The following is a 237,254-nucleotide window of genomic DNA, read 5'->3' as shown; positions in this document are numbered from 1 at the left end:
CCTCAGATCCCCTTTAAACCTCCCTTCTCTTATTCCTATGTTCTCTAGTTTTTGGGCAGCCTGTTAGACACTATTTATCCTTCCTCACTCTCAGTCTGAAGAGGGGTCTCAACCCGAAACATCACCTATTAATTTTCTTCTGTTCCGCTGAGTTACTCCAGCCTCTTGTGTCTATCTTCGGTGTAAGCCAGCATCAACAAGTCCTTACCACACTATCCCGTCGGTGTGGTCCCTTTAATAATTGTACATACCTCTATCATGTTACCTCTCAACCTCCTTTGCTCCAGAGAAAACAAACCCAGCCTTTACAATTCCTCGTGATAACTGAATATTTCCAGTTGAAGCAAAATCCTGCAAATATTTTCTCCGCCCTCTCCCAATCATTGCTTTCCTGGAACTTATCGACCTAACCAACGTTTTGTACAACTGTAACATAACGTCCAAACTCTTGAGCTCAATTGAGACACAAGACTGCAGATACTGAAATCTTGAGCAAAATACAAACTGCTGGAGGAACTCAGCAGGTCAGGCAGCATCGATGAAGGTATTGGACAGACATTTCAGGTCGGGTTCCTTTTTCAAACTGTTGTATGGGAGAGAAAGCCGGAAAAGAGAGGTGGGCATGGGACAAAACCTGGCGAGTAATAGGTGGATACAGGTGAGGGGACAAAGACAAGAGGTGCAAAATGTAAAGCCAGGGGGAGGGATGTAAGTGTAATCAGACGGGGAATAAAAGGGAATAATGGGATGTACATACTGTTGGGTTGTAAGCTACTCAAGCAAAGATGAGGTACAGTTTTCCCAGTTTGCTTGGGACCTCACTCTGGCAATGAAGGAGGTATGTATGGGATTGGGAAGTTACCAGGTGGTTAGTAACTGTGAGCTCCAACAGACCTTGGTGGACAGAGCACAAACGTTCTGTGAAATAGTCACTTAGTCCATGCTTAGTCTTGGCACGGTGGCATAGTGGTAGAACTATTGCCTTGCAGCACCAGAAACCGGGGTCCAATCCTCACTATGGGTGCATGTCAGTACGGAGTTTGTACCTTCTCTCCGAGGCTTTCTCCGAGATCTTCAGTTTCCTCCCACACGCCAAAGACATACAGGTTTGTAGGTTAATTGGCTTGGTATAAATGTAAAATTGTCCCTAGTGTATGTCCCTAAAGCAGGACAGGGAGCCACTCTGGAGAGAAGGAATGGGTGACGTTTCAGGTCGAGACCCTTCTTCAGGCTTGATAGGGATAAGGGAAACGAGAGATATAGATGGTGATGTGGAGAGATAAAGAACAATGAATGAAAGGTATGCAAAAAAGTAACAATCATAAAGGAAACAGGTCATTGTTAGCTGTTTGTAAGGTGAAAATGAAAAGCTAGTGCGACTTGGGTGGGAGGGATAGAGAGAGAGGGAATGCCGGGGCTACCTGAAGTAAGAGAAATCAATATTTATACCACTGGGCTGTAAGCTGCGCAAGCGAAATATGAGATGAGATGGTGGTTCTCCAATTTGCGTTTAGCCTCACTCTGACAATGAAGGAGACCTAGGACAGAAAGGCCTGTGTAGGATTGGATAGGAGAATTAAAGTGTCCAGCAACCGGGAGATCAGGTTGGTTCACGCGGGCTGAACAAAGGTGTTCCGCGTTTCTATTACAAACCCACTGACTCCCACAACTATCTCGACTACACTTCTTCAAGTCAAGTCAAGTTTATTTGTCACATACACATACGAGATGTGCAGTGAAATGAAAGTGGCAATGCTCGCGGACTTTTGTGCAAAAGACAAACAACAAAACAACCAAACAAATTATAAACACAATCATAACACACATATTCTTTTACATAATAAATAATAGAAGGAAAAACGTTCTGTAGAGTTAGTCCCTGGTGAGAAAGGCGTTTACAGTCCGAATTGCCTCTGGGAAGAAACTCCTTCTCAACCTCTCCGTTCTCACTGCATGGCAACGGAGGCGTTTGCCTGACCGTAGCGGCTGGAACAGTCCGTTGCAGGGGTGGAAGAGGTCTCTCATGATTTTGTTTGCTCTGGAGTTGCACCTCCTGTTGTATAGTTCCTGCAGGGGGGTGAGTGAAGTTCCCATAGTGCGTTCGGCCGAACCAGATGGGCAGAGCAATTCCCGAACCAGATGGTAATGTTCCCGGACAAGATGCTTTCCACCGCCGCTGCGTAGAAGCACTGTAGGATCCTCGGAGACACTCTGAATTTCCTCAATTGCCTGAGGTGGTAAAGGCGCTGCCTTGCCTTACTCACCAGTGCTGAGGCGTGTGATGACCATGTCATATCCTCAGAGATGCGGACTCCCAGATATTTAAAACAGTTCACCCTATCCACAGGATCCCCATTTATACTCAATGGAGTGTACGTCCTCGGATGATGTGCCCTCCTAAAGTCCATGATCAGCTCCTTCGTTTTTTTGATGTTCAAGAGGAGGCTGTTCTCCTGGCACCAGAGTGCTAGATCAGCCACCTCCTCCCGGTAGGCCTTCTCATCATTGTCTGAGATCAGGCCCACCACCACAGTGTCATCAGCAAACTTAATTATTGAATTGGAGCTGAACCTAGCCACACAGTCATGTGTGTACAGGGAGTACAATAGGGGGCTGAGGACGCAACCCTGGGGCGATCCTGTGCTCAGGGTGAGGGACTTCGATGTATTCCCTCCCATCTTGACTACCTGGGGCCTGGCGGTGAGAAAGTCCAGGACCCAGGCACACAGGGAGGTGTTGAGCCCCAATTCCAGTAGCTTCCCGGCCAGTCTGGTGGGGACTATCGTGTTGAAGGCTGAACTGTAGTCTATGAACAGCATCCTCACGTAGCCCCCCTTCTGGCTGTCCAGATGGGAGAGAGCGGTGTGCAAGACCTGGGAGACCGCATCGTCCGTGGACCTGTTCGGACGGTATGCAAACTGCAACGGGTCCATGTTCCGAGGGAGGAAGGCGCAGATGTGATTCTTCACCAGCCTCTCAAAGCATTTCTTCCCACCCTGCTTCCTGTCACCCTGCGTCGAGGTGATCGAGGCTCTTGATGTTAAAGCCCCCGGCTGGTGTTGGTAAGTCCCGCAGCCGATTAAGCCACACCGGGCGATGTAAGGCCCTACGATGGGCCGATTCAAACCCCGCAATTCGGGGCGGATGAAGTTGCCGTTGCGGGAGCACCCGAAAATCGGTCTCCCACCAGGGACCTGCAAGCTCCCGATTTTACCTTCCACAGGGCCTGCGGCCGAGGCCTCCGAAGCTCCGCAGTCAGGTCGCCACCGCCACCGCGCCACCACAGCCTCCGAGTCAGCCAACTCCATGATGGTATGTGAGTCCGCAGGCTCTTCGACTGGAGCCCTCAGGTCGATTCCGGTTGGCGGCCACCAGCTCCACGATGTTAGGCCCCAGCGAAACGGAGACACGACAAGGAAAAGGTTGCATCTTCGTTCAGGGAAGAGATTAAAAAGTTTAAAAGTTTCCCTCCACCCCCCCTCCCCCCACATATACACAACTAAAAATAAACCGAAAACATACTCTAACTCTAACAAGACAAAAAAAAGAAAAAAAAGACAGACGGACTGGAGGTGAGCTGCAGCTACAAGGCACCGCCACACCGATCGATGTACTGAGGGATGTAACAGCATTGATGTACTGAGGGACCTTCGAGACCAAGTCCATAGCTCCCTGTGTGTAGCAACACACATAGAGGGAGTGGTAAAGGCATATGGCATGGTTGCCTTCATCAATCGGGCACAGAATGTAATGCCCCTGTCCCACTTAGGAAACCTGAACGGAAACCTCTGGAGACTTTGCGCCCCACCCAAGGTTTCCGTGCGGTTCCCGGAGGTTACAGGTAGGGAGACTGACAAAAACCTCCGGGAACGGCACGGAAACCTTGGGTGGGGTGCAAAGTCTCCAGAGGTTTCTGTTCAGTTTTCCTAAGTGGGACAGGGGCATTAGTCAGGAAGTAATGTTGCAGCTTTATAGGACTTGGGTTAGGCTGCATTTGGAGTATCGTGTGCAGTTTTGGTTGTCCATTTAGGATGTGGAGGCTTTGGAAAGGGTGCAGAAGAGGTTTACCTGAATGCTGCCTGGATTAAAGGGTATTCGGTATAAGGAGAGGTTGCATAAACTAAGATAGTCTATTGTTCCAGAAAAAAACAAAACTAAGGGGAGACCAATTAGAAGCATATATAACTATGAGAGGCATAGATCTGGTAGGCATAACTTTTATCTCCAGCGTGAAAATATGAAAGACTAGAGGCGAGAGGCACAAAATTCAAAGGATACTAGTGGACGTATTTATCCCCTCAGAATGGGTGCCTAGAATGTGCCACCATGGGTGGTGGTGCAGGCAGATACAATAGTGGCATTTAAGAGGCTTTCGGAGAGGCAATGGTTGGAGGGTATGGGTCATGCACAGGCAGAGGAGATCAGTTTAACTTGACATTATGTTCAGCATAGACATTATGAGCTGAAGGGTCTGTTCCTGTGCTGTATTGTTCTCTGTTCTGTGTTAAACAGATACTGTGTGAACATTTGTCCTGGACCAACCACATTGAAGCTACAGCCAAGAAAATACACCAACACCTCTACTTCGTCAGAAGACGGACAGCACAGAGGCGCAGCAATAGAGTTGCTGCCTTACAGCACCAGAGACCCAGGTTCAATCCTGACTATGTATGCTTGTCGGTACAGAATTTGCACGTTCTCCCCGTGACCTGCATGGGTTTTCACCTGGATTTCCGGTTTCCTCCCACACTCCAAAGACATACAGGTTTGTAGGCTAATTGGCTTGGAATAATTGTAAAACAATTGTTGCTAGTGTGTGTAGGATAGTGTAGGTGTGCTGGTAGGCATGGACTCAGTGGGCCAAAGGGCCTGTTTCCACACTATCTCTAAAATAAACTAAATTAAAAAGACTAAGGATGTTCGATACGTCACCAATGACTCTAACCAACATCTACAGATGCACTGTAGAAAGCATCCTATCAAATGCATCACAGCTTAGTTTGGCAACAGCAAGGCCACAAGAAATTGCAGAGAGATGTGTATATAGCTCAGTCTATCACACAAACGAGCCTCCCCCATCGATCCATCTACATTTCACGCTTCCTTGGAAAAGCTGCCAACACCATTTTCACCTTGGTCACTCCCTCTTACCCCTCTCCCATCATGCAGAAGATACAAGTTCTTTAAAGCTTATACCACCAAATTCAGGAACATCATCTTCCTCAGTATCAAATTACTGAACAGTCCTCCCATTAATTAGGATATTATCTTTATCTTCCAACCTACCTCATTCCGTACCTTGCAATTTTAAAATCTGCACTTTCTCTGTAACTAACCGAAGAATACTGTACCACTGTATTCTGGTATTTTTCACTTTGTGCTACATGTACTTGTGCATGGCTTGATTGTACTGGTGTATAGTGTTATTTGATTGATGGCAAGCAAACAAAGCTTTTCACTTTACCTCAGCACATGAAAAATTACCGACTAATACCAATAGTAAATTATTAACAGGGTCTAGCAATCTCCTCGTCAGACCCCAGGGATTTAACTCCAAGCCTCCATTGTAATATTGATAGGCTCCAAAATATTGCCGCACTGACCTTTCTGTCCTGGGCCTCTTCCATTGCCAGAGTGAGGCCAAACGCAAATTGGAGGAACAGCATCTCATATTTTGCTTGGGCAGCTTACAACCCAGTGGTATGAATATTTGATTTTTCTAACTCCAAGTGATCCCTGCATTCCCTCTCTCTCCAAGCCTCCCCCACCCAAGTCATGCCAGCTTCAAAGTAGTCTCGTTGAGTCTCATTGGCTATACTCATTCTCATCTAACAAACAGCTACCAATGGCATGGTTCCTTTATTATTTTTGCTCATTTCTTCTATATCTCTCTACATCACCATCTATATCACTCGTTTCCCTTTCCCCTGACTCTCAGTCTGAAGAAGGATCTCGACCCGAATCATCACCCTTTTCTCCAGAGATGCTGTTTGACCCGCTGAGCTACTCCAGCTTTTTGTGTCTATCCAAAATATCACTTTTCCTTCCCCGAATGCATAAGCTTCCATGTCCTTCTTAATGTTAAATATAGGCAGAAAGTATGTAGTTAAGATCTCTCTCATTTCCCATGGCACACATAGATCACGAGGACCTGCTCTCCCTGGCTACTCTTCTCATGCCTACAGAATATTTTATGATTTTCCTTTACCTTACCTGCTGTGATATTTTATGGCCCCTTTTCACCTTTTTAATTTCCTTCTTAAGTGTACATAATTTCGTGAGCTTGGCCATACCTGAGATATTGTCCCTCTCTTGAGCTGATTTTTTGACTATATAATTATACAATGTTCTTCTCTGTGGTGAGGAAATTTGCAGATGACACAAAGCTGGGTGGCAGTGTGAACTGTGAGGAGGATGCTATGAGAATGCAAGGTGACTTGGACAGGTTGGGGGAGTGGGCAGATGCATGGCAGATGAAGTTTAATGCGGATAAATGTGAGGTTATCCACTTTAGTAGCAAAAACAGAAAGGCAGATTATTATCTAAATGGCGTCAAGTTGGGAAAAGGGGAAGTACAACGGGATCTGGGGGGTGCTTGTTCATCAGTCTATGAAAGTAAGCATGCAGGCACAGCAGGCAGTGAAGAAAGCAAATTGCATATTGGCCTTCATAACAAGAGGAATCGAGTGTAGGAGCAAAGAGGTCCTCTGCAGTTGTACAGAGCCCCAGTGAGACCACACCTGGAGTATTGTGTGCTGTTTTGGTCCCCTAATTTGAGGAAGGACATTCTTGCTATTGAGGGAATGCAGCGTAGGTTTACAAGGTTAATTCCCGAGATGGTGGGACTGTCATATGCTGAGAGAATGGAGCGCTGGGCTTGTACACTCTGAGCTTAGAAGGATGAGAGGGGTTCTTATTGAAACATATAAGATTGTTAAAGGTTTGGACATGCTAGAGGCAGGAAACATGTTCCCGATGTTGGGGGAGTTCAGAACCAGAGGCCACAGTTTAAGAATAAGGGATAAGCCATTTAGAACGGAGACGAGGAAACACTTTTTCTCACAGAGAGTGGTGAGTCTATGGAATTCGCTGCCTCAGAGGGTGGTGGAGGCCGGTTCCCTGGATACTTTCAAGAGGGAGCTAGATAGGGCTCTTAAGGATAGCGAAGTCAGGGGATATGGGGAGAAGGCAGGAACGGGGTACTGATTGGGGATAATCAGCCATGATCACATTGATTGGCAGTGCTGGCTCGAATGGCTGAAGATCAGATTCAATTTAATTGTCATTGTCAGTGTACAGTACAGAGACAACGAAATGCATTGTCTGAATGGCCTACTCCTGCACCTATTGTCTATTGAGTAGCTGGCTGCCTGCACCACACTCCAGAACATATTAACACGTGCATGGAGAGGAGAGATAGGTTCTCTGATACGTTTCTGCGAGAAATGTCACAGGATCTGAAGATTATCTTGGAGATAGAGATCACAATCCGAGTATTAACTCACCAAACACGTTCACTAACCACAGGGTAGCAATTGAGCTCCGCCACTGATACTAAGAATGAAACATGAACAGGTGGACTCATCAATAAGTCAGTGATACATTGTTCAGCCAGAGTAAATAGGATGTTGTTTCGGAAAATAAATGGAGATGAGGTTGGAAAATGAAACTAACCCTCTGTTTTAAATGATCACATCCTGATGTTCATACATCGGGCTCTCTTTTATGTGAGGATCAAGATAGCATCTAATGGGATTTTGTGTTGTGGGGAGAAATGTATTCTTTAATTTGTTCTTAAAGACTCCCAATAAGTATAGCATTTCTTACGTAATCCCATTTGCCCCTGAGGAGGCACTGGCGGGTTGCTATGTGGAATGATTCCAGGCATATTGTGAAGGACCCGCACAAAGCTGCTCGGAAGAGATTTCCAGGATTTTGAACAGGAAAGGCAATGGATTGGCAATGCAGTTGTAACTTGAATAGTGATCTATGCATGTGCTGGCTTTGCTCCAGATATCATAGGTGAGGAGAGCACTGACAAAGAAGAATTACTGCAGTTCATTACATAGATAAAACACAGCTCAGATATTCTCTGTCAGTGGTAGCTATGATGCCTTTCTGAATGTCTTACTCTTCAGCTCCAATCGTCTTGGTTTCCTTACCTTTGGAATGAGGATTGATTTGTGAAGGATCGCGTGCTTCTTGGAGTGCAACATCAAGTACACGTTAAACAAACACACGCACAGGCGTCTTCGTTCTGTGAGCTGCAAAGCCAGGATTGGACTCATAAGCCATCTGAGAGTCCATAAAAAACACAGAACGTAGACCATCATCTTCGACCTCGAGGGATAGCCACGACGACTCTTCACAAACACATGCCCTAAGGTTTTAGACACAGATTCTCACTGTCTACCCTTAATATAATATAATATAACAATTACAGCACGGAAACAGGCCATCTCGGCCCTTCTAGTCCGTGCCGAACACGTATTCTCCCCTAGTCCCATCTACCTGCACTCAGACCATAACCCTCCATTCCTTCCCCGTCCATATAACTATCCAATTTATTTTTAAATGATAAAATCGAACCTGCCTCCACCACCTTCACTGGAAGCTCATTCCACACCGCTACTACTCTCTGAGTAAAGATGTTCCCCCTCATGTTACCCCTAAACTTCTGTCCCTTAATTCTCAAGTCATGTCTTCTTGTTTGAATCTTCCCTACTCTCAGTGGGAAAAGCTTATCCACGTCAACTCTGTCTATCCCTCTCATCATTTTAAAGACCTCTATCAAGTCCCCCCTTAACCTTCTGCGCTCCAAAGAATAAAGACCTAACTTGTTCAACCTTTCTCTGTAACTTAGTTGCTGAAACCCAGGCAACATTCTAGTAAATCTCCTCTGTACTCTCTCTATTTTTTGACATCCTTCCTATAATTAGGCGACCAAAATTGTACACCATACTCCAGAATTAGCCTCACCAATGCCTTGTACAATTTTAACATTACATCCCAACTTCTATACTCAATGCTCTGATTCATAAAGGCCAGCACACCAAAAGCTTTCTTTACCACCCTATCTACATGAGATTCCACTTTCAGGGAACTGTGCACAGTTATTCCCAGATCCCTCTGTTCAACTGCATTCTTCAATTCCCTACCATTTACCATGTACGTCCTATTTTGATTTGTCCTGCCAAGATGTAGCACCTCACACTTATCAGCATTAAACTCCATCTGCCATCTTTCAGCGCACTCTTCCAACTGGCATAAATCTCTCTGTAGACTTTGAAAATCTACTTCATTATCCACAACACCACCTATCTTAGTATCATCTGCATACTTACTAATCCAATTTATCACACCATCATCCAGATCATTGATGTACATGACAAACAACAGTGGACCCAACACAGATCCCTGTGGCACCCCACTAGTCACTGGCCTCCAACCTGACAAACAGCCATCCACCATTACTCTCTGGCATCTCCGATTCAGCCACTGTTGAATCCATCTTGCTACTCCACCATTAATACCCAACAATTGAACCTTCTTAACCAACCTTCCATGAGGAACATTGTCAAAGGCCTTACTGAAGTCCATATATACAACATCCACTGCTTTACCCTCATCAATTTCCTGAGTAACCTCTTCAAAAAATTCAAGAAGATTAGTCAAACATGACCTTGCAGGCACAAATCCATGTTGACTGTTCTTAATCAGACCCTGTTTATCCAGATGCTTATATATATTATCTTTAAGTATCCTTTCCATTAATTTGCCCACCACTGACGTCAAACTAACAGGTCTATAATTGCTAGGTTTACTCTTAGAACCTTTTTTAAACAATGGAACAACATGCGCAGTACGCCAATCCTCCGGCACTATTCCCGTTCCTAATGACATTTGAAATATTTCTGTCATAGCCCCTGCTATTTCTACACTAACGTCCCTCAATGTCCTAGGGAATATCCTGTCAGGACCTGGAGACTTATCCACTTTTATATTTTTCAAAAGTATCAGTACTTCTTTTTCTTTGAATCTCATAGTTTCCATAGCTAATCTACTTGTTTCCCTTACCTCACATAATTCAATATCCTTCTCCTTGGTGAATACCGAAGCAAATAAATTGTTCAATATCTCCCCCATCTCTTTTGGCTCTGCAGATAGCTGTCCACTCTGACTCTCTAATGGGCCAATTTTATCCCTCGTTATCCTTTTGCTATTAATATAGCTGTAGAAACCCTTTGGATTTACTTTCACCTTACTTGCCAAAGCAACCTCATATCTTCTTTTACCTTTTCTAATTTCTTTCTTAAGATTCTTTTTACATTCTTTATACTCCTCAAGCACCTCATTTACTCCATGCTGCCTATAATTATTGTAGATCTCTCTCTTTTTCCGAACCAAGTGTTCAATTTCCCTTGAAAACCATGGCTCTTTCCAATTTTTACTATTTCCTTTCAACCGAACAGGGACATAAAGATTCTGTACTCTTAAAATTTCACCTTTAAATGTCCTCCATTTCTCTTCCACATCATTCCCATAAAACAAAATGTCCCAATTCACTCCTTTTAAACCCTTTCGCATCTCCTCAAAGTTAGCCTTTCTCCAATCAAAATCTCAACCCCAGGTCCAGTTCTGACCCTCTCCATAATTATATTGAAACTAATGGTATTGTGATCACTGGACCCGAACTGTTCCCCAACGCATACCTCTGCCACCTGACCCGTCTCATTTCTTAACAGGAGGTCCAGCACTGCCCCTTCTCTAGTAGGTACTTCTATGTATTGCTGCAAAAAACTATCCTGCACACATTTTACAAACTCCAAACCATCCAGCCCATTTACAGAATGTGTTTCCCAGTCTATGTGTGGAAAATTGAAATCTCCCACAATCACTACCTTGTGCTTACTATTAATACCTGCGATCTCCTTACATATTTGCTCTTCCAATTCTCGCTCCCCATTTGGCGATCTATAATACACCCCTATAAGTGTTGCTACCCGTTTCCCATTTCTCAGTTCCACCCAAATAGCCTCCGTAGACGAGCCCTCTAATCTATCCTGCCAAAGCACTGCTGTAATATCTTCCCTGATAAGCAATGCAACACCTCCACCTCTTGCCCCTCCAATTCTATCACACCTGAAGCAACGAAATCCTGGAATATTTAGTTTCCAATCACAGCCCTCCTGCAACCATGTTTATCTGATCGCCACAACATCATACTTCCAGGTGTCAATCCAGGCTCTAAGTTCATCCACCTTTCTTACAATGCTCCTAGCATTAAAATATACACATTTAAGAAACCCACCCTCTCTTATTCTCTGTTTATTGTCTTTTCCTTCTTTCTGCCCTACATTTTGTACTTCTTTCTCCCCCACTACTTAATCCCTCAGTTTTGTCTACTTCTACCAGCCTCCTCCACTCCAAGGGAACCAAACCCAGCCCATCTAATCTCCCCCAGTCTAAATCAAGCAACATCGTGGCAAATCTTGACTGCACACTTCCCAATTACATCATTTCTACAAGGACCAGAACTGCACACAATAGTCTATAAGGCAATGGATGTCCAAGTAATTTATTTCTTTGTTGATTTTAGCTCTGCATTCAACACCATTGAGCCAAAGCTACTACACTCCAAACTCTCCAAGTTGACTGTGCCTGAACCCCTTTGTCAGTGGATCACCAACTTCCTGACAGACAGGAAGCAGCATGTGAGGCTGGGAAAGCACATCTCGGACCCGCAGACCCTCAGCATAGGAGCACCGCAAGGCTGCGTATTCTCCCCTCTCCTCTCTCTACACCAACGACTGCACTTCCACAGACTCCTCTGTCAAGCTTCTCAAGTTTGCGGATGACACAACCCTGATTGGACTGATCCAGAATGTGGAGGAATCTGCCTACAGACAGGAAGTGACACAGCTGGCGTCCTGGTGCCATCCCAACAACCTGGAGCTCAATGCTCTTAAGACGGTGGAATTGACTGTGGACTTTAGGAGAGCTCCCCCTCCCTTCACCCCACTCACCATAAACAACACCACAGTCACATCTGTGGAGTCTTTTAAGTTCCTGGGAACCATCATCTCCAAGGACCTTAAGTGGGGGGCCACCATCGACTCCACAGTCAAAAAGGCACAACAGAGGATGTACTTCCTTCGGCAGCTGAGGAAGCACAATCTGCCACAGGCAATGATGGTCCAATTCTACACGGCCATCGTGGAGTCTGTCCTCACCTTCTCCATCATGGTCTGGTTTGGCTCAGCCACCAAGCACGACACACTGAGGCTGCAAGCGAATCTGCCGATCAGCTGAGAAGGTTATTGGCTGCAACCTTCCCTCCATTGATGAACTGTACACTGCAAGGGCCAGGAAGCGAGCGGGCAAGATCATCTCTGACCTCTCTCACCCTGGCCACAAACTATTTGAATCACTTCCCTCTGGAAGGCGACTCCGGACTGTCAAAGCTGCCACAGCCAGACATCAAAACAGTTTTTATCCACGAGCAGTTGCTCTATTCAACAGCCAAAAATCTGTAGCCTCTCTTTGATCTGGTATTTTGTTGGTTCTGGTGTTTTATTATTAATGTTTAATGTTTTATGTGTCATTTTTAATTGTCACTTGTGAGTAGAGCACCAAGGCAAATTCCTTGTATGTGAACATACTTGGCCAATAAACTTATTCATTCATTCAAACAGCAGCAGTCCCAACACATATCCTTGCACAACTCCACTGGTCACAAAACTCCAGCCCGATCATTGTCCTTTCATCACAACCCTCTGTCATCTATCAGTAAACCAGCTCCAAATCCATATGACCTAGTCACTATTAATCCTGTGCATCTTAATCTTCTGGCTCAGCCTACCATGGGCGATCTTATCAAATGCCTGACTAAAATCCATGTAGACAACATCCACTACAGTACCCTCATCGATTAACTTTGTCACCACCTCAAAAAACATGATCAAGTTTGTATGACACAACCTTTCTCTGACATGCCCAACCGGCTTTCCCTGAGTTCTGACAAAGATTCTTCCACCTCTGTTTCTGGAAGTCTGATATTTCCAACCTTTTCAGTTGTTACATTTACGACACCTGTATTATTTTTATTTTCTGCTTTCCCTTCAGTGCACTTTTTGCATCAACGACTCCCTGTGTTAACAAATCCCATGGAGGTAGAGGTCAGCCAGAGGTGTTTTCTATGGATGCCGATGTTTTATTTCTTGGTATCGATCTTTATTAATGGATTTTAAATTTGCTCTTTCCCAGACGTGGAAAGGTTGTCCATTCCTTTATATTAATATAAAAAATCTTTATTAGGTCATTCCTCAGCCTTTTCTTCGCAAGAGACGCAGACATTTGTCCTTTCCAATTAAGCATAACCTTGCCGTTCTGATATCACCCTTACAAATCATTTTGGCATTATCTCCTGTCACTGTATCCTTTTTTTTTAATGAAACAACAATCAGAAAAGTACTCCAACTGTGGTCCAGCCATTTGATACACATTTAACATAATTTTATGCAAATAGGAAGCAGAGTGCAGAGCTCAGTTGCAATCATTAATTCTTGGGAAATGTTTTTGAGCTCAAATGCAGACTCATGCTGCTTTCCAGTAATGGCACCGGGCAATCCATTTGCTCTTATTCTTATTTCAATGTCAATTGCCAAACTATTGCACACACTGGGAAACTAACCTAGATTTATAGTCACTGATTGTCCATAAATCCAATTACATCTGAGTTAGATGACTTGGTCACATTCAACTTTACATCCAGCCTGATGTCAATTAGCTAATTGCTCATTTTCTATCTGTTCAATTCTCAGGGAGGTGATAGGCACAAGATTGGCCAGGCAGATTACTGTTACCTCAGGTGATGCTCAGTTCAAGTTCCATTGCATGCATTTAAGCAGGCAGACATGCAGGTAAGAATTTAAATCAGATCATTAAAATTAAATTATGCATCCTGAATTTAGGTCTAAAAAATTGAGTTAGAGGTAATTAGTATTAAGCAACATTAAGAGAATTGCCACCGGGGCAATGCATCAGCAGTGTGTTGAACATTTGTCAATCATTGTACTATGGTGTATTTAACTACAGTGCTTTGTAACAGTAACCACGTTTCAGAAGCACTCCATTAGCTGTTCGTAGATCATAGAACAGTACAATACAGGAACGGGCTCTTTGGCCCACAATGTCCATGCCAAACATGATGCCAAGACCAACTCACACCATATGCCTTCTTTACCCCTTTATCTACTTATGTTGCCACTTTCGGGGAGTTATGGATATGGACTGCAAGATCCCTCTGTACATCAATGCCATTAAGGGTCTTTCCATTAACTGCATATTTCCCCTCACATTCAACCTCCCCAAGTGGCCTTCAACCACACATTTCTCGGATTTAACTCCATCTGTCATTTGTGCAGTTGATTATATCCCATCGTCTTCCTCACTGTCTGCAACTCCAGCGATCCCACTGTCGTTTGTTTTATCCTATAGGGGAGGTGAAAGACACATAGTACAGGCCTATCCTTCTTTGATACCAGTTTAAAGTCATGATGTAATGAAACAATAAACGTTCGGACACTTGAAGATTTCTGTAATTGCATACGGTTTCAATCCTGTTACTAGAAGAGCAAAGATGTCTGAAATGGGAGTGTGAGGGGGAGGGAAGAAAGTGGGTAACGATTTACTCTATGGAGACTGGGAGTGGAAACACAAAGACAGGTGTGAGGGATATAGCAGGGAGAAGCAGCATGAATGGAGTGCAGTGTGAGGGGGAAGGAGATAGAATGACAGACACCAACGCCTCTATTTCCTAAGAAGGCTTAGGAAGTTCGGCATGACCCCAACAATTCTCACCAAAGTCTACAGATGTGCCAAAAGTAGAAAGCATTTTATCAGGATGCATCACAACTTGGCCGCAAGAAATTGCAGCGAATTGTGGACGCAGCCCAGACCGTCACACAAACCATCTCCCTTCCATATTAACATATTATGCCAGCAGCGTAATCAAGGACGAGTCACACCCTGGCCACTTCCTCTTGTCTCATCGGGCAAAAGGTATAGAAGTGTGAAAACGCACACTTCCAGATTCAGGGACAGTTTCTTCCCAGGTGATAACAGGCGACTAAATCATCCTACTGCAACCAGAGAGCAGTCCTGAACTACTAGCTATCTGATTGGGGGCCCTCGGACTATCTTTGATCGGACTTTATTTTACACTAAATGTTATTCCCTTATCATGTGCACTGTGAATGGCATGATTTTAATCATGTATTTTCTTTCTGCTGGCTGGTTAGCCCCCTGTACCTTGGTATACAATCAGTTGTAACCTGATGATGGGTAATCAGTCTAAATGTATTTTAAGGCATGTAAAGACTTAATTGCTCTTTTAAAAGAAGATATTCTGCCATGAAAAGCTAACTGCCTAACTTTCTATTAGAAAACTGCCATTGACCACTTTAAAGCTATTTTATACACCCTTGCAGCATGTATAACCACCCCAAGCACTGTTCAGATTTGCCGGAAATAGCAAGGGGTCATTTTGAAATTTAGCAGATTGCACAAGAATGGATGTAAGGGTAGATAAATAGTACTAACCAAATAGTGATGCATTAGATATTTTCAAAGACTTTTAAATTCTGGAGTAGTTCCCAGACAGCAAACGTCATGGGCTGTTGAAAGTGGGGAAACTGGCGTTTCACAGCAGATGATGTTCACATGCAGCAAAATGTGAGCTGATATATTCTGGTACAATGAGAGAAAATAACAAACTAAATGATAGTTTTAAATGAGGTTCAAGAACAGAGACCAGGTTGTTATCACTTCAAGAAGGCTTTCGACAAGGGTCCCACATAAGGATTAGTATACCAACTTCTTAAAGCACAGTGGATAGGCCTGGCTGGCAAACAGGAGCAAAGAGTGGAGTAAACGGGTCCTTTCCACAATGGCAGGCAGTGACTAGTGGGGTACCGCAAGGCTCAGTACTCCAAAGTTTAATGTGGATAAATGTGAGGTTATTATCCAGGTGTGGCAAAAACGGGAAAGCAGATTATTATCTAGGTGGCCGATTGGGAAAGGGGGAGATGCTTTGTGAAAGCAGGAAGATAAATTAAACAACGTTCCTGCGTACCAACAGTAAGCTTTGTTAAATCTATATTAAGTAACAGTTAGTTAAGCTTAAGTGGTGTCTCCTTCTTGGCACTAGACAGGAAGATCATAGAAGCTTTGAACAGATTGTGAAATAGCCTATGAGAACATTCATTACATTATGTTTAAAATCCTGATGGGTTTAGTTAAGGAGAAACTGGTCCAATGGCTAAAGGTCAATAACCAGATGGGTAAAAGCAGTCCTGAACTACTATCTACCTTATTGGAGACCCTTGAACTATATCTGTGATTGGACCTTACTGGTTTTATTTCACACTAAATGTTATACCTTTTATCATGCATCTGTACACCAAACAGCTCGATTGTAATGTGCAAGAAAGAACTGCAGATGCTGGTTCAAATCGAAGGTAGACACAAAATGCTGGAATAACTCAGCGGGTGAGTCTGCACCTCTGGAGAGAAGGAATGGGTGACGTTTCGGGTCGAGACCCTTCTTCAGACTGAAGAAGGCTCAACTGTAATCATGTATTGTCTTTCCGCTGGTAAGCTCGTAACAAAAAGCTTTTCACCGTACCTCGGTTCACGTGACAATAAACTAAAGTAAGTGATGATACCAATGAAAACTTTAAAATGGCAATGTAATTACATTTTGGGAAGTCCAGCATGATGGGGTTGATGGACAGAGAATCAATGGGAGCCTTAAAAAGAGAATTGGATAAATATTTAGAGGGAGAAAAAAAATCACCTTTCAGGCATACGTGGTACAAGTAGTATGTAGGACTAACTGGATAAGACAACACAGGCTAGATGGGTGGAGCAGCCTTTTGAGTTAATATTCTACGATCCTGGAATACTGAATCGCTGGTGGAAGAGATGAAAGGCAAGGAGTCATGTTAAAAATACTTACTGGTAAATCCAAACTTACTGCTGAGAACGTGGAACCCATTGCCACAGAAGAGACTGGCAAAGATTCAGTTATACAGGATGGAAACGGGTCTTTCAGACCAATTCATACATGTCAACCAAAATACCTATCTATGCTAGTCCCCTTTGCCTGCATTTGGCACATATCCCTCCAAACCTTTCCTATCCATGTACCTGTCCAAATTATTTTAAACGTGGTGTTTGTGCCTGCCTCAACCATCTCCTCTGGCAAGCTTGGAGGGTCTCAACCTGAAACATCACCTATTCCTTTCCCCTCGAGATGCTGTCTGACCCGCTGAGATACTCCAGCTTTTTGTGTCTATCATCCCCTATGGCATCCCGTTCAACTCGGCACGAGATGCAAGCTAAATAATTACAAGGGAGATGGGAATGCAAGGACATTCTGATAAAATTAAACAGAACAATAGTCTCATACTCTGAAGAACACTAATCAGAAGATTAGTAGGGTTAAATGGCCCATTGTGTGTGTGCTAATTTCTAAGTAACACAAATAACACCAATGAATGACAACTTCAGAACTTTTTCCAGTTTATTTAAAAAAATACTTCAAAGAAATTTTCTATGTATTCCATCTGCACGCTGAAATTTAAAATCTTACAAAGCAACATTTTAAAAGGTTAAAACATGCTTCATATAGTGGAACTAAAGAAATTCACTGCGCAAAAGATTAATATCACGTAGAGATTTATTTATCTTAAAATGTACCATCTGCTCACACTCCGCATCATTAAAAAGTTATTACACCCTCCGGAAAGACTTGAATTTATAGGATTTGTGGTGGAACTAAGGCCAAAGCAAAACTTACTTCCCAAGCAAATGCCAATCTGAAATTTTATTTGCAAGTGAGGTACGTATGAACAGTTTCCGCAGTGGACCGCTGATTATACAGATTCATACGTGTTTGTGTGTGGACGTGGCTGTCTGTGCACAATAATCAGAGTCCAATGTCAACCAGTTAACACGGACTGCGTATATCCCTTTAATTTTGATTTGTACAGGGTGAGTAGAGAATGGAAGTCAGCTGATGCATCAAAAGAAACTTAGTGGCTTATCTGTTCTGTTTATTCCAAGAAATGACAAATGTTCTTTATACCATTTTCCACTTTCCAGTGGATCGACCAAGGAATCATTCCATCTTCATAGATATTGATTGTGTTCTTCACGTCACTTATTTCCAGCAAATAGCGCTGGACATCAAAGGCCTAGGAGGCTATGATGATTCTTTCTATTGCCATCCCACAACCCAGACCATCATCACAGACCTAACTGAAATGAAGAGACTAGCAACACAATCAGAAGACTTTCTGTGAAACATTGTGATTATGAAAATTGTGATTAGGATATTTCCTTGTAGGCTATTTAAATTTAGGCCACATACAGTGGTAAGTTTAAATATACAGGATGAAAACAGGACCATTGACCCTCAGACTATTAATCATCTGTTTATCCTAGTTCTATACCAGCTCCCATTCTAATCCATTCCTCACACACTAGGGGACACTCACAGTAACCAGTTAACCTACAGACCTGCATTTCTTTGGGATGTGGAAGAAAACAATGAGGCCACTGGAAGAATGTGGGTCCACAGACAGGATCAAACTCTGGCATTGTGTTGTACCAACTGTTATTCAGCAATGAAATTCAGGACAAACTCCTTTACCCCCAAAATGGTGAGAATGTAGATCCATTGCCACATAAATACTCAACGAATAGGTTTGATGCGCTTCACCATTGGTGGACTTGCCTTCTTGTGTTTCATGTTATGTGGTGACAGATATTCTGACAGTCTTGATCTATTATTGCAAGTATTTAAAATTCATCACGTTTTTAACGACACCTGCTCAACTGCAGACCTCTCCCCACCCTCCTGACATGGACGTCTCTGTAACTGGTCTGCAGTTAATATTGTTGCAGTGCAGAGGAATGGACATAAATCAAAATATTTATCTTAGGTAGGGAGAGCTCAGATTAACAGATTGAAGTCAATGACTGACTTGAGTGACCATCAATCAATATGCTACAGTCTATGTTACACCACCCTCTTTCTGAAGCAAAAGTCTAAAATGAGAGATGTACCTGATTTGACAGTCCAATGACCTCCCAGAATGGACAAACACACAAAGCACAGCAATGGATCAACTACAAGAATGGATGAGTGCACTGACCCCAAGAATGATTGACCACACTTGCAGCTTGATTGTGCAGATATCTGATGACAGGATATGCACACTTGGAGTGTGGCACCATGTCACAGTACTGTGAAGATTTATAAGCCAATGATATCAATAATGCATGCAGATTGGCTGAAAAGTTTACATTAATGTAAATATACTTAACAGAAATAGAAAAATACAATCCCCTTCTGGGCATTAACTCTGCTACACTGATAGAAATGTTCAAAAATAAAGTAAACGTCTTCATAAATTACTGCTTGATACACTGAAGCATTTCAATAATGCTGACTATTGGTAAAGTAAGATAAACCTGAAAGAATTCTCCTGCTAGGTACAATATTACAATATCTTAAAGGAGCCATTTTTCCTTTGAAAACAGCTTACGATTATAAATGGATAAAAAATTACAAATACACTACAGTGAATAAAAAATACAAGTGCCTGGGAAGCAAGTTTTACTCTGAACAACGGAAATGTAAGCTCTAAAAATCTCAGGACAAGACAACAGAATGAGTTTGTGGAATTTCTACCCCAGCCCCCACACCTCCCCCATCCCGTGTCTGGAGGATAAAATTATTTTTCAATATAAAGGTTGTCCATTGTGTTAACAAGTGCTTGTAGCTCAGGAACCCTGTTTACACAGATATCACTTGATTGCACATTGCATTATATAGATTCTTTAAAAAAACAATGTTCCCATCTATTCAGCTTTTGTTGATGTCTCAGTATTAAGGGGAACATATGACTGGAACTGGAACAGATATAGAATTGGCTGAAGAAAGCTGTGTGTTGGCTCATTAGAAAATTGATGTCGAAGTAGAAATTAATTGATGAAAGCAGTGAGATAGCCATGCGGGGATAGCCAACTGAACTAAAGGAACTGGACAAATCTATAGGAAAAAACAATCCAAGCAGGAAGAAGGCCAGCATTGGCATTCAACATCTCCATCGTATAAAGATGGGACAACAAGCCCAAGGTACCACACTTGGGTAGTCATTTGGGCTGGAAAAAGATACAAAGGGGCAAATGCCCTGATTTTGTACCTATGATCTAACTGGGGATATTATGCAAAAGATTGCCAGGGAGGGAATACCAAGGCAGAACATACCACAGTGCATACATGTCACAGTGGTGCCACTCAGTGTCCAAAGTGCAGAGTACATGGAGCCAGTTTCATACCATGCACAAAACCTGTCCCACAAACACTGACATTTTCTTAAGTCTGGGCATTTTTGTTGAATTGGTTTAAAGAATGATACATCAGTGATTTTCCTACATACCCCCAGAACATTACAACTCTTGTCAATGTTAAAATGCTTCCATACCAAACTGAGTCTGAACAGTGGTGGCCACTCAATCCCTCATATATCTTATATCTAGGCTCCAGTTCAACTCCTATCATTCTTACTTAAAATTCAATGCATCTCAGTCCAAGAAGTTAACCTGGCCCTCCATATCCACAACCATGCTGGTTCTGGGTGAACATACTGAGTTTGCACAGAGATGCAGAATTTCACTTCCTGAGACAAAATAGTTTAAAATCACACCCCTTTGCTCTGAATTCCCAAACAAGATGTAAATTTCTCTGATCTATTGAACCTATTCATCAATTTAAGCACCTTGATTAGATCCCTTAATCATCTCAACTCAAGGTTATATAAGGGTCATGATGTAACATAGGCAGCTCGCAAGTGGGAAATGTGGCTGCCAACCAAGGTCCCAGCCCCACAGCCGATGAGAACTCGCAAATGGCCGTTCAAATGGCTGTCCCTGTTGAGTGTTTTTGAGCTGCAGTGGACCTGTACGAGCCTATCCTCACTTCAGCTGCCCACTGAGTATCAGTGTAAGTTGGGTATTGTCATGTCATTTTAAAATGCAGCACTAGTCTACTCCAAATTTCTTCATCACACCGAGGCAACACTTGGGATTCAACCAAATTCAAATGATGCAATACATTTCTGAATTCAAAGCACTTTGAGCCATTGTGCCATGTAATTTCCTCTGCATCAGACTGGCTTCCTGATCCCACTTTCATTGTCTCTGACACAGAAGGAGCACACAGATCAACGAAACAAACTAAGGCACGGTGAAAAGACAAACTTGTATTGTAATCATATAGCATAGGTGTCCACCTTTTGACCGCTCATGCTTGTCTTGGCTTAGTGGAAAAGGAAGGACGAGGAAATGTTCCACTTCAAGTAATCCTCCTATTTACCTTTTGAAAACAAGTTTGGTTAAACTGGATCAGCAATCTGTGGCAGTGCATTCCAGATCACTTACGTTAACCCTATGTGTCTCCCTGGGATTGGCCCTTTCAATCAGCAAGATGGGGAAACAAATCCATGCATTTTCTTTCAATTCTGAGTGGATATTACTCTCAGGAGAGATTAAAAATAAATTCTATATTACGCTTTCTGTCAATTAGCTCCAATCAGTGATTGCTGCTGGACAGTGACCACAGTGTATGACTTGCACTTAGGGGCAGGCAGTTCAGAAAATTAAATGCAACAATTAACACAATGAGTTTCCTTGTACTTTCAGGCATTGGGCTCATATGCCCAACATTACTCAGTTGATTCTTCTGGATCAAATGCATACTGTTCTTAGGACATTTACTACACATTGCAAAAGCCAAGTCAGTTTAGCATCAGATTACTGCAAAACTAAACTAAATTGCAGCTGGACAAAATGTAACAAGAATGATTTATTTTCCTGAAATGGCCATCATTCTCAATATGCTACTGAGGTTGAATTAGAGGAAGGTTTATTCTGATGTAAAAATAGCCAGCTGGCTAGCAATTTAATACAGGACTGTATTGAGATAGAGTAAGCAATGATTAGCCAATATTAAAATTACACGCTAAGTAAGTTAGTTGTCGAAGATGAGATATGACTCTCTATGTTTTGCACCAAAGCTTTTTTCCTCACATTTTATTGGAGTCTATTGCAGACTAATAAGAACTTATTGTTGTAATTAGTTTTGTTTTAATTTAGTTAAGAGATACAGCGTGGAAACAGGCCCTTCAGCGCACAGAGTCTGCGCTGATCAGCGATCCCCGTACACTAACACAATCCTAAACACTAGGGACAAGTTACATTTATACCAAGCCAATTAGCAAACGTACTACTTTGGAGTGTGGAAACCGTAGATCCCAGAGAAAACCCATGCAGGTCACGGGGAGAAAGTACAAACTCTGTAGTCAGGATGGAACTCGGGTGGTGCTGTAAGGCAGCAATTCTACCGCTATTCAGCAACTACTTCAACTTTGCATCATGCAACGGATCAAAAGGTGAACTGGTAATTCCTGTTATCAGAGGCCTGGCAAAGAGCAAGTTAGAGAAGGAAATAAGATGAGCATTGGACTATTCAACCTCTGGAGCCTGTTCTACCGTTCAATCTGATCACATCCAATTTGGATCTTAATTCCACTTATCTTCCCTAATCCTTACAATCTTTGCCAAACACAAATATCTACCAACCATTTCTTTCAAATACTACCTCTGAGACCTAACAGCTTTCTCATGGCCTTAGATTTGCACCATCCAATTAGAAGAAGCACATTCTGCTACGGCTAATGACAAGACCCTTAACACCATTGATGTGCAAATGGATCTTGGAGTCCAAGTTCATAGCTCACTAAAGGTGGCAGCAGAAGTAGGCAGGACAGTAAAGGAGGTGCAGGGTATGCTTGCCTTCATTGCCAGGTGCATTGAGTATAAGAGTCGGGAAGTCATGACGCAGGACTGGTTAGGCTGCTTTTACAGTATTGCTTGTGGTTCTGGTCGTCCCATTACAGGAAGGATGTGGAGGCTTTGGGGAGATTGCAGAGGAGGTTCACCAGAATGTTGCCTGGATTAGAAGATTTCAGATACAAAGAGAAGTTGGGTATATTTCGATTGGTTGTCAACAGTTGAAGGGAGACTGATAGAATTATATAAAAATATGAGTGGCATGGAGAGGGTAGACAGTCAGAACCTTTATACAAGGTAGAAATGTCCAGCACTATGTTTGATCATCCTGGTTAAGATTTAAGAATATTTAAGGTAGACACAAAATGCTGGGGTAACTCAGCGGGACAGGCAGCAACTCTGGAGAGAAGGAATGGGTGACATTTCGGGTCGAGACCCTTCTTCAGACTGATGTCAGGGGAGGGTGCGGGACAAAGATATAATGTAGGCGGGGACAGAAAGACTGGTGGGAGAACTAGGAAGGGGGAGGGGATGGAGAGAGAAAGCAAGGACTATCTGAAGTTAGAGAAGTCAATGTTACTTGGGTAGTTTTTAAGTTGACTGCTGCAAATTTGCCTCTTCCCAAAAGTGTTACAGAAACTTATTGCATTACTTCAACTGAAAAGTTCCTGGTTGAGAAATTAATTAAAAAAACAAAACCGTGATGGGGAGACCTTGAGTATTTTTTTAGTGACTTAACTTAGATTGGGGTGGAAGTCCTTTCTCATTTTAACAGCTGTGACCCTGTACTTCATGAGAACGATTAAAAATATTAATTCAGGACTTTGTGGCTGAAGGACATAAGCAACATGATCAAACAGCAACTGGCAGAAAATATCCATCCTTCCTTCCTTTCCCAGGCAGTCTTATTAGATAAATTCAATGTTATTCTGCCAAATTCACAGGGAAGCATTTCAAAGATGTATGCCTTAAGTTGGAGTACAGTGATTGACTAAATCGCATACTTCAACTCAAAAGGCAAAAGGCGAATGGAACTCAACGCCAGCAACGTAACAGTGGGAAATTTTGGGAAAGCGGACCTCACAGCCGAGGCCATCACTGACCTGGACATAAGGTGTCAAGTGAAAGCAGTATCTCAGTAGTCATACTAAATAACTCATGAATATCAGCAATGAATTCCAACAGGAGTTTGGGACAATGTTGAAATTGTAACGACTTTCAGAACCAGCCTCTTAGTAGCAACCAATCCCTCAGTATTCAAAGCTGGGGAAAATGTGTGTGTGCATACTGACCTCAAACAGTATTTAAAAATACTATGGTCAAGGGGATGCCTTTAGACTTGCAGGCATCAACACCATTGGAGAGGTGAGTGCAAAGAGCACATGCATTTCATGGAGGCATCATGCATAAAAAGACTGGTATATGTTGGCAAAATCAGATGCAGTAATTAAGGATGGCTTAGTTTTGCATAAGGTTTAAACATTGACATCGACCAGCTACCCGCTTTTGTGGTACTTTACAATTTCTACCCAATTGGAAGTCTGTTTTGTTGGACAATTACTAATCAAATATTTCACACAGCCCATGGCTAGTGTTTTGTTTTTGTTACAAGATTTTTAGATGTTCGTTTTCAGTTTGTGGCAGAACCTGAAATCTATTACTCCTGCTCAAACACCATCTCCTACTTTTGCAAATTCACTGGTTACCTAGGTCAATTCAAGGGGCAGTTAAGGGTTAATTACATTGGCGTGGGACTGAAACCATGAAGGGACGCAGAGGAGGCAAAGATTTTTTCCTGCTTCAAAGAAATTAGTGAAGACTAGGAAATCCTCACGTGGTTTTTCATCCACAGATGAATTCTCTGGGTTGCCAGAAAGATGCAAAACAGCAGAGTGGCAAGTCTTCATTATGCACGCTCTATTCTGAAGATAAAGAATGGAATCCTTCAATTATGTTGGTTTTATCGTGCCAGATACACATCTCTCTGAAATGAAGTGCACGTTCAAAAGACCATTGCCTTTTCAGGACTGTACCGGAAACAGATTAAAAGAGCTAAAATCCTAGCCGTGAGTGACCTGACAATCTGTGTAAACAGGGGCTGAGTGCATTTTAATGTCACTGCAATTCAAGGGATACACTTTAAGCACGGCACGATTTCTTCACTAAAATTTGAATCCCAGCTAACTTATAAAACTAAAACTTCACATCCCTGTTTAAAAAGAAAGAAAAAATATTTATTTAAAAAGTCGAGTATATACACACGTTATTGTGGAAAATTTTGCTGATCTTGGGGGTGATGACTGTGATGTTCCTGTATTACAGGCAACTTGGCTTGGACTTCAGGCGCCACTGCCATATCAACTGAACAACTCGCATCAGTTTCTGTCTTCATTTCTTTAGTGGCAATGTCAGAGTCTGTGTTTGGTTCTGTTTTTGTCTCCTCCTGGTGGTAACTCTTCAGGCGTATATGCCACGCTAGGCTGCAAACAGCAGACACAGTTTTGAACTGGTGAATGACATTTCGAGGAATAAAATAAATGTCGTTGTCTGAGAGCTGGATTTTGGAGTAGCGGATGCCCTCTCTCCGTAATTGGTTGAGCTTTGCTTCATCCACCCATTGCACACACTGAAAAGAAAGAAATCAGTTTAGTATATTGGCCTTGCTGTAAATGACACTGGCTCAGAGGTATTTGGGGCAAAGCAGCTTACACCTACTCCATTCATTAGACATTGTCATTCAACCCCATTATTGGCTGGTGAGCCTTATCTCAGTAGTAGGGAAATGACTGAAGAATCTTTTGCACAGAATTTACTCTCATTTAGAAAACCACAGATAAAGTGTGAGGTTTTGTGCGGGAGAGATTTGTCTCACAAATTTGGTGGGAGTTTTTAAATTGGATAACGAAGATGAATGATGAGGGTGGAAACAGGCCCTGCGGCCCAACTTGCCCACACCGGCCAATAAGTCCCAGCTACACTAGTCCACTTGCCAGCATTTGGTCCATATCCTTCCAAACCTGCCCTATCCAAGGTACACAAAAAAGCTGGAGAAACTCAGCGGGTGCAGCAGCATCTATGGAGCGAAGGAAATAGGCAACGGTTCGGGCCGAAACCCTTCTTCAGACTGATCGGGGGTGGGGGGGGGGGCAGGGACAAGAGAGGAAAAAGGAGGAGCCCGAAGGCTGGCGGATGGGAGGAGACAGCAGGGGGACTGAGGAAGGGGAGGAGATAGCAAGGACTAACAAAATTGGGAGAATTCGATGTTCATGCCCCCAGGATGCAGACTCCCCAAGCGGAATATGAGGTGCAGTTCCTCCAATTTCCGGTGCTGCTCGCTGTGGCCATGGAGGAGACCCAGGACAGAGAGGTCGGAGACGGAGTGGGAGGGGGAGTTGAAGTGCTGAGCCACCGGGAGGTCAGCTTGATTATTGCGGACCGAGCGGAGGTGTTCGGAGAAACGATCGCCCAGCCTCCGCTTGGTCTCACCGATATAGATCTGCTGACATCTAGAGCAGCGGATGCAATAGATGAGGTTGGAGGAGAGTTCAAGAAGGAACTGCAGATGCTGGATGATCGAAGTTACACAAAAATGCTGGAGAAACTCAGCGGGTGCAGCAGCATCTATGGAGTGAAGGAAATAGGCGACGTTTCGGGCTGAAACCCTTCTTCAGGCTGAGGAGGAGATGCAGGTAAACCTCTGTTGCACCTGGAACGACTGCTTGGGTCCTTGAACGGAGTCGAGGGGGGAGGTAAAGGTACAAGTGTTGCATCTCTTGCGGTTGCAAGGGAAAGTGCCCGGGGAGGGGGTGGTACGAGAGGGAAGGGAAGAATTGACAAGGGAGTTATGGAGTGAGCGATATCAATCTCCACCTGTCCTATCCATGTACCGCAGATCCACAGATCAGTTTAAAAGTTGGATGTCAGATTTCAGGAACAAAACTCTGCAACATGGCACAATGAGTCAAACATCCAATGAACAACACGATACATGAGTAACTCTACATGTGAACTCCTGCTGAGCTCTGGAGCAGCAAGAGTTGAACATAATACCTGTGACACAGGTGGCTCGTGTAGATCCAGCTGTAATCGTTGTACAACATCTGTAAAGTCCTCTGCATGAAAACATATCACGTCTTTGGTTATCCGAATCTGGTCACTCCTGCCAAGAAGGGAACACAAGTTTTATTAAGTGGGATTTCAAAAGAATTTATATCCTTCTTCCCATCTTGCCTAGATATCCCCTTGAATTTTGTACATCTTCGCCTTCTCTGCTTCCCGGATAAGAAGCCATGGTTGCCTCTTAACTCAAACAACATCCTCTGGAAATTTGCCCACATTCCTCCCCTTGTGTAGCAATCATCAGCAGATTTTACCCTGAATACTGGGGTTATCAGGGACCAATGCTAGGACTCACGGCCAGTATCTTCCCCTGAATAGCAAGACGAGGAATGAGCTGATTAATAAAGAAGCTACTTGATATAGCACTGTTGAGAGCATGGTAGGTAAAATTAAAGTACTTTGATGGCCGACATGCTGACTAAACCTGCAATGGAAAGAAATAGACGGAAACCATGATCTTCTTACCACTCTCCATACTGCACAGCCTTCAGCACGCCTACAGCTGCTGTGCTCTTCCAATCAAAGCCTTGCCCCACATGGTCTGCATGAGCTCGCGTCCTATCTTCAAAGAGTATTTCGCGAGGTTCACTGGCCCGAGGTAGATACTGGAGATTCTTGATTTCATTCATTGATCTGTGAAAGAATGGAAAGGAGTCAAAGCCAAGCTTGCCATGAGTCATGGAAAAGATGATCAAAAGTTGTTACGCCACAGGCATATTCCTACCGTCGCCTCTTGAAGGGGGACTTTGGCATATCTGCAGTTGGAATCATCTGTTCACCGGGTCTCACCCACATGATAGGGCCATCGTCACTCTGCGACCGGCAGTGCAGCTGAAGGTTGGACAGTGTCCCCCAAGGCAGAGTCATCTGGTTATGAAGATACACCCATAAAAAATGACTGAGAACAATTCAGGATCCCACGTGCATAATAAATGGCCACATTTCTTAGAATAAGAGTACAGAAGCAATCCACTCAGCCCGTGTTGCCTTAGGGCCAATTTTATTGTTATTGCCGTCAATTTGAACTTTCAGTCCTGCAAAGTTTTTTAAATCACATTTTGTAAAAATTGCATAAACAGCTACATGAATCTGCTGAGTTCAATTTGTTACTTGCGACGTAAATACTTTGTACTTTGTAATATTTATCCAGCTCCATTTTAAAGTTACTACCAAATTCGATCCACCAACCTTTTTGGTTGTGCATTCCAGTTCATAATGATTCACACTATTCTAAACGAAACCTCTCATCTCTCTGGTGGTTTTCAGCCGTGTGTGTTGTTCTATTGGCAAGTTTCAAAAGTTCTCATTTGTCCTTGGCACTCGGTCTACCAAGGCCTAGTGATCTCCCAGTTGCTAGCCATTCCCCTTCTAAACTCCCCTTCCAATTCCCACACTGACCTTTCTGTCCTGGGCCTCCATCATTGACAGAGTGCAGCCACTCGCAAACTGGAGGAACAGCCCCTCATATTTTGCCTGGGTAGCTTACAACCAAATGTATGAACATTGGATTCACCAAGTTTAGCTAATTTACCCCCCCCCCCCCCCCCCCCCCGTCAAAGTCAACTCTAACAACGGGAATACCAGCTTAGAATATGGGCTCAGGTTTCTGGTCTAGGACATGAACCACAATTTTCGGAGTCCGAAAGCACTACGCAATAAATAAATAAATAACCATCCTGCAGCAAAATGAAAGTTACCCCAGTAAACTTACTTTCAAAAATGGAGATTCTTCCAACATATCAAGAAACTCTGGGAAGTAATCTCCAACTTCTTCATCCACTGCTCCCACCAAGCTGATCTGTCTCATTGGGCCCGCTCTGTATGTGCCAGAACAGTAAGTCCGTGAAACCTGCTTGGTGGAGAAAGAAATTCAGTTAATAATTCCTAGGAATTAGGTGTATTTGCCCACAGATGACAGCTACACAATAGAGGCATTTGTTTAGCATTCAATTGGGATTGGCAATTCTGCTTCACCCGTTCAATTGAGTCACACTGCACAGATAATTACTCTGTGCCTGGGCTTGCTTTCTAAGGATCTATCTCCATTAAGGGCCTGTCCCACATACGCAACTTTTTCGGCGACTGCCGGCACCCGTAGCGGCGACCAGACGCTACGACTCTTTGGGTGACTAGGAGACTACTCACAATCATACAGACGACATGTCGCGGGGTGAAGCCTGTATGGTCGTGAGTAGTCGCCCAACGAGTCGAACCTTGTTCTGGATTGGGTTGTTGAACATTTTCGGCAACCTGTAACGACCTATGACGGATGCCGGAAAAGTCGCGTGTGGGACAGGCCCTTAAGTTGCACTCTTCTCCTCTTTTCCATAGCTTTGAGCTTTGCTGATTTTAATTTTTTTAAGTATATATCATTTGAAAGTAATTTTTAAAAGTGTTTTCATCACTCGTTTTGGCAATTCATCTTGGCTAAATTAGAATACAGATTGTCGCAGTACAGGGTCTGTACTGTAATCTCTACAGTACAGAGTCTGTACGACAGGCAGCAGATCCGATCATTTTCTCAAGAGCAGTTGAGGACGTGCAATAAATACTACTCTGGTCAATGATGCACATCTCATTCCTGAATTTAAAAAAAAAATCATATCCATGTGCAAAAAAAATATGTTTCCTTTATCGATTACCTTGAACATGTGAACATATCTGCACAATATTAAACACATCTATGGTAAGCAATGCTCGTTTTATAAACAGGTGATGCATAAAAATGAAAATATTTAGGACAAAGGTGATGCCTGATAGATATTAAACTCTTCTCCTTAAGGTGTTCCTGTTATGATAAGGACTTGTGTTCCCATAACCAGAAAGCTCTCTCCAGATCACGCCTGTGTTATAATCTCTACAGTACTATTCACACACATTTTTACGCTTTAGTAATGCTAATTCCTATGACAGCATCAGCTTTATAAAATATGCAGAGCTTAGTTTTTCACCAATTTACAACTACATTTTGCATCAGACTATCCAGACAATAAATCAAGAAAACATACTGCATTTAGAAAAACTCCAATTACCTTAAACTTTAAATTAAATTGAAACAGGATCAATCCCTCTTAAATGACTGGCTGCTCACCAAAAACACAATTTAGATGCACTTTTCTCAAATCACTTAGAGTGTGTAGGCATCAATGGCAAGGTCAGTATTTATGGCCCATCTTTAATTGCTAAGAGACTTGATAGGTCATTTCAAAGGACGGTTAAGAGTCAACCACATTGCTGATATTCGAATGGCAGATCTCAAAAGTGCTATTCTCTTCTCAAAAGACTGCTGATGAACCTCAATGGATTTTTAATGTAAGTTTGCTCATTATACAATTGCCATTAATTATTATTATTTTTCCCATTTTAATTCATTAATTAAATTTAAATTCATGATAGCTCTGAAATACGAATTCTGTTCTGGATCGGAAAGGTCATGCTTTTGAATTGCTACCTTCCATCATCCCAGCCTGTCAAACGTGACAGCTGATGGCCACAGGCAATATGATGAGCACTTACACCTATTGGGCTGGGATAATTCCAAGTTACAGAATCAAATCCTTGTCCTCTGAGGGCACAGTATGCCTGCCCTCCAAAGCCACGAAAGACATTGCCTTTCAGTAGTTCCTGGGTGAGCAGCTAATACTCAAAATTAGTTGGACCATGCCTCCTATTATTTTTTTAAATGCCATGTATTGTTTAGCTTAACAATACTGCAAGGAAACAGGCCCTTCAGCCCACCAAGTCCGCTGTGACCATTGATCAACTGCACACTAGATTCTAGTCATGCACACTTGGGACAATTAACAGAGGCCAATTAACCTACAAACCTGCACATCTTTGGAATGTGGGAGGAAACCGGAGCACCTGTAGAAAACCCGCGTGGTCACAGGGAGAACGTGCAAACTACGTACAGACGGCACCCGTAATCAAGATAGAATAAGGCAGCAACTCTACTGCTGTGCTTCTGAAAAAGGTTACCCTAATGGCCTGTAACTATTTTGAACTAGTTACCAGCAATACTTTATAGTACCCAACTCTAGGTAGAAGAATTTAAAGAAATGTCTAATGCCTGCAGCTCCACCACTTAAACAATGATCCAAGGCTTTAAGGCCCAACGTAAATATTAAGTAAAGTCAATACACCATACACAGTCTCTGATCAGGTATAGAGTGATATAGTGTGAAAACAGGCCCTTTGGCCCAACTTGCCCACACCAGCCAACATGTCTCAACTACACTAGTCCCACCTGCCCGCGTTTGGTCCATATCCCTCCAAACCTGTCCCATCCATGCACCTCTCTAACTGTTTCTTAAATGTTCGGGTGGTCCCTGTCTCATTTACCTCCTCTGATCTAATGACATTTCTTACAGTAGGGATAACTACTAGAATTAAATATAGACATGATTCTAACAGATTGTTGGAATTTAATAGAGAAATGTGAGGTGTTGCATTTTGGAAAGTCCAATGTGGGCAGGTCCTACACAGTGAATGGAAGGGCTTTGAGATGTGTTGTAGAACACAGGGGTCTAGGAGTGCAGGTATATAGTTCTTTGAAGTATGCGAGGTGGTCAAAAAGGCTTTTGGCACATTAGCCTTCTGTTGTCAGAGTATTAAGTTTGAAAGTTGGTAGGTTATGTCGCAGTTATACAAGACCTTGGTGAGGCCGCATTTAGAATATTGTGTTCAGTTCTGGACACCAAGTTATAGGAAAGATATTGTTAAGTTAGAAAGGGTGCAGAGATTAACAAGGATGTTGCCAGGACTTGAGGGCCTAAGCTATAGGGAGAGGTTGAGCAGGCTGGGACTCAATTCCCTGGAGCGCAGGACAAAGAGGGATCTTATAGAGGTGTATAAAATCTCGAGAGGAATAAATCAGGTAGATGCAGAGTCTCTTGCGCACAGTAGGGGAATCGAGAGGTTTAAGGTGAAGAGGGAAAGATTTTATAAGAATCTGACAGGTGACTTTTTCACAAAGAGGGTGGTGGGTGTATGGAACGAGCTGCCGGAGGAGGTAGTTGAGGCAGGGACTATCACAATGTTTAAGAAACAGACAAGTACATGGATATAAACAGGTTTTGAGGGATATGGGCCAAACGCAGACAAGTGGGACATGTAGCTGGGACATGTTGGTTGGTATGGGCAAGTTGGGCCGAAGGCCTGTTTCCACAGTGTATGACTCTGACTATCTAGGACTTCCAGCGAGATCATTCATTTCTGTCAGGGGTAAAGAACATGAGATTCAGAAGGGAAAATGGAGCCGAATCTGTAAAGAGCAAATGCAATGGGGCCTCATGTTATTAATTCAATTGCTGGATGTGGAAGCTGTCAACAATGCCAGCATTTCTTGTCCCTATTAGTCCTTAAATTGAGATGGCAAATCACACATGGCGGTTCTATATTCATATATAATCCCTAGGATGATGTCAGGGAACTAAATAGATTTTTACTGACAATCCAGTGATTTCCTACTGCTGCTCTTATTTCTGAAAATGTGATTTCTAAAATAGCTGCACTATACCCACAAATGTCCCAACTCTCTCCTAGTCTTGAGCTGAAAATTTCCCTTCGAACCCAAAGATTCCCAACCAGCGACATTCATCAACATGATATTACGAGCTTGGACTATCAATTACAGCTTTTACACAGTGCTGTACAGAACTAAAAAAGGTGCCTTCAACGCAACAGGCATGTCTGAGGATCAAGGAAAATTCCTGACCCACAATATCTTCATGGATCCTCCAATTGTCACAAAATCTTTCCTACTTCCATGCATTTCCAAAATATCCAACTTCCCTCTATCAAGTTGCATATTAGTTATCTACCTCAGCATCCAAGGTGGCTAGGCAGGTTAGAGGTTGAGATGCTCTCATTGTTAGGAGAGTCATAAACATGGGGACCAGAATAAGAGCCAGTCATTTAATATTGAGGTGCGTGAAAATGTCTTCTCTTGGAGGGAGGTGAATCTGCAATTTTCTGCTGCCAATACTAGTGGAAACCAGGGCAGCACAGTGGCGCAGTGGTAGAGATGCCGCCTAATAGCATCAGAGACCGGGTTTGTTGCTGTCAGGGAATTTTCTTCCATAGATCCTGACTTTGAATGCTGTTTGTACGGAGTTTGTATATTCTCCCTCTGACACGTGAGTTTTCTCCGGGAGCTCCGGTTTCCTCCCACACTCCAAAGATGTACAGGTTTGTAGGTTAATTGGCTTCTGAAAATTGTAAACTGTTCCTAGTGTGTTGGATGGTGCTAGAGTAGGGGGTGATCACTCGTCGGCGCGGACTCAGTGGGTCGATGGGCTTGTTTCCACGCTGTATCTCGACAGTCTAAAGTAAAGTTTAAATCATTGGATGTATTTAAGATGGAGACAAATAAAGATTTGAAAGTTTGAGGAATTGAGGAGTTGAAGCAAGCATAGATCAGCCATAATCTTATTGAATGGGTAATGAGTAGAGTGTTTTTCTGTTCAATTTCCAAGTGTAAAAACAAACATTCAAGAGCAGTTCTGATAAAGTACTAGATCCAGGCAAGGAGGAATTTGAGTTACTTTTGCACTTTGTATCTATCTTTGGTATAAACCAGCATCTGCAGTTCTTTACATCTACAAGGAGGAATCAATGCTGTGTTCTATTCTTTCCACTCGATGGCGCTGTAATCAAGTGTCAAGAAAGTCATACCGGGCATATTTATTTGTCAAATACACCAGATATGCAGAAATAATGAAAGTCTTACTTGGTGCACATTAGACCCAACAACAAAATAAAAATAACAATTCACTTATTGTGTAAGTAAACCAAATCACAATTGTGCAAAAGGCAAATCATGTGGAGCAACCAAAATCCCGAGTGGCTTGCTACTGAGGCAGGGTTGTGGTTAGTGTTGCTGTTCTTGAATCTGGAGGTGATGGTTCTCTGACTCCTATACCCTCTTCCCGATGGTAGCAATAAAGAGAGAGTGTGGCCAGGATATTGTGGGTCTTTAATATTTGCTCCCCTCTTCTAATTACTGAACAAGGCTTTGATGCAACCAGTCACCATACTCCCCACAGTACACCTGCAGAAGTTCGATAGAGTATTCAGTAGCATGCTGAATCTCCTCAAATGTTGGAGATAGTAGAGATGCTGGTGAGCTTTCTTTGCGATTGCATCAATGTGCTGGGCTCAGGACATAGCTGTGTACACCCAGGATCTTGAAGGTGTTGACTCTCGCCATTGTTGTCCTGCCAATGAAGGCAGATGCATGGTCCCATAGTATTCTCTTCCTGAAGTCAATAAACACCACGCTAATGTTTTGGCCTCGCTAAGGTTGATAGCAAGATTGTTCATAGGGCACTACTGAAACAGATTAATCAACCTCCCTCCTGTACTGTGACTCATCTTTACCAACTGTGGTATCATCGGTGAATTTTAAATGTGACTTTGGAGTCGTTTCTGGCTACACAATCATGGGCATATAGAGAGAGTAGAGCAAGAGACTAAGCCCACAGCCAAACTGCCTGTGATTATCTTTAACGAGGTGTTGTTATCAATCCATACTGATTGAGCTCTGCTGATGAAGTTAAAGGTCTAGTTGCACAGGGGAGAGTTGGAAACTCAGTTTCCTGTGTTTGACAGTAGACAAAAGTGTTGGAGAAACTCAGCGGGTGCAGCAGCATCTATGGAGCGAAGGAAATAGGCAACGTTTCGGGACGAAACCCTTCCGGGTTTCGTCCCGTAACGTTGCCTATTTCCTTCAGGGTTTCGGCCTGAAACGTTGCCTATTTCCTTCGCTCCATAGATGCTGCTGCACCCGCTGAGTTTCTCCAGCACTTTTGTCTACCTTCGATTTCCAGCATCTGCAGTTCCTTCTTAAAATTCCTGTGTTTGACAATGGGTCTGGAGTGGTGGTGTTGAATGCAGTGATGTAGAGGTTGAACAATGTACTTGTTCTTGTTGTCCAAGTGGACCCTTCGCAGAGTAGTAAGTAGCCAGTGAGATCTCATCCACTGCCGATATGTTGTGGCAGAAGGTGAATTGAAATGGGTCCGGGACATCACTGAGGCGGGAGTTGATTTGTGTTATAGCAAGCCTCTCAAACATCTTTGTCACAAACGACCAGAGTGCCACTGGTCAGTAGTCATTGAGGCATGTCACCTTGCTCTACTTGGCAATCAATATTAATGGACATCCCTTTAAAGTAGATGGGGAACTTAGATCATCAAGTGAGAGGTTGGAGATATCTGTGAAAACATCACCCTGTTGGTCTGCACAGGTTTTGGGAATGTAGCCAGGTACAGCATGAGGGCTGGATGCTTTCTGGGATAAGAGTTCACCCTCATGAAGGATATTCTGATGTCGGCAGCAGAGACCAAGATCACACAAAGTCGTTGGGCACTGTGATGGTTTGTGAAGGTGCACCATTGTTCACATGCATATCGTTTGTGAGCCAAGGCCATTTTTCACAAAAAGATTGGACAATTTCCAAATTAATTCAGAAATATCAGTTGGTATTTTTTTTTAAACAAGATTTTGCTGCGGTCTTAAACGATAGTGACAGTTTTAAAAAAGGACAGTGCTGCTAGCTTGGACAATGCATCTTTAGATAGGATATGCAAATTTGACATGAATATGTAAACGTATGTATTCTTTTTAGGTTCAAAATTCCAGCAAGTGTCAAGAACATTAAGAAACAAGGAACTGCAGATGCTGGTTTACAAAAAGAGATGCAAAGTGGTGGAGTAACTCAGCAGGTTAGGCAGCATCTCTGGAGACCATGGATATATAAGCTCATAAGGCATAGGGCTAGAATTAGGCCATTCGGCCCATCATGTCTACGCCATTCAATCATGGCTGATCTATCTCTCCCTCCTAACCCCATTCTCCTGCCTTCTCCCCATAACCTGACACCTGTACTAATCAAGAATCTATTTCTGCCTTAAAAATATCCACTGACTTAGCCTCCACAGTCTTCTGTGGCAAAGAATTCCACAGATTCCCCACCTTCTGACTAAAGAATTCATGGTGGTTCAGGTTGGGACCTTTCTCCAAAGTAGTTCAAGGAGCAGCCTTGTAAATTGAAGCACAGTTTAGTATGTGAATACCAGAGTTTTCTGCCTTGCGTGGCTGAAAGAACATCTATTAATAATGAAACTATTAAAATTCTGGTTGTGTAAGAGGCCAGAATGGGTAAGCTGTGAGATCTTTAGTTAGGTCTTTATTTTTTGGAGCGCGGAAGTTTAAGGCGGGACTTGATAGAGGTCTTTAAAATGATGAGAGGGATAGCCAGAGTTGATGTGGACAAGCTTTTCCCTTTGAGAATAGGGAAGATTCAAACAAGAGGACATGACTTCAGAATTAAGGGACAGAAGGGGTAACATGAGGGGGAACTTCTTTACTCAGAGAGTGGTAGCGGTGTGGAATGAGCTTCCAGTGGAAGTGGTGGAGCAGGTTTGTTGGTATCATTTTAAAATAAATTGGATAGGCATATGGATGAGAAGGGAATGGAGGGTTATGGTATGAGTGCAGGCAGGTGGGACTAAGGGAAAATAATTGTTCAGCACGGACTTGTAGGACCGAGATGGCCTGTTTCCGTGCTGTAATTGTTATATGGTTATAAGAAGGAACTGCAGATGCTGGAAAAACGAAGGTACACAAAAATGCTTGAGAAACTCAGTGGGTGCAGCAGCATCTATGGAGCGAAGGAAATAGGCAACGTTTCAGTCCGAAACCCTGAAGGAAATTGGCAACGTTTCGGGACTAAACCCGGAAGGGTTTCGGCCTTAAACGTTACCTATTTCCTTCGCTCCATAGATGCTGCTGCACCCACTGAGTTTCTCCAGCATTTTTGTGTTCCTTCGATTTTCCAGCATCTGCAGCATTCCAGCATCTGCATACCTGTTGAGATTTATAGTTCAGGGGAGCAGGTTAGTATTGAAGGAGGCGCAGGTGTGCGCATATTTATAAGAGATCTAGGAATGTTTAATTTATAGATTATCCCAGGAAGTTATAATTAAAGGAGAGTTTCTGGAAAGTGCTAGTCTTTATAAATGGTTTTTAGTAATGTGTGGCCATGATATGACAATAAGTTGTGCAGCTGTTTGAGTTTAAAACAACATCTGGAGGGTCTCTCTCGGATGTTTCTCATGTCAGTAAACATTATTGTTTGCAATAAGGCTGAACCTTACTGCTAAAGCTTTTGAATATTACCCACATGCTGCTCAGAGTTGGACTTCGGTGGGTACTAACATTCTCCAGCCAGTACTAGGTAAACATTAAACACAGCCAATCATAAACTGGCATCAATCCAGTCTGCTCAACCAAACCGCAAGCCGATGGGACTGTGAGCACGTATGCACGCACACCACACACACAATTATAATTAATAAACCTTCAACCTGCAGGAAGCTGCAGCCAGACAACAATCCAGTTGTATTTTCCACCAGTCCTCCAGCAGTAGGCTGTGTTTGATATTTCAATCTGTGAACTTGAAGTCACGGGACAGAAGTTTTCTATCAGTAGATCATGGAGGAATATTGGCCAGGTTAGTGTTCTGCCTTAGGCATTGTGTTCAATGACATGCAATCAGCAAAATGATTTGCCTCCCTCACCCAGAAGTGAACGGTTGAGATGCAATTCATTTCAAATCATTTGTGAACTGCTGTTAAAATACTGCAAAGGATAAGCTAAATTATAGTCAAAGGGCAGTCCCTACAAGTCAGAACAAATCCCCCAGCTTTGTTGGGAGGATTAAAAGAATATTTGGGAAGCTGCCAACTGTAAAACACATCATGGTACACTTGAATTTGAGCAGCCAGCTGGCGCAGGTGTAGTTGCTTACTGTGGACTCCTTAGTAATAGGTCACTTATTCAGTTAAAACAAGAGGAAGCGGCAGCTTCAAGGATTATACAATGTTATAGCAAGATTATTATTCATAAGAACATAGATTACAGGGTGATTCAAATGAGAATTTTTCAAGAAACTAATGTTTTGATGAAAGGAAACCACCGGGACTGATGGATGAGCCTACAGCAGGGGGTGTAAACTTACAGCTAATCATTCTGGGGAGATATATTGGGAACACAGAGCAGAACTATAAAACCATACAAAACGTGCAATACATTTTAATTCAGAAATTAATGAATTTTACGTAAAAGATAATGGAGCCAAGTATACTTTCAATGTATACTTCACAGGATTTGCATTATAGTCATACAGCATAGAGACAGGTCCTTTGGCCCAACATGCCCACCAATGTGCCCCATCTACACTAGTCCCACCTGCCTGCGTTTGGCCCGTATCCCTCCAAACTTCATTTAAGGGAGAACTAGGTAAGAACTTAAGGGAGGTTTTGTTAATTGTAGTATTTACTGGTGCTTTTTTTTTTTGCAGTACATTTAATGAATGGTACAAGAGGTTTAACTTTCAGTTGAGACTTTAAATTGGTTCACCGTGCAATTAAAAATAAAAATTCCCTCGAATGGAGAAAGGGAATGTGTCCGATCTACAGTTTATCCTACAACCAACTTCACAAAAGATTATCAGGTTTTGGACATCACTGCATTTTGTAGAGGCTTGCTGTGCACAAATTGGCTGTCTTACTTGTATTTAACATAGTACATTCATGGATGCAATGTAATTTTCGATATACAGAGAATGTGAAAAATGACATGCAAAAACAATGTATTTTCTTATTTTGAGCACAAAGATGTCATGCCATTGATCAATGGACAGTACTGCATTTCAGAGTCACAATGCCACGGTTTCCAGTCTCACTCCACAGAATCAAGCACAAAATCTAGTCCAACAGATTAGCATTGAAGTGAGGAAATGCTGAACTGGCAGGCATCGCATCTGATGAATGAGACATTAAACCATGGCCCTTACTCGCCTCAACATGGCAGCAAAAGGCTTCCACGGCACCACTTGACAAGGGTTTGTCATTTTCAGGCCAATATCATTCCTCAGTTAACATTGCCTAAATGCCTGATTTTTGAAATGGGTGACGTTTGGGTCAAAACCCTTTTTCAGACAGTCTCGACCCGAAACGTCTCCATTCCTTCTATCCAGAGATGCTGCCTGTCCCGCTGAGTTTCTCCAGCATTTTGTACCTATCTTTAGTGGACACCTTAGATATATATACCTCTAGTAAACACCAGTGAAAACTGCATGTACGACATATTCAGGAAGCAGAACTAATTGGACACTATATACGATACGATAGAATTGGTTTGCCAACAGTCATAGAACACAACAAAATACATGAAACATGAAATAAAGGTTAAAGTGATGAGTGGAAAGTGCAGGATTTGGAATGTGACTACCCCACGACAGAAGGGAGAGAGAGTTGTACAGTTTGATAGCCACAGGGAAAAGGTATCTCCTGTGGCATCTGTGCTGCTTACAGAGCAAAATGCAAAGTGCTGAAGGAACTCAGTGAGTCAGGCAGTATCTGTGCAGTCACCCATTCCTTCTCTCCAGAGATGCTGCCTGTCCCACTGTGTTACTCCAACATTCTGTATCTCTCTTCGGTGAAGTTCCTTCCTACACAGTATCTATTTAATGGATAGACGCGTGTCAGGTCAGAACCCTTCTTCAAACGTTCTTCAAAAGTTCTGTTATTTGTCTTCAACACAACCATATTGATTAATCTGAATATATAGATCTAAAGAAAATTAAACACATTTTACAAAAGCACATCTGGCACAAGGTTATGGGATGTTTCCAATTATAATATTAACTTACCCAAGTGTTGAATTTGTAGCATTACTAATTTGTACCTTTCTCAGAAAACAGAACCGAATTGTAGCAAGCAATTCTCACCATAAATTCATACAATCATAAAAAACAAAAACAAATAGAGCTCATTCAAAATTCTGAAACCACTGAGCTTGTTTTCATAAAGCCATTAGTAATTGGACAAATTGACTGTTAGTTCTTTGACTGGAGACTTTGGAACGGAGCCTTCAGACTAAGGGGTCTGAAACCGGGCAGTCTGAAGAAGGGTCTCGACCCGAAACGTCACCCATTCCTTCTCTCCAGAGATGTTGCCTGTCCCACTGAGTTACTGCAGCTTTTTGTGTCTACCTTCAAACTAAGGAATGTTTTTAGCCTTGCTGAAAAACAGGAAATAGGTTTGGAAGGGCAGGGGAATTACATTCTTCAAGTTGCTGTTGTGCAAAGTTTACAACGCAAAATCAAGGAGAGAAGTCTGCAGATGTGAAGATAGCTCTGAGCATATATAATGGGTAAAAGATGAAAGTCAAAAGACACCACTGAATTATTTGATATTCAGCAGCTTATTTCACAAGAAAAAATGAAAATAATGAAACAATCTACACCAGGTGGCATTAGTGTAAAGAGACAGAGACAGTGGGTTAATGATTCAGGTCAAAGACTGTAAGAACTGAAAAAGTGTGAACACAAGTTAACGTTGCAGAAAGGGTGAGGGAAGGCTGAATATAACAAAGGAAATATCTCCAATAGGGAGAAACCACGTTTGCCATGATAAACATGTGTAGTATTTCCGCTGACTGGATGGCATGTACCTAAAAGCTTTTCATTGTACCTTGGTACACATGACATTAAACTAAACTAAACCAAACCAGTTCAGGTGGAAATGCCCAGCAAGTCGAGCTGTGCTAGTGGAGATAAATACTGAGTTATTACTACACATGGTGGACCTAGAGCAGAAATGGTCAATTCAGTCACGGAGTTACCTCAAACCACTGAATTTGACATAGTCTGGTAGGTTGCAACATTTCCTCATGCTAACATTCGGCCTAGTTATACCAGTGCAGGAGGACAGAGGTTGAAGTGGAATAGTGACAGGAAGACAGACAGAATGCAAGTGGTTAGGCAAAATAATTATCACACTGTGTTTTGTTTCCCAAATGTAGAATTCATGGTACGCAATACTGAATACAGTGTATACATTTGCAAGGGTAGGTGAATTGCTCTATCATAGAGGTAATTTAGTGAAACTAGTTTTATGTATAAATGTATAGTCACTGTTGATTAAGAATCCAGGTAGCCAATTTGCAGATATCCAGCCCTCAAAGACAGCAATTATGAATAAATGGACAAAGAGGGATTGGTTGGAACATCCTTGGTCTTCAAATAATGTGGTATATTTTATAACCACCAAGACGCTGCCTTGTTTTAATGAATTATGGCACTTGTTTTCATGAACATTTAGTGTTGTACTTACTTAAGTGATCTGTGTTTTGTTATCCCACAGTCATTCTAGGCATCTGAAATATTATTCCCTGAATAGTTTTAAGTCGTCACTTTATTAAATCTTGATTATTTAAACAAACAATGTAGACTTTGTCATTTGAGTTTAAAGAAAATCTAACCAATGTTCATGGGTTGTGCAGATTTGTACAGGCTTATTAAACTTATTACACATGTCTCTTTTAAGGAATGTCCGTTACAGTGAAAGCTAGATTTTGAATGGAAGTGACAGTGCCTCTTAGACATGCACACAAAGGCAAACTATCTTTCAAGATTATTTTCAAAGTCCATTAGCAGCAAGGGTGAAAGGACACTATGCTGCAGCATATTTTTAATGTAGGAAATTGACAGGATAGCATAATGCAAGTACATTCTGGCAGCAAGAACTGGATATTATATAAAAATAGTACATTATTTTGATTTTGCATTGAAGAATCCATTCAACCAATTGGGGAGTATTGGCTATGTAGAGAAATTCAAGTGGCCAGCTCCCTTATCCTTACACCATGGCCCCAATTTTTCTTCCCGAGGAACTAATTCCAGGTCCTTCTGAAGTTATGACAGGGTTTTGTTCCCGAGAACTGCTCAAAATCCGAACAAGTTGATAATGCAGCCACAAACCGAGTTCCCACAGAAGTTACTCTGGAACAGTCGGCAAATCCATCTTGCTGGCTACACAAATGCTTATTGGTATGTATGAGCTGTACACAAGTCAGGTGTTTGTAACCAAAGATAGACACGAAATGCTGGAGTAACTTAATGGGACAGGCAGCATCTCTGGACAGATCTTCTCCCCAGAGATGTTGCCTATCTCATTGAGTTACTCCAGCATTTTGTATCTATCTTTGGGTTAAACCAGCATCTGCAGTTCCCTCCCACACATTAGGTGTTTGTAAGCTGTTTCCACCATTCCCTCATCTACTGAATTTCAAAACAGAAAAGAACAATTGCTACGTTTCAGGTTATCATGGGTAAATATAAAGATTTTCCATGTTATCTCTGGCTCTTTCCCCAATTACTTTAAATGTGTAAACATTGTTAGTCACTCGCACTGAAATCAACCTTACTTTACTTTCTATGTCAAAGCCAATCATGATTTTGAAGACCTCAATCAAATATTTGCTTTCGGGGAATCACCAGCAGTTCCAGTTTTTCTACATTACTGAATTCCTCATCCCTTGCACCATTTTCGAAAATATTTGCTTTAGCTTCTCCAACAGATTCTCCTTGAATTAATTTGTCTGGAAGTGAACAAAATGTTCCAGTTGAGGTTTAACTAGTGTTTCACATAATTTTCCTGCATTAATGCTCAATGGCTCGCTCCATTCACAAACAATAGATCCCACATATTTTATTTTCCAATTGTTACATCAGGTCATAAGGTCATAAGTGATAGGAGCAGAATTTGGCCCATCAGGTCTACTCCGCCATTACTTCACAATGACCAATGACCCTCATGAAGTACATGACTATTCTTGTGGTTATTCATTACTTTTGAGTGTTTTGGCAAAACATCAAAATTGTGTTCTACCCAAAATCCAAGAGCTGTTTTAATCTCAAAGAACAAACTTGGCTATATATTTTTCTCCAGTATTGAAAAGCAACCATCTCTGCTTACTGCGTAGGAAGGAACTGCATGTGCTGGTTTATACTGACGATAGCCACAAAATGCTGGAGTAACTCAGCGGGTCAGGCAGCATCTGAGGAAAAAAGGAATAAGTGATGTTTCGGGTTAGAACCCTTCTTCAAACAGAGGAACTTCAGTCTGAAGAAGGATCACGACCTGAAACGTCACCCATTCCTTCTCTCCAGAGATGCTGCCTGTCCTGCTGAGTTACCCCAGCATTTTGTGTCTATTTTATGCTGCCTGGCTCGCTATTCCAGCATTTTTTGTCTATCATCTCTGCTCACTGGTTTGTAGTCATCAGTATTTTGTATTCATGCTGCCACACTTGCCTTATTCCCAGGGGGCTTGAGTTTCCTTAATACGTCTACTATGTCTACATTATCAAACATATTTGAAGAGTATATACATATCTGCACTTAATTCAATGTTCCACAGTTTTGCAAATAATTCAATCATCGATCAAAAAATGTAATAATGTAAATAAACTGAGCATAACAAGGTTGGGGGTGGGGAGGGTTACAAGTAATTATTTACATTTGGTACTCAAAAATGCTGGAGAAACTCAGCGGGTGCAGCAGCATCTATGGAGTGAAGGAAATAGGCGACGTTTCGGGCCAAAAACCCTTCTTCAGACTGATCTGAAGAAGGGTGACTTATTTTCCTTTGGTTGGCCGGTTGGCTGCGAGAGTAATGTGATTGCCATCAAGTTGATAACAATGTGTTGACTAAGCCTTAAGGCACCAAGTGAACTTGCCTGCTTTTCACCAAAGATAGACAAAAATAAGCTGAATTCAGCGGGTCAGGCAGCATCTCTGGAGAGAAGGAATTAGTGACGTTTCGGGTTGAGATTCCTCCTCAGATTGAGAATCAGGTTGAAGGGAAACAAGAGTGTATAACATCATGAGAGGAATAGATTTGGTAGATGCACAGAGTCTCTTGCACAGAGTAGGTGAATCGAGGACCAGAAGACATAGATTTAAGGCGATGGGGTAAAGATTTAATAGAAATCTGAGGGGTAACTTTTTCACACAAAGGGTGGTAGGTGTATGGAACAAGCTGCCACAGGAGATGGGGACTATCCCAACATTTAAGAAACAGTTAGACAAGTACATGGATAGACACAAATAGCTGAAGTAACTCAGCGGGACAGGCAGCCTCTCTGGAGAGACGGAATGGTTGACATTTCTTCAGACATGGATAGGACAGGTTTGGAGGGATATGGACCAAACACGGATAGGTTGGACTAGTGTTGCTGGGATATGTTGGCCGGTGTAGACAAGATGGGTCGAAGGGTCTGTTTCCCCACTGTATCACTCTATGACTCTATAAGAGATGAAGACAGTAATATAGAGAGATAGAGAAGAAATGAATGAAAGATATGCCTGCTTTTCTTCTAACTGAATCATGGATTATTTTGTTGGGTGCTTTCCAGAGGGCAGGCATAAGCTTCTCTTAATATTGGATTGCATCATGGTACTTCTAACAATGTAGCATCCCAACTATAGCATTAAAATATCAGTTTTGTTTTTAGTTAAAATGACCAATGGAATTTGAAGCCTTTAAAACAAGAGGTAAAAACACAAGTAATCAACTTGCTAAATTAAAAAGTATGTACAATTGCACAATATTTACCCAATTCATATGAGAGAATGCGGTTGATCCTAAGCCAAATCTAATTCCCACAAGTATAAACAAATTGCAGAAGAATAGTATCCAAGTGAGAGCTTTGTGATGTTTACTCCACTAAAGCTGGCTTCCTCATCATGACAACAGGCATATGCAAATAGGGTAAGCTAATGAATGTCACCCGCAATGTGAATCATTGTCAACAAGTGTAAAAAAACCTAAAGAGCCACCTTCAGAGACAGTTGTGGCATACCCTCAATTTAGACAGTTTGTTTGGCTTAAATATCTTATTTTTAACTTCATACAGTTGAATCTCTTCTCAAATCTACATTTAAAATATTCCCAAGAGGGAGAGGGAGATGCGTTAAATAACATGTGAACCAAGTGTGCTTGCTTGTATTTTTGCTTTCATGCTTCTCTCATGAGAATCAGGAAGCTGTAACAGGAAACTACGATGGTCTGGCAGATGTGTTACACAGTGCGATCTGAAAGGTCAGCTGAAGTAGAATTTAAAGAAGTCTGCTTAGTCCTAAGGTTTCGACATTCTCACAAACTTACATTTTTGATGCATGCTTAAATGCAGCAGAATTACTAACAGGCACCACTAGATACACTGGTGTGCACATGTGCCAAGTGTCTCTCTCTGCTCTTTATTCTAACTCCTAATCTCTACATTTTCAGAGGTCCTCAAGCAATACAGCATCATGTCTCCCTGGCACAGACATTAAAAAAAATTGTTAATGCTTGTAAAATACAAATACCCACGCTCCACAATGTGCTTTGGATATCACAGAGTAGCTATATATGAATGACTTTGTTTCAAAGGGCTATACTATTGTTAAACACGGTAACATTTAAAAAATGTATACACAGCAAGATGGCACAAACAGTAAATTGATATTTTAAAACAGCGGATTAAGACTTAAATGCAAACACTTTAATTTGGTTTACTTTTCCCTTTCACAATACGTACTGGTCATAATAGGAAATATTTCAATACATCATCTAAATGGACAAGGCACAAAGTACTCCCTTTGAGTTTTTCACACTGCAACCTTAATCAACATAACATGAACAGAGGCTTCAGTCTGGAAACCTTTCTGACAGATGGAAGAAGAGGAACAATGCAACACAGGGAAGAAGATTTCGCATTAATACGAGATCAATCATCATAAACCAGAACAAATGCAGCCAGGGGAGGAGAGTTCAGAGGGAAAAAAAAAATCAAGATTTTAAAAAGACAATTTCAAAATAACTTTTAGGATATAATCCTTCATGCTTTCTTTCACTGAAGGTCACCTTCACAGTCAAGTAAATAGATCACCACCAGAAAATTAAGTAGAATGAGCACAAATGCCTGACACCCTGCACGAACTATACCTGCACAGTACCTCCTCCTCCATTTCAGAGGTTAATTGCATCCTTCAAGGCAAGTGGAACAAATGATGCAAAAGGATTGATGAAAAAGAAAACGGCAGTAATCTGAGAAGTAGGAAAGTAGTAGAGAGGAACAAAAGGAGCCAGTAAGAGAAGACTTTACAATGGCTTATGGTGAATCTACTGATGTGGTAACATCACACTTCACATTTGTTTATTTTAGGTTAGAGATACAGCATGCAAACAGGCCCTTCCATCCATCTACACAACGACCATCAATCACCCATTCGCACTTGTTCCATGTTATCCCACTTCCACATCCACTCCTTACACCCTAGGGGCAATTTATAGAGGCCAATTAACCTGCAAACCTACACATCTTTGGGATGTGAGAGGAAACTCATGTGGTCACAGGGAGAGCGCACAAACTATTCAGACAGCACTCAAGGGCAGGAAGGAACCCAGGTCTCTGGCACTGAGGCAGCAGCTCCATCAGCTGTGCCACTGTGCTGCCCTTCTGCAAAATAATGATACAGTAATAAAGGTTTACTTAACAGATAAGGAAAGGGGCAAACAGTGTAGTAGGAAGCTACAAGACACTGATGCAACCATGCTCTGAGGTACAAGGTACAGCAAAGAGAGTACTTTGTGACAATGTGTCAAAGCAAGACAGGTTGGGAGTAAGGAAGCTTAGATGATGAGAGAAAATTATAGTCTGGACAGGAAAAAGTAGGAGGTATGGGACAGGTAGATGCCGTGCCATCAGGCAGTTCCTGGAGTTTAGGGAACCGAAGAGCATGCTTAAGGTGGAAATCAGGGAGGCAAAAAGGGGACAGGTGATAGCACAGGCAGATAATATGGAAAATCCAAGGATATTTTATGTTCATTAAGGAAAAGAGGGCAACTAGTGAGAGAATAGGGCCCCTCAGAAGCCAAAGCTGTCATCTGTATGGAGCCACAAAGGATGGAAAGGTCAAAGAGCATTTCTCCACTGTTTTTAATGTGGGGAACGGCATGAAGACTGGGGAACTTAGAATGGAATATGATTGGAAATATGCCTTCAGGACAGTTAATGGAAATGCCTTGTGGACAGTCCAATCACGGTTGAGGAATTATGAAGGTAGATAAATCTCCCAACCTAATCAGATACATCCGAGACTGTAAGAAGCTAATGAGATTGCAGGTGCTGACTGAATTGCATGAATCATCATTAAACTCTGGTGAGATGCCATGTGACAGATGCTACATTTATGCCTCTATTTAAGAAGGGCTGCAAGGAAATGCCTCAAAACTATAGACCAGTGTGTCTAATGTACGTGGGAGATCATGTCCTAAGAAACTGAATGTTTTTTTAAAGGAGTATCCTAAAAGGTTGATGGGGGCAAAGTTGTTAACATTGACTATATGGACTTAGGCAAGGCATTTGATAAGGTTCTGCACGGAACACACTGGCAGTGTACAAAAAACATTGACTTTTTTTATTACAACTGCAATGGCCCATTTTTTTTTGGTTTCCAAATTCTGGTTGGCAATACAAATTCTGGAATGACATTCTCTTGAGAGTTGTCAAATCTATAGCTCAATATAGTGCACAATGACTCTGGTATAATGCAAAATTATAAGGTTATAAAATGCTTTCTGAAAAATGAAATATATCTTCTCAGTTTATACCTATACTTTCATCAGCTCGACCCAGAGGTACAACTTTAGCCCGAGTCAGGAGGTTCAACTAGGTTAAAGTCCCATCAACAATGTTAAGGGGATTATTATCAGTCTACACTTTATTGCAGAACTAAGAGAGAAGGAAAAAATATGTTTTTTCAGAAGTGATATTAAATAGAGGCCATATCAACTGTTCATATTAGCCATAATTAAGTCCATTAGTTTTCTTGGGATATTTGCTAACATTCATCCCTCAATTATTAATGTATTGACAATTATTTTGTGGGATCTGGGTGAATACAAACTAGCTGCCATGTTTGCCTGCAGAAAACGGACTCAAGATTAAAGGTAATTCATAGAAATCTGGATATCATGATGGAATGCATCTTGTGAACGAGTGGCATGTAATTCAATTATTGCTAAAGGTGAATGTATGGGAGAAACAACAATTGCAAGTCTCTAAGCAAGGAAGTGGAGGGGAAATAGTCAATTTTTCACTTCAATTGCCCTTCAGAGCTGGAAAAGTGTGGAGATAAGCATGCTTTGTCAAGGAAGGGTGAAGAGTAGAGAGGACAAATAATGTTTGCAGTGACACTATGGTAGGGGGGGAAAATAGGTCACCTTTAGTCAGATTTAAGGGGCAGCGAAGAGGCACATCTAGTAAAAATGTTGCCTCAGTTCCAGGGTTCAATCATGATCTCTGGGGCTCTGGGTGAACTTTGCAAATTCTCTGTGATCGCATGGGTTTCTGCTCTGATATCCTCCTGCATCCAAAAAACACAAGTTGTTAGGTTAAATGGCCAGTAAATTGCTCCTAGTGGTTGAATCTGAGGGTTGCAGTTAGGGGAGAGTACAGGGATGATGTGGTATAGTTGATGGGAATGCTGAGAGCTAGGGCATGGTTAGTATAAAAATGTAGCTTGATATTTGAGGAGGTGACAAAGATGATCAATGTGAGTAGGGCAGTAAATGCTATCGACATAGATTTTAGTAAAGGGCCTGTCCCACCAGCATGCGATTGTAGGCGTCTAGCGCGACCAAACGTGGTGGCTTGAGGCGTACAGCCTCGCGGGGCCGGTCCAACTTCCAACCGCGGAGGCATATGGTGTTGTGCGGGGCTGGTCCCGACATCATACTCAACAATCAGCTGGGCAGGAGGCGGGCCGACTGAATTTGGACGTCGCACGGCGTCGGGCGGTGACGTCATCACGCAACGGCAAGCCGGGCGGTGACGTCATCGCGCAATGCCACGCGCTAGGCATATGGCGTCAAGGCGCTGCGTATGATGTCAAGACGCTGTGTACACCCGTCGAGGCGCTGCGTACGGCTTCAATGCGGCTGCGGGACGAAAGGCCATTGTCGCGCGGGAGTTTCGGACAGTTTCAGGGATTTTTGGAGCCCCGTGCGATGTCGGGACCAGCCCCGCAAGCTCCATACGCCTCCGCCGATCGAAGTGGGACCGGCCCCGCGAGGCCACACGCCTCAAGCGACCACGTCTGGTCGCGCTAGACGCATGCTATCGCATGCTGGTGGGACAGACCCTTTAGACATTAGATAAAGTTCCTCACAGTAGGTCAATCCAAAAGATCAAGATACATGGGATCCACGGTGATTTGGTCATGTGAAGGCACTTGCAGAAGGTTGTAAAGGAAGAGTGTCATTGTGATTGGAGACATGTGACCTTTGCAGTTCCTCAGGGATCAGTGCTGGGACCGACCTTGTGATACAGCTTGTACGTAATCGTCGATAAGTTGGTTAGTAAGTTTGCAGATGATATTAAAATTGGCAGAGTTGTGGACAGAAAGAAAGGTTGTCAAAGTATATAGCGGGATATATATCAGCTGCACATATGAGCGGAGGAAATGGCATACGCAGTATACTAGTATGCAATACCTCATACTATTTAAGAGTATGAGGTATTGCACTTTTGAAGGATGAATGTGTATAGTTAATGGCAAGTCTCTTAAGAGCACTGATATACAGAGGTCCAAGTCCACAGTGACTAAAAGTGGTAACGCAAGTAGATAGTGTGAGAAAGAAGGCATATTGTGTGTTTGCCTTCCTCCGGCAGTAGAAATGTCAAAGATTAGACTACATAGCTTTTAAGTGATGGGCAAAGTGTAAAGGAGATGTGCATGGCAAGTTTTTTTTTACACAGAAGATACAATACCATACAATACAATACAATTTATTTGTTGTCATTTGAACCTCATTGAGGTTCAAACGAAATTTGGTTTCTGCAGTCATACACACAAGGAAAAGAACCAAGACACAACACAATTTACACAAACATCCATCACAGCACATCTCCTCCTTGTTGTGATGGAAGGCAAAGACTTATCTCTCCCCTGCACTCCCCATTCTCCTCCCGATGTCAGAGTCAAAGCCCCCGGCGGGCGATGGTAAGTGTCCCGCGGTCATTAGAGCCGCGCCGGGCGATGCAAGGCCACGCTCCGGGTCTTGGTGTTGGAGCCCCCGGCGGGCGCTAGCAAGTCCCGCAGGCATTCAAATCCGCGCCAGGCGATGATGTAAGGCCCCGCTCCAGGTACTCTTCAACCCCGCAACTCGGGCGGGAGAAGTTGCCATTGCGGAAGTCCCGAAAAGCGGTCTCCCAGCAGGGACCCGCGGGCTCCCTGTGTTGGGTGCCTGGTGGGTGGGTGGGTGCCTGGAACAAGGATGTTGGTGGAGGCAGATATGATATGCATTCACGAGGTTTTTGGATAAGCACATGGATATGCAGGAAATAGGGGGATATGGGTCACCTGTGGGCAGAGGAGATTAGTTTAACCTTGTATCATGTTCAGCATGGGCATTGTGGGCTGAAGGGCCTGTTCCTGTGCTGTACTGTTCTAGTTTTGAAAGGGCCCATTTCTGTCCTATGATGATGCCAGAAATGAATTGAATGCACTCTTTTTGAGATAAATTTTCTTTCCCCTTTCGCTCACCTTTTTTTATAGATGTTGATTGCCTCAATTGCTGTACTGTAACCAACACAATACAGCTCAGTATGTTCTAACGTCAATTAACATGTCACCAGGCCAAAAGCCACGGGGTTAGATTTCCTTAGAAGCAAGCTCCCACTCACAATTATTCAGGAGCTTCTGATCACAATGTAGCCCAGTCACAAAAGGTATGTGGTTCTGGTAAGGAAAAAGCAATTATATAGTCTTTTTAAAATAAAGATGTAATCAACCTGTCTTGAACCTCAAAAAAGAATGTTAATGTGTTCACGATGGAGGAGAATCTATGAGAAAAACCAGCTCAAGGACAAAAGAGCAATGACAAAGGAAAATATTTACAGAATCTGCGCAGTGGTGGGTAGAGCTGTGGCAGCACAGTACCAGAGACCATGTTTCCAGTCTGACTATGGGTGCTGTCTGCACGGAGTATGTACGGTTTCCCTCTGAATGTGTGGGTTTTCTCCAGATGCTGCAGTCTCCTACCACGTTCCAAGGACATGCAAGTTTGGAGGTTAATTGGCTTGTGTAAATTGCCTATATCTAGTGTGTAGGATGCAAAAGTGGGATAACATGGAACTAAAGTACAGGTGATAAATGGTGGGTTTGGACTCGGTGGGCTGAAGAGCCTGTTTCCATGTTGTATTTCTAAACTAAACCCAGGTTCAATTGCTGCAGTATATTTGCTACTCACTTCCATTTGATCAAAGAATATTTTCAACCTGAACAAGTTAATGCATACGTTCTCACTGTTCACAATTTCCTTTGATTCCTCCCATTACCTACAAATTAAAAGGTGTAGACACCAAAGATCCTATAGCGGAGCAAGATAGACCACTCCTTCTAAATGCAATGGGCTGACGTGTAGTACGCAACTGCGGAACGTGGGCCTTATTTTCATCCATGTCAGTAACCCGACCCGGCTCGCAGTGTAATCAACGTTGCAGGGGAACAGTTGTGTTAATAATTATAACTCTCAAAATGAAGAGAAGATTTTTACCAAAGAACTTTTATTTTTACGAGGATGTTTCCGTAACCGGCTTCCGTCTCCGCACTAGTATCTTTGCTCCGCTACGGGATCTTTGGTGCGGAGACGGAAGCCGGTTACGGAAATGGGGCCGAAAATTACCCATGAATCTGCCCATGACCGTCTTTTTCGTCGAGTGATCTATCTTGCTTGCTATAGGATCTTTGGTAGACACGGCCCCTAGCCTCTTTGTGAAGCAACGTTGTTTCAAACCTACTCCAGCACCATTCCCCAACACTTCCTCCACTACACTGACAACTGCATTGGTGCTGCTGCCTGCATCCATAGGGAACTCATCAATTTTATTAACTTCACCACTATCCACCATCCTGCCCTTAAATTCGCTTGGTTCATTTCCAACACCTCTCTCTCTCCCTTTCTTGATATCTCTGTCTCCATCTCAGGAGACCTACTATACGATACCATAGAACTTTATTTAACCCAGGAGGGAAATTGGTCTGCCAACAGTCATAAAACACAACAAGATACATGAAACATGAAATTAATGTCTCAAGTGAAAGTCTAGGATTGAGGATGTGCGAAGATTCGGGGGGGGGAATCTTCCCCCGTAAGGGGGAAGGGAAGTCAGTCTATCCCACGATAGAAGGGGGAGGAGTTGCACAGTTATATCTGTACATTGATGTGATGTCTACTATAAACTCACTAACTTCCACAGTAAGCTAAGGCAACACCTCCTCCCACACTGACTTCCACACCATCACCTTCTCCCAGATTCCCTGTTCCTACCGCATCTGTTTTTGAGAGGAGGCTTCCACTTCAGGATATCAGAATGTGCTCCTTGGCATTACCTGACAATCAATCACTCTACAGATGCTCGTGTTCAAGAAGGAACTGCAGATGCTGGAAAATCGAAGGTACACGAAAATGCTGGAGAAACTCAGCGGGTGCAGCAGCATCTATGGAGCGGAGGAGATAGGTAACGTTTCGGGCCGAAACCCTTCTTCAGACTGAAGAAGGGATTCGGCCCGAAACATTACCTATCTCCTCCGCTCCATAGATGCTGCTGCACCCGCTGAGTTTCTCCAGCATTTTTGTGTACACTCTACAGATGCTGCCTGAACTGCAGAGTTCCTCCAACTACTCTCCTTTAAAAATCACATGGTCTACGGTTTGCACAGTTCACATTTAGTCATGATGGAGTTGCCATTGTTAATTGTAGGCTTCAACTATCCAAACTCAATTTTCACCTTTCCATACACATTTTTGTCCATTACTAATTTCTTCTAATCTGTTGACCTACTGGCCCTACACGTTCTCAAATTTAACATTCTCAGCCCATTTCCAGCAACTGCGCAGCATCATGCCACTTGACTGCAATCGCATCGGATTTCTGCATCTTTTCTAGCCTCAGTTATTTGCCCGATTTCCAACACTTCACATTTGCAGAATGTGCCAAGCCGCCAGCTGCTGTAGTTCCTTCCACAAATCCTGCAGCTACTGAAAATCTTTCTCAAAATCTTTGCATTTGTCATATTTCTCTAGAATTTAGTGTCACATTTTGTCTGTCAAAACACCTGTGAACATTTCAGTCACATTTTACTTTGACTTAATATATAAATACATTAGTAAGTCCATCCTTTTGCCTACATCCTAATTTATAGGCTCTAACTGTGAGGAAGTGTAATTTTGCAAAGATTGTGTATTGCAGAAATCATTTTATATTTCTTACAAGATACGTTATTTGGCTGAATGTGGATTCTCAAATCATTTCTTAGTTACATTCCCTCATATATTGTCCTGTAAACTTTCCTCTCTCATATGCTTCCATAACTCTCCTGCTACCCACTGAAATTAGTGGCTAACAGCAAAGACCTTTGATTAACGAGCCAAGTAACCCCTTATCCTGTCTTAGGTGTGTGGAGGACACATAGACTTTCACAGAACGAAACTTCACACATTCATCTGCTGATGTCAGAATCTACTGAGCTCAGAGTTTAAAAGCTGTAATATTAACCTGTCTTACGACAGACGAGAACTTTAAATTCTCGCCTCCTCATTTAGCTCCCTCACAGACAGTACATTTTCCCAGCTGTTATCAAGCAACTAAACCATCTTATCAGCTAGAGAACTGTGCTGACCTACCATCTACCTCATTGAAGATCCTTGGACGATCTTTAACCTACTGGACATTATCCTGTACTAAATGTTATTCCTGTTATCATGTACCTGTACGCTGTTAATGGCTTGATTGTAATCATGTATAGTCCCCGCTGACTGGATAGCACGCGACAAAAAACTTCTCACTGTACCTCAGTGCACATGACAATGATTAACTAAACAACATTTCCAGAATTCTTGCTTTTGGTGAAGAACCTGCTGTTGTTTGTTTCTCTGCTCTGCTATCAGTTTTCTTACATCTGAAAAGGTCAACAAGAACTCGTGCAATTCATCTCTTGATTTCTAACCTTCCAGTGGGTAAGCACTTGTATGGTGCTTTGCACTTGCCCTCGATCACTTTCCAACTAATCAGTGTGTAATTTTCTAATGTAGGAAATGCCGTGGCTAGGCCTCACCAACAGCATCAAGATTAAAATAAAATCTGCAGGTGCAGGTTATATACAAATTTCTACATGCGTATAATGTAGTTGGCAAAACATACAAAATGTAGTGGGGGCATCGGTTAATATCCCATCTGCAAAACAGCACCACTAACTGTGAAACTCAGCACAAACTGAGCGCCAGCCAGCAGCAAGTCATAACTTCAAGGCCTGTAGAACTAAGATTGATGATGGCTGATGCAAATCACAGCATGCACAGTCCCACGTCAGCTGAAAAAAAGCCAAAGCATATGGACACTGACTCTAGAAGAAAGGATTAAAAATGAATAAATAGCAGCTACTGGTCAAACGCCCAGCACAGGAAATTAAAGAAATGTTTTGCCACAGTGACAAGATAAAGAGCTGACTGTATTATGATCGCTCAGGAGAATTAATGTTCCAATCTAGTTCGGTACTGAGCCTTTGGCAGACCACATCTGGAGAACTGCCCAGATTTTGGCAAAAGGAAATATTGCCCTTGGATAAGATGCAGTGAGAATAAAACCCTTGTATCTCACTTGGTGTGCAGGATGTGTCCACAGAAATAAGTGTGCTGACAGAATCAGCATTAAAATGGGGCATCGTAACATTATAGAGAGAGAGATACATTATAGACATTGCTGCTCTGCCGAGAATCTTGTACAAACTCTTGCCTTCCCGGCTGCTGCATTGGTAACATCAGCACAGGAATCTTTCTCTCAATGTTAGCAAGACCAAGGAGCCGATTGCTGGCTTTAGGAGAGGAAAAACAAAGATCCACAAGCCTGACTTCATTGACAGGATGGCAGTGGAGGGGGTCAACAGCTTCAAGTTCCTGGGTGTGCATATCTCTGAAGATCTGTTCTGAGCCAAGCACATTGATGCAATTATAAAGAAAGCGCATCAATGCCTTTACTTTCTTGGAAGCAAAGATCCTAAAGCGAGCAAGATAGTCCACTCGACGAAAAAGACGTAGTACAGTCATGGGCAGATTCATGGGTAATTTAAAGCCCCATTTCCGTCTCCGCACCAAAGATCCCATAGGATAATAGTGCGGAGACGGAAGCCTGTTACGGAAACATCCTCGTAAAAATAAGTTATTTGGTAACGATCTTCGCCTCATTTTCAGAATTTTAATTTATTAACACGAACTGTTCCCCCGCAACGTTGATTACACTGCGAGTCGGGTCAGGTCGGGTCGGATTACAGAAATGGATGAAAAAAAGACTCGTGTTCCGCTCCGTTGCGTACTACATGTCAGCCCATTGCATTTAGCAGTAGTGGTCTATCTTGCTCCGCTATAGGATCTTTGCTTGGAGATTGAGGAGTAAGTCGCCGAATACGCTATTGAACTTTTACAGGTGTACAGTAGAGTGCATATTGACAAGTTGCACAGTCTGGTTCAGCAAACACACAGTCTGAACATCCAGGAAAGAAGGAGACTACAGAGGGTGGCAGACACTTCTTGCTCCATAACAAGTACTGACTTTCCCACCATTGAAGAGGCACATAGGTGGTGCTGCCGTAAAATAACTGCTGATATCAACATCCCACACCACTCTGGCCATGCTGTCATTTCGCTACGACCATTGGGAAGATGGCATAGGAGCCTGTAAAGGTGGCTACCAGGTTTAAGAACAGCTTTTCCCCCAGCAACAATCACACTCTTGGATATTACACAACACTAATCTCAACAACTGTGATCTCTGATGGACTGTGCCGTTGGTTGCATTGTGGACTTGTTTTGTTTTGCTCTACTATGGTTACCTAGTATTACGGTCATTCATTTATTGGAAATTTTGATCATTAAATTTTGATCTGTACGCTATTGCGGTTACAAGCTTGTTAAACTGCAGCAAGAAAGAAATTCATTGTTCCTTTGTTGCTAAATTTGGCAGTTAAACACACTTGACTTGGTGTTAACCACTGCTCTCCCCATGTTGGTTATCCCAATATTAGTACAGTGCTAGAAACCTGGTGTGAATCCAACAACTCTTCACCCCATGGTTTCGTGTCGAGCAGCTGCCTGCAAGAGCAGATTTTGGGTGGGGCAGTGAGAGCGATGGAGCCACTCAGCACTGAGAAGGGCTGCACTCTGGTTGGCTTGATGAGTGTGGGCCACGACACCATCTGTCAACTATTACTTCCTGTCGGGCATGATAAAAGCTAACATTGTCTCTTTGTAATGATGTGCGGCCCGATAAAGTTTTAACAAAGAGAAACCTCTGGACTGAAGAAATAGTTATGTAGTGACACAGGGTGAATGAGACAAATGCTTCTGTCCAATAGGTAAAGGCAGAGACTGGTGTCCACTATCCACCCACACTCACAATGCTGTTGGGTGCAGCCCGTCAGCACTCTGAGGCAATCTCTTCACCTTTAACTGTGGGGAGATTCATGCTGGGAGAGTACCAGCACAGCAACATATAGCAACAGGAAGAGCAGGAGGGGTTTGCACCAGGTTTGTGACACTGTTGCACATAGCCTGACTGGACACATGTTTAAATTCAAGGGTTGAATGTTGAGACTGGAGCACCAAAGGTGCTATGAATTGAACCCCTGCAGGGTTTCAAAATGAACTAACAGCGTGCGGCAATTTAGAAGATTAAATTGAGAATAGATTCCACAATCTTTGTTTTTGTTCCATTTAATTTAAATAGATGTGGGGCGACATAAACAAAATCTTTCAAGATGCAAGAAATAAATAAGGTCACAGCAGGGTAATTATTTTCCCAGTTACATCTAGAACAAGCACAATCTAAGCATGAAGATATGCCATTGCCGCATGAAATCAGGAAATATGAAATGGTGGAATTCTGAAACAGTCACCTTCAGATGGCTGCAAATTATTGACATTTTCTCGAATGGTTCTGACAGATTTACAATAGACTCGGAAAATAAGGACTATGAACAGAAGTATACAGATCACACAACCTCTGACTATTTACAAAACCTAGGGTAGACAAAGGTGCTGGAGAAACTCAGCGGGTGCCGCAGCAGCATTTATGGAGCGAAGGAAATAGGCAACGTTTTCGGGCCGAAACCCGCTGAGTTTCTCCAGCATTTTTGTCTACCTTTGATTTTCCAACATCTGCAGTTCCTTCTTAATTACAAAATCTAGGGTTTGAAGGATATATCCTGTACCCGGATTCCATTCAGCATTTTATAGAGATTCAAGAGCCTGTCGCACTTATGCGATTTTTTCCGGCGACTGCCAGCACCCGTCAGAGTCGCAGCAGGTTGCCGAAATTTTTCAACATGTTGAAAATCCAGCCGCGACCAGAAAAAGGCACGACTCTTTGGGCGACTGCCCATGACCATACAGGCTTCACCCGCAACTCGCGTAAGTGGGACAGGCCCTTCACAACATTGAAGCTAATTGCTGGAACAACGTTATCAGCACCACAAGCAACCTAGCTGTTAATGTATACAGCTTATTGCATTTTCACTACATCCATTACCTGCAGTCCTCGTTCAACAACATTTCCTAGCACAGAACCCTGTACAAACATTTTTATACAACATGCCAGCCTGCATCACTAAATGCAAATTTATTTCCGTGACAAAAAAACCCAAATACTAGAGATTTTTTTCACACTTTAAAACAAATTCGTTTAAATAATAAAAATTGATTTCAATGAATTGAAATAAATACTCCTACTACACCATTGACAATTCCCTACAATCCCGTTTCTGCAGAAGGCGTGGAGATATGGATTTAACTGGAAGGAATGAGCTTGCGAGCTTGGATCAGTGCTTGGAATAATGATGTTGTGTTCATTACAGAAAGGGACAGGACTGGCAGCTCAACGTGCCTGGATTTCAATGTTTCGGACGAGATAGAGAAGGGGGTAAAAGAAATGGAGGAGTTGCTTTGCTAATCAGGAGAATGTCACGGCAGTATTTCTCAGAGTTTAAGGGTGCTTTTTTTTTATCATGTGTGCACTGCGCCGTGAAATTCTTTTTGCATTGATTAAACATGCACGAGTCATCATATTTTGGCACCATTTACAAGTCCAGAGTCCAGTCCATGCACTCGATGTACTGGAGCAGCTCCTGATCCAGGTAAGCCCCAGGCTGCCTGGTGAGAGGACATACTGGGGGACATTGCACTCAATATAAGAAAAGATCAATTGCTTTAATGGGATTATATTATAGGCCACACAACAGCCAGCAGGAGATAGTGGATCAGATACATTGACAGATTACAGATGTAATAACCATACCGTGGGTGGCACGGCGGTAGGGTTGCTGCCTTACAACGTCAGACACTCTGGTTTGATCCTGACTACAGGTGCTCGTCTGTACGGAGTTTGTACATTCTCCTCATGACCTGCATGGGTTTTCTCCTGGAGCTCCGGATTCCTCCCACACTCTAAAGACGTACAGATTGTAGGCCAATTGATTTGATATAATTGTAAATTGTCCCTAGTGTGTGTGTAGGATAGTGTTAGTCCGCGGGGATCATGGGTCGGTGGGCCAAAGCGCCTGTTTCCTCGCTATATCTTTAAACTAAACTAAAAAGAAACTAAACACAGAGTTGTTGTAGTGGGGGACTACCTTCCCCAATATAGACTGGAAATTACTCAGTGCAAGAGGATGAGACAGGCCACATATTTGATGTATTCAAGGAGGTTTCAATAAACAGTATATGGATAGTCCGACTCCGGGAGGGAACATACAAGACTTTGTATTGGGAAACCAGCCTGGCCAGATGACTGGTGTTGCTGTGGATGAAGAATTTGGGGACAGTGATCACAACACCAGTTTTAAGATTGTTTTGCATAGGGACTAGTCTGGATGTTGGAGAAAGCTACTCAATTGGGGCAATGCAGATTACAATGTCATTAGGCAGGTGCAAAATAGGGTAGATTCAGATCAGTTGTTACAGGGCAAATTCACAGAGGACAGGTGGGAATAATTTAAAGGCAGGCTGATCAAAGTGCAAGATCAGCATGTTCCAGTAAAGAGAAGGGATAAGGATGGCAAGGTAAGGCAACTGAGGGTAACCAGGGAGAAGGTAGGACTGCTCAAGATAAAGGAGGGAATCTACATTTGGAGTCGAACAATGTGGGTGAGGTACTAAACAAGTATTTTGTATCTATATTTACAGAGGACTGGAGAACAATGTGGTGAATACAAATATGCTAGGCAGTTTGAGATAGAGAATGAGGTGGTGCTGAAGCTCTTGAAGAACATTAATGTGGATAACTCCTCAGGGTCTAATTGGATCTATCCAAGGTTATTGAGGTAAGTAAGAGACGAGATTGCAGGGGCCTTGACAAGAATCTTTGTTTCTTCTATAGCCACAGCAAACTCGCAGAGGACTGGAAGGTTGACTTGTTTAAGAAAGGAAATAGAGAGAATCCAGGGAACTATAGGCCAGGTAGCCAGGTAGGTGGTGGAAAAACTATTGGAGAGAATTCTGTGAGATAAGATTGACTCCCATTTGACAGAGAATGAGATAATTAGGGATAGCCAGGAAGGCTTTGTACTTGGCAGGCCGTGTCTCACTAACTTGATTGAGTTTTTCTTGAGAGGCGACAGAGATTAATGAAGGTGGGGTGGTGAGTGTTATGTACATGGAGTTCAGTAAAGCTTTTGATAAGGTCCCTCATGCTAGACTGATCTAGAAGATTAAGATGTAGAGGATTCACGATGGCATAGTGGTATGGATTCAGAACTGCCTTTGTCGTAGAAGGCAGAGGGTTGTGGTGGAAAGTAGATATTTTGGCTGGAGGTTTGTGGCCAGTGGAGTTTTGCTGGGATTTGTGCGGGGACCTCTACTGTTTGTGATTTATATATATAAATGACCCAGACGATAAAAGTGGGCAAAATGCAGGAGAAACTCAGCGGGTGAGGCAGCATCTATGGAGCGAAGGAATAGGTGACGTTTCGGATTGAGACCCTTCTTCAGATGTAAAAGTAGATGGGCTGATGAGTAAGTTTGTTGACGACACCAACATTGGAGGATTTGCAGACAGTGAGGAAGACTGTCAGAAGATACATCTGGAAATGGATCAGCTGCAGAAATGCGTGGAGAAATGCCAGATGGAATTTAACCTGAAGTGTCGCACTTAGCGAGGTTGAATGCAAGGAGTATATAGTTAATGACAAGACCTTTAACAGCACTGATGTGCAGAGGGATCTTGTAGTCCAGGTTCATATCTCACTAAAAGTGGCAACACAAGTAGATAGGGTGGTAAAGAAAGCGTATGATGTGCTTGTCTTCATTGCTAGGGGGCATTGAGTACAAGAGTCAAGAAGTCATGATGCAACTCTATAGGTCTTTGGTTTGGCCAAATTTGGAAGATTGTGCAGTTCTGGTCACCCCATTACAGGAAGGATTTGGAAGCTTTGGAGGATGCAAAGGAGTTTGCCAGAATGCTGCCTGGATTAGAAGGGTTCAGCTACAGGGAGAGGTCAGATAATCTGGAATGTCGGAGGTTGAGGGGAGACCTGATAGAAGTATGTAAAATTGTGTGAGGCATAGGTTCCGACTGTCTACTTTTCTCCCAGGCTGGAAATGTCCAACACTAGGGGGCACAGGTTTCAGATGAGGGTGGAAAGTTTAATGAAGATATGCGTGGCAATTTTATTTTACACAGGTGGTGAGGGAGGGCTAAGAATGCATTGCCAGGTGTGGCAGTGGAAGCAGATACAAAAGTGGTGTCTAAGATGCATTTTGATGGGCACATGGAAGTGCAGTGATATGGATCATGGGCAGGCAGATGACATCAGCTCAGCTAGGCATCATGCCCGGCCCAAAGGGTGGTCACGGTGACGCAGCCTTACAGCGAATGCAGTGCCGGAGTCCCGGGTTCGATCCCAACTATGGGTGCTGTCTGTAAAGTGTTTGTACATTCTCCCCGCAACCTGTGTGGGTTTTCTCCGAGATCTTCGGTTTCCCCCCACACTCCAAAGATGTACAGGTTTGTAGGTTAATTGGTTTGGTAAATGTAAAAATTGTCCCTAGGATGGTGTTAACGTGCGGGGATCGCTGGTCGGCGCGGACCCAGTGAACCGAAGGGTCTGTTTGAGAGCTGTATCTAAACCATTAGGGGCCGAATGGCCCATTCCTGTGCTGTACTGTTCTATGAATGGTTCATTGTTGCATGAACCATAATACTGAGCAAAGCATTCAGAAGACAAAATAAACTCAACAGCTAAAGAATGAATGTGTTCAAGAAGGAACTGCAGATGCTGGGAGAGCGAAAGAATGAAATTGCCTCAATTGTAGGTCTAAGGTAATCACCTATAATGTGGTGTAACTTTACAGCTATGTGGAGTGTCACCTTAAATCCCTGTTTTTGGAGCAGATTATTTTATTAACAATTTTAAATTGAGATACAAAAAAATCAAAAAGGATGAATTTATTAATGGAGACACAAGGAAACACGTGCTGGAAACATGCTGGAAACACGACTAGAATACAAAGCATTCATTTATACTTTTTTATCCATCACACTATCACAGGTATTGGTTTTGTAATAGAGTATAATTTGTAATGGAGTCTGAAGGGTTTCGGCCCGAAACGTTGCCTATTTCCTTCGCTCCATAAATGCTGCTGCACCCGCTGAGTTTCTCCAGCTTTTTTATGTACCATTGGTTTTGTAATGTTTTGTGTTAATGTTGTTCAACTACTGCAAATGTTTAATTTTGTACAGTACAAGCTTAGCAGAAATGAAGTCAGAGCCAAGCAGTCTAATACAACTGCAGTCAGATCTGGAAGCATAAAATATATTGCCAATTCAAATGATATAGAAAGTTTGCAGATTTAAACAGTTTTTAAAAAGTGCAACAAAATAACATACACATACAGGTACTCCTGAAATAATTTAATGCCACAATTAATCCTGATAATGTATAAGCAGCCCTCAGTGGATCAGTCTGAAAACGGATCCTGACCCAAACATTGTCTGTCCATTCCCTCCACAGATGTTTCCCAGCCTTCTGTGTTTTGCTCAAGATTCTAGCATCTGCAGTTTCTTGCATCTACTCAGAAGTATTTTGTTCTACAATTAAATAAGACGCATATGCTAAGCCACGAAAAAACCTTGCCGACGATAACACAGATGCAGCAGAGAAAGACATTCACACGAGATGCAGAAGTGTAACAGGAGACAGTATAATCCGTTTAAATGCTTAGTGTGGCTACAAATAGCATTCGTCCGTGGGTGCTTTTCAGACACGTCACACAAATAAGTTGGTGGTAGGAACCAGCTCATTGTTGTCAGAGATTTGGAAAAACACTTTGGTTCTATATAATGTAAACCCTAGCATATTTCAATTCAGCTAGACGGACTACTGCAAACATCTCCATGTCAGAGTTCTATAATCGCATGATAGATGTGGAGAGTGGGCAGAATATATTAAAATCTGAAGGATGGCTGTAACAAAGCATGTTTAAAAAAAATAAAATTTAGGCTAAAGTCGTGAAGTCAAATACATTCCAATAAAACCACATGAGCACAGCTGGTGGAGCTGCTGGCTCAGTTCCAGTGAGTTTGTGGAGTTTGCATGTTCTCCTTGTGACCATGTGGGTTTCCTTAGTGTTCAGATTTTCTCAGAGATTCAAAGACATGAATTAACAGCCCTTTGTAAATGACCCGAAGTACGTAGGCACGTGGTAAAATCTGGGAGGAGTTGATGGGTCAGCATGAACCTGTAAGGAAGGACCTGTCTCTCGACACACTTTATTGTCACATGTACCGTCAAGGTACAGTGAGATTCTGTGTTTTTTTTGCATACACAATACACTAAAGAGCTGCCAGAAAGGCACTGACAAAGTCATAAAAATACCCTTAAATATTGTTGGTCCCTTCTTCGTCTCCACCCCCCCCCCCCCCACCAGTCCCTCTTGTCCTCTGTGCCTCCCACCAGTTTCCCCCTTTGTTCTCCGCGACCCGTCCACATCGGCCCCCAAGGACTCCGACCTCGATGTTCCACGTCCCTCCTCCTTCTTGGCAGCATGGTTCTCATCAATGCTGGTGGCTCTGGCCAGTGCGGAGTCCATTGTGTGCGAGTAGCGCCTACCAGCCGTACCGATAGGTCCTCCATCTACAGTCCACGGCGAGCGATCCTCGGTCCACGGCAGGTGGTCCACCGCAGCGTCGGCAAGCCACGCCGCTGTGCTACCACACTTGATGACTCAAGAACAACCAATTTAGACTAACAATAAACATGTCTAATGCTGCCAAATATCAAAAAGATGGAAACAGCGGTGGGCTAAATAGACTGATAACCATGGACACGGATCATTCATGTATCAGAACATGTATCAGTAATTCAGAACATAAAGACCAGCACAGCACAGGAACAGGACATTCAGCCCACAATATGAGCCAAACTAATCCCCCTATCCCCCCATTTCAATGCCTATCCATGAACCTATCTCAGAGGATCTTATTGTATCTGCCTTTACCTACACCTTTGGCAGCACTTTCCCAAATACCTATCGCACTGTGTAAAAAAAAAAAAAAACTTGGCCTGCACGCTTTTAACATTAGCCCTCTCACCTTGAAGCTATGCCCTCAAGTCTCTCACATCTCCACCCTGGGGAAAGGTTCTGACTATCTACCCTATTTATGCCTCTCAATTTTATATACTTCTCACATTTTACCTCAACCTTTGACATGCCACAGAAAATCCCACTGCATTGAAAATGTTAAATGCTTTTAAATATATAAAAGATACATGGTAGAATACTTGACGAGGTTGTAGCTTGTATTCCAAGAGAGAGAGACAAGCCCAGGCTTGACTCAGGTTCATGTATATAGAGACAATGACCGATGACTTTGAAATGTCTTGTCCTGGAAGTACCAACTGATAAGATACCTTTGAAATGTGTCTACTAATTGATGAGACAAGCTCAGACGCGTCCTGTAGTGATGTATATTGGCTGCATCTTGTAACCGTGACTAACATCTTTGGAATGTGACTAAGTGACACGGTATAAAACACCATGCAAATCTTTGTTCATTGAAGTGGTGGCGCGGGGAAGTCAAGTGTCTGTAGCTTACTTGACTGGTGTATCCCCGTCACTTCCGCTGGCTGATGATCAGTAAAGCTTGAGTTGGTTTACCTAACGTTTTTGTGAGTTGTCTGTTTATTAAGAAGTGAACCATATCAGCATACCCCTCCTCATTATCCATCAATGCGTTGTCGGTAGTTCTCCACACTGACATCACAAGGACCATGTCCTTTGCCATGGTGAATACAGATGCTAGTACTTGTTTAGTCATTAAATGATTCATGGACCGCAAACCTCTGTCTGAAGGACCAGAACAATAATCCAGCTACATGAGTAAGACTAGACACAAAAGTATTTGTGATTATGCATTTACGTTTACGGTAAGCAGAAGTTGGTCGCATCTGAACAAGTGCAGAATGTGTTGATCCATACATTGGGAGCAGTAAGTTCTATTATGGTTGCATTAATATTAAGAGTGCAAAGATCCCTCATGCAGCAGCACAGGTGGATAGGCTGAAAAATGCAGCATATAGAATGTTAGCCAGACCATAGGGGCAGGCAAGTTATGGAACAGCTTTATAAAACATTGATGAGGCCACATATGAAATATTGCACAATTTTGATCACAACAGTAGAGAATTTGGTCATTTGCCCGGAAGAGGATGCAAAGATTTATCAGGCAGTTGCAGGAATGGAGGAGAGACTGGATAGCCCAGGTCTGTTTGGATTGGAGAAGGAAAGCATGGAGGGTGGGAGGAAAGAGGCTGATAGTATAAAATATTATGAGGTTGTGGATCGGGTAAACATTGTAAGGACTCAATAAGAGGAATACATACAAAATGCTGGGGTAACTCCTGGTCAGGCAGCATCTCTGGAGAAAATGGATAGGTGATGTTTCAGATTGGGACCCTTCTTCAGATTTATAATTGTCATTAACAGAGCATGTGTTTAAGATAAGGATTTCGAGATTTGGATGAGTCACAAGAGCATATTCTTCACCTAGAAGGTAGATGGAATTTGGAAGTTACTACCCAAAGCGGTGGTGGTGGAGGTCTCTCAGCGGTTAAGGAATATGTCCAGCCAAGCTTTTGAATTGCTATGGTTTAAGAAAACTATAAACCAAGCACTGTTAAATGGGATTAGCACTGATGGGTTGCGTTAGACTGGGTGGGCCCATTTCTATGCAGTGTGACAATACAGGTATCTGTTTGAGGAGGTACAATGACACTTTTAAGTAGTCCCACTCCTATTATATTTGTTTATAGCAATCAACCACACAATGTAAAGCACCATATTCAGAATGATTAATTGTGTTTAACCATGTTTTTCTCAGTAATAAATGGAAACAAATCGTACTACAGGTCTCACAATTGTTCAAACCTGTTTAGAACAGTATTATTCAACAACTAGTTTTTTTACAACAACCAGATATTGCCAAGACTTTTGACTTTAATCAGAAACTGCCACCAAAGGACACAGTCAGACAGCCAAGTTACCGTCTCCAAGTGAGACTTTCAGCAAATATTTATAACCACTGCTTACTCAGACTCTCTGGCATTCTTCCAGCTTCCTCGTTTATTCAGAGCAAGCACTAATCTGGACGCTGCTCCCACGAAAGGAACCCATTAGGATAGATTATATTTTAAAATGCACACACGCTTTACTGAATCTTCTGAAAAGCTACTACTGTATTAGGTGAGGCCATTAGTGTATTCTAAACAAGGGCCCATGTGCAGAGGTTTTACACACATCATTACACCTCTCCAGCTTTCCTTTCACTATTGTGCTGCTTTCACTCAAAAATAAGATTAAACATAAGATTCCAAATAAGATTAATACCTGCAGATTGCAATCAACTTCAGTAAATGTAGCTGTACGGTTGGATGTGTTTTTGTTATTTTTTATTCACATTAATGTTGAAGACTCAAGGGACTAGAAAGTGGATTGCACATGTTCATGCTGTGCAAAATGGACCCCATATTTGGTTATAATTCCAAAATGAGGGTCACAAAAGAAATATAAAAATCACCAACCTGGCACATCCTCAAATTGAGAAATTGTCGTTATGGTTCGATCAATAGATTTTTATATATCAAGGGCTATAGGATTAGTGCAGGAAAGTGGCACGGAGGAAGATGATCAGCCATGACCTTATCAAATGAAGGTGCAGGCATAAGGGCTGAAAGGCCTACACTTCTCTTTCTGACTCTGCATCGCGTTGATGAGAAGAAAATATCATCTGAGGAGTCATTGCTATGTCACTTTTAATTTATTTGTTTGATTTCTAATTTTTTTTTCATGTTTCTGTGGCTCTTATCAATAAAATATTCCAGAACTTGGAGAATTTTATTATTTCAGATTTAGGCAATCGTAACCAACAACTAAACCTCCCCAGTTTTAAGTTATAGAATTCATAATCTTACAAACTTTTCATACAAATTTTCAATGAGTCAAGAAGTAAAATGCAGACTGGCCAACATCCAACATAATGGGTACATAAGAAAAATGAGTAAGATTCAGTGGTTTGGCCCCTCGATCTTTCTATGCCTTTCAAAATCGTGGCAGATTTTCTACCCTGGTCCCAGTTTTCTGCCCTAATCCTTTGGCTCTTCTAATATCCAGAACTCTGTCAATCTGAGGTGGGCTACAGTTTTCATTTATTAACGCAGCATTTGCAGAATGAAAGGCTGCCGACTCAAGATTGATAAGGAAGTGCAGTTATGTGCAAGATCTTGGAGACTGGTGACCAGGCTCATTTATCCAGACATTGACAACAGTTTAGCTTCTGTTTCTTCCACCAACCTCATTTAGATATTGAGTAATCTGGGTTAGATGATGTCAATTGCAAAGCATAATACGGGGCCTTGTCTTGCACTGAAGTGGCAGGCAACCTAGGTTCCCTTTCCAGAGACCTAATTAATACAACATTGCTCATACTCTTAAAAGAGAGTCTTGAATGCAGATCAGTACAAGAGTTGACAGCACTATTTAGCCAAACTTTTGTAGAGGGTAGAAAGCCAACATGCCCAGTACACAAGATAAGCCTCTATTGTTTCCAACACACCCTTTACCTCATCTCTTGTTCAGTTTTTTTGTAACTATTGAATTCCATCAATACTTTGTATATTGAAAATGGAACGACATCTTTAAAAGTTGAATAAATTATTTTTGCTGCTTGTCCATGGAAGTCTGCTACATCTTCTCAGAGGACATAATGCCCTGCACAATCACCATTCTGATGTACGTATGAGAGTTCTATATTTTCCAACTGGCTTGTCGTTACCCCATGATCACAGATTGAGAATGTCAGCCACTTTATTGTTGTGGCGCTTCCAGCTTCCCAAGGTTACCAGATGGGATTGAGGATCAGAGGACACTTGTAGTACAAATACACAAATTACCAAAAGCTCGGCACGCTCTAATAACGTTTCAATGAAAACAAATTAACGGTTCTGGTTCATTTTTAATGAGAAAGAATTCAAAAATAGACAGCAAAATTATTCTAAACCTGCCTGCAACCTTGGTTAGACCATGTTTGGAGTTCTTTACACAGTTCTGGTTGTCAGGATCTAAAAAGGGTATGGTGAGATTGGTGAAGATTCTAAAAAGATTTGAACTAGATGTTCCCACAACTGTAAAGTTATACGTGTCACAGTGCACAGCTTACATTTCTCGTCTCATGCATTTCGTTGTCTCTGTACTGTACACTGACAATGACAATTAAAATTGAATCTGAATCTGAAGGACAGGACTAAGGAGCGTTGTAATGGACATCAAAAAGGCAAATTGACAACGTAGACATGGTAAATGTCTCTATTTGTATGGTAAAACAATAGACAATAGGTACAGGAGTAGGCCATTCGGCCCTTCGAGCCAGCACCGCCATTCAATGTGATCATGGCTGATCATCACCAATCAGTACCCAGTTCCTGCCTTCTCCCCATAACCCCTGACTCCGCTATCCATAAGAGCCCCATCTAGCTCTCTCGAAAGTATCGAGAGAACCGCCCTCACCGTCCTGAGGCAAAGAATTCCACACTCAATGTGAAAAAATGTTTCCTCGTCTCCGTTCTAATAGGCTTACCCCTTATTCTTAAACTGTGGTCCATGGCTTCTGGACTCCCCCAACATTGGGAACATGTTTCCTGCCTCTTGCATGTCCAAACCCTTAATAATCTTATATGTCTCAATAAGATCCCCTCTCATCCTTTTAAACTCCAGGGTACAAGCCCAGCCGCTTCATTCTCTCAGCATATAACAATCCCACCATCCCACGAATTAACCTTGTAAACCTACGCTGCACTCACTCAATAGCATGAATGTCCTTCCTCAAATTAGGGGACCAAAACTGCAAACAATACTCCAGGTGCTGTTTCACTAGGACCCTATACAACTGCAGAAGGACCTCTTTGCTCCTATACTCAACTCCTCTTGTTATGAAGGCCAACATGCCATTTGCTTTCGTCACTGCCTGCTGTATTGCAGCCATCTGTCTGAAGAAGGGTTTCGGCCCGAAACGTTGCCTATTTCCTTCGCTCCACAGATGCTGCTGCACCCGCTGAGTTTTTCCAGCTTTTTTGTGTACCTTTAGATAAAGCTTGTTTTGGGGGCTAGCCCCCTTCAATTTTCTCTTCAGCATATAAAACGCATGCTCAATTGGGTTCAGATCGGGTGATTGACGACCATTTTTTAGCTTCGAAAAACTCCTTTGTTGCTTTAGCAGTATGTTTTGGGATCATTTTCTTGCTGTAGAATGAATGCTGTGGAGGCCTTCCTTGGCCTGCCAGTCCCTTTGCGATTAGTAAGCTCACCAGTGCTCTCTTTCTTAATAGTGTTCCAAACAGTTGATTTTGGTATGCCTAAGGTTTGGCTGATGTCTCTAACAGTTTCATTCTTGTTTATCAGTCTCATAATGGCTTATTTGACATTCATTGGTGCAACTTTGGTCCTCATGTTGATACACACTAATAAAAGTTTCCAAAGGTGATGGAATGACTGGAGGAAAGACTAGGTGCTGAGAGCTCTCTTATACCTGCATTAAGGAGGCAATTAAACACACCTGAGCAATTATGAACACCTGTGAAGCCACGTGTCCCAAACATTATGGTGCCCTGAAATGGGGGGACTATGTATAAACACTGCTGTAATTTCTACATGGTGAAACCAAAATCTATAAAAATACCCTTTAATAAAATTTGACAATGTGCACTTTAAGCACGTGATTTTTTTAAAATTACAAATCTCAAATTATGGAGTACAAAGGCAAATAAATAAATGATGGGTCTTTGTCACAAACATGGAGGGCACTGTAGAAACAGATCTTTTGGGCCACGCTGCATTATTTTCTGGTGTAAATGTTTAGATCTTAAAATAAATCATAGATATGGTTGTTCGGCACGGACTTGTAGGGCCGAGATGGCCTGTTTCCGTGCTGTAATTGTTATATGGTTATATGTTATATGGTTATAGATATGAAGTTACTACCTGAAATGGGATAAAGGAGATTTTAAGTTCAGCTATAATTTTATTTAGAAAATAGAACATCGACCAGCGCAGCAGCAGTCCTTTCAGCCCTAAATGCCAGTGTCTAACAGGATGCCACGACAAACTGTTTAAGAAGGAACTGCAGATGCTGGAAAATCGAAGGTGCACAAAAATGCTGGAGAAACTCAGCGGGTGCAGCATCATCTATGGAGCGAAGGAGAAAGGCAACGTTTCGGGCCGAAACCCAAGGGTTTCGGCCCGAAACTTTGCCTATCTCCTTCGCTCCATAGATGCTGCTGCACCCGCTGAGTTTCTCCAGCATTTTTGTGTGCCACGCCAAACTCTTCTGTGCCTGCAAATAATCTATAATCCTTCCTTTCCCGGTATGTACAATGTGCCGATCCAAAAGTCTCTTAAATATCACTATCAGATCTGCCTTGACCACCACCACTGGCAGCACTTTCCAGGCACCCGCCACTGTATAAAAATAACTTGCCTCGCACATCTCCTTTAAACTCTGGCTCTCTCATCTTAAAGCTATGCCCTCTAGTATTTGATGTTTCCATCCTGAGAAACCCGTCTACCCTATGTAAGGTTTCAAGTTCATACACATCTATCACCTCGAGATCTTTCCTGGATTGGGGGTCCAGAACTGCAAATGTGGCCTAACCAAAACCTTATAAAGCTTACTGACTCTTTTATTCAATGCCCTGACCACACATACTATATGCCTTCTTTACTCTATGTATTGCCACTTTCAGGGAGTTATGGACTGTGAGGAATAAGTGTTAATATTCTCCTGCTTGCACTTTGAAACCGTAGAATAAAAGCAACAAAGCCAAATCTGCAGATTTGGTGTAAACCACAATGTATCAGATTGAACCAGTGTGTGTTAAATGAAGTCTAAACTGGTTGAGGTGCCATTTTCCTGCCCCTGTAGGATAACATTGTACAATCACATCATTCATTTAATTTTACCAAACCCAGTTGAGAAGCTTATTTTGAAGATCTAAGTAGATTTTAGTATCCATAATTCCAATATAAATACATTTATTTCAAGATGGGAGCTTTTGGGATGTGGTTTAAGTAATAGATCGTATTCAGCGGTAATAGATCTTGCAGCAGCCTTCACTTCAAATGGAAGGTTATCAGTTTATGCCCCTGAAGAATATGGTTTCAGGTAGGAGTCAGGAACAACTTCTGGATAACCAACCATCTTCCCGGATGGTCAATGCTACTTTGGCAGAGGCTTTCACCTGTACAGGAGGAACACCATACAAAGTATGTTTTCCATTCTCCAGATAATGACTGGCAGACTTTGCTAATCAGCCCAGTGTATGATAATTTTAAGACATGCATCATTCCGAGAATGGGGAACATGGAAGGATGGCATTAGAATTTGTAACATACTATCAATAATTTTTAACAACAGTTTTAACACTACCCTTTTCTAGGCATTAGTTCTGAGGTCTTTATATTCCACTGAAAGTTTAACAATTGATTGAAAGAAGAAAGGCCACAAAGCACTCAGTCTTACCTGAGTCCGAAAGTTTGAGATGGTTGTAGTTTCTATATCCTTCTTCCCAAGTATTTCCATTTTTACTGGAGTGTTGGGAAAGTTGAAAGCAAAATAATCCAGAAAGTCTGGCAGGTAGGTTGCTGCTCCATGTATAATGGCCATCACGTAATGTGCTGCACTCTTCTCATTTTCACTGAAAGTCAATGCAAGAAATTCTTCGGCAAACCTCTCCATCTCCATAGGAGACAAGAAAGAGAGTTCGTCCATGTATGCATGGAGTACTGGAGCACCACCATTTGGCTGATGTTCCACATGAATTAAGTGGGCATATTTAGAGGAACCTGTCCGCAAGAGTCCTTTCCGGACACAGTAGTCTCTGTGTGATAAGTATGGCAACTGTGCACACGAAGGGATAGGACAATGGCTCATTTTCAAATCCAATATGTTGAGCTTTTCCTCGTGCTTAGTTGGCGTTTTGTTGATTATATTCGACACATCAGAAGAACCTTGACCCACAGGATCATGCTCAACACGAGTGAGCCCTGCGCAGGTAGTCTGTACCTCTTTATTGTATGTTTTTAACTGTCTTGGTCGGTCACCTTCTCTATGTTTCTTTTTCTTCTTTTTCTTTGTTTTTTTACCCAAGTATTCATCTGGTCTCCGACTTTTTCCATTTTCATCAGAGCCACCTGTGGTGGGGAATAAATTTTAAGATTCCATCAAATACATATTTTATTTGATCAATATGAATACATATTGAAAATATTCTAAATCATTTAGGAGCAGGAAGAAAACATAGCCATTCTAGCACACAATAAATTACTTGCCTTCTAATATATGCGGCTTTATCAGTTGAGTTGAGGGAAATACTTTATATGTACACTACATTTGGACACACTATATATGGAAACTAAGGACCGAACTGGCACCTTTCATGCCATCAATTTGTGTTACTGTGAGAAAGAATTTGTTGTTAAGTGGTTTGGAATGCTCAAATCAAAGAATTATATAGGTGCAAGCTCTTTTTTGTTACACTTTGATTAAAACAAAAATTGGATTGTGACTAGATTAAGCCTTAAAGGCCTGTCCCACTTTCACGACCTAATTTAGAATCAGATCAGAATCACACTTTATTCACCAAGTATGTTTTGCAACATACGAGGAATTTCATCGGCCAGGTCAGTCATACAATTAAAAATAACAGTTCACTCAAAAACACATTTTAACATGAACATCCACCACCGTGACTCCTACACACTCCTCACTGTCATGGAAGGCGAAATAAAGTTCAAGTCTCTTCCTTTGTTCATCCTCAGTTGGGGGCCTCTACCCTCCGTTGACGGGATGATCTTGACTCCCGTAGCCGGCGGCGTTCGGGCCCTTCTTGTCGAGGCGATCTGCTCCCGCATCGGGGGGGGATGTCTGCTCCCCGCGCCGGGCGATCGAACCTCGCGTCGGGGCTGGTCGAACCTTCTGCGGCGTTGGAGCTCCCGACTAGCCTCTCCCGAGACTGCGAGCTCTTGTTGGTAAGTCCACGGTAGTCGCGGTGGGAGCGAACCCAGGCAAGGGATCTGCTCCGATGTTAAGTCCACGCCCCTTGGTGGGGCTCATGACAGTCCGAGGAGTCTTCCAGCTCCAGCGATATTAGGCCGCAGAGCCCGGAGAATGTGACCCAAAAATTGATCACATCTCCGGGAAGGTGCGAAACTTGAAAAAAAAGTTTCTCCCGGTCCCCTCCCCCCAAATAAAACATACCAAAGAACATTAAAACAAAACTTTTAACAAGCTAGAAATAACAAAAAGAAAGAAAAAATGAAACAGACTGCCGGCAGGGCTGCCATCTCACCAGGCGCCCCTTTTGGTATTCACAAACTTTTTTACTCGTGGACATTTTTCGTCATGCTAGAAAAACGCCCCGACCTACTTGATGCCACGAGTACCTATGACTAGCATCACGGCCTGCTACGACCTACCTACGACCTTGTGACGACCATGCAGCGAGTACGAGTCAAGGGCAAACTCGGCAGAGGTCGTGAATTAGGTCGTGAAAGTGGGACAGGCTCTTTACACTTCTCCATGCGATAGCAGAACTTGACATTTTAAATATTTCTCAGACCCATCTTCCTGCGATAAGGGAAGAGTATATTAATATTGTCCAACCTCTATTACAAGGATTTATATCATCTTAAACTTTTCCCCGTGACTTGATTTTCTCCCCAAGCCCAGTAGGGAAATCTCTAATCATATTTTCTTTCACATACATATATTTTTACCCTACACCAATTATTTCCTCATTCTAACTCCAGGGTTGTTGTCTAAAAAGATTGTCTGAAAAACCATAAAGTTCTTTTAGCTGGACACTAAATGTAGTTACAATTGTAACCACATTTAGTGTCCATCTAAAATAACAATGCATTGCCTTAATAAGCTTGGTCTAAGCGGATGCAAAATGACAAGCATATTTTTTTCATGATTATGAGAAAGCGTTGTATATTCTTTCCAGATTATGGTTACCAAAAGATAATGGCTTAAAAGAAATTCCCAGTTAGATTGATTCTTGGAGAACATCCCATTCTTCTCAAAGCACAAGACTGCACTTCAGCTTGAAACGAGTAAACACAGTGAGATCTGGATAAACTTCAAGGTCACAAGGATCGTGCAATGAATAATCATCGAATAGTCATCACTTGCATTCACACTGGTTTAGGTGTACGAATCCAACTTCTAAAATTGTTTGAAACATGTCTGAATTGCTGGTCAGACTATTTAACCACTGACAAAGGAATCTTACAACTAAAAGGAAATAGTCTAAAACACAAAATAACTTAAAATATGCAACTAATCTTTTACATTCTTGAACCTCAGTCTTATACCCTTTACAGGGTTAGATGAATGTTATCATACCCCATTTTTTGACTAAGTCTCTGGAAGAATGGTATTACTCAAAGGTAGCCTTGTGAGGGATATAATTAATCACAAGCTGATGACAAATATTAATTCTGGTTACTCATAAAGGTTAAATAAGAACAGGGGCTTGCTAGCCCTCAGCTGTGTATGTGGAGGTTGTTAAAATGGCCAGCAGGTTGAAGTGTAGGGCAGGAGGACTATTTCCTTCATCCTAGGCCCCATTCTCTTCTCCCTGTATATGCTCCCCTTAGGCCAAGTCATTCAAAGGCACGGCATTTCCTTCCTATGCTACGCAGATGATACACAACTCTATCTACCATTGAAAAACCAATCAAATCTGCTTAACCTTATCCGCTGCCTTGAGGATATAAAGTGTTGGATGGCCCAGAACTTCCTCCAACTAAACGAGAGTAAGTCTGAGGTCATCCTTCTCGGCCCCTCGGATTCAATCAAAATGATAGCAGGCAGCCTTGGAAGCCTTACCCCATTACTCAAACCTCACGTCAAAAACCTTGGCGTGATATTTGACTCAGCATTGAAATTTGACAAACAAGTCAATGCCTTGGTAAAAGCTAGCTTCTTTCAGCTTCGGACGATAGCTAAAATAAAACAATTTCTCCAGTTTGATGACCTCGAAAAGATCCTCCTCCCGCCTAGATTACTGCAACTTCCCTTTACACTGGCAGCAGCCAATCTTCCCTTCCCCGCCTGCAACTGGTCCAAAACGCCGCAGCGAGACTCCTGATGGGCACCCGAAAAAGGGACCACATCACCCCGATTCTGGCCTCTCTCCACTGGCTCCTTGTGCGGTTCCGAATAAATTTCAAGATCCTCTTTTATGTCGACAAAGCCTTTAATGGGATTGCCCCCACCTACATCAAAAGTCTGCTTACCCACCACACCACCTCCAGGTCCCTCAGATCGGCCAACTTGGGGTTACTAAACATCCCGCGGTCTAGGCATAAGCTCGGGCGACCGCGCCTTTGCGGTTGCAGCTCCTAGACTGTGGAACAGCATCCTTCTTCCCATCAGAACTGCCCCCTCCATCGACTCCTTTAAATCGAGACTTAAAACTCATCTCTACTCCCAAGCCTTTCTTGACGTCCTCTGAGCGAGGGCTATATGTATGTAGTGATGTTTGTATTTAATCGATCACCATTGTATAACGTTAGTACCTCCACCAATGTAAAGCACTTTGGCCAACGAGAGTTGTTTTTTAAATGTGCTATAGAAATAAAAGTGACTTGACTTGACTTCCTTCAGCTGACTTCTTCAGGCATCCAGGAGGACTGGATCCCTCCAGGAGGGCAGGGTGGGACCCCCGCGGTTGGCGAGGGCAGAAATTGGCAACTAATTTATCCAAGAAACTGCTATATCCAAGATATCTCTTTCAGCCATGTACTAAAAAAACACTGAAACTTAAAGGAAGTCAGTTTAACTATATCTTAACATCATTGCTATGACACTAACCTGTCAAATTCCTCAATATCTCTCCAACATAGTTGTTCCAACAAATGCCTCCTATGCAGACAAGTCTGAAAACTGATCTTGTCACACCTGGTGCTGTGTGCTGCATTTAACTAAGAAATTGACGGATAACATGGTGCTGCTTAAGGAGCTACACGATAGGGTGTAGGAAAGAACTGCAGATGGTTTAAATCAAAGGAAGACACAAAATGCTGGAGTAACACAGCGGGTCAGGCAGCATCTCTAGAGAAATGGAATGGGTGATTTTTCGGGTCGACACCCTTCAGACTGATGGGTAAATGATTATTTAATGGATTATTTTATGGGTAAAGGACAAAAGGGTAGATGATTAGCATGGCTATATCATCACTCCTGGCTAAATGTAGCAACAAACCTGTTACGAGGATATTGTGGGATTTGGCGTTTTGCGTCTATCTTTGGTTTAAACCAGCATCCGCAGTTCCGTCGTACACTCTAAGATACTGAATTCCTTTCTTAAACATTTCTATTTTTTTCCCCTCCTTAGAATCCTGAAAGTCTACTCCTCTGATCAAACATTTGATCACAAATTCCACACCTTCTGCATCTCAGTTGTTTAAAATCCCACGCAGAGATAAAAGGCTGTGGGCTCAAGTGGCATTCCAGAGACATTAGCTGAAAACCAAACTGAAAAAACTCATTGCCACAATACTGATAAATTAGAAATATCCAAGGCACTGTCCAATCTTGTATGACTATAACAGACCCCATAAAAAAATGTAGTATCAATTATTCTTGCATCATTCCAATATTTATCACTCATCAGATTTCAAAGAAAACAGAGTGCTAATAAGATTCTACATTTCTCACAATACAAAATTACATTTCTGAAGTACTTTAGAATTTAGAGATGCAGCATGGAAACAGGCCCTTTGGGCCCACCGAGTCCATGCCGATCATCGATCTCCCGTTCACACTAGCTCTATATTACCACGCTTTCTCATCCACCCTCCACACAATAGGGATAATTTACAGAGGCCAAATAGTCTACAAACCCACAGATCTTTGGGATGCGAGGGAAGCGGGATGTGAGGGGAAACAGGAGCATCTAGAGGAAACACATGCGGTCAGAGGGAGTATGTGCAAACTCCAAGCAAACAGGTAGCACCCAAGGTCATGATCGAACGCAGGTCTCTGGTGCTGGGAGGCAGCAGTTCTACCAGCTACACCACTGTGCTGCTCCTGACTTCAATGGCCGAAATGTTTTGGAATAATCTCGAGTACCTAAAGACATTATATCAATGGAAGCTGCTGACATCGCAGCTCCCAGATTCCAGTTCAAGTAGAGACTCATTCCATTGCCAAGAAACCATCTTGGCTATAAAACATTGGGTGAATGAACAACATTTAAGTTTAATACTCATACCGTTACAAAGGTGTGCCCAAGACTTTAACTATATAAATGTTGCACTGCTCCCAAGATCATTATCAGGAAGCAACTGGTGCTGACTTTGATTGTATTTTGCACTTTGTAGACCAATTGAAACAAAGCTTGTCAAAATATGGGAGGGAAGTATCAGTTAAATATAGAAACAATTCTAGCTAGACTCAAGTAGCAACAATAATAGGAAGAATAAGTGTTTTTCAAAATTAATGTATATTTTGTACATATTCAGTGAGAGAAACATAGAAATGGGTGCAGGTGTAGTCTATTCGGACCTGATCATCAAAAATCAGTACCCCGTTCTGGCTTTTTCCTCATATCCTTTGATTCCCTTAGTCTTGAAAACATCCAGTGAAATGGCCTCCACTACCTTCTGTGGCAGAGAATTCCACAGATTCTAAACCCTCCGGGTGAAAATGTTTTTCCTGACCCAATGCACAAGCTGTTTTCCAACAGTACCGTGCAAGAATGGAAAGTTCTCAATAGACGAGCCAGCCATGGAAACAGAATTCCTAGAGCCACCAACAGAGGAAGAGTTGCAACTCACTGCATTTTTACTAATTCTGTCCTCATCAACATCACACTATGGAATGCTTTAATATATATAAATTATAATGGTAACCAGAGAATGTTTGAGTGTCATAAAAGCCCACTCACTCTATACTCATGACTGTATAGCCGGACAGTGCGGACTCTATCTTCAAGTTCGTCGACGACACCACCATTGTTGGACTAATTACAGATGGTGATGAGTCAGAGTATAGAAGTGAGATTGATAGATGGACCAAATGGTGCCAGCACAACAACCTGGCTCTCAATGTCAGTAAGACCAATGAACTGATTGTGGACTTTAGAAGAGGAAAGATCAGGACCCATAATCCTGTTTATATCAACAATGGTGGAGAGAGATGGTGGAGAGAGTCAAAAACTTCAAATTCCTGGGCTTGCATATTTCCAAAGATCTTTCCTGGACCCAGCACACTGATGCAATTATAAAGAAAGCATATCAAGCCTCTACTTCCTGAGAAGATTACGGAGATTTGGCATATCATAGAGGATTCTCTTGAACTTCTACAGGTAGAGAGCATATTGACTGGTTGCATCATGGCCTGGTTCGGCAACTTGAATGCCCAGGAGCGAAGAAGACTGCAAAAAGTTGTGAACACTGCCCGGTCCATCACCAGCTCTGACATCCACACCATTGAAGGGATTTACCGGAGTCGCTGCCTAAAAAAAGGCAGCCAGCATCATCATCATCATCATCGTCATCATCATCAGAGACCCACCCCACGCTGGCCACACAATCATTTCACCCCTGCTGGCCACACAATCATTTCACCCCTGCCATCGGGAAACGGTACAGGAGCCTGAAAACTGTAACATCCAGGTTTAGGAACAGCTTCTTCCCTTCAGCCATTTGGTTGTTAAACACTAAATAGCTCTGAACGACAGACTTTTATGGTTACTAGGTAGACTATCATTGTACTATTATAGTTTGATTTTTCTGCCGGAAAAGTGGCGCCTCGTCCCCGTGGGCGGCGGCAATCCAACCGTTATCGGACTTCCGAGCTCGACTCGCTAACTGGCGCCCAGACTGCCTGTGCAAGAAATGTCTGTAAAATTAATTTATATTTAATATATGGAGGAAGATTGACTTAACTTTATCGCCTTCCATCACAGTGAGGAATGCAAATTCCACTATGATGGATGTTTATGTTAAACTCTATCGTGTATTGTGTTCTTTTTACTTGTATGGTAATTCAAATATCACTGTACCATAATTGGTGCATGTGACAATAAATGTGAACTTGAACTATTTGTTTTATTTAAAGCTCTAGCAGTCCATGGTGCTTTAGAGATACAGGAGGCGTATAATTAGTGGTCAGAGGTGTATTGTTGCATCATCAATACTTGACCTGTGTTGGTCCAGCAAAATGGATAATATGGCAAGGCTTGGGAACAAAGGGTCCCGGAAATCTGTAGTGGACAAGTGCATTAGGCATTCTATCTAAGCAAGTCTACAGATGGGTTTTCACAATGCAAAAATTGTCAGAATGTGAACTTGCATTCATATAGTACCTTTTAATAACCCAATTGACCCAAAACAAATTACAATTGATGCAATATTGTTGAAGACAACGTAGATACATAGGCAATAGGTACAGGAGTAGGCCATTCGGCCCTTCGAGCCAGCACCCCCATTCAATGTGATCATGGCTGATCATCCATAATCAGTATGTAAGAAGGAACTACAGATGCTGGAAAATCGAAGGTACACAAAAATGCTGGAGAAACTCAGCGGGTGCAGCAGCATCTAAAGAACGAAAGAAATAGGCAACGTTTCGGGCCGAAACCCTGAGTCTGAAGAAAGGTTTCGGCCCGAAACGTTGCCTATTCCCTTCGCTCCATAGATGCTGCTGTACCCGCTGAGTTTCTCCAGCATTTTTGTGTACCATCCATAATCAGTACCCCGTTCCTGCATTTTCCCCATATCTCTTGATTCCGCTAGCCCTAAGAGCTCTACCCAACTCTCTTTTGAATGCATCCAGTGAATCGGTCTCCACTGCCTTCTGAGGCAAAGAATTCCACAAATTCACAACTCTGGGTGAAAAACGTTTTTCTCATCTCAGTTCTAAATTGCCTTACCCTTATTCTTAAACTATGGCCCCTGGTTCTGGACAGCCCCAACATCGGGAACATGTTTCCTGCATCTAGAGTGTCCAATCCCTTAATAATTTTATTCTTTCTATAAGATGCCCTCTCATCCTAAATTCCAGTGAATACAAGCCCAACCACTCCATTCTTTCAACATGTGACAGTCCCGCCATCCCGGGAATTAACCTCATGAACCTGCGTTGCACTCCCTCAATAGCAAGAATGTCCTTCCCCAAATTATGAGACCTAAACTGCGCACAATACTACAGGTGTGGTCTCACCAGGGCCCTGTACAACTGCTGAATGACCTCTTTGCTCCTATACTGAACTCCTCTGGTTATGGCCAACATGCCATTAGCTTTCTTCACTGCCTGCTATACCTGCATGCTTACTTTCAGTGACTGATGCACAAGGACACCCAGGTTTTGTTATACTTGCCCTTTTCCTAACCTGACACCATTCAGATAATAATCTGCCTACCTGTTCTTGCCGCCAAAGTGGATAACCTCACAATTATTCACATTATACTGCATCTGCCCACTCATCCAACCTGTCCAAGTCACCCTGAATCCTCTTCATAGTTTAACTGCCACCCAGCTTTGTGTCATCTGCAAATTTGCTAATGTCACTTTTAATTCCTTCATCTAAATCATTAATATATATTGTAAATAGCTGCAGTCCCAGCACGGAGCCTTGCGACACTGCCTGCCATTCTGAAAGGAACCTGTTAATCCCTACTCGTTGTTTCCTGTCTGTCAACCGATTTTCTATCCATGTCAATATCCTACCCCCAATACATGTGCTCTAATTTTGCCAACCAGTGTGGGACCTTATCAAAGGCTTTCTGAAAGTCCAGGCACACCACATCCACTGGCTCTCCCATGTGCATTTTCCTCGTTACATCCCCTTCGTAAATCCATGCTGACTTGGACCGATCTTAGATACTGCAATCCAAATGCGCTGTTATTACATTTTTAATAATCGACTCCAGCATCTTCCCCAACACCAGGCTAACTGGTCTATAATTCCCTGCTTTCTCTCTCCATCCTTTCTTAAAAAGTGGGATAAAATTTACTACCTTCCAATCCACAGGAACTGATCCAGAATCTATAGAACATTGGAAAATGATCACCAATGCAGCCACCTCCTTGAGTACCTGACAGAAATCGCTTGAAGTTGAAGGTTAAGGTCGATGCAAAACTATTGACTAGGATGCTATGGAGAACATTGCTCTTCAAATAATGGCATGGAATCTTATGTCCAAAGGTGGCTGATAAGTCATTATATTTTACCATTTCATTCTAAGAACAACAACTCTGATACAATCATAATCCCGCAGTATAGCAATTAACTGTTACTTTTTCCAAGAATTTAAAGTAGTGTTTAAACTTTCTGACTTCAATGCAAGTATGCTCTCCTTTCAGTTGTGGCCAACTATTCTTCGTTGAAGGTAGACAAAAAAGCTGGAGAAACTCAGCGGGTGCAGCAGCATCTATGGAGCGAAGGAAATAGGCAACGTTTCGGGCCGAAACCCTATTCTTCGTTGAATTTGTGCTGCCCCTACCAACTACACTGCAGCTGGTGCACAAATTCTCATTAAAACCTGCAGCAAGTACTTCAGGTTGACATAAATGCCATATACAGCTAAGGGTTTGTTCGCCCAAGTGTTTTGTGAAATTAAATCAGCTTTCAAAATTGTTCTACAAATCTGGCACTTCAATCAGGTTGAGAAAAACACGCAACATTTTTTGGGGATGTGCCAGATTTTCAGGGAGATTTATCACAACCAGAGAATAAGAGGTTAGGAAATAGCTGTTTTGCCTCCAGCACACTGTACAACATCAATACTCAACAGCCATGGCATTCATTCAAATTGAACCAATGAAACTGCTCACATACAGGAATAAATCAGTTATTTTTAAAAATATATATATTTAAATGCAATCGGTAACCCTGAACACATCATGTTCGCAATCGCCGAACAAGGCACTAGCAGAGTACAATCCAGGGACCATACTCAGAATTGTACTTTTGCATTTTTATCACATAACATTAAACAGCATAAATATGCAGGAAGGAACTGCAGATGCTGCCTAAACTAAAGACTGACATAGTGTCCTCCATAATGTTTTGAAATGGGGGGACTATGTATAAACACTGCTGTAATTTCTACATGGTGAAACCAAAATGTATAAAAATGGCCTTTATTAAAATCTGACAATGTGCACTTTAAACACGTGATTTTTTCTATTACAAATCTCAAATTGTGGAGTACAGAAGCAAATAAATAAATGATGGGTCTTTGTCCCAAACATTATGGAGGGCACTGTAAAATGCTGGAGTAACTCAGTGGGATGGGCAACATCTCTGGGGAGAAGGAATGGATGACGTTTCGGGTTGAGACCCTTCTTCAGATTAGTGTCAGGGGAAAGGGAAACGCGAGATGTAGACACTGAAACTTATAACTAATAGTGAACCAAAATGGAAGCAGAAGCAGAAGCAGCAGCGGGGGCAGATGCGGACGGGGAGCTGGAGCTTGCAAGTGTTTGTGGGGCTGGCGAGTAGCTCACTGCAGCTCCGGCCATGGAGCAGCCTCAGTGCAAGAGTCCCGGGCCGTCGGAGGCGTTGCACCACTGCCATAATAGTCTGCGCCGAATTCGCCCTGGTGACAGGCATGGACCAGGCTGCGGCTTGGTGCATCCTGGAGGACAACCAGTGGCAGCTGGAAGTAGGTACCAAGCACTGGGTAGAAGCGGTGGAAGATAGTGGCCTTCAAATGGGGGTAGTTGGAGAAAGCATTCTGCTTGCTTGCTAGATTTTCACTTACTGTAACTGCAGGAAAAAATGTTCCTGATGTTGGGGGAGCCCAGAACTAGGGGGTCACAGATTAAGAATAAAGGGTAGGCCATTTAGGACTGAGATGAGGACAAACTTTCTTCACCTAGAGAGTTGTGAATCTGTGAAATTCTCTGCCACAGAAGGCAGTGGAGGCCAATTCACTGGATGTTTTCAAGAGAGAGTTACATTTAGCTCTTGGGGCTAGCGAAATCAAGGGATATGGGGAAAAAACAGGAAAGAGTACTGATTTTAGATGAACAACCATGATCATATTGAATGGCAGTGCTGGCTCGAAGGGCCGAATGGCCTATTCCTGCACCTACTTCCTATGTTTCTATGCTTCTATATTTCCCCCAATTTTTGAGGTGGAGTTGGCCTGTATTATTATCCCCCAGTTTTTGGAGGTCAAGCAATAACAAAAATAATAATCACCGGTGCCTATCTCATGTAGACCCTACATTATCTTAAAAATACTTCAAACATAAAAAAATCAAAAAGTCTCTACCGTGGGAGGGGGTGCGCCCCCCCCCCCCCCCCCACACCCTCCCACCTCCCCCCACTCGGTCACTTCCCTCCTTCGCCAGGTACCCCCCAAGGCCAGTGATCAGTGATCACTCAGCCCCCCCCACTTTCAAAAACCCTCCCGGGCTCCTGTAAAGTAATACATTAAAATATTCTTGCAAACTTATTCATTGCTATTTTCCTACCTGCAGAACTAATGCATTTCTGCTAAAGATTTGAACATTCTAGCTTCTTAAAATTCATGGAGTTTGTAAGATAAAACTGAGTTATGAAAAAATGCTTCCATGTTTGAACTCTGCCCTTGACCAAACAAATAAAAATTTCACGATCAACTTAAAAAAAAGAATCATATATCCAGTTCAAAACAATATACCTGTAATGCTTTCAGAATTAGAATAGATTTATTCCACGATTGTTCATATTTTGGTCACACATGTGATTAAGAAGGGGGGGGGGGGGCTCTCCCTATATAGCTCAGGCCCTCGAATCCTGGTGGGGTCTGCACTCCTTCCAGCTTACTGACATATTTTCTATAACACGGTGACACTAACTGAACACAATACTCCAAGTGTGACCTCACCAACATCTTGCCCCAACCTCTTTTACAGCTTTCTCCCCCAGCTGCAAACAGACTAAAGAAGGTCCCAACCCTAAAAGTCACCTATTCACTTTCTCTACAGATGCTGCCTGACACACTGCATTGCTCCAGCACTATGTTTTGCTCCCGATTCAAACATTTGCATTTCCCTGCAACCCATTCGATATCCTGACTGTTGAAGGCCAGCATGCCAAAAGCCTTCTTCGCATCCCTGTCTGCCCAATGTGCCACTTTCAGGAAACTATACAAATGGATTCCTGGATCCCCCTGCTTTACAACACTCCCCAGGGACCAACCATTCACTGTGAAGGTCCTTCCCTGGTTTGACTTTCCAAAATGCAAAACCTCACATATCCACATTAAACTCCATTCGTCATTCCTCAGCCCATTTACCCAGATGATCAATATTCCATTTTAATTCTTGTCAACCATCTTCATTGTCTATGATACCATCTATTTTTGTGTCATCTGCAAACTTGTACATTCTCATCCATCTGCCTCCACCATCTCCTCGGGCAAACTTCCTCCCTCTCATTTTAAACTAATGCCCTCTACTTTCAGACATCCCCACGATGGAAAGCGGACACTGGCTATCTACCTTATCCATGCCCCTCATAATTTTGTGTACCTCTACCATGTCACAAAGTCAGAATGATAGAGCACAGGAACAGGCCCTTCAGTCCAACACGTCCATGCAGTCCAGGTTTTATAACTGAGCTAGTCGCTTTTACCTATGCTTGGCTGTGCACCTCTACAGGTGCACAGTCAAGAGCATACTGACCGGTTGCATCGTGGCTTGGTTCGGCAATTTGAGCGCCCTGGAGAGGAAAAGACTACAAAAAGTAGTAAACACTACCCAGTCCATCATCGGCTCTGACCTTCCTTCCATCGAGGGGATTTATCACAGTCGCTGCCTCAAAAAGGCTGGCAGTATCATCAAAGACCCACACCATCCTGGCCACACACTCATCTCCCTGCTACCTTCAGGTAGAAGGTGCAGGAGCCTGATGACTGCAACAACCAGGTTCAGGAATAGCTACTTCCCCACAGCCATCAGGCTATTAAACCTGGCTCGGACAAAACTCTGATTATTAATAACCACTTTCTGTTATTTGCACTTTTCCAGTTTATTTATTCATGTGTGTATATATTTATATCATGGTATATGGACACATTTATCTGTTTTGTAGTAAATGCCTACTATTTTTCTGTGTGCTTAAGCAAAGCAAGAATTTCATTGTCCTATACAGGGACACATGACAATAAACTCACTTGAACACTTGGCCCATATCGAATCAAATCTTTCTAATAAAATGCCTAATTACAATGCCTAATGCCTAAATTTGGTTTAACCTTCACAACTGTACCCATCTCTACAGCTTCCACTGGCAGCTCATTCTACATGTACCATCCACTGCATGAAGAAAATGCTTCCATATGTCTCATATCTTTCCCTTCACCTTAAACCTTTCATCTTCTTTTATTCCAGGGTAAAAATACCTAGCCTAATCAACTCTGCTGAAAGCTCAAGCCCTCCAATCCGAGCAACAACCTTGTAAATCTTTTCTGCACCCTTTTTCGTTTAATCTTATCCTTTTTGAAAGGAAATCAAAAATCTCAAATCTTAAATACCCAATATAAAACTATAGTCAAGGAATTTGTAGCAATTTTGCTTTGTCTGACTTCAGAAAGTAGGGCATGAAATCTAGGCTAATGCACGTAATGCAGCAGTGAGGAATTGTTGCAATAAAGGTGTCAGCTTTCAGGTGAGATAACAACATGCACTTGACACAGCATCTCAAACTTGAAGAATTTCCAATGGTGCACAGGTGCATTAGCTAATAAAATTCTGGATCCCAGCCACAAAAGGAGATATCAGATTCAGTGACAAAAATTTTAGTCCAAAGTAGTTCAAGGAGCAGCCTTGAAAATTGAAGCACAGTTTATTATGTGAATACCAGTTTTCTGCCTTGCGTGGCTGAAAGAACATCTATTAATAATGAAACTATTAAAATTCTGGTTGTGTAAGAGGCCAGAATGGGTAAGCTGTGAGATCTTTAGTTAGGGCTTTATTCTTTGGAGCGTGGAAGGTTAAGGCGGGACTTGATAGAGGTCTTTAAAATTATGAGAGGGATAGACAGAGTTGACGTGGATAAGCTTTTCCCACTGAGAGTAGGGAAGATTCAAACAAGAGGACATGACTTGAGAATTAAGCGAAAGAAGTTTAGGGGTAACATGAGGGGGAACTTCTTTACTCAGAGAGTGGTAGCTGTGTGGAATGAGCTTCCAGTGAAGGTGGTGGAGGCAGGTTCGATTTAACATTTAAAAATAAATTGGATAGTTATATGGACGGGAAAGGAATTGAGGGTTATGGTCTGAGTGCAGGTAGATGGGACTAGGGGAGAATACGTGTTCGGCACGTACTAGCAGGGCCGAGTGGCCTGTTTCCATGCTGTAATTGTTATATGGTTACATGGTTATAACTTGGAAAAAGTAATACATGACGTTTCACTGATATGAAAAAGACATCAGTGTTTTGAAAATAATATAGAGAAGCTTTAAAATCAGGATGCTGACAATCTTAGGATATGTCCTGCAAAGGTTTGAAGTCCATCATCAATCAGGGGAATGGTGAAATTGTCATGTCGAGGCAACAGTTAAAGTCAAGGCCAAGTGATTTAAGAGAAAGGCATAAAAAGAAACAACATACTGGAGTAACTCAGCGGGCCAGGCGTTTTAGGCCGGCACACTTCTTCAGACAAATATGTAACTTAGCTGTTGTATGCAAGCAGATTCAAGTCCCTTTCCCCTTCTTCAGACTGAGAGTCAGGGGAAAGGGAAACGAGAGACATAGGCGATGATGTAGATATACACTACAGTGGTGGGACTCATCTCCGGGGGGGACGAGTACGCCTAGGTGGAGCAGCTGACAGTGTGGTGCGAAGAAAATAACCTGCTCCTCAACAAAAGACAAAGTAATAATAGACTTCAAAGGAAACATGGCCATGGTATCAGCTGTGTGAGAGGGTGGCGGATTTGCTGCTGTCCGCTTCCTGGGATATATTGAGGAGGAACTAGACCCTGAACACCACTGCGCTGCTGAAAAAGGTCCAGCAGAGACTGCACTTCCTGAGGGTGCTCAGGAAGAACAACATCACTCAGAGACTGCTGCTGTCCTTTTATCGGTGCTCTGCAATGAGGACTTACACAGTTCAGTAGACAACGAGACGCAACATGACTTTGAAGCTGGTATGACTTGGGTGAGGAAGGGATGGAGAGAAAGGGAATGCAGCCCAAGCAAAATTTGAGACGCTGTTCCGCCAATTTGCATTTGGCCTCACTCTGACAACGGAGGAGGCCTGGGACAGAAAGGTCAGTGTGGGAATGGGAAGAGAAATTAAAGTGTTTGGCTAATGATAGAACAGGTAGGTCAAGGTGGACTGAGTGAAGGTGTTCAGCGAAAGATCGCCAGTCTACTTTTGGTCGTCAAGTTACTTTTATTTATATAGCACATTTAAAAAACAACTCTCGTTGGCCAAAGTGCTTTAGATTGGTGGAGGTACTAATGTTATACAACAGTGGTTCATAGATTAAATACAAACATCACTACATACATATAGCCCTCGCTCAGAAGATGTCAAGAAAGGCTTGGGAGTAGAGATGAGTTTTAAGTCTCGACTTAAAGGAGTCGATGGAGGGGGCAGTTCTGATGGGAAGAGGGATGCTGTTCCACAGTCTAGGAGCTGCAACCGCAAAGGTGCAGTCCCCCTGAGCTTATGCCTTGACCGCGGGATGCTCAGTAACCCTAAGTCGGCTGATCTGAGGGACCTGGAAGTGGTGTGGTGGGTAAGCAGACTTTTTAATGTAGGTCTCGCCAACGTATAAGAGTCCACACCTTGAACAACGGATACAGTAGATGAGGTTAGAGGAGGTGCAAGTGAATCTCTGCCTAACCTGAAAGGACCGTTGGATCCCAGGACAGAGTCGAGAGTGGAAATATAGCGACAGGTGTTGCATCTCCTGTGGTTGCAGGGGAAGGTGCCTGGGGAGGGAATAGTTTGGGTGGGAAGGGATGAGTTAACCAGAGTTGCGGAATGAACGGTCTCTGCGGACGGTGGAAAGGGGTGAAGGTGAAAGATGTGGTGGGATCCCGTTGGAGGTGGCAGAAATGTCGTGGGATTATGTGTTGTATGCGATGGCTGATGGGGTGAAAGGCAAGGACTAGGGGGACACTGTCCCGGTTGCGACTAGGGGGAGGGGGACCGAGGGCAGACTGTGGATGCTGCCTGATCCACTGAGATACTCCAGCATATTTATCTCTATGAAGAAGGTTTTCGGTCCGAAACGTTGCTTATTTCCTTCGCTCCATAGATGCTGCTGCACCCGCTGAGTTTCTCCAGCAATTTTGTCTACCTTTGATTTTCCAGCATCTGCAGTTCCTTCTTAAACATATTTATGTCTTTCTTTGTTAAACCAGCATCTGCATTTCCTTGTTTCTATGTCACCTATCCATGCTCTCCAGGAATGCTACCTGATGTGTTGAGTTGCTCCAGCATTTTGTCTCATAGGATAGGGATGCAGCATTGTTTCATTTAAAGAAATTAACTAATCAGTTGGGTAGTCATGTCATTCTGGAAACTCCTGATCTTTATGTTTTAGTCTAAAACATACATGATTTTTCAAAACCAGCATCTTCCATCTTGTATTCTCAGCTGGTCTACTATACAGCATTTAACCATTTAGACACCTGAAGGGCACATAGAGTCATGGAGCCTGGAAACAGGCAGTTCTCAGCAACATGACCAAGATGTCCCATTTCAGTAATATATCTGTACACCTCACCTTAAACTTATGTCCCTGGCTAATGACTCCTCTACTCTGGGTAAATGACTGTGCGTTTACCCTATTTCCCTCATGATTTTATGCTATAACATCACCCCTCACCCTCCAGCACTCTGAGGAATAAAGTGCTAGCAAATCCATTCTCTCCCTAAAGCTCAGGATTTTAAGTCCTACAACAACCTGATGAATCATATCTGCACCTTTAACAGCTAAACTACATCTTTCATATAACAGGCTAACCAAAACTCAACACAATGCTGGAGTAACTCAACGGGACAGGCAGGATCTCGGGAGAGAAGGAATGGGTGACGTTTCGGGTCTGAAGAAGTGTCTCGAGACGAAACGTCACCCATTCCTTCTCTCCAGAGATGCTGCCTGTCCCACTGAGTTACTCCAGCATTTTGTGTCTATCTCCGATCCCAACTTCTATACTGAACTTCCTGACTGAATGCCAATGTGCCAAATTCTTGACAACTATCTATCTGTGACACCACTTTCAAGGAACTGTGTACCTTCCCTCCTCAATCCCTCTGTCTACAACACTCCTCAGAGCCCTCCCAGTTACTATGAAGGTCCTGCCCTGGTTTGACTTCCCAAAATGCAACACCTCGCACCTACCTGTATTAAACTCCATTAACCATTCCTCAACCCCATGTGCCAAGTGATTAAGATCCCGCTGCAATGTTTGATAAGCATCTTTGCTATCAGCAATGTCACCCACTTTTGTGTCATGTGTAACCGTAAACATCTGCAAACATCTGATAAATAGTGAAAGCACCAAGACCCCACTTTCAATCAAACCTACTTCAGCCTCCTCCCCAAAATGGACAATTACTATAACTAAAAAGTTACCGGTTACTAATCATTTAAGGACAACCCAAGGACATGGTATGGCACTATGTGTCTCCAGTCAAGCAAACAAACAATTGAACTGTAACTCCAGCAGTGGAGGGAATTTCTTTATATCAGGAACAGGTGGCAATGCCCAAGAGCCGAATAAAGTCACCATCAGAGACTTCCACATTCTCTGTTAACGACGTGTCCCATTTTGTACAAATTATCCCTACCTTTCAGATGAGATGTTAAACCAGGACCCTCTATTCTCTTGGCTAAAAGTGAGAAAAAAATTGTTTCATGTTTTCAAATTGAAATTCCCCGAGTCCCCCACATCCAACACCTAAACATACAACTAAAACACAACGTGTGGAACATTGCTTTGATTCCCAAGTTACATCAGAGATCACCACACTTGTGTTACTATGAAATGACAATGGATATGCCAAGAATGTGAAAACCTATACCCAAACGTCAATTCTCTTGTCTCTACGATTCATCTTTAGATCACAGCCAAAAAAGGAAATAGTACATTATAACTCCTGCTCATTTTTGAAATTTGGCCCCCTTGATGTTTTTCATGACATCAAAATCTGGTAACAATGTATTGCTCCAAAGCAAAGAACAGTACAATTGCCCCAAATCTAAAGGCTAATCCAAACAATTTCAGCACCTCCAAAATTGACCATCTATTTTACTCAAAAAACATTGTATTTTCTACTTGCAGCAAAACAATTAATTTATCGTAAACACAGGACAGCATTTTATAAAAGACCGAGGCAGGATAGTTTCAACTAATTAATCACTAAAAACAAAGCCCCAAAATTGGATGAGAATTATCTATATTTCATAAACTTTGTTTAATATAGGACAAAGTATTTGATCCAGTGGAACGAAGAGCTTCAGTTTACATTATATTTGAACTTCTCAAAAGTACTTTGTTGCTGATTAATATATCTTCTACTGTGGACATGTAGGCAAATGTAGACAAAAATGCTGGAGAAACTCAGCGGGTGCAGCAACATCTATGGAGCGAAGGAAATAGGCAACGTTTCGGCCCGAAACGTCGCCTATTTCCTTCGCTCCATAGATGCTGCTGCACCCGCTGAGTTTCTCCAGCATTTTCGTCTACCTTCGATTTTCCAGCATCTGCAGTTCCTTCGTAAACAACATGTAGGCAAACGTGTCAGGAACTGTACACATCAAGATGGAAACCAACTAAGCAAATTGTCAAATTTGAGTGCGACGATTTAAGAATGAAGTTACTCAACTACTCTTAGATTCAGTTTAAAAACATAAATCCCTATTCTCACCCGTGTGTCACAGGCTCAGATGTCGGATGCTTGTGAGCAAAAGTACCACTCCTGAGACACAAGCACATACCGACTGAGAGAGGGAGGGCTGCCTGCCTGCCCTGCTGGAGGTCCTGCCTTTTAAACTGTGAGTGGGGAGGTTTGTACTGACCCCAGCGAGGGTCTGTAATGTTACCGGTGGCTACAACAGGTCAGACTAATCCGTACCTTTCCGTGGAGGCCCGCCGTCGCTATTCTCCTTCCTCGGCCGGTGCTTCTTCTCCTTCTCCCGGTGTGGGTGCTTGTCCCTCGGGTTCTTGTTCTTGGGGAGGGCGGTGGCGGTGGGGCCGGTGGCGGTGGGGGTGGTGGCGGGGCGCGGGCAGGGTTTGGGGCCGGGCAGGGGGCCGCAAGCTGGTGCTGGTGCTGTGGGCGGACACAGCGAGTACACGGCGCCAGGTAGACCGCCGCTGACAGGAGCGGGGGGCGGGTAACGGAGCGCGGGGGCCGAGGTCGCCGGGCCGCGGACGAGGCCGTGGTGGTGAGCTTTACGGCGCTTGGCGACGGGGTGAGGGCCAGGCCGCGGACTCGGGTCGGGGCTCAGGCCGGGCTCCCGATCCCGCGACTCCTTGTTCGGCGCCTTCAGGCGGATCAGGCCGAGCTGCGCCATCGCAAACCGGCAGTGACGTCCCCAGCTGCCGGAAGGGCCCCGCGGATAGAGCGGCTCTTGCCCCGCAGCACGGCTCCCGGAAGCGGGGCAAAGCGGCGGAAGTGGCGTCACTGCGCTGGGCGACCTTCCCATGGAACAGCTTCAGCGCCATCTTGGGTGAGTCAGAGCCCAGTTCAGTCCCCAGCAAAGATGCTCCTCTGGTAGCTGGTCACTAGATGTCAGCAGATCTATATCGGTGAGACCAAGCGGAGGTTGGGCGATCGTTTCGCCAAACACCTCCGCTCGGTCCGCAATAGCCAAGCTGACCTCCCGGTGGCTCAGCACTTCAACTCCCCCTCCCACTCCGTCTCCGACCTCTCTGTCCTGGGTCTCCTCCATGGCCACAGCGAGCAGCACCGGAAATTGGAGGAACAGCACCTCATATTCCGTTTGGGGAGTCTGCATCCCGGGGGCATGAACATCGAATTCTCCCAATTTTGTTAGTCCTTGCTATCTCCTCCCCTTCCTCAGCCCCCCTGCTGTCTCCTCCCATCCCCCAGCCTTCGGGCTCCTCCTCCTTTTCCCTTTCTTGTCCCCGCCCACCCCCGCCCCCGATCAGTCTGAAGAAGGGTTTCAGCCCGAAACGTTGCCTATTTCCTTCGCTCCATAGATGCTGCTGCACCCGCTGAGTTTCTCCAGCTTTTTTGTGTAACCTGCTCCTCTGGTATCTTTGGTACCCGGCAATCCCTGAAGATAGACACAAAATGCTGGAGTAACTCAGCGGGTCAGACAGGAATGGGTGATGTTTCAGGCCGAGACCCTCCTTCAGGCTGAGAGTCAAGGGAGAGGGAGAGGGTGACACAGAGATATGGAAGGAAAAGGTGTGAAAACGACAGATCAAAGGGGTCCACGTGTTGTTTAAGAAAGAACTGCAGATGCTGGAAAAATCGAAGGTAGACAAAAAAATGCTGGAGAAAATCAGCGGGTGAGGTAGCATCTATGGAGAGAAGGAATAGGCGACGTTTCGGGTCGAGACCCTTCTTCAGAATGATGTGAGGGGGGGGGGGGGGGGGGGGGGGGGAAGAAAGGAAGAGGCTGAGACAGTGGGCTGTGGGAGAGCTGGGAAGGGGAGGGGAAGGAGGGAGACAGCAAGGACTACCTGAAATCAATGTTCATACCGCTCGGGTGTAAACTACCCAAGCAAAATATGTTCCTCCAATTTGCACTGGGCCTCACTCTGGCCATGGAGGAGGCCCCGGACAGAACGGTCAGATTGGGAATGGGACGGGGAGTTGAAGTGCTGAGCATCCGGGCGATCATCTTATTTTATGCGTACTGAGTGGAGGTGTTGGGCGAAGTAATCGCCAAGCCTGCGCTTGGTCTCGCTGATGTAGAGAAGTTGACACCTGGAGCAGCGGATGCAGTAGATGAGGTTGGAGGAGGTGCAGGCGAACCTCTGCCTCACCTGGAAAGAGTGATTTGGTCCTTGGATGGAGTCAAGGGGGGAGGTAAAGGGACAAGTGTTGCATTTCCTGCGGTTGCAAGGGAAAGCCCCCGGAGCGATGGTTTGGTGGGAAGGGACGAATTGATCTCGGAGTTGCAGAGGGAGTGGACTCTGCGGAAAGCAGAAAAGGGAGGAGATGGGAAGATGTGGCCAGTAGTGGGATCCCATTGGAGGTGGCGAAAATGTCGGAGGTTTATATGTTGTATGCGATGGCTGATGGAGTGGAAGGTGAGGACAAGGGGGACTCTGTCCTTACGAATAGGGGGAGCGGGAGTAAGAGTGGAGCTGTGGGATCTAGAGGAGACCCTGGTGAGAGTCTCATCTATAATGGAAGAGGAGAACCCCCGTTCCCTAAAGAATGAGGACATCTCCAAAGGGGGTGATGGTCAAGAAAATGTAGAATGGTTCATTGTGGAGGAAAGATCTGCAGGTGCTGGATTTTAATCGAAGATAGACACAAAATGCTGGAGTAACTCAGCAGGTCAGACGACATCTCTATGGAAACGGAATAGGTGGTGTTTCGGGTCAAGACCCTTCTTCAGACTTCATTTTCTCCAGATCTTTTCCTTTTCTCCAGAGATGCTGCTTGACCCACTGAGTTACTCCAGCATTTTGCATCTATAGAATGTTTATTTGTTGGCTGAGGGAAAGATGACAACGGGGCATCCAATCAGTAGGACAGTGAAACTAGTCGGAGAATTAGGATGGGGAAGGACAGAGAGAAAGGGGATGAAAAGGTTAATTAAATTTAGAAAAATCAATATTCATGCGTGTGGGCTGTAAGGCAGCCGGGTGAAATATGAGGTACAGTTTCCCCAATTTGCATCCTAGGTCTGTTGTTTGTACAAATAATTAAATTATGTCCCGGTGTGTTCTCATCTCAGTGGCTTATTTTAAACGGGGATGCAAATAGTGGGAAACATAACGACCGCCTGATGTTGGAAATACAATTAAAACAGAATATCTGCTAAACCAGCACCTTGGGGGATTGGTGGTACTGGACAGCACATTTTCTGAACCACAACTCCTTTGGTATTCCCACGCACCTAATTCAAAACAGAAGGTGCTGGCGAACTCGGTGAGCAATGCAGCATCTGTGGAGGGACTTTTAATTTGCTTCTTTATGTTAGACAGTGGTATTACACATTTTTTTCAGAGAACAAGGTGAATTTAAACCCAAGTGGGAAATATGTTTAAAGGGAGAGGAAGAAATACGCCTCTATAATGTTTAAAAGGAACATGTGATTCCATGAGCTGAACCATCGGGATTACTGAGCAGACAGATAGTGGATTACGTCGGTGAGCCTTGCATCAGTGCAAGAAATTATTGGAGAAAATTGTAGACTCCCTCATTAGTTCCAAAAATCGCTTCCTGATAGGAGGTGGAAGAAAGCGATTTTCTAATTGGAAATCTGTGACTAGTGGAGTACTTCAGGAATCAATGCTTGGTCCTTTGCTGTTTCTGATACATATTAATCACCTGTGTGTGGATGTGATGGGAGCAATTCGTATGATGGCACAAGAATTGGTAGTGTATAGCGATGAAGATCAGATATTCTGTTGAGCAGAGCGTAGGCAAGTGCAGTGTGATGCAATTTTGGAAATAAAAAAAAACGGGACATATATAGTAAATGGTAGGATACTAAGCAATGCTGATGAACAGAGAATCTTGAAGTCCAAGTGGAGAATTTCTCAATGTGGCAACACAAGTCGACAGGGTGGGGAAGAAAGCATATAGCAAGCTTGTATTCACAGGTCGGGGCATAGATTATAACATCTGGACTGGTGCCAAAATATGGCAATGAGTGCAAGAATTTCACATGTGAAAATAGACAACCTTTGAACTCTACAAAACACTGGTTATTCCACACTTGCAATATTGTGTGCAGTTTTTGTCACCACATTGTAGGAAGGATATAATTGTGCTCGAGACCAGATGTTGCCTGGGTTGAAGGAAAAACTTTATAGGCTGCTTATTTTCTCTGCAGTGCAGGAGGCTAAGTGGTGACGTGGTATAAGTGTATAGGTTTATGAGTAATATAGGGTAGATCAGCAAAATCTTTTTACGATGGCAAGGATATCAAAAACAAGGGAGCATAGGTTTAAGGATGTGGAAAAAGCTTTAAAGGGGATTTGAGGATTAAGATTTCCCGAGTATCAATCCACAAAACGTGGATTGATATCTGGAAACACCACAGGAGGAGGTGGGCATCACACGCCTCAGCACTCGTGAGTAAGGCAAGGCAGCGCCTTTACCACCTCAGGCAATTGAGGAAATTCAGAGTGTCTCTGAGGATCCTCCAGTGCTTCTACGCAGCGGCGGTGGAAAGCATCTTGTCCGGGAACATTACCATCTGGTTTGGGAATTGCTCTGCCAAGGACAAGAAGGCTCTGCAGAGAGTAGTGCGTTCGGCCGAACGCACTATGGGAACTTCACTCACCCCCCTGCAGGAACTATACAACAGGAGGTGCAACTCCAGAGCAAACAAAATCATGGGAGACCTCTTCCACCCCTGCAACGGACTGTTCCAGCTGCTACGGTCAGGCAAACGCCTCCGTTGCCATGCGGTGAGAACGGAGAGGTTGAGAAGGAGTTTCTTCCCAGAGGCGATTCGGACTGTAAATGCCTATCTCACCAGGGACTAACTCTACAGAACGTTTTTCCTTCCATTATTTATTATGTAAAAGAATATGTGTGTTATGATTGTGTTTATAATTTGTTTGGTTGTTTTGTTGTTTGTCTTTTGCACAAAAGTCCGCGAGCATTGCCACTTTCATTTCACTGCACATCTCGTATGTGTATGTGACAAATAAACTTGACTTGACTTGGAATTGGTTACAATCACTACATTTAAGGGATATTTGGACAACATTTAATCAGGCAAAGCATGGCAGGGCATGGTAGGGTATGATCCTCTCGGATTAATGTAGATAGAAAAAAAGGTCTGTATATGGATGTGATGGGCCAAAGGACTTATTCCATGCTGTACAGGTCTATGATTCTATAATGAAATGTAAGCCCACTCTACACAGTGGTCTGCTGGAGTTAGGGACTGTCAAATATGAAATAAAAAAAGAAAATGCTTAAAATACTCAACAGGTCAGGCACTGTGTTTCACAAGAGAAACGGTACTACTAATGTATGTAATTGGACATATGCATGACACTATGTGTCACAGCTGAAGTGACCATCGGTACTGTCCGTGTGGAGTTTGCAAGTTCTCCCTGTGCCCATGACGATCGATAAGATGACCCAGAACCCCCCCCCAACATCACAGCTGTATACTGGCAGTTACGTAATTGGCTACTATAAATTACCTCCAAATGAACGTGAATGGTGGGTGTTTCAGTGGGAGTTAATGGGCATGATGAAAGAATCGATTACAGCTTTACAATTCTCATAATCCAGACATCTCTAGACCACTCATATCTGCTCCAGGGAAACAGACCCACCATCTCGAGGCAGTCCTGACGCAGTCTACGATGTATCCCAAGAATTGGGGAATGATGCCAGGATATATTGGGACCATTAAATCGGGAAATAAGCAGGGATAGCAGATGTCCATGCGAGTGCCCCTGGCTACATCTTTGACTTGAGGCAAGTGAGAGGCATCCAAAGAGAAATTGTTAAAGGTAAGGGCAAGTTATGTCAGACAGAGAGGAATAGACACAAAAGCTCAACGAGACAGGCAGCATCTCTGGAAAGAATGAATGGTTGACGTTTTGGGTCTCGACCCTTCTTCAGACAGAGAGTTAGTTGAGGGGAACTGGTTGGGCTCTCTACTCAAGGAAGCCAGAGAGCCCTGCTCTGTTAAAGAAAGAAATAAAGAGCCCTACTCTGTTCAAAGACGAACTGGAGGGCCCCATTTTCCATAAGACTATTTAAAAATAGTGTTCTATTATTGTTGGAATGTTGAGATTAAAACCACAATTACCCCTCATTTAACTTTGAAAATCTGGAATTAATTGTAATGATTTACTTTTAATTCTTCAACAGTCTAGTTAATTCCTAGAGAGCACAAAAATGGAGAATTAGCTATTGAAACCAAGTGTCTAATCTCTACCTGTTTTCCATCTAGAACACTCATTTGGAGTTTAAGAGGGAACTGCAGATGCTGGAGAATCGAAGGTTACCAAAGATACCAGAGGAGCAGGTTACACAAAAAAGCTGGAGAAACTCAGCGGGTGCAGCAGCATCTATGGAGCGAAGGAAATAGGCAACGTTTCGGGCCGAAACCCTTCTTCAGGAGTTCATGGGTTCAAACCCCATTTAAGGATAAAACATTATGTGATGATAGTAATTTTTAATTTTCTTTAAGATGCAGCTATGCAGTCTCAAGGTACCGTGGCAGCAACAAAAATCAGGAGGTTTCACATTATGGAAACATGCTCAAAATATTATGTGACTTGTGGCCAAACAAAGGAAAAGTAACATTATCCCCAGCAGGCCCTGTTATCAATCTTGCATCACCCTGCCTGTTAAATCTATCACCTCTATTCTTATATCTAGTAACATAATTATTTTTGGTTTTCTGCACCTACAATTTATTTCTCTGCCTAAATTAGATAATTTGGCTTTGGTAATAATAGGTTGAAAGTAAATAACAGATGGAATGCAAGAAAGCGATCTGCCCTTTTCTTCTATCATCGAGGATCCCCACCATCTGGACTCATCCTTCGACTGCAGGCAGGCCATCAGGCAGAAGAAGCCTGGTCTCAAACTAACAGTACCCTGTTCCTGCTTTTTCCCATATCCCTTGATTCCGTTAGTCCAAAGAGATAAATCTAACACTCTCTTGAAAACATCCAGTGAATTGGCCTCCACTGCCTTCTGTGGCAGAGAATTCCACAGATTCACAACTCTCTGGGTGAAAACGTTTTTCCTCATCTCAGTCCTAAATGGCCCCTTATCCTTAAACTGACCCCAGGTTCTGGACTCCCCCAACATCAGGACCATTTTTCGTGCATCTAGCCTGTCCAATCCTTTAAGAATTTTATATGTTTCTTTAAGATCCCGTCTCATCCATCTAAATTCCAGTGTATTTAGTTTAATAGTTTTGCACAGACTTTTTTTGCAGTTTTCCTTCTTTCAGAAATTTTGCGTGTAATTTATGTCTAATTTATTTTCGTGTGTTTATCTGAGTCTCAAACCTGAGACGTCGCCTATTCATGTTCTCCAGAGATGCTGCCTGTCCTGCTTACTCCAACACTGTGTCTTTTTTTGTGGCACCTGTAGTTCCTTGTGCCTCCAACTCACAGTGTAATATTGCTGCTGCAGGTGACAAACGGGCCATTACATCAAAACCAACAGGAATCATGCAAATCTTGTGTATTGATTTGAATTTATATATTTATATTACCTTTGCAGGGTCAGATATAAAAATCAGAGATCTCCTCTTTTCTGAAAGACATTCTGAATCCCCATAAGAAAGCAAGTTTGGGTTTGTATCTCATTATCTGGGCACTTCCTACTGTTAACCCTCATCTCTGTTCTCTTCCTACTCCTCGCCCTGTATTGGAAAGGTTCTGTCCAAACGACTTAACCCAACCTTACCCCACCACCACTCCCCATCCCATTTCTCAACCAACCCTCTAGATTCTCTCTGATTATATTTACTGGATCCTCTTGCTTCATAAATTGCACTGAACTCATCCTGCCCATATTCACGTGTGCCCCCTGTTGATTTGTTTTGTGTGTGGTAAATAAAATAAGACTGATGATAGAGAATATACAAATCTCAGTCATTCTTTATTGATGTCACTGAGTTTACAACAGACTCATCCCCAAGTACTGAAAGGGCCTGTGTTTGAAAAATAATCATAGCCAGTTGAAAATGAACAAGTTTCCAAACTCACACTCTCATTGTTCCACATTAGACACACCCGAGTCAGTGAGCAATTAACTATTTTTGTAATTTGGTATGCCCACTCCAGAAGGAAGAGAAAAATGTTGCTTTATATTTTAAAGGGTGTAACAATGTTTTCAAAAGATTACAATATGTAAATACATTTGACTGTAGCCCTGCGGTTCTTGAGATGTGAAACGGTGCTTCAAAAAGTTGACCCGAATCAGAATCTTTTAAAAAAAGTGTCACAGAATCTATTCTTCCATTCAGTCGCATGCTAATGGAATGCGTGAGGTCAGGTCACTTGTGCTTTGTTTGTCGTGAGAGGGAACGGGAATTCTCCTTTCCCTGGCAAGGAGGAATTTCTCATCCCATGGGAAGTGGGGTTCCTTTCTTGAGGAGCAACTCGGAAGGCGATCTCAGAACATCACCCCATTCGATTTCTTGAGGAATCCACAAAGGATTGTGTCAGACCAAATCTGGAGAAGGATTTCGTGATCCTTTCTGTTTCGCAAATCGACTCTTAAACCCTGAAATGAATGAATACATGGAACATTACAACAGAGAAATTCACCAATGTTGAAGCTCCATTGGAGCTTCACCCCACCTGCAAACCCAATAGCATATATCCAAGTTTTATTTTTACGTTTTTCGTGCTTATCTTGTTTCACCTAAGAAGCAACCATATAATTGGCCTCAAGATTCTCATTCTCATTCATGCCTTTCTGGGTAAAGAACATCATTTTGAATTCATTCCTAGACACATCAGTGAAGACTGTAATTTCGGTTAGCTTGCATGGAGCATCTTAAGGAAGAATAGGATTACAAAATATCTTGGCACAAAAATGGATGTTTGGACTAACATTTCCATGCATTCCATTTGTTTTCTTCCACTATGTTTTCTTTCACCCTATCTATTTATTTTTCCCCTTATTAATATATCTAGCTTCACCTTAAATGATTTTTTTAGGTCGGAGGTTGCAGGTGGTTGCCGGAGGTTGCAGGTAGTGGAAGCAGGTAGGGAGACTGACAAAAACCTCCGGGAACCGCACGGAAACCTTGGGTGGGGCGCAAAGTCTCCAGAGGTTTCCGTTCAGGTCTCCTAAGTGGGACAGGGGCTTTAGGGTTCCAAAAGATTACAAGGAGAATGCAGGGAAATGGGGTTGAGAGGGAAAAATAGATCAACCATGATTGGATGACAGAGTAGAATCGATGGGCCAAATGGCCTAATTCAGCTCCAATAACATGAACAAAGGACACGATGAATATGGAGTGAGATTTGGGATAATTATATGGTTGCTGATAGTGAGGAGCTTTGAGGTGAGAGAAACAAATATAACATTGTAGTTTGGTCGTGGAGAAGGAGGATGCAGGCCATCGGGACTGGGTTTGGGTACATTTCCATGCTCCTGCCATTGGTTGTCTAATAATCAAATTAATTAATATGGTGGCTGAAATACCCTGCATTTGTGCATTTCAGAAAACGCTCTATCAATCATCAGAACTAGGGCAATGAATAACTTTGTACAGTTTAATTGCTGCCTACTTTACCTTCACGGACAAGCAAACTCCAACAATGAATATCGTTTTTTATCTCAACGCAATTCTGCTTCTTGCACAGTAAGAAGGAAAAGCAATTAAAACTTTACAATTATTTTCCCACAATGGGACATTATATAATATTCAAGTTTTCCGTAAGAGATTAGGAGATCAGCCTAATTTCCAGACTTTGGAAGAACAGTCTATAACTCTATATTCTATAACTCTGGGCTGTGTGTGAAAGATAGCTTTGCTGCTTAAAATAAAAGTTGAAAGTTTGCAAGAATACCAGCTTTAACATCTAGAAAAAATACATATATTTACACTTAGAAAAAGAAGGGAAGGGGCAACTTTTTTTACACAAAGCGTTGTAGGTGTATGGAACAAACTGCTGGAGCAGGTAGTTTATGCAGGTACTATCACAATGTTTAAAAAACATTTGGACAGGTACATGGAAAGGAGAGGTTTAGAAGGATATGCGTCAAGGGCAGGCAGTAGGGACTAGTGGCAATAGAGAATGATGGTCGGCGTGGGCAGGTTGGGCCAAAGGGACTGTTGCCACACTTTATGACTGATCCAAAGTCTAGTCCTACATTTGCCTTGGACTCAATATCAATTCACTTTAGAGATTCAGCTTGGAAACAGGTCCTTTGGCCCACCAAATCCGCCAGACCAATGGTCACCCAGACACTAGTTCTATCCGACACGTAAGGGGCAATTTACAGAAGGCATTGAACCTGCAAACTTGCATGTTTTTTGGAATGTGGGAGGAAACCGGAGCACCTGGAGGAAACCCATGCGGAAACAGGAAGAATGTAGAAACTCTATATAACTCTATATAGACCGCCAGGGGCGGAAAACCCGGGGGGGCCAGAGGGGCCACGTCCCCCCCCCCCCCCCCCCCCCCCATGTTTTGAGAGGTGGGGGACATCCCCCCCAAGTTTTTGTGATCCCGATTTCAAAATCTCAACTTTTAGCGCTGGATTGAGCCTCCGAAGCCTCGCGCGCGTGTGTGTGAGTGTGCGTATGCGCGCGTGGCCGCCAAAAAATTGTGTCCCCCGTCCCCTCCATGTTTTGATAGAGAGTTCCGCTCTTGCAGACAGCACCTGTAGTCAGGATCGAATCTAGATCTTTAGCGCTGCAAGGCAGCAACTCTACCGCTGCACCACTGTGCTGCCCTGATTTAATTGATATTGATTTCCTTCCTCATTCCATTTGGGACTGTATTGTGCACTATCCACTGGATGCTATGCGACAACCCAACAAAGCGTCTTTGTCAACAATTTGCAAACTCAAAAGCTTCACTGCCAGCAGTGAACAGAGTCCTGAGCTTTGCTTCCAAGTCACATGCCATCCCAGCTTGGAAATGTGCTAAATGTTATTCCATCATTCCTTGGTCAAATCTTGAAACTGTTTGGCCAACAACACCAAGAGAACACCTTCACACAGTTAGTCCAGCACATTGTGTCTTTTTTTGTAAATCCGCACCTGCAGTTCCTTGTGTCAATCTTCACTGCACGATCTGCTGACCCCTAATTTCTCAAAGGGTGAATAAAGATGGGAATAAATTATTGATTTAAAATACTTAATGTTTCCATGAATACTTTTTGAATGTTCTTTTTTTTAAATTTTTGGAAATGGTAGATCCATTCGGCTTTTCAATTGAAGTATTGAGCATGTGCATCCAAGTTATTGGAACCAATTGATTTCATAAACAGATGGGTCGATGTCGTGGTCACGGTCACGGTGGTGGGCACCAAGTAACAGCTTCTGTTGAGAGCAAATAACTCACCAAATTTCGGAAGGAAGCGACTGTGTTCTGGGCTTGGCTCCGGCACAGCAGTCCTGGATGGTGAAGAGCCACCACTTATTGCTGTGGGCACATAGAGAGAGAGATATGCAATGTTACATTAGCTATGTCCACCAGCGGCTTGGCTACCTGATCTCCTGGTTGCCAAACACTTTAACTACCCTTCCCATTCCCACATTGACCTTTCTGTCCTGGGCCTCCATTGTCAGAGTGAGACCCAAATGCAAATTGGAGGAACAGCACCACATATTTCGCTTAGGCAGAATTAGGTATAAATATGATTGATCTAACTTCATGTAACCCTTGTATCCCCTCTTTCTCCATCCCTACCCACCCGAGCCGTTGTACTAGTTTCACTGTCATTCTGGTGAGTTCCATTGTCTGTATAACTAGTTTTCACCCAGCCCCCAGCTAACAATGGACCACTTCCTTTATCATTATTACTTTTTTGCATACCCTTCAGAGCAAGGAGGTCCTACTGTAGTTGTACAGGACCTTGGTGAGACCGCACCTGGCGTATTGTGTTCAATTTTGGTCTCCGAATTTGTGGAAGGACATTCAAGCTATTGAGGGAGTGCAGTGTAGGTTCACCAGGTTAATTCCCAGGATGGCAGGACTGACATGATGAAAGAATGGGTCGACTGGGCTTGTATTCACTGGAAGGTAAACAAAAATGCTGGAGAAACTCAGCGGGTGCAGCAGCATCTATGGAGCGAAGGAGATAGGCAACGTTTCGGCCCGAAACCCTTCTTCAGAATTCACTGCAATTTAGAAGGATGAGAGGAAAATCTTATAGAAAAATATACAATTCTTAAAGGATTGGACAGGCTAGATGGAGGAAAAATGTTTCCAATATTGGGGAAGTCCAGAACCAGGGGTCACAGTTTAAGAATAAGGGGTAGGCCATTTAGGACTGTGATGAGGAAAAAACGTTTTCACACAGGGAGTTGTAAATCTGTGGAATTCTCTGCCACAGAAGGCAGTGGAGGCCAATTCACTGGATGTTTTCAAGAGAGAGTTAGATTTAGCTCTTGGGGCTAAAGGAATCAAGGAAGATGGAGAAAAAGCAGGAACGGGGTACTGATTTTAGATGATCAGCCATGATCATATTGAATGGCGGTGCTGGCTTCAAGGGCCGAATGGCCTACTCCTGCACCTAGTTTTCTATGTTTCCATTTATTTGTTCTACATCTCTCTATATCATCGTATATATTTCTCGTTTCCCTTTCCCCTAACTCCCAGTCTCAAGAAGGGTCTCGACCCAAAACGTCACCTATTCCTTTCTTCCAGAGATGCTGTCTGACCCGCTGAGTTACTCCAGCATTTTGTGTCTATCTTCCACTAATGATCACTCCCTGGGTTGACAGCAATCTCTATGCTGGCAAATTATGGTTAAAGCACACAAAACTACATTTATTATATACGGTCTGATAAGTAATAATTTTCATACACCAAACTAGCGATTACCATTTTAAAGAAAAGAAGACAATTTTATGAAATGTTTTTCGCAATATCTGAATGGCTCAAATATTTTACAATCATCGAACTTTTCTGCCTATCCATTGTTGTAATTGGGAACACCGTCAAATTTCCCTCAAATAACAATCAGATAATTTATAGATGATAAAATCAAAGAGAGATACAGGCTGTTTCGTACACTAAGTCTGTGCATTGACAGTAAAACGCTAACCTTTACACGGATCCTATTTCATTCTTCCCAGATTTCCATCAACATCCCTTATTCATCTAACAGACTCGGGACAATTTACAATGGCCAATTACCATGAGTGTGTGTTGGATGTGAGAGGAAACGAACGCCTCGAGGAAACCCGTGTGCTCACAGGAAGAACATGCAAACTCCACTCGAGACAGCGCTGGAGGTGAAAATTGAACTTATGATGCTGGAGCTGTGAGGCAGCAGCTTTATGTTGCAGTTTGTTTTAATGATGTTGCTTATCCAGGACACCCTCAAGAATATCCCCGTTCTTTTTTAAATTGTGACATTGAATCTTTTATGAAACTATTTGAGAGAGAGAGAGGGTCAGCTCCTGGTATAATAACTAATTTGAGGAAATGACATCTCCAGCACTCTTGCACCTACAATTTTTATTCCTCTGGGCCGAACACTTTACATAGAAACATAGAAATTCGGTGCAGGAGTAGGCCATTCGGCCCTTCGAGCCATTCAATATGATCATGGCTGATCATCCAACTCAGTATCCCGTACCTGCCTTCTCTCCATACCCCCTGATCCCCTTAGCCACAAGGGCCACATCTAACTCCCTCTTAAATATAGCCAATGAACTGGCCTCGACTACCCTCTGTGGCAGAGAGTTCCAGAGATTCACCACTCTCTGTGTGAAAAAAGTTATTCTAATCTCAGTTTTAAAGGATTTCCCCTTTATCCTTAAGCTGTGACCCCTTGTCCTGGACTTCCCAAACATCGGGAACAATCTTCCTGCATCTAGCCTGTCCAACCCCTTAAGAATTTTGTAAGTTTCTATAAGATCCCCTCACAATCTCCTAAATTCTAGAGAGTATAAACCAAGTCTATCCAGTCTTTCTTCATAAGACAGTCCTGACATCCCAGGAATCAGTCTTTAGAGTCAGAGTAATGTAGTCTGTGTGGAAACAGGCCCTTCAGCCCAACTTGCCCATGCCGACCAACATGATCCATTTACACCTTCTGACTCAGAAATGAGATTACCACCAATCAAATATTACTGAAATTAAAACTGAACAGAATTGAATTGTATTTTTGGTTAATAATCCTGACGGAGGAATATTGATCTGGTCACTCGGGCAATCCCGTTTTACAATCAGCTCTATAGTATATTTAATGGCTATGGAACAAGACGCCAGGGAGATTTACTAGAATGTTGCCTGGGTTTCAACAACGAAGTTACAGAGAAAGGTTGAATAAGTTAGGTCTTTATTCTCTGGAGTGCAGAAGGTTAAGGGGGGATTTGATAGAGGTCTTTAAAATGATGAGAGGGATAGACCGAGTTGATGTGGACAAGCTTTTCCCTTTGAGAATAGGGAAGATTCAAACAAGAGGACATGACTTCAGAATTAAGGGACAGAAGTTTAGGGGCAACATCAGGGGGAACTTCTTTACTCAGAGAGTAGCGGTGTGGAATGAGCTTCCAGTGGAAGTGGTGGCGGTGTGGAATGAGCTTCCAGTGGAAGTGGTGGCGGCAGGTTCGTTGGTATCATTTAAAAATAATTTGGATAGGCATATGGATGAGAAGGGAATGGAGGGTTATGGTATGAGTGCAGGCAGGTGGGACTAAGAGAAAAAAGTTGTTCGGCATGGACTTGTAGGGCCGAGATGGCCTGTTTCCGTGCTGTAATTGTTATATGGTTATATGGATTGGAGTTAATGCCTCATCCACAAGACAATAACAGTGGTTAACACATTTGGAGTGTCAATCTAGCTTATGCTTAGGTCGGGTTTTGTTGGAACCCATGGTGTTTGAAATGGAGTGAAATATCCTGATAAAGTTGGCTGAGCCATAGCTGTTGTCGTAGCTGTTGATAGCATGTCTGTTTAGCAAACATCTCTAATTAAAAAAAACCAATGCATTAGAAACACAGTGGTTCAGCCAGCCTCTGTGGGAAGACTGGTGTTGCTGAGATAGACACAAAATGCTGGAGAAAAGCTGGGAATGCAGGACAGGCACCATCTCTGGAGAGAAGGAATGGGTGACGTTTCAGGTCGAGACCCTTCACACTCTCCCCGTCCCGCTGAGTTGCTCCAGCATTTTGTGCCTCTTCCTTGCTGTGATTGCACATGATCTTATTACAGTAATTACACATGATAACATCTAAATATATTAATGTTGTTCATGAAAAGACAATCCACTCACTTTTCTTCATACTTCGTAAAATTTTCATACTCTGCAGATGAAGATACAGAGAGAGAGAGAATTACAATTTAGTTTGGCACAATCTGAATTATTACAACTTTATTACCATTTTGCATACTGTCCCCAGGAAACAAACCTGGGAAATGAAGGGACAACCTCTAAATGGAGATTCTTTCACAGAAGCAAGAACTGAATGTTAGTTGTTGGTTGAAATATCTAAGGTAACTCGAGTACAAAAAAGGACACAAGGTGGTGGGATAACTCAGTGGGTCAGACAGTATCACTGGAGATGGATAGGTGATGTTTTGGGTTGGGACCCTTCTTCAGACTGATTATGGGGGAGAGAATGAAGCTGGAAAGGGGGAGAGGCAAGACTATCACAGGTGGAGCAATGAGAGAGGATCTCACAGAACTGTTGGCGACATGAGGGGACGTCTTCAAACTAGGCATACTTTGAGGAGATTTTTTATATGGCTTTAAAAAGGCTGCTGGATAGGCAGATGTAATGCAGAACTGAGCAGCATGTTTGGCCTCACTAATTCACAGGATTGACATGATCAAGGTCTTTCGAGTGGGATACGCCTGCAATTGGAACAAAACCAGAGAAACTACCTCCTCTGTCTGTGGGATGGGAAAGGATTCCAGAACAAACTATTCAGGAAATCGGAGGTAGAATTTCACACTTAAGATGGATATATGGAACTCCTTGCACCTAAGATAGACACTAAAAGCAGGATTAACTCAGAGGGGCAAGCAGCATCTCTGGAGAAAAGGAATAGGTGAATGCAAATTGGAGGATCAGCACCTCATTTTCGCTAGGGCAGCTTACAACCCAGTCTTTCTCCATTCCTCTCCTTGTTTCACTGTTATCCTGCTGAGTTTACTGTTTGTATTACTCATTATCACCTTCCCACAGAACAATGACATTCCTTGCATCGTTGCTGGGTTTGATCACTCTTTTTGCATATCTTTAATTTGTCATTTGTACCTTTTCATTCCTTCTCCCCTGACTCTCAGTCTGAAGAGTTCAACCCAAAACGTTATCCATTCCTTCTCTCCAGAGATGCTGCCTGTCCCGCTGAGTTACTCCAGCATTTTGTGTGTATCATGAACCTTCGATGTAAACCAGCATCTGCAGTTCCTTCCTACACTCCTTGCACCTAAGTCAAATGGAATGGGTGATAGGTGTTTGGTGGGTCAGGTGTTTGCCACATGAAGAGAGGTGAAGAAAATGCCCATGCAGTACAATTCAGCCATCTGTAGCAGCAGAGGTTCAATGGCTGAATGGACCCCAGTTACTGCAGCTGCTCGAAATGAATGTAATCCTTAGGCTTAAGCGCCACCTGCTGGAATTGAATAGAGTAGCTATAAGAAGTACAATACTATTAGTGCATAAAAGCAATCGTGTTCAAGTTAAGTTGAGTTTATGCACAAGCATGGTGATGCACGGACACATGGATATCTTGCTCGCTGGCAAGTGTCACCAATCTGAAGGCATGGGTACAAGATGCATGGTTAATCAACCAGCGGGTAGGGAAAGTAAAAGCCCTGTCCCACGGTACGTGTTCATTCCAAGAGCTCTCCCGAGTTTTCCCTGATTCGAACTCGGAGATTTACGGTAATGGCCACTCGTCGGTACTCGGGGCTCTCGTGGACATTTTTCATCATGTTGAAAATTCTTCACGAGTCTTCCCGTGCTTACCTGCCGTTAGCGAGTCTTCCCGAGTACCTGCCGTTAGCGCTAAGAGAAGCGACCCCGAGCTCCGACGTACCCGCTATGTTCATTCTCCGTGCTTACCACGAGTTTGATTATTTTTAAACTCGGGAGAGCTCCTAGAATGAACTCGTACCGTGGGACAGAGCTGTTAGTTTTGAAAAAAATCTATTTACACGCTCTATGAGTTATGATATTGTCAGAAATATAAATTCCTCCCCTCACTTTAAACCCATGTCCTCGATTCCCGATCTATTAGTCTCATGATTTGGTGCACCTCTTTAAGATCACCCCTCGTCTTCCTGCACTCCAAGAAATAGCATCCCAGCTCAACCTCTCCCTATAGCTCAAGCCCTCGAGTCCTGGCCACATCCTCGCAAATCTTCTCTGCACCCTTTCCAGCTCGACAACATCTTTCTTTAATGTGGTGCCCAAAACTGAAAACAATATGCTAAATGCGGCCTCACCAACGCCTTACACAACTGCAACATGCAACTCGATACTCTGAATGGTGAAGGCCAACGTGCTGATTGTGGTTACTTAATGTGCCGAGACCTTCACATTTAGAATCATAGAGGATACAGCGTGGAATCAGGCCCTTCGGCCCAACGCCCACACCTACCAAAATGTCCCATCTACACTAGTCCCCCTTGCCTGCGTTTGGCCCATATCCCTCTAAACTTGTCTTATCCATGTACCTGTCTAATTGCTTCGATAAACATTGCGATAGTCCCTACATTAACTACCCTCTCTGGCAGCTTGTTACTCTAACTGATGAAAGCTAATGTACCAAAAGCATTTTTGACCACCTAGTCTACCTGTGACACCTCATTCCATGAACTATGTACCTGCACTCCCAGATCCCTCTGCTCTACAACATATCCCAAGACCCTACCATTCACTGTGTAGGTCCTACCCATGTTAGACTTTTAAAATGCAACACCTCACATTTCTCTGTATGAAATTCCATCAATCATTCCTTCCCCCGCCTAGCCAACCAATCAAGAGGGGCAACATTTGTTTACACAAAGGCATATGGGAGGGGGTAGTTGAAGCAGGTACTACCCCAATGTTTCAAAAAACATTTGGAACGGTACTTGGATTGGATTGGTTTAGAGGGATGTGGGCCAAACGTAGGCAGGTTGGACTAGTGTAGATGGGGGCATGTTGGTCAGCGTGGAAAGGTTGGGCCAAAGGGCCTGTTTCCACGCTGTACGACTCCGTGACTCTCTATGTTGTGAATAGGTTTTCCCATATTTTCCGAGTATTTGCCTTAGTTACTGACTTAGAAACATCAACTTTACATCATCTGAAATGGTCCATAAGAATTTTGTACGTATCAATAAGATCAATTCTAATTTCCCTAAATTCAACACCATATAGGCCCAGTCACCTCTACACCCCTTTCCAAAGCCTCCATATTATGAACTTTGACTTCTCTAAGTTCAGATAGCCCTTGCTTTCTCTCTCCATCCCCTCGCAGTTCTCCCACTAGTCTTACTGTCTCCGCCTACATTCTATCTTTGTCCCGCCCCCTCCCCGGACATCAGTCAGAGGAGAGGAAGTGCAACATCTCACACTTGTTCAGATTAACCTCCAGCTGTCATTTCTCCGTCCATTTCTGTAGCTGATCTATATCCCGCTGTATACATAGGACAGCCTTTCTCACAGTCCACGACCCTAACAATCTTAGTGTCATCTGCAAATTTGCTAACTGTCCAGTCTACATGTACGTCCAACTAATTTATATACACAGTAAACCATTGTTTTAACAACTCTTTTATAATGGATTTTGGCTATAGTGGACAGACCTCAACTCACACTGCCTCCCCGACTGCTTAGAGCACAAGCTTCTGAGGCCCCCCCGCCCATCTTGCAAGGTGCACCTTCCTTCCACCATTCCTTCCTTCATTATGTCCGCCTGACAGCCACCCCCTCCTCCTGTCGCTCTGTCCTCTCTACCACACGCCCCTCCCTCCCCTCCACCACTACCTCCTCCTTTGACTCCCCCAGTCCCCGACTTATTCCACCTTGGTAAGAAGAGAGGAAGCCCCAATGAACGCATCTTGTCATTGGTAGCAGCCTGAAGAAAGCGCTGTCCCCAGGGCTACAGTGTGAGGTGCAACAACAACAGTGTGAACCGGTGAAGAATTGCTCGCTGGTGCAGACCACGGCATTGGTGCTTAGTTTTAAGGTCAAACGACACAAATCTCTGGAGTAGACTGAATCAGTCTGAAGAAGGGTCCCAAACATATTTATCTGTGTTCTCCAGTGATGCTGCCTCCCCTGCTGAGTTACTCCAGCACTTTTTGTATTAACCATCATGAGTAGTTCTTTGATCAACTACATACAACGATAATACCTTACTTGGTTATAATGGATAATCGGCAATAGCGGACACCATTCCCCCCTCTCTCTTCTTGAATACGGTCTATACATGGTACTAGTGTGGTACAAACACGGCTTTCCATTTATCATGCATGTAGATTGTCAAGTTCGAGATTCTCAAGGTCTTTCCGCATGAAAGCACAAACTGCTTTATTCTCTAAGGAGCAGCTAATAAATGAGCATGGACAAATCATCAATGAGCATCCCTTTATAATGGAAGTATGATCATGGATGAAGCAGTGGTGCCCTGCATGGATATCCTGGGGTGTTGAAGGTTGACCTCCAACCAGCATAACCATGTTCGTTTGTAGGCAGCATGACTCCAAACATTGGCATTTTACCCCCATTGCTTCAGAGTTAGCAGGGCTCTTCAAAGTCTTATTCAGCCAAATGCTGCATTGATACCAAAACGTACACTGTCACATCTCCCCTAGAATTGAACTCTGGTCCATGTTTAGATCAAATGAGTAATAAGGTCTGGATCCCAAACAGCACAGTAGCAAGCCGTCTATTGCTTAAGTTACTGTTAATAATATCAGCAACAATATCTCCATAGATGGCTGTGACTAGATTCATTTGGCAACAGTTAACCAGAGAATATATTGAAATGAAACAATTGTTAAGAATTATCAATGCAGGTATGAAACTGGAGTCGGATAAAAAGCTATTTTGGTCAAGGACATAAGGTTACTTTCTCTGAAAGCAGATTGCTATTTTATTTTCAGGCATAATGAGATCTGTATAATGAAATTCAAATTTATATCCAGGATTACTCGTCTATCAGAATCTGTACACCAGTACAGTTCAGCTTGTGGTGTGATTACTATGGACAAGGCATCGTAGATACATTGAGATTTTGTTGCCTTTTTAGACTCCACACTGCTAAATTGGAAATAGATGAGTGTCGTATTAATCATCGGAAAAAATCAAAAAACACTTTACCTCACAAATGTCTCAATAAATGATTCTACTTTAAAATGGCCACTTTCAAGGTGTTGTTGTGTTTAGTCATGTCAACTTCCACAAAGACGTTGTAGATTGGGGCAATGGAAGTGAAACAGGCTACGAAGATGAGACATGAGTCACAGAAGCTAAGTAAATAAACGAGGAAAGGAATAGAAAAACATGTCATTGGGGGGTTGCTGGTCGGAGTGAGGTGAAGGAGATGGTTCATGTTGAATCAATCACTAGCATTAACCATCTGAATGAAAGTTTAATACTACAAAATTCTCTTTAAATGTAGGTCATTTCTGATTTCACAATGCACTTCCTAAAAACAATTTCTCCAAAATACTTCCCCAAAATGCTGCTTGTTGACACTAACTATTTCTGTTAAAAAATGATATTTTTAAGGCAGAAATAGGTAGATTCTTGATTAGTTCAGGTGTTGAGGGTTATGGGGAGAAGGCAGGAAAATTGGGTTAAGAGGGAAAGATAGATCAGCCATGATTGACTGGTGGAATAGACCTGATGGGCTGAATGGCCCAATTCTGCTCCTCGAACTTATGAACTTCATCAAAACCATATATAGAGGGGAAGTAAAACGTCACTGTTTTTTCTTTGCTGTAAATAAAATATTATCAGTTGGAGTCATGGAGTCGTGCAGCACGAAAACAGGGCCTTTTGCCCAACTTGTCCATACAGACCAAATGCCCCGTCCCACTGCTTGCGTTTGCCCTATTCTGATAACAGGGTACCTGCTGGAAATGCCTTGAATGTCTTCACTGAACAGAAGGAACCTTTCTTACCTTGCTCCTCGCAAAGGCCTTATTGGGATCAGGTGATGATCTGGGATTGTACATCTCAGGAGAGGGAGCTCTGTCAGACGGTGGCAAACCTGTGGACAGATTGAAGTAAAACTCAATATTTAAGAAACAAGGTGCAGAAAGGCTTCAGTAAGAATCCCAGCAGACACCAAGGATTCACCAGGGATTAGACGGAACACAGGGATAGTCAGTATAGTGACCAGTGGGAAGGCCCATTGAGAAGCTCAGGGCAACATACTATGGCAATGGTTGCAGAAAGTTATAAGTAAATACAGAGGGAAACGCAGAAGACACAAGCATGTGGAGCGGCCACAGGGATACAGATCAGGTGAATCACTGACAGTGAGGCTGCATCGCAGTTATTGCACATTGACCAGCTTAATTTAGTGTAAACATGCATACAACAATAAATGTGGGGTGAAGCAGACATGAAGAAGAGTAAATGCACGTCCGCAGGTCCGGTGGACGGTGACATCGGGAGCTCGCGGGTCCCTGGTGGGAGACCGCTTTTCGGAGCTCCCGCAACGGCAACTTCTCCTGCCCCGAGTTGCGGGGTTGAAAATGACCTGGAGTGGGGCCTTACATCACCCGGCACAGCTTTAAAGGTCGCGGGACTTGCCAGCACCTGCCGGGGGCTCCAACATTAAGACGCGGAGCGTGGCTTTGCATCGCCCAGCGGCCTTAAATAGCCGCGGGACTTGCCATCGCCCGACAGGGGCTTTGACTTTGATTTGACTTTGACATCAGGAGAAGAATGGAGAGCAGGGGAGAGACAAGACTTTGCCTTCCATCACAGTGAGGAGGAGATTCACTGTGATGGATGTTTGTGTAAATTATGTTGGTGTGTGTCTGGGTTCTTTTCTTGTATGACTGCAGAAACCAAATTTTGTTTGAACTTCATTTGAGGTTCAAATGACAATAAACGGTATTGTATTGGATTGTATTGTATACTCACTCAGTGTAATTGGAAGTACTAACGATTCAGTCTTCCTATCTGTGGGAAAAAGATTTTGAGTAAATTTAGAAACGTAAAATAAAAGCATAAATAAGTAATGCAATGCATTCAGGTTCATCTTCCTTTATGTTTCCTCCCCAAACTCTTGTACAGATGAAAAATTAAAACAAAGGGCCTTGATGATGTATACAGTTAATGGACCCTTAACAGCACCGATGTGCAGAGGGATCTTGGAGTACAAGCGCAGAGCTCACTGAAGGAGGAACTGAAGTAGATAGGGTGGTAAAGAAGGCACACAGTTTGCTTACCTTCATTGCTAGGGACATTGAATATAAGAGTCAGGAAATCATGATGCAGCTCTATAGGACATTGGTTAGGCTGCATTACGAATATTGTGTGCAGTTCTGGTCACCTCATTACGGGAAAGACGTGGAGGCTTTGGAAAGGGGGCAGAGGAAGTTTTACAGAATGCCGGCCAGATTAGAGGGTTTCAGCTACAGAAAGACGTTGGATAGACTTCGATTGTTTTCTCTAGAAGTCAGAGGTTGATTTGAGTCTTAAATATATACAATTATGAGGGGTATAGATAGGGTACACAGTCAGAAGCTTTTACTCAGGATGGAAATGTCCAGCACTGGAGGCCATAACAATAGACTGAGAGGGGGAAAGTTGAATGGAGATGTGAGGGGCATTTATTTTAATACTAAGATGGTGGGGACCTGGAATGCCAGGGGTGGTGGGGGAGGCAGATGTTATAGTGCTGTGTAAGAGTCTTTTAGATAAGTGCATGGATGTAGAGGGATATGGATCATATACTGGCAGGATAGATCAGTTTTACTTGGCATCAAGTTCAGCACAAACATTGTGGGCCAAAAGGCCTGTCCGTGCATTGCGCAGTCAAATTTCCCAAGTTCACTCAACAAAGCAACAAATGTCCTTAACATTCCCCAAACATGAGATGTCATATGTTTACAAATTAATACCTGCTCATGCGGCTATTGCCAGCCTGGCCAGACTAATTGTTTGTTTCCCCGCTCCTTTGAAAATATGGCAATCGTTTGCCTTGAACCATTGAAGGCTGTGGGGTGACGAAGGTTCTACAATCTGTTGTTAGACAGGAAGATGGACGGTCTTGAAGCAGCATTGCTGAAGGAGCACGTGATGTACGACCAAGTTAAAATGAAGCTGCTTGAGCTACAACTTCTGTTGTCCCAAACATTTGGTGTCTTTGACCTCTTTGGTGGGCCCGGTTGCAATTTCAGGATATGCTATGGAAGCTTGGCAAGTTGCTACAGTTTATCCTGTCAGGAGTGCATGGACATCCACAGCGTGTCAACATTGCAGTGAAGTGACCTGCTTTTTCTCTGAATGTGATTGTATTCTTGGTGTGTCATTTAAACTTCATACGTCCAATGCAGGCAACTTTGCAGTGTCTTGCACAAAGATATTTAATTGAGGTTTTGTCACAATGTACCCACTGAGCTGTGGTGGTGGTGATGGATCCGAGTTTAGTTTAGAGATACAGCGTGGAAACAGGCCCTACAGCCCACCGAGTCGGCACTGACCACCGACCAGCGATCCCTGCACATTCACACCATCCTGCACACACTAGGGACCATTTACACATACACCAAGCCAATTAACCTACAAACCTGTACGTCTTTGGAGTGGGGGAGGAAACCGAAACTGAAGAACCCACGTAGGTCACGGGGAGAACGTACAAACTCCGTACAGACAGCACCCGTAGTCAGGATCGAACCCGGGTCTCCAGCGCTGCAAATGGCGTAAGGCAGCAACTCTACCGCTGCGCCACCGTGCCGCACATTTAAATTGCATTAAACCTGAGCAAGTTATTGGATGTGAAGAAAAGAGTTCTGGACAAGTGATCTGGAAACCATTTTAAATCCCACTGTGGCAGCTTGGGAAATCTAACTTCAAATAATTCAGTAAGACCTAGAAGTTAAAGGAAGCTCATACTGCTATGTTATAAAAACATCGATTTTGTTCTAAAACTCATCTGGTTCACGAATGTTTTTTTCCTGGGGGATATTAGCTACCTTTATCCAGCCTGTTCGACACATGATTCATCAATGTTGTTGGCTCTTTTTTGCCATCGCAGTTCAGGGGCAGTGAGGGATGAATAGTGTAATATATGCCAGTGTGGCCAGAGAGCTCCATATCCCTCAAAGGAGGGAACAAAACTGCTCCTCTCCACCATTTTCCCTCACCTCCCTCCCCCCTCCATGCACACACACACACTCACTCACTCACCAATCCCCAGCTCTTTGTTGCTAAGAGCAACATCTAACTATCTCTCAGACTGAATGTCTCAGTGCAGAAGGTCCCATGACAATAATGGGGGTATGGTTGGTACTTATTAGAATTATTAGAAGCTATAGATTGTACCAGAGTTGCAGGCATGGCCAAATAGTTACTAGGATTATAGTTATTAGCTGCTCCATTATTTGGTGTGGTAAATATCGATTCTAGTTACAGGCTGTATTAATAGTTGCCAATGTTACTGTCAAGGCTGATCACTGCAGATATGGTTAATGACCACTTCAGTTAGCATCACCCGGCGGGGTCACAACATCGGAAGCCTGGATCGCCTCAACACAGAGGGAGAACAAGGAGGGAAGAGACAAGGACTTTAAGACTTTTGCCTTCCAAACACAGTGAGGAGGTACACAAAAAAGCTGGAGAAACTCAGCGGGTGCAGCAGCATCTATGGAGCGAAGGAAATAGGCAACGTTTCGGGCCGAAACCCTTCTTCAGACCTGTGAGGAGGTGCCTGGTAAACTCACTGTGGTGGATGTTAAATCTGTGTTTATTGTGTGTTTTGTTATTTTATTGTACGTTGTGACTGCAAGGCACGACATTTCGTTCAGACTGAAAGGTCTGAATGACAATAAAGGATACTTTTACTTTGACTTTTTGATATGCAGAGTAACATGATAAGAATAGTTTTTAATATGGCCACATTGGTCAATTTCATAGTTTGGGAAAGTGACGAGGCAGGGAAAGTGCTGAATTGCTTCATTATCTTTCATTTAAAACATATTAGATTTGTATCAACTTACCCTTCCTAAAGCCCCGCAATTTCAAACTCTGCAAAACAAAAAGAAATGGGTCAACTTTGCTTATTCAGTTTGCAGTTACATTTTTGATGGAACCAGCAGAGTTAGTTTTCCCACAGGTAGATCCCACACAGATATCAGGGATGGTGAAAGCAAATATATTGACAATAATAACTGGCAGAGCGTTTGTCAATCGAGGAACAGGATACTTCATAAGTTCATGTGATAGGAGCAGAATTAGGCCATTCAGCCCATCAAGTCTACTCCACCATTCAATACTGGCTGATCTATCTCTCTTTCTCAACCCCATTCTCCTGCCTGCTCCTCATAACCCCTGTCACCCATACTGATCAACAATCTATCTCTGCCTTAAAAATATCCATTGACTTGGCCTCCACAGCTTTCTCTTGGCAATGAATTTCACAGATTCACCACCCTCTGGCTAATTTCCTTCCCAAAGGAACGTCCTTTAATTCAAAGGTTATGACCTCTGTTAGACTCTCCCGCAAGTGGAAACATTCTCTCCACATCCTCTCTATCCAGGCCTGTGACTATTCGGAAAGTTTCAATAAGGTCCCCCTCATCCTTCTAAACTCCTGCGCCATCAAAAACTCATCATATGTTAACCCATGATACTTGATGATAAATGCTTCGGATCTGGCACCTAACATATTACACAGCAGTGGTCCCTGCTTTCCTGAATGCACTAAGACCTGCACTGATGCCAGTAGGCGTGGAGAGATATTGTCTACACAAAACCTTCCTAATTCATTGGAAGGATCAGTGAACCAATGCCAGCATCCTCTCCCAGCCCAACAACCCCAGTATTGATGCCCAAGTTACGCTGTTGACTACCTTGAGCAGACTGTCTGCCTAACACCAGATTTCCAAAATAGATATCCAGCTCTGAGCTCTGTCACTAGAAGAGTTTATCAGGCAGACAGAAAGAAAGATTCAAGAACATAATCAAAGCCTCCATTGAAAATGCAACATTGAAACTGACTTCAAAGAATTTCTGGCCCATAGCAATTCAGAGGTAGGGGATTTGGTCATGACTGACCATGGGTGATGCATCCTAGTTGTTGCCTGCTTGCCCCAAACCTCGGCTGGAGCAGCATCGCTTGTGGCTGAAGAGACCAATGCGGGAGTGACATTCTCTGTGGCAAAGGTCACATTTGTGTGTGTGGTCTCTGGTTTGTTGAAGTTGCTGCGCTCCTCTCTGCGCGCCCGCTTGTCTGCCGCTGCGTTCAACAGTTTCTCTTCCCCCGTTTTGAGATGTTGGTTCGGGGTACCTCTCCACCTCGTGCGGTCAGCTCAAGGCTCTCCCAGGACTCCACATCGATGTCGAGCGCCTTCATATCTCTCTTGCAGACGGATATGTGGAGGGCTGAAGGCCCTGTTCCTGCACTCTACTGTTCTATTTAAGAAGGAACTGCAGATGCTGGAAAATCGAAGGTAGACCAAAGTGCTGGAGAAACGCAGCGGGTGCAGCAGCATCTATGGAGCGAAGGAAATAGGCGACGTTTCGGGCCGAAACCCTTCTCTTGTAACGCAGCTGGGGGTGGCCGATGGTTCTCCTCCCAGATGTCAGCTCTCCATAGAGATGTCTTTTGGAATACGGCCATCCTCCATGCGGTGTGCATGGCCCAGCCACCGTAGTCTGCGCTGCCTGAGTAGAGTGTACATACTGGGAAGGCCAGCGTGAGACAGGATCTCGGCGTTGGACACTCTGTCTTGTCAGGATATGCCCAGGATATGGCGGATGTTACTCAGGTGGAAGGTGTTGAGTCTTCTCTCCTGCCTGGCATATGTAGTCCATGTCTCACTGCCGTACAGCAGCGTGCTGTTGACACAGGCGTTGTAGACTGCTATCTTTGTCTTCACTGTCAGCTTTGGGTTGGTCCACACTCGAGTTGTGAGGCGAGCAAGAGTTGCAGCTGCCTTCCCGATCCTCTTACTATTCTCTGTGTCCAAGGAGATGTTGTCGGTGATGGTGGAACCGAGGTACGTGAACCGATGGACGGCATCAAGTTCGTAGTCGTCGATGGTGATGACAGGCGGCTCCTCTGTATCGTGCCCCAAGACATACGTCTTCTTCAGGCTGATGGTCAGCCCGTAGTCTTTGCAAGCCCGATAGAAGCGGTCCAACAGTGACTGTAGTTCCTGCTGGGTGTGGGACACAACTGCGGCGTTGTCGGCAAACAACATGTTTCTGATGAGAGCTTAACGTACTTTTGTCTTTGCTCTGAGGCGGGTGAGGTTGAAGATCCTGCCTTCTGATCTAGCATGCAGGTAGATCCCCTCTGTGGCAGTGCCGAAGGCATGTTTCAGAAGCAGAGCGAAGAAAGTCCCCAAAAGTGTGGGAGCGAGGACGCAGCCTTGTTTGACGCCACTGCGGATGTGGAAGGGCACAGAGAAGCTGCCATCGAACTGCACTGTCCCCTTCGTGTTGATGTGGAAGGATTTCATCTATCATGCTCTGCAGTTTTGGTGGGCAGCAGATCTTTGACAGCACCTTAAATAGGCCATCTCTGCTGACGAGGTCGAACGCTTTGGTGAGGTCAAAGAAAGCAACATACAGGGGCATCCGCTGTTCTCTGCACTTCTCCTGGAGTTGGCGAAGAGAGAAGACCATGTCCACTGTTGACCTTCCAGCTCGGAAACCGCATCAGAACCCACAGAATTAGAGTAGAAGCATGATACAAAAAACTGGAGTGACTCAGCGGGACAGACACAAAAAAAACCCCCAAATAATAGTGCAATAAGAACAATGACAGTCTATGAAGTTCAGAGCTATTTGAGGTTGTAGTGTTTAATGGCCAAATGGCTGTAGGGAAGAAGCTGTTCTGAACCTGGAACCATTGGAATCCATTACCTTACTCCGTGTCTTCACATTGACAGATTCCGTGAAGCCCTCTGCTTGGGTGCAACCACTCCACTCCAAAGATGTCCCAATTTTCAGAGAGGCTGGGGCAACTGGTACAGGATCTACATTAAAGAATGAAAGAGGAATTGATGAACTTTTTACCCTGTGTATAGTGCACAAAAATGTGGTTGACGAATGCTGATGGGTGAAAGTATGTGTTTATTGTGGGAGAAGGCAATAGCTTATTAACATTATTTCATAGACAGGATCAGTTGTGAGACCTTTTCGCAATGGGGTGAGATGTCCAATTATTCTTGATTAATTCAAATGTTGCCCTTTATGGCTCAGTCTTCTTCTTCTTATCGCGTCTACGCACAATATTAGAAGTTATTAGAAGAGCTGAACACACTTCGCTGCATCTGCATACAATGGTGCCCGTCTTGTCGCTTCTTGTGTGTGGTGGCAGAAATATTGGTGGAAACAGGGCCACGACGTAAACGCTCTTTCCTTAACCCCACGGCTCAGTCATTCTGCACAATTGCTCCTATTCTAAGTTGCAACCTGGAACTTCATGAGAGCTCATACAGTCATACTGCGTGGAAACAGGCCCTTTGCCCCAACCTGCCCATGCCGACCACAGTGTCACATCTACACTAGTTCCATCTGCTGCGTTTGGCCTATATCCCTCTAAACCTATCCTATCCATTTACCTGTCCAACTGTTTTTTTAAATGTTGTGATAGTACCTGCCTCCACCACCTCCTCCAGTAGCTCATTCCATACACCCACCACACTTTATGTAAAAAGGTTGCCCCTTTGGTTCCCATTCAGGGGTTATGGGGAGAAACATAGAAACATAGAAATTAGGTGCAGGAGTAGGCCATTCGGCCCTTCGAGCCTGCACCGCCATTCAATATGATCATGGCTGATCATCCAACTCAGTATCCCATACCTGCCTTCTCTCCATACCCTCTGATCCCCTTAGCCACAAGGGCCACATCTAACTCCCTCTTAAATATAGCCAATGAACTGGCCTCGACTACCCTCTGTGGCAGAGAGTTCCACAGATTCACCACTCTCTGTGTGAAAAAAGTTCTTCTCATCTCGGTTTTAAAGGATTTCCCCCTTATCCTTAAGCTGTGACCCCTTGTCCTGGACTTCCCCAACATCGAGAGCAATCTTCCTGCATCTAGCCTGTCCAACCCCTTAAGAATTTTGTAAGTTTCTATAAGATCCCCTCTCAATCTCCTAAATTCTAGAGAGTATATACCAGGAGAAGGCAGGAGAATGGGGTTAGGAGGGAGAGATAGATCAGCCATGATTGAATGGCGAAGTAGACTTGATGGGCTGATTGGCCTAATTCCACTCTTATCGCTTATGATCTCATGACCTATTAAATCTTTCCCCATCACCTTAAATTGATGTCCTCTGGTTCTCAATTCCCCTACTCTGGGTAAAGACTCTGTGCATTTACCCAATCTATTCCTTTCAGAACCTTGTACACCGCTACAAGATCATCCCTCACCTCCTGCACTCCAAGGGATAAATTCCCAGCCTGTTCAACCTCTCTATAGAGCTCATGCCCTCGAGGCCTGGCAACATCCTCATAAATCTTCTCTGCATCATCTTTCCTATTACAGGGCGACCAAAACTGAACACAATACTCTAAATGTGGCCTCACAACTGTACATGGTCTTGTACAACTGTAACATGACTTCCTAGCTGCTCCACTCAATATTCCGACTGATGAATGCCTTCTTGACCACCCCATCTACCTGTGATGCCACTTTTAAGGAACTATGTACCTGCACTCCTGGACCCCTCTGCCCTACAGCACTCCTCAGACCCCTATCATTCACTGTGCAGGTCCTGCCCGTATTTGACTTCCCAAAATGCAACACCTTGCACTTCCCTGTATTAAACTCCATTAACCATTCCTCAGCCCACCTGTGCAACCGACCAAGATCCTGCTCCAAATTTTGACAACCACCTTTGCTATCTACAATACCAGACACTTTGGTGTCATCTACTAATCATGCCTTGTAGGTTCTCATCCAAAACAATGATATAGATGACAAACCACAATGGACCCAGTACCGAACCCTGAGGCCCACCGTAGTCACAGGCCTCCAGTCCAAACAACAACCTCCACCATCACCATCTGCTTCCATCCATCGGTCCACTCATCAGAATTCTTGGAATTGATCAAGGTCTTATTGACGTCAAGAGGACAGATCAGTGATGTACTTTAAATGAATTTTATGATAGATCAGAGGTCCAGAAAGATAATTGATACACTTACCAGGGTTTTCTGCCAAAATGTACGATTCAGGAGTTCGCTCTGGCAGTGGAGGAGGGATTTCTTCTTCAGAAACTATGAAAAAGAAACAAAGGAAAAAATTAACTTTTGTAAAGGGCCTGTGCCACGAGCATGCGACTCCATGCGGCGAGCGTGACCAAACCAGAAGCGGGGGCCGCGCGGAGGTAGAGTGAGTGACGTGAAGTTCGAGCGAAGTCCGTGGGATGTTCGCGCGTGACGTACGGCATCGAGACGCTGAGTACGCCCATCGAGGCGGTGCGTACGGCCTCAAAGCGGCTGCGGGCCGGCAGGCCCTTGCCGCGCGGAATTTTTGAACACGGTCAGTTTTTCGGAGCCCCGAGCGATGTCGGGACCAGCCCCGCACAACTCCATACAGCTCTGGTGATCAAAGTGGGACCAGCCCCGCGAGGCCGTACGGCTCAAGCGACCACGTTAGGTCGCGCTTGCCTCATGCAGTCGCATGCTCGTGGGACAGACCCTTTACTACTTAACCAAAATACCTCCTAAAAAAATAACTCCAGGTCTCTGTAAACTGCACAGATTAAATATAATCGTCCTAACAAATTACCAACGAAGGTTGTTGCCTGTTTTTAGCTCCGCATCACGACAAAAACTGCTTCTTGCAGGAGTTATCGTCTTGAACGTTCCCACCTCAGAGAAGAACTTATTGAACATGAATCTTCAATCAAAGCACAAACAGGTCTCCCACTCCCACCAGTCCTATGAATGCACTACCATTGCTGCTGCAGTTGTGCATTGATACAAGTTATGTCAGAATGTATATTTTCCTTTGCTTGTACAGCAGCTTGTGAAAACAGAAATGGAAAGCAAACAAAACAAACTTTTATGATGTATTTTCTGAAGTGTAGCCACTGTTGTGATGTACGAAAACCACCATCTGACTAAAGACATTTGTCCCCATCTCCTTTCTAATGGTACGTCCTTTTATTCTGAAGCTATGGCCTCTAGTCCTAGACTCTTCCACTAGTGGAAACATCCTCTCCACATGCAATCTATCCAGGCATTTCACTATTGGGTAAGTTTCAATGAGGAGACCCCTCATTCTTCTAAACTCCAGCGAGTACAGGCTCAGTGCCTTCAAAAACTCAAGATAGACACAAAATGCTGGAGTAACTCAGCGGGTCAGGCAGCACCTCTGGACAGAAGGATGGGTGACGTCACAGGAAACGGAAATGAGAGATTTATAGATATTGAGAGGCATAGAACAAATGAATGAAAGTTATGCAAAAAAGTTACAATGATAAAGGAAACAGGCCAATGTTAGTTGTTTTCTATGTGAGAATGAAAAGTTGGTGGGACTTGGGTGGGGGAGGGATGGATGGAGAGAGGGAATGCAGGGGTCATTTGACCTTGGAGAAATCAATATTTAATCAATATACCGCTGGGTTGTAAGCTGCCCAAGTGAAATATGAGATGCTGTTCCTCCAATTTGCATTTAGCCTCACTCAGACAGTGGAGAAGGCCTCGGACAGAAAGGTCAATGTGGGAATGGGAAGGGGAATTAAAGTGTTTAGCAACCGGGAAATCAGGTAGGTCCATGCAGACTGAGCGAAGGTATTCTGCGAAACGATCGCCCAGTCTACGTTTGGTCTCGCCGATGTATAAGATTTACACATCTTGACCAACGGATACAGTAGACGAGGTTGGAGGGGGTGCAAGTGAACCTCCGCCTAACCTGAAAGGACGGTCGGGGTCCCTGGACAGAGTCGAGGGAGGAGGTATAGGGACAGGTGTTGCATCTTCTGTGGTTGCAGAGGAAGGTACCTGGGGAGGGGGTGGTTTGGGTGGGAAAGGATGAGTTAACCAGGGAGTTGTGGAGGGAACGGTCTCTGCAGAAGGCAACAAGGGGTGGAGATGGGAAGCTGTGACTAGTGGTGGGAAACCGTTGAAGGTGCAGAAAATGTGTGAGGATTATGTGTTGTATGCAACGACTGATGGGGTGAAAGGTAAGGACTAGAGGAAGGGGGACCAAGGGCAGAACTGTGGGGTACCAAGGAGACACGAGTGAGGGCCTCATCTATGATGGGTGAGGGGAACCCCAATTCCCTAAAGCATGAGCACATCTCGGTCGTCCTAGTATGGAACACCTCAACTTTGGTGCAGATGCGACGTAGACAGAGGAATTGGGAGTAGGGGATAGAGTCTTTGCAGGAGGTACGGTGGGAAGAAGTGTAGTCGAGATACAGTAGTTGTGGGAGTCGGTGGGTTTGTAATTGACATTTGTCTCCTGTGATGGAGACGGTAAGATCAAAAAAGGGGAGGGAAGTGGTCGGAGATAGTCCAAGTGAATTTGAGTGCAGGAGGCCGCACCAATGAAGTTGTCATTGTAACGGAGATAGAGTTCAGGGATAGGGTCAGTGTACGCCTGGAATAGGGATTGTTCAACGTACCCAACAAAGAGGCAGCAGTCATAGCTGGGGCCCATGCGAGTGCCCACATCTATGCCTTTGGTTTGGAGGAAATGGAAGGAATCAAAGGAGAAGATGAGCCTTCAGATGTTAACCCAATCATTCCTGAGATCATTCTCGTAAACCTCCGCTGCACCCTCTCCGCTGGAACATCTCTTTAAGTGTGAGAATCTCAAACACCGATTCAGGACTTATCTGGACTTACCTTGTCTGAACATCTGGACGCCCGCAACGGCGACTGCGGAGGGTTGAGGTCCCGACCACGGGGGGAAATGGAGGAGGACTGGCCAATTTTTGTGCCTTCCACCACATTGATGAATGCTGTGGTGGATGTTTGTGTAAATTTTTATTGTGCATTGTGTGTTCTTTTTTTATTGTACCGCTGCTGGCAAATTCATTTCACTTGCACTTTATGTGACTCGACCTTCAAGGAACCATGTACCTGTAATCCTAGATCCCTCTGCTCTACAACACTCCCCAGAGGTCTACCATTCACTGTGTAGGTCCTGCCCATGTTCGACATTCCAAAATGCAACATCTCACACTTTTTCTATATAAAATTCCATCAACCATTACTCTGCCCACATGGCCAATCGATCCAGATCCTGCTGCAATCTTTCACAACCATCTTCACTATCTGCAAAACCACCCACTGTTGCATCATCAGCAAACTTGCTAATCTTGCCCTGTATGTTCTCATCGAAATCATTGATGTAGATGACAAACAGTAACGGGCCCAGCACTAAACCCTGAGGCACATCACTAGTCACAGTCCTCCAGTCCGAGAAGCAACCTCCCACGTACAAAACCATGCTGACTATCCCTCATCAGCCTTTGTCCATCTACATGCCTTTATAACCTATCCCTCAGAATACTCTCTCCAGTAACTTACCAACTACAGATGTTAAGCTCACGGGCATACAGTTCCCAGCATTTTCCCTGGCAGCCCGTCTTGAAAAGAGGCACAACATTTGCCACCCTCCAGTCTTCCGGCACCTCCCCTGTATTTAAGGACGACTCGTAAATTTCAACCAGGGCTCCCGCAATTTCCTCTGGTGGGTTTGGGACTGGGGAAGGGAACAAATATGTAAATAGTTTGGTCCAGTCAAATGACCAAATGTTCTACTGTCATCAATTTCACAAACAAAAATAAATTGACAAGCAAATAGATCCAAGCCGTATGATCTGTGGTCCTGAACATGAAGCAAGCAGCTCTGCCACAATAGACACTTTGCATTAATTTACAATCTACATTCAGAAACCTGTTCCCACAATGTTGCGCTAGCTTGGTACAAGCAATTAGTTTGTTAAGATACTTCAGAAAGCAGTTATGAGTCAGGCACATTGAGTCTCTCTGGATGTTTGATCTCCTTCCCTAAGGATGTACGCAAAAAGTTGGAGTAACTCAGCGGGACGGGCAGCATCTCTGGGGAAAAGGAATGGGCGATGTTTCGGGTCGAGACCCTACTTCAGGCTGAAAGTCATGGGAAAGGGAAACAAGAGATATAGAAGGTGATGTAAAGAGAGATATAGAACCGCGAATGAAAGATATGCAAAAAAGTTACGATGATAAAGGAAACAGGCCCTTGTTCGCTGTTTGTTGTGTGAGAGTGAGAAGCTGGTGCAACTTGGGTGGGGGAGGGATGGAGAGAGAGGGAATGCAGGGGTTACTTGATGTTGGAGAAATCAATATTCATACCACTGGGTTGTAAACTGCCCAAGTGAAATATGAGATTATGTTCTTCCAATTTACGTTTAGCCTCACTCTGACAATGGTGGAGACCTTCGACAGAAAGGTCAGTGTAGGAACGGGAAGGAGAATTAAAGTGCCCGGCAACTGGGAGATCCTTCCCTAAGGATATTGGTTTAATTCCCCAACCAGCTTCATGGTTACTTTTTCTGCATCAAACTTTACAGCATTGTCAATACTTACTCATTTCTTTCATAACTTCTGTTTCAACAGGGGTGTGATGATCCCATCCTTCCTCCATGGACTCTGCTCGAATGGGTTGGAAGGATCTTGGGCAGGTTGGAAGCTCACTATACTCATTCTCAGACCGGCTCCTGGCCAAGATCAGATTATCTAGGTGTTGGCAGGGCAAGTCCTGACAGGAGAACATGTTGTCCTCCAGTAGTTGGCCCGGTGCTGAGCCAGGAGGGGAAAAATAAGGATCTTCAGTGAGATAAGTGGTAGGAAACATTGCCTGGGAACTGAGATGCGAGAAGGATTGGCTCTCTGGGTCTTCGTGAACATTGGTCTTATCTTCCTGAGCAGATTCCCAATGACAGGGATTCCAGCTTCTCCCAGCTGGTGGTAAACTATTGCATTTGGTTGAGGGCGAATCATTGGAAATGATACTCAGCAATTCTAAGGAACCCATGTGGCTGTATCGCTTGATGTCAAATGATGCCTTTGGTTCGACAAGATCCTGACTTGTGATGGTGAATGGGTTGGACTTGGCCCTGGTTAAGCAGGGCTTGTTTACTGACTGTATTGCGCTGTGCAATAGTCTCTCTGAGTTGTGGGATAATTCACCCCATGATGTCCTTTTAATGTTTGTGTCAAGGCTCAGGCTCATCTGTTGTTCTGCTCCTCTCTCAGACGGACATCCTGCCACGCAAGTAGAGTCCTGGATATGTTGAGAAAGATCTTCATTTTTACTGGGGTTACTGTCCAAGTCTGTTATTAATCCATGAGAATGGCTGTGCCAAATGGAGAGGAATCCTGACTGATTGTATTGATCCACTATTGGTAAGTCTTGATCCATGAATTGTAAACTTCTTTCCTCTTTTGGTGGCCTGCAAAGATAAAAGAAGGTGCTGTTAAGTAAACATACAATAGTTTTAGTCAACCGTAACAAGTAAAGGGCCAATTCCACTTGGGTGTCATTTGCCCGTAATTTACGCGACATCATTTACGTGTCACGACGCACGATGCACGCATGGGTGCGCATTACACGCTCATGGTGCGTGGTGGCGTAGGCAGTGATCCACAGTCGCGCGCGGCGCCCCCAGGATTTTGGGATGTTCAAAATCTTCACGCGCCGTATGCGTAACGCGCAAATGACGCCCAAGTGGGACAGGCCCTCAAGTTTCTGAATTAAGTTGTATTAGATCTTATCCCTTCACTCAATTGTTGTGAATACTAGTTGAAGTATATAATGGGGAACATAAAGCTGTTCTTCATTACTGATGGGCAAATTCATTTGCATTACAATGAATGGTTCTATGTCAAAATCGGAAACGACATGAGTTGCACTTTACTAACATTAGTTTCATGGAAACTGCATACATTTTTTGTCTAGTGAAGGGTTAGGTAGCATGACGTTGCTAGTTCTACATGGCGGATATAAACTGAATTTGCCACAGAAAATTAAGCCAGAACATTTTAAGCCTACATATTCTTTTATAGCGACGACGTTATTTACTCTTGAGCCAACTTCACTGAAATTAAATGTAACTATTTTTTTAATTGTCAATAAAATTTAAGTTTTGCAAGAATGACACAACATTCCCTCACCTTTTAGTTGTTGAAGATTTACACTTTATTCAGTCCAGATTGTGTCACAGTCCAGTCTTTCTCTCCTCCTTCCTTCCTTCCCCCCCTCCCCCACCCCACCCCACTTTCCCCTCATTTTCCATTCACTATCTGATCTGCCAATATTGTGTTCATTCATTCTAGTGTACACATTGGTTTAAGGTCAGTGGCATGGATGCTGGAGTAAGTCAGTGGGACAGGCAGCATCTCTGGATGAAGGAATGGGTAACGCTTTGGGTCGAGACCCTTGTTCGGACTGTCAGGGGAGATGGAGATACAGAGATAAGGAAGTGTCAGAGTGAGGCCCAGCGCAAATTGGAGGAACAACACCTCATATTTTGCTTGGGCAGCTCACACCCCAGTGGTATAAACACTGACTTCACTCACATTCAAGTAACCCTTGCCTTCCCTCTCTCGCTGCATCCCTTCCCCATCCCAATTCTCTGACCAGTCTGACTGTCCTCGTTTACATTTTATCTCTGTTTGCTTTGTTGTTACCTTCTCTTAGCTGTCAATGATCTATTCTACATTTTTCTTGATCTCCATTCCCTTGGTCTTATTTTCACACCATACACTTCCTTATCCCTGTATCTCCCTCTCCCCTGATTCAGTCTGAAGAAGGGCCTCGACCACAAACGTCACCCATTCCTTCTATCCAGAGATTGGATAAGGAGTTGCTTCTTGACCTGTCGATGCAGTTTCCACTAGGTGCCTCTAGGTGGCAGCAGGCTATTTTCCTTTACAACCAACACCAGCCAGCATGTCATGCAAAATACTGTTGAGCTGTACTAAGTTCAATTTAGCTCACTGTGTGTATTCTCACCCACCCACGGGTGCCTCCCACCTGCCTATGCTTACTTGGGCCGGATGTGAAGGGTGCTATATTTGGTTGGTCTGCAAACCAATCTTGAATAGCCAGTAAATTATAACTGAACAGATTTCTTGGAGAGATTAGCTCAAGAACAAAGGTTTATACCTTACTGCAGATCACAGCAAGTAACTTTGCTTGTGCATTGACCAATTATATTCCCAAGCACAAACATACCACAATGATTTCTCTACAAAAATGTGTGAATCACATTTTCGCAAATATATAACACTTATGTTTTCAGCCTGTTAAATGGGATTCTAAGATGTCGAGGCTTAAGCTAATTTGCATTTCAGACACTCTAGTTACTATTGGATCTGAAGAATGCAAGATATCTTGACTGAACTCATTGCCAACTTCTGTTTCCTGGTCACTAGCTGGTTTTATATCCACTTCTGGAAGAAATTCATCATTCCATTTCTCTCCTGCTACAATCATTCGGTTAGTGTGGATCCCTCTGACGTTTGAATGAATCTATCTATCTATCTATCTATCTATCTATCTATCTATCTATCTATCTATCTATCTATCTCTAAAATGCTAATCTTGTGCTCTTCCGGTTTTGCGTTTTTTTCTATTTGCGTAAAAACGGTACACGATAACGCTACGATTTTTTGCCACTTACTCATCATTCTCCTGTGATACAAGGGCAATATGTTTTGTTCCAATTGATGGTATATTTTAAAAGTTATTAAGGTTTACAAATGATAAAAAAACGCGCATGGCCAGATTGGTCTCCTCTCCTGTCAGTCGCCGGGACAGCGACACCCCTTCCTGCACCATCGCTGCACTGATTGGCCGGGTCTGCTGTCAGTCACGGGCGGCATCCGCCTCACCCGGCGAGGAGAATAAAAAGCTGAAGGAGCGGAATGAGCATCACTAATGCTCCGCCGGTTGGAGCAGCGTCTGCGGGCACCTCCGTGATGCGGAGCGCCCAAGCAGTGGGGCCTTGCTGAATTTCAGAATTTGCGAAGAAATCTATCTCTTCCTCTTTTTTCAGTTTTTTTCCAGTCTCAAAACACTCAAGTTTGATTATGTCTGGATTACCTTTCTCTGCATCTTCCTCATGAGGGTTCTTTGGTTATTCTTGTAACTGCCACCTCTCTATTCTCTCCTCTGAAGCTGGCTGCACCAAACTTAAGTTGTTGAAGTCTAAGGTGGATTAACAAATCTGGTGGAGTGAATCCTGTAGTAGAATGTATTATGTGCCATTTAATCAAGAAGTTAGTTGTCTTATGATTCCTAAATTAAGTTATCATGGAAAACCTGTCTCTTTGAGACTCCCTTCAGAATATGTACTGAACCTTCCACTGCATTGTTGAAGACCAAACAGAATGGGGGAAGAAATGAATGCTGGAAACCATTATATCCTATGAATCATTGACAAAAATATGTGTTAGCTGTGGTTCAGTGTTTGATACCAACTCCTCAGATAGTTTCATCTCTTTTAAGCCATCTCAATGTCTTCACTCTGCTGTTGTACAAGATCACACATGCCTATCTTCAATTCATTTTGAATGCATTTCAATAACTGGAAAGTTATTGCCTTTATAGTTACTTTCTGATATGATCACATATGGTCCTGCGTTTGGACTGTTTGACCTGCTGCCCTCTGGAAGGCGCTATAGGTGCATCAAATCTAGGACAAATAGACTCAGGAATAGTTGTTTTCCGAAAGTCATAACTACTCTTAATTCACACATGCACTGACTTCACAGCCCAACACCCGGACTTCCATCTATTCTATCCACGTACTGAAATTTGGAACTGTAATGTGTATTGTAACTGTAATTTTTAATATTTTTTAAAAACATTTTTAATATTTAATATAATCTTTAAACATCTGCCTAAGAATACCACCTATTCATCCTACACCATTTTGCCTTTATAGATATGTATATAGCGCCGCAGAATTGTGCACCTATCCCCCCCCCCTTTCTCCCTTTTGTTTTTTTTTTTCTGTACTAAACTATATGTATGCACTGAGTACCAGCTGCTTTTAATCTCATTGTACATGTATAGTGACAATAAATGGCATATCTATCTATATCTAATTTCAGATACCCCACCTCTCCCTGTGTTCCTTTTCCAATGCCACCAGTCCACCCAGGGTCTCTCTCCCTTCGTTCACCTTTTCCACCCTCCCTCCTTCATTACCTTGACATCACCCTCCCCAACCTGGTTCCATCTGCCCATTCCCCACACGCCCACCCACCAGTGTTTACTCTCTCTCGGTTTATCTTTCCTAATCCTTCCCCCATTTGGTTTCATCTGCCCATCCTTTCTCCCTTATCTGGTTCCACCTATCAGCCTCTGCCTCCACCCTTTTCCCTTGTCTCTCCACCTAGGTCCATCTGCCTATTTTTTTTTATTTTCTTATGTTTCCACTTCCCACCTACCAGCCTCTGTCACACCTCCTCTATCTCACTTCTATATGCTGACCATCTAATCCTCTACACTCTCCTGATGCAGAATCTCATCCTGAAATACTGACCATCCCTTTGCCCCCAGAGCCTGATACATTGAGGTCCTCCAGCAGTTTATTATTTGCTCCTGAAATGGTAACACTGGCCATATCCATGTCTGAAGTAGGGTCCTTGGTGATATTTTGCTTTACTCCTGAAAAGCTGTGCCTACTGATACTAATTCTTCGAAATCTCTAACAATACCTGGGCACGGCACAAAATTCCTGACAAACCCTTCATCTGCACATTGCCCGCATAATCTGAATGTGACTTTTCCAAAACCTGCCTACTCAGGAAAATGCGGATAAAATATTCCAAAAGTACAATTCAAACATCCTTGGTGAGTGGATAATTTAAATCTCCTGTTGTAAACTATCTGAATACTTATCTAAATTTTATTGTCACAATAGACAATAGGTACACGAGTAGGCCATTCGGCCCTTCGAGCCAGCACCGCCATTCATTGTGATCATGGCTGATCATCCCCAATCAGTACCCCGTTCCTGCCTTCTCACCGTATCCTCTGACTCCACTATCTTTAAGAGCTCTATCTAATGTGCCTGTCCCACTGTACGAGGGAATTCAACAGTTCTCCCGAGTTTTCCCCTGATTCGAACTCGGAGAATGTCCGTAGCGGGTCCATAGGAGTTTGTGGACGTCTCGTAGCGGCTCGTACGAGTAAAAAAGTAACAATTGTTTTCATCACGAGTATTTTTTTTGCTCGTGGACATTTTTCACAGTGTTGAAAAAACATCACGAGTTTACCGGATTTCCAGAGTACCTACCGTTACTCGTACAAGCCGCTCCGAGACATCCATGAACTCCTACGGACCCGCTACGTACATTCTCCGAGTTTGAATCAGGGGAAAACTCGGGAGAACTCTTGAATTACCTCGTACAGTGGGACAGGCCCTTAACTCTCTCTTGAAAGCATCCTGAGAATTGGCCTCCACTGCCTTCCGTGGCAGAGAATTCCACAGATTCTCAACTCTCTGGGTGAAAAGGTTTTTCCTCATCTCCGTTCTAAATGGTCTACCCCTTATTCTTAAACTGTGGCACCTGGTTCTGGACTCCCCCAACATCGGGAATATGTTTCCTGCCTCTAGCGTGTCCAATCCCTTAATAATCTTATATGTTTCAAAAAGATCCCTTCTCATCCTTCTAAATTCCAGAGTGTACAAGCCCAGCCGCACCATTCTATCAACATATGATAGTCCCGCCATCCCGGGAATTAACGTTGTGAACCTACGCCGCACTCCCTCAATAGCAAGAATACCTGTACAACCGAGAACAGGTTCATTAGATTGGTATTGAATGTTTGGAGACAAAAAGCTGCTGGTGCGCACCCTTAATAAATTGACATGTCATGTAGCTAGAATATGAAACAATGATGTTTACCCTTTGGGGTATAACATCTGCTGATACTAATGTTAATAATTGGCCTTTTATAATATACCATTGTATTTGCTTCATTATATTAAGTACTTCATCCGAGTAGTTTTCCAGACTGACTGTGCTTTGCACTGGGAGGGGGCAAATGCCATTTTTGCTGTGGGTGCCTCTACCCATGATGAAAGAATCTTTGGTGTGTCACTGAATTTCTACATCATGACTTGGGGAAGTTTCCACCTGTGGGAGTTTCCACCCATGGGAGAATCTTGAACGACGGAACAGGGTTACAAGATTAGGGAGCTATCATTTAAAACGGAGGATAGACACAAAAAGTTGGAGTAACTCAGGCGAGACGTCACCCGTTCCTTTTCTCCGGAGATGCTGCCTGTCCCACTGAGTTGCTCCAGCTTTTTGTGTCTCATCTTTGGTTGAAACCAGCATCTGAAGTTCCTTACGAAACATTTGAAGCGGACGGATTTAGAAACTGCTTATTGAAAGGAATCTCTGGAATTCTCAGCCCCTGGAGAGCTGTGGAGGATGGAACATTGGGGATATGGAAAGTGGGTGGATCAGGGATTTGACCATTACAGTGATGTGGCGCAGGGAACAAGATGAGACCGAGTGTGAGGTCTTGTTATTCAAGGGAGTGTTCATGGACTAGTTCCCCTACTTGTACTTCAGTGAGAAACCATGGGAGAGATGCATGTACTTCAGTAATATTTTGTGCTGGAGTAACTCAGCGGGTCAGGCAGCATCTGCGGAGGAAATGTCTATGCAACATTACAGGTCGGGGGATCCTGACCTAAAATGATGCCTATTCACAGATTCTGTGGATGCTGCCTGACCCACTGAATTACTCTAGCACTTTGTGTTTTACTCACGATTCTAGCTTCTGCAGTTCCTTGTGTCTCTGAGTGGCATGTTATTTGTTCCAGCTACAATCGCCACTATTGTCATGACAAAGGCTGCATTGTCTAAGACTACAAATAACTTCCAGGTTGAAATCCTTCCAGAATGAATTTAAGATGTTTCTAATATCCTGACGCTTTTATTTGTGTCTTTTACAGACGATGTTCTTTATATAAAGAAAGTTAAGTATATATCTCCCTCTCTCTATGCCACAGAGGAGCAGACGCTATGAGCAAGTGGTTTGGAAACATTGACGTTTCCTCTGCTGGTCACAGACAATACAATCTTGACCATTACACTTGGTTTACAGTTTGTCAGGAGTGGACACACACACACACACACACACACACACACACACACACACACACACACACACACACACACACACACACACACACACACACACACACACACACACACACACACACACACACACACACACACACACACACACACACACACACACACACACACACACACACACACACACACACACACGTGTGTATTCTGATATACTAGTTCTGTCTGAAGAAGGGTCTCGAGCCAAAACGTCACCTATTCCCTTTTGTGAGTTGTGAGTCTGTGTAATTCTCTACCTCAGAGGGCAGTGGAGGCAGGTTCTCTGGATGCTTTCAAGAAAGAGCTGGATAGGGCTCTTAAAGAAAGTGGAGTCAGGGGATATGGGGAAAAGGCAGGAACGGGGTACTGATTGGGGATGATCAGCCATGATCACATTGAATGGCACGAAGGGCCGAATGGCCTACTCCTACACCTATTGTCTATTACACACACACACACACTTATATATATTTATATAAAGAGTGTGTGTGAATGAATTTATATACAACACAATTCCTCACTGAACAAATTACAAAGCAGAGTACTCACTTTGGGGCTCATTGCATGTGTACAGTGATTGAGGGAGAATTCTCTCCCCAGAGTGATGCAGTTCAACTGCGGATAAAGCTGCTGCCTCACAGCAGTTTGATTTTTTCCTCAGTTGCTGTCTGTGTGGAGTTTGCAGGTTCTCCCGCGAGTTTCCCCCAGGAGCTACAATTTCATCCCAAAGACTTGCTTGTTTGTGGGTTAATTGGTTTCTGTAAATTTGGCACTAATGTGTAGGGAGTGGATGAGAAGGGGATGAAAAGAACTAGTGTGAACAGGTGATCCAAGGTTGACATGGACTTGGTGGCCGAAGATCCATGTTGTATCTCTGCCACAGAAGGTAGTTGAGGCCGGTTCATTGGCTATATTTAAGAGGGAGTTAGATGTGGCCCCTGTGGCTAAAGGGATCAGGGGGTATGGAGAGGAGGCAGGTACAGGATACTGAGTTGGATGATCAGCCATGATCATATTGAATGGCGGTGCAGGCTCGAAGGGCTGGATAGCCTACTCCTGCACCTAGTTTCTATGTTTCTATGAACCAAACAAAATAATCCAATGGTCATACACAGTTATTCTGTAGGTTAAACAATGGTTTCCAACAGTGTCCATCATGGCTTAATTCTGCAGCAACTTGCAGTGTTATTTGCCCCTGGCACACAAGAACCCAATAGTGGCCAAAGGCTAACAAAACCAGTTCCTTGATGACAAGACTTTTGACCACATTACACAAATCCACAGATGTACATACAGTAATGGACCTGAGGCCATATGAAATGACGTTGCCTATTTCCTTCGCTCCATAGATGCTGCTGCACCCGCTGAGTTTCTCCAGCACTTTTGTCTACCTCCGCCATATGAAATGAGTTGAAAACAATAAATAAACTGCTTGGCCCACTCAGAAGAGCCCTGCCCTACTCAACAGAGCAAGTCCCAAGATCGTCTAAATGCTGCACAAGCTCACCATCCTGATGGGCCAGTCCTCTTCAGTGGTTAGACAACAATCAACAAGCAAACATCTGCAGGTACACAAAATTGCTGGAGAAACTCAGCGGGTGCAGCAGCATCTATGGAGCGAAGGAAATAGGCGACGTTTCGGGCCGAAACGTCGCCTATTTCCTTCGCTCCATAGATGCTGCTGCACCCGCTGAGTTTCTCCAGCAATTTTGTGTACCGTCGATTTTCCAGCATCTGCAGTTCCTTCTTGAACAGCAAACATCTGCAGACAGGGCACACTATTAATTGCCTCTGATGCTCAGAAGAGTGGCAGAGACTGGGGAGAGGAGACGGGAAGGTGGGAAGAATAAAGTGGGATTAGTGGGATAACAGAATGAGTGTGAACAGTTAATCAATGGTCAGTGTGGATTCGAGCCCAAGGGCCCATTTCCAACATGCATCTCTAAAATTAAAACAAACGCAGGATTAGTACAATTGATGGTTTTCAGGGGGTCATAAGTTTCAAGATTCTACAATTCAATTAAATGTCTAAAGAAGGGTCTGACCCAAAACATCACCCATTCCTTCTCTCCAGAGTCAATACCTCTATCCCGGAGTTACTCCAGAATTTTGTGTCTACCTTGGATGTTAACTTTATTTTTCTCTTCAGTGATATTGTCTGACCTGCTGAGTATTTCTTGTTTTAAAACACGTTACTACACGGTGACTGGACAGAGGAAAGGCTGCAGAGGAAGATTTGCACAAAAATGTCAATTAATTATCTTTGTGTATCCCTTTAGCACTTATATTCCACCCGGTGCTGGTGTTTTTATGCAGCATAGATCAGGTGGAAGGCACTGTCTCTATAGACGCACTCTGACATACTGAGGATATCCAGCCATTCCTGTTTTGATTACAATCTCCATCACCTGCAGTATTTTGATGTTGGACTACACCTATTGGTCTGAGTAACTGAGTGTCTGGAACATGCCAAGGGCAGCCATGAAATGGCAGTGTAGGACGGGAACTGCAGATGCTGGTCTACACCGAAGATAGACACAAAATGCTGGAGTAACTCAGCGGGACAGGCAGCATCTCTGGATAGAAGGAATGGGTGATGTTTCGGGTCGAGACCCTTCTTCAGACTAAAAGTCAGGGGAGAGGGAGACACAGAGATAAGGAAGGCAAAGGTGCCAAAACGAGACATCAAAAGAGATGAAGTTCAGGTATATGGGGAATAGATCATTGCTCCCCCTTCCCAGTCCTCAGTCTGACTGTCTCCCCGATTACATTTATCTCTTTGCTTTGTTATCATCTTCTCTTAGCTAACAATGATCTATTCTACATTTCCCTTGATCCTCATCTTTTTTGATGTCTCATTTTGACATCTTCCCCTTGCTTTTCGCTGCGCCTCCCTCCCACCCGACTTTCAATCTCGACCCGAAACATCACCCATTCCTTCTATCCAGAGATGGTGCCTGAGTTACTCCAGCGTTTTGTGTCTATCATGGAATGCCAGTGCCTTCATCTTTGGAGAGGGACAGCTGAGTGGTGCTTTATGGAGCACCTGCCAATTCTCTGACATGAATATGTTGGAGGGTAGATTACTGGGGTACCTGTGTCACTAAAAATGGTATCCAGGGTCATGGTAACAGATATTTAAACGGCACAGCAGCAAGCTGAGCTTATACTGCAGCAGCTAAACATTGTTAGGTTTCGAATCGGGCTATAGTAAAAACTGAGGCAACGGCCATTCAATATAACATTGGATCCGAGTGCAATTGACTGTATTTTCTATGTAGATGTATGTAAGTGCTTCACAAAGCCCTGTGCAGAAGGTTCCTGTAAAATCTGTTTAAAGCATGAAGGAGTTTGGACATGTACTTAGCAGCATAAAGTCTTTGTGCGTGGGCAGCAAGCACCTCTGCTTCCTAGGTTTCACAATCTTCTTTCAACTTTGTTCATGTGGCTGGTGTAGTTGTGGAACAATCATTAAAAGTTTACATTCATATGTTTAAAGCAGATAATTATCGGGCGTAGCAGAGTGCATCACCTAGATTCCTCTTTCATGTTTGTGGTTTGGGCAACGTTAAATATTTGTGTTCCACTTAAACTGATGACTAAAGGGAAGCTTTTATTTTCCATACTTGCATCAAGTATTTACATCTGTGAGTGTGAGTGGATGTCTTAAGGTCATAATTGACAGGAGCAGAATTAGGCCATTCGGCCCATCGAGTCTACTCCACTATTCAATCATGGCTGATCTATCTCTCCCTCCCAACTCCATTCCCCTACATTCTCCCCATAACCCCTGACACCCATACTAATCAAGAATCTATCTATCTCTGCCTTAAAAATATCCATTGACTTGACCTCCACAGTCTTCTGTGGCAAATAATTCCACAGATTCACCACCCTCTGATTAAAGTAATTCCTCCTCATCTTCCTAAAGGAAGTCCTTTAATTCTGAGGCTGTGACCTCTAATCCTAGACCCTCCCACTAGTGGATGCGATTCAGACATGGAGCTTCTGAGTGAATATTTCATTAAATGTTTGATTGCGACTGTTTGCGAGTAATATGGGGTTGATATTGCCTTGCTAGAACATCTGGAGTGGAAAGTAATAAAGAATTGTTTTCATGCAGTCCATGATAAATGTGAAATCTTAACGCATGATATCAGGTTGGTGACTGAAAATGTCCTGATGCTGAAAGCATCAATACAAACCACCAAGCAACACAACTTTGCAATGACTGCAAGACACTTATGACCAAGGCTCACTGCGTGAAGACCCACTCGTCAATCTCAATGAATCTCAGTGAAGATCAGTCTCTCAATTACAGATTGCATCAGACCTGGTCCACAATTGTCAGTGTATTGATGGAGTGGGTTGGGTGGGGAAGAAAAGGGGCTGATAGAGTGGGAGGCTTTGGTGGACTGAGCATGTGTTTGGTAAAATGGTCACCCAGCCTACCCTTGGTCACGCCAATGTACAGGAGGTAGATGAAGTTAGAGGAGATGTATGTGAACTTCTGTCTCACCTGGAAGGGATGGTGAGGTTCCTCGGTGGAGGTGAGGGGGAAGGTACAGGTGTGAGGGCATGGGTTACATCTGCTGCGGTTGCAGGGGCAAGCACCTGGCAGAGAGAATGGCCACTACAGAACGGGGGGAGAGTCTGAAGAAGTGTCCCACTCGAAAAACTGCCCCTTCCTGTCCTCCACAGATGCTGCCTGAGCCACCAGGTGAATGCAATACGTTGAGTTCTTTGAAAGATTCCAATGTTTGCAGTTCCTTATATTTCAAAATAAAGGACCTAGTTCAGTCAGAAGGCCATAGGACCATGCGTAGATGTTACGTTGTGTACATAAGTAGCTACTGTCTTAAGAATCTAAGTTGCGATGGTCCACACATAGTACCTGTAACAAGGTGAGTTTGTTGATGGTTGGATGGTTTCTGGCTCGGATCTCGCTGACATCACAGGCAGCTCATTAATCTGCTGGGGCACCAAAATAATACTGTTAGTTAATGTGACCCTCAAGACACTGAGCATTGAACAGGAGGATGAATCTGTTACAAATCCAAGTTTCTGAAGGGCATCTGCAAGTGTAAACATGAAGAGGGAAGTTTCAACTTTAATTAGAAAAAATGCGTTATTTAAAACTTAACAATGGAAACCCCTAAAGACGTAAACAATACCCACGCAACTCCATCACCAAGCGGGGCTCAGCAACAGGAACTGTTGCCATAGCAATCCAGATTGCATTGTAAAGATACTGTAAGTGAAACTTTATTGGATTATTGCGGAGGCACAAGAGGCTTTTGCAGAAGATAGGAAGGAGGATGTACTGCTGAGGTTGCAAGCAGGGACATGTCCAGAGATACCAAGTGAAATAAGAACCTGCCAGTGTTCGGCTGGCAAGGGAAATAAATGTAATAATAATGCAATGGATTTAAATATATTCTCATCACAGAGCCTGGGCCTGGATTTCAATTACCCCGTTAATAAAGGGCCTGTCCCACTTGGGCGTTATTTGCGTGTCATCTACACGACATCATTTACGTGTCACGACACACGACGCACACGGTGCATGGTGACGTAGGCAGTGACTCGCGGTCACGCACGGCGCCCCAGGATCTTGGGATGTACAAAATCTTCGGGCGCTATCTGCGTGACGCGCAAATTACGCCCAAGTGCGACCGGCCCTTTAGACTTTTATTTTTGAGATACAGCGGGAAACATGCCCACTTGAGTCCACACCGACCAGCGATCCCCGCACACTAACACAATCCTACACACTTGGGACAATTTACACTTATACCAAGCCAGCTAACCTGCAAACCTGTAGGTGTTTGGAGTGTGGGAGGAAACTGAAGACCTCAGAGAAAGCACACGCGGTCACGGGGAGAACGTATGGGATCTAATCCAGGTCTCCGATGCTGCAAGCGCTGTGCGGCAGCAACTCTACCGTTGCGCCTGCGTGCCGCACTAATGGATGTCACAAATGATGTGGCATTCCATGATGAAAGATAAAATGAATTACAGAGGCAGAGCAGAATTTATAACATGTTGTCGAGGCACAAGGGACCCCAGTTACATGGAGAGAATGGAGATGCTGGGCTTGCTTTTATTAGAGCAGAGAAAGTTAGGGGAAAGTTAAGAGGAAGATGTTCTAAACCAGAGGTTTTCAGGAGAAATTATTTCCACTGGTGGGGGGTTGATATTGATAACGACATGAATTTAAGAAAATTAGCAAACCTGTGGTGGGGCCATTGGGAAGATTTTGCTTTTCAGCAATGGGTTGTTGCATCAGAAAGAGTGAAAGAAATAGATTCAATGGTAACATATAAAGGGGAATCGAAGGTAGAAACTCAGCGGGTGAGGCAGCATCTATGGAGCGAAGGAAGTGGGCAATGTTTCGGGTCTCAACCCTTTTTCAGAATAGGATCGATGTTTGACATGGAAATTTGTTGAGATTATATTTGCCCCACAATCTGGATATTTCTTTTCCAAAGCCAACACAATCTGGATATTTCTTTTCCAAAGCCAACACATGCATGGTGGAACAAAAGGCAGCAATCTGTACTTAGGATTCTATGCAAGGGATTCCTTGGCAAAGATGCAGCCAGTGCTCGATTGTAATCATGTATTGCCTTTCTGCTGGTACACAAAAATGCTGGAGAAACTCAGCGGGTGCAGCAGCTTCTATGGAGCGAAGGAGATAGGTAACGTTGCCTTTCTGCTGACAGGTTTAACAAGTAACAAAAGCTTTTCACTGTTTACTCGACACCTTGTAAAATTGTATAGAGCTCTCTGATCAGATCAGGGCTTCCAGCACAACTGTAGCTGATATTATGAAGAGACATACAACATGGAATTTGGGCCTTTGGCCCACCGAGTACACACTGATGATGAAGTCTCCATTTACACTAAACCTACTGAAACCCCATTATATTCTCCCACATTCCCATCAATATCTCCCCAGATTCTACTATTCACCTCAACATTACAGGCAATTTATAGTGGCCAATGTTATATGCAACTCAAAATAATTTGTCCACATGGAAGTAGGCACACTGTCATCATGTAGAGACTTGTGCCCTTATGATATACTCATTAGAGCAGCCAATGTATGAAAAATAAAGCTTAAATATTCAGAGCTGCACTGTCACCACTTTAGAGGAACACACACAGACATGCTTACATTCATATAGGGATTGGAATGAAGAATTGTCCTAAACAAATCAGAAAGCTGTGGCCTGATCTTACTGCAGCTGTCCTGGGCCCAAGCTGGGCACAAACTGGTTGTGGTTTTATCCCCGTCCGATCCATATATAGTTTGGTCCTTATCGGGTGACATCAGGTCAAGAGGCTCTCAACCTACACCTTACATGGGTGACAAGGTGACTAACATCGTCAAGTTACCAAGCTGTCATGTAAACTGTGAAAAGCTTTTGTTCCGTGCTAACCAGTCAGCAGAAAGGCAATACATGATTACAATCGAGCCATTCATAGTGTACAGATACATGATGAAGGGAATAACGTGAATAATGTTTAGTGCAAGATAAAGCCAGTAAAGTCTGATCAAAGATAGTCTGAGGGTCTCCGATGAGGTAGATAATCGTTCATGACTGCTCTCCAGTTGTGGTAGGATGGTTCTGTAGCTTGATAACAGATGGGAAGAAACTGTCCCTGAATCTGGAGGTGTGCGTTTTCACACTTTACCTTTCACCCGATGGGGGAGGGGAGAAGAGGGAGTGGCCAGGATGCGACTCGTCCTTGATTATGCTGCTGGCCTTGCTGAAGCAGCGTGAGGTGTAAATGAAGTCAATGGAAGGGAGGTTGGCTTGTGAGATGGTCTGGGCTGCGTCCACAATTCTCTGCAATTTCTTGCAGTCTTGGATGGAGCAGTTCCCAAGCTGATGCATCCCGATGAAATGCCTTCTATGGTGCATCTGTAGAAGTTGGTGAGAGTTGTTGGGGGTAAACATTGTGGGCCAAGGGGACTGTTCCTGTGCTGTTTTGTTCTATGTAACAGGTAGTAGAAATCAATCAAGTAGCTGCTAACTTCTGCATTCAGTACATGGAGAGCATCAGGGGAGCAAGCCCTCATCACCACTCCAATATGGTAGTGGGCCCATTTGTCTACACATCAGTATGGATCAATCACTACATGGATATAGAACGTTTATCTCCCAAAAAAAATGCACATTGTACTACTGGATTTTCTGCCCATAGACTCAGTTGATTTTTACATCACATTTTGACCAGTAACCTGCTTTGCATTTACACATAGTCTGATAAGTTATTTGTACAAATGTACCTTTTGTCTCATCTGAGTTGCACTGGGTCAGCAGCTTCACACCATACTTCTGCAAAAAAACACTTCTGTCTTTGGGCTTAAAATGAACACCCAGGACTTCCTGAGAAAGACCACAGCCTCCGTGTGCTTTGGTGCTCTCACGCCTGGTTACAGTCTATTGCAAAACTGAGCTGGTCAAATGCACCAGTAATAACTTCAAAACGGCTGAATGTAACCTATTATTGTGTGGAGGCAGAAATTAAGAAAGCTGCGTTAAGCTGAACTATCTAATCTGCTGAAGATTCTTCTGCAGAGAACTGATGGACCAAAGCTAGATGGCAAGTTGAGGAAACCTAAATTAGCAACAATCTATGGGGAATACTTCCTCACGTGTTGTTAGTTCACTGAAACTGCTGAAGCCAGGGTTAGAATACGCTCTTTAATAATCCTGCTCCTCTCATTTCCTGATTTAGTTTCTGGTGCTTCTCAAATTTGTTTTTTTGCTCACTTTGCTGTTCTGAGTACAAAATTGTTGCAAACCATAGGATCCAGGCATTAAGCAAATTGTTTCTGAAGAATTGTCTCAACCCGAAACGTCACCCATTCCTTCTCTCCAGAGATGCTGCCTGTCCCGTTGAGTTAAGGGCCTGTATGCGGCATGCGGCAAGCTCAACCAAACCGGAAGCGGGGGCCGCGCGGAGGTCGAGTGAGTGACGTGAAGTTCGAGCGAAGTCCGCGGGAAGTTCGCGCGTGACGTACGGCGCTAAGGCGGTGCGTACGGCCTCAATGCGGCTGCAGGCCGGCAGGCCGTTGCCGTGCGGAATTTTTGAACACTGCCAGTTTTCCGGAGCCCCGCGCGATGTCGGGACCAGCTCCACACAACTCCGCCGATCGAAGTGGGACCGGCCCCGCGAGGCCGCATGGTGTTAGGTCGCGCTTGCCGCATGCAGTCACATGCTCGTGGGACAGGCCCTTAACTCCAGCATTTTGTGTCTATCTTCTATGAAACACAAAGAACTGGGAGGCACATTTTTCAGAGTCACGGGTTGGCTATGACAGATTAGATGTGGAGGAATTCTTCCCTACAGAATGCTGTGTTGGAGTTCTCTGCCCCAGAGTGGTGTGAAGGCAGAGTCTTTGGCTACAGTAAAGGCAGACATGACAGGTTCTTTATCCACAAGGCAGTCAGAGGATATGGGGGCAGAGTGGGAAAGTAGTGCTTCGGCCAGGATTGAATCTGCCATGATACTAGTGAATGGAAGAGCATACTCAATGGGCTGAATGGCGTACTTCTCTTTCTGTTTCTATTTTGTCCTTATTTTCAATCAGAGTGAATGGGATAAGAGGGAAAGAGGAAATAGCAAAAAATATAACATGAGAAGGAATGTGAATGAAATTACATGAGACAACCACCCCAGAAAAATCAACGAACACGAGAGAAAGAAACAAATACAAGGAAAGAGGAATGAGAAATAAAAGATTGTACAGAAAGATGAAAAAAGAATAGAGATAAGAAACAAAGAGAAAAAGGCAGAAACATGGACAGATCAATAATAAGATAGAAAAGAGAAGCCACAAAGATTGATCCAAACTATTGATCAATGGGAAGAGATAAGTCTCAGGAGGGGAACGCACCAAACGGCTGTAGGAAGGGCCCTGTTATCAGGTTATCACAGCAAGCTAGGACATCATTCCAAGCCTCATGCGTCCCTTTTATCAATGACTGGAACTCCAGGAGAGCAATGCGATTGGCGCCTTGAGGCCTGGTGCCCGTAGGAACAAACCTGGAGTCACTGCACAGAATGGGCCACTGATCAAAAGGCCGAGTGTGGAAGCAAGGATTGTCCTGAGAACACTGTCATGCAATTATCATCTCAGACAAAAAGGGAGGGGTGTGTGGTGCGCGGTTTTTAAGATTTTTAAACCTCGCTAACTTTTACGACATTCAACCAATCAGAATGAAACTTGGTGCACTCGCAGCACGGGAGAACGGTGAGTGAACTGGCGAAAAATCGTAGCGCTATCGCGAACCGCTTTTGCGCAAATAGAAAGACCGCCAAACCGGAAGATAACAAGATCAGAGTTTTGGTTATGTGTTGATGTCATGTCATTAAGCTGGAGTGAGTACAGAGAAGATTTCCAAGAATGTTGTCAGGACCCACGGAAATGGATAATAAGGAGAAGTTGAGCCGACTCTGATTTCATTGCTTGTAGCGAAGAAGACTGATGATCTTATGGGGTGTATAAAATCATGAGGTGTATAGATAGGGTGAATTCACATCATCTTTGTTCTCAGTGTCGGGAAATCAAGAATTAGAGAGTTTATGTTTAAGGTGGGATGGGAAAATGTTATAGGAATCTGAAGGGCAACTGTTTGTTCACACAAAGGGTAGTAGGTATATAGAACGAGCTACCAGAGGAAGTGGTTAAGGCAGCTAAAATAGCAACAGTTAAAAGACATTTGGACATGGATAGGAAAATTTGCATCAAATGCAAACAAACTTGCGACGTGCTTTATGTCAAATGCAAGTACATGGGACTAGCATAGCTGGGCATCCAAAGACCTAGCACCAACTATCATAACTCCATCCTTCCTCCTGCCATTGGTTGCTTTCACCGTACATCATCATTGAAGCAAACACCCCAATCATTGCCTGATTGGAGTTTTCTTCAGTTAGTTACAACTCTTTTGTCCTCTTTTTCCATTTTCCCCCTAAAATGCTCAAAAAATGAAACTGGAAATTGTTTCAATGTCTCTGTTTTTTTTTTGCCAAGGTGCCACAGTTTAATATTTAGCTTCCAGAGATTCCTGGAAATTACATCCTTATCTGCAACCTATAAGTGTTCCTTCACTGCCAGGAGTCATCTCCCCCCCTCAACAGTCCAGTGTTCAACTCGAACCTTGAAGAGCCGCAGGACAATGTTGAACACAGTTTTTAATGAGAGGGTCACTTCATTTTCTTTTGTTAAAACATAAGAAGTCCCACTTTGGGCTCGTGGCCGTTTCTCTAGCAGAGCTGGCTGTTTGCTCACCATCCGTTTTACCACATCCGGTTATGTGGAGGCCTTCCAATCATCGCAGGCTCATACAGTGCAGAAACCACAGGCCTTCTGTGCTGTTCCACAGTAGCTCAGAAGAGGAGGAAGTTTACAAGTACATAGCATTCCATAAATAACCAAAGTGGCACACCGTTAATGGTGCTCCTTCTCAGAGTTGCTGACTGGCCATTAATGGATGTAGCATTTCACTGCAAATGCTTTCTCCACCATCTAAATAAGTCTAAGGCAGACACAAAAATGCTGGAGTAACTCAGCGGTACAGGCAGCATCTCTAGGGAGAAGGAATGGGTGACGTTTGGGGTCTCGACCCTTCTTCAGACTGAAGGGTCTCGACTCGAAACTTCATCCATTGCTTCTCTCCAGAGATGCTGCTGGTCCCTTTGCGTTACTCCAGCATTTTGTGTCTACCTTCGATTTAAACCAGCATCTGCAGTTCTTTCCTGCTACAAGTCTATCCTGGTCCACATTAGCCTGTCCGCCTTCCATCATGAGCTCCACAAATCTCTCAGATTAATTAGCACAACGTTTTTAACCGAGCAATTCTTTGACAACTATTATCACATAAACTGCATACTAACTCAATGGGATTAGTTTGCAGTTGAGCAGGAAAAGCCAAGGATGTATTTCCACATTATTGAAGGTTATGAGGGTGTTTAGACTGAGTACTTAGGGAGAAACCAGTTCCACTGTTAGTATGGTCAGTAGTTGGATGAAACTAATTTGAGTTAATCAGCAGAAAAATAAAGTCCAAAATGAATCAGGGTGAAATATCTTCATGGAGCATGTTGTTGAGATGTGAAACATTTTGCAGATGAATTAAAAATTTTCAAAAGCGGGTTGGATATGTTGTTGGAATAAAGTTGGACTGGCCTCTTTGATGATTCTTTCAAAATGCCTACATGGCAAACTCAGCTTCTGGGTGTGCTGTCATGCTCTGCAGTTCTAAAAGTTGATTAACACATGACAAGACTTCTCCTAAATTAAGACTCGACTTTGAACTCTGAACAGCGTGAGAAAGGAACTCATCACTTCTACACACCAGGAAGAGGATCTGACAAGATCAGCATTGAAATTCTCATGTGTCCATTGAGATGGGATGGAATGGCATAACAAAGAATGGTTTTGTCCCAATGCTGAATATTTTACTTCAGCCACCATCCTTAAAAATGACCGAGTTAAACATGTTTTATTACAGAAAATGTGCCATCTGACACACCTTCCAGATGAACACAAATATCTAAGACCATGAATGAAAAATCCCATGCACTTATATGGAGTGTAGTTTTACAAATGCAGTTTTCACACTTGATGTGTTAGTTGGTAGAAGATGACACTCAAACATAAGAATGTTCCTTTTATACGGTGCAACATTGTTTCCGCTTCCACTATGATCTCAGACTTCATTTAAGCCAGTGAGTGCTTCAAGGACATCTCGGCATGGCTGCATGACATTCTCAAGGGGAAAGGTGAGTAACCAGGTCAGTGCGCATGTTGACGCAAATGAGACAGTTAGGAGAAGGGATGAGATCATGCAAAATTATTCTAGGGAGTTAGGCAAAAGGTTAAAAAGCAGGACTCCAGGGTAGTGCTCTGCAGGTTACTTCTGGTACCATGTGCTAGTGAGGGTAGGAACAGGAAAATAAGGCAGCTGAATACATAGCTGAGTAGTTGTTGCATTGGGCAGGGATTCAGATTGTTGGGCCATTGCGATCTCTACAGGGACAGTGACCTGTACAAGATGGATGGGTTGCCCCTGAACTGGAGTAGAACCAATATCCTGGCAGGCAGGTTTGCTAGTGCTACATGGGGAGGTTTAAACTAGATTGGATTGGCAATGAGGCAGGATAAAATTAGTTTGAATAATACCCAACTAACAATTCAAACTAATTCTTCCGCCCACCACAGCAACACCATTGACGAGTACGCCTACCGGGATGAGGTGGAGCAGAGAGAGGCTGGAAGAGGAAGTCATTGTATGGAAAGTAAAGAAAGCAAGTTCAGTGGACAGAATAGGCAGCAGCATGGCAGTGAGCGAGGAAGGACTGTTGGATTGAATTGTATTCATTTTTATGTGAGAGGCCTGACAGGTAAGATGAACTCAGGGTGCAGATAGGTCCGTGTGATTGGAACATTGTAGCCATTACGGAGACCTGTGTAAGAGAGGGACTGAACTGGCAGCTTAATGTTCCAGGGTGTAGGTGCTGTAAGTGAGATAGAGGTGGAGGTAAAAGTGAAAGTGTTGTTTTATTGATTAAGGAAAATGTTAAGGCAGTGGTCAGAGATGACATCACTGATGGTTCGTCCAGTGAGAAATAAAAAAGGGCATGGTCACCTTGTTGGAAGTGTACTATAGGCCCCCAAATTTTAAATGGGAGTTAGAAGAGCAAATATGCCAGGAGATTGCAGGTACCTGCAAGGTTAATAAGGTTGTCATCTTAGGGGAGTATAACTTTCCCAATATAGATTGGGACTATCATGGCGCCAAGCGATTAGATGGCCTACATATTACCCGAGGAATATGTAGAGGATGTGGAAATTGGTAAAGCTTCATCTACTCTTAGGAAATTGAGAAGGGCAAGTGACTAAAGTGTTGGTGGGCGAACCTTTTGGTTCTATTAGCTATAAAATAACTTGATAGTATTAGACAGGGACTTGCTGAAGTTGATCAGAGTAGATTGCTTGTGGGCAAATGAATGATTGGAGAGTGGAATGCTTTTAAATGTGTGATGACAAGAGTTCAGGGAATGTATGTTCTTGTCAGAGTGAAGGACAAGATAGGTGGGCATAAGGAAGTTTGGACAATGAGAGAAATTGCAGGTCTGATCAGGAAAAAGGAGGCATTGGACAGCTGGGATCAATTGTATCCCTGGAGGAGTTTCAGGAACTACTTAAGACGACTGGTGGGTGGCTAATGTTGTGCCTCTATTCAAGAAGGGCTGCAAGACAATGCCTGGGAACAATAGACCAGTGAGCCTAACATCTGTGGTCGGCATGTTACTGGGATGTATTCTGAGGAATAAGATATGGATGCATTTGGCTAGGCAGGGGATGATTAGGTACAGTCAGCATGGTTTTGTACATGGGAGATCATGTCTTACAAATCTAATCCAGTTTATTGCAGAAGTAGCCATTAAGGTTGATGATGGAAGAGTTCTAGACATTGTCTATATGGACTTCAGGAAGGTTCATAGTTCAGGAAGATGCTTTCAAGAGGGAGTTAGATAGATCTCTTAAAGACAGCGGAGTCAGAGGATATGGGGAAAAGGCAGGAACGGGGTTACAGAGTGTGGATGATCAGCCATGATCACAGTGAATGGCAGTGCTGGCTCAAAGGGCCAAATGGCCTACTCTTGCACCTATTGTCTATCATCTATTGTATTTGAAAAGTTCGGCAGACAAAGGTCGGCAAAATGGTTGGTATTTGAAAAGGCCGGCTAGTGAGTGATATTGAAGAAAGCGAAGAATTGGCTTAATGGAAGGAAGCGCAGGGTGAAGGTGGCAGGTTGGTTTTTGGATTGGAACCCTGTGACTTGTCCTGTACCTCAGGGATTGGGCCTGGGCCCATTGCTGTTTGTGGTTTATATCAACAACATGGCTGAGAATGTGGAGGCGCGATTAGTAAGTTTGCAGATGACACCAAGGTCGGTGGTATCTTAAAATATGACAATGGTTATTAAAAATGATGGCAGGATCTTCATCAGTTGGGCAAGTAGGCTGAGGAATGATTAATGGAGTTTAATACAGATAAGTGCAAGGTATCACATTTTGGGAAGTGAAACCAGGGCAGGGCCTTCACAGTGAATGGCAGGTCCCAGTTTGTAGATGGGATGGACAACATTAAAGAGAGACTATTCTAAATGTTTTTTGGGAGTGCTCATCTATTTCGCTCACCGTAAAATTGTAATCATCCATATCCTTGCTGCCCATCTTCTAACTGACACCTGTACCTGTTCACCCATTATCCCTCTGCTCCTTGACATTCTGCGTCTCTCGGTAGAGTACCATTTAACTTGCGTCGCTGATTTCCGATCTCTCCGCGGTCAATTTCTGGAGTTCAACCCTAACTGTTTCAGGTACGTTTGCACTACTCCATCTGTGGACTTTCAGTCTTTCCTGTTGTTGGCCTCTTTTTGTGGCTGAAGCACTAAGGTCTAGAACTCCTTCCCCAAACCACCCCACTTCTCCTTAAAACCTATCTATCCTTCCTCTTTTAATTTCCCCTCATGTGGCTCAAAGTTAAATTATGGCCCTATTATGTGACTCGAGACATTACGTTAAAAATGCTACATCTATACAAGTTATGTTATTTCATTATGTTTGTTCAATCAATGATCATTAACAAGGTAGAACAGGTGAGTGGTTAAAGGGCTTTCTCACGGTGCGACCTGACGCAAGACTTAACAAGAGTTTAACATCGTGGGAACCTCCTGCGATAACAGTACGGCTTTCGTGGACCACCGAGGACCACCGTGGCGCTAACGGCAGGTAACTTTGTAAGGTCGGGAGGAAATGCAAACATTTTTTGAATTTCTACAAGTGACTTGAGCACTTTGTGGTGAGCGTTGCAACATTGTATGAACGCAGATGCCAGTGCGATATCTGTGTGACATCCGTAATGACTCTTGCGGGTACCGTGGGAACTCCTGCGAACGGCAAACCCGGAAGCTTGACAGAGGGGACATAAGGTGAGTAAAAAAGGTGGTCTCAATATCGCCAATGGACGTCCCACCTAATTGTCATTGTTTGAGAATCTTTTTCACAGTAAGACTTGCAGAGATGCCTTTCAGAAAAGCGTAAAGAAAGGGGTCAAAGAAAGTCAGAAAGTTTTTAGCCATGCAGGTAAATGAGGAGGAGACTCAGCAAGAGAGACAGGTGGAGAGGCAAGAGGAGATGCCAGAGATACCACTGCCTGTGGGCTCCTTGGAGCAGGGAGAGGGTGATCAAGGTGGATTTGAGATTGCCTCCCCAGTAGCTGTTGCCTCCCCAATAGCCTCAGCAGACGATAACATAAAGGGAAGATGGCAGAAGGTAAGGCCATATAACTACAACAGGGAACAAGAGGGGGAACTGGTGGAGTGGTACCAAATTATTCTTTAACTCATTAAAGAGCTCGGGTGAAATTCTGACAACGTTTTTGAATGTACTTTTATCCTCTTCACACAGCACATTAAGCAGTTGCTCATATTGTCCAAATTGAGGTCTCCGTTGAAACATGGGCTTAACCCAGTGAGACTTCCTCTTAATTCTCTTTTTAATTAATCTCACCCTTCTGACTTCACGCAAGCGTTTTCGATGCACATGTTGCGCTAATGCATACAGCGCGTCAATGAAAATAACAACCAGCCTGTACTCAAACCAACTTTGTATAGGCATGTCTGCAAATGAGTCAATTCTACGAACGGAGGATATTTATATAGTGTGTGAAAAAAAGTGACATCATTTGTGCCACGTGATTAACTACACTACAGTCCACGATGTTCATTCACGATTAACGGGAAAGATCGGGAGACGGACAAGTCACTCGCACAAATGACAGAATTGCCGAGTACCGTGGGAACTCTTTATCTACCCCCCGTTATATCGTGCGGAACTCGTGCTGGACCACGACCACTTCACTCTGGTGACATCTTGCGTCAGGTCGCACCGTGAGAACCGGCCATTAAGATGCTATAAATAACAACTTTGTAACTGATGTTAATGCAGGCAGTTAATGGTCATCGTCAGTTTCTGAGCATTATGGACCACTAACAAGTTTAAATATAGAGCAGAAACAGGCCCTTCAGCCCACTTAGTCCCCACCGACCAGTGATCCTCGCACATTAACACTACCCTACACACACTAGGGACAATTTTACATTTATAACCAAGCCAATTAACCTACAAACCTAGACGTCTTTGAAGTATGGGAGGAAACCAAAGTTCTCAGAGAAAACCCACGCAGGTCACGGGGAGAACGTAAAAACTACGTACAGACAAGCACCCATAGTCAGGATCGAACCGGGGTTTCTGGTGCTGTAAGGTAGCAACTCTACTGCTACACCACTGTGCCCCCCCCCCCCCCCCCCCCCCCATTAAACATTAATATTTTATACGGATTTAACTGTAAAAGTTATTTATTTCCCATTCTGTGGTATTTCCATTGGAAGGTTGAAGGTGAAGAATAGGAAAGGTGTCATAAGGAGATATAAAGGGTTCAGAGACTTTGGTATGTCAAGGAGGGCTCTCTCTAACTTCTACAGGTGTACAGTAGAGAGCATACTGACCAGCTGCATCGTGGCTTGGTTCAGCACCAGGAGCGGAAAAGACTACAAAAAGTTGTAAACACTGCCCAGTCCATCATCGGCTCTGACCTCCCTACCATCGAGGGGATCTACCGTAGTCGCTGCCTCAAAAAGGCTGGCAGTATCATCAAGGACCCACATCATCCTGACCATACACTCATCTCCCCGCTACCTTCAGGTAGAAGGTACAGGAGCATGAAGACTGCAACGTCCAGGTTCAGAAATAGCTACTTCCCCACAGCCATCAGGCTATTAAAGTAAACTGAAACAAATCTCTGAACATTAATAGACCATTATCAGTTTATTTACACTTTATCTGCTTATTTATTGATGTGTGTATATTTGTATATAATGGTATATGGACACACTGATATGTTCTGTATTCATGCCTACTATATTCTGTTGTGCTGAAGCAAAGCAAGAACTTCATTGTCCTATCTGGGACACATGACAATAAACTCTCTTGACTTGACTTGAAAGAAATTTAATTGATGGCCAGACATCAAATCAAAGTAATTTAATGACTATGTAAGTAATTTAAGTAACTATGTTTCTATGTTTAAATAAATCCACCAAGAATTAGCCTACTTTATTTGGGAAAAAGAACATGTTAAAAACATTTATCACCGAAACACAGAGTAAAGGAAGATCACCTCATCGTAATCGAATCCAGGGTTGGTGTTTAGGACTTCTAACTGTTTCTCAAACAGAATGCTGACCGTTCTGTAGACCAACTCATACTGTTCCTGCAATGAAAAAGACAACAGACTCTCAGTAATTCAATACGGATGCCCTGGGTCAAGTTACCATCTGTTCAATAGACAGAAACTGTAGGACCGTAAATTTAGTTTAAGTTTAGGGTTTAATGATACAGCATGGAAACAGGCCCTTCAGCCCACCAAGTCCATACCGACCATTGATCACCCGTTCACACTAGCTCTATGTCAACCCACTTTCTCAGTCAGTCTCTATACATGCTGGACAATTTTATCGAGGCAAATTAACCTACAAACCCACACGTTATTGGAATGTGGGAGGATACGGAGCACCTGGAGCAAACCCACGTGGTCACAGGGAGAACATGCAAACTCCATACAGACGGCACTGGGGGGTCAGGATTGAACCTGAATCTCTGGCACAGTGATGGGGCTGTCCCACTGTACGAGTTATTTCAAGAGTTCTCCCGAGTTTCCCCCGATTCGAACTCGGAGAATTAAGGTAATAGCCACTCGTAGGCACTCGGGGCTCTCGTGGACATTTTTCAACATGTTGAAAAATCTTCACGAGTCTTCACGAGCTTACCGCATTTTCCGGGTACCTGCCGTTAGCGTTACGAGCCGCTAAGAGACGTCCCGAGCTCCGACGTACCCGCTACGTACATTCTACGTGCTTACCACGAGTGTGATTTTTTTTTTAACTCGGGAGAGCTCTTGGGTAAACTCGTATAGTGGGACAGGCCCATTAGGCAGAGAATTAAATATTGAACGAGACCTACACAGAAACACACACTAGAAACAGAGAATGGGAATTACATGACATGGGATACAAGCAGATATAGCAGCAACTTGCATTACTCTATGCCTCTATCATACAGTATGAACTTCAGATGATCTTAACCAGACCCAACATTTGTTACTAAGTAAATGCTAGGACAGGTGAGTGAATACTGATGTGAGTACTTTTAAAGTGCAGATCGAGCCGAGTGGAGAAGTTTAAATTGAAAAAAATCCAAAATATCAGAAAGGCAACTGATAATCAGCAAGGAAACGTTCTAATTATGAAGTTTGAAATTTATGGGGCGATCAGATTGAAGCATTAACATTTTAAAAAGGTGGACATAGAAATTCTATCCCAAAGAGAAATAGATGCAAGTGGAAGCAGAGGTGGAAATAATCCAGAAAATAGAATAATGTCATTCAGGAATAAAATCAAAAAGTGCTTCTTCATGCAAATGCTGGTGATGCAGATTGACTGGAATTCTCAGGATGAAATTCATGGATTTTTACTAATATGGGTATCAAGGAACACTGTGTTCAAATGATTGAATATCGCGCAGATCAATAATGATCAATTCCTTGGGCGACATTTCGGGACCAATGATCTATACTACATTTTCCTTTGACGTCTCGTTTTCACACACTACACTTCCTTATCTCAGGGTCTCCCTCTCCCCCGACTCTCAGTCTGAAGAAGGGTCTAGACCCGAAACGTCATCAATTCCTTCTATCCAGAGATGCTGCCTGTCCCGTTGAATTACTCCAGAATTTTGTGTCTATCTTTGGTGTAAACCAGTAACTGCAGTTCCTTCCTACACATGATAAATTGCTTGGCAGAATTGTCAATGCCTTCCTCCTGTCATTAACATTACCATGCTACTCATCAGTTTGAAGATGAATCAAGATGCTGATATTGAGTTATATGGTATAGCTTGTAGATGAATAAAGAATTTCTATGATAATTCTGCTTGCGTTCTGTTTTGTTGCGAGTCCTTTGCTGGCGTTACATGAGGATATTGGGAAAATACAGGGCGACTTTTATTTTTGGTGATTCTCGTCTGATACAGGTCAGTTAAAATTACTCATGTTACTGATTCCGTTTTCCAGGGTAGGTTCATAAGTTGTCAGAGCAGAATTAGGCCATTTGGCCCATCGCGTCGACATGGCTGACCTATCTTTCCCTCTCAACCCCATTCTCCTGCCTTCTCCCCATAACCCTTGTCCCATTACTAATCAAGAATCTGTTAATCTCCGCTTTAAAAATACCCACTGACAAGGGTCAGCTGGCATCCTATGGTTTAGATGAGGTTGTTTCACCTTGAGCTTGTAGAGCTTGGGAGAGATGACACCAGGAAAAGTCGGGCAAGAAAAAAAAATCCAGGACCTATAAATGCACAAAGGTTACAGGGAAAGAGCAGGTGCGTGGTTTTGAACAACATGGGACATGAAATGAAATGTGGAGCAACAGGGAAAGCAGAATTGGATGATGTGGAATATTAAGAGCATGGGGAGTGAGCAGGTGAATGGTAATAGACGGTACAACACACCTAGAGGAAAACGGAAACCTACTGAACTCTATATCCCACACCTTTGTCGGAACATTGCTTCTATCAGATGGCCAGCGATATCTGTGAATGTTTATCCATCAGTTCTGCTTCCACCACTTGCATCCATGCCCTCAGATGCTTGGGTCCTAAACTCTGCAATATCCATTTGACACTTTTTTTTGTAAGCCAGATTTAAAACTACCCTTGCTACCGCAGTATGAAATTTGGTGTTAGAATGTACCCATTACTGCTATTGTGGTCCATCTTTAGCTGTTTGAGAATGTTAAAAATGTTTTATCAGTGCAAGTTATGGTGTACAATTTTGGTCGCCCAATTATAGGAAGGATGTCAAGAAAATAGAGAGTACAGAGGAGATTTACTAGAATGTTGCCTGGGTTTCAACAACTAAGTTACAGAGATAGGTTGAATAAGTTAGGTCTTTATTCTCTGGAACGCAGAAGGTTAAGGGGGACTTGATAGAGGTCTTTAAAATGATGAGAGGGATAGACAGAGTTGATGTGGACAAGCTTTTCCCTTTGAGAATAGGGAAGATTCAAACAAGAGGACATGACCAGAATTAAGGGACAGAAGTTTAGGGGTAACATGAGGGGGGACTTCTTTACTCAGAGAGTGGTAGCGGTGTGGAATGAGCTTCCAGTGGAAGTGGTGTCGGCAGGTTCGTTGGTATCATTTAAAAATAAATTGGATAGGCATATGGATGAGAAGGGAATGGAGGGTTATGGTATGAGTGCAGGCAGGTGGGACTAAGGGAAAAAAAAGTTGTTCAGCACGGACTTGTAGGGCCGAGATGGCCTGTTTCCGTGCTGTAATTGTTATATGATTATATGGTTATATAAGTCCTTGTTGTTGGCAAGTCCTTGATGTAAACAATTGAATGCTACCGTTGTAAGACGGAGTAACCTCAACACATACTTTACCACAAAACTCTCAAAAGGAAAGAGTTTGCAGAGAATAATGCAACGTACGCTGACCCAAGTTTAAAAAAGTCACTGCTTTAGTTTTGATAGCTCAATCCAAAAGTTAGTTATGTCTGCCAAAAAATTGTGCAATGCACATTGATAGTTATTAATAGCAGAAGGATACAATTTAAATAATTATTTTCAACATTTTGTTTGCTCATACAGAGAGATTAATTTTATGGAGTGCCGTCGTACAGAGATAGAGCATATGGGACAAAGAAAATATCACAAAAGTTTAATCAGAAAAGTTTTAGATAGATCCACTAAACATTGGTCTGTTGTGCAAATGCAAATAAGGAAGGTTTTATACAGTATTTCAAAGGAGGAGAGAGACAGGAGGTCTTGTGATTGAGGCTATTTGGATGTTCAAGTGGTGGCTGGCGCAGACAATGGCACGGTGGGCAATAGAGAAGTAATGAAAGTTGAGGTTACACGAAGAACAAAATTTAGAGGAACTACAGAATACCGAAGTCAATTATCCAACCTCTATTACTTTTGGGTTTGGCTCAATCTATGAAAACGGATTACTAAATTATGTCCAAAATGCTAATTGGGTTCTTTCTTTCATTGAAGCAAGATTTTCATTGCATCTGTGCCCCACCATACTAGCATACATGACAATAAACATGTCTAGGGAGTGAGTTTTTAATATTCAGGAACACCAAATTGACCGGGATCAACCAAAGAGTATTAATGGTACACGCAGGTAAACAGACCTCAGTGCGCTGGATTGTTGAGGTTCATTGGTCTCCGTGAGGGAAATTGGAGGGGGGGGGGGGGGGGGGGGGGACACCGCCGTGAGGGAGGGGGTACTAGAAAAAAGTGGACAATGGGGACCCGGCATTTGGGGACCACTGTGAAGGAGGGGAATATGGTTAGTGGGAAGGAGGGGAAGGAGTGGGAACTGGAGTGGAGGGGGGGGGGGGGGGGGGGGGGGGGGGGGGGGCGGAGGAATTTGTAACTTTGTAAACGCCCTTCATGGGCGACTATTGGCAAAGAATTTCACTGTGAGTTGTCACACGTGACAATAAAGTTTTATTTCATTCATTCAAACTTTGAATTCCTTTAAACATTAAATATTGGAGCCCCAATATAAACTTTAAAACCCCACTTGCATTAAATCGCAGAAATCCATTGTTGTTGATATGAACAGATTTTTTATGACAGTTTATGCAGTAACGATTCAGCATTGATTGCATCCTTCTTGCAGATCTCCAGAGGCACCCAAATTGACCGGGATCAACCAAAGAATATGAATGGTACACGCAAGTAAACAAACCTCAGTGCGCTGGATTGTTGAGGTTTAATTGTCAGTGACAAGGTCTTAAAGCCCTGTCGCACGGTACGAGTTCATTCCAAGAGCTCTCCCGAGTTTGCCCTGATTGGAACTCGGAGATTTACGGTAATGGCCACTCGTCGGTACTCGGGGCTCTCGTGGACATTTTTCAACATGTTAAAAAATCTTCACGGGTCTTCCCGTGCTTACCTGCCGTTAGCGAGCCTTCCCGAGTACCTGCCGTTAGCGCTAAGAGACGTCCCCGAGGTCCGACGTACCCGCTACATTCATTCTCCGTGCTTACCACGAGTTTGATTTTTTTAAACTTGGGAGAGCTTGGAATGAACTCGTACCGTGGGACAGGGCTATTACTAAAATGGCCACGTTGGGTAGGAAACAACTTGCTGATTGAATATTCATCATCTCACAGACCATTTCTGATTTTATCACTTCCAGCTGATTTTATCACTTCCAAAGCCTCAAACCTTGTTGTTCCCCAGTCCCGCAAGGCCCAGTTTTACCTTCTCCCCAAAATCCACGAACAGAACTGCCCTGGCAGACCTATTGTTACTGCCTGCTCCTGACCCAATGAATTAATTTCCACAAACCTCGATTCCATTCTATCCCTCCTGGTCCAATCCCTCTCTACCTATGTCCAAGACACCTCACACGCCCTTCGTCTCTTCCAGAACCCTATTCCCTCATCTATACTATAGATGTTCAGTCTCTCTACAGTTTCAACCTCCACCAGGAAGATTTCGAAGCATCTCCGTTTCGACCTTAACTGCAGAACTAGCCAATTTCCCACGACCAACCTTCTCCTCCGCCTAGCAGAGCTTGTCCTGTTCTTAAGTCTGAAGAAGAGACTTGAACCGAAACATCACCCATTCCTTCTCTCCAGAGATGCTGCCTGTCCCGTTAAGTTACTCCAGCGTTGTGTGTCTATCTTTGCTGAATGTATTGATTGTTCCTATACATTCTTCATTATATTCCCATGCGTCTAGTTACGCTAGTAGGTTCAAGGCAGAGATTTATTCTGCTTAAGGGAATCCAGGTAAACACCAAAGGCAAGTAAAATGGAGCAAATCAGTCATGATCTATCTGGAGTCCTTCCAGGAGCACCATGGCTACAGCTGCACAGGGCTTTGATGCCACAACATCTTGAACACTGCATATCGTTATGGTCTCTCTGGGATGAATTGGGTTGTCTTATGGTGGTATGTTGTCTTATGAGAAAATAATAGGTAGAATGGACCTATAATCACTCGAAAAATTTGAAGTGATCTTATTGAAGTCCTTGGGTTTGGCAAGGAGGGGATAATACAGAACGAAGGGGAACAGTCTCTGAAATGCCCATTTAACTCTGGTAGGATTTTATTTTCCCACCCAGAGTGTTGTTAATCTTGGGAACGCTATATGCAGAGTGTGTAGGAATGAATTGCAGGTGCTGGTGTACACCGCAGATAGACACAAAATGCTGGAGTAACACAGTGGGACAGGCAGCATCTCTGGCGAGAAGGAACGGATGACGTTTCGGGTCTCGACCCTTCTTCAGACTGAGAATCAAGGGAGAGGGAGACACGGTGATATGGAAAGGGTAAGGTGTGAAAGCAAGAGACCAAAGGGGACGAAGATCCAGGAAAATGTAGAATAGATCATTGTTAGCTAGGAGAAGGTGACAACGAAGCATACAAAGAGAAAATGCAACCAGGAGGACGTTCAGACTGTGGATCAGAGTGTGGATGCTGACTCATCAGAAGTAGGATTCAGGAAGACACATTTTGGGCTGTAAGGGGTCAGGTGCAAGCATTAGATCAATCATTATATTCTTGTTTGGAAAGACAACTTAAGGACTCTTATAGTTTCCTCCTGCTCCTATTTCTTATCTTCCCCCCACCCCTCTTCCCTTGTTCAAGATTGCTGTGGTTGAATCTAATTCAACTCAACAGATAGTAGCCGTCAAAGTCCTTGAGCGTTCACGGAGGGGAAGGGCGGACTACAGTTTCAGGCCAAGCCAAGCCTCCTCGGCTGAAGTCATTTGTCTGCAATGGTGGCACTGTTTAACCAGATCTATTCGTAGATAAGGCCAGGAAGTACACAAGTTAAACTGTTCTTTCATTCGAAAACTTGAGAAACTGAAATTTTGTTTCATGCAAGAAGCCTTTTTAAAACAGGATTTGATCTATCAAGTTGCACGGCACCAGCATCAATTTCTGTGCTATTTCCCCTTGCAATATCTTTGAAACGTCCCACCAGTGAGCTGAGAAGGGAAATGTTAACAAAGACGTTGGAAGGAGGTTTCATTCGCACCACAAGCACAAACCTCCAGCACACAGACGAGTAGCGAGCACTTTCCACTAGTCACACACAGCAGGCAGTTGACCAAACTCAAAACCAATTCAACTGAAAGAAATTGGGAGGTTTTCCGACACAGAGAGAGCAAGGAGCAGAGAGGGTGAGAACAGAAAGCATTAAAAGGCAAACACAGAAACAAAGATGCAAAAGTAAAAAGGAAATAAAGAATGCACAGAAAATAGAATGAATAAAGTTAAGTGCTAATTTTGACGTAAGTGCTCTCCTTTTACACTGTATGTTTCCACTAGTGGGAGAGTCTCGGATCAGGGGTCATAGCCTCAGAATTAAAGGACGTTCCTTTAGGAAGGAGATGAGAAGGTATTTCTTTAGTCAGAGGGTGGTGAATCTGTGGAATTCTTTGCCAGAGAAGGCTGTGGAGGCTAAAGGCCTGTCCCACTGTACGAGGTAATTCAAGAGCTCTCCCGAGTTTAAAAAAAAAATCAAACTCATGGTAAGTACGTAGAATATACGTAGCGGGCAAGTCAGAGCTTGTGGACATCTCGTAGCGGCTCATAACGCTAACGGCAGGTACTCGGGAAACGCGGTAAGCTCGTGAAACTCGTGATGTTTTTTCAACACTGCGAAAAATTTCCAAGAGTAAAAAAATACTCGTGATGAAGTGCCACGAGTTTGATTTTTTTTTAAACTCGGGACAGCTCTTGGGTAAACTCGCATCGTTGGACTGGGGATTAAGTAAATGGATATTTTTTAAGGCAGAGATGGATAGATAGATTCTTGATTAGTCAGGGGTTATGGGGAGAATGGGGTTAGGAGGGAGAGATAAATCTGCCATGATTGATGGTGGAGTAGACGGGCCGAATGGCCTAATTCTGCTCCTATTACTTATGACCTTCTGACAGACAGAGCTAAAGATCAAAACCTGCCCTCACAGAATGATAAACAATCTACTTCCGAGGCTGGCGGTATGAGTATTAACTTTCTCCTGCAGCATGCAGAAGCTACTCTCCTGGGAGAATCCCATCAGGCCCTTCAAGCCTGCTACAAACAATAATATGTTTGCAGCTGATCCATGTTGGCCTCAGTTCCCCTTTAGTGCCACTTTCTCTTCTTCTCCTCCTCCTCCCCTTGTCCTTGGTCCATCAAATATATCTACCTCGAGTACTTCTAATGATCCAGCTTCCACCTTGTGCTGGCGCAGAGAATGCCAGAGATTCACCACACTTCTGTGAGAAGAAATTTCTACACACCTTAGCCCTGAATTGATTGTGAATTCTGTGTCTTTGTTTGAGACTCTCATACTCTTAAACAACGTTCAAACATCTACGCTGCCAAGACTCCTCAGGACCTTGTATGTTTCAATAAGATCAAGGAATGCCAGGAAATGCACGCTCACATTTTTAAGTTTCTCTTGTAATGACAACCCTCTCATCGCGGGAATTAGCCTGGTGAATCTTTTTTGTACAGCCTCCAACATAATCCTATTGCTTTATACACAGAGTTCCAGGTGAGGCCTCAACAACACCTTGTCCCATTGTAACAAAAACCCTTTGCAATGAAGGTCAAAATGATGTTTGCTTTCACTAAAACCCCTGTCCCACGGTACGAGTTCATTCCAAGAGCTCTCCCGAGTTTGCCCTGATTCGAACTCGAGATTTACGGTAATGGCCACTCGTCGGTACTCGGGGCTCTCGTGGACATTTTTCATCTTGTTGAAAAATCTTCACGAGTCTTCCTGAGTACCTGCCGTTAGCGCTAAGAGAGACGTCCCCGAGCTCCGACGTACCCGCTACGTTCATGCTCCGTGCTTACCACGAGTTTGATTTTTTTTAAACTCAGGAGAGCTCTTGGAATGAACTGGTACCGTGGGACAGGGTTTTAACTACTTGCTGGACATGCTATAAAATCACTAGGTTTTGGTAGAGGATAATTTCTCTTGGTTCATGGAACGTTGACCAACATACTATGCATTTAGGGAATATGTTTAGAGAATGATGAGAGAGAATAAGTTACAAGGAACTAAATGGAAAAATGGGATTGAGAGCCAGTATAGACTTGATGGGCCAAAGGTCCTCCTTCTGTGTTGTAAAGAAATATGTGAAGTGCTTTAGTATTTGCAAAGATCCCAGGATTCTGGCAGCAAGTTCAAAGGAACTCCAGATTTGCATTGAAGATAGACACAACATGCTGGAGTAACTCAGCAGGACAGGCAGCATCTCTGGAGAGAAGGAATGGATGAAGTTTTGAGACACTTCTTCAGATTGATATGCATCAGTATTTATAGGGTTTTCTTTGAGATTATCAATACTTAAAAGTGTGGAATCCATAGTATGAAACATGCAAATTCAAATTAGTTTTTGTTTAATAAATCTTATTGATTAAAAGATAGGATATTTTAGTCCTTTTGCACTTTCGGAAATTGCTAACATTACATGTTCCTCTAGTCTCTAGACATTCTTCAAAGCACCACCCATACCTTGGTTTGCACAACTGATGGTCTCTGTGTTCTCATTTCTTGAATCAGGTCATAAATATTGAAATTGTCTGGGATTATCTGTAAACATAAATACAAACGATTAATTTGACACAAGAAAAAGAAAACCCACATCGTTGATATAGAAGACAAGCAGCAAGGTACCCTAAGGCACATCAATAGTCACAGGTCGCCAGTCTGAAAGCCTAATTACCACCACCATAAAATCCTACCATGAACCCAATTCTATCACCAGTTACTTGGCTCTCCCTATACATTGCACGTAAAAGTCACTAACCCTCCAGAGCAGCCTTCCTTGCGGAACCTTACAAAGGCTGTGGTCCATATAGACTCTTCTCCCCATAACTCCTGACATGCTGGGGTGGAAGGATATGGATTATGAGCAGGAAGATAAGAGATGGCCTTGGTATCATGTTCGGTACAGATACTGTGGGCTGAATGGCCTGTTCTTTCCTATGTTTGATTTGTTATCCATGATCTTTCCCTTCAATCTCTACTTTGTGAATGGACCCTTCCCATTCGCTGTTTGAGATACAAAATGGTACTCTTCTGCATTGCCCTTCGGAAATCACTCAAACCTAAGTGATGTAAACTGCGAACCATATCCGACATGACTTTTTTGGAAAAATATATGTGGAAAAGATGTTGTGGAAACCTCTGCAGATTGTAACATATATCTAAATGGCCTGGATATAAATGGAGATGGGTTGGTGAGTAAGTTTACTGACAACACAAAAATTGGAGGAATTGGAGGAAAAGCTATCAGAAGACACAGGGTGATATAGATCAGATGCATTAATGGGCAGCAAAATGTCAGATGGAGTTTAACCTAATCAAGTGTGAGGTGATGCATTTGGGGGGGGGGGTTGAATGTAAGGGGAAAGTATACTGTTAATGGCAGGACCTTGAACAGCATTGATGTGCAGAGGGTTCATGGAGTTCAAGTTCACAGCTCACAGGATGTGGCAGCACAAGTAGCTAGGGTTGTAAAGAATGTATATGGTATGCTTGCTTTCGTAACTAAGGGCATTGAATATAAATGGCAGGAAGTCATGGTGCAGTTCTGTAGGACTTTGGTTAGGCTGTATTTGGAGTATTATGTGCAGTTCTGGTCACCCAAAGATGTAGAGGCTTTGGAGAGGATACAGAGGAGGTTCACCAGAATGTTGCCTGGATAAGAGGGTAATAGCTGCAGCGAGAGGTTGGATAAATAGGTTGGATATCGTGTTCTCTGGAACGTCAGAGGTTGCACATCTCCATTTAAGCTTTCCCCTTTCACCTTGTAGCCATGCCCTCTGGTGTTGGACATTTCCACTCTAGGAAAAAGGTTCTGACTGTCTACCCCATCTACACCTCTCACAATTTTATATAATTCTATCAAGTCTCCCTTCAACCTCCGACATACACTATACCAACAACTTTTACCACATGCAAAGATTTAAGGATAAGAGGGAAGTATTTTAGGACCGAGATGAGAAACTCATTTTTTACACAGAGAGTGGCGAATCTGTGGAATTCTCTGCCACAGAAGGTAGTTGAGGCCAGTTCATTGGCTATAAATAAGAGGGAGTTAGATATGGCCCTTGTGGCTAAAGGGATCAGGGGGTATGGAGAGAAGGCAGGTACAGGATACTGAGTTGGATGATCAGCCATGATCATATTGAATGGCGTTGCAGGCTCGAAGGGCCGAATGGCCTACTCCTGCACCTATTGTCTATGTTTCTATGTTTCTATGTTTCTAGCCATTGTGCATCAAACACTGAACAAACTGTTGAGGTATTTATTGAACCAACTCCATTGTGTACCTGCCATGGTAAAAATTACCTTGCCGATCTGGTGCAGATCTTTGAACTATGTATTAACTCTTGCTGCAGGCAAATCATAAGTTTAATGTTGGTGCATAAACATTAGAATATGTTAAATATTATTATTGCTTTGAGACATACGACTAGAAAATGCTCTTGACCCTCTTGACTCTAGAACAAAAATACAATGACCATGTGAGGATATTAATAATTCCATGGAATTGAGGTGAAGTATCGGGTGCGATTCACTGCTTGAGCCCCTGATAGTTGCTCCCATAAAGTCATAAGGAATAGGAATAGAATTCAGCTATTCGGCCCATCAAGTCTACTCCACCATACAATCATGGCTGATCTATCTCTCCCTCCTAGCCCCAATTCTTCTGCCTTCTCCCCATAATCTCTGACACCCCTACTAATCAAGAATCTATCTATCTATCTATCTATCTATCTATCTATCTATCTATCTATCTATCTATCTATCTATCTATCTAGTGGTGAATCTCTGGAACTCTCTGCCACAGAGGGTAGTTGAGGCCAGTTCATTGGCTATATTTAAGAGGGAGTTAGATGTGGCCCTTGTGGCTAAGGGGATCAGGGGGTATGGAGAGAAGGAAGGTACGGGATACTGAGTTGGATGATCAACCATGATCATATTGAATGGTGGTGCAGGCTCGAAGGGCCGAATGGCCTACTCCTGCACCTAATTTCTATCTATCTATCTATCTATCTATCTATCTATCTATCTATCTATCTATCTATCTATCTATCTATCTATCTATCTATCTTTCTATCTATCTATCTATCTATCTATCTATCTATCTATCTATCTATCTATCTATCTATCTATCTATCTATCTATCTATCTATATCTATCTATCTATCTATCTATCTATCTCTATCTATCTATCTATCTATCTATCTATCTATCTATCTATCTATCCCCTTAAATATATCCACTGACTTGGCCTCCACAGCCTTCTGTGGCAAAGAATTGCACAGATTTACCACCATCTAACAAAAGACATTTCTCCTCATCTCTTTCCTAAAAGAACGTCCATTAATTCTAAATTTCATTTTTTTGTCTTTGTACAGTTCCTGATTCATTGGTTAAAAAAGCATAAGGCAAAGTATATAACTGACTGTGTAGATAATAGCAACAAATTTGAAATATCTATACTCACTATTTTAATAAATATTTTAGACTAGGGCATTTTTAGACCTCTCAGTTCCCTGTTGCGAAGCAGAAATTGTTTAAATGAGACTTTGCAAATGTAAATAGAATGAAAATTACCCCATCCTTGAGCAGCTTCCACGTGTAATCGATGGCACATATCACACCCGTCCTTCCACAGCCAGCACTACAATGTAAAGGAGTCAGAGATGGACGTTAGGACAGAATATAATTAGAAATCAAACATTCTTTATCCAAATAGCACGATAGCTAATCTCGTTCGCAAGAAGGGCGACATGGTGGCGCAGCGGTAGAGTTGCTGCCTTACAGCGCTTGCAGCATCGGAGACCCGGGTTCGATCCTGACTACGGGTGCTGTCTGTAGGGTGTTTGTACGTTCTCCCCGTGATGTAGGGCATACACCGGTCCTATCCCCGAAATCTATCTCCATTACATTGATGACTGCATCGTTGCTATCTCCTGCACCCATGCAGTACTCATGTACTTCATCAACTTCACCACCAATTTTCATCCTGCACTCAAATTTACTTGGACCATCTCCGACACATCCCTCCCCTTTCTTGATCTCAGTCTCCATCACAAGAAATAAACTATTGACTGACGTCTATTCCAAACCCACAGATTCCCACAACTATCCCAACTACACTTCTTTCCACCCTGCTTCCTGCAAAGATCATTCCCTACTCCCAATTCCTCCATCTATGCCCAAGATGAGGTGTTCTATACTAGGACATCCAAGATGTCCTCATTCTTTAGGGAGCGGGGGTTCCCCTCCCCCATCATAGATGAGACCCTGACTCGTGTCTCTTCAGTACCCCACAGCTCCGCCCTTGCTCCCCCTCCCCCTAGTTGCAACAGAGACCGAGTCCCCCTAGTCTTTCCCTTCCACTCCATCAGCCGCCACATACAACACACAACCCTCCGAAATTTCTGCCACCTCCAACGAGCCACATTTTCCAATCTCCACCCCTTTCCGCCTTCCCCGGGTACATTCCCCTGCAACCGCAGAAGATGCAACACCTGTCCCTATACTCCCTCCCTTGACTCTGTCCAGGGACCCCGGCAGTCCTTTCAGGTTAGGCAGAGGTTCACTTGCACCTCCTCCAACCTCATCTACTGTATCCGTTATTCAAGATGTGGACTCTTATACATCGGCGAGACCAAACGCAGGCGATCGTTTCGCGGAAGACCTTCGCCTAGCCCACGTGAACCAACCTGATCTCCCGGTTGCTGGACACTTTAATTCTCCTTCCCATTCCTCCACAGACCTTTCTGTCCTGGGTTTCCTCCATTGTCAGAGTGAGGCTAAACGCAAATTGGAGGAACAGCATCTCATATTTTGGGCTGCTTGGGCAGCTTGCAGCCCAGTGGTATGTATATTGATTACTCTCACTTCAGATAGCCCAAACATTCCTACTCTCTCTATTCCTCCCCCATCCAATCCACTCCAGCTTCTCATTTTCACCCTACAAACAGCTTACAATGGCCGGCTGTCTTTATCATCTTTACTTTTTTGTATTTCTTTCATTCATTGTTCTTTCTCTCTCCGCATCACCATCTATGCCTCTCGATTGGCTTATCCCTAACCAGTCTGAAGAAGGGTCTCGACCCGAAACGTCACCCATTCCTTCTCTCCAGAGATGCTGCCTGTCCCGCTGAGTTACTCCAGCTTTTTGTGTCTATCCCAATGACATGCGTGGGTTTTCTCCGAGATCATCATTTTCCTCCCACGCTCCAAAGACGTACAGTTTGTAAGTTAATTGACTTGGTATAGATGTAAAAATCATCCCGAGTGTGTTTAGGATAGTGTTAATGTGTGGGGATCATTGGTCGGTGCGGACTCAGTGGGCCGAAGGGCCTGTTTCCATGTTCAATCTCTAAACTAATTTAAGTACATTATTAATCCCTCAAAATTTGAAAACTTTAACAGCCTAATATATCGTTTCTATAAACAAACTGGACTGTTAGCTTGATTTTAGTATTAGCATTTCGTAGAGTCGTATAGCATGGAAATATGGAAATGCCCTTTGGCCCAAGTTGCCCAAGATACACTCTTCACTTGTAAGTCCATGTCACACTCCAGGATTTCAATGCATTATAAGGAAGGAACTGTGGGCAGTACAGATTGGAATAGAAGGCAAAGCAAATGTATAATCTTTCATTTTAGTCCACTACAACAATATGCATTTTATAGTTGCGTTCATGTAGTAAAAGGGCCCAAAGTGATGACCAAGAGTGATATCAGACAAAATTTGCATGAAAGATGTTTGAATTGAAGAAATATACAGAGTTCAAAAGATGGTAGGCAGGAAGAGATTGTGTACAGAGAGAGGGTATGAGAGCAAAGGGGAACATGAAAGATAAGGCCAAGAGCCAACATGGATTACCAAGCAATCTTTCCCGTCTTCCAACTTTCCTGATCCCCCTTCCTTCTCCTCCTCCCCATCCTTCCCAACCCCCAAGAGTGTGGCCTCTGCTTTGCTGTTCCTCCAAAGCTACACCTCAAAAAAAAACATTTCCCTCATTCCTTTTCAGCTCCAAATTCTAATTGTCCTCGATACTCACCTGCAAACACAAAGCACATCCAATAGCAACTACCCATGGGGATTGGTTTGCAAAGCCAAATAAATAATAGAGGGAGGTTTTAATTGGTTGAATGGTTTCCTTTTTGTTCTAAGACCGTGTGTACCTGTGTAATCAAGATGTGCAGCGGGGACAAGTCATATCAATATAGATCAGTGGATCAAACAATGATAGGGGAATTATTGGAAACATTTCTGAGGCACAGGAAATGATCTGTACTTGGAGAGTCAAGGACAGACAGCATGGCTTTGCTGAGGCGTGCTCTGATTGGCTAATTTGATGCATTTTTTCCCAAAGGTAATTAAGTACGTCGACAAGGAGAGTGGGATTGGAGTCGTGTGCATGGACTTCAAAACAGCTTCCGACAAGATCCCACAAGGGAGAATGTTCAAAAAGGTAAAATATCATAGATGTTGCCTGGGATGGAGAATTCCAACTATGAGGAGAAACTACGTCAAGGGCCTGTCCGACTTGGGGGACTGCCAGCATCATATCAGTGTCGTCAAAAGATATTGAACATTTCAAAATCCAGTGGCGACAAAAAATGTTGCGACACTTGAAAAAACACCGCGTGTCATAGGTCATCACGCCACGTCACGCCACAAATTGTTCAGTGACCCGATATACGTCACTCAATGTTGCCAGCAGTCACCGAAAAAAATTGCCAAATGGGATAGGCCCTTACGTTTCTTTGCCAAGGAGTGTAGAAGGATGAAGGGTACCTGCCTGAGGTAGATAACGTAATCAGGGACATAAAAAGAACAGCGAGTATCCATGGACAAGAGGGGATTTGTGGAAATTCCTTTAATTTGGGGGATTGTTAAAATCTGCAATGCATTGCCCAAGGGTGTGGTGAAGCCAGGCAGACTCACAAAATACAAGATGTATTTACATGAACGCTTTAAATGTAATGGCATGGGAGACAGTGAACAGAACTACATTTTCATTGAACGTTTCGGGCCGAAAAGACCATTTTCATTGATGGGTATTTAGTGACCAGCATAGACACTGTAGAAGGAAAGGCCAGTTTTAATGCTATGATTAGATTGTGGAAAATCCCCAAACATTTTCTACCTCAAACACTTCCTGCCTCATTCTAAGAAAATGTAAATAATAGCCAATGTTAACATAGTACAGTACAGAACTGGAACTGGCCCTTCGGCCCAAAATAACCCATGCCGAACATGAACTCATGTCAAACTAATCCCCTCTGCCTGCATGTAAGCCACATCCCTCCATATCTATGTGCCCATCTGAAAGCCTTGTCTGAAGAAAGGTCTCGATCCAAAACAGCACCTATTCCTTTTCTCCAGATATGCTGTCTGACCCGCTGAGTTACTCCAGCTTTTTGTGTCTTTTAGCCAGTAGTTTAGTTTAGAGATACAGCGCAGAAACATGCCCTTCGGCCCATCGGATCCGCACCAACCAGCGATTCCCGCGCATTAACTTCACCCCCACATACACTAGGGACAACCTTACATTAATACCAAGCTAATTAACTTAGACACCTGTACGCCTTTGGAGTGTGGGAGGAAACCAAAGATCTCGGAGAAAACCCACGGAGGAGAACGTCCAAACCCATGGGGAGAACCCGTGGTCAGGATCGAAACCGGCATCACACGCCTCAGCACTCGTGAGTAAGGCAAGGCAGCGCCTTTACCACCTCAGGCAATTGAGGAAATTCAGAGTGTCTCCGAGGATCCTCCAGTGCTTCTACGCAGCGGCGGTGGAAAGCATCTTGTCCGGGAACATTACCATCTGGTTTGGGAATTGCTCTGCCAAGGACAAGAAGGCTCTGCAGAGAGTAGTGCGTTCGGCCGAACGCACTATGGGAACTTCACTCGCCCCCCTGCAGGAACTATACAACAGGAGGTGCAACTCCAGAGCAAATAAAATCATGGGAGACCCCTTCCACCCCTGCAACGGACTGTTCCAGCTGCTACGGTCAGGCAAACGCCTCCGTTGCCATGCAGTGAGAACAGAGAGGTTGAGAAGGAGTTTCTTCCCAGAGGCAATTCGGACTGTAAACGCCTATCTCACCAGGGACTAACTCTACTGAACGTTTTTCCTTCCATTATTTATTATGTAAAAGAATATGTGTGTTAAGATTGTGTTTATAATTTTTGTTTGTTTTGTTTGTCTTTTGCACAAAAGTCCGCGAGCATTGCCACTTTCATTTCACTGCACATCTCGTATGTGTATGTGACAAATAAACTTGACTTGACTTGAAACCGGGTCTCTGGCGCTGCAAGTCAGTAGCTCTACCACTACACCACCATACTGCCCTAATGCGTCTTAAATGCCACTATCATATTTGTCTCCATGACCGGCAGCTCTTTCCAACCACCCACCACCCTCTGTTGAAAAAAAACTTGCCCTGCACATCACCTTTAAATATTGTCCCTCTCACCTTAAAGTTCTGCCCTTTGGTCTTTGACATTTCCACCCTGGGAAGAAGGTTCTGACCATCTACCCAATCTATGCCTCGCTATTTTATATACTTTTATTGGGTCACACCACTGCCCCTAAACCAACCTGCAACGTTCCAGAGGAAAAAATCCAAGTTTGTAAAGACTCTCCTTATAACTAATCCCCTCTATTCCATGCAGCATTCTGGTCAAACTATGTTGCATCCACTTCAACTACTGTAATGGAGTGACCAGAACTGCACGCAATACCCCACATTACATTCTCAATTGTCCCACCACTCAGCAATAGGAGGTTGAAACTACCAGGGCTTTATGTCATTTAAGAAACCTTTAAGACTTTTGCCTTCCATCACAGTGAGGAGGGCCTGGTGGACTCACTGTGGTGGATGTTAAATCAGTGTTTATTGTGTGTTTTGTTATTTTATTCTATGTTATGACTGCAAGGCCTCTTAAATGCCACTATCTGAATGACAATATAACCATATAACCATATAACAATTACAGCACGGAAACAGGCCATCTCAACCCTTCTAGTCCGTGCCGAACACATATTCTCCCCTAGTCCCATATAACTGCGCTCAGACCATAACCTTCCATTCCCTTCCCATCCATATAACTATCCAATTTATTTTTAAATGATAAAAACGAACCTGCCTCCACCACCTTCACTGGAAGCTCATTCCACACAGCCATCAATGTCTGAGTAAAGAAGTTCCCCCTCATGTTACCCCTAAACTTCAGTCCCTTAATTCCCAAGTCATGTCCCCTTGTTTGAATCTTCCCTACTCTCAGTGGGAAAAGCTTATCCACGTCAACTCTGTCTATCCCTCTCATCATTTTAAAGACCTCTATCAAGTCTCCCCTTAACCTTCTGCGCTCCAAAGAATAAAGCCCTAACTTGTTCAACCTTTCTCTGTAACTTAGTTGCTGAAACCCAGGCGACATTCTAGTAAAGGATACGATACTTGATACTACTTGATACTTGATTTAAAGATCACCAAATGGATGACAATATTATTCTGCGCTTTGTTATTGAAGGGCCAAATATTTAAAAAAATCTGCAGAATGATATTTCCGCAAAGTTTGTGAAAGTTAAATGTTTTTTTCAGGGATTTTGTGAGTGGAAGGCAGTGGACTGTTGCAAAAGGTTGGGCTGGGCAAGGGAATTGCAGTATGGGGCAACGTAGTCACCAGTGCGGAGAAGCTCCAAGAAAGAGTCCAGAATAATTTAGAAAAAAATCTTGTTTCAGGCCATTTTTCTATCATTTCTCTCACCCACGCTACTCTCAGCAGTCCAAAATTCTGCATGACTCATGTATCTGCATGTTACAATTGGTGTGTATTGATCGGGATTTTCTTGCACATTAATACTCTCATTTTTCTGGTGAATGGCCCGTATATTCCGAAACCACGTGTGAGAGTGCAATGTAAAATAATTTTTCATTCACGTTGTGTTCTTATTACCACCACCATACTGTCAGAAGGGTAGCTTGCACTTGGAAACATTATCACCTCTAAATTTCCCCTCAGCACACAATCTGGACATGAACACACGCTGGATATTCTTTCAAGGTTATTGGGTCCAAATCCTGGGAACTCCCTTCTTCCACTGTGGAAGCTACTTGACACCATCAACCATCGTGATTGAAGAAGATGGTTGACATTGGCTTGAAAAGGGCTACAGAATGAGCAATGGAGGATTTGGTGGGCAAAGAGGAACTGAGTGAATTGGAACAACATAGACAGGGACAAGTCAAATACCAGCTGCGTTGGTACTGAATATTTATTAAAAACAGAGCCCTATGGGAAGAAATTTGATAGAATATGTTCATCAGATTGTGTAATAGCAACAGCAGAAAATTAAAACCACCAACAGAGTACATTTTCTCTGTTGAGCTTTTCTCCTTTGAAACTCCAAGATGTTAGGGATCAACATTCAATTATATAAATGGTGACTTGGGCACGTATTTGAAAGCAGGTACCCATAATAGTATTTCAAACAGTCTTTGGGCTTTTGGTAATTGCTGGCTTACCTGCAGTGAATGCAGATGGGGACATCATCATGCTGCTGAATGTCCCGCATGTCTTTGATCAGTTCCAAGGTGGGATCTATTGAAGATGGGACACCATGGTCTGGCCAATTGACGTAGTGAAGTTGATACACAGTCCGATCGATCTGCCACAGATAAAACCACAATGCGTCAGCGTTTAAGGCCATAAGGTCATTAGTGATAGGAGCAGAATTAGGCCATTCGGCCCATCGTCTATTCCGCCATTCAATCATGGCTGATTTATCTCTCCCTCCTAACCCAATTCTCCTGCCTTCTTCACATATATCCTCTGACACCCATTACTGATCAAGTATCTATCCTTAAGAATCTGCCTTAAAAATATCCATGACTTGGCCTCCACAGCCATCAGTGGCAACACAAGAAGGGTTGTTCAACAGAATCCACTGATCAACTCCAGCCAAGGCAATAGTCATATCCACTTACTGCAGGCATTAATTAGTCAAAATGACATCTTACACAGTACAGGTAAATGTTCTACACATTGTATATATGCTTAAATATATATTGTAACTAATGAAATAAAACACACTCATCAATAAAAAACATTCTTGGTTTTCATCTCACTATCTCACCACCTGGCAGAAAGTGAAATGAAAATTTCTGATCACATCCTGAACAAAACAAGTGTAGAAATTACATGACCAAGATAGTCATTATTATTGATCTTTATCTTCTGATTAGAAGTACAATTAGACACATGCGGATTCTCAATCAACCTGATCACTAATGCAATAGGTGACTGGGATCTAAAGCAACATTGTGATGAAATGGTATTAAGATGACAAAATAACTGAAAACATCAATGAAACGTTACCAAGCATGAGTAAGTTCCATTGATGTTTTCAGTTATTTTGTCATCCTTCATGGTAACAATTAGATACAAATCTTTCATTATTTTACTCACATTTTGGTAATGAACTTTCAATGTTCTGATGATATATTCCAATTTGACTTCTTCTTTTTCCTGGAGAATGAGAGAGATATTCCAAAGTGAGGCATTGTAAAGTTGTTAATGAGTTACCAATGATAGACACAAAATGCTGGAGTAACTCAGCGGGTTAGACAGCATCTCTGGGGAAAAGGAATAGGTGACGTTTCCGGTCGAGACCCTCCTTCAAAAGAATTTTGCCCCAAATCATCACCTATTCCTTTTCTCCAGTGATGCTGACTAACCTTCTGAGTTACTCCAGCTTTTTGTGTCTGTCTTCGATTTAAACCAGCATCTGCAGTTCCTTCTACACACGATTGACCAATGCCTGTTACCTCAAGATTGTCGGGGTCACCAGTTTCTTTCAACCAGAACTAAATGGCCAGTAAAGTGAGATGGGTATCAGAGTTTAACATCCAGGGATGACCACCTGTAGGTAGAGCTTAAAAAGTTAGGAAAGAGGATCTCAAATGCAGTAATCTCAGGATTACTCCTCATGTAATGTGCTGACATAAAGGAGTAGGAGGATTGAGCAAATGGCTCAAAGTGAAGTGTCAAAAAGGCTTTCCCTTTATGGTGCATTAGGATCATTTCTATGGAAGGTGAAAACTGTACATATCAGACTGGTTGCAGGTCCCCAGGACTGGGACCAAGAGCCTTTACACAGGTGTTTGTAGGTGATGTTGTGGATGGTTTTTACTAGCTTGGCAGAGGAATGGAAACTTCCAAGGAGAATTGAGGAAGCAGAGAAAGAAAGCAGGAAGTGGAAGTTTGAATAATGGTAAGGTACAAAGGTAGACAGCGGAAACAAAGGTAATCAATAAAAAAAAAGGGGTTAAAGTGCAGAACATGCCGACATTAAAAGTGAGATTTCGCAATGCTCACTACGGTAAATTGATTAATGGCACAAATAGGCATGATGTAATTAGCAACACAGAAATATGGTTGCAGGGAGACTAACACTAAGAACTGAATGTTTAAGGATATTTGACATTAATGAAGGACAGTTAAAAGGAAGTGGTGTGCAGCAATGAATAAGAGGATTGACGTTTCGTGATTGTTGTGCAATCGTTACACTGTTAGTGTAAAGGGGGTCGTGGCTCAACAAATCATGATGTGTAATTAGAATCAAATTGGGTTGAATTAAGTTATAGCAAAGGGTGGAACACATTGGTGGGAGCTATTTATCTGGCTAAGATGAGAACAATTGGACATTCAGGAAATTAGCAGTGCTTGCAATATGGGAAATAGGGCAACAATAATCAACACAGGTTAACAATAATGAGGTGGAGAACAAATTCATGGAAATAATGGTAGTTTGAGGCCAATATTTTGAGAAACTAACTAAGATTGATTCAAACTTTGCCCTGGTCCAACTATATGGAAACTATTAGCATAGAAACACACCAAGGCTCTATTTCCTCAGGAGATTCAGCACATCCAACACATCTACAATGACTCTTACCAAGGCCACACATGCCTATCCCCCTCCCCCCCCCCTCTCCCCAATAGCCTCTAACCATACTTCACACTGCCTCTAAAAGCAGTTAATATAATCAAGTACTAATCGCACCCTGGTCATTCTCTCTTCCCATCAGGCAGAAGATACAAAAGTTTGAAAGAACGTACCGCTAGATTCACAAACAGCTTCTTCCTCGCTGTTATCAGACTCCAGAACAGAGCTCTCATGTGTTAAGGATTAATTCCAGATCTTCCAAACGACCTCATTGGGGCTTTGCAATTTTTTAATCTACATTTTCTCCGTAGCGGTAACACTATATATCTGCACTCTTGTTTATTCCCTCTATGGCACTACATCATGTATGACATCATTTACCAGACTAGTACTGATTTTTTCTCCTTTGTATCCAGGTATACATGGCAATAATGAACCAGTACCAACTCCAGAAGGCATTTTTACATCTCTGTCCAATAACCAAGGGCAATTCACAATCTTGTAGTTAAGGGGCTTTCATGAAAGTGATTATAACATGATAGAATTTTGCAATGAGCTTGAAAGTGATATGGTTTAATCCAAAATTAGGGTTTTAAATCTTAACAAAGAAAACTGTGAAAGCCTGATGAATAAATGAGAGCTACAGGTCTGATGATGGAATGGCAATGTGTTCTATTTAAAGAAATAATGCATAAACTGCAAAAAATATTTTACATACAAATCCCCAAAGGAAAGGTGATTAATTCTTGACTGATGAGAATGAGAATAGCGTTAAATCAAAGGAAGAGGTTAATAAAATTGTCAGTAATAACAGAGGATTTGAGGATCGGGTGTACTTTGAAACTCAGCAGTGGCACGCCAAGGAACTGATTTAAAGGCAAGGTAGAATAATGTGAGAGCTTCTATTGATATTGTGAAAACAAACAGACTAGCAAAGAAAAATGTAGGAACCTTATAGACATCTTCTCTTGGCCTACTCCAGGAGTTCCACTCTCTGAATAAGGGATAGTCTCTTTTTGGCTGGGATGAAGAGGATGATGGTAAATCATTGTAATTCTGCATCTTGGGTGACTATGGAGGATTAGACATGGAGTTCATTCAGACTGATATATTTCTGATACATTTCTGCATATTAAGGGAATATGAGACTGATACATTTCTGCATATTGAGGGAAATTAAGAGATAGTGCAGGGAAATGGTACTGAGGTAGAATATCAGCCATGATGCAAAGGTATGGCAGAGCAAGATCAAAGGGCCAGTGAGCCTCACCTTGCTCCAAGTTCTTATGTTACATTTAAAGTTATTCATTTTACCTTCTAATTAACTATGAATTTATTCAGTCAATAGCTGACCCATATCTCTAATGGATTCTCAGGTTCTAGATTTTTATAAATAACAGTTTATATAATAATTATATATTGTTCCAGAAATAAGTCATCCAGCCCATGGTACTGGATCATTTGTCTAATTTTACCAAATCCCTTCTCTTTCCACACAGAGTCTCACTTTTTCCACTTCTGTTATTCTAATTCTATCTTGCAGTATTAACAATATAATGAGTCCTCCAAAAGTGTATTGGACCAGAATTGGAAACTCAACCTCTGCAAATAAATAATTCCAGCACAACATGAACAGTTTCCTTTGTTAGTTTTAACCGCTCATGATCCAAACATGATATGTTTAAGAAGGAACTGCAGATGCTGGAAAAATCAAAGGTATTTTTCGAAGGAATAGGTGACTTTTCGGGTCGAGACCCTTCTTCAGACCTTCTTCTGAAGAAGGGTCTCGACCCGATAAACATCACCTATTCCTTCGCTCCATAGATTCTGCCTAACCCGCTGAGTCTCTCCAGCATTTTTATCTACCATCCAAGCATGATAGATGCTTTCATTGTTTTTTGTCTGGACAATTAAAAGAACACTAAAACAGCATGTAATGGAAAGGAATTGCAGATGCTGGTTTATACCAAAGATAGACACAAAATGCTGGAGTAGCTCAGCGGGTCAGCCAGCATCTCTGGAGAAAATGGACAGGTGATGTTTCGAGTCGGGACCCTTCTTCAGTCTGAAGAAGGATCCCAACCCAAAATGGAACGTCCATTCTCTCCAGAGATGCTGCCCAGCATTTTGTGTCTATCTCGAACTAAAACAGCATGTTATTTTAAAAGACAAACTTGTGCAGCAAAAGTGAAAGGATTATTGAGGCTACACTAAATAGGGAGAAGAGTTATTTATAGATAATTCATGCACTCACACAAATAATGCTGAAAGGCCCAGTACAGTATGGATCTTCTCCTTGGTCGGTCCAATATCGCTCACATTTTTTCTGAAAGGCAAGGAGACACGAAACTCAGGCACAAAACACAGAAAGAGATCAAACTGAATTCTCTAGTATCTCCAGATGATTTCTCCCACACTCTAGGAGTGTTTTTGTTCCGGTTCTTGATGTCTTTCCCAAAGTGTGTACTCGGATGAGGTGTAGTAAGGCATGAAAGGTACAGCTAAACCTTCATAGAGTCAGAGAGTAAGAACAAACACAATTCATTTGCCCCAACATGTCCATATCAACTTTCTTAGCCATCTGCACTCATCTTATTTGTCTGCATTAGATCAATTTCCATCAGGCCTTGCTGAATTAAGGCTCTGTCTCAATGGCTCTTAAAATATAGTGATTGTGGCTGATTGCACCACTTCCTCTGGCAGCCTTTTTCAGATATTCACTACTTTTGTGAAACAATTCCCCTTCAGGTCCCCTTTAAAACTCTTTCCTCTCCTATGCCTTAAACCTTGTTGCATGAATTAAGTTGTTACATGAAAAACATCTTGTTTTTGATATCCCTACCATCATAAAAAAAATTTCTATCTATGCCTTATAATATAACTCTAACAGGTGTTTAAGAAGGAACTGCAGATGCTGGAAAATCGAAGGTAGACAAAAGTGCTGGAGAAACTCAGCGGGTGCAGCAGCATCTATGGAGTGAAGGAAATAGGTAACGTTTCGGGCCCGAAACATTGCCTATTTCCTTCGCTCCATAGATGCTGCTGCACTTTTACCTCTAAGAGGTCACTCCTTCGCTACCTTCATTCCAAGGAAACCATGCGCAGCCTATCTAATCTCTCGTTATAACCAGTCCCCCAAGTCCAGGTAATATCCTTGGGAATCTCTTCTAATAATAATAATAATAATAATCTTTATTGTCATTGTACAAGACAACGAAATTTTGTTGGAGCAGTCCTCCAGCTGCACAGGAATATGAGTATAAAAATACGTTTAAAAAAGAACTATTAAAAAAATTAGACTATAAACATATAGGAGTATGGGCGGGTGTGTGTGAGAGACCGGGGGGGGGGGGGGGGAATCAGTGTGGGGGGGGGAGAGAGTTCAGTAGTGTCACAGCTCTATGGTAGAAGCTGTTTTTTAGTCTTGTCGTGCGGGCGCTCAGTGTCCTGTGTCGTCTTCCTGAGGGCAGGGGGGGTGAAGAGGCAGTGTCCAGGGTGTGTGTGCTGTCTCTAATGATGCCCTTGACCCTCCGGATGCAGCGGGTCCGGTAGATGTCCTCCAGTCTGGGGAGCTGGGTGCCAGTGATCCTCTCAGCAGTCTTCTGCACTCTCTCCAGAGCAATCATGTCATTCCTATACCACACCGTGTCTTCTAACTAGTGTTTTGTAAAATTTGCAACATAATCTCCTAGTTTTGATATTCTATGCCAAATTTCCTCGTAAAAAAAAAAAAATCCTTTTTAATTCTTCAAATGACTAAATCGATAGCCTTTGATGAAAACAAATGTGTACTTACCCGTCCCATCTCGAACTCACGACAAGCCATAACGACTACCTGATAGAATGAAGGAATGCAAACGTGTTAGGGAGACAGTCCCTAATGTTGAGCTTCAACCTTAATTCATATAACAACTTGCAATTACATGAGGAAATATATTTTGGTTACCTTTGATCTCTCTAACGGGAGGAAACATCGAGAGGGGATTGAAGTGTCGTGCCAGTTTCATTATCACAGCACAAAAGAGAGTTACAATTTATAACACTAACATGACGACATCATAAAGTGGCTATGTTTCCCATGTAAGTAAGCAGTAAAGTCAGTTTCAAATATACCAGTTAAGAATGACGTTAATTGCTTGATTGGTTAATATCAAGTCACAGCATAGTGATTGAAGATTTATGCTCAGGATCCTTCCTTGGCGAAGAACCGTTATCAAGCAAGAGCTTCAGAAGCATGGGACAGAATCAAGGGAAAACAAGTCATTCCAATTCAACGTCCTAATTTAGAAAAACATAGAATCATAACATCATGGGAAAGGCCATTCATCCCACACTGTCTTTTGCATGTGTAATCCCATTAGTCACATTCATCATCTTTTCCCCTGGAGCCCTGTAAATATATTTTTCTTTCAAGTACTTAACCAATTACTTAGCCAATTCCTTTTCAAAAGTCACAAGAGGCTTCCACCAATCTCTCAGAAAATATGTTCATGAATTTAACTACTTATGTATTTTTTTGTGTCTTTTGCCTATCACCTTAAATCTATGTCCTTTGATGCTTCTGTCAAAAGGAGCAGTTAATGTTTGAAGTGAACCTCCTCCAACCGTTGCATCTCATCCAACCTCAACTACTGCATCCGCTGTTGCAGGTGTTAACTTCTCTACAATGGCGAGACCAAACGCAGGCGCGCCGATCATTTCGCTGAACACCTCCGCTCAGTCCGCATTAACCAACCTGATTGTCCAGTTGCTCAGCACTTCAACTCCCCCTCCCATTCCCAATCTGACCCATCTCCCATCTGTCCTGGACCTCCTCCATTGCCAGAGTGAGGCCCAGCACAAATTGGAGGAACAGCACCTCATATTTCGCTTGGGTAGTTTGCACCCCAGCGGTATGAGCATTGACTTCACTAATTTCAATTGGCCCTTGCTTTCCCCTTCCATCCCAGCCCCCTTCCCAGTTCTCCCACCAATCTTCCTGTCTCCACCTACATTCTTTCTCTGTCCTGCCCCCTCCCCTGACATCAGTCTGAAGAAGGGTCTCGACCCAAAACGTCGCCAATTCCTTCTCTGCATAGATGCTGCCTCAACCGCTGAGTTACACCAGCATTTTGATTCTACCTTTGATTTTACCAGCATCTGCAGTTCTTTCTTAAACATGAAGCAAATGTGATTTCCATCCCAAGCCAATATGACTGGCTCCTTACCACTTACTAATGTGGTTCCTCCACACAATCAGTTGCATTGAATGAAAACTAAGGAACCTCCAAGGGAATTAGTAAAAATGAAAAACAAATTAAATATTGCAAATTAGAAAGCAAATGACATTCAAAAGTTGCTACATCGTTAACTTATGGCTAAGAACTATAAAAGGTCAATGATCGCAAATATTAATAGGGTTTCATTCTCCACATGCTGCTTGACCTGCCGACATGTTTCAATGTTTGGATTGTAATTCACATCCACAATATTTACCTTTGGTTGCGAGTTGTTCAGAGAGGATATTTTACTTGGCTCAAATGTACCAGACAGGGTTCATATCAAATCTCGTTTTGAAGAAATAAAAAAAAGCTTACGATAACGTTATACTCCCACAGCATTCTCCAGAAGTCCAGCACTGTGTGTGGCAAAGGGCCCTGCGTTGCGATGTAGGCTTGTGGTCCATACACGCCCTTGGAAAGAAAAACGTTTTTGAATATCACCTTTTGTCAATTGAATATTTTATAAAGTATGCTCTACCCTATGAACTTGAAGTCACGTTATATAAAATGTTAAATGTTTGTTAGATTTGTAACACTCATGTGACTTTTGTAATATTTCAGTTGCGTAGGTCAGTTTGGTTTCTTGCCACTGAATCAAGTGACTGTGAATTTCATTAACTTTCCGGGACTTGATTAACTAATTTGGGACCTGCAATAGACAAAGTCCTCAGGGTAAAGCTGATAAATGTCTGCATTATTAGATGCAATTCTTCAATTTCTCCTTTACTTATCATAGAAACATAGAAACATCGAAAATAGGTGCAGGAGTAGGCCATACGGCCCTTCGAGCCAGCGATATGGTTGATCATCTAAAATCAGTATCCCGTTCTTGCTTTTTCCCCCACATCCCTTCATTCCTTTCACCCTAAGAGCTAAATCTAACTCTCTCTTGAAAGCATCCAGTGAATCTGCAGAGAATTACACAGATTCACAACTCTCTGGCTGAAAATGCTTTTCCTCATCTCAGTCTTAAATGGCCTAGTCCTTATTTCTTAAACTGTGACCCCTGGTTCTGGATTCCTCTAACATCAGGAACATTTTTCCTACATGTAGCCTGTCCATTCCTTTAAGAATTGTATATGTTTCTACAAGATTCACCTCTCATCCTTCTAAATTCCAGTGAATACAAGCCAAGTCAACTAATGTCGCCATCCCTGGAATTAACCTGGTGAATTTACGCTGCTCTCCCTCAATTGCAAGAATGTCCTTCCCCAAATGAGGAGACCAAAATTGCACACAATACGCCATGTGTGGTCTCACCAGGGCCCTGTACAACTGCAGAAGGACCTTCTTGCTCCTATACTCAACTCCTCTCGCAATGAAGGCCAACATGCCATTAGCTTTCTTCACTGCCTGCTGTACTTGCATGCTTACTTTCAGTGATTCATTGTAGAAGAACACCCAGGTCTCGTTGCATCCCCCTTTCTCCTAATCTAACACCAATCAGATAATAATCTGCCTTCCTGTTCTTGCCACCAAAGTGGATAACCTCACATTTATCCACATAATACTGCAACTGCCATGCATCTGCCCACTCACCCAACCTGTCCAAGTCACCCTGCAGCTTCAGAGCATGGTCCTCACAGTTCACACTGCCACCCAGTTTTATGGGACATTGTTGAAACATAATATTTCTGGGAGATTGTCTTCCTTAGTGCTTAGTGAAGATAGAACCAAAGTGCTCTGCCATTTCCTCGTTTCCCATTATTAATTCTGGCATTGACTATTGTGTCATGATTTTTCTCCAGTTTACCTTCTTGTGCTCTATCATAGTTGCCATTTCCCCAATCTAAAAATCTGATTATACCATCTATACCATTCAATTATTTTGAATATTATTTATGTTGAGATCATTATTCTCTCAATATTTTGCCATGCTTACTTACATAATTTTTCCAGTGACTGGCTTTAGCATTTTTCATTGTAAACGTTCTCACATTTTGTACATAATTGGGAAATACTCAGTCTGCTCCATTCTCATAACATCTCTTAACTTGTTTATTTTGTTTACTTGAGATCTATATATAATAGATCTCAAGTAAATATTATAATATGATTTTTACTTATTTAGATTTAGTAGTAAATCTTTTCTACTATTTGGTAATATTGTATCTTATACGAATCTTATAGAAAAATATAAAATTCTTAAGGGATTGGACAGGCTAGATGCGGGAAATGTGTTCCCATGTTGGGAGAGTCCAGAACCAGGGGTCACAGTTTAAGAATAAGGGGCAGGCCATTTAGGACCGAGATGAGGAAACATTTTTTCATCCAGACAGTTGTGAATCTGTGGAATTCTCTGCCACAGAAGGCAGTGGCGGACAATTCACTGGATGTTTTCAAGAGATAGTTAGATTTAGCTCATAGGGCTAAGAGAATCATGGGATATGGGGGGAAAATTGGAAAGGGGAACTGATTTAGGATGATCAGCCATGATCATATTGAATGGTGGTGTTGACTCAAAGGGCCGAATGGCCTACACCTGCACCTATGTTTCTATCACATCCTATCCATCATCTCAATTCACATAGATTCTCTCTCTAGATTTTTGCCCTTGGTCTCCCACATGCCTTTTCTGACTAACATTTCCCCAAAGTTCTTTTATCTCTATTATTTCTATGTACATTTTGTTTTGCAATAGTTATCTATCACTTCTGTGTTGTCAACATTTCTGATTCTATCTACTTCTTCATTTCAAATTATCGCCTTTCAAGGGCTTGTTTTGATGTGAGTCATACTGTCCAAGCAAGAGGCTTTTCAGCCCATTATAACTCTGGAGCTTTGCAAGAAATCCCTGCTGTTCTCTTCCGAACAACTATTTGATTTCATCTTATTTATCCAATTCTTTTTTGAACCCTCAATTGAAACTGCTTCACCTCGGCACCATTTCATGCCAAGCATTCCAGATCACAGTTCAATGCTTAAGCTAGGCATCATACAAATGGCACAGTGATTTCATGGGCGGCATGGTGGCACAGTACTTGGTGCTATGGCCTTGCACTGCAAGGAAACTTTGATCCTTGGATGACGTCTTTGCAGAATTTGCACCATCTACTTGTGTCCATGCAAGTTTCCTCTGGGTGTTGTGGTTTCCTCCAACATGTTAAAATTCATGCGGGAAAGGCTACTGTATAAGTTATCCCCTAGTGTGGATCACAGCAAAGAATCAAAAAAAGAATTTAAATGGACATGTATGAAAGAGAATAAATTGAAGAAGTACAGGGAAAAGGACAGAGGAGGAATGGGACGTGCAATTTCTTCATTGGGAGCATGAATCCAATGGGCAGAATGATCATAGAAACATAGAAACATAGAAATTAGGTGCAGGAGTAGGCCATTCGGCCCTTCGAGCCTGCACCGCCATTCAATATGATCATGGCTGATCATCCAACTCAGTATCCCGTACCTGCCTTCTCTCCATACCCTCTGATCCCCTTAGCCACAAGGGCCACATCTAACTCCCTCTTAAATATAGCCAATGAACTGGCCTCAACTACCTTCTGCAGCAGAGAGTTCCAGAGATTCACCACTCTCTGTGTGAAAAAGGTTCTTCTCATCTTGGTTTTAAAGGATTTCCCCCTTATCCTTAAGCTGTGACCCCTTGTCCTGGACTTCCCCAACATCGGGAACAATCTTCCTGCATCTAGGCTGTCCAACCCCTTAAGAATTTTGTACGTTTCTATAAGATCCCCTCTCAATCTCCTAAATTCTAAAGAGTATAAACCAAGTCTATCCAGTCTTTCTTCATAAGACAGTCCTGACATCCCAGGAATCAGTCTGGTGAACCTTCTCTGCACTCCCTCTATGGTAATAATGTCCTTCCTCAGATTTGGAGACCAAATCATCGAGTTGTTATAAGGTTTAAGACATTACCAATGGTTCTTTTGGCATTCAGCTTAACCATATGTCATAGAAAAAACAATCTTTCAGCAATTGCAAATTGTTTCTCCTGATATATTCCATCAAAACATTTCAGCCGAGGTCTCAAACATCTTCTATGCTTTCCTCGATTATTGGAGACCCACCCCGGTTTCTGCAACTCTGCTCCTTCCAGCCCTCACTGAGCACGCTATTCTCTCTCCCTCTCTCTCAAACTTAATATGTGAAGGTATGATCAAAAATTATTTCCACTGAAATGCACTGGCCATTCATATTTTTGGCAGTTTCCATTTAGAAAGTGCATACCTTGATGAAGCTTGCATTGATGTAATCAGAATCAGTGTCGGAAATGACCAGGGAGAGCTGCACACGGCTGTGATCAACTGAAAACAGGAAGCAAATATTAAACACACACGCATACACAACATGCATTTTCCATTTCCTCATTCTGCCATTTAGTTAAAAGGAACTGAGCTTCATAGAAATGGTAATTTAAGAATATGAAATCAACAACTGATGATGATTAGGGCCACCCAAAGGAGTTTATTTAGCAACCAAGGACGATTAAATGGCAAAAGGCTGCTTTTTTTCCCCCAAGCCGTTCAAGATGCCTTACCCTTCCATATCTCTAGTTTCCTTCTCTCCTCCCTGGCTCTTAGTCTGACGGCTCTCGACCCGATACGCCATCCATTCCTTCTCTCCAGAGATGCTGCCTGTCCCGCTGAGTTAATCCACCATTTTGTGCCCATCTTCGGTGTAAACCAGCATCTGCAGTTCCTTCTTACACAGTTGGAACTGATATCAGAATCGACAACTACCTAGAGTTTGGTGAGCAGGTCGGGATATGATTGACTCTCTCCTGAACTGCAATCTGCTCCAATCACTTTTCGTATTATTGATTGTCACAAGGATAGGAAAATTAAAACAGGCCAATAAATGCCAAGGTCCATCTAATTCACACTCTGCAACCCAGGATTTCACGATACAATAATGGAATTGTTGATTTATTGCAGCAATCATTCAATCCCCAATTAATTAGTAGACAGCAGATCCAGAAAAGAGGTGGGGAAAACACCAGTCACCAAAACATTGACCATAAATATTTTACATCAAGAAGCTTCATGCAATCCAGATAGAGGTTCCCGACCTGAAACATTGACTGTCCATGTCCCACCACAAATGCCTCTTTACTGCTGTTCCTTCAACAGATCTCTTTTTTTTTTGCTCCAGATTCCAGCATTTTCAGTTTTAGTTCCGTTTAGAGATGGCGCATGAAACAGGCCCTTCAGCCCAACAAGTCTATGCTGACCACATTCACACTTGGTCTATGTTATCCTACTTCCTCATTAGATTGCATATCAACAGGCCCTTTGGCCCAACAAGTCTATGCTGACCATCAATTACACATTCATACTTCTATGTTATTCTACATTCTCATTGCCAATCCCTACACACCATTGCAACAACAAGACTCAGTAAGTTTCAAACTCAAGTAGGTTTCTGGTATTATTTTGGTGCGATTTATAATTAGGATAAGAGTGTGGCTGAAGAGATAGCAGCATTTCCATAGAGTTCAAACTGTACTTCAAGAAGTGTTTCAGTTTCTAATTTAATTCTAAATTTGAAATAGACAATAGGCAATAGACAATAGATGCAGAGTAGACCATTCGGCCCTTCAAGCCAGCACCGTCATTCAATATGATCATGGCTGGTCATCCACGATCAGAACCCCGATCCAGCCTTCTCGCCATATCCCCCGACTCCACTATCTTTATGAGCTATATCTAACTCTCTCTTGAAAGCATCCAGAGAATTGGCCTCCACTGCCTTCTGAGGCAGAGAATTACACAGATTCATTTATATCCAAAGCTTGCAGGTAGAAATCCCAGATCTTCAGAAGAATTACAGAGCCATTAGATTTATAATGTTCTACCAACAGTTCTTTGGCTTTATCGATTTATTCACGCATTGGCATTTCAGTCTAATTGATGCTTTTTAACCATAATTGGGAGCATCTTTCAGGAGTTAGGTACACAGGGATTTATCGAATGTGCAAGGTGATTTTTCCAGAGGTCAGTCTGTAGTGAGAACTGTTGTAGCAGAAAGTTCAATGTATTTACAGGGGTTTCGTGACAGTATATAATACATTGATCATACAATATTTGCAGGACATTCCTGGGCAAGAATCGTTGTTTGTGGCCAGGATAATGGTGCGGGGGAAAGGGAGGAGTGGTCCTCGTCTGAAGAAGGGTCTCGACCCGAAACGTCACCCATTCCTTCTCCCCAGAGATGCTGCCTGTCCCACTGAGTTACTCCAGCTTTTTGCGTCTAGTATCGTTTATTGGTTTATGATTGTCATGTGTACTAAGATACAGTGAAATGCTTTGTTTTGTGTGCTACCCAGTCAGATCAAGGCATACATTGAGTAAATGTGGAATAATCATAATGGATGATAGTCGATCTACTTCTGGGACTAGCATGCAAATAGTCGCCACGCTCCGTCACCATCTGCCAGGTATCGAGTTTCCTCATATATCATGTCTGATCTTGTCCTCATGAGATATGTATTTCTTATTTTCTCACTTTTTTGTAATGTTAAGGCCCAGTGTCCTGGCAGAACTGCCACGAGTGTGAGGCAAGGTATTGATGATACAGGATGCCAGCCAAGGGTAGCCCTGACCTGGAGTCAAGCTGTTGGTTCCTATCACGTCCAATGCAGCAAAAATATTTTTTTCCAAAATTGCTAGAATGTTATAATTTATAGGAATTCCCTAGAAGTCCAACATCACTTGCAAATGTCACCAATGATTGTGCAGCATTTGACCCTGACCCCCTGTGGGTCTATTTAAAGATCAGTAATTTAGGTAGATTTAACTTAACTTCATTAAAGCAATATCAAAGAAGCACCTCAACTGAATAATAAAGTGCCTAGTGATTCACTGTAAGGTGTCCTCCGAAATGTCCAGTGAGCCACTACCAACTATTAACAGTTCCAGCAGGTAACTCATTATCACATCATCAAGTTGATTAGGAATGAACATTGAATCAGGTCTTGCCAGTGAAGGGAACCAACAATTAACCTGCAAACTTGCTGGTCTCTCAGATCACAGATCCTATAGCGGATGGAGCAAGATAGGTCACTCGACGAAAAAGACGTAGTACGGTCATGGGCAGATTCATGGTTAATTTTAGGCCCCATTTCCGTAACCGGCTTCCGTCTCCGCACCAAAGATCCCATAGGATACTAGTGCGCAGACGGAAGCCGGTTACGGAAACATCCTCGTAAAGATAAAAGTTATTTGGTAAAAATCTTCTAATTTTCAGAATTTTAATTTACTAACACAAACTGTTGCCCCGCAACGTCGATTACACTGCGAGTCGGGTCGGGTGGGGTCCAGTTACGCAAATGGATGAAAAAAAGGCCCATGTTCCGTTTGGTTGCGTACTACACGTCAGCCCATTGCATTTAGCAGGAGTGGTCTATCTTGCTCCGCTATAGGATCTTTGCTTCAGATGTGGGAGGAAACTAATGCGGTCACAGAGAGAACATACAAACCCCACACACACAGCATCCCCGTCAGGATTGAAGCCGGATCTCTGGCATATGCCCGATCAGCTGTGACACTGGGCTGCCCACAAATTTATTTTGGTGCAACAACATAACCTCTCCAAACTAAGGAAAATAATTAAATCAGGAATTTAGTCTCCATAAGGGTAGCAGAGAAAATACACGCAACATTTCACATCATAGAAAAATAATTCAAATTTATTTCACCGTGTGTTATTAGACATCCAATAACAACTTTTAAATCCAATCAATAAGTGATCTGCATTTCTAGGCAAACACTTAACCATATAACCATATAACAATTACAGCACGGAAACAGGCCATCTCGGCCCTACAAGTCCGTGCCAACACAACTTTTTTTTTCCCTTAGTCCCACCTGCCTGCACTCATACCATAACCCTCCATTCCCTTCTCATCATATAACAATTACAGCACGGAAACAGGCCATCTCGGCCCTACAAGTCCGTGCCGAACAAATTTTTTTCCCCTTAGTCCCACCTGCCTGCACTCGTACCGTAACCCTCCATTCCCTTCTCATCCATATGCCTATCCAATTTATTTTTAAATGATACCAATGAACCTGCCTCCACCACTTCCACTGGGAGCTCATTCCACACTGCCACCACTCTCTGCGTAAAGAAGTTCCCCCTCATATTACCCCTAAACTTCTGTCCCTTAATTCTGAAGTCATGTCCTCTTGTTTGAATCTTCCCTATTCTCAAAGGGAAAAGCTTGTCCACATCAACTTGGCTAATGATTCCCAGATAAGGAAATGCGAACAGAATCTCACTGGAATCCAGTAGGTCTAAAATAGGAATTAGAAAATTTGAGACTGAAAAGATGGACTTACAGGGTAGAATGTCTTTATAGCGATTCCTCTTGGCATTCTCTTGCTTCTCTGCATGACCTGATGAGTAGGATTTGTCATGTTTGTTTTTCATTGACTGCCTTTTCAGTCTCTGCAGGAGTATGAGGAAAAAAAAAAAATCAGATTTAAGAATTTTGCTGCATAAATACACAAGAATAAACTCTTGCTTTTTGAAATGCTAATCTTACATTCTAGTCTCCTTAATTTGCAAGCCCCCTTCCCCTCCTCTCAAGATCCCCCATTCAAAATGCCCAACATGCCAATTAATAAACAAATTAATAGAGTTATACGGTGATACAGTGTGGATGCAACCATTTGGCCCAACCTGCCCTTGCCGACCAACATGTCCCACCTATTCTTGTCCCACCTGCGTTTGGCTCGTATCTAAAGAAGGATCTCGACCTGAATCGTCACCCATTCCTTCATGCTGCCTGTCCCAATGAGTTACTCCAGCGATTTGTGCCTATCTTTCATATCCTTCTCCAACTATCCAATCTATTAGTTTCCAATTTTGCTGCAGAGTTTTAGAATGTGATAGCATAAATAATTGCCATTCAGTCCATCTAGTTAGGGTTGGTGAGTTGTGGCTGGTTTGAGTGATGGACTGAGGTGCTCTTGGGGCTGCTGTATTTGGCGCAAGTGTGGCCTGTCCCTCCCACCTACGTCACAGGGATCACCCGGACTGCCTTCCAGTTCATCTGCGGGTCGAGGAAATACCGGGTGCAACGGGCCACAACGCACAAGTCGGCAGACGACAGGGGTAAAAGCGTGCCCAACGTCACCCTCACCCTGATGGCCACCTTTGTGTGTGGCTGCATCAGGTGGAGCGTAGAGCCAAGGCACGTGGGCACCAAGTGTCACTACCTGCTGAGGTTCTACCTGTCCCCGGTGTTGTGAAGGATGGGCCTGGCGCAGATGCCACGCAATGTGCTAGACTGCTGGACATTGCCGCACCATCTGTCGTTTGTGGAAAGGTTCTTCCGGACCAACACCTTTGACCACAAGTCCATCGGGCAGTGGTCAGCACGGAACGTCCTGCAGGCACTGCAGGGAAAGGACTCCATGGATCCGGTGGCGTGGTTCCCAGAGCAGACTGCCCAGCTTGTCTGGCAAAATGCCTCATCGCCAGAACTCACCAACAAGCACCAAGACCTGGCTTGGCTGGCGGTGAGGGGAGCCCTCTCAGTCAGATCCTTCCTGCACCGTCAGAACCTCACTGTCAGCGCACGCTGCCCTCGGGACGGCTGCTATGGAGAGGAGACGGTTGCCCACCTCTTTGCAGAGTGTGGATTTGCAAAGAGAGTCTGGAGAGGGTTCCTGTCACGGTTTATTCTGAACAGCTCCGTCACAGAGGACTCTGTGATTTACGGACTGTTCCCAGGGACGCATTCAGAGATTGACATCAAGTGCTGCTGGAAGGTCACCAACTCGGTGAAAGACGCTCTTTGGTCTGCCCGAGCGTTGTTCACCACCCAGCCGAGCGAGATGCCCGTCGGGGAATGTTGCCGACTGGCCCGCAGCAGACTGCAGGAGTACGTGCTGAGGGACGCACTGAAGCTCGGTGCAGCCAACGCCAAGGCTCGGTGGGGGAGGACCACAGTCTAGGGTCCTCCCGCTGCTGGACATGGGGGGCAGGGTGTGGTGGAGTCGCCCCTCAAAATTAGTGAAGGGATTCCACGCCAGTGGGACACATGAGTGGCAAGGGTGGAATTTGAGCAATGTATGTAGACTGTATTGGATAATTTGTATAGCCTCCTGGATGAATGTCGGATGAATTTGTTGCACAGCTCGTAGTGTATTTATTTATTTATTTATTTATTTATTCCGAACAAGTAAAGACATAAATAGCAATAAATAACAACAACAAAATCGAAGTAGTCAAACAATTGGACATTCCAGGCAATATTTGCAAAGCAATGAAAAGCATAAAGCAAAATTTAAGTGTCCAACACTTTTTCTTTTATTACCTGAATAAAGTCTATTTTGAAATTTAATAAAAAGCTTTGTTGACCTCCCAGTGGCAAGGGTGGGGAAGAAATCTGTGAATTTTTAAACAGTATTGAATGTCTGTATAGCCTCCGAGAATGTCGGATTAATTTTTTTTGCACGGTTCCTGTATTGCATATATTTATTACTTGAATAAAGCCTATTTTAAAGGAATTATTTTTAGATCTCTGGAGAAAAGGAATAGGTGACATTTCGGGTCGAGACCCTTATTGCTTACGGAAATCAAACTTCAGCTTCTCAAATTCTTCTTCATATGTTGCCGTCACTCCTCCTTATTGAATCTACATCCCACCTCTTCAATTGATGATTCCTTCTAATGTGGTAGCCCAATAATTCAGCTGTCACCAACACGCAAAGTACATCTAACTCCATGGTTTATATTTAAAAAAGAACTGTGGATGTTGGAAACATCGAAGGTAGACAAAAATGCTGGAGAAATTCAGCGGGTGAGGCAGCATCTATGGAGCGAAGGAATAGGTGACGTTTCGGGTCGAGACCCTTCTTTAGACTAGACTTTATATTTAACTCTCAGCCATTCTTCTTCAATTGTGAAGTCAAACCCCATGTGATTTTTGTCCGTTTAGGTTTGAGTTACATCTTTTACCTCCAAAGGACAACCTTCATTTATCACAGTGGTCACTCTGAAATGCTGGGTAATAAAAATAAAAATCTAACCAAACCAAGGACATTGTAGCCATTTGTAACTGGCCCTGTCAACCCACAACCCATCTTCTCTGTGAAGAACAGTTAAGCCCTGTCCCACTTTCACGACCTCTGCTGAGTTTGCCCTCGACACATACTCGCAGCATGGTCGTCACGAGGACGTAGGTGGTCGTAGGTAGGTCGTAGCAGGTCGTGATGCTAGTCGTAGGTACTCGTGCATCAAGAAGGTCGGGGTGTTTTTTTCTAGCCTGATGAAAAATGTCCACGAGTAAAAAAGATCGTGAATTAGGTGGTGAAAGTGGGACAGACCCTTTATTGTGTAGATTCCACAGAATAGAAACATGGGACAAGGCCCCACAGATCTGTGTTATTCGTGTCCAAACCTGTGCTCCCCCATCGTACTTCATCTCATCCAATCTGCACAGCCTTTGATACTTTTACCTTTCTCATTTTTAACTCACTTCCTTTCCCTTGCACCTGTAGCATTCTTTGCGATAACAGGTTCCAGGTATAAAGCGTGCACTCACTCGGTCAACTGCTTCTCCCAAAATCCTTTTTAGGATTTACAAATAATAGCAGAACCATGGACCAACCAGCATTCCATTTGTTGCTCCAGATTCCAGCATCTGCAGTCGCTTTTGGCCTTATTAGATTTATTAATTGTTATCTGTGGGGTGGGGGGATTGCAACCTTCACGTGGTCCACCCTGTTTCGACGAATGCAATCAACCTGGCGTGCACAAACAGAAGATCAAACAGACCAAGTTGTCTAACAACTTTAAGCTGTGCACGCCATAAGCAAGAAGAAGAAGATTGTTATCTGTGATGATAGCCTTCTGTGGTGAGTGTATTGCTTTAAGGTCTACGTTAACCCGTGATTCCACGTCTTCTTTCACGTTAATCACGTTATTCCCAGTATCATGTATCTATACACTGTGAATGGCTCGATTGTAATCATGTATTGTCTTTCCGCTGGTAGACAAAAATGCTGGAGAAACTCAGCGGGTGAGACAGCATCTGTGGAGCGAAGGAAATAGGCAACGTTTTGGGCCGAAACCCTTCTTCAGACCGACTTGTCTTTCCGCTGACTGGTTAGCACGTAACAAAAGTTTTCCACTGTGCGTGACAATAAACTAAACAAACTATTATTAGACACGTAGAAAACAGGTGCAGGAGGAGGCCATTTGGCCCTTCGAGCTTGCACCGCTCCATTTTCCTGCAGATCTTCCTCCCTTTTGGATTCCCAGCAGCTGTGTTCTGTATCCCATTTTTCCAGCAATGTTTAAAGCCCTCATTCATGTTTCTTTAGTTACAGACAGATCATTTAGAAACCTGAAGTCTAGACGTTATGTTAACCCAGTCTCACACTAAACAGGAGGAGCGTACCAAACCAGTTGATTCCAGTTCAACAGTTAGGGTAGATTAGATTGTTTTATTGTCATGTACACCAAGGATGTAATATAATATAACGCTGACTGCAAAGCAGCAGATTGTAGTGTAAAATGGGAGTAGTGTACATGAAAATTGAAGTACATTAACGGAATTAACCAAATGAGGCAGAGTCAATAATGGCAGCATATCAGAGAATGCGGTGCAAAAAACAGTCGGTTCAGGAGTCAGAAAGAAAAGTCTGCATATTTCATGCTTTCAAGCTGCTGTATCTTCTTCCAGTTAGTGGAAGAAAGTAAAGGGGCTGGCGAGGGGGGCAGGCACGCTGAATAATACTTTCTAGCCTTTCCTGATGCAATGCATCGTGAAGATGGACTGGAAGGGAGGAAATGATGACCCCTGATGGATTGGGCTGTGTTCACCAACATCTTCAGGTTCAGGTGGTCTAGAGCAGAGCAGTTGCCAAATCAGGATGAGACACATCTGGTCAGAATATTTTCCAAAGCACATCTGTAGAAGATCAAGAGAATCCTCATGGACATGCCAAATCTTCTCAGACACTTCAGTGTCAATGTACTGGATTAGGTTGTTCGCCTGAAGAAGGCTCTCGACCCAAAATGTCATCTATACCTTTTCTCCGGAGATGCTGCCTGACCTGCTGAGCTGCTCCAGTTTTTTGAGTCTACCTTAGGTTATCTGTGATATGGCTGCCTCAGATTTTGAACTGTTGACTATTTCTACAACAGCTCTATTGATGAGGATTGGTTGCCTTCATCCCTAGCTTCCTTAGATCAACAAACAACTCTTTAGTTTTGCTGATGTTAAAGACAAGGTTATGTTCTTAGCACCAGGCTTTCAATCTCCATCCAGTACTTGGTCTCATCAATAACTGCCAACAAAAATGGTATCATCGGGGCAAACTTGAAGATTGAGTTGCAATTGTACTCGGCGAAACAGTCATGGGTGTACAGGAAGTCGAGTGTAAGAATGCACACCAAGCCTGAGAGGCAGCAGCTTTGCGGGTTATGGTAGAGAAAATGTTATGACCAAGAAGTCCAGAAGCTACTTGCAGAACGAGGACTATGTCCTGGGTCCAGAAGTTTGGGGATGAGCTTATTCATTATTATAATGTTGAAGTTTGAGTTGTACTTATTGAATCACATCCTGACCTGGCTGTTCTCATTGTGAAAGTGATCTGCACTGAATCAATAGACAATAGACAATAGGTGCAGGAGTGGCCATTTGGCCATTCGAGCCAGCACCGCCATTCAATGTGATCACGGCTGATCATCCCCAATCAGTACCCCGTTCCTGCCTTCTCCCCATATCCCCTGACTCTGCTGTTTTTAAGAGCCCTATCTAGCTATCTCTTGAAAGCATTCAGAGAACCTGCCTCCACCGCCCTCTGAGACAGAGAATTCCACAGACTCTCTGTGAGAAAAGGTGTTTCCTCGTCTCCATTCTAAATGGCTTACTCCTTATTCTTAAACGGTGGTCCCTGGTTCTGGTCTCCCCCAACATCGGGAACATGTTTCCTGCCTCTAGCGTGTCCAAGCCCTTAACTATCACTGCAAGAGAGATGGCATCTTCCACAGACTTATTTTTCCTTTATGTGAGGTGCAATAAATCTAGATGATCTGGAAGACTGGCACTTATGTGGGCCATTATCAATCTTTCAAAGCACTTCATTTTGGTCAGTGGTAAAGTTACTGGGGTGGTAGTCATTCAGTTTGGTCACTTTGTTTTTCTTGGGGACTGGGTGGGTGGTAAACGGGGTGCCTCCCTGCTAGCTGTGTTCCCCTGTTGCGGGTTTGAGGAAGACCGAGCCACTGGGACAAACCAGTGGGACAACTGGCACCACCACGTGGTCAAGATTGGGTTGCTGGGAAAATGTCTTAGACAGCCAGTCCCTCTCTGAGGCACACAGAGTGGCCGGGACAAGCCTGAGTTGCCAGTGCCGCTTCCAGCCCATGGGTAACCAGGGTCTGTTCCCACACACAGAGGCAAAGACTGAGCTGCAGGAAAACACACCAGCACCGCCTCTTCAAGCCTAAAGCTAAGCTGTCAGGATAATTCTGAGACCACCAGCGCCTCTCGAGACAAGAGTGAATTGCTGGCAGAAGCCAGAGGTTGCTGCATGTCCTCCTTCAAGACCAAGACTGAATTGTCAGGACAAGCCCGAGGTCGCCAATGTCACTGCACACGCACCCCAAGAACGATGAGCAGTGCCCCATGTGGTCCTGGACTTCCCTGTTGCTGTAAACAAGACATATTACTGGAGGTCACCCTACTACGAGTGTGGGTGCAGTCCCTGCAAAACCTGGCATTGTCCACAAATCCACCAGGATAAATGCTTTTTTCCAACTAGTGAAAGGCTATGTTTGCTGATTGGATCTTTTAGTGTTAAGTGTAGAGCACTGGTTTATCATTTTATATGAAATATCACAGCATTTTTTTCAATGAACGCAGCAGACTAGTATTCAAGGGCGGCACAGTGGTGCAGCTGGTAGAGCCGTTGCATCACAGCGCCAGAGACCCGGGTTTTATCCTGACTTCGGGTGCTGTCTATGTGGAGTTTGCACGTTCTCTCTGTGACCACGTAAGTGCTCGGGTTTTCTCCGACTTCCCAACGATGTGCGGGTTTGTAGGTTGATTGGACTCTGTAAATTGCCCCCTAATAAATAGGGAGTGGATGCAATAGAAATATGGGTTAACATAGAACTAGTCAGTGGATGGGTGATTGATGGTCGGCGTGGACTCGATGGGTGGAAAGGCCAGTTTCCAATCTGTATCTCTAAACTAAATAAAATAAAACTCAATCACAGGTCTGTGACCTCTGGCATAGACGACTACTTCCAGGTCAATGCAGACAATAAAAACCAAGTTTTAAAAAAACCCACAAATGTTTGTTTCATTTTCTTTTAAGAATTTTTGTTTCCTCATTTAAACATCCTGGACATGGATTAGACGAAAGGATAATTCTTGACTAACTATTAGATAATCTGGTCGCTTACTGACTGACCATGAGGCACCAGTGGCTGTATCTAATGACATGGGTGGTGGTAGCAAGCAGGAGGTATCGTGGTGAACTTTCTACGACCATTCTGAGGCAGAGTCAGGTTTATTCCTCAGTCTTTTTTTTGGGCAATTTCTAAAGTGGTAACTCCAGGTGACTTATAGACAATGAAAGCTCATTCAGATCAGAGACTTGGAAGACTGAGGCCAAAATGCAGTTGCTATCCCTCCAAGCAGAGCTCCTGGTCGGGGTGGGAGATAGCAACCTTCACGTGGTCCGCCCTGTTTCGACGAATGCAATCAACCCGGCGTGCACAAACAAATATGATCAAATAGAACAAGTTGTCCTACAACTTTAGGCTGTGCACGCTGTACGTAAGAAGAAGAAGAAGAAGAGCTTCTGGTCTAACTCTCCACTGCATATGAGGATTTCCTGGATCATACTGGCGGTGAGGTCGGAGGTTTGCAAAGTATTATTTTATCACAAATTAAGTAATCCTAAATCATAGAACTAACCTTTTTAATTTAAAACACAAGGTGCTTTTGTAATTCAGTGGGCCAGGCAACATCTATGGAGGGAATGGACAGGCAACATTTTGGGTTGGGAGCCTTCATCAGACTGAAGAAGGGAGCCGACCCGAAACGTTGTCTGTCCATTCTCTGTCCATTCCCTCCACAGATGCTGGACCTGCTGAGTTCCTCTTGTGTTCAAGAAGGAACTGCAGATGCTGGAAAATCGAAGGTACACAAAATTGCTGGAGAAACTCAGCGGGTGCAGCAGCATCTATGGAGCGAAGGAAATAGGCGACGTTTCGGGCCGAAACCCTTCTTCAGACTGATGGGGAGGTGGGGGGGGGGGGGGGGGAAGGAAGGAAAAAAGGGAGGAGGAGGAGCCCGAGCGGGCGGATAGGAGCAGGAGACAGCTAGAGGGTTAAGAAAGGGGAGGAGACAGCAAGGGCTTAAGATTCCCTCCATAGCACCCAAACCACCTCCTCCCCAGGTACCTTCCCCTGCAAGTGCAGGAGATGCAACACCTGTCCCTATACCTCCTCCCTTGATTCTGTCCAGGGATCCTGACAGTCCTTTCAGGTTAGGCAGAGGTTCACTTGCACCTCCTCCAACCTCATCTACTAAATTTGTTGTTCAAGGTGTGGACTGTTATACATCAACCAGACCAACCGTAGACCGGGCGATCGTTTCGCTGAACACCTTCGCTCAGTCCGCCTGAACCTACCTGATCTCCCAATTTTCAAACACTTGAATTCCCCTTCCCATTCCCACACTGACCTTCCTGTCCTGGGTCTCCTCCAATGCCAGACTGCGGCCAAATGCAAATTGGAGGAACAGCATCTCATATTCCGTCTGGGCAGCTTACACCCCAGCAGTAGGAACATTGATTTCTCCAACTTCAAATGACCCGTGCATCCCCTCTCTCTCCGTCCCTCCCCCACCCACCCACGTCATTGTACCAGCTTCAAAGCTGTCTTACTGAGTCTCATTGTCTGTAACTAGTTTTCAACTAGGCCACACCTAACAATGGCCTGTTCCCTTAATTATCATTACTTTTTGCATATCTTTCATTCATTTGTTCTATATCTCTCACCGTCTATATCCCTGGTTTCCCTTTCCCCGACTCTCAGTCGGAACAAGGTGATGACTAGAAACATAGAAAAATAGGTGCAGGAGTAAGCCATTCGGCCCATCGAGCCAGCACTGCCATTCAATATGATCATGGCTGATCATCTAAAATCAGTACCCCATTCCTGCTTTTTACCTACATCCCTGGATTCCTTTTGCCCTAAGAGTGAAATAGAGACATCACCTATTCCTTTTCTCCAAAGATGCTTCTGACCCGCTGAGTTACTCCAGCTTTTTGTTCCTATACATCAGACATATACCGAACATAGACACAAAAGTAACCCAGCAGCACCTCTGGAGAGAATGAATGGTTGAAGATTTGGGTCAAGACCTTTCTGACTGAGAGTGGACTGAGACTAGGACTCATTATACCTAATATAGTTACAAATATTACATGTATTTTGCAAAATATTGACATAAACCAAGTCACATTGTAGTACAGTAGAAACTGCAGAAAAGATTAGCTTGAAATAAGAAACAAAGAAAATCAACTCCTCTGGAGAAGGAATCGGGTGGAATTTGTTACAATTATAGAAAAGTTTGACTGGGCAATTAGAGAAATGGTGAAAGGTTAGATATTATCATTCACAAAAAGAAAGATCAGAAAAATTCAGGGTGGTGTTATCAAAACATGGAACAAAAGGAAATGAAATCTTCGATGGAACAATTTTAAAAACAGACGACAGGGTTCAGTGAACATAAGTATTTACACAGTTGCACAACCTTGTAAAACTGCAGTCAATAAAAATTCTTCTCTATTAATGTCCATCCTCATATTACTTTAAAATTGTCACAAATAGCAGAACTGAATTTGCACAGTGAAGCTTAAAAGGAGACTGGCTGAATTTTGGGAGCCACTGAATTTTTACAAAATACGATGAAGTGACTAAAAAAATGGCATACTTGCCCTCCCTTTCCTCCTGTTCCCACAATTGATGTGGCAATCCCCTTTCTTCCCTGTGGCTATCAAACAGCATAACTCCTCCCCCTTCGGTCATGGTGTAGATTGACTTTCCTCCTCACACCTCACACCCCGCCCCCCCACCCATCTCCAATCCTTTCTACTCATCACTTTAATTTAATGTTTCATGTATTTTGTGTCATATGACTGTTGGCAGATCAATTTCTCTCCTGAGATAAATAAAGTTCTATCGTATGGTATCCCCTTGATGTTTTCCTCAATCACCAGACTATTTATTTCATGTTGACCGGTTGCATCGTGGCTTGGTACAGCAACCTGAGCGCCCAGGAGCAGAAAAGGCTACAAAAAGTAGCAATGTTACAAAATTTTAAGATTTAAAAAATCAAGTTTGCAATTTATCCCATCAGATAAAGCATAAAAAGAAGTTTAATTTGACACCTAATTCAATTTCATATCTTCAGTATTAAAAAAGTTATGGCCATTTTCATACTCGGAAATTAGCATCTTGTTCCCTATTGCTTTTCCCCAATTGACTTAACACAAAAGCTGTGATCGAGAACAGTCAAAAGCCCATAACTTTCTTAAAAATTAAGAGAAGTGAATGAAATTTTCAGTTATTATAGATTGAAGCATTCTGAAACAAATATAAAACATCTTACTTGGATGACCTGAAATTAAAGCATATAATTAGTTAATTATCTAATTGTAGCTAATTACAAAATAGACCGTTGTGACAGATATAGTAATAAACACCCAGACTGCCTTGAAAATTCAAAAATGTGATATTCTCAAACTCAGAACTTTAATATTATTGTATTTTACTTCGGAGTCATGCGAGTGACTACGTGAAGACCTCGCCAGCATGGCATAGCGTCTCACGCATTACAACAGCGACGGGTGGGGGAAGAGCGCTCCCGCAGCAACGTTTAAAGCGGGACCTGCAGGTAAGATAATCTTATTCTGAGGTTGTTTGTTTTCCAGCCCTTGCTGTGTTTTACATTTCAGTAACCATGGACAAGGGAAAAAGGATGAAGAAGGTCGGGTGCCATGTGAGTGTGGTGGACCAGGTAGGTTCCGGCAGTGGGGGGTAGACCGACGGCACCGAGACCGCATTCCCTGTGGTCCACAGTCACTGACTTAAACCCTGCTCAGCCGAGCCCAACGCCGCAAGCTGCTCAGCTCGAACCAGCGCAGCAAGGCGAAGCAAAAGTCGGTCCAGCCGATAGACTCGGATGAGTCCGGTCAGGAGGACGTGCTGCCCGAGAGCAGCAAAGGTGACCGTCTATCCCGCATGGAGCGGTTGATGGAGCAAATGCTCCAGCGAGACTTGCTCCGGGAGATGGAGCAAGCTCGCCATGGGAGTCCTCGCACTCCCACAACAGCAAAGTATTCGGTGCTGTCCATCGCATCTCCCTCGACAGAGGGGAACATTGGGGGCCAGGGCTGGGCTGGCCTGGAAGAGGGGCTCGTGGCTGAAGATACCAGCAGTGTGCTGGGGGTGCAGGACCAGGAAGAGCTGCTGGGAGTGGTCAACAAGTTTGCGGTACCACCGCAAGCGGGACAACCATTGCAGGATAAACTGGCGGCCAGCATAGACTACCTGTCCTTCCATCCTCTACAGTAACAGGTAGTGAATGAAACAATGGATAAGTACATACCTCCAGAGAACTGCATCTCGTTAAATGTACCCGCAGTCAATAGTCAAATCTGGGGGTACATCGGGATGGGCATAAGGGCCCAGGAGGTAAAACTTCAGAAAATCCTAAAACTTCTGACTTCGGCTATAACATCTTACGCTCATTCCATTGATGGTTTTGAAATGACTGACAATCAACAGGACACACTGGCATTACTGTGTAACACACAGTATGAAATAAACTGCCTGAAGAAGAACGCTATCAAACCTGCCCTCAACCCCAAATTCAAACCAAGAAAGATGGTGGATGTCGCATCATCATTGACTTAACTAGACTGAATACTTTTGTTAAGTATATTCATTTCAAAATGGAAACATTTGTTACTGCCAAACAATTAGTTTCCGAAGGATACTTCATGGCATGCATGGATCTAAAAGATGCATACTATTCAGTACACATTCATAAGGATCATCGTCGATACCTAAAATTTAACTGGATGGGGCAACCATGACAGTATAAAGCGTTGCCTAATGAATTAACATCAGCCCCTAGACTATTTACCAAGATATTGAAGCCAGCCTTGGCAATACTAAGAAAACAAAAACATATTGTCATGGCATATCTTGATGATTTTTTTATTGTGGGGAAAACCCTGGAATTAGCTAAATTAGCGGTTTCTGCTACCAAACATTTGTTTGAAACACTGGGGTTTATCATCCATCCAGTTGGCACCATCCACAACTATGGATTATCTGAGATTCACAATTAACTCTGTCCACATGTCTGTAACATTGCCAAAGAACAAAGCAGCAGATTTGGTGGAAGCCTGCAACAAATTGATTGTTACTAATCAACCATCTATTCGACAGGTGGCAAGAGTGATTGGGAAACTAGTAGCAGCATTTCCAGCTACTCAGTTTGGACCTTTGCATTACCAAAATCTGCAAAGGGCAAAGATGCAAGCGCTAAAACAACATACAGGTCATTTTGATCGACCTATGCAATTACCAGCCAAAGCAATTTTGGAGTTACAATGGTGGAAGGAAAATATTTGGCATAGTTCCAGCCCCATCGTTGTCAGTAACCCATCATTCACAATGCAAACGGATGCCAGTGCTCATGGCTGGGGAGCAACTAACACTATATCTAGTACTGGTGGTAGATTGAACATACAAGAATCATCACTACTACAAACACTGGGTATAAATTATTTAGAAATGTTGGGTGTATTTTATGGGCTAAAAGCTTACTATTCAGCTATGCACCATCTGCATGTCCTCCTACAAATTGACAATACCACGGTGGTGGCTTATATTAATCATATGGGTGGAATAAAATCAATATTGTGTGACGATCTGGTTAACACAATCTACCAATGTTGTGTCGACAGACATATTTGGCTATCAGCAACTTACCTACCAGGTAAGCTCAATGCAGTGGCAGACACCAGGTCACGAAAACTTAATGACAACACCGAATGGATGTTGAACCACAAAGTATTTGCTGATATTACTATGCGGTATGGTACACCTGATATTGATCTCCTTGCATCCAGACTGAATCACCAGTTACCAACATATGTTGCTTGGGAACCAGCCCCTGAGGCAGCAGCGATGGACGCTTTTTCGCTGAATTGGGGAAAATTGTTTTTCCATGCCTTTCTGCCTCATCAGTTGGAAAATACAAATGGACTCGGCTTCAGGTATCTTGGTACTACCCGATTGACCTACACAGCCATGGTTACCTGTGGTCCTCGACATGGTCACTGAACCGCATATGACCATTACTGTGCCTTGGGAGGCTGCAGTTAGTGAAGCGCACAAACGCAAATGTCTGAAGTATTCAGACTTAGCAGCCGAGGCAGAACAACGCGGCTGGCGTACCCAGGTGCTCCCTGTAGAGGTTGGTTGTAGAGGGTTTGTAGCCATGTCAACAACCAGACTCCTGAAGGCAATGGGAGTTCGAGGACAGGCCTTCAGGCAAGCGGTCAGGTCGCGGTCAGAGGCTGCCGAGCGAAACAGCAACTGGCTGTGGCTGAAGAGGAAGGAATCCAACTGGGCTGCAAAATGACCAGCAAGAGGGGTAAAACGGAGGGGAGCGCACCTGGGACGCCAGGTGCTGCTGTTGAGCCCCTGGAGGTGTCGTGGGCCAATCAACGAAACACAAAGGAAGGAGGGTGCCCACCTGATGGCCCCAATGAAGTCTTTACCCCTACCCCCACTCAAGATAGTAAGAAGGTGCCAATTATAGTAAGGATTGTAATATCAAGTCCTATAAGCTCAACTATATTCGTCAGCATGAATACAACCCATGGTAACTATTTGCGGTCTGAAGAAGGGACTCGATTCTAAAGGTCACCCATTCCTTCTCTCCAGAGATGCTGCCTGTCCAGCATTCTGTGTCAATCATCGGTTTAAACCAGCATCTGCAGTTCCTTCCTCCACAAAACATCTGAAAAGCTCTGGTGCATCTTTTCAAAGGCCAATGTGTTCTTTATGGAAATGCAGTGGCCAGAACTGAACACATCTTTCCTTATGAGGTCATGCTATTTGCATTCCAGTCCCCTTGCAATAAAGACCCCATGGGGCAAGAACATTTCCAATCACTTTTGTGTTTAAGGATTTGTCTGATATAGCTGCATGGATTTCTGTGTTTACTCAACATACTTAATCTCTCATTCAGAAAGATATAATGTCATGTTCCTGGTATTGAAATTGGATGGGTTCACACACATTCAGGAAACAGGCCCTGGAATCCACCCAGTATGTACCAACCATCAAGCTCACTCTTATACCAATACTATTTTTATTCTCCCCACAATCACATCAACTTTCCCCAAATTGCATTCCTCACCTACTCACTCGGGGCAATTTAGATTGACCAATTAATCTTCCACCCTGTATGTATTTGGGGGAAACTTAGGCACTTGGAGGAAACCCAGCCAATCACAGGGAGAATGTGCAAACTCCACACAGACAGAATCAAAGTCAGAATGCCTTACAGCATTTGCAGTGCCGGAGAGCCAGGTTCGATCCCGACTACGGGTTCTGTCTGTACGACATTTGTACATTCTCCCTGTGACTGCGTGGGTTTTCTCCAAGAACTTCGATTTCCTCCCACACTCCAAAGACATACAGGTTTGTAGCTGAGTTAGCTTTGGTTTGTATACTTGGTATAAATGTAATTTGTCCGTACTGTGTGTAGGCTTGTGTTAATGTGCGGGGATCGCTGGTTAGTGTGGACTTGATGGGCCGAAAGGCTCGTTTCCGCACTGTATTTCTAAACTAAACTAAAAATGGAATCCAGGTCACTGGAGCAGTGAAACCTCGGAACAATAAACTGTGCCACTATGTTGACCAAGCTATTTTACACAGGGCCCAAGAGGAATATAAAGCGTGCAGGAAATAAACAAGGAATAAGAAAGGCTATAATGGGCTATAACATTTCCATGGCGACTAGGATTAACATAGGCATCCTATACATCCATTAAAAAGTGTCACTAGGGAGAGGGTTATGTCCATGCAAGGAAAGTTATGCCAGGAGTCAGAGAAAAACATGAGATAATAAACAACTGTTTGGCATCGGTGTTTACCAAGGAGAAGACATGTAGATGTCAAGGAGGAGGAGGTGCTGAGTGTTGGTGGAATAGTCCCCATACACCTGGTGTGGGGTAACTGGGAAACTGAGGGAAGTAACATAGGAGATGAGTGGGGCCTTGTCAGAGATCATTGTAGCCTCATTAGCCACAGGCAAGATGCCGGATGATTGGTGAATAGCCAATGTAATAATTATAGGCCAGTGAGCTTACATCAGTGGTAGGGAAATTAACTGAAGAGACTTCTCAGGGACAAGATATAATCGCTTTTGGAAAAACAGGGACTTGTTTGAGAGAGTCAACCTGACTTTGTGCATGGCTTCCTGTCTCACAAATTGACTGTACTTTTTGAGGGAGTGACGATGAGAATTGCTGAGTGTAGGGCACAGTGGATATTGTCTATGTGGACTTTAGTAAACAATTTGACAAGGTCCATCGTGGCAGGTAGGTCCAGAAGATCAAGTTACATTGGATCCATGGTGAGTTGGTAAATTGGATACATAACTGGCTTGGTCATTGGCGTCAGAGGGCAGAGGTAGAGGGGTGTTTTTCTGACGGAGGTCATAGACCAGTAATGTTCTGCACGGATTAATGCCGGGACCTCTGTTTGTAGTACGCATTAAATATATAAATGAAAATATTTTATCTGATTCGTAAGTTTGCCGATGCCATGAATATTGATGGTGTTATGGATAATGAGGAAGATTGACAAAATATCCAGCAGGATACAGATCAGTTGAAAATTTGGGCAGAGTAATAGCAGATGGAATTCAATGGTTGAATGAATACTTTATAGTCACATGTGACAAGTCACAGTGAAATTCTTTGCTTACATACCCAAGGTATGCAAATAGTCGCCACATAAAGGTGCTGACAAAGTTATAAAGTATCCGTGCTCGGTCCCCCTTTGTTTCCCTCACCTCCCCCAACCCCACTCCTCACAGTGCCCCCCCCCTCTAACCCCACGCTGGGTCCTCCTTTGTTCCTTCCCTAAGATGGACGTTAGAGGTGATGAGCTTTGGAACATCAAATGCAGGAGGAAATTAAACAGTAAATGGCAGGACTCTTACAAGCATTGACGTACAGTGAAATCATGGTGTGCAAGTCCATAGCTTCGTACAAATGTCTACACAAATGGGGAGAGTGGTAAAGAAGGTTGCCTTCATTGACTGGGGCATTCAGTATAAGAGTTGGGCGGTCATGTTGCATCTGTATAAAACTTTGGTTCGGCCACATTTAGAGTATTGGATTGCCACATTATAGGAAAGTTATGGAGGTTGTGAAGTGGGTGCAGAGAGGTTGCCAGGATTGGAGTATATTACGTACAAGGAGAAAACAGAGAAATGTGCATTGTTTTGTCTAGATTTTAAAGCTGAAGAGTGACCTGATAAAAAAAAAAGATAAAATTATGAGACTTAGATCGGGCAAATAGTAATTTTCATGTCAGACACTGGAGATTATAGGCTTAAGATGTGAGGGGGAAATTTAATGGAGATATGCAATGCATGTTTTTTTCCACACACATCAAGAGAGTTGTACATGTCTGGAATGTATTGCCAGGGAAGGTGGTTGAAGCAGATATGCCAGCTATGCTTAAGAGGTATTTAGATAGATGTATGAACAGGCGGGGAATAGAGGGATACAGATCATATGTAGGCAGATAGAATAATTGGCATTATGGTCGGGACAGTCACAGTGGGCTGCTGGGGTTGTATTGGTGCTTTGTTCTATGTTATATATATGTGTGAAAGTGAATGGCAATGACAGATAAAGTCAATGAAAGATTGGTTGAAGCATTTTCAAGCAGACCCATCAAAAGGAAATTGGGTTGAGAATTGTTCCGTAACAAATTAGCCTGCTCATGAAGAAAGAGGTGAAAAATCAATTGATCCCAATTGAATATCTCAAAGGCATGACAATACAGGCACGGTGGGCATCCTTCTTTGATACACCAGCATCTTTCAACAACTGAGTTACAGAGATAGGTTGAATAAGTTAGGTCTTTATTGTCTGGAGCGCAGAAGGTTAAGGGGGGACTTGATAGAGGTCTTTAAAATGATGAGACGGATAGACAGAGTTGATGTGGACAAGCTTTTCCCTTTGAGAATAGGGAAGATTCAAACAAGAGGATATGACTTCAGAATTAAGGAACAGAAGTTTAGGGGTAATATGAGGGGGAACTTCTTTACTCAGAGAGTGGTAGTGGTGTGGAATGAGCTTCCAGTGGAAGTGGTGTCAGCAGGTTCATTGGTATCATTTAAAAATAAATTGGATAGGCATATGGATGAGAAGGGAATGGAGGGTTATGGTATGAGTGCAGGCAGGTGGGACTAAGGGGAAAAAAAAGTTGTTCGGCACGGACTTGTAGGGCCGAGATGGCCTGTTTCCGTGCTGTAATTGTTATATGGTTATATAAGATTGCATGATTGACCATGGTGATACACGACACATGTATACACACATGCACTTAATAAAATGCTTTATGGGAGGATGTGAAGGATATTTTTGCAAAGCTGGCCTCGACATTCTTGGCCGGACCTTGTGATTTCTCTAATTTTACAATGATCGTGATATCCAGTTATAGGGCAGCCCTCCTTCAGACCATGTAGTAACCTTCACCCAGTCACAACAAGCTATATATGTGCCAGAAATACACCAGCATCTTTCAAAAATATCTACAATTGCTTTAAGGATGGTTATTTTAGAATGTCATGTGATATATTGGTATGTGGCCTAACTAAATTACTTCCTGCAAAATGTCTTGTTTAACAGCGTTAGAATAATCTTGACCCAAATTAAAGACCTGTTCACCTTAGAGAAAAGGATTAATTTTCATTTTCAATACGGATGTGGGTCTTTTAAGCCATTTTGCGCAACGACCACTTTTAAACAATGGAACACTTCAGAAGCACGCAAGGCCGCCCGCGTGCAAATGCTGTCATTCTCAGGGCTCCATGAAAAGACTAGCAGACTCCTGTAAAGTCCTGCAAACTGAAACTTACTGGCCAGGATCTGCTACAAATAATGACACGATCTGGGTTTCCTTACAAATGCTGACATACTCCCAACCGGGTCCCAGACATTCCCTGTGAAAAACTGCACACTTCCAGGTAACAACCTCAGTTGCTGAGATGCCAGCCTCTGCACTCTCAGTTCATCCATATAAAAGGTGATGACCCAATCTGCCAGTTAATCTACCAGGCAGATAATGGATGGTGCCTTCCAAGCCAGATGATTAGAAACATAGAAAATAGGTACAGGAGTAAGCTATTTGGTCCTTCAAGCCAGCACCACCATTCAATATGAACATGACTGATCATTCAAAATCAGTACCCCGTTCCCGCTTTTTCCCTCATATCCCTTGATTCCATTAGCACTAAGAGCTAAATCTAGGTCTAGACTATTTGCCTGCTAGCCACAGAAGCAGATCTACTATAGACAATAGGTGCAGGAGTAGTCCATTCAGCCCTTTTAGCCAGCACCGCCATTCAATGTGATCATGGCTGATCATCCCCAACCAGTACCCCATACCTGCCTTCTCCCCATATCCCCTGACAAGGCAATCTTTAAGAGCCCTATCTAGCTCTCTCTTGAAAGCATCCAGAGAACCTGCCTCAACTGCCCCCTGAGGCAGAGAATTCCACAGACTCACAACTCTCTGTTTCCTCGTCTCCGTTCTAAATGATAATAATATATTTTATTGTCATTGCACATAGGTGTAGCGAGATTTTGTATGCAGCTTCCATCCGATATTCATAACTTAAACAACTCATAAAGTTTAGATACCCCACGAAACATGATTTATTAAAAAAAACAGTGAAACAGCCTAAAGTGCAAATGTGTCTGTGCCGGGTCGATGTGCGTGAATACAGTTCATGGGGGGGGGGGGGGGGGGGGGGGGGGCACTCAGCAGGGCCGGTTCAGAGCAGCGACAGCTCTGGGGATGAAGCTGTTCCTGAGTCTGGAGGTGCTGGCGTAGAAGGCCTTGTAACGTCTGCTGGAAGGTAGGAGTTCGAACAGACTATTACAAGGGTGAGAGGAGTCTTTGTGGATGCTGACGGCCTTCCTGAGGCACCGTGTGTAGTAGATGCCCTTACCCCTTAATGGCTTACCCCTTATTCTTAAACTGAGGCCCCTGGATCACATATTACAATCGCTCCACACACTTAAATCTCTATTCCCATAGCAACATTCCGTACTTTGATTATGCACTAAACGTGCCATGTATCTATACACTGTAAATGGATCGATTGTAATCATGCATTGTCTTTCAGTTGACTGGTTAGCACTCAACAAAAGCTTTTTACTGTACCCTGGTACACGTGACAATAAACTAAACTGTACTGAACAATCATGAGGAGCGATGCACTTTTATTCCCTTTCAAACTTTGTGTCCTTATGTCCTTAGAGATAGTCCTGAAAGAACTATCCCCCACCCCCCACCCCACACAAAATCCAGGAGTCAAATTCAGAAAAAGGTGTAGTAGACTCGAGTGTATATCCCAAAGTGCCTTACAGTCAATGCTGGAAAGTAGACACTGCTCACAACTGCAGTGTGGGAAAGGTGGCAGCCAAACTATACACAGCAGGATCCCACAGACAACAATGCCACAATCGCCCCAAAGCCGAAGAAGGGTCGCTGGATGTAGTACTCTGAAAAGTTCCAGGTAGAGCATCACTCAGCACTGAACAATTTTATACTGGACAAGCCAATTAAGCAACGCTACCGCTGCGCCACCAATTCCTTCTCTCCAGAGACGCTGCCTGTCCCGCTGAGTTACTCCAGCATTTTGTGGCAGTGGGATAAATATCGGCAGGAATTTCAGGGCGACTACCCCGGCCCCCTATTCGCCCTGTGTTTAATGGCTCCAGAATTGGCAGCTTTACCTCCAGCACCCTTGGTGCCAAGTCCCGTAATTCTCGACCTAACTTTCCGCCTACCATTAATCCCAATGTTTTTGGCCAAACCTTTTTGCTCATTCGCCCCGGACACGTTTTACGCGTTGACAGCCCGCCGAGGCGCTCACGATGAAGACCCGCTAAGTACAGGAGCCCCAGGTCCAGACCTTTGCCTCCCTTCCCCCGGAGAGAGATTCAAAGTTCCCCAACTATGAAACCCGTCCTTCGGTTAAATGCTGAGAGTGAGACATTCTCCCAGTTAGTCAGTCAGTCTCACGCCTGGCTGTTGCTTGCCTTGTTCAGCAGCCGCCGTGTACATTTCAAAGTAGTTTCAACAATAGTCTTACCAGAAACTCCCCGGAAATGTTCTGGTCCTTGCTGGATTTCTTGCTCTGAACTTGTTTGAGGAATTTCAGCAAGACAGTTCTTTGGTCCATGCTGTGAATGGGGCAGCTGCCGGCAGGTCTTGCCCCATTCCTGGCCAGAAGGGCAGGACTCGGCGCTACATGCCTGCGGTTTTAATGAAGGAGGGAAATCGGCAGTCACTGTGGTCAGAGGAGGGGCAAATATACACACACATTCTCCGGTCCTAGCGCCCCGGGCGGTGCATCATGCTCAGCCGAATTAAAGAGGCAAAATCGGCGCATAATTAAACATTTTATTCGTGTAGGAAGGAACTGCAGAAGTTGCTTTAGACACAAACAGCGGATCGGGCAGCATCTCTGGGGGAAAGGTGACGCTTAGACATTTTATTCCCTCGATTTCACTTTGTGTTTCCTCAAACAGTTTCAGGACAATAAATCCAGCCAAAACCAGAATAGTACTGTGGAATTTTAGCTGACTTTTAAGATAACTTTAATGATATAACTTTTGGGCCATATTTTTGTTTCTGTTTGAATGCTTTACATGCCATTTTACTTCTGATTTGTGCTTGAGGGGTTGTGTGTGTGGCTGTGGTTTATGACATTGCCCAGTGCCGGAGATTAGAAGGACTTGGGCATTTTAAACCCAACAGTATGAATATTGCTTTCTCTAACTTCAAGTAACCATTGCATCCCCTCTCTCTCCGTCCCTCCCCCCCCCAAGTTGTTGTTCTAGCTTCAGTCGTCTTGTTGAGTCTCATTGTCTGTAACTCGTTTTCACCTCGCCCACAGCTAACAATGGCCTGTTCCCTTTATCATTGCTACTTTTTGAAGTGAGCATACTTTGGATGATGGCTGTGTAAAAACGGATTAGGAGATGTTTCCTCACTCTGAACTTCTTGAGCTGGCGGAGAAAGAAAAGTCTTTGGTTGTTTTTTTTATAGATGTGATCTGAATTGATTTTCCATTTGAGGCTATTGCTTATATGAGTGCCAAGAAATTTGAATGAGTCAGTGGTGGATATGGGTTCGCCTGAGATGAGTAGGGGGGTCTTGGGTTGTGCCTTACGTCTGAGATTGATGATAAGTTTGTGTGTTTTTGATGTGTTGAGGTGTTGCATCTTCTGCAGTTGCAGGGGAATGTACCTGGGTGGTTTGGGTGGGAAGGGATGAGTTAACCAGGGAGTTGCGGAGGGAAGGGTGTCTGCTGAAGGCGGAAAGGGGTGGAGATGGGAAAATGTGGCTGGTTGTGGGATCCCGTTGGAGGTGGCGGAAAATTTGGAGGATTATGTGTTGTATGTGATGGCTGATGGGGTGGAAGGTAAGGACTAGGGGGACTCTGTCTCTCTGATGCTACTAGGGCGGGGGAGATAGGACAGAGCTGCGGGGTACCAAGGAGACACGAGTCAGGGCCTCATCTATGATGGGAGAGGGGAAGCCCTGTTCCCTAAAGAATGGCGACATCTCAGATGTTCTAGTATGGAACACCTCATCTTGGGCGCAGATGCGGCATAGACAGAGGAATCAGGAGTAGGGGATAGAGTCTTTGTAGGAAGCAGGGTGGGAAGAAGTGTAGTCGAGATAGTTATGGGAGTCAGTGGGTTTGTAATAGACATTAGTCCATAGTCTATTTCTTGAGATGGAGACTGTGAGATCAAAAAAAGGGAGGGAGGTGTCGGAGATGGTCCAAGTAAATTTGAGTGCAGGATGGATATTGGTGGTGAAGTTGATGAAGTCCATGAGTTCTGCAGGAGGTAGCACCGATGCAGTCATCAATGTTCGGGGATAGGGCCAGTGTACGCCTGGAACAGGGATTGCTCAACGTACCCTACAAAGAGGCAGGCATAGTTGGGGCCCATGCGGCTGCCCATAGCTGCTCCTTGGACTTGAAGGAAGGGGGAGGAGTCAAAAGAGAAGTTGTTGAGGATGAAGACCAGCTCCGCTAGGCAAAGTAGAAGGATGTTTCCACTGGTGGGAGAGTCTAGGACCAGAGGTCATAGCCTCAGAATGACAAGGCGCTCTTTTAGAAAGGAGATGAGGAGTAACTTCTTTGTACAGAGGGCTGTGGTGACCAAGTCAATGGATATTTTTAAAGCAGAAAGAGACAGATTCTTGATTAGAATGGGTGTCAAGGGTAATGGGAAGAAGATAGGAAAATGGGATTAGGAGGCAGAGATCAGCCATGATTGAATGGGGGAGTGGACTCGATGGGCCGAATGGCCTAATTGTACTCCTATAACGTGAACTTGTGACCCAAAACATCACCTATTCCTTTTATCCAGCGATGCTGTGTGAGTTACTCCAACTTTTTGTGTCTATCTTCTATATCCAAGTGAATCCAAGTCACTGTGTAACATGTGCACTATCTGCAGCATGACTGTTCCACAATCTCGGCAAAGACGACATTTGCATGTAAAATGTAAACAATTGTAGATTGTTTTTCATACTACTACAGAAAATGGAAGTCCATACAACCTCGGTGTGTTCAAACTAGATCTTCTATTTCTAAGTGTCAAAAATATTACATTGGCTGCAAAGTACTTTGTAATATTCTGAAGTCAGGAAAGTCTCTGAAAAGCAAAGCCATTTTGTCTCACTTCCTGTGCATGTTCCACATATCCCTGCAATTACTTTACCTTCCAAATATTTATTCAATTCTCTGTTGAAAGTGAATATTTAAATTGTTGCCTTCAACTGGTCAGGCAGTGATTTTAACATCACAGCAATTTGTTGCATCAAAGTGTTCATACACGTTGCCTGCACAAATGATACATCTCATGGTCATGGTCAGTTTGCATTGGATAGAGGTGAACAAATTAGGGTTATGATCTAAACTTGCTTTGCAAATCCTGAACTCGTCTCGTTTTCTGGGTTAGAATTACTATGCGAATTATGATAGATTGTTGTAACGGACTTCAACCAGTCCACTGAAGTCCTCCTGAACAGATAATCTGCTTTCCTTAGATAGACACAATACGCTGGAGTAAAATAAAGGAATAGGTGACTTTTCAGGGTTGAGACCCTTCTTCAGACTCAACCTGAAACGTCACCTATTCCTTCTGTCTGGCTTTTTGTGTCCAACTATGGTTTAATTGGTTTTATCCTAAACAATCTGCTATCCTTCCCTTGTCAAACCTACTCATGACTCCTGTCACATACAATATGCATGGTTCAGAATGGCCTCACAGCAAATAGGAATGGACAATTAATACTCATTTCTAAGGGTATATGTGCGTGGGTAAAAGGTGCGGGGCAGATAGAAGAGCTGCTGCATCACAGTTTCAGTAAGCAGTGTTCCACCCTGGATTTGAATGATGGTTTGAAGATTAGACCAATCTATTACTAATGAATGCTCTAGGGAAAAAGAGTGTACGTATGTAACACTCCTTCATACCATCATCATGTTTGCCGGCTGACATTGACATTGTGGTTAAGACCTTGTACTTTCATTATGCATTAGCTTCCTGAGCCTTGCGAACAGGAAATGGCCTGTTGACCATTTCTTTACCCTTCGAATTACATTACTGAAGGAAATCGTTCTGGTATCAGCATATACCCTTGAGCCCATTCTCTTCCAAATGTGAGTAAAACCCTATCCCAGAGAATGCAGCCTATACCCGTGGGCTTAAAACTGCACCAGACATAGAAACATAGACAATAGGTGCAGGAGTAGGCCATTCGGCCCTTCGAGCCTGCACCGCCATTCAATATGATCATGGCTGATCATCCAACTCAGTATCCTGTTCCTGCCTTCTCTCCATACCTCCTGATCCCTTTAGCCACAAGGGCCACATCTAACTCCCTCTTAAATATAGCCAATGAACTGGCCTCGACTACCTTGGCAGAGAATTCCAGAGATTCACCACTCTCTGTGTGAAAAAGGTTTTCCTCATCTCGGTCCTAAAAGATTTCCCCCTTATCCTTAAAGTGTGACCCCTCGTTCTGGACTTCCCCAACATCAGACTTAGTGGCCTATCAGAAATTACACCTAACTCTACTGATTGACAGGTTTAGAGCAGCAAAGGGTGAGATTAAATCTGCCAATTGTTTCTTTCTCTTCTTTCTCTTTCTCCTCTCTGTTTTTTTCCTGTAACTGAATTGTAAGCAGATTACATATTTATTGTGCAGTGAGAGCTGGTCACTGCTGGAGCTATCTCAAGGTGCACAGCCAACAGTGGGACTCTCAATCCTGTAAAATGAGTACAGGGACAGAAGCAGACAATTCATGTTCGAGATGCATTCTTTTTCTTATAAACTTATGCGATGTTCGATGCGGACTCGGTGGGCCAAAGGGCCTGTTTCCGCTCAGTATCTCTAAATTAAATTAAACTAAACACAAGAAGGGGCAAAAACGTCCATGAAATGGCATAAATTAATTGGATTTTTTTAATCCCATTGCTCCATTTTAAGATAGGGTGAAAGATATTTTGTCCTCATTGTCAGGCAAATTCAGTGCCAGCACGGCAGTACAGTTGCTGCCTTACAGTGCATTCAGCGCCAGAGACCCAGGTTCGATCCCGACTATGGGTGCTGTCTGAACGGAGTTTGTACATTCTCCCCGTGACCGCGTGGGTTTTCTCCGAGTTTTTCGGTTTCCTCCCACACTCTAAAGACGTACAGGTTTGTGGGTTAATTGGCTTTTTGTAACAATGTAAATTGTCCCCAGCGTGTGTAGTGTGTGAGGATCGCTGGTTGGTGCGGGCTCATTGGGCAGAAGGGCCTGTTTCCACGCTGTATCTCTAAACCAAACTGAACAACCTCAACCAAGACAGAAAGTTGCAGGACCTTGAGAACAATCTGTATTCCGATGGAACCAAATGAAACAGAAGCATGAGATTACATCATGGAGAAATGAATTTATACTTTTCTCTGTAAAATTGAATGCTTGATGACCTGACAAATGATGTTGAGTTTAATGGATTAAATATGAGGCAAATGTTTCCATTTCTGACACAGACTTTGAGCAATATAGAGCAGGCAGGAAATAATTCTTTGTCATTCTCCCCGTGACCTACATGGATTTTCTCTGAGATCATCAGTTTGTGAAAAAAAACTGACAATACAGTATAGTATGAACCTTTGTGATGTTGGGCAAGCAGATTCTCTGGACTATTGGATATTATTCTCTATAGTTCTATAGAATTATTTTAAAAAAATCACAGTGAACCCAATAAGCTTAAATGGTGTGTGGGAACCAGAGTTGTGGTGTATGGGTGTTATTCTGGCTGGACGTCACTGACTAGTGATGTTCCACCAGAATTTGTGCTGGTACCTCTGTTTGTGTTATGTGTGTATATACATGTGTGTTTATATATAACAGTGGGTCAGGCAGCATCTCCTGAGAGACGTTTCAGCTTTGGACCATTCTTCAGACTGATTGGAATAAGGGTCAGGTTTGATTTGGACACATACATGGATACAAATGGTTTGGAGGGATATGGGCCAAATGTGAGCAGTTGGGACTTGCATTGATGAAGCATCTCGGTTGGCATGGGCAAGTTGAGATAATGGGCCTGTTTCGGTGCTGTCTGCGGGCGAGAGGGGAGGGGGAGGTTGGTTGGCAGATGGTTGAACAAAGGCGAGAGATGAAAAAACAAGAAGTATGAGATGTGACATAAGGATAGAAGAGGTGTGAAATGTGAAGGCAAATGAAGGAGTATAGGTGGAAGGAGAGGGATGTATGAGAGTGCGTGTGCATCCAAACAGGGAGGAGATGGGGATAAGGAGGGAGGGGGTTTTGTTTGTTGGTTAGTCACCCGAAATTGGAGAACATGTTTATTGGAGAACTCAATACTGTGTGATTGTAAGCTAACAAAGTGGAATATGAGATAATGGACATAAATGTAGATGGACACAACAAGCTGGAGTAACGGGACAAGCAGCAACTCTAGAGAGAAGGAATGGGTAATGTTATGGGTCGAGACCCTTCTTCAGAGAAATGTTACCCATTCCTTCTCTCCAGAGATGCTGCTTGTCCCACTGAGTTACTCCAGCTTTTTGTGTCTATCTTTGGTTTAAACCAGCAACTCCAGTTCCTTCCTACACATAAATGTGGATGGGCTGGTTAGTAAGTTTGTAGATGACACCAAGGCATTGAGGGAGGAAGTCGAAGCACACTGCCAGATGTGATGCAATACTGGTCACCTCTTTGTAAGAAGGATGTGAAGGCTTTGGAGAGTGAAGAAGTGGTTTATCAGAATGCTGCTGATTAGTAAGCATTGACTATAAGAAGAGGTCGGACAAACTGATTGTTTTTGCTAGAACATTGGAGATTCAGGGAAGCTGATAGAAGTACATAATATTATGGGAGGTATGAACAGGGTCGACAGCCAGGGCCTTTTTGGCCAGGGTGGAGATACCATCGACTGGAGGGCACAGCTTTGGGGGGAGAGGGACAAAGTTTGAGGTGGGTGTGCGGAACAAGTTTATTACACAGAGAGTGGTGAATGTCTGGCACAGGGGTGGTGGTGTTAGGGGTGGGGGTGGAGGCAGATACAATCACAATAATACTTTATTAGCCAAGTATCTTTTGCAGCATACGAGGAATTTCATTTGCCAAGTCAGTCATACATTAAAAAGCAACGGAACACACAAAATACATTTTAACAGAAACATCCACCACAGTGACTCCTCCACATTCCTCACTGTGTTGGAAGGCGGAAAAATAAAGTTCAAATCTCTTCCCTTCTATGCTAGGGCATAGATACAATAGTGGCTTTTAAGAGATTTTGGACAGGCACATGGTTATTTACAGAATGGATGATATGGATCTTGTACAAGCAGTACAGATTAGCTGAACTTGGTTTCCCATCTGGCATGGACATTGTAGGTTGAAGGACCCATGGTGCTGTCCTGGTCTACGTTCATTTCTCCAAGTTCTGAGTCAAATAAACTAAGGGCCAATATTATAAGGTTGTAATAACTCCATTCGGGAATTAGTGAGAAATGTTTATGCATACTTCATACAGCACTTGAGTTAACATAGACATATTTGACGGGAAGCTAAATGAACAGATTACGGAGTGAAAGGAGATAATGGAAGGATGGGAAGAGCCTCTTGTGAAGCATAACCCTGTTAAACTTGGTTGGCGAGCCTCTCCAGCATTCTGAGTTGTGATGGGTGAGGAGAATGGATGGAGGGTTAAATTAATTGTAGTTTAGTTTAGAGATACGGCACGGAAACAGACCCTTCCGCACCAACCAGCTATCCCCGCACACTAGCAGTATCCTACACACAACCTTTAGTGTATGACTGACCAGATAACCAACTTCTGTATTATTATTACTATTTAAAGTTGTATATTTATTATTATTATAATTGTATATTAAGGGACAGAAGTTTAGGGGTAACATGAGGGGGAACTTCTTTACTCAGAGAGTGGTAGCGGTGTGGAATGAGCTTCCAGTGGAAGTGGTGGAGGCAGGTTCGTTGGTATAATTTAAAAATAAATTGGATAGGCATATGGATGAGAAGGGAATGGAGGGTTATGGTATGAGTGCAGGCAGGTGGGACTAAGGGAAAAAAAAAAAAAAAAGTTGTTCGGCACGGACTTGTAGGGCCGAGATGGCCTGTTTCCGTGCTGTAATTGTTATATGGTTATATGGTATATTTGTGGCGGCACGGTAGAGTTGCTGCCGTACAGTGTTTGCAGCGCTGGAGTCCCGGGTTCGATCCCGACTACGGGTGCTGTCTGTACGGAGTTTGTACGTTCTCCTGGTGACCAGCGTGGGTTTTCTCCGAGATCTTCGGTTTCCTCCCACACTCCAAAGACGTACTGGTTTGTGGGTTAATTGGCTTGGTATAAGTGTCAATTGTCCCTAGTGTGTGTAGGATACTGTTAGTGTGCGGGGATAGCAGGTTGGTGCGGAAGGGTCTGTTTCCGTGCCGTATCTCTAAAACAAAAAAAAAACTAAACTACAATTAATTTAACCCTCCATCCATTCTCCTCACCCATCACAACTCAGAATGCTGGGGAGGCTCGCCAACCAAGTTTAACAGGGTTATGTTGAACAATGGCACCATCTTCTGGCTGAAAAATCGCAGTAATTCTACAGTACAAAAATCATAGCACAACAGTCCTTGTTCATTATTACTAGCCTGGGTATTGAATTGTAACTTCCATTGACCGAACACATAATGTTAAATGCACAAATTAGCAAGTTATCCCCCAAAATGTCTGCTTAGATTAGTTTAGTTTAGAGATACAGCGGGGAAACAGGCCCTTCGGCCCACTAAGTCCGCGCCGACCAGCGATCCCCCGCCCACTAGGGACCATTTTTACATTTACCAAGTCAATTAACCTACAAACCTGTACGTCTTTGAAGTGTGGGAGGAAACTGAAGATCTCAGAGAAAGCCCACGAGGTCATGGGGTGAACATACAAACTCCATACAGACAGCACCCGTAGTCGGGATCGAACCTGGGTATCAGGCACTGCATTCGCTGCAATGCAGCAGCTATACCGCTGCGCCACCGTGCCTGCTCTTCCAAAATTTAAGTAATTATGAGATGCTGCCTGTCCCGCTGAGTTACTCCAGCATTTTATGCCTTCCCTCTAAACTTTACCTATCATGTACCTGCCCAAATGTATTTTAAATTTTGGTGTAGAACCTGCCTCAACTATACCCTCTCGGAACTCGTTCTATATACCCCCCACCCTCTGTGTGGAAAAAGTTGCCTCAGGTTCTAATTAAATCTTTCTCCTCTCACCTTAAACAGATGTCCTCTGGTTCTTGATTCATCTACTCTGTGCATCTACCTATCTATGCCCCTCACTATCTTATAGACCTCTATAAGATCACCCCACATCTTCCTGCGCTCAAAGGAATAAAGTTCTTACCTGCCCAACCTCTCCCTATACCTCAGGCCCTTAAACTCAGGCAACATCCTCGTAAATCTTCTCTGCGCTCTTTCCAGCTTAACAACAATAATCCTGTCACAGGGTGACCAGTATTGAATGCAATACTCCAACAGTGGCCTCACCAAAGTCCAGTACAACTTGAACATAGACATAGAACAACACTGCACAGTAATGGGCCCTTTGGTCCACAATGTTTGTGCTGAACGTGAGGCCTAGTTAAACTGATCTCATCTGTCTGTCCATGATCCATATCCCTCTATTCCTTGCACTTCCATGTGCCTATCTAAAAACCTCTTAAACACCACTATCATATCTGCCTCCACCATCACACCTGGCAATGTGTTCCAGGCCTCCACCACTCTCTGTGTATAAAACTTGCCCCGCACATCTCCATAAAACTCTTCCCCTCTCACCTTATAGCTATGCCCTCTAGTGTTGGACGTTTCCAACTTCGGAAAAGGAATCTACCCTATCTATGCCTTTCATAATTGTGTACACTTCCATCAAGTCTCTCCTCAACCTCCAACATTCCAGATACCATAATCCAAGTCTACTCAACCTCCCCTTGTAGCTGAAACCTTCTAATCCAAGCAGTATTCTGGTACATCTCCTCTGCAACCTCTCGAAAGCCTCCACATATTTCCTGTAATGGGACAACCAGAACTACACGCATTGCTCCAAATGCGGCCAAACAAAGTCCCACAGAGCTGCATCATGATTAATTGGTTCTTATATTCATTGCCCCGAAGGGAAGCATTCCATTTTCCTTCTTTACCACCCTATCTTATTGCGCTGCCTTTAGTGAGCTATGAACTGAGACTTCAAGATCCCTGTGCACATCAATGCTGTTACAGATCTTGCCATTAACTCTATACTCTCCCCTTACATTCAACCTCCCAAAGTGCAACATTTCACACTTGCTCAGGTTAAACTCCATCTGCCGTTTTCCTGCCCATTAATGCATCTGATCTATATCCCACTGCAGATCCTGACAGCGTTCCTTACTGTCTGCAACTCCCTCAATTTAGGTGTCGTCAGCAAAAAGGACTTGAGTATAGGAGCAGGGAGGTTCTACTGCAGTTGTACAGGGTCTTGGTGAGACCACACCTGGAGTATTGCGTACAGTTTTGGTCTCCTAATCTGAGGAAGGACATTCTTGCCATAGAGAGAGTACAGAGAAGGTTCACCAGACTGATTCCTGGGATGTCAGGACTTTCATATGAATAAAGACTGGATAGACTCGGTTTGTACTCGCTAGAATTTAGAAGATTGAGCGGGGATCTTATAGAAACTTACAAAATTCTTAAGGGGTTGGACAGGCTAGATGCAGGAAGATTGTTCCTGATGTTGGGGAAGTCCAGAACAAGGGGTCACAGTTTAAGGATAAGGGGGAAATCTTTTAGGACCAAGATGAGGAAAACATTTTCACACTTGCTCGGGTGAATCTCATCTAATTCTTTGAGAGCATCTGATCTATATACCACTGCATCCTGACAGCTTTCCTATGTCTGCAACTCCCTCTTTAGGTCTCCGACCGGATTTGAGGCATAGCAGAGGGTGGTGAAAATTACACCCAAAGCTGGATCACCGGTTCCTGCAGCAGCATCCATTGAGTCTGTCCAAAGCAAGCGTTGTCGGGCGGAGGGCGCTCAGACTATCAGCCAACTGCAGACAGCTTGGTGACCCCACCCATGGAGTGTTGTGTAAAGTTTTGGTACCATCCGGGAGGAAAGACAGGTCTCTCCGTTGCCGAAACAGCAGGGAGTCACCAGGAACAGCTTCTTCCCGGCGGCTGTCGGTTTGTACTCGCTAGAACCTCGGTGACTGCCAATCACCATAGAAACCCTGGACAATTCTTATTATTGGACAGGCTATTTGCTAGGAAGCTTGTTCCTAATGGGGATGCTAACAAGCACAGTTTAAGGATGTCTCTGTACTTTTAGGACCGATGACAGGAAACATTTTTCACACAGAAGTGGTGAATCTCTGAATTCTCTGCCACAGAAGGTAGTTGAGGCCAGTTCATTGGCTATATTTAAGAGGGAGTTAGATGTGGCCCTTGTGGCTAAAGGGATCAGGGGGTATGGAGAGAAGGCAGGTACAGGATACTGAGTTGGATGATGAGCCATGAGCATATTGAATGGCGGTGCAGGCTCGAAGGGCCGAATGGACTACACCTGCACCTATTTTCTATGTTTCTAAACTTACTCACCAACCCATTTACATTGATGTCCAGATCATTTACAGCACAGGTCCCAGCACAGATCCCTGTGCAACTCCACTGGTCACGAACCTGCAGCCAGAATATCTACCACCACAACCCTCTGACTTCCACGAATAAGCCAGTTCTGAATCCATACGACCACGACATTATGAATCCCGTATCTCTTCATCTTCTTGATCAGCCTACCATGAGGGACCTTATCAAGATCTTTAGTAAGACCTATGTATTCAATTTGGACCGTCATCATCTCCTTTGTCACCTCCTCAAAAAAAGCAACCAAGGAAGGGAGATGCAACCTGCCACGTACAAAGCCATGGTGGCTATCCATAATTAGCCCATTTTCTTCCAAATGTGAGTAAATCCTATCTCAAATAGTTTCCTTACTGCTGACGTGAGGCTCACTGGCCTATCGTTCTCTGGAATGTCTATACTTCCTTTCTTAAACAAAGGTATAACATTGGCCATTCTCCAATCCTCCGGGACCGTGTCACCTGTGCCTAGAGAACAAAACAAAGATCCTCGTCATTGCCCCCACTACTTTGCCTCCCTCGATAACATGGGATAGATCCCATCAGGCCCTGTGGACTTGTCCACGTTAATGTTCTTCAAGTGCTTCAGCACCACCTCAATCTCCATCTCAAATATTTGTATTCTCCACACTGGTCTTGCTGTCCTCCAAGTCCTTCTCCTTGTTTAATACAGATGAAAAGTACTTGTTTAGTGCCGCACCAACAAATTCCGACTCCAAGCATAGATTTCCTCCTTTACTTTCTCTCTGGTCACTCTCTTATATGCCTTGAGATTTTCCTTAATCTGTCTCGCCAATGACATTTCATGGCCCCTTTTGGCCCTTCTAATCACCCTCTTCAGTTCTTTCCTACTCGCTTTATATCCCTTATAAGCCCCGTCTGATGCCACAAACATAAACCTGACAAATGCTTCCTTTTCTACCTGACCAAGTTTACAACCTCCTTGGTCATCCATTGTTACATTACCTTGCCGTCCTTATCACTTGTTCACAAATTATCGGAGTAGAATTAGACCATTCGGCACATCGAGTCTACTCCGCCATTCAATCAGCGGATCCTAATCATCCTAATCCAATTTTCCTGCCTTCTCCCCGCAACCCTTGACACCCGTTCTAATCAAGAATTTGTCTTTCTCCGTCTTAAAAATATCCACTGACTTGGCCTCCGCAGCCCTCTGTGGCAATGAGTTCCATAGATTAACTACCCTTTGACTAAAGAAGTCCCTCCTTACCTCCTTTCTAAAAGAGTGCCCTTTAATTCTGAGGCTATGACCTCTGGTCTTAGACTCTCCCACCAGTGGAAACATGCTTTCCACATCCATTCTATCTATGCCTTTCATTATTTGAATTTGAATAAGTTAGGTCTTTATTCTCTGGAGTGCAGAAGGTTAAGGGGGGACTTTTGATAGAGGTCTTTAAAATGATGAGAGGGATAGACAGAGTTGATGTGGACAAGCATTTCCCTTTGAGAATAGGGAAGATTCAAACAAGAGGACATGACTTCAGAATTAAGGGACAGAAGTTTAGGGATAATACGAGGGGGAACTTCTTTACGCAGAGAGTGGCGGCGGTGTGGAATGAGCTCCCAGTGGAAGTGGTGGAGGCAGGTTCATTGGTATCATTTAAAAATAAATTGGATAGGCATATGGATGAGAAGGGAATGGAGGGTTATGGTACGAGTGCAGGCAGGTGGGACTAAGGGGAAAAATAAATAAATAAATAAATAAATAAAAATAAAAATAAAAATAAAAATAAAAATTTGTTCGGCATGGACTTGTAGGGCCGAGATGGCCTGTTTCCGTGCTGTAATTGTTATATGGTTATATGTTATATGGTTATTATTCTGCAAGCTTCCATTACATCACTTGCCTGGATTATAACAACTCTTCAGGCCGATATTCACAGAAATTGAAAACTTCCTCAGTAGCCCTCACCTGGATCCTGAACTTCCTACGGAGTCCTAAGGGAGAGCACTAACTTTCTGCGATTTAAGTCTTAACATTGGAAAGTCTGGGCACTGAACATGCCTCCGGTGAAATCTGCTGCAGGTCCACGTCCCACTCATTTTGATGGAGAGGAACAGTTCTGCAATAACTTGACGATGATTTTAAGAGTCTTAAAAAAAATGATGGTTCAAGTACAAGTACAAAACACTACAAGTAAAGCAGCTGAACTGTGAACGCACCTTTCAGCTGCTGAAAAGTATCGTGTTTAGGTCATGTTAGCTGCAGCACATGGTGTTGCTATGATAATTAGCAAAACGGGCGAAAGGAAACTGAGTGGGGTGGTAAAGGGAGTAAGGATGTCTGCATTTTGTGAGATTTTTCTTTGTTTTCTCAGAGCACCACAGCTTACTGAAATCCAAAATATAATTTTATGGATTCAGTATTTTGTATTTACATCAGTTTTAGCATGGCATTATACGTCGAGATGTCCACAATTGGTACTTCATGTCACAGTCTGCCCTCTCCTCATTCTCATCTACTTCACCTCCTGGTACTTTTCCACCAGTCCCTCCTTCTCCTCACCTGCCTGCCTGCCTGCCACTCCCCTCTCATCAGCCTAACTCTCCTCACCTGTTGCACTCAGTTGCCTCTGATCACCTATTAACCCGGTATATAGACTCTCCTCACCGTTCACACAGTGCCAGATTGTTCTCAGTATTCATGCAAGACTCTCCAGCGATTTCCCGACTGCCTACACGGATTCGAACCTGCCTGCCCCTGACCATTCCATCCTGTCGTCTTCCCGGATATCAACTCAGCCTTCTGTCCCCGACCACGGCCTTCGTCCCGTACCTCCTGGTTTCTGTCTGCCTCTCTCCTGGGCTGTTTGGTGTATCCCTGCAACGGCTCCTCGACTTCCTGCCTGGCTTCGACTCTCCTTTCGTCTGTTCCTCGCTGGTTTGTTTGCATCGTGTGTTGGATCTCCTGGTTACCGGACCTTCCGCTACCCCGACTACGTTTCCTGCCTGCCCCTCTTCGGAACCCTCGCTCAATCCTGAGCCTCTGTGTGAGTACGGTGTACACATTCCTGTGTTACTACTCTGTGCTGCTATTGGGTCCAAGCTATACCCGTTACACTTCAGAGTCAACTGTGTCATGGATTGAATGCATGGAAAGGGTAGAATGCATTTTTGATGCAAATGTCTTTTCTGAGGCTTTACACCCTAGCAGCCTTATCGAAGGCCTTCTGAAAATCTGCAGTAGGTAAACAACATCTACAGCCTCCCTCTGACTGTCCTGCTATTAACTTCCTCAAAGAACTCTAGCAAATTCGTCAGGCAAGATCTTCCCTTCACAAAACCATGCTGACAGGCCTATTTTATCGTGAATTTATGTATTGCGCAATCCCTTATAATTGACTCTAAAATCTTACCAACGGTCAGGCTAACCGGCCTATAATTTCCTCTCTTCTGCTTTGCTCCCTTCTTATACAGCACGATGATATTTGCAATTTTCCAATCTCCAGGAACCACTCCTAACTCTAGTGATTCAGGAAATATCACAACTAATGCCTCCACTATCTCTGTGGCCACCTCCTTCGGAACCCTGGGATGCAGACCATAAGGTGACATCCACCCTCAGACCTTTCAGTTTTCCTAACATCTTCTCCTTAGTAATCGCCACTCCACTAACTTTCACCCCGACTCTCTAGGATTGCAGGCACACTGCTGGTGTCTTCCACTGTGCAGACTGATGCAAACATTTTTTTTTAAAATTCCTCTGCCATTTCTTGATTTCCCATTATCACTTCTTTTAGACAATAGGAGTAGGCCATTCGGCCCTTCGAGCCAGCACTGCCATTCAATGTGATCATGGCTGATCATCCCCAATCAGTACCCCGTTCCTGCCTTCTCCCTATATCCCCTGACTCCGCTATTTTTAAGAGCCCTATCTAGCTCTCCCTTGAAAGCATCCAGAGAACCTGCCTCCACTGCCCTCTGAGGCAGAGAATTCCACACTCACCACTCTCTGTGAGGAAAAAGTGTTTCCTCGCCTCCGTTCTAAATGGCTCACTCCTTATTCTTAAGCTGTGGCCCCTGGTTCTGGACTCCCCCAACATCGGGAACATGTTTCCTGCCTCTAGCGTGTCCAAACCCTTAACAATCTTATATGTTTCAATGAGATCCCCTCTCATCCTTCTAAACTCCAGAGTGTACAAACCTTGCTGCTCCATTCTCTCAGCATATGACAGTCCCTCCATCCTGGGAATTAACCTTGTTAAGCTAGGCTGCACTCCTTCAATAGCAAGAATGTCCTTCCTCAAATTAGTGGACCAAAACTGCACACAATACTACATGTGTGGTCTCACTAGGGCTCTGTAAAACTGCAGAAGGACGTCTTTGCTCTTATATTCGATTTTGCATCATTTCCAATGGCCCAACGTCCACTCTTGCCTCTTTTTTTACTCTTTATCCACATTACTAAATCTCTGATCTTGACCGCTTTTGGCCTACTGTGCTGCGATTTCCGACAGAACGCCGCCACCTACAGCCATCATTTTTGGCCACCTCGCTCAGAGCCCCCCTCCGCCTTGCGGTTGCAGAGGATTTTTCCCATCGAAAGGCACTACTTACTGCAAATGGTGGCTTGGGTGTTTTGCTTGAAGTTGAAAGGCACTACTTACTGCAAATGGTGGTGGTGGATTTGGCTTGAAGTTGAAAGGGACTTCTTACTGCAAATGGTGGCATGGGTGCTTTGGCTTGAGGTTGAAAGGCACTACTTACTGCAAATGGTGGCATGAAGTTGAAAGGCACTACTTACTGCAAATGGTGGCTTGGGTGCTTTGGCTTGAAGTTGAAAGTCACTACTTACTGCAAATGGTGGCTTGGGTGCTTTGGTCTAAAGTTCAAAAGGCACTACTTACTGCAAATGGTGCCTTGGGAGATTTGGCTTGAAGTTTAAAAAAATCACCATTCTCTCTGCTGCCCCTGCTGGAGGGAGGGGGAGGGACTATAAAACCAGGAAGTGGCGTGCCTCACTCGCATCTCTGCAAGATGGATGAAGGCAAGGGTCACGTCTCTCTGAGCTCTGAATAACACTGACCAAATGCCTACACAACTGTGAGTACCCTTAATGTGGTTTGAAAATGAAAATATGGTTTGTTTGAGGTAAAAAGGCACTGCCTGCAAATGGTTGTTTGGGCGCTTTGGCTTGAAGTTGAAAGGCATTACTTACTGCAAATGGTGGCTTGGGTGCTTTGCTTGAAGTTGAAAGGCACTACTTACTGCAAATGGTGGCATGAGGTTGAAAGGCACTACTTACTGCAAATGGTGGCTTGGGTGTTTTGGCTTGAAGTTGAAATGCACTATTTACAGCAAATGGTGGCTTGGGAGCTTTGGCTTGAAGTTGAAAGGCACTACTTACTGCAAAAATTCGGTGGGCGGCGCGACTCTCGTCAGCAGCGGCCTCCTCTGCAGTCCGTCTGTCTGTTTATTATTTTTGTCTTGTTTCTATGTAGTTTTTATTATTTTTTTTGTCGGGTGGTGTGTGTGTGTGGGGGTGGGGACTTTAAAATTTCCCCTGCACGGGAGACCCGACCTTTTCTTTGTCGGGTCTCCGTTGTCGTTGGGGCTGCAACGTGGAGCGGCCTCCAACAGGAACGACCTGGGGCTCCAGTCGTGGAGCTGCGGTCGTACTCACCTTCGTGGAGCTGGCCGAGTCCGAGCGGGTGGAGCTGTGGTGGCGCGCCGCTGCGACCTGACCCCCGGAGATTCGGAGGCTGCAGCTGCGGGTCTGGCGGACGGCAACACCGGGAGCCCGCGAGTCCCTGGTGGGAGACCGCTTTTCGGGGCTTCTGCGGCAGCGACTTCTCCCGCTCGAGTTGCGGGAGAAGTCTGAGCACCTGGAGCGGGGCCTTACATCACCGCCCCGCGCAGCTTGGAATGGCCGCGGGAATTTGCGAGCGCACGGCGGGGCTCTAACACCAAGACCCGGTGCGCGGCCTTGCACCACCCCGCGTGGCTTTAATGGCCGCGGGACAATCACCATCGCCAGCCGGGGGCTTTGACTTTGACTCTAACATCGGGGGGGAGTGCAGGGGAGAGATAAGTTGTTTTGCCTTCCATCACAGCGATGTGATGGATGTATGTGTAAATTGTGTTGTGTCTCGGGACTTTTTCGTTTTGTAATGTATGGCTGCAGAAACGACATTTCGTTTGGACCTCAACGGGGTCCAAATGACAAATAAATTGTATTGTATTGTAAATGGTGGCTTGGGTGATTTGGCTTGAAGTTAAAAGGCACTACTGCAAATGCACTTCCTGTTTGCACTGTATATTGATTTTAGATAAAACGCTACACTTACGGCTGTGATATTTGGTCATCTTACTCAGTCCCCCCCTCCGCTGAGCAGGTGCAGAGAATTCTTCCCATCAATGAAAAATAAAAGTGTTATTAGTGTTTAAAAAATGTTGAGAATCTTTCTCTCCTGTCAATCGCGCCCTGAAAGCCACACCTTTTCCAGTGGGAGGGGGAGGGGTTATAAAACCCGGAAGTGTGGGTGTGGCTCGGTCTCTGCATGATGGGGAGGGAGAGGTCATGACTCTGTCTGAGCTGTGAATCAACTGAACACACTGAATGTCTACTGAACTTTGTTTGGTGTTATGTGTGGTTTTATGGTGGTTTTACCCTGCATGAAATGGTATGAAGCTGCATTTGAATTTGGTGGCCTTGCACCCTGCTGAAAGTGGTATGAAATTGCACTTGTATTTGGCGGCCTTGGATCCAGCTTGAAGTGTCATGAAACTGCACTTGAATTTGGTGGCCTTGCACCCTGCTTGAAATGGTAGGAACATGGATTTGAATTTGGTGGACTTGCACCCTGCTTGAAATGGAATTTCAAGGAATAGTCATGAGTCAACTGCCAGCCCACCAGCCGTGAGTGAGCTGCCAGCAGATAAGGCTTGAGGGACTGAGCTGCCACCTCAAGAACCCATACCAGCACTCCAGAAAGCCACCCCACTGGCCACCAATATTGGAATTGGTGGAGAGGTGGAATATTGAGTCGGGGGACCAGCCCCCCCCCCCCCCCCCCCCCCCCCGTGAACATGGGACCCAACGGGTCCCACTTAGTCTAGTATATCCATAGAAACTCTTGATATCCTCTTTTATATTATTGGCTAGCTTGCATTCGTACTACATCTTTCCTCCCCATCTGGCTTCATCCCAATCCTCTGGCTTCCCACTAATCTTTGCAATGTTATATGCCTTCTCTTTTGCTTTTATGTTGTCCCTGACCACCCTTGTCAGCTTTGGTCATCGTATTCTCCCCCTGGACTCTTTCTTCCTCTTTGGAATGAAATGATCCTGCACCTTCCGAATTATCCGCTGAAATTCCAGCCATTGCTGCTCTACCGTCATTCCTACTAAAGCCCCTTTCCAGTCAATCTTTGCCAGCTCCTCCCTCATGCCTCACGTCCCCTTTGCTCAGCTGTAATACCGACACATCCAATTTCACCTTCTCCCTTTCAAATTGTAGGTTAAATATTATTCATGTTGTGGTCACTACTTCCTTGTGGTTCCTTTACTTCACGTTCTCTTATTAAATCTCGTTCACTGCAAAACACTAAATCTAGAATTGCCTTATCTGTGATAGGCTCCACTGCTAGCTGCTCCAAGAAACTATCTCGGCAGCACTCTACAAATTCTCTGTCTTGGGGTCCAGTGCCAGCCTGATTTTCCCAGCCTGCATATTGAAATCTCCCATGACCACAGTGGCATTGCCTTTCCTACACGCCAATTTTATTTCATAATCATACTTTATTAGCCAAGTATGATTATGAATGATTAGCCTGATTGGCCATGATCACATTCAATGGCGGTGCTGGCTCGAAGGACCGAATGGCCTACTCCTGCACCTATTGTCTATTGTCTATGTTTTGCAACATACGAGGAATTTGATTTGCCATCGATTCATACCAATAAAAAGCAACAAACCACACAAAATACGTTTTAACAAACATCCACCACAATGACTCCTCCGCATTTCTCACTGCGATGGAAGGCAAAGAAAAGTTCAATCTCTTCACTTCTTTCTTCTCCTGCAGTCAGGGGCCTCAAGCCTTCTGTTGTTGGGGTGATCTTGACTGCCGTAGCCGGCGGTCATTCCTGATGCAAATTGTACCATATATCCTGACTACTGTTTGGGGGAATGTAAATAACTCCCAGTAGAGTCTTTTTACCCTTGCAGTTTTTCAGCTCTACCCACTGGGTCTCTACATCTTCCGATCCTATGTCACCCTTTGCTAAGGACTGAATTCCATTCCTCCTCCTTAAAGGAACATGCTGATCCTGTATCATAACATCCCAATATTGATATCCCCAGTGGTATGAATATTGATTTCTCTAACTTCAAGTTGCATCTCCCACAACCTAGTCGTAATACTATTGAGTTCCCCAGTTTACTCGTTGTTACCTATCCCAGGGCCAAAAATGGCCTATTGTGTGTCTCTCTTTTCCTTGATTAGCATTGCATTTATCTTACCAACCACCTTATCAACCATCATATCTTCTTTTCATTTCTCCTAAGTACCATCCATACCTCTCGTTCCCCTTTCCCCTGAACTCTCAGTCTGAAGAAGGGTTTCGACCTGAACCGTCACCTTTTCCTTTTCTCCAGAGATGCTGCCTGACCTGCTGAGTTACTCCAGAATTGTGTGTCTGCCTTCAGTTTAAACCAGTATCTGCAGTTCCTCCCCACACATCCAATTTCTTCATTCAGTACCTTGACATTGACTGTTGAAGGCCAATGTGTCAAAAGCCTTCAAGTCTAATCTATCGACCTGCAAAACCACTTTTGAGGAAGTTGCACAAAACGTGAAGCCAGGGGAAAGTATACTGATGGGGGGGGGGGGGTGAAGGTGAGCTGGTGGTGGAGGGGAGGTGAGCAAAGGTTTCCTTGCCGTGCAAGCCGCTGGGGGTGACGGCACAGTGGCCAGTGACACCCGGGGAGATGCGTGACACGAGGGTGGGAGGGAATGGGAAAGGGTGAAATGGGTACACATATAGGCGGGGCACGTGGGAGAGATTGGGGAAAAAAGTAGGAGGGGGAAAGAGTGGAAAAGATTGACGGGGGGGGGGGGGGGGGGGGGGGGGGGGCAGTGGGGATTGAAAGGGAGGTGGAGAGTGAGGGGGAGATAGTGATTCAAGGGGAGGTGGGGGTGTAGGGGGGGGCAGGGGGGGGTGAAGGGGAGGTGTGGAGTGAAGGGGATAGATTGAAGGGGGGGGGGTGAAGGTGAGATGGGGGTGAAGGGGAGATGGGGGGTGAAGGGATGGGGGTGAAGAGGGGGGTGATGGTGAGAGATGGGGGGGAGAGGGGAGGTAGGGGTGAAGAGGTGGGAGGGGGTAAGGTGAGACGGGGTGAAGGGGAGGTGGGGGTGAAGGGGAGATGGGGGGTGAAGGGGAGGTGGGGGTTGAAGAGATGGGGGTGAAGGGGAGGTGGGGAGTGGGTGAGGGGAGGTGGGGGTGAGGTAGGGGTGAAGAGGTGGGAGGGGGTAAGGTGAGACGGGGGTGAAGGGGAGGTGAGTAAATATTTCCTTGCCGTGCAAGCAGCTGGGGGGGGGGGGGGGGGGGGGGGGGGGTGACGGCACAGTGACCAGTGACGCCCGGGGAAATACGTGACCCTCGCAGTGCATTGGAGAGCTGTGACTTCACAAACACCATGGTGCAGGTCATGGGAGGCTCGTCCACGCTTGTCCCTCTCCCTCCCCCACCACCCCTACTACAACTCTCCCGCCCACCCTAGCCCCGGCCCCGGCGCCTGACCGAAGAAGAATGTGCTGAAGGCCAGGGGCGGCGATGCCATCGGTCCCACTCAGTTGGCTGTCGCTGGCGATGGCGGTGTTGGTGCTGGCGGCGCGGCTGCTGGCGGACAACCCCATATGCGGGGTGAGGCAGCAGCAGGCGGCGGGAGGGGGCAGCGACGTGCCGGAGCTCACGGCCCGCCAGCCGGGCGGGTGGCCTTGGCAGGTGAGCCTGGAGCTGGCCACCGAGAACAAGCACTTCTGCGGCGGGGCGATCATCAGCGAGTACTGGGTGATCACGGCGGCTCACTGCTTCATCCCGCCCGTCCCCCAGAACCTGCAGGAGATCGTGGTGGTGAGCGGCCTGAGCAGGCAGATGAGGCCCGAGCAGTGGGTGCGCTACTCCAGCCCGCACGACATCATCATGCACGAACAGTTCAACGAGCAGACGGGCGAGAACGACATCGCCCTGGTCAGGATGGTGGAGCGCATTAGCTTCGGCGCGCACGTCTTGCCCGTCTGCTTCCCCAACAGCGAAATCTTCTTCGGCAACACCTGGTCGCCATGTTACATCACCGGGTGGATGAAGTCCGGCGAGGAGACCACCGACCTCCTCCAGGAAGCGCCCGTCTCCTTCATCTCATTCAAAGACTGCAACGAGACCATCTTCAGCGGCAAGCTGCAGCCCACCATGATGTGCATGGATTCCGAGAAGAGCCAAGACCTCGCCTGCCACATGGACTCCGGGGGCCCGGTGGTTTGCAAGGTGAAGGGAGGGCGCCAGTTTTACCTGATCGGGGTGGTGAGCTGGGTGAGTGACTGCGCCCAGCGCTGGCCCGGCGTCTTCACCATGACCAAGTCTTACCTCGCCTGGATCCAGGATGTCACCTCCCGCTATGGGAAGATGTTTGACTTAAAGGAGTACGGCGCCGAGAGCACACTGCGGCAGCAGAGATCATCGGTGGCCACCAACACCAAACAAGCCAAAGCCCACACCAACCAAACCTGTGGCCAGGCGACCATGGCGGCAAAAGCCGCGAAACCCACTGACAGCTTCACACTGACAGATTCTGGGAACCTCTGCCGTTCCCCACTCATTTGGTTAGCAGTGGCCCATCTCCGCTCACTCGTGGTCCTTGTGCTCGCAACATGAGGCAGAAACTGGCAGCGGAGGAAGGAATAGAGGCTGAGAGGCTCCAGGCGGCATCACACCCTTCACAGGCTTATGCGACCATGCCCAAACCTGACTCAGATGTATCTCTACGAAGAAGAGTAGTTTTTTTTTCCTGATTAGATTTGAATATTAAATATTTATTGGAATGGAAAAGCATATTTGCAAATGGCCTTGGACGTTTTTGGTCTTTGGATGTGAACCAATAGATGGAAGCTAAGCATCCATTTAGAGATGTCTATGTGAATGGCCGTCAATTATATTTCACTGAATCACAAGGTGTCGTTTGGATCACACAACTACACAATAAAAGCAAGGATATGGAGAGGCGAGAGGCCGCAGCTACTGGATCTTGAGCAAAAAGCAGCCAATGATGGAAGCTAAGCATCCATTTAGAGATGTCTATGTGAATGGCCGTCAATTATATTTCACTGAATCACAAGGTGTCGTTTGGATCACACAACTACACAATAAAAGCAAGGATATGGAGAGGCGAGAGGCCGCAGCTACTGGGATCTTGAGCAAAAAAGCAAACTTCTGGTTGAACTCTGTGGGGTCACGCAGCATCCCTAGTGGGAAATGGACAGTAGGATGAACAAGGGGACATGACTTGAGAATTAAGGGACTGAAGTTTAGGGGTAACATGAGGGGGAACTTCTTTACTCAGAGAGTGGTAGCTGTGTGGAATGAGCTTCCAGTGAAGGTGGTGGAGGCAGGTTCGTTTTTATCATTTAAAAATAAATTGGATAGTTATATGAATAGGAAGGGAATGGAGGGTTATGGTCTGAGCGCAGGTATATGGGACTAGGGGAGATTATGTGTTCGGCACGGACTAGAAGGGTCGAGATGGCCTGTTTCCGTGCTGTAATTGTCATATGGTTATATGGTTATAAGGATGAGTGCCAACTCGAAACATTTGTCCATTTCCCTTCACATGTGCTGCCTCACCCGCTGAGTTCCTCCAGCACTTTGTTCCTCTGCTCAATAACGGCAACATGGGGCATACCAATGGGAGGCACAGTGGTTTATGATGAAGATTCTAGAGATTCATCCAATCTTGTACTGCAGTAAGATTTAAAGTTATAATTTACTATGAGAGTTGATGAGCCTGTTAGTAAAATTTAAATCCATGGATTAAAAATGACTGTGTCGACTGTCGATGCAGAATCGACCTAGAACATGAAACAGGCAGTGTTTCTTTTGAACCGGTGAAAGAAAAGCCGAATTCGCATAGTTAGGATCATCACCACTCCTTGATGAATATTAATGACCTGTATTTAATGTATGGGGAACGGTTTCAAAATGTGCACATGATATCAAATTGGAAGTGGAATTAACAGTGATAAGAGTGATAGATATAGATACACATTTATAAACATAGAAAATAGGTGCAGTAGGCCATTCAGCCCTTCGAGCCAGCACCACCATTCAATGTGATCATGGCTGATCATCCAAAATCAGTACCTCGCTCCTGCCTTCTCCCCCCATATCCCTTAGCCCAAAGCTATATCAATCTCTCTCTTGAATACATCCAGTGAATTGGCCTCCACTGCCTCTGTGGCAGAGAATTCCACAGATTCACAACTCTCTGAGTGAAAAAGTTTTTCCTCATCTCAGTCCTAAATGGCCTATCCCTTATCCTTTATGCCCCTGTCTCACTTAGGAAACCTGAACGGAAACCTCTGGAGACTTTGCGCCCCACCCAAGGTTTCCGTGCAGTTCCCGGAGGTTGCAGTTGGTTGCCGAAGGTTGCAGGTAGTGGAAGCAGGTAGGGAGACTGACAAAAACCTCCGGGAACCGCACGGAAACCTTGGGTGGGGCGCAAAGTCTTCAGAGGTTTCCGTTCAGGTTTCCTAAGTGGGACATGGGCATAAGTGGGACAGGGGCATTTACACTGTGACCCCTGGTTCTGGACTCCCCAACATCGGGAATATTTTTCCTGCATCTAGCCTTTCCAATCCCTTAAGAATTTTTTATGTTTCTATAAGACACCCTCTCATCCTTCTAAATTCCAGTGAATATAAGTCGATCCATTCTTTCATTATATGTCAGTCCCACCATCCTGGGAATTAACCTGGTGAACCTACAATGCACTCCCTCAATAGCTAGAAAGTCTTTCCTCAAATTAGGAGACCAAAATTGCACACAATACTCCAGGTGTGGTCTCACCAGGGCCCTGTACAAATATAGTAGGACCTCCTTGCTCCTATACTCAAACCCTGCTTTCTTCACTGCCTGCTGTACCTGCATGCTTACTTTCAGTGACTGATGTACAAGGACACCCAGATCTCGTTGCCCCTCCCATTTTCCTAATCTGACAGCATTCAGATAATAATCTGCCTTCTTGTTTTTGGCACCAAAGTGGATAACCTCACATTTATCCATTTATACTGCATCTGCCCATTCACCCAACCTGTCCAAGTCACCCTGCAGCCTAATTCATTGAGTCCATTGAAAGTAGGTCACTTTACCTTTCAAGCTTGCTCTACCATTTCAGCCCAGTGGTATGAATATTGATTTATTTCACTTCCCTCTCTCTCTCTCTATCCCTCCCCCACCCAAGCCGCACTAGCTTCCCATTTTCACCCTACAAACAGCTAACAATGGCCTGTTTATCTGCCTTTATTGCATATCTTCATTCATTGTTTTTTATCTCTCCACAATACCATCTATATCTCTCGTTTTCCTTACACCTAACCAGTCTGAAGAAGGGTCTCGACCCGAAATGTCACCCACTCCTTCTCTCCAGAGATGCTGCCTTTCCCGCTGAGTTACTCCAGCATTTTGTGTCGATCTACCATTTAATAAGATGATTGCATCCACAAAGTCATGGGGTGGTTAAATTGGCAGATACTGTATGTTGCAGAGGGAACAACACGCAAATTATGTGAAATTATGCATTTGGGGGAAGACAATAGATGCAGGGGTAGGCCATTCGGCCCTTCGAGCCAGCACCACCATTCAACGTGATCATGGCTGATCATCCCCAATCAGTACCCCGTTCCTGCCCCATATCCCCTGACTCTGCTATTTTTAAGAGCCCTATCTAGCTCTCTCTTGAAAACATCCAGAGAACCGGCCTCCACAGAGAATTCCCCAGACTCACAACTCTCTGTGAGAAAAAGTGTTTCCTCGTCAGAATGAGGAGATATAATACAATGGAAAGGGCACAATACCGATGTGATACAGGGACAGAGATCCTGAATGCTATGTGAACACAAATCTTTGAAGGTGACAGGTTAAGTTAAGTGGATAAAAAAATGAATTAAAAAAATCCTAGGCCCACTAGTTTGGTCATAAATACGGTTCTGGGCACCACACTTTGTGTCTTTGAGATAGTGCAATAAAGATTCACGACAATGGTTCCAGGGTAAAGGATTCAGTTAAGTGGAGACTAGAATTTCTCACTTTAGGCCACAGATGATTTATCAGGTTTGAAATCGCAAAGGACGAGTCAAGGTAAATAAAGAGAAACAGTATTGGTGGATGAGGTTGCCCCCAGAGGACACAGTTTTGAAGTTTTTTATCAGTAGAATCAAAAATTATATGTAGGAAAAAAAATCATATGGGTAGAGTCTGCAGAGCACTGCCTGGAAGAGTGGAGTTGTGGTTTTTAAAGTCCATTGAACACTCGAACATGTAACTTCAGGGCTACCTGGCAAAAGGCAGGCAAAGAGGGGCAATTGGATAATGCTTATACAAAGCTGACCAGTGAAATCATCCTATTGCAGAATGACCAAAACTGAACACAATACACCAATGTCTTGACAACTGTAACACAACATTCAAAATGTCATATTTATATTTAAATAAATACTTTTTCATTCTAACCATACCAAAATAATAGACCTGAGCCTGAAATGCCCTTCATTTTCTGCACCTCCAGAAAGTAGTTTTGTTTAGTTTATTATTGTCACGAGTACTGAGGTACAGTGTAAAGCTTTTTTTGTTGCCTACTATCCAATCAGCGGAACGACTGCACATAATTACAATCAAGCCGTCCACAGATACAGGATAAAGGGTATATTATTTAGTGTAAGATAAAGTCAGATAAAATCCAATTAAATATAGTTCAAAGATTTACAACGAGGTGGATGGTAGATCAGAACCGGACTCTAGCTGGTGAGAGGATGTTTCAATTGCCTGATAATAGCTGGGTAGTAATTGTCCCTGATTCTGGAGGTATACATCTTCAAAATTCTGTACCTCTTGCCTGATGGGAGAGGGGAGAAGAAGGACTTATCGGGGTGAGACTAGTCCTTGATTATGTGGGTGGCCCTACCAAGGCAGCGTGACGTGTACTGCTGTGATACACCATGTTAAAATGCTTTCTACGGCACATCTGTATAGGTCGGTGAGCATTAGAGTCATAGAGTCATACAGTGTAGAAACAGGCCCTTTGGCCCAACCTGCCCACACCCGCCAACATGTCCCAGCTACACTCGTCTGTGCCGGATCCATATCCCTCCAAACTTGTCCTATCCATGTACCTGTCTAACTGCTTCTCAAACATTGGGATATTCCCAGCCACAACTACCTCCACTGGCAGTTTGTTCCATACACCCACCATCCTTTGTGTAAAAAAGTTACAGCTCAGATTCCTATTCAATCTTTTCCCTTTCTCCTTGAACATATGTCCTCTGGTCCTTGATTCCCCTATTCTGGGCAAGAGATTCTGTGTATCTACCCGATCTATTCCTCTCATGATTTTTTCATCTCAATAAGATCACCCCTCATCCTCCTGCGCTCCAAGGAATAGAGACTCAGCCTACTCAACCTCTCCCTATAGCTCAGACCCTAGCCCTGGCAACATCCTCGTAAATCTTCTATGAACCCTTTCCAGCTTGATAATATCTTTCTTATAACATGGTGCCCAGAACTGAACACAATATTCTAAATGCGATCTCACCAACGTCTTATACAACTGCAACATGATCTCCCAACTTCTATACACACTACCCTGACTGATGACGGCCAATTTGCCAAAAGCCTTTTACACCACCTTGTTGGGGACATGCCGATCTTCACGTTCACAAGTAACTAGAGTAGAATTAGGAAATTCAGCCCATCGCGTCTACTCTGACATTCAATCATGGCTGATATTTGCAAGTTATTTTCCTGCCATCTCCCGAAAACCCTTAACAACCGTTCTAATCAAGAATTTGCCTATCTCGGCCTTAAAAATATCCACTGACTTGACCTCCACACCCCTCTGTGACAATGAGTTTCACAGATTAACCACCCTCTGACTAATGAAGTTCCTCCGTCCTCACCTCCTTTCTAAAAGAGCGCCCGTTAATTCTGAGGCCATGACCTCTGGCCCTGGACTCTCCCACCAGAGTAAACATCCTTTCCCCATCCATTCTATCTGTGCCTTTCATTATTCTGCAAGTTTCAATGAGGTCCCCTCTCAACCTTCTAAACTCCAGCAAGTAGAGACCCAGTGCTATCAAATGTTCATCATGTGCTAACCCACTCATTCCTAGAATCATTCTTGTAAACCTCCTCTGGACCCTCTCCAGACCCAGCAGTTCCTTCCTCAGATATGGGGACTAAATTTGCTCACTCCAAATGCAGCCTGACCATCACATTATAGAGCCTCAGCATTACATAGAAGGAGTGCAGAGAAGACTGGATAGACTCGGCTTATACTCGCTAGAATTTACAAAATTCTTAAGGGGTTGGACAGGCAAGATGCAGGAAGATTGTTCCCGATGTTGGGGAAGTCCAGGACAAGGGGTCACAGCTTAAGGATAAGGGGGAAATCCTTTAAGACTGAGATGAGAAAAACATTTTTCACACAGAGAGTGGCGAATCTCTGGAACTCTCTGCCACAGAGGGTAGTTGAGGCCAGTTCATTAGCTATATTTAAGGGGGAGTTAGATGTGGCCCTTGTGGCTAAAGGGATCGGGGGGTATGGAGAGAAGGCAGGTACGGGATACTGAGTTGGATGATCAGCCATGATCATATTGAATGGCGGTGCAGGCTCGAAGGGCCGAATGGCCTACTCCTGCACCTATTTTCTATGTATCTATGTATCTACATCTTTGTTTTTGTATTCCAGTCCTCTTGATATAAATGCTCGCATGGAATTTGCCTTCTTTACTACTGATTCGACTTGCTAATTAACTTTTTCGGAGTCTTGCACCAGCACTCCCAAGTCTCTTTGCACCTCCGATTTCTGGATTCTCCATTTCGAAAATAATCTACGCCTTTATTCTTATTACTAAAGTGCATGACTCTGAACTTTGCTACACTGAACTTCATCTGCCACTTCTCTGCCCACTCTCCTAAGCTGTCCAAGTCCTTCTGCAGAGTCCTTGCTTCCTCTACACTGCCTGCCCTCCACCTATATTAGCAACACCATCTGCAAACCTGGCCACAAAGCCTTCAATCCCCTTATCCAAATCATTAATATACAACGTGAAGAGAAGCGGCCCCAGCACCGGCCCTTGCCGAACTCCACTAGTCACTGGCAGCCAACCTGAAAAAGAGCCTTTTATTGCAACTCCTTGCCTTCTGCCATCCAGCTAACCCGCTATCCATGCTAGTATCTTCCCTTCCCCCGGTGGGCGGCGCGACTCTTGTCAGCAGCGGCCTCTGCAGTCCGTCTGTCTTTTTTATTGTTTTCTGTCTTGTTTCTATGTAGTTTTTATTGTTTTTTTTGTTGGGGTATGTGTGTGGGGGGTGGGGGGACTTTAAGGTCGTTCGCCTGCACGGGAGACCCGACCTTTTCTTTGTCGGGTCTCCGTTTGTCGTTGGGGCTGCAACGTGGAGCGGCCTCCAGCAGGAACGACCTGGGGCTCCAGTCGTGGAGCTGTGGATCTACTAACCATCACGGAGCTGGCCGAGTCCGGAGCGGGTGGAGCTGTGGTGAAGCGCTGCTGTGACCCGACACCCGGAGATTCGGAAGCTCCTACCGCAGGTCTGTGGACAGTAATACCGGGAGCCCGCGGGTCCCTGGTGGGAGACCGCTTTTCAGGGCTTCCGCAACGGCGACTTCTCCCGCCCGAGTTGCGGGGTTGAAGATTACCTGGAGCGGGGCCTACATCACCGCGCCGCACGGCTTGGAATTGCCGCGGGACTTTGTGAGCGCCCGCTGGGGCTCCAACACCAAGACCCGGTGCGTGGCCTTGCATCATCCGGCATGGCTTTAATGGCTGCGGGACATTTAACATCGCCCGCTGGGGGCTTTGACTCTGACATGGGGGGGAGAGGGGAGTGCAGGGGAGAGATATGTTTTTTTTTGCCTTCCTTCACAGCGAGGAGAAGATGCGCTGTGAAGGATGTTTGTATAAATTGTGTTGGGTCTTGGGTCTTTTTTGTTTTGTATGTATGACTGCAGAAACGGCATTTTGTTTGGACCTCAATGGGGTCCAAATGACAAATAAATGTATTGTATTGTATTGTATTGTTTAATACCATGGGCTCTCATCTTCCCTAGCAGCCTGACGTGCAGCATCTTATCAAAGGTCTTTTGAAAATCTAGGTAAACAACATCTACAGCCTCCCCTCTGTCTGTCCTGCTATTAAGTTCCTCAAAGAACTCCAGCAGATTCGTCAGACAAGATCTTCCCTTCATTTCGGTCTATTTTATTGTGAACTTCTAAGTACTGTGTAACCCCCATCCTTTATAATTGACTCGAAACTCTTACCAACCAATGAAGTCAGTCTAACTGGCCTATAGTTGTGTCTTCTGCTTGGCTCCCTTCTTGTACAGTGGGGTGATATTCACAATTTTCCAACCTTCAGGAACCACTCCTCACTAGTGATTCTTGAAATATCACAACTAATGCCTCCACATCTTCTTAAGACTAGGAAAGTGGAGGAGTTGGTGTGTTTTCCTGGCCTTTGCTTTGATGTGGCTGGTCGACAAATTGCTGGTGATATTTACTCCTGTGTAAGAAGTTTGACAGCGTTACTGACTCTTCCGCTCCCTGCTTTCTGAATATGTGCTTAAACCAGTGAATTGAAGAGTTCCTTCAGTCCTTGGTGATTCAGCAGTATGGAACGTGCTATTCTGAGGGATTTTAAAACAATTTTCAAGATCAAGAACCAGATGTCAAAGGTTTAAGGTGAGAGGGGAAAGATTTAATAGGAACCTGAGGGACAACTTTTTCACGCAGAGGGTGGTGGGTAAATGGAACGAGCCGCCAGAGGAGATAGTTGAGGCAGGTCAAAGTATCCTATATTGTCATTCAGACCTTTCGGTCTGAACGAGATTTTGTTGCCTTGCAGTCATACATGTAATAAAAATGGCAAAAACACACAATAAACACAAATCTAACATCCACCACAGTGAGTTCACCAGGCACCTCCTCACTGTGATGGAAGGCAAAAGTCTTTGTCTCTTCCCTCCTTATTCTCCCTCTGCACCGAGGCGATCCAGGCTTCGGATGTTGTGACCCTGCTGGGCGATGGTAAGTAATGTCAGTCCCGTGGCTGAATCCAAGCGCCACGAACGGGCCGGTTCAACCTCCGCGGCCCGGGGTGGTCGAAGCTGCCGAAGCTGCCGCCCTCCAGTCCAGCGGACGCAGCTGTTGTTGTGGGAGCTCTGGACAACAGGTCACCAACCTGTGACCTGCGAGCTCCCGACGATGTCGTCCACTGGGCCCGTCAATGCCGTCAAAGTTGGTCATGCTTCAATTCAGAACTTGCGAGCCCTCCTGGTCATTATC

At 43.7% G+C, this 237,254-nt stretch overlaps 3 protein-coding genes across 7 annotated transcripts; 1 reads left to right on the top strand and 2 right to left on the bottom strand.

Annotated features, from left to right (window-relative positions):
• Positions 1-25,135: 25,135 nt before the first annotated feature.
• Positions 25,136-91,182, bottom strand: LOC129708578 (lysine-specific demethylase 9-like). 3 transcript variants are annotated; one of them, XM_055654391.1, is made up of 8 exons: positions 90,647-91,182; positions 89,360-89,401; positions 71,059-71,729; positions 28,754-28,894; positions 27,767-27,909; positions 27,508-27,675; positions 26,974-27,082; positions 25,136-25,549 (listed from the first exon to the last, which is right to left on the bottom strand). In XM_055654391.1, exons 1-8 carry the CDS (start codon positions 91,083-91,085, stop codon positions 25,187-25,189), a joined length of 2,076 nt encoding a protein of 691 aa, XP_055510366.1. In that variant the 5' UTR covers positions 91,086-91,182; the 3' UTR covers positions 25,136-25,186. The 3 variants fall into 3 exon arrangements, with proteins under 3 accessions (XP_055510366.1, XP_055510367.1, XP_055510368.1); XM_055654392.1 differs by having other exon boundaries at positions 28,754-28,891; positions 90,647-91,179; XM_055654393.1 differs by lacking the exon at positions 89,360-89,401 and having other exon boundaries at positions 90,647-91,181.
• A 5,652-nt stretch (positions 91,183-96,834) lies between these two features.
• LOC129708577 (tyrosine-protein phosphatase non-receptor type 22-like) lies at positions 96,835-207,209 on the bottom strand. Of its 3 annotated transcripts, XM_055654389.1 has the most exons (21): positions 206,534-207,209; positions 186,405-186,513; positions 182,293-182,369; positions 178,423-178,518; positions 176,643-176,681; positions 175,101-175,172; positions 171,367-171,426; positions 170,424-170,566; positions 163,479-163,545; positions 160,365-160,442; positions 150,930-151,022; positions 137,552-137,631; positions 125,080-125,945; positions 120,700-120,771; positions 118,408-118,520; positions 115,536-115,563; positions 112,456-112,494; positions 111,483-111,571; positions 105,633-105,663; positions 101,746-101,826; positions 96,835-98,944 (listed from the first exon to the last, which is right to left on the bottom strand). In XM_055654389.1, exons 1-21 carry the CDS (start codon positions 206,621-206,623, stop codon positions 98,883-98,885), a joined length of 2,385 nt encoding a protein of 794 aa, XP_055510364.1. In that variant the 5' UTR covers positions 206,624-207,209; the 3' UTR covers positions 96,835-98,882. The 3 variants fall into 3 exon arrangements, 1 of the variants encoding a protein (XP_055510364.1); XR_008725371.1 differs by lacking the exons at positions 96,835-98,944; positions 101,746-101,826; positions 105,633-105,663; ... (1 more) ...; positions 112,456-112,494; positions 115,536-115,563 and adding an exon at positions 124,039-124,213 and having other exon boundaries at positions 118,456-118,520; positions 206,534-207,208; XR_008725372.1 differs by lacking the exons at positions 96,835-98,944; positions 101,746-101,826; positions 105,633-105,663; ... (1 more) ...; positions 112,456-112,494; positions 115,536-115,563 and adding an exon at positions 124,039-124,213 and having other exon boundaries at positions 118,456-118,520; positions 137,552-137,628; positions 206,534-207,206.
• A 20,152-nt stretch (positions 207,210-227,361) lies between these two features.
• Positions 227,362-228,870, top strand: LOC129709010 (acrosin-like). Its single transcript, XM_055655137.1, has one exon. The coding sequence runs from the start codon at positions 227,461-227,463 to the stop codon at positions 228,556-228,558; it is 1,098 nt and encodes a 365-aa protein (XP_055511112.1). The 5' UTR covers positions 227,362-227,460; the 3' UTR covers positions 228,559-228,870.
• The last annotated feature ends 8,384 nt before the right edge of the window (positions 228,871-237,254 follow it).

The sequence above is a fragment of the Leucoraja erinacea genome, chromosome 24 (assembly GCF_028641065.1).
Source record: "Leucoraja erinacea ecotype New England chromosome 24, Leri_hhj_1, whole genome shotgun sequence".
Classification (NCBI taxonomy): Eukaryota; Metazoa; Chordata; class Chondrichthyes; order Rajiformes; family Rajidae; genus Leucoraja; species Leucoraja erinaceus.
This window is presented reverse-complemented; position numbering and strand designations above follow the sequence as displayed.

Coding starts and splice junctions, on each gene's coding strand:
- LOC129708578 (XM_055654391.1), bottom strand. CDS start 91,085: ATGGCGCAGCTCGGCCTGATCCGCCTGAAGGCGCCGAACAAGGAGTCG. Junction 71,730..89,359: donor TTTAACATCTCATCTGAAAG/GTAGGGATAATT, acceptor TCCCCACCACAG/GTGGCTCTGATGAAAATGGA. Junction 28,895..71,058: donor TCTCAAACTTTCGGACTCAG/GTAAGACTGAGT, acceptor TTCTCCACCAAG/CAGGTTTCACGGACTTACTG.
- LOC129708577 (XM_055654389.1), bottom strand. CDS start 206,623: ATGGACCAAAGAACTGTCTTGCTGAAATTCCTCAAACAAGTTCAGAGC. Junction 105,664..111,482: donor AGGCCTTTGCGAGGAGCAAG/GTAAGAAAGGTT, acceptor CTTCATCTGCAG/AGTATGAAAATTTTACGAAG. Junction 101,827..105,632: donor TTTACGAAGTATGAAGAAAA/GTGAGTGGATTG, acceptor ATGTGCCCACAG/CAATAAGTGGTGGCTCTTCA.
- LOC129709010 (XM_055655137.1), top strand. CDS start 227,461: ATGCCATCGGTCCCACTCAGTTGGCTGTCGCTGGCGATGGCGGTGTTG.